Consider the following 288,358-nt stretch of genomic DNA (forward strand, 5'->3'; position numbering starts at 1 on the left):
TGGAGTAACAGCGAGAGAGGAAGGGGTGAGGGTGAGGAGACAGGGCTGGAGGTAGACCTTCCAGGGACACGTCTTTGGAAGATGCGCTCTGTGCTCGTGCTGTTCACGGATGCGGGAGGCAGATAGCGTGGGAATAGGGAACAGTGCCTGGGTGGTGCATCCGTTCTACTTGAGGGACCCCGAGGGCTTTCTTGTTCTCGTAGGAGAATGTGCTTCTGTGTTCGTCCACCAAAAGTCGCGCTGTACCATTTCATCACAACAAACATCGTATTTTCAAACCGAGCTCTCCTGGAATCCGTTATACATGGTCTCTTCGTGAGACACATATGGTTTTAGGTTTCACTTCTTATGTAATTCACCTTGAATTCAGATGGCTCTGCTTAGCCACAAACACATACTCTATGGGATCTTACGTGCCAGAAAGTGGTTGCCTAACGAGGTCTTATCAAAACAGTGAAAAGTTCCATCCAAAAGAGACATTATTTTCTCAACCCTATCATATTACATGGTCGTTCAAAATCATCTTAAAATTAGTAATTTTCCCTCCTTCTGGCTCTTCTTAGTTTTTCGCTCTCACTTTGGTATTTTCTGAAAACCATGTTTGGACAAAGACCTGTGCTAGGAATTCAAGAGGCACACACACACACACAGACACACACACACACACAGAAACCATATGCACAGCTTAGCCGTGTTCCGAACCTCATTAGAGAACAAGCACGCGGATGTGAGAACACTTGCAGGGATGACTACAGGGTTAAGAAGGAAGTAAAATTAGTTCAGGAAAAAAGTATGGAAATCAACGATGGAGATAGAGAAGCTGTGGGAACATGCGTGGGTTTGATCGTGGGAGGCTGCCGAAACCCTCGCTGGCCGTCAGGTGTGAGGAAGAGTAGGGAAAGCAGACCCTGGGGCAGCCCAAACACCCCGTCTCAGCTGCAGAAGGCGGCGGGGAATACACGAAGACATTTACTGTTGTGATTTTAGCTAAGAAAAGTGATTTTAATTTTAGAAAAATCCTCCGATTTTAAAATGTTTGAAATGTTCTTTGTGTCTTTGACGTGTCGAGGACGCCATGGGAAGAAGTGGATACGGAGTGTTTCTAAGAGATCTGAGTCTGCTGCTCACTCTTTGTTATTTCTAGTTTTATTACACTGCGGCCGGGCACGTGCTCCTGGTTTCACACTCTTCCTTGCTTCACGGAAGACTCCACGCACACCCTCCTGGCCTCTCCTCCGGTCAGTCAAGCAGGGGCTGGAGATACAATTCCTTCCTGCTCCTCTGCAATTTTTTCACATAATTCTCTCATCATTTTGCATTTTGTTGATTGAGGGAATGAACAAATTATCCATTGAACAGAATAGTAGTGGATATATAATAAACGTATATCCCTGACAAATATATCCATGGCATTTTAGGATTATTTTTGTGCAACCCCCAAATAAGAAGCTTCTGTGTGTTTATAATAACTAGTATATGTCTATTTTATGCTTTTATCTTGAATCCTCATTTAATTATGGAACACTTCTGGAATTGGGCCCAGTGGAAATATCATGAAAATCGTTTAATTTTTACTGCTACCATTAATTTAAAGGTAGATAGCCATTGCCCTTTGTCTTATAATTATAAGTATTCAGTCTGATAAATATAATAGAAACAGCAATGTCTCTAGGCAGGAATATGAAAGTGGTGGTGGTTGAGCATGAAGAGTTAATAATTCTAAAGGGAGTCTAAAAGATTGCTTTCTGCCAAATCAAAACCATGATGACTGCGGGTCAGGAGAGGGCAGCAAAGTGCAGCCGCGTCGGAAATCTGGACTGGACCAAATGGCCCGGGAGGAGATGAAAAGTGTCCCTGAAAGGACCATGGAGGACGGGTGCAGCATGCAGCAACTGGAGAAATCCAGGTCCAAGAAATTCACCGCTGTCTCTGTAGCAGGGGCAGCAGACGATAAAATCAATAAAACGAGAAGTTTGAAAACAACATTGTTCTTGCCCTCCTTATCACGCTTTCATCTTTGAAGCATTCCCTGCAGTGTAAATAACTAGACAACCCGAGGGAAAGAACACCCAAAGAGGAACTCCCGGGCACCAGGAGAGCCATGATTTCTCTCGGAAAACCCAGCCAAGGGGAAGAGGAGCAAGTCAGACTGACGAGAGGCAGAACCAGCAAGTTTTCCGCCAGGGAAGCAGAGGCCAAGAGCAGAGTCTAAGAAGCAGAAGCAAATGAAAGCAGCAGAAGGCCAGAGTCCGGAGACAGAAACCTCTCCCACAAGAGGCACGGTAGCTTTCAAAGGCTGCTGGGAATGGATTCTGAAGTCCTGGAGAGCATTCCTCCGGATTCAAGACGCTTTGTTATGCCCAGAGTCAAAATGAGACCTACATGACTACCAGATTGGTCTTGTTGGAACTCAAATCTTTTGACATCTCTTTATGGCCACGGGGTGTAGCATGGCGTTGGAAGTTGAGTATAGGTATTTATAATCTAGCCATTTTAGTCCCACGGCTTTTTCCTATTTAGTGAACCTACAACAGTTTTATGGTAGTTTCAGTGGTTCATGGGGAGGGATAAGATAGTATAATAAGCTCTCGAGCAATTTTTACTAAAGGAATGTACTATTAGTGCTTACACCAACATAGACGAAATACTTTTTAGTACTCCAGTAGTACTCTATTACTTTGCTCTTGAGTGGTAGTAATTGAGGTGACATTACAGCCAAAATTAACAATTCTTTTGATTGAAATGGCAGGATTCTCTGAGATGGGGTCTTATCCTTAGAGGAAGTAGGTGCCAAAAAGCGTCGTCTACCTTGCAAGTCTGCCAGAAAACTGCCAATGCAGAGACTCTCGAGGATTTCTGCTACATAGCCCCTTTTCCACCAGGACACAGTCAGAAGGCGACTCTACAACATACACACTAGGAGCACTTCCTTACCTATCCCCAAGCTCTCTCCCTTCCTCTTTTGTTAAAGCCCTATAGGCCAAAGAGCAAATTTCTTCCGATGAAATGAAATACTCATCATTTCCTTTTTCCTCATAAACACATTTTTCCTTTGGCCTTACACAACTTACCTTCTTGATTATTTGAGTCACATTCCACGCTTTCTAATTATTATTATATTTCTTTACAGTTTTCTGTCTTTTTTTAAAAAAATTTATTTATTTATTTGACAGACACACAGCTAGAGAGGGGGCACAAGCAGGGGGAGTGGGAGAGGGAGAAGCAGGCTTCCCGCTGAGCAGGGAGCCTGATGTGGGGCTGGATCCCAGGACCCTGAGATCATGACCTGAGCCCAAGCCAGACGCTCAATGATTGAGCCACCCAGGTGCCCCTACACATTTCTATCTTAAATTTAATCAATGTGTATTATGTCCAGTAAAACAGCACTTCTAAATCTTACTGGTATAAAGATCAACAATCAACATTGGTTGATGAGGAAAATTAATCATTGAAGATAAGCTTCACCTGACTCCTTGGTCACTGATAAAACAGGCCTGATTATATTCCAGTATCTTGATTGAAAAATTTATCTGAGCAATATTAGCCACCCCCGTAGCAAAAACAAATTTTCTGAGGTCTGATTTCATCTCTGTATTCTACAAGCATATCACAGTATAGTATAGGATCACCAGTTTCTCTAGGGAAATTTTGTTTTCTTTTTGGCTGTTGTAACATAAAATTCTGAGATTTCAAAAAAGTAACAGTATATAACAAAACTTGTTTCTAATATTTTTATTTCAACCAAGTCTGCAATGCTTTTAGTAATTATCTGGATAATGGCCATGCAATTAAGGGCTTTAAATGACAAAACCAAATGCTGTATGTTGTTTCAAAACAGGAATTTTAATTTTAATAGCAATACATTTATAAATGTATGTTTAAGCATGAAATGTTCAATCATAATAGCCCTACAATTTAGTTGGTAAATTAAAGATATATATATATACTCTAAAAATAATTCTTACAATTTCCACTTCCAATACCTAAACACTAAAAAAAATATTTGCAACTGGAATGAAAATCATGTATGCTTGATGTCTAAGCTTTCTATAGAGCATCGCACAGTAAATTCATATTTTCTGTTAATTTCAGAACTGTATTTTTAATACTGCAAAATAACTTTCAATGAAAGTTAAATATTGACCTGAAGAAAAATTATATTCATCTTAAGTTTCTTTTCATTCACAACTTTCATAGTAAATTTTAATTTTTTCTGTTACGAGGAGAAAAGGGGTACATGTTAGAGACGTCGTGTTGATCTTAGAAACGCATTCCCGTTCACTACAATGTGCATTATTTTTAGAGTTTTGATTTGGCAAGACTTATTGGTATTTTTTTCAAAAGCAGAATTCATTTAGGCTGTGCATCCGGACACTACCACCTCCATTTAGAGAAGACACGGACAAGTGGCCAGGGAAGGGTGCTTCCCACGCGCACTGGACCGGATGGCAGAGGTCCCGAAGCAGCAGCACTGGCCCAGCGGCTTGAAGCTGCCCCGGACGATTGGATCCACAGGAATTCTATGTTCCTTTGGGAAAGGGCACAGTTCTCTGAGAACTGAAGGGAAATTTCGGTGGTACTCGGGAGGAGAAACAGACACACAGTAGTAAACCTAATAGCCCGTTATTTGGCAGTAATAGGAACTCTACTTTGAAAACAAAGTACAACCACTGCTAACTAGTGTGGTGTTACGTACTGAAGAACGCAGAAGCAAGTAAGAGAAGAGTGACTTGGAATCGTGTGAAAGCACAGTATTCATGGCATAAAGTGAATCACAAAATATAGAGGATTCAATTTATATTTATATTTATATTTATATTTATTTCAATTTATATTTATTCAATTTATTTATTCAATTTATTTAGTTTTTTGGAGAGATGTAAGCAGGCGTGTGTGTGCGCGTGCACACACACACACACACACAGACACACACTTCCTTTCACAATGGAAATATTGCCCCTGTATTTAGTACCCAGTTTTATCCCATTGTTTTTGAAGACCAGGATGTGATTCATCCTAAAAATAGCTTTCGCCCTTATAAAGTGTCTGAATAAAAATAGTTTGTTGTTGTAGTGTTCAGGAAAGTCTAAAGACCTTGTGTGTGTGTGTGTGTGTGTGTGTGTGTTTTAAACTTAGCAACCTCGTAACACTGCTGAAGAATCACCAGGGAACAGGGTACTATATGGAGAAGAATTATTTAATAGCTTGACATATTAAGGACATGAAAATATATTGGTGTTTAACTTATGATATCTGATTTAAATATTAGTCTTTTCTATTAATAATGGAACACAGTTTGCTTCATTTTATGTAATACTTTTCAATAATAAGCTGGTCAGATTTTAAATAAAGTTCTAAATCTTCACATTGTTTTCTCTTTTCGTGAATGCTACATTTTGTGTGTTTTAGACACACAGTAACCCATGGGGGAACGTGTCCACATTTAATGCTCCCCCTGTTATTATATGTTGTTTGATTTTGCAATGATTATTTACTTTCAATAATTTTCAAGTATAAAAGAAAAAAGACTTTATGCGGAAGGGGGGAGAAATGAGAAACCGCTCGTGTTGGTGAGTACTTGGTTTTGGGTTGTTTTACTTTTTTTTGTTTTAAATGAAACTGTACCTAATTTTACATTACTGCAACAGAGGGTTTTTTGAGCTTTTTTCACCAAAGGCCTGAATGAAGTTAGTTGCAATATCTATGTGGTAGGTGTTTTTAAAAAGCTTCTCACCTCAGTCTAATAATCAGGATTTATCTAAAAAAGACTCTACTCTGTAGAGCAAATAAGAGCTTCAATGTCATTACGATCTGAGGGTGTTGACAATGAGCCACATCTTATTTTCAATATTTAAAGTTTATTTATTTATTTATTTGACAGAGAGAGATCACTAGTAGGCAGAGATGCAGGCAGAGAGAGAGGAGGAAGCAGGTTCCCTGCTGAGCAGAGAGCCCGATGCGGGGCTCGATCCCAGGACCCTGGGATCATGACCCGAGCTGAAGGCAGAGGCTTAACCCACTGAGCCACCCAGGCGCGCCTTATTTTCAATATTTAGAAGAACAGATCACTGTAGTAGGTTTTTGTACTGAAGTGCAGCCATTCCTTCAGTCTCGTTCAGAATTCATTCAAGTGATTTAAGAGACTACGCACTGATGGTGATGCAGTGAGTCGTGCTTGTGGGTGACGACCCAGTTCGAGAGCAAACGGAATATTAATTGAAACAGTAAACATTTTTGAGACTAAACTTCTTGAAAGACTTTTATAATCAAACCAGTTCGTACTCCTCCGTTTTTGGTTTGGTTATTTTTTTTTTTCCTCTTTCACAGGGAAGTTTTCTTTCATTTATTTCCTACTAGAGTAATTCAGTGTTCAAAAGCAGGAAGCAAGCATTAGGAGTGGGCCAGGCTCTGTTATATATTAAAAGAACTGAGTTTTTCTTGTCACTCTATCTTTGCAAATGGTGATGAATATTCATTAAGCGAGGGAAAGATTTGCCAGCTGTGAATCTTTGCAAAGTGTCCCAGTGCTCTAAACCAAAAAGAAAACAAAAGTTATGAAGCCTCTATTTCTGTGTGTCATAAAGGTTGAGGAAAACAAGCTAGCCAAAGGGTTCTCAGAGGAAATACATTCTGTTTCACACAATTTACAGGAATATATACACTTTTTTTGAGTAAAATTATGATGTTCAGTTTTTTTTTCCAACATCATCTTTAAAAGACAGAAAGCAAAGAATATCTCCCAATTATACTAGCCTTTAAGTTTATTTCCCTTCTGCTGTCCTATAAGGGATCTACCTTTTTGTTTTGTTTTGTTTTTAATAAAGTGTGAGACTTTTTGAAGTAGCAACACTTTATATTTAGTCAGTATGAATGAGGATGGAGCATTTTTGCTCTAAAAGACCCAGATCTTCCCTGTAAAAATCTGTGTTAAGTTCTTGAATATTAAAATACTTGAGTTAATTCTGTGTTTTTTTGTGATGTAATGGTGACCACACTTAAACTGAAAAGAAATATGCTCCGTTGTTAGAAAATGTTACCTGTATTAACTGAGTCGTACTGTATTTTCAGTTTTTATATTTCTTTAGATAAGGGTGCTTCTACATTTTAATGTAAAAAAGCAATGTAAAAATGTAAAAAGCAAAATTTGAAAGTTTTACTTTCACTTTTCTCCATACTTCAGAATGAGAGTTAATAATTACTTAAAATTGATATTGATTTGTGTTAAATGGACCATGCTATTCACTTTAAGTTATAATTAGGAATAGTGAAAATATTATTTTGTTCCCCAAATATTTAATTATTTTTTATTAAAAGGCTTTCCTCTGCATCAGGGAACAAAAAGAAGAGTTTCCCACCAGCCGAAATCAGTTTGCTGATTACTTGGAACCATCTGGTTATGAGAAGAGGAAGAGATTCAAAGTGAAAGAAATAGCACATTTATATCACCACCCTGGGCCATTGTCTTCGGCCATTTGCACTTAAGATGCTTACATGAGCAGGCAGTGTCTGTCTTCCCAAACCACTGCTGTGCAACGATTATCCTCGACAACCTGCTCCGTCTTCACTGGAACATAACTGACATATAATCTTGAGGAAATAAGATGTACGTGAGTTGATTCAATGACATATTGTGTGATTCCCATGGAGCATGAACTAACACTCTCTGACTTTACATAATTATCATTTCTTTTTCCTGGCGGGAACAATTAAGTTCCAGTCTCTTACCAGCTTTAAAGTCTATAATGTAGTGGGGTTCTGTGCAATCACCGCGCTGTACGCGAGAGCTCCAGCCTTGCATGTTTGTACCCTTGCTCAGCCCCTCAACCCCCCAACCCCAGAGCTCCGGAGCTACCACTCTGCTCCCCACGCTCATGAGTTTGGCTTTGATAAACAGCTCGATCCTAACAGGATCTCTGACTCCTAGTACTTTTGTGGGAATTTCAAGTGCCAATATCCTCTCTTCATGAAAATGAAAACTACATACCTTTTCCAAGAAGGTGGAAAACTCCTGCTTCTAAATGGTGCCTCGTGTTCTAAAACGATACCATTACATGCTTCTTCGGCTATGAAACCATCATCATACAATCAGGTCAAAGGGTTTTGAGTCGTACTTACAAACTTTTTACTACTATAGGGTAGTTGGAAGACACTACTGGTCAATTGTTTTAGTTCCCTATAATGTACTTGCATCTGTGCATAAAGATGTAGAGGAAATATTTTTAATGTAATACAGGTATATAGAAAATGCCGTATCTTGTAATGTATATTTCATATGTAACTGAATTTTCAAATCTAGATCATTTTTTTGGAATAATCTCCCTAACGGCCCCTGCTTATTTGGCTGCCTTAGAGCTGCCTTCTAAATGTGACTTCCCCAAGGAGGCCTCACTGACCCTTCTGCTTCTTTTCCTAGGCTAGGTGAGATATGACATAGTTCTCCTTCTATAACATGACACAATTTTAATTGTGTTTTTGAGTTATGTACTACCTTGCCACAAATGTATGGCAAGTTTCATGATGGTGCACATATATAATTTCTATCACCTAAGTCATACTGTATCCTCAGCACCTAGCAAGTTAACTGATATGAAGTACTCAAGCTTTTGTTGAGTCGATAAATAATTAATTAAGTCATTACCCTGACCATTGGAATAATTCAATCTGTCGTACTAATTTTTAATTTCACACTAAACACTTGTTTCTTGACTGGCACGTGGTGGTAAGTGGCCTCCAATAGCTGGTGAGACAGAAAATGATAAGTAGATGATTGTGGCAATGTCAACACACTAGAATAACCTCACAGACCCTCAAACAAATAAATGTTCCGTATGACCACCACCCGTCGTTAGTGTTTTCATTGTTTAATTCATCTGTTCAAGCCATATTTATTGAGCATCTATCTCTAGGCACTGGAGAGGTAGCAGTCGGCAAGACAGAAAAAAGCCCTGAGCTTATGGTGCCTACATGTTAATGGAAACAAACAAACCATTAATACGTAAGCGGATAAGTGAAAAGATGCAGATAATTGAAGAAAACAAAGCAAACAGACCGATAGGGTGAGGAGTACTAAATGGAGAAGAAGGAGAAGATACGCCACAGAGAGTGCTGTAGAAGACTGCTCTGAGAAAATGACATTGGTCCTAATTCAGGAGAAGTCAGTCAATAAATTGGTTTTATCTGAAAAAGCCCACTTTTTTCCCTAAAGTCTTTAATAAAATGATTAACTTCATGAAACACACCTGAATGATATACTTTAATTATTCATTCATTTAGTCCCCAGTTTATGGTTTTTCAAATAGAACCTTGAGAGTAATACATTATAAATTAAAAAGTTTAAATTAACTTACAAATTAAATTAGGCAAATAATTTCTTTTTTTTTTCAAGATCTTAGCAGGGAATTTGAGAGATCTTCTTGGCATTACTTCAAAATTTGATACAGACACAAAGTAAGATCTATAAACCACAGTAGATTTAAACCCCCTCTCACGTAAAGCACAGATACTGTTATCAGGCTTCTTGACCGATTTTGTGTTAGTATTCCCTTGACAACCATATTATTAACCAGAGGAAAATAGTTTTCCTTGAATACAGTTGGGAATAAGGATGCTGTCCTGGAGTTTGCTTTGTGTGATGGTCGTGCGCAAAGGAGAAGACCAAGGGACAGTTTGATTCAGTTTAGCAATTGCTACAAGTGAGAGATTTTAATATGGAGCTGAAGAACGAATGGTATCTAAGGAACTTCTCAGATTGCCTAACTTACAGAACTGAATGGGGTAGTGTGTACCATATCGGTTTGTCTAATTGTAATTTTCAGTAAAAAATCCAATATTAGCACTTTTTTATTAAAGAATTCTATTTATCTCTTCATTTGACAGAGAGATAGAGAGACACGAGTAGGCAGAGAGGCAGGCAGAGAGAGAGAGGGAAGCAGGCTCCCCGCTGAGCAGAGAGCCGGATGCGGGACTCGATCCCAGGACCCCGAGATCATGACCCGAGCCAAAGGCACATGCTTAAGCAGCTGAGCCACCCAGGCGCCCCTATTAGCATGTTTCAATTCTGTCAGTCTATATTTAGCAGAAATGGTTTTTATAAGAATATTATCACCTTTTAAAGTTCTTATTTATACTCAAGAAAAATTGCAATTCAAAAATTGTGTCATTATTGCAACACAAGGGAGAAAGCAGCATTATTTGATGAAGTTAAGAGTTAAGCATAAAACCACATCTCTTACCTTCACAATGAGAAAAAAGATCCTGGAATGATTTTATGTGGTTATTTATTTCATTCATATCTGTATTTTCGAGAACTAAATTCCTCAGACCTTGTCAGGGAACAAAAGGGCATCTTCCTCTTTTCCTCTTCCGCTTGTCTTAATATTTAGTTACATTCACCCTTGGAATGTTTAAAATTAGACATTCTCACAGTCTTTCTTGGCATTTCATTGCTCTATGTGAAAATATCAACAGGAGTTATCTGTTTTTAGTTTATCTGCTCTTTGTTTTGATATTTGTGAAATCTCTTTTCTCCCATTATTTAAAAATTCATAAAATATAAACATGAATGTATTTAAGTTGTGTCTGTGTTACGTTGTGTATTTTGTTTTGCTTTGTTGGTAGGGATTGGATTGCAGTCAGAAATACAGTTTCTCATCCTGTTTTTATTTTCTGGTTTGTGTGTGTTTAAATGGTAAACATTTTTTGTTGTTGTTGTTTTTCTGCTGCAGACCCCTGCAGGCTTCTGGAACCACAGGAGGGGCACGGAGTGTCCCTTGTCACGTTGCACAAAGTCAGTACTGTGTTTCAGCTAGTAGCACAGGCTGCAGGGGCCGGGGACCTCCATCCAGATCCGGGATCTCTTTATCTCTGAAAACTTCTAGAAACTACTCAACAACCCTGCACCTTCTTTCACTCATTGATGAGATGAAGATCGTGATGTGCTCACTTCGCAACACCGTTGTGAGGACCCGCACTGATGTGCGCAGAGTGCTTTGAAGAGTCCTGGTAGGTGGAAGCAGCACTGAGAGCAGGAGATCCGCTCCCAACGTCACTCCCACTCCCTCCACCTGCGGGGAGACGGGGGCGTAGACCTCATCACCTCCTTGGGCTCTTGAGCCCCTGGGTACTGTAAGAACAAGCGAAGGAATGAAATTGTAAAAACGGAGAAATCGTGAAGAAAATATTGGAGGGTGCTTAGAAGCACCTGACAGAACGCAGTCAGTAAATGTGTTCACTTAACTTTATCTTTTCCTTCGTCCATAGATTTATAGATTACTTTTTTTTAATTGAGGCAGACTGGTCATTGTCGTCGTTACTATAATGATATAACGATACAATGCCTGTGTGTGTTGCAACGTGATCGCCACAATAAGTCTAGATAATATCTGTCATCATACATTGTTAAAGTCTTTTATAACTATAACAGTATATAGATTAATTTTGATTAATTTACTTTTTAACTTAAAAGCACAGGGCCGAATGGCAAACGTGTGGCCAGGAAGTTTGATCTTTTGTCAGTCTTCCGGAAAGGTCCCTCAGCTTTATGGATCCAAGATTTATTAATATGTTCAATGTTTGTAACCAGTCACATCTGGGAAGAATGCTCGTTCTGTCGTTTCCTAATTATGTGATCTTGGGAAAGTCACAAAAGTTCTGTGAATCTCAATTTCCTCATCTGCAAAATGGAGCCACAGTGACTGGTGAAAATTTGTTGTTGTGGTTAAAATAACTGATTTTGGAAAACTTAGCACCCTGTCAAGCAGATAGGGTAGCATTAAACCAATGGCATTAGGTGTTTCTAATCTTCCCTAAGTCAGAATTACACTTGGTTGACTTCGGCCACGGTTCTTGGTTTGACGTGACCGAGGCTCGTCGCTGTCAAGTCAAGTGAGGTAACACGCACAGGAAAACACTGTGGCACAACACGCACGATGCACACATTATAATTTCGAAATCTGCATCAGTAGCTTCTCCACTATGGCTGTTCTCATGGCTGACCTTAGACCATCTGTTTCCCTTTCAATGTTCTCTTGCTGCTCCTTCTCCTCAATGACCAGCCGCCACCCTTCCAGGCCCTTGGGCACAATTTCCAGTCTTCCCCATCTCACTCTTCATAATCAAAATCTTGCAAAATAGTCTTCTGTATTCCTCTGAGAAAAATATTTACTTCATTTGTCCTCTTTTATCTACCCTAGTAGGATAATCCCTAGTGAAAGTTTTAGTCACATCATGTCATTTTCTTTCACATCAATGCTCCTCTGTTTGTGATAAAACTCCTCCACCTAACGTCAGAGTCTTAGTCTTCTAGAACCTCCGAGCTCATGGCTGAGGACCCCGAGGGCCTCGGATTCTTTCTGATCCTTGTGCCTTTGCTCTTTCTCTCTACTTCAGCACATACTCTCCCTTTTCTTCAATTTCTGTTAATAAATTGAATAATTTTAAGAATCATTGGGGTTATTGACCATTTTGAACAGTAACAAATGATTTAATATGACTTTAATTTGTATCGTTGAACTAATAATACTGTTTGGAAAATCGAGCCATATAAAGTTCATCAATTTGTATTTGTTCAAATCTAGTAATTTCTTTAAAAATTCTTAATCTTTATATGAGACATAGTCATGATACCATCATTTAAATATTCCCTAGAGATTGTCACCTACTACAAATATACACAGATGTATTTGTAAAGATATAATCATCATCATTTTAAGCAGAAAATTATTATATTATTTTAATACACGTAAGAAGCCACGTCTACAAAAGGAGAGGTTTTTGTAGCTGCGCCTGTGTTTGTGTCACTCACTGCACGGACAGTGGCTGGGAAAGTACAGCCCAGTCTGTGAGCTATTGGCAGTGGTTCCAGTTTGACGAAACAAGAAGGGGGCGTGTGGGAAAGGAACGGTCTCAGAGAAGTTAGTCCAGTGGCATTTGTCATCTTTGTTAACCTTAATTTTCGCTCTAACAAATGCATAAACTTATGACATTCTGAGTTGGATAGAATTCAGCTATTTTAGAGGAAAGAAATGATGGCTCTTGTCCTCAAGCCAAGATACCGGCGCACCGACGCTGGCTCGCCAAGCCTGAGTCCACAAACTGCCTTATATTTATTTTCTTCGTGTTGGCTGTTTATCAGGAAGTGATTTCAGTAAAGAGCTGTAATTCGTTTATTAAGGAGACTCTCAAGACTCGGAAGATGGTCCATATGCTGTATTCAAAACTGCTTTCAAAATCTGTACGTGCAGACATCCATTGCATTTCATTTGACTGACTTTTTTTTTAATCATTTGGAGAAATGAGGTCATAGTGAAATGGGTGTATTTGCTTCTTAATCTCTTTGCTTTCAGTTCTGAAACATCTTACTGATCTAGTACAATACCTAAGAGCAAAGGAGATATATGTGTGTGTGTGTGTTTACATATAAATTCTTTTAGTCTTAGTTATTTGAGAGAGAGACAGGGCAGAGGAAGAGAGAGAAGCCGATCCCCCCCGGAGCCAGCAGCTCAGTCCGAGGGCCCTGAGATCACGAGTGTAACCAGCCGAGCCACCCATGTGCCCTGATATGTGTATTTTTAAAAACAATTTTTCTTCGGGGTAAATCCAATGACAATACAGAACACAGACCACAGTGCCAGGCATCCTTAAGAACAAAATCCAATATAAAGTTTGTTTGAATAAACCAAAGGCAAATCTTGACTGAGAGGATTTTGAAAGTTGTAGATCCAAAATTGCTCTCCCAAAAGTTGTTTGTAGCAAACACTAAAACATCGGAACAATAAGGAAGTTTTCTGTTGCTTTAAGCCTTTATCTCCATTCCAAATACTAAGCAAAATAGCCAGATTTTGAGAGGTAATTAAGTCCTTAACATATCCTGTTTTATTTTAGAATTTTTTCAACTTTTTTTTTTTTTTTAATTTGGGGCCTCAAAAGTACTCTTAATTATTGCCTTGGAATTATTTCATTTCTGATCTCATTTTCTCTGTCTTTCTCTCCCTCCTGCGCTTTGGGCTCTAAAACTTTTGGATAATGATAGGTCCCTCGGAGGATCTGATGAATATTATAAACTCTGTCTCCATTAAAATATACTAGGAATCCTTTCGTGTGCTGAAGCTCACTCCTGACGACACGTTAGGAACACTGGCTGTGTCACTGTCCTTTCTCCTCTGCGCACCTAGATGCGTAGTAGTAGACGAAACAATGTCAGCTTTATGGCGAAAGGGCGCGATGGTCATGTTCTTGGGAACTGACTTGACATCCGTGCTTTTTTGAAGGTCTTCTGTAGTACGGCTCTGGACTGCGTTTTACATACATATTCACGCTGTCATGAAATACAGTTTGGGGGCAAAGACTAGGATAAAGCCTTTTCCTTTTTCCATATTTCTTTTCTCTCTTTTTTTAATTTTTTTATTTATTTTTTTTATTTAGTTGAGACAGAGAGAGAGAGCATACACTGGGAGAGGGTCACAGAGAGGGAGAAGCAGACTCCCTGTGAGACCCCATCCTGGGACCTGAGCAGAAGGCAGACACTTCACTGACTGAGCCACCCAGGCACCTCTCTTTTTCCATATTTCTAATGCAGTTTACTGAATTTGTGAAACTGGCACTTTACGTTGGACAATCTGGCAGTGTACTACCTAAATAGTATTTTCCCAATCTCTCCTATATACCCTTTATAATTTTCTATTCACTTATTTATTAACTATTTTAGCTACTAAATTCTCTAATATCTTTTTTTTTCATTATACATAGCATACTGAATTCTCTTCTCATCTACAATTTATTATGGGAATTTTTCATGATGTGTTTTTAGTAACACATCATTTATTTAGAAATCTCTTGGACATTAGAGACCTAATAGTGAAAATCTCTAAGCGCCGTGACGTGCGTGTGGCGTCTGTGCTTACTCACTACGAGCTGCTCCTCTGCCGCACTACAGGACTTGGATAGATAGTTACTGAATGAATGAGTGAATTTTAAAAAATCATAGTTATAAGTAGGCAGAATATTACAATTGCCATTGAATAGAAGTTGTTTACACAAGTTCCCAGTAAACTTCAGTGTCCCCGAATATACTCTTTACCCTTGCAAGGAAGTCAAACAGATGATTGAAACGCCTACAACATCTTGCACAAAATTTCATCACTAAAGCCGTAGAATTTATTCTCTCAGGCCAATACATGCCTCTTGGGGGATATTTATTCCTTGTAACACAATTGTAACATGCTTATAGTCGTTTTTTTTTAATACTTTATTTATTTGACAGAGATCACAAGGAGGCAGAGAGGCAGGCAGAGAGAGAGGAGGAAGCAGGCTCCCTGCTGAGCAGAGAGCCCGATGCGGGACTCGATCCCAGGACCCTGAGATCATGACCTGAGCCGAAGGCAGAGGCTTTAACCCACTGAGCCACCCAGGCGCCCCACATGCTTGAAGCCAGGTCATATTTATGTTTTGGTTCATTTCAGAGATAGAGTTTGGTGATTCATCAGTTGCGTGGAACACCCAGTGCTCCTCACATCACGTGCCCTTCCTGATGCCCGTCACCCAGTCACTCTCCCCCCCCAACTCCCCTCCAGCAAGCCTCAGTTTGTTTTCTGGAGCTCAGTGGCTCTTATGGTTTGCCTCCCTCTTCAGTTTCATCTTACTTTATTTTTCCTTCCCAAAGCATATTTTTAAAATGTATTTATTTGGGAGAGAGAGAGTGTGTATGCTCTGGGGGGTGGGGCAGAGGGAGAAAGGGGATCCCAAGCATCCGCCCCACTCATTGTGGAACTCAACATAGGGCTTCTCATGACCCTGATCAGGACCTGACCTCAAGTCAAGTGGGGGTCACTTAACCAGCTGAGCCACCCAGATGCTCCAAGCCAAATCACATTTTAAAAAATTATGTACGGATTGATTGTAATTTGTAAACTTGGGAAAAGTTGGAGAAGCCATAACCACGAAGGCCTAAAGCCCTGAGACTGAGGAGCCGACCTAGAGCGAGAGACGGATTCGTACTGAGGGCCTCACCCACGCCGGTGAGGTGGCGTGCAGATTGTATGTGTGATTGTCGTCTTTAGCAACATGGAGGTGTTTGGGGGCATCTTGCTGGCTCAGTTGGATAAATGTCCAACTCTCAACAACTCCCTCTCAGGTCATGAGCTCAGGGTTGTGACATCAAGCCCCAAGCCAGGCTCGGTGCTGGGCGTGGACCTGCTTGAGATTTCCTTCTCCCTTTGTCCTCCTCCTGCCCACACTCACTTGCTTAAAAAAAAAAAAAAAGGTGTTTAAATAAATGATTTCTTTTAAATAGTTAAAATTACATTAGATTTTACCAAAATTTCAAACTAGTGTAAATTATTATTACAGTGACTACTATAACTTTAAGCTAAAAGGAGATATGAAATAAATTTAAATGGATATTTGAATGAAATTTTGGCATGTAAACACGAATGCATAAATTTAGATTATTGTAAATTTATTATATTAGGGATGGAGGCTCAGATGAGTACAACAGTGTAGTGAAGAACACGGAGACCAAACTCCGTCACTACGCTAGTGTGACCACTGATACAATCACTATGTGAGCTTGAGTCCTTTGGGAGAAGGAAAGATAACAATGACTTGCCTGAAGGAGTGAGGAAAAGCCATGGATGAGATACATTTGAACCGGCACCCGATGATGGTGGAAGATTGCCAAGAGAAGGAGGTGGGGTGGGGCATTCAGGGCGCCATGTTCCGGAAGCGTGCCGTGTGTTGAGAGAAGGAGGAGGTCAGCGCGCTTGGCTCCAAACCGTGGAGAAGGGAGGAAAAGAAGAGTAGAGAAATGAGTCGCACCTCGGTTACAAGAGACATATGTTCTGTGTGCAAGATTTTGAGCTTTATAGCATAGGTAATGGTAAGGCAAGGTCTTAGGAGGGAAAATGAAATGGTCTAATTTGTTCCAGGTAAAAAATATTAATAGTTGGGAGAAGCATGTGGATAGATGCCCAAAGCAAGGAGGGATCCACAGAAGGAAGCCAGATATGAGAAAGAAAGGACGCTCCAACTGGACGATTTTAAGAAACTGAACTAAGGCAATGGAAGAGGAAAACAGAAATGACATTCCTGCGACATCGGTGAAAACAAATTAACAGGTCCTGGAGAATGATTGAGCATAGATGGCCAGTAAAAGGGAGTATGTTCAAGGACTTTTAAAATGTGAGCTTCAGCAAAGACAGAATGTGACAATGGTCATTAAATCTAGAATGCTGGGGAAGGATTAACAAGATAAGTGAGTAGCTCGTCTTTGGACACGTTGGTGTGAGATGATCCTGGAGTATTAGTTTGATATTTCCAAAGCCAAGTTCCCCCCCTTCTCTTTCTGTTTCTTCAACATAAACGTGATAGTTGAAGACATAACATTGACTGGGACCACCCGGAGAGAGTGTGATTGGAGGAGGCAGTGAAGGCACCCCGTAAATTAGTTGCATTCGAGAGATGGTGAGAAGAAGACAGTAAAGGTGACAGAGAAAAAAGCAGACCATAAAAGTAGGGAAACAACAAAAAGTCGTCTTGGAAGGTAAATAGTATAGCAAATGCTGCGGAGGCTGAGGAGTAACACGGTGCTTTGATAAGAGAAGTTAAGTGTGAAAATTTTTAATTATTCATTTATTCGATAAGAGTTTCTGGAGTTCTTCCATGTGCTTGGGCTTGGGACTCAAATGTCAACACTACATATCACAATGTACGTACATCACTATGAAATAAGGAGACTTTTACACCATCAATAATTTAGCCCAAAAGTACTCCATTCAGAGTAGACCATCCCGGTTATTAGGCGTTCATTGCAGCCTTGTCCCTAACAAGAGTAACTCATTATATGGCATCTACGAATCAAAGACTTGAAGCCAGTGGGGATTTCGATCAAAATGGTTCCTAAGTGCAGCTGACCTGGAGCGACAAGTCAGTAAAAGTCCTCCCAGTCATCCCAGCACACCCACGACCAAGGGCCAGCCACACGTCGTTATCTGACATTCTGGGTACAGTGAAGAGCATGTAAGTGAGATTTTTTACTTCTCAGTTAGAAACACAAACATTCCCTGCATTTCTAACTATTAACCTTTTTTGGGGCAGAGAGAGTGCGCGCACGTGTGAGCCACAGGGGAAAGGCCAGGGGGAGAGAGAACCTTCAGCAGTCTCCATGGCGGGCAGAGCCCAGCCGGGGCTTGACCACCTGACACTGGGATGATGACCTGACCCGAAACCAGAGTCAGAGGCGTAAGCGACCGAACCACCAGGCCCCCCTAACTGTTCATCTTTAAAATGAATGACCCGTCCCGCTGCGAGCGCTGTGGAAGTCTGGACCCAGATGGGTCCTTCACTGTCCACTGACAGCCACGTGGCTCCTCGACAAACGCATTAATTGCTTCAAATCCTTCACAGGCAAACCAGGAACTCCAATACCTGCCTTGCCGAGTTATGAATTAAGAGGAAACAAGCGAATATGAAAGAAATAATTAAGAGTTTGGCAGATGAAGTTTTGATAAATAACAATTATTAATCTAGGAAGGTGTCTAGCAAAATGTGTAACACATCGTAGCTCATGTCGTGGACACAATGTGTTCATGACTTTGGTGTCATCGACAATCAAAGCATCAGTTAGTCATGTAAGTTTTGGAGCTATGTCATCTTTTTTTTACTTTTGACATGAGAGAGAGCAATATCTAATTAATCAAATGATTGGCTGTTATCATTTACTACTTACTAAGTGTCCTTTCCTTGTACAGTTGAAAAGTTAGAGACGATAATGATTCTACGAACACTTTCTTAGCTGCTGCTTCTCTGAACTACAATAAATCTTGGAATGTCTTAGAGATCTTGGATACTTATGAAAGCTTTCATTTATTTTGATAAAAAGGAAACTAAGAAATCTTTTCCTCTTATGGGTTAACGTTTGTGTTTCAATCATTGTCCCTGCTGCTCTTTCGTCAGTAAAAAAAAGAAACTAATAATAATCATATTTAACAGTGAAATGATCCAGGTCTTATCCTCTAGAAATCTAACTGCCTTTTTACTCAGGATTCTCAAATTCTAAGTGCCTGCAGCCATATTTGGCCGACTTACTTAAATTTCCTAAGCCTGTTGGCTGCTGATTTCCCCACTTATTTAACAACGTAGCTCCACGGCCAGCCTGGGCAGCTGCCCACCGCCCCGGGAGTGCTGTTTGCATGTGTGCATTTCCTGGTACCTAGCGAACGTTAATGCTGGTCCACCGTATACGTTTTGTCATGTTGGCTCCCTCCGTGCTCACATATTACCTCTTCTTTTAGTATGTAAGCTAAGCTTGACTGAATGGTTGTATAAGCGGGGAGCCTGTGTGTCCTGTCGGGGTTCCAGAGAACGGAATGATACCAGAATTCTGAGCTGGACGTCATTTCTGGAACACAGTGTGTCGAGAACCTCGTGTGTTGATTCACAGTCACGTTATCTCTTTTCCTCTCAGCTGGTGTCTGTGCATCTGTCTCTGCTGGGAAGGTTTGCTGCATGTCCAACCTGACCGCACGCCTCCGGAGCTCCTGTTAGCTGAAGACGGCAGTCGGGGGGCGCGGCGGTCACCACACGCTCTGCCGAATGCTTTGGCCTGAGGAGGAATAGAAATGCGCAAGAGAAAATGAAACACTCCAGCGGCAACTGTCCCGATCTGGATCAGAAATGCAAAGTCGACCTTCAGAGCTTGAACCGATTGCAGATGGGAAGACCCTTTGCTGTTCATCAGCTCATACCAGCGTCTACGCAATTAGATTCCAAAGTGTTCTGTCTTGGACGGGCTTCCGAGAGGGACCTGAGGAGGAATAAAAGAAACAGAATGAGTTGTTTTTCTTTTTGCAGTGAATGTTTCGTCACATGCACGGCACACTTAGAGACACTGAGTTTTAAGGAATGTACATTTGAAAATATCAAAACTAGACACTTTCACTCTGGTTTGGTTTCTTGAATACAGCAGCCTGACTAGCAAATCTCCTTCCTTAAGGTAAAAATGTGTGCTTCTTTGACAACAATGTTGATTTTTCTGTTGACTTACATTGTTCTCGTGATGAGTGCAGACCAAGTGTATAAGCTACAAATCTTCACACCGTGCATTTGCCGCGCTCTGATGGCAGAAAGTCATCTGAGCATTTCTTTTTAATGTGCGCACACTTCAAGTTCTTCTGAACTGTCACTTGCCAGCATCTCTCTGATTTTGTAAAACAAGCCTAGGTTTGGGTTTTAGGAGCTCCCCACTCTTTTCTCCAAGCAGCGCTGTCGCAGTCCTTTTTGAAGTGCGGTCCCTGGACGCGCTGCCTCAGCTTCAACGGGAACCTATTCTAAATGCAAGTTCTCAGCCCCCAACTCCCCCGCCCTGGACTGGCTGGATCAGAAGCTCTGGGGAGGCCTCCGTGGCCAGCGTGTTAACAAGCTCTGCAGGGATTCTGACCCACACTCTGACCCCGCTCTGCTTGTCACTGCTTTGGACGCGTTTCACCGCTTCCGCAATAATGGTGAAGCTTGTGGATCTTCTTGTCAGAATATTTTTAAATGTCCAAGACAAAACACACAGATTACTAACAAAGTATGTTATGTTGAAATTCCATTATCCAAATATTAAAAACAAATTTGTGATACAATAATACATGTGCTTCGACTAACACATTTACCTAACAAGATTCATGGGTGAGTCTGATAACCATCATAGTTTTAAAATATTGCTGATCAAAAATGTTATTTCCAGATATCTGCACTAATTACATGTGTGATGACTGTATCTATGATTTACAGCGGGGACAAAGTCATGGGTGTTGCTGATACTATGCAGTTTATTCCTCTAGCCGTAATGGAAGCAGACCCTGCATGTCAGCCAAAGGTAATGAAAGCACAAGTTTTCTGTGCATCTAAACTCATGGGTTCCCCTGAATTCTATCCACAATCCCCAAGAGAAAAGAAGACTTATAAGATGTGTGATCTGCCACCCACCTATAAAATGCTCATCTTGTCAAATGAGAAACGTGATACATTGTAAAACAACCTAGGAGACAGGATATGAATCAAATGTGTTCTGGAAGCCATGGAATAAATCATTCTCCCCCGGGGCACCTCGTGGTCTGACACCGGTGACAGTGAAAGGCATAGCTGAACTAATAGTTTACTGGAAATTGCCAACAGTGTACATATTTTCCTGCTTAATCATACAAAATCTTTGTATTCATTACAATTGAAAAATTTTTTCCACAGGCTCTCTGGAGATCTTTACTTGTCTTTTTATGTATTAATTGACACCTCCTGAAATTCCTTGGAAACTGAGAGACTGAATTTGCAGCTCTTCATGTTATCACTACCAGCCCCCTTTGAGGAGATGCATACTCGAAGGGCACACAAACAAGTCAAGGTCGTGGAGCACAGTTCGAGGCCCTGACTTCTGCTGAGCTCCACATCTCTGGTCCTGCATTCTGGCCTGGCTGACGCGGCTACAGGGGGGCAGGGAGCCATGGGACCTGGCCTGGCCACCACTTGAGACAGCCGAGCAGTGGTGTCACTGGAATACAAAGAACAGATTTCTGGTCCAGCCTCTGATGACAGACGCTCAAACAGGAAATAGAGGAAGAAAGGACAAACCTATCTCATCAGGAGACAAAAGAGACAATAGACTTCCAGGAAAGGAACATGCCTCTGCTTTGTAGATGGGCCATGGAACGAAAGACTGTTTGCCAATCCCTTGTTTCAGAAGCTGGTGTTGAAAGTCTCCTCTTTGCTTCCAGCTTGTCTTATTTGACAGATTCTTCCCCCACACCCTGGTTTTAAGGACATTTTAAGGTCTTCTGAAGGGCTTCCTTACAACGTCTTCTCTACGTTCTTTTTATGGTTTGAATAATTTGATCTTGTTTTTAGTATCAATTACTGACACTGACTTCTAGTCTTAGCTTTATAATTAGAAAACTGTGACATTAACACAAATTTTCAAGGGCTCGGTTTTAGTATCTGAAGAAGACATTTTTCCTACTGATTCAAATACAGCTTTTAATAAATAAAAGAAAAAGAAGGAATATTTATTGAGTGGCTGCCATGTGCCAAGCTCTCACAATAGAGAAGAAGCCGTATAATACAGGGAAAGGGTCAAGGTATCCCACTGGGCAGGTGGAGAAAAGGAAAAGATAGAGAAAGACACATCTGCAGGTGCTACAGCTGCTCAGGGAGCCAGAGGGAAGTAAGCAGGCAGAGGACAGAGGAGGGTACAGGGGAACCCATGAGCATCTTAATGAGGTAGAAGGGTCTGCAAAAAATCAGTAGTAGCGGGAACCAACCAACGTGTTTTAGTTAGGTCGAGTGCTGAGTTTTCTCCTTCAGCTTTTGCTATGGGCATAGAGACGTCCCTAGGCAGCTGCAGATAGAAAATTAAGAAAGTTGGACGACAGGATGAATCTGTCTAGTGTGGAACAGCACAGGCGGCATTTTTACAGGAAAAAGAGGAAGGACACCGTGTTTTCTGCCAGTTTCTGTTTATCATACATAATGTCTGCATTTGGAGAGTTGAATAAAAGCAGAGAGGAGAAAAAGTGAAGCTTACGACTTTCCAGGGGACCCAAGGCAACTCCACTTCGCAAGTCAGAGGAAATGTTAGCCCCTTTCAGGACTGGCCTGTTCCTGACAGGACCTGGAGACCTAATATTTGATCAGTAGAGTTTTGGAATAGCAGTCGTAAAACCAGCTATTTTCATGGTTATTGCCAAGAATTATTGAATTGTGACGGATTGAAAATAGCAGATAAACATGGGGTTGAAAAAGCATGAAACAGGGGCGATTGGGCGGCTCAGTGGGTTAAGCCTCTGCCTTCGGCTCAGGTCATGATCCTGGGATCCTGGATCGAGCCCCACATCGGGCTCTCTGCTCAGTGGGGAGCCTGCTTCCTCCTCTCTCTCTGCCTGCCTCTCTGCCTACTTGTGGTCTCTGTCTCTCTGTCAAATAAATAAATAAAATCTTTAAAAAAAAAAGGCATGAAATAGCTCTCTGTGAAAAACAAAAATGGTCTTAGCCATTTAGTAAGTACTTATCACTGGGGGCCAGTGAAGGGTTAGAGTAGAAGTGAGTTAGGAAACATATAATTCATTATCCAGACCAAGAAATGTTTATCTAAGAAAATAGTTCAGGCTCTTCCCTATCTGTAGAGCCTGAAGGAAGAGCATAAATTGAAGCCCATGTATCTGACATACCTCGAGGATTTAAAGGAAACCAGAGAAATAGTAAGTAGCTTTCTCTTCTATCTTGACAAACAAATATTCAAAATAACCAAAAATATTAGTTTCAAATTTAGATTTCTCAGGATTCTTGGAGTTTTGTGCAGGGACATGCTGGTGTTGGGTGAATCGGCCCCCGGCCGCGAAAGCCTTTTCTGTCCGTCCTCAGCTTCTCCTTGCACTGGGGGGGCCTCCCATACACATCTGAGTTACCCCTTCAGCCTGCATATATGAATCTATCCACTTCTCAGTGTAAACAATGATTCTACAGCAACTCCTTGAGACTGGGGTGGGCATGGAAGAGGCAAGGTCCATCATCAGAGAGAAATACAGCCAAAAGGCTTGTGTAGTTCCTGGGTGTGAGCATACGTGGTTGGGGCTGGAAGCCCTGGGGTGCCCAGGGCATGGTTAGAGGGGGAAGGTTAAGCTTTAGGTAGACCTGTCTTCTTGGCTCAGATAACTCCTAATCACATGGAAAGAATAAGGCCAGAGTTGGGGTCACTAAAGTGCCAGGACAAGAATGGTCCCTTTCTCATGGATCTGAGCCCAGTACTGCAAGTGCCAACCTGAAATGGACACCAAAACAAGCAATAAACCTAGATTCTTGAGGAAATTGAAATGTACCATTAGCTTAAATTTATGGAGCACATGTTGGAGTGTGAACTGCAGTCTGGAAAAGCGTCCTGGGTGTGTAGACCTGGATCAGGTGTTTTAAAAGAAGAGCGCTTTGTATATCATGGGAGAGGAAGAGCCTTCTCATGCAGACCTTGCGTGAGTGAGTAACACTGACGGTAGGAGAGAGACAGCTGAACAAGCTTTTGGACACAAACTCAGAAGGAGAAACGTTGACTCTGGCTGAGCATGAAGAAAGAAAAGGTTAAAGTGACCTAAATGAACTCTAAGGAGAGAGAATCTTGAAGTTTGTGAGGAGACTGGATGTCCTCTGATGGCCATCACCGTCTGGACACAGACTTAGCCACAAGATGACGTTTGCACGACTCCTATTTCAGGAAAGGAAGCGTTATCTGGTCTGCAGGAAGAGTGGAGATTCTAGTTTTGTTGCTGTGCTTTGCTTGCTTCACTCTGGGGAGATGAGCACAGAGAACTTCTGCGGAAGCAGCGGGGGCTGTGAGTTGAATGTTTGTGTCCACCCCACTGGGACTGTATTTGAAGACAGGGTCTCTATGCAAGTAATTAAGGTTAAACATCAAGGTTAGACGTCCTAAAGGTGGGGCCCTGATCCAACGTGATTAGCATCGTGATGCGGAGAGGTCACAGACTGCTCACTCACTGTCTCTCCACCTGCGAAGAAGCCACGTGAGCACAGCGAGATGGCAGCCGCCTACAAGCCTGGAGAAGAGTCTTCAGAACGAAACTTCAGTCTTGGTACTTTGTTGGCACCATGAGCTTGGACTTTCCAGCATCCAGAACTGTAAGAAATTAATCTCTGTTCATTAAGCCACTCGGTCTATAGTATTTTTGTTGTGGGGGCTGAGCAGACTACAATATGGAGTGAATAGTAAGACACTGGGGGGTAGGGATACAAACAGGTTTCCAGAAAATTTTGGCAAACAATGGGATGAAATACAAAACAGAGCCTGAGCTGAGATAAAGAGGTCCCAGGAGGGTGTCTGGCCGACTTGCGGCTCTCGGTGCAGCTGTCGATCCCGGGTTCATGGGTTCAAGCCCCACTTTGGGCATGGAGCCTTCTTGAAAAAAATTTTAAAAAGGTAAAAAAAAAAAAAGGTAAAAAGAAATTTTGAAGGACAAAAATAAAATTACATGGTAAAAATATCTGAGGTTTCAATAAGCCAGAGAAATGCCTTCTCACTGGGGTCTGAAAGAAGAGAATTCTGGAATTTGGAAACCACAGAATATCCATTCAGCTTTGCTATAAATGTAGGTTCACGGGCGTTACTTGGGGTTTAGGTGCTCCGAGATCTTCCACGGGTCTGTTTGGAATCCCTGAATCTATTAAATCAGTGAAATAATATGCAAAATCTTCTATGCTTATACGTGTAACTTGAAAGAGACCGTTGGCATCCCCACTCCTTTCCCAGGCAAAAATTAATGAGGAGATGACCTTCTCTGCAGACCTCAGTGCTCACCAGATGATCATTTCAGCATATCTGCTTTTCTAAAGCCAAGACAGCAGCAATAGCCACCACATGAGTGCAGCTAAGTCCGTCTCCTACACCTGGTTCTACAGGGGCGGGTGTTTCTCAAAAAGAGGAAGTGAGAAAAGAAAAGAATGAATGATTCTCTGGTGATAATGTCATTTCACTCCCTACTTGGATTAACATTCCTGGCTCTGTCTCCAGCAAAATACTCAAAAGCGTGGTCCACACCCTACTTCTCTTACATGCTCTCTGCCCTTTTCCTGTATGCTATTACCACTGTTTCAGCTGTTGGGTCACAGATATGTCAAGTCTTATCTCCTCCCTTGCTTAGCGCTTTCATGGCTTTTTTGAAATTTAGAATCATCACGTTTGGTTTCAAAATAATTATGTATCGTTATTTTTACTTGGATCATAGGTGTCACAGTTTATTTAGGGGCAGACTGACATCTTTATGGTGATCTTCCGATTCAAGAACATGAGATCTTCCCATGACCTCATTGATGTCTTCTGTTGCAATTGTTCATAGTGTTAAAATGTATTTCACTCATTTCTTATTTAATTTGTTCCTATGTATTTTACCTCCTCTTGATGCTGCTATAAATTTGCTCCTTTTTACCTCACTGCAGCTTCTACCTGGTTGTTGCAGTTCTACAACAACAGAGCTGGGAAGTACTGATCTGTGAACATTGACTCTGTGGGTTACTACATTGCTGAACCCTCTTTCTGCTCAGATTAGTGTGTCCACGTCTGCCGTCTGTGTGTGCATACGTATAAGCACCTGTCGTCTGTGTGTGTGCACATGTACAAGCATTTATTGCACGTGCTGCATATGCATCTCTCAACGTATAGGCAAAATATATGTTAGAGTCATCAAAGTGTCCTTTCTAATGTTTTCTAGTATGTTCTTTGGGGTTATCTCTACCTTTCATTATTTTGAGCTATTTTACAGATGTATTAGTTGCAAAAACCTGATCATGATGCATATTATTCTTGATCATAGAAATACACATTAGTTATTCAATAGAATGCAACTGTTTATTGCCCTAAAAAGAAACCATTTATTTATAAATTCACTTCAGCATTTCTTATATTTTTCTATATGTGTGATATTTTAAAATCTTCCATGAATTGTAGTAACATCTTGTCCCCCATCAATGAATGAACTAAACAAATTCTTTGACATGTTTTCATTTTATATATGTGTCATCATTATGTTCTTTTTAAAAAAATTAACTTTAAATACTTCCTTTCCTTATTTTTCTTTATGCTATTCAAAACAACACTATACAATGGAATCTAGTGGAAAGAGGAGAAAAATCCCTGTACATTTTCCTGCGTCTGGCCATGCTTTCACTTCTTTCAGCCTAGGAAGCAATCTGAATATATTGCAGTTTATTTGGAGTTTTCTAGCTTGAAAACAGATTATAATCTTTTCTCTAATTCATAGTTGTTGTTTTTTTTAAAGATTTATTTATCTTTAAAAGGGGGAGAGAGCGAGCACAGGCAGACAGAATGGCAGGCAGAGGCAGAGGGAGAAGCAGGCTCCCTGCTGAGCAAGGAGCCCGATGTGGGACTCGATCCCAGGACGCTGGGGTCATGACCTGAGCCGAAGGCAGCTGCTTAGCCAACTGAGCCATCCATGCGTCCCTCTAATTCATAATTTTTAAAAATTGGTTTGTGGAATGTTTTACTTGCTATTGAAGATTGTGAAGAGAATAATAGGGGTAGGGTTATTGATTTTAAGTAGTATTCCTTTTACTGCTGTAAAGAATTATGATTATAAATTATTCAGCACTTCAGCACACATGAGTGAAAATCAACTTTAACTCATATACTTTTAACATTTTCATACAATCAAAAAATAAAGATATACATTAAGTAGACATAACATGACTTATTTTAATTGATCAGAATATATTTTTTATGACTTACAGAAAAAAGAAATGGTGGTTTCTATTAGCCGATTAAAACCAAAAGAAAATTAAAATAAGTTCACATTTTAAAAAATTATAAGCAATAATTACAGCACTACACCTACCACTAATTCTGTGTACACTGGACTACAGTTTAGCAAACACAAGTTTCAGAATGGACATTTTACAAATAAATGCACTGGAAAAAAACTTGTGAAAATTCAAAAAGGACAGATTAGAATTCTTTTTAGTTAAAATGTAACTTTCACAAGTACAGAAAAATAGCAGATCTACATTTTGAAGGTTAGAAATTCCCCCAATTAGTTTTTAGATACCAAAAAAGTTTCCTTTTAAAAAGTATTTATTTTATCTTTTCTTCATAAGTAAGACATAAAGGAGATCTTAATTAGCACTTCAGCTTTAGAAAAGTCTAATATTTAAAAATATTACTCATAAAAAATATGGGTACAAAAATAACACTGAGTAATTATTGGATGCTTTCGTTTGAAGACTGCAGTAGATGATCCTTGGCCAGAAAGGAAATCTGATCTGAACTTAATATGATAAAAGCACAATGAAAACTACTGGAAAATTACATGTAACTTTAATAGAATGCTCGTGGAGAATCTGACATTTTCTACGTCGTTTATGGTTGACACTTGACAGTCTGGAAGAATGAGGAAATACGTGAACAGTATTGTGCAAAGGATTTGAATCGGTGTCTTTGAATAGTGATACCTAAAAAAGTGAGTTTACTTAAAGGAATTTTTGTATAATTTAGATAATAGCAAGTCCAGGACAGCCTAATTCCTTCTTAAGACAGTTACTATAAAATCCACAAATTTGAAACTAACAGTAAAACCTTTGCATGTATACAGATAAATTATAGATCTATTGACGACCATTTAATATGTTAATTCTTGCTGATTTAGGTGATTTTCCTGGACAATTTCAAATGACTTCTGAACTCACAATCCATTGACAGCTTAAGAAAGAAGCTATGATTACTAAGTCATTAGTTTAATCCATTTTAAACAAATTAACACACTAGGAAAACACATACACACAGTGAATTCTCCTCAAATGGACTTTTACTAATTGAAGGCATTTTTGTTTTCCAGAAATTTGAGTGGAAAATAACATTAGGGAATATGAATCCCATTTAAACGTCCCTTTAATTCATTAGCAAGGTTTTCCTCCATCTTAATTACTCCTGAACGTTCTGACAAGTCTTCCTCACTGATAGATTCGAGTCTTTCACTGACTTGTTAGTATCGTATTATCACAGCAGCTCTATTAAAGCATCGTAGATGATATATACACATCCATAGTATTCCTCTAGTTGTGTTTTTAAAAAAATGTTTTTAAAAAAAAATAGTCTGGAACATTTCCAAATGTTCTGACTCATACAGTATGAGTCAGAAAAGTAATATTTTTACTGGTGTAAAAACTGTAAGAGTGGCACTTTGACATTTATTAGGAATCCTTTAAAGCTTCTGGATTAGAATGCAAATTCATCGTCAAAATAAAAGGAGAAATATGTCAAACATACTTATTATTAAGTTATTAAAGAATCACCTAAGCTAATGTAATTAAACAGTGGCCTTGAGTTTTTTAATAAATATTTTATATCATATCACAGATATTTCTATTCTCTTGGTTCTCAAACTTCTGATGCTGGCATCTGGTTGTCTTTAAAATATTTACCAAATATAGAATTCCAGACTCTTTTTTATTATAAAATCAGCCCAGACACAGTATCAGATATCAACAAGCATACATTGTTACATTATGTATTTGTTTTTTAAACTTATCTAGATTATATGCATTTGATTTAAGACTATAAAATAGAATAGCAAAGTATCTACAAGCTTATTTTCACAACACTTTCTTTTTAAAAACTTCCAAGAAAATTAGAAATCCTTCACTGATTTTCTTCATGTAAAATAACTGCTAATCTGTCTACACAGTAGAAATGGAAGGGGCAGTTTCTATTTACAAATACAGGGAAACTGATTCCCTCCCACTTGTGTAGTAAGATAGGAAAGTAGCTGACAAGTTGTTTGTAACATCAACCAAGACGTCTCCCTAGTGATAGCACAGTAGGATTGCACGTCCTACAAACTATTCATGAATCTCAAAATCAGATGCCATCAGCTATAACTGCTACACCGGCCAGTGGATAGCCAATAGCAGTTCTGTTCAGTCACTTCTCTTGGAGAGAAAAGGGTAAGCCAACAGAAATAATCACTTCTCTCTCCAGTCCATTTGAAAGGGTAAATCCAGAAAAGTCTAGAATACTTACTGGGGAGGAAAAAAAAAAAACAAAAAAACAAAAAAACAACTGCATCAGTGAATATGGGATAAAGATTTCAAAAACAAACAAAGGAAAAGCTAGTTCTCCCTTGGAGTCTGGAGGCCTTACTTAGCTCTCATTAGTCAGTGGGAGTAAAAGCATGTCCAATGTGTATATGAACTTTTATAGTCCTACTTATTTGTAAATTCATGCAGTGATATCCTAGAGCTGGTCCATACCAGCCTATAAGAGTTGATTGTACTCCTATTTTCCCAATTTCACTTTCAGGAATGTCAGATTTGTGGCCTGAAATCAACCACGGTGAGAATACACCACAGAAACTAGAAAACATTACAAATCAGGGTATTTTGTTTTAGTTTTTTCTCCCAAAGAGCTAGCTGTTAAATATTTAATAACACACTACTGAATCAAGGTGTGGGTTTTCTTGGTGGCATTCGAGACCGTCATCGAGTAGTGAAGTCTTCTGGTTGTAAAGTCATGGATCCAAGCCCTTTAGTTAGGAGTGGCACAAAACAGCTACACAGGACTCCCTCAATCATCAGTCATATAACTTTTCTGGTTTTAAGACAACATTTTCAATATCAGGGATGCTTTTTCCATTTAAGTGTTCGCTAGGACAGTCATGACTGTAACCTGTACCATCACTGATAGTTGACACTGTGTAAGACGCGCTTCGGAGAGCATCTGTATGGGAAAAGCTGTTACCAAATTGGATTTTATATTGATTCCAATTTCTTTTCAGAATTGCTTGAACCTGTCAACCAAAGAGAAACAGAAAGGACGAGAGCAATCCATTATCTGAAATAAATATATTGTATTTAAAAGCAAAATGAAATAATTTATGTAAAACTTAAAAGTATCGATGTTAATGAATAATATTGCTTTATTTTCTTAATTAAAAGAATTAAATTGGTAACATTAGGAAATTTACATTTAGGAAATTCATTGCATCATTCTTTACTCTTAGTTCCCATTAATATTTTGTATGCTTTATCTTTGAAGCTTTAATAATGCAGATGAATGTATTATTGTCAATTAAGTAGTTAATCCAGACCCCCATTTCCAAGGTTGCATGTGTAACATTCAATTTTATATTGGTATCTTAGTAATAGAATGAGAAGACAATTAGTGAAAATACAAAAGGAAAGAGAAAAGAGATAGAAAAAAGAAGAAGTTAGGGATACAGGGACTATAAATCTTCATCATCATCATTAAAAGCAACAACTACTTTTTACTGAGTGATTATCATGTGTTAGGTATTGTGCTACATTCTGGAAAAAAAAGAGGTTTTTTGGGTGTTTTGTCCTCCTGAAGCTTACTACCCAGAGGAAAGAAAGTGTTGAACAGGTCATTACAAATGGGATTGGCCTGTGAAAAAGGTTAGGAATGTCACCACTCCCCTTTCTGATGTTTGGATCCCCCTCTAACTGGGTGAATCGGACAATTAATGACTTTCTTCTTCTCTAGGGCTGGAGATCACGTCTGGTAGTCTGTGTGACTCTGGTTTTATTGAGCATGAAACACTAAGGTGGTTTTCTTCACATTGAGTCAGTAAGCAGAAACGAGAATATTCAAATACACCTCCTACTTGGCAACCTGGATATTTCCAGGTATCTGACGACTGAGGAGAACAGTGTAGGTCTGTCTACTCCTACTTTACCAGTATAATAGCCACATCCCTGTGACCTAAGCTAGGTCGATCCAAAACATGTCTGGTTTTGAATTGTCTTCCCTAAGCTCTCTACAGCTCTTTGACGCTATGACTCCTTCCTCAGAGGCAATCTGAGCATCACTGAACGCAATTTTCTAGTAACCCACGCACTAGAAAGACACTCATGCAATAACTGTCTACCTTGCTACCAGTTACGCAGAATCCCTCAACTTTCCTTTCACTGTATTCATGTGTAAAAAATAGTATTAAACTCTAAAATAGGGCTGGTTTACTTGTCTACATTCTTTTGCCTAATAGATCTAGAAAACTCCAAATTATGAGCCATCTATTACCAATACCTACTCCAGGAGCTCTTTTAGTGAGAGGACTCGGTGGGACACTCAAAAGCCCTTGTAGAGCGTCCTGCATTTCCTCACTTAAAATGAACACAAAGTTTTACCATGGCACTTTGTGTTTTAGCATATAGAAAAATGAGAGACACAAATACAAAGTCAATGGGTTTCTTCAGTTAGAATTCAGAATGAGTTATTAGAATTTCAGGTAAAATTATGGAATTAGAAATGCAATAAATGTGTTTTAAAAGTTGTATTTTTATGAAATTCAGAACCTCAGGACTTTTAAGCTTATTTATATATAAACTGTATCTGAAGGAAATAATTTATATCCTTGTAAATTTTCTTTGAAATAAAAGCATTTATAGGACAACAAATACATTTATGTTGCAAAAATATATATACTACTGCTTCCTTTATGGTTTAGTAATGTGTTTCTTAATTCTCCAATTAGCATATTTAAACTACACTAAATTTAATGTCTGTGTATGTAATATCTTTGCAATCACAAGCAAATGACAAGTGGAATGGCTTTAGAGTATGCATTTTAAATAAATGTTCAAAGGTTTACAACAAAATTTACCTTTGGTCAATTATCTAGATATTTCTGCTGTGTTTGACAGTTCTAGACTCTGTTTTAAATAAATAAATAAATAAAAATTTCTAAAATCAGTTTAATGAAATCAAACATGAAATTTCATTATATGCTAAGAGAAAGTAATAAACTATTATTAAGCAAAGGAAAGCCATATTTTATAGTTTTTCATGACATGCACATGATTTCTAATGTTGATTTATTTTTTAGGACTAGTTCTCATAAATTTACACCTACTGGTTCATACGTTTCCCATCTGAAGCTTTGTGATAAGCTTCACAGTTACCAAGCATTTGAGTCCCACTCAGTTGCTGTCTAGATTTTTAAACTTGGTTGAATTTTCCAATATCCTCCAACAGATTAAAATTTGTCAAATAGATTAAAAACAGATGAAGACTATGGACTCTGAAAAACAATCTGAGCGTTTTGAAGTGGGGTGGGAGGTCGGGGTACCAGGTGGTGGGTATTAGGGCAAGGATTGCATGGAGCATTGGGTGTGGTGCAAAACCAATGAATACTGTTATGCTGAAAATAAATAAAAAATAAATTAAAAAAAAAAGATGAAGAGCTAAATCAGTACAGCTTAAACCACTGAGCATGAAAACCACATCACCAGCTTCTGAAACACCTGAAACTTTCTAATTCAGAAATCCTTGGATAAAAATCTTGAAATATCCAAGAGCACAGTGCCATGTTACAAATTCCAGCATTCTGTTCTCATAAGTTTTCTAACCGACTGCATGTCCTCCCTGTATAACTCAGAGTTTAATTTTTAAATCTTTTTGTAATCACCATAAAACTGTTTTCCAAAACCACATTGTGAGCCAGGCAAAGCAAAAAAACAGAGAAAGGGGGAAAATGAAAATGAGCCAATTCTCTTTCCTCTTTAGGAGGTTAAGGATTGTCTAGCACACTGTACCTAGGACAAAAGCCAGACTTAATGGGATTAGTGCAAAATGTAGGTCAAAGTCTACATGACAAAAATCACTGATGGACTATTTTATTTTATTTTTTTTTATTTTATTTACTTATTTGAGAGAGAGAGAGAGAGCATGAGAGGAGAAAGGTCAGTGGGAGGCTCCATCCTGGGACTCCAGGATCAGGATCCGAGCCAAAGGCAGTCACTCAACCCACTGAGCCACCCAGGCGCCCCTGGAGGACTGTTTCAAAGTGAGGCTGGATTTGCCCTGCTCTTGAACTCCAGTATGACCCACGCCTTTGGGAAATAGAGTTTCATCCATGAAAAGAGATTCTATATTTATTTCGTGATCAGAACCGAATTTGGAGTAATTATCCATAAGGAATATAAATTTGTCTTTCTTCTTAAGAAAAAGATAGATTGCAAATATAAAATGATAAAAGGAATAAAAATGATTACCATACCTCTCCATTAAAGAAACAGAAAATTGTAGAAACCAAAAGACCCTGTAAAAGAAAAATAGAATTTTCTGATTCCAAATGGAAAAGATACATTGTTTGTAACCAACTTGCTACATACATAGTCAAACGAAACCCAAGCTATAAGCAATTTAATACCAAATTTCACAAGCTGCCTTCCTGATTCAAGAGTACCACACCTGGTAGTGCATAAGGATGTGCATGATGTAGTCATATATCTCCTCTGCAATCCTCCCCTCAGGCCGCCACGGAATCAGCACGAACTCGATGCCGAGCAACGGCACCAGGATGAGCGTCGCTCTCACGGCTTTCATGTAGAGATTGGATTCTGCTTGGTGAGTGACTTTTAACTTGGTAATGAGAACACGTACAATATTCAATAGAAAAAAGAGATTCACCTGAAAAAATTGAAATGGCATATTGAAAATCACTTCATATTTAATATTAAGCATTGAAGGATTCTTTGATTTTAGAAGTCATAGATTATTTTCAATGTACACGAATATGTTCTCCTGCAGAGGATACACACCTAATATGTTAATTTGTGTTTCTAGAATTGTGATTTATTAATTTAACAAGCACATCAGTGTTAATGGACTTAGGTTTTACAAAAATAGAATTTATGGTGGAATTATTGTGGGACACATTCAGTTAAGGAACACCTGAGTGTTTTTCTCAGTTCATTTTCTTATGCAGTTTTTTCAAATTTTGCAATGATCCAAAAACTAAGTCTTTGAACATTTTCAGCTGAAACAAAGAATTGTTTACAACAAATGCTAATTTTCAAGTGTCTCCTCTGCATCATTGTCCATATGAGTCCTTTCCACGTATGTATCATACCATAATAATCATTTTCGGTTTTTTTGGTTTCTCCTTCCTGTGATCCTTTTTGCGACAGTAACCCTCACAACTGCCCAAGATAGCTCCGTAAGCTGCTTTATCATTCCAAGGAGGCCGAGCACACACCTACCAGGTCATGTTCAACCTAGATCATTCCCGAGTTAACAGTTTGGGCCTCCCACGGGGCTTCCTGTGAGTTACCTTCTTTAATTACATTTACTGTGGGTTAAAAGCTTTCCTTGAGAGAAATCATTCTCTTTGAAAGGGAGTTAGAAATGTCAAAGTTATAAGGTGGGTAACTCAGTTCCTCAGGAAACAGCCTGCTTTCATACATCTCGTGCGCGCTCACCGTGCACACCGCTGCCGCACCTTCATCCGAGTCCGTACCTTTCATGCTGCTAGCTTTCTCTGTGCCCATATTTTGCATCTTCCGTAAGACTGTGGATGTCGACTCCGGAAGACCCGCTCTGGGCTCTTCCTTTATTATACTATATCCTCTTTCCTTATTCTTCACCCTGACTTCTGGAATCTGTGCTTCAATAATCTAAAACTTCTGAACTGCATGCTGCAGGCAGTTTGTAGCTGCTCACCTCAGCAAATTGGAAGGGTAATGAGAGCACCTCATTTAATACAGAAAACAGTGAATAAATAACATATATTTGCTGATTTAAGGCACGTGTTATGAAAATAACTGCGCATTAAAATAGTCCACTACTATTCTTGGAGAATCTAATGGAACATATGCTCCCCAATTCACTACAATCCCGATGGAAGCACATCTATGAAAAGTAACACGGTTGTAGGCACAGGAATGTCTCTGCTGAGGAAAAAGGCAGAATAAGCCATTTCGACAGGTGTAGGAATGAAACATGATGAGACACCAGCCGCTCTCCTGCCCGTCCTATTATAGTCCCTTCCTAAGCACTCATGGCTGTTTTAAAGTTTTGACTAAATGGAAATTACTACCAGCCCCAGGAAGAAAATATAATGGCCTTTCATCAGCTTATAAATTTATAATATAAAATATTTTTGATCCTTATGTGCAAAATTCATAAGTTATAAAATCAGTAGAAATGTTGCAATTTAGATGCTCATTCTTTGAAAAATCTCTAAATGCAAAGTGCTTTTCCAAAACGACAAATCTGATGTTAAAACGTGAAACTGAGAAGTCATTCTCCTTTATTGTACACAAATACTTCCATTTATTTTGAATAAGAATGGAAGAAAAATTTTAGATTTCAGATGAACTATATCTGAATTTCATGTATCTTAGAGCAAAACTAGTTAAGGGGAAGAAAAGAAACCTGTTTTGCTCCAGCATCATAACGATCACATAACTGGTAGGCACCACAGGACGTTTTCATGTCATGATACCACACTCGGGTCATGAAAGGAAGCGGCGTACCCCAGCACAGGGACTGCCAGAGGGTTCCTAGAAGCCACCCCGGACTGGAACAGCCAGCCACCCCGTACCCATGCACCAGACTAACTTACAAATCCCTCACTGAACACAAATTAAACGTATCCTCTCTCAACTTCCCTTTGGCAAGAGCTCCAAAGTGCTGCAGCCGCTTGAATACCGTCCTGCTCAAGAGGAAATATGACAGGGGAAGTCTGAGTGGAAAGAAACGGATTGAGCTTGAAATATTTTATTTATAAAACTTGTACTTAAGCATGTGACCATATAAACAACTGCTACGGCCCCTCCCAAGACCTTGGAATTGGCCAGAACCAGTGAATTTATCCTGTTAGAAAAATAGGCTCCCGTTCTTTTTTTAAGCCAAGAAAATGGAAAATGTTTTATGCAAAGAATGTGGATTTTCACTTTCTTTCTTACAGAGCGGCTCGGTGAGTTGTATCTCTGTGTGATGTTCTACTGCCAACTGTCCAGTCTACTCTGCCCTTCCAGAAGCCGCGTGGCGGGACCTTTTCATGGACGACGCGAGCGCGATTCCACTTGTCCTTTGCCAGGTGCTTTTACTTGATTCCCTGAACCTCTCTGGTCTGGGCATTCGCACTGACCCTCTGAAGAATCGGTCAGGTCTCCTGTAATAACATTTTGCCTCGTATTTGTTCTGTAAGCTCCTGGGTGGCCCAAACAGTGTCTCTTATTTCTTTGAACAGTCCTCAGAGCAGAATCATAGTATCATGTAGAAATTACAAGAAACTTTTTAAAGCATGTTTGAGGAGAGTTTATTGTATTCTAGGCACTGTGTTGATAAGGTGGATCTCACTTAACCCTTACAATGCCCCATGTGGTATCTATGCTTATTATTCCTTCGTCACAGAAGAGACAACAACGGCACTGAGAGGTTAAACACAACAAGGTTAGGTGCTCCTAACCTTATACATGCCAGGCTAAGTCCTTTATGGCTATTAACTCCTTGGACTCCTTGTTAAAAATGTGAATTGTGTAAGGCTGATGAATCACAGACCTGTACCCCTGAAGCAAATGTTAAAAAAAGATTAAAAATCACTATTATCATCTTCTTTATTTCACCAATGAGGCACTTGAAATGCAGAGTGATTAGTTTAATTGCCTTAAGTCAAGGCCAGGCCTTCAACCTCCAGAAGTTTCTCTCTAATTGTGACATGCTTCTGAGAATGGCTCGAACATTAGTCTACCATAATTGTACACAAAACTGCAACTAGCAAATATAGTAAAATAACAGAAGAATATTTGTCTAAAAACGAATTTGAAAACAAGGATTACGAAGTTCTGAACTTTAACTGAGAAACGTAACACCTTTATGTGTCTCTGTACAACTGAGGATCAGCTGTAATTATAATCTTGGGCAGTAATTGCATTCTGGTCTCTAAGGCTTTATGAAAAAAAAATTAATGTGCATGAATTTATTTCCCCACTGACACAACCTAATACAAGCATTGAATGTGACTTCCGCTTCTCTGGAACCATAATTGAAAGTGCCCGATGGGTGTATTCACATTGAGTGATGATCAGTATCATAATGAAACAATAACTTCTTTTTCCAAATTAGGGTCTTTTTTTAATTGGACTGTTACTCTTATCACCAACATAGGTGTGTGGTTTTTCCCACGTGACGTTCCCTCTCACTGGATCTCTCCTCTGGCTTTCTCTGCTCTGTGTCCCAGGGAGCTCGGAGGCACCGCAAAGGAGTGCCCCCCTGCCCAGGCTTCTCGCTTTCTGACATTTGCTGTGTTGGCCGACGGGAAGAACCGAGCAATCAGGGAAGGGGGAAGTCTGAGTAATTCTTCCCCCTTCTTCTTCCCTGCTAGGCTGTGGTCTGGGCAGCAGCTGTGTTTCCCCACTCAGGCCAGACATCCCAGCACCGGCCCAAACCCCACAGCACTGTTGTGTCCTCTCTTTAGGTCTAGAGCCATTAAGAGCTTCCCACGGCCGGTCCCTGGTGCCTGGCCGTTCCTGACGAATTAGCTCCTTTCCTCTTCCTGCCAACACTTCAAATTAACATCTTCATTAAACTCTCTTCAATTAAACACTGCGAGCATGTCATTTACGTCCACCAGGATCCTGAAGGATACCACAGGCCCGAGGATTCAGGAAATAAAGTTGAAATGCGAACAGTGATGAAACAAGGGGAATTTTTGTTACATACCAGTAGCGCAGCACAAATCGGACCATGGATAATGTAGAGGAGATGGGTATCAGAACTGATCCAGCAGCTTGGGGGAAAAACAGCAAAATTATGTTGAAGATTTTCATTTTACTTAGTTCCAGTAGAAATCAAAAAGAGAGATTATCTTACTTGTCATTGTAATATAAGCTTCTCGCAACAGCATGTATACAAGCAGGAATCAGTGGAAATCCTGTAAATATCAAACAAAAAGAAAATTAACAGGCGACTTTCTCTGTAGATGCAGTTCCTATAATGTGGTCACAAAACACGCATCTCAGAGGACTCCGGGAGCAAAAATAACTGGTCACTATACACTTAATGAGTAAATATTACCTGCATAGTCAAGCAGTAAATACGGCAAATATCAGGTGTTCATATATCCGGGTTTGTGTGTCTTCTGTGTGTTTTCTTCTAATAGAAGTCATTTTGAATCCGTGCATTTCAGAACCTAAGTCCGTAAATGTGCTGTTTAAGCCCCAAGGCTTAGAAGAAGTCAGGTGTATTTTCTATGATACGGATAGGCCAGCATTTGCTCGGTTGATGGTCTGACGTGGATGAGGGTCAGATGGATCAAGTGAGAGGGAGGGTTTATGTATTAGGTGTTTTTCATGTTTTTAGTGTTCTAAATCAGATCTTTCCAACACGAAATGAAGAAATGCTTTTTTAAAAAATGTTTTATTTATTTATTTGACAGAAAGAGATCCCAAATAGGCAGAGAGGCAGGTGGGGTGTGGGGCAGGGGTGTGTGGGGGGGAGTAGGCTCCCTGCCGAGCAGAGAGCCCGATGCGGGGCTCGATCCCAGGACCCTGAGACCATGACCTGAGCTGAAGGCAGCGGCTTCACCCACTGAGCCACCCGGGCGCCCCTGAAGAAATGTTTATGAAGATGAGCTATACCACTGCACTGCATATGCTGAGGCGTGTGCGCATCTTTATGTCTCTGCGCCTGCTGTCCGGCTGGATAGATAGGTAGACGGACATATGGGAGATGAGTGTAATTTCAATTATGTTTCTGGAAACCAGTCCAGCTGAATTCATTTTCAGCATTTCGTATTTTGAATTATTCTGGTTGTTTTTAAAAATACACTAGAGGCACAAATCAAGAACAGTCTCTTAATCACAGAGAACAAACCGGCGGTTCCCAGAGGGGAGGCCGGGGGTGGCTGACACAGGTGCGGGACCCAGGAGTGCAGTTGCAGGGTGATTTATGGAGGTGTAGGCCGCTACGTTGTACACCGGAAACTAATATAATACTGTGTGTTAACTAACTTGAATTAAAACTAAAACTGAAAGAACAGGAGGAAAATATGTTAAAAGTGTATCATTTGCATTGTGAATAATATTATGTCAGGAGCTTGTGTGGAAAAATAGATCTTTTGTGCGCCTTTATTCAATTACTGCTCCCTCTGTTCTTAAGATAAAATGACATTTAAAAAAAAACAAACAAACTTTTCTTTGACTGGAATTTCAAAGCTGGCTAAGCCAAGTGCCCTCATTTTGGACAAAAGAAAAAGGAGAGTCAAACAGTATGAAGACTAGATCCCCAATTCGTGATTCCAGTTCTATCGTGTTAGCCACTGCACACGCAGCCAAGATACACACTGGGAGACTAAATAGAAAAAACCCCAACAACATCATATTATTGACCTGCGACTATGAAAACAATGAGTCAGTGGTTCTTTGTTTAAATATTTCAATTTACGGCAATAAGCAAAGGTTAATCACTTGATGTTGTTTAAGAATTATTAATAATAAATGTAATTTTGTCACAAAGGAGTTCTGCATCCCCTAAGAGCTTTCTTAAAAAGTGAGTCAGCAGATACCCGTAATGGCACTTACCCCAGCCCAGAAAATAATACCACATCAAGTGCTGCTTCTCTGCAAACACAGCCACCACAATGAGTGTGTGTAGGTAAATGCCTTCACAGAGCATCCAAAAGTAGTTACAGCCCATTAGGTAAAGATGAATGAACTGAGACACTTTACAACTGACCTGTGAGAAAAAAAAAGAAAGCCATCACTATTTAGTTGTTCATGAATTCACATGTAAAGCAATGGTCTAGTTTAGGTTAGTTACATAGAAACATGGAACTTTCTCTCCTCTCTGCGAAATCTTATATACTAACGATTCTGATTTGTAAAATGCCAGTCTTCATCCTGATCTGGTGGGACTTCTAAAGTTTTTAAACACTGACTCTAAAGATTTATAATGATAAATAATAATATTTATTATTAATATTATATTATATTATATTTAATAAATAATAATAAATATTTAGTAATAAAGATTTATATACCTCCCAGGAAATGTGTAAATTCCAAACTTATTACAGCTAGTGGATGTATATTTTCCAAATACATTTTTTTAAAGATTTTATTTATTTATTTGACAGACAGCAATCACAAGTAGGCAGAGAGGCAGCAGAGAGAGAGGGAAGCAGGCTCCCCGCTGAGCAGAGAACCCGATGCGGGGCTCGATCCCAGGACCCTGAGATCATGACCTGAGCCGAAGGCAGTGGCTTAACCCACTGAGCCACCCAGGTGCCCCCAAATACATTTTTTAATGAAAAATGTCAATAATTAAGTCTTCCATATTACTGCTACCAATGCAATTACTTAGTAAATAATTACCTAATGGGCTCATATTTTATATTATTCATATGTGAGGTTGATGATTTCATGTAAGTAAAAAGAAGAAAAAGTTATGGTTTCCTTCCTCTTTTCCTGAGATACCCACTTTCTCTTCTCTATTCTTTAAGAGATCGGAAGAGGAAGCTTCAAATACAGGGTAAAATAAGCATGAAGGAGTAAGAGATAGATTTTGCTTCCTTAGAGAGGAGAATAAACTTAAAACTCTCTCAGAAATATGTGTCCCGTTACTCCCAATGGCTCTAGTCTGGTCAATAAATATTTAGAGGCAATTATCATTATTTGTGAAATAAATATTTTTCCACTAAAAAGAAAATTGGAAGGGAGATACGCTAGAAAATGAATATTGGGTTCTCATAGAACAGTAATCATGACATGTGCCTATTAGTTAGTTTAAAATATTTTTAATATGTTATTTTATTTAATCTTGAATTCTGTGTGGCATAATTTATCGTCACATATTTTACAGATAGAAAACTGAGAAGTGAAGTGATTTGCTAATATTCACACACCCTCAGTCAAAGCTCTACCCTGAACACAAGTCTTGTAACTCCGAGTTTGTTTTCGTGATGACACACAAGCCTTCTGCTGTAGGACATTTATAAAACCTGTTCTTCCCTTAAACACATTGGCATGACATTAAACTTTCAGTACCTTGATGTCAAATATCATGTTATAGTAACAAAGTCTTTCTTCTCAAGTGTAAAAATGAGCTATTCAGCTATATTATATGGAAATAACAGACTTCTGCTTCAGATGTTTATCTAGAAACATTTTTTTTTTTTTTAAAGATTTTATTTATTTATTTGACAGAGAGAGATCACAAGTAGGTAGAGAGGCAGGCAGAGAGAGAGAGGAGGAGGAAACAGGCTCCCTGCCGAGCAGAGAGCCCGATGCGGGACTCGATCCCAGGACCCTGAGATCATGACCTGAGCCGAAGGCAGCGGCTTAACCCACTGAGCCACCCAGGCGCCCTCTAGAAACATTTTTATTTAGAAACAGTTTTTAGGCATGCATATCTAATTGGGCTTCTTACTCTTGATTTCATGTAAAAAATTTATCTGTAAGCCACTATGACAAAAATAACTTAAAACATGCTTCAGAAAAGTGTTTTTATGAAGGGCATTGCTGATATAAACAAACATAATAAATTTTCCAAGAATATATTAAAAATATATTACAGCTTGCAATTTGTATGTAAAACACAAGATCCTTTTATCTAAATGTGAGCCTTGGAATCTCTTGTCCTGCAGCTTCATGGCAAAATGTCTGATCTCGTTGCTCTAGAGAAAATTGCTCTAAAGTGGTAGGTCATCGGCCCGTTTTTTTATGTTGCTAATTCTATCCCAGGGTGTTTCCTCCCCCAGTGACACTGGAGTGGAACACACACGAGATTAAGCAATCCGGATACACATGTGCAAACAATGCAGGGAATTTTAGATTTTGGAAATTACCCTAAAACACACGTAAAACACATAGGAAAGTATTGTTTATTGACCCACTGAGTGAAAATCCCTTCCCTTCCGTGATTTCATTAACTAGATAAATTAATCTTTAAAAAAACTACTTTATGGACACCATATATATATACAGTCTTCCACAAACCCATATCCAAAACTGTAGTGTGGATAATGTAAACATGAGGAAACAGATAATTTTAAATACTTGAAAATATGTTTGTTATTTATGCAGATACTTTAGATACAGCTCACATATGCATATAGTTTGCATAAAGTATATACATTTATATAAGTAAATTTTAGCTTATGTTTTAAAATATGGCTTCTGTATCATGACCGTCTCTGTACTTATTTTTATGTATCTTTTGATACTCATCCTAAACATGGTGCTTCCGGAGACAGACCCCAAAATACAGAGAACAGACTACGTACGGTTACCAGGGTCGGGGTTAGAGGAGCAGGAGATGGGAAAATTGGGTAAAGGGAGCGGGAGGTCCAGGCTTCCGGTAACGGAGTGAGTGAATCGTGGGAGTGCCGGACACAGCACAGAGATCACAGGCAGCATCCTGGGCGGGCGATGGGTCAAGAGTAGCTACACTCGTGGTGAGCAAAGCGTCCGGAGCTGTCGAATCGCTCGGCTGTACGCCTGAAGCTCATGTAACATTGTGTGTGAACTAATTAAAATCTTTCTGTTTTCATGCCTTTTGTTTTCTAACATCTGTAGCTAGTTGTTTTGACTGATTTTTTAAATTCTATGGAGTATATGTTACGTGTAAACCCTTATGTCCCACCAGCAGGAGGACTCTCGCATAAAACGAGGTGAAGTCGTGTACAGCATGTATAAATAACTGAAGCAAGAAATGTCTTCCTCCTCTGGTATTCCACCTCTCTAGCTTGGAAAGATCGAGATGCATTTACCTTCATAGATTAGAGTACAGATACACTACTATCAGATGGCTGACCTCAAATGCATACACGGGTGCTTACACACACTCACGTCTATCAGGACCCCTGCCCGCTACCCCGCTCTCACCACCTTTCACATTTCTTTCCCTCTAACCTCTTGAACCTAGAGGCACAACCTCATTTTACTTACAGGATTTGTGGCCACTAAAGCCTGGTTGTTGGCCACTGCCGTGAGGTGGATGATGGTTACAACAGAGTTACAAACGAAGGAGAAAAACAGATTTTTGTGCAAGGTAATCCTCTGGCAACTTAGGCTCCTAAAAGGCAAGAGAAACCAAATATTTTATTTTTATTAATAATCATTCAAAGAGGGTGCCTGGGTGGCTCAGTGGGTGAAGCCTCTGCCTTCGGCTCAGGTCATGATCTCAGGGTCCTGGGATCAAGCCCCGCATCGGGCTCTCTGCTCAGCAAGAAGCCTGCTTTCTCCTCTCTCTCTCTGCCTGCCTCTCTGCCTACTTGTGATCTCTCTCTGTCAAATAAATAAATAAAACTTTAAGAAAATAAGTAAATGAAATGCTAACTGTAGTTCGTTGAAAACAATTTTAATTTTTTGTGTACACTTAAGCTTCCTTTTCTGCTCTCTGATAGTGTGTATTTCTGCTCCTCTCAGAATTCCCACTTTTCTGATGACCCTCCTCCCAGCTCCATCTGGCTTGAATGTTAAGGACTTAAAAATGAGCTGCTGGCATCTATGCTCTTCTAAAGATGTAGTGATCATAGGTTCTCTAGCCAAAACAAACAAACAAACAAACAAAAACTGCTTTTTACTCTCTTACTCTGTGGTAAATGGATATACTGCATCTTCCCCTTTGAAGGCCAAAACAATGCCATATTATGGGCAAAGTTTTAAAATAAAAAAATGAAATCTTATTGTAAGTAAAATATTTAATATTAAAACCAAACAAATACTGAAGACGATTCATGGAATCATTTCAGAATACAGAAATAACGTCTATTTTGAGTGTTTTATAAAATCATCTGACTAATACGGTCAACATAGATAATCTAGCCTGTATAATGCAAACTAAACACTCCTGCTTTAGAAACATTGGTATCCCCTTTAGCTGTTCGTATGGTTGTGTCGAACTGAACCATTGCAAACAGACTGACTTTGTGTTGTGTAAGTGTGTCCAGCTCTCTATAATGTTAGCCTGTGCGCTATTGTTTTGGTTTCTTCCATGTTCCTCTAGGTTCTGTGCAACTTAAATGCAGACAGATGCCATCTGGCATACGTTTTCTATCAATGTCTAATGGTAAAAATGCTCAAATTTTTCTAGTTATGCATGTTGTTTTTCTCTAAAACATATTCATTAACACATGTAAGTTCATCAGTATGAATAAAATCAATTGGTAAGTGGAAACCAAAAGATGAACTTGGTAATAAACACATTGGATTGTTTAATAAAAACCTAAAAATACCCAGTTATTTTTTTCAGATGTTAACCTGAAACCAGTTTCACCTACTCTAAGTTTTAAAATGTACTTATTTTACTCAAAATATTAAAACAATTGTTTTATACACTTGGAGAATGTTTTACAAAAAGCTCTCTGCTTTCTTTATGAGTTATAATACCTCTTTCTATCCGAGCATAACCACAGAATAGAAAATGTGGTTTGTGGGTTTGGATTGTCTCCATTTCATATTTTTACACACACTTATTCTAGAGCACTGTTTCGGTATGCAGTGGGACAAGCGGAGTGGTAGAGGCAGCGCACGGAAGCGTGTCAGCAGCCGTCACCCTCCGCGCGTTTCTGTTCTCCTTCGGACCAACCAGGTGTGGGTAGCATCCAGTCGGACACGTGCTCCAAAGAGGGTTTCGAAATGGGCCTGAGACTGCATCTGAACTATGTTAACTCCGGGCGCTATGACTTCGGGAAAGTTATTTGAAAACTCTAATCCTTAGTTTCTGCATCTGTAAAATACGGAAAACAATGGTCCTTCCTAGGACGGGCCGTCAGGTGAAGTGAGATTAATCATGTCTACTGCTCAGCATAATATCTCAACCGTGTTCAGTGAGTGTTACATAAGTGTTATTATTTTTTTTAACATAGTTATCGTACGGCTGATTTTTGTCAAGTTCTCTAAGGGTTTCCTCTCAGAAATAATAAAGTAGCATCAAGGTTCAGCTTTGTAATCTAAAACTGTCTATGATTTACGTAGCACAATGAGATAGTGAATTGCCATCTTTTTGTGACAAAACAAAAGAATTTAGCATTGGAAAGACAGTTTCCTATGATGAAGGGTGATGGATTAAGCAAACTGACTTGTTTCCCAAGGAATTTCATCCTTCCCAGAGCCATCTCCACATCACCACTTTCATTATCATACAGGCCCAGGTCTGAAAGACTTACTTATTTGAGAAACACAGAGTAAGCACATGTGGGGGGGAGGGCAAAGAGACAGAGAGAGGGACCTTCTCCAGCGACTCCCCACCGAGCCCGGAGCCCAACGCAGGGCTCCGACGTGCCATCCTGAGATCACGACTTGAGCTGAAATCAAGAGTAGGACCTTAACCAACGGTGCCACTCAGGTACCTCATACAGGCCCCAAGTATTATGAGGCTCCATATTCAAACTTCTGCCACAACATGAGCAAAACACTTGCCTTTGCTTCCCGTTTGGGTGTGAGGCAGAGATTTCCAGATGACTTTCACTCAGTCCTAGTCCTGAGCAGAACCAATGACAGAAAGAGCAAGTACAAGCAATGTAAGAACTGCCCAGGCTGCCGAGTCCTGCTTCCTGAGGCTCGCGTAGCTGGTCTAGTTTCCCAACCATGAGCCGTGTTCCCAAGACAGCACTAGCCATGTACTAGGAGGAAAGCTCGTGCCGGTGGGAACCCTGCCTAAAGAGCAGGCCGAAAGCAATCAATGTGTCAAAAGGAAATGCAGCGTGGCCACCTTCTGCCTACCGAAGGGGACACTGAGTCGACGGGTTCACCTGGTTAGGTGTGACCTAGGGTAGATACGAGCTCTACCGACGGCTCCTCCGAGGCTGCCGGCGACCCTCTTGATCAGGTTAGAGAGGACAAGAGTGCCAGCCAAGGCGGTCAGTGGAAGTCCTGATGGGAAGTGGTTGCTCCCCTACCCCTGCCTTTCGCGGCTCCTCCGGCTCCTCCGTTAAGACAGCTGATGGGTACGGGCTGCACAAGGAGCAGATGGGCACCCTTTGTGGGGTCAAACGGCCTTCTCATGTGTGAGCTGCCTGACGTGACAGCTCTCCCTGGTCTTCTAAAGGGCAGGAAACCAAGGGAAGAAATGGGCTTTCTGAATACCTGTGACTCTTACACTCCCCCAAGTTTCAGAGATAAAATTCATAGTAATAGCTGTCACCATTTATTGAACTTTTAGAATATCCCAGACACAGAGGTAAGTGCTTCACATTCATGAGGTCATATAATAACCCCTTGAAGCGTTGTTAGTAAAATGTAAGTACGTTGCTCCAGATTACAACCCTATTAAGTCATCTGCTGAATTTGAATGTTGCATTTTAAGAAAATGTAAGGTTTTTGTCTCTTTTAATATTAATTTAATCACTATAACTATTGATGCATAAGTAATCCATTGTACACTATTTCTAGATTTTGAGGAAACACCTGTGAATATCATAGATGCCATTCACATTCACGCGGCAGTGGGGGATAAACAGACAAGTTACATCAGGTAATTCCTGATAGTGCTATATGCGCTTTACGAATCATAATAGGATTACGAAATAAAGACTGTAGCCAGAGGGGAGACTCAAGATAGAGCTGAAACAGGAGAAGATAGGGGGAGAAAAGCATTGAAAAAAAAAAAATTGAGCTTAGAGTTTTTACAGGGCACAAAAAACGATGTGAGGAAAGACGTAGGCAAGACTCCACACTGTTTTTTCCCCCCTATTCTAAGATGAAGAAAATTGAGGAGCATAATTTACTAAAAGACTTTTTGGTCATAAAGCTCATACTCATTGGTGTTACATTTTAATGTTCTGGCAGCACATACTGCCCAGTCACTCCCGGGTTCTGTCTTCCCGAACTACTACAAGGACGTGGCAGGTTGGAGGACGGACTGTGGTTTCTCCTCTTCTGCAGTCCTGTCTGTGGGCACAGTCCAGCAAAATAAACTATGCCCACAAGAGTAGAAAACCCAGTTGCAACATACATTATGACTTTGAGGAGGGCAAAGGAATAGTATTTATGTTCTCTAGTTCAAATCATGAAGTTTTAATCCATTCCAATGATGATCCTTTTAACCTCAAGCAATGGATCATTTGTTTTCTTAAAAGGATTTGTCATTCTGTTCCCATGAAAATTAGTTATGCTTAAATAGCACTTATGTTTCAACTTGCTCAACAAAATCGATTACACTTATAAAGAAGTTGCATATTTATCAAAAAAGATTAACAGAAATATGTCAACTTTACCATTCAGTTATAGCTTTAAATAATAAATTTGCTGTTTAAAATAAGTCCAAAATCTTTAATTCAGTTATTCACTTTATATTTCCATACTTGGGACTCTTCACCGCAAACTGGCGACAGCGGTTACATTGAAGCGGAAGTGGTTTTGTTAGAGTAAATCCGTTAGCTCTGCCCTCTCGCCCTACTCGGCTGGGACACGAATGCGGAATTACAGTGCTGTATTACATAACCGCAGCAAGCGTTTCTGAAGAGCTTTCCGACTAAGACTTTTCAGTTCTCACCATGTTTCATTTGAGGAGGATAGACGTTTCAGCACATGGATCAAAATTCATTAATTTGGAAATAGACTGAGTACGATCTAATAAAATGTTACATGAAAAATTATGGTGAATTAACCAATATTCAATGTTAGGTTGAAGGAAGTCTGGGATGCAGAGAGGAATGAAATGTGCCTCCAAGGACGGACGCGTGCCAACGAGCTGAGAACACCCAGACGACGCCAGTAGCCCTGAGCCCTGTGATTCAGGGCCACCTGCTGATTGTTTCTGAACTCGGCCATTGTCCAACCTCTGATGGCAGATTTGCCCGGTTTTCAACAACTTATGGAAGTGAAAGTTCTAATTTGCCAGAACAAAAACATCAGGGTATGGTTTATAGAGTTGAGACTTTTTGTTCTCTATGTTGCTATGGAGGATTTCTTTGACTAGGTAGCTTTGTTTAAAATTGATTTGAAGATTGAACCACGAAGTTTTCAGGAGGAAATGTGTAGCTTAAAGAGGAAAACCATACTTGGTTCTAGTTGGAGAGATATAGGAAGAACTGGAATTGAAAGAGGCGTTCGCAGCATTGGTGGGGCGCGTTCAGACATGATCTGAGAAGAAAAGGTGAGCATGATTCACCTGTCCTGAAAAGCAGAAATATAAGCATTGAAGGGTTATTTTATTAAGGAAGCCTATCAGCTGGATAGATTTTTGTTGAATTTTATTTAAAACTATCTCAACTACCTAAACATGACATCATTGTCTATATAGTTGCAAATATGCAACGTGGCTTTGAAATTACTTGGAATCAGTGTCTAAAAGATGACAACAATTAAGATGTCAAAAATAAAAAGAACCATTGTTTCTCCATACAAGTCAGATGTTGTATGTGCTCTTTTATGTGCAAGAAGATGGAGCCCTTTATCTGGGTTGAAAGTAAGAGCCAGATTTGCTATGCTCTCCAATTTTAAACAGTAATTAAAATATAATTTATAACTAATTCTGGTAAAGTTTATTTTTTTTTTATCTGAAGGGTTGTGCTTTGTTTTTCTAAGGATCATTATGAGTAAGAGTCATTGCCTCTTAGGGCTTGGCAAATCCCAAAGCTCTGTCTGTTCCTCCCTTTCAGTCCCTTTTGTTTTTATCTCCCACTCTGATTCTTTCCTTTAATTGGCTTTAATATAAAACTGAAGTATATCTGGTAAATAGTGTTTGGAGCTCTCTGTTTCTAATTTAAAGCATGGATGAGTAGGAGACTTTTCTCTGTCTAAATAAACATGACAAACAGCACCCTACATCAATTGTTTTGTTTGGTTCTTGGTTTTTATTAGGATAGGTCAGTAACCCCGGAATAACAGACCCACAAAAAAATGTTCCCTCTACCGAAGACGAAGCAAGAGCGACTGCATTCTGGGGAATTGGGGCAAGCAGCAGAGAAGAGATACTGGTAGCTTTTCAGTACACAGTGATTTCATGTGAAACATCAGCTCCTACAGGATGCTTCCAGGTTGGTGGGAAGAAAGCTAAAATTTCTAGAGCTCTTGACTTAAGTTAACCCTTCAATTCAGCATCTTTCGAGGCAATCTGTATCTTCCTTCAGTCCAGCTACAGAGTACCCTATATCGTTTTATACAGAGCCTCCTCCTGATTGGAATTTTAAGGAGTCGTGCTCTAGTTCCTTTCTTTGTTGATGGAGACAACAAAGGCCAAACTCAAGGGACTTGTCCAAGGTCATAGGTAAGTCATGGAAAAGTCAGTCTTAGAAATAAGCTTCCAAGTCGCTCCATGTCTTTCATTCCTTAAAAATGTATCAAAAACCTACTATGAGCAAAGCCTTAGGCTAAGCCCTGGAATGTGTTTAAAAAACGGAAATCAGAGATGATTTGTGCTGCCATGGAACTGACTTTGTGATGTTCTTTCCAGTTCTTTCCATCACTTGCTGGTCGTGGACGGTTGTTTTCAGTAGACGGCATCTTCGACTGTTGTGGTAGATGGCTTTGAGGAGTATGTAGTAGAAATAAGTGTCTTAGAATCAAAGGTTACAGATTCATCACTATGGTTTCAAGTACTGAATAAGCCAGAGGGTATCTTATGGGCATAAAGAGCTTTATTATTTTTGACTAGTTTAATGAAACACAATTTTCTGATATATTAAGAACTTTAATAAAATTTTTCATTCACTGTTTACTTATTTTCCTAGGTGAAAATTATAACAATTTTTTTATAAATTGTGTTTTTTAATTTTGTTTTTTAAAGTGCCCACTGGTATTGTGCACCTGGCAGGGATGAATATTTACATACAAATATTTTAACGGACTAAGAGTGATAACTATACCAGTAATAGACATTTCCAAGTTAGACATTCCACTTGACACTGAATATTTACTATGTTAGTCTTCATGCTGAATCTATGACATAAATACTGATAGAATAAGATGTGAGGGGCATCTGGGTGAGTCAGTCATTAAGTGTCTGCCTTCAGCTCAGGTCATGATCTCAGGGTCCTGGGATCGAGCCCCACATCGGGCTCTCTGCTCAGTGGGGAGCCTGCTTCCTCCTCTCTGTCTGCCTGCCTCTCTGCCTGCTTGTGATCTCTGTGATTTTAAAAATCTTAAAAAAAAAATAAGAAGTTAAAAAAAGAATAAGATGGGAAATTCAGGATTACAGAAATGAAAGAACTTGCCGCACAGCAGGTGAAAGACAGAGGTGGTATCTGTCAGATGTGTCCAGAGAACACCCTTAACACCCCGTGAGTCAGGGTGTCCAGACATATAAAAAAACACTTCAGATGTTATATGTAGGTCTTAACTTGAAGAGGGTTTTTCATGTTTTATATAAAGCCTGAGCATGTATAATAAAAATTAATTTGTAGTTTTACTTCTTTCTGTCCAAGTGTTCCATTTATAAAAGATAATTAAAGTCAAATAAAATTACTAAAAAGCAGAAAAAAAACAGAGGTTGGGAGGAAGTATGGATAATTTAGTTAACAACTTAGAACACAAAGAAAATTAGGTGTTGGACTAGGTAATCTCTTCATTCTATATTTCTCAAGACTATAGTTTGTCTTTGAATAAGGAGTGAATTCTTTTCCTGAGGTTAGAAATAGTTAAAACTTGTCATTTTTTCCCCAAGATTTGTGAGATAGTGTTAAACAATTCTTATTATTTCTATTTTATGATTTTAGGATAGAGGTTATCCTTATATTCAGTCATAGTTGTAAGAGCTTTCATATTTAAAAAACTTAGCTAATATTAGTTACATTTAAATTCATTCTCTCAGTGTGTTTGTATGGTACGGTATGGTCTGGTAGGTATGTAATTTTCATGAACTAAAAATCTGACCTCTACGAGTATTGCATAAATTTAATAGCAATTAATTATTTAGTTCTAAGAGCCAAGAGTGTCATATTTTCAAATTTAGGCAGTTTGTATTTTTTATTTTTTAAGATTTATTTATTTATTTGACAGAGAGATAGAGACTACAAGCAGGCAGAGCAGCAGGAAAAGGAAGAGGGAGAAGCAGACTCCCCACTGAGTAGGGAGTCCAATGAGGGGCTTGGTCCCAGGACCCCGGGATCATGATCTGGGCCAAAGGCAGCTGCTTAACCCACTGAGCCACCCAGGGGCCCCCTAGACAGTTTGTATTTTTAAATTGTAAAGATTCTGTCTTCATGAATGAGAAAAGAAATGAACTATATATTTTTGAAACTGTTTATTATACTAAATAAGAATTTGAAATTTTAATTTCATTTTGAGTATACAAAGTCATTATTAACTAATTTTCATTGCCCTATTTTACCAATAAGTGTGTTAGCTTCAGCAGCATTGCTTCACTTTGTCAATTAGCATGAGTTATATAGCACTATGGACCAGAGAACTTCATTTAAAAATTATCCCTTTGGGTGCCTGGGTGGCTTAGTTGGTTAAGCATCTGCCTTCAGCTGAGGTCATGATCCCAGGGTCCTGGGGGCTCCCTGCTCAGCAGGGAGCCTGCTTCTCCCTCTCCCTCTGCCCCTCCCCCTGCTCATGCTCTCTCTCTCTCTCAAATAAATAATTGAAATCTTTTTTTAAAAATTTTAAATAAAAAATAAATAAAAATTATTACCTTGAAAAATGTTTTTTTTTGTTTTTTAGAACAGACGTTTTTAATTTATTATAGAATCATAAAGTTTTCTTACTCCAAAGACAGTGTTCAATTAAAAAATATTGTTTAAGGAGAAAATATATTGAAGAGTGAAGTCATGAAGTTGTATTAAGCTATATATAAGCAACTGATATGATGTAACAGATTTGTTTTCAGTAAGAACCTTTTGATAACTTGTTGCAAAATATGGTACAGTAAATTAAATTCCTTACCCTAAAGATACAAATGTAGTGATCCGAAGGGGCAGGTGCACCCGAATGTTTATAGCAGCAACGTCCACAATAGCCAAACTATGGAAAGAACCTAGATGTCCATCAACAGATGAATGGATCAAGAAGATGTGGTATAGATACACAATGGAGTACTATGCAGCCATCAAAAGAAATGAAATCTTGCCATTTGCGACAACATGGATGGAACTAGAGCGTATCATGCTTAGCGAAATAAGTCAAGCAGAGAAAGACAACTATCATATGATCTCCCTGATATGAGGAAGTGGAGAGGCTACGTGGGGGGTTAAGTGGGTACGAGAAGAATAAATAAAAGAAAATGGGATTGGGAGGGAGACAAACCATAAGTGACTCTTAATCTCACAAAACAAACTGAGGGTTGCTGGGGGGAGGGGGCTTGGGAGAAGGGGGTGGGATTATGGACATTGGGGAGGGTATGTGCTTTGGTGAGTGCTGTGAAGTGTGTAAACCTGGTGATTCACAGACCTGTACCCCTGGGGATAAAAATATATGTTTATAAAAAATAAAAAACTATATAAAAAAATTTAAAAAAAAACATAAAAATAAAATGGAAATAAAACAAGTAAAAAAAAATGTCAATCTTAAATTTTTAAATAAAAGCAAGTGAACAATCAAAAAAAAAAAAAGAAATGTTTTCTGTACTTTAGGATAAAAATTCTTTTCAACTGACTTTGATACATTTTTACATAATTTACTAAAGAAAACAAGTCAAATATAAAAGTGTACACAGATGTTTAATTAGCTTTATTCAGAGGGGAGTTTTTTAAAGTCATTTTCTAATGGTGCCTAGATAATGTTCTAAATCAAAAGTGCCATTAAAAAGTATCTATGAGGATTCCTCAAAGTAACTGATCTTGAAGATTTTTTAAAAGGTACAGGTTTCCAAAAACAGCAATTCTGATACAATCTCTAGATCCCGTGATTTTGAAGTCATGAGAGACCATGGCTGGTCATATATTATTCAATATACTCTAAATATCTGACTGACTGTGGGCCAGAAGCTGGTGTTCTAGTTACACACGTAGCTAACATCCGGCTGCCTGGTATCTGACGTGCACTACTCCAGCTGGTCTGAAGCTGCTCGTGCGGCAAGACTGTTGTTGAAGAAGAAAAGTGCAGAAGGAGGAGTTGGACGTAGAGGAAAGACAGTGACAGGGTCATGCGGATGCACGGGGACACAGCCACGCACTCGTCACACTGCATTCTGTAATCACCGGTGGCGATCAAAATTACGAAAACCATGCGTAAAACATGGTATTTGCATTTTGGAATCTCTTTCCCATCAATTTAAAACATAACCTGTTGATTGGTTAAACTAAGAAATGGGAGCTGACTCTCCCTCTCAAAAGAAGGAAATAAATTTCGAATAAAATTCAAAATGCAAGCTAACTATACAAACGATGACGTCCCAAACGAGGAAAAGTAATCCAACCATAACAGACTTAGATCATTAGATTTAATAATATGTATTAAATCCCGCTGCCATTATTTGCACAAAATGCCAGTTTCTGTAATGGACCATGTATACTAACACAGAACTTGACCTAGAAGTTGAAAATTCAATTAAGATGTCCTATAATATTGGACAGTCACTAAAATAAATACAGATAGATTCACATACAAAATTGACCTAATTTTGGCTCTCTTCTCACTACCTGACTTTATTCTTATCTACTAATTTTGTACAGTTGGGCTTCAGATTTCATCAGTCTCTGCTCTATATATTTTACAAAGCCAAGTTCAATATATTTCAAATTGTTTTAGACATTCAATTTATTTTAAATGTTATGTCACCTATATTTCATACATTTTATCAGAACGTGATGGAAACACGCACATGGCCCCGCATTCACCAATGACAACTGGTCAACTTGGAAGTATGTTAATGTACTTACTTGAAATAGAAGAATATGGCAAGCGAGATAAGCAGTGAGGCGATGGACAGTCCGTGTCCGATGATCGTCAGGTAGAACAGGTTCAGCGCGGTCTGTAAGTCGTACGAACAACAGCACGAGTGAGGGCCGTGTCAGTACTATGACCTCCCTGTGCAAAACTGAGCTCCATAGAGTAAACTGTGTTTTTGAGAATATGTGCTCTGAGAGCCTCGCCATCTGGCGTGTATTAGACGTGTGAGTACGTCTGGAGTGAAGGATAGATATGCGAATCTATCGAGTGACATCAAAACTTACAAATTGTGTGCCCTTTTTATTTAAGAAATTGAAGTCATATGAGAGGCAGGAATAGTTTTATAGATCTAGGTTGTGTAATATAAGAAACTAGCATTTTATGTTTTGAAAGATATTGGCAATTTCCACTCTATCACTTTGTGCACATTGAATCAAATGCTCTGTAGTTATTTTTGTGTGTTTCGTTTAGATAGAACTTTCTTTATTACTGGATTTTTCTTTTTCCTTTGACTATTTGAGACTCCAAGACAAATCTCAATATAGTAATTATAGGAGCTTCTGATACGAACGTACAAATACATTCTTTTGCATGATTTTGACTTTTCCTCTGATTTTTTAATTTTTCTATATTCCATCTATTTGTAACTTATTATTGTATTGTGTATTTTTATAATTCCTTTAAACCCTTCTCTGAGTCAACAAAGAATCCATGATTTATAGTTATACTGGTAGCGGACAGTTATCAAATGCTCAATCTGTGCTGTAGTTTTCTAAGGTTTTTCCTTGTATTAAGTCAATCCATACCGAATTTTGAGCGAGTTTACTGTCATCTTCATTGCATACTACAGGGAGCAGAGGCTGAGAGCGGTCATCATTCGCCTGACGTCCTCGGGCTGCTCAAGGGCAGCAGCAGGGAATCTGATCGAGGACCGGGCCTCAGTCCCTGACCAGCTCGTCCGTGTCCCCCATGAGCACATACGTGCAGGCACCTCCGCCAGAGCTTCACGGTGACAGACCGTGACTAGCCTTGACTTTGCGTGTGGTGCTGAGTGAGAACGTGGGAAGGCCCTGGAACCCGGGGGCAGGACAGCCTGCCGTCAAGGGGCAGAGAGGGCTGTTCAGACCCTGCTGGGCTGCCTTGTCCCCTTGAGCACAATTCCTGAACTTAACTCCCAAAATTCCCACCACTGAAAGGGTCCCTTTTCTTAAGCTTCCAAAGTCCGCTTTCTGGGGGAAATCTGAAACTCCAGGACTGACACAGGTGACCCCTGTCACCTAACGGGGTTACTTCCTCCTCATCATGACGGAAGGAACGATTATTTCCACAAAGACTTTTCTCCACTGTTTTTCTCCAAGTGTATTATGACCATCGAGCAGAACACAAAGTAAATGTCCTCCAGTCTGTACCAGCAGCTAACGTTTTAAGCAGTGTGGACCACGTGTCGGTTTATGCCCATTCCGCACCTTCACTTTCTCGTGTGTGTTCACGTTGCACTGGGTGTAGTTGGTCCACGTCCGGTTGCTCAGTGGGTGTCTGAACCAGTTTCCGTCTTGGTCACAGATTTTTGTAACTTTTTCTTTATAATTAAAAAGAAAAGAAGTAGACAGTAATTTAGTTAACTTGGGGCTTATTTAATTTTCTTTAATTAACGTAAGCGGATCTGTAGATAAATTTCTGCTTTTACCTGATGGGTCAAAGTCCTGAAAGTAATCGGGGCAGTGCTGTATGGACTCGGTTCCAGCGGCGACGTCGTTCCAACACAACCACCCGTCCCAGGTTCTGTTGCAGTAAATGCCTGGAGGGGGAGGAAACGTCAGCGGTTGCTAGAGCTTCTAGTTGCCCCTGCAGACATCCAAATCCTCCTGGTGGGTTAACCGACGGGAAATACCGACTGAACATGAAGACGACATATACAATCTGTAGCTATTCCTCAAACTTTTCACTGAGTAACTATTGGAAAAACTGCTAAATTCAACTCAGAAATATCTGAGTATATTTAAAAGTTTAACTTTAATTCCAATTCTCAAAGGCAGCTCTTCACTCAATAAATCGAGTGGTCTTTGCTAGTTGTCCTTAACCATAAAGGTAGTAGTTACTTAGTGTCTCTACACTTAATTTTTTTTTTTTTAATGGGAAATTGGAAAATGTGTTATCACAGAAACTGTGTTCCTAAGGCAAGGTGTTAGTATTTTCTGGAAAAAAAAAAAAGAATACTCCAACGTTTCCCATTCCACTACATTGACCCTAACAGATATTTGGACCTTTCCACCAAATTCTAGCTCTTACTTGCCTTCCTTTACTTTTCAAACGAGTGGAGTGTCTAACATTCTCACAATTTTCTTTTATCACCCTATTACATGGAAAAAAAAATTTTAAAGGCATGAAGAGATGGCCAGCTTCCAAAGTTATAACAGTCTATAATCAAAGAAAATAATTTTCCACCTCGTCAGGCAAGCACTCGTAGATAAAAGCCCGAATGTTGTATGAGATGTTTATTATTTTAACAGATTTGTGCCACAATTTCGGAAAAATTCTATTGGCCTGAAAGTATAAATAATTCTGATTAAAACAAAACTCAGATTGTCTCCTTTTTTTCTCCTTTGATTTTTCAAACACTTATTCATATAGTCTGCATTCATAAGTTACTGAATAAAATACATCTGGAGGCCCATCAGAGAAGAATTCCCTGATAGAAAGCATCTCAAATAAGTCTTATCACTGATCCAAAGATTCTATTTAATTAATGGCCACACTGGTATCACAAAATTGTCTCATAAAGATTACCCTGTTGTTCAACAATTAGATTTGAAGCTGCTTTTACATATATCTACGTGATCTGGAAGGGGTCCGTTCAATCACTTTGAACTTACAACACTTGGATTTTAATGGAATAAAGCGAGAAGCCAGAGGGATTAACACAGAATTTGTATAATTCGCGTACTTGATGATTTAACCCAGATATTTTGTCATTGTCTCTATATTTCAAAGATATTTTTAACTGGATAAATTTCTCATAATAGGGCGCCTGGGTGGCTCAGTGGGTTAAACCTCTGCCTTCGGCTCAGGTCATGATCTCAGGGTCCTGGGATCGAGTCCCGCATCGGGCTCTCTGCTCAGCGGGGAGCCTGCTTCCCCCTCTCTCTCTCTGCCTGCCTCTCTGCCTGCCTGTGATCTCTGTCAAATAAATAAATAAAATCTTTGAAAAAAAATGTTTGGATGGATATATCTAAATAGTTCTCCAAAGATAAACAAACTACATTGTTCATTAACATTCTTCATCAAGAAGAATTTTTCATTAAGATTGTAAAAGTTGCCCAGTATGGGAAAATCACCTTTTTCCTCACAAACAAGTTCGTTCTGTCAATTACAAATATCAATAATAAACTACTTTCAACATTTTGTTTATATAAGAAACATTACATATTATACCATCAAATCTTTCCCTCTAAATTTTAAGATCTTTGTTTCCACTGATAATTTAGAAATAGTGAAAGTCTTTACATTTTTGATATGTTTCATTGTGAGTTTTGCATTTTATATTTGGAAGATATACCCTGTCTTTATGGTTGCCAGATAAAATATAGAGCCTGGTTTTGTTTTTGATTTTTTAGTTTGTTTTTGTTAAATCTGGCAACTCTGTCTGTGCCACTCATCTGTGTATCTTAAGAATCTAGGCAAACATCTGGCATTTCGCAGTCCCTCAGTAATGTAACCAAAATATCTAAAGAATATCTTAATAGAAACAGAAGCACTTAGAGTGTATTAGCATTGCTACAAATATATTATGTAAAGCACATGCTATACAAAAAAAGGTTATAATTTTGTTGTGCCGACTCCTATCAAGCAGGTTGTGAAAAAAAGAAATACAAATTACATAAACTGAAGATCGATGGCCACTGATTTAGTTCAAGATGCACATTTGATATTTTAAATATCTTTGTACCATAAAAGCTCTTACTAAAAATGTTTCTGTTACACATATTTCTTAGTAGAATTTTTTAAAAGAAGCAAGATAAAGTCTGTCATAAAATGTTCATGTATTATTGAGAATGCACACATGCCAGGAAAGCTAACAACGAATCCATTTTTAGTAAGGGACCTAAAGAACCCATAAATGATGTAATGGAGTAGTTTTCTTTTAAAAATACATCAAGCACATTTAAAATTAAAAAGTTTATCATGTTTACCTTCTGTTTGTTGAATCGGGTCTTGCATAATTTTTTGGTAACATTCATATTGAGCTGTCATGATTTTATTTCTAGTATAGAAACCGAACTGACTTAAGCCATCAGTGTTCTCCTCTGATTCTGCCATGTCAAGAATCTAAGGGATTAAAGAAAACAAAACAAAAAACTTCAGAACTGTGAGAATGTCCGTCAGAGGCAGTCTGTCCCACAGAAAGCAGCTACGTGGTCATCTGGCTCCGGGGAATCCCTGATCTGAAGTGTTTGCCCCACCATGGTTAGTTTCATGTGCCCCAAACTAAACCGCTGCCAGAGGCAGCTCTGGAAGTGTGGTCCACGGACGGCTCTCCGAAGCCTGCGGGAGCCGGCCCGGGACATGCACTCGGGAATACGGACGGAGCTGTGGTCCAGGTCCTTCCCTGCGTGTTCTCCGGCTCCGAGAATACAGGCAAGATCTGTAAGGCCCGAGCCCCGAGCTTTCTTACTGTCCAGTGGAGTAAGTCAGTGCAGGATGACAGAGGGCAGTATCGGACGCGCGGCAAATATTCAACATCGTCTCACCGTCATATTTTGACAATGTTCATCTATGGTGTGGGCAAACGGGATTCTCATTGTCTGCACATCAGCAAGCGCTTTTGGACAAGGCATAGATTTATGATCTTCCAACTCAGAAGCACTATTCTAGGCTTCACTTCAGTTTTAGTATCTATATGACTTGTTTCTGTTCTGTAATATGAAGCCTGTACAGCCTGTCTTCGACCTTATTTCTTCTTTACTTTTCCATTATTTCTACCAATTTCCCTAAGTGGTAATTTTCTACTTTTATTTCGTCACCTTTTTCTTTTATTCTATTTAAATTCAACTACGCAACATACAGTACATCTTTAGTTTTGGATGTAGTGTTCATTGATTCCGGAGCTGCACGTAACACCAGGCTCATCACATCGCGCGCCCCGTGAATGGCCCTCGCCCAGTTACCCCGTCGCTCCACCCGCCTCCCCTCAGTTTGTTTCCGGGACTCTCGAGGTTTGTCTTCCTCTCTGATTCTTCCCAATCAGTTGTCCCTCCTGCCCCTAGTCCTCTACCCTATTCTTCACATCCACGTAATAGGAAAGCCGTATGATAATTTCCTGTCTCTGATTGACTCATTTCATTTAGCATAATACCCTCGAGGTCCATCCACATCGATGTGAATGGTGGGTATTCATCCTTTTGGATGGCTGGGTAATATTCCACTGGATACACGAACCATTTCTTCTTTATCCATTCATCTGTTGAAGGACATCTTGGCTCCGTCCACACTTTGGCGACTGTGGCCATTGCTGCTATAAACATTGGGGTACAGATAACCCTTCTTTTCACGACATCTGTATCTTTGGGGTAAATACCCAGGAGTGCAATTGCAGGGTCATAGGGAAGTTCTATTTTTAATTTCTTGAGGAATCTCCACACTGTTCTCCAAAGTGGCTGCACCAACGTGCATTCCCACCAACAGTGTAACAGGGTTCCCCTTTCTCCACATGCTCTCCAACACATGTTGTTTCCTGTCCTGTTCATTTTAGCTGTTCTGACTGGTATAAGTTGGTATCTCATTGTGGGTTTGATCTGTATTTCCCTTGTCCCCTTACTCTTGATTCTCTGTTCCCTAGCCCAAAGTTGTATTTAATAAAGTCTAAATAGAAATATTCCCTCAGTGTGTGGCACCACTTAATTTCACTATCGCCCCCACCATGTAACACGCGCACTCTCTCTCTCACTCTGTGATTAGCTTAATTTCCTAAGAAAGATTTATGCAGTAGTTTGCTGAAAAAGCAAGCAACATAAATTTACAGCATTAAGAAAATTAATATTTTTCTCCCATTCTCAGGAAGTTTATGAGATTGAATAAAATCAGCATTTTTATTCTTAAAAACTCAGATTTGCAAAAAAAAAAAAAAAAAACCCCTCAGATTTGCACACTGAATTCAAGAAAAATGGTCACAATCCTTAAGTTACAGTAATCAGCCTGGTAATCTGATACAGTCCCCTGCAGTCAGGCAGGGTTGGCAGGTGCAGCTCACCTGCACCCTCCGCGGCGGAAGCAGGCTGAGGGAACAGGCGTCCTGCTCTTGCATTCCAGCCTGTTTACCTAAGATAACATCGGGACGAGCAGGGTTTGGACGGCTCCTGGACTGGAGAATGTTTTCAAATTCAAATGCTGACAGGAATGTAGTCTTGCTTTTTTCCGTTTAGGTTTTCTGTATTTTTCTTGAGTCTCTCTGTTTGAATCTTTTTATGGGGTTGCTTGAAAACAGCACAGGAAAGTTATTCACTGGCACAACATCAGATGAGATTGCATCCTGTTTCTGATGCGTGTAGTGAGATAAGAGAACCGTCACTGTCTTCACGTGGACGGAGGAAACCGTAAACAAGACACTTGTGTGACTGAAGACAACACGGTGTGTATGAAAGACTGTGACCTCCAGCACATGGTGTGTATGAAGGACTGTGACCTCCAGCACAGCGGCAGGTCGGTCGCTTCCCTCCACCTCTAGCCTCCTTCCCTGCAGATGCCCGCAGGGGTGTGCAGGGGTGTGCAGGGGCGTGCAGGGGTGTGCAGGGGTGCAGCCACGCAGACACACCTGCTCCAAGCTTACATCAGGGCCTGTCAGGAAACAGACACTAAATACTTGAGCGAATGGATCAGGAAACTAATTTAAAAGCAGGGCACGGTTCCGGTGAGTGTGAACTAACCCGCGGGCAGAATGAGAGAAAAACCAATGGGTTGGAATCCGCTTTGAAGATGGATCTAACTGGGCCGCCTGGGGGGTTCAGTGGGGTGAGCCTCTGCCTTCGGCTCAGGTCATGACCTCAGGGTCCTGGGATCGAGTCCCGCATCGGGCTCTCTGCTCGGCGAGGAGCCTGCTTCCCCCTCTCTCTCTGCCTGTCTCTCTGCCTGCTTGTGATCCCTGTCTGTCAAATAAATAAATAAAATATTAAATAAATAAATAAATAACTACAATAGATCTAACTCAGAATCAGCAGGTCTGGCTGAAAATATCTGACCTACTACGTGCGACTACCCTTCGGAGCCCCCTCATTCGTGGGCCAAACCGCCGTCTCTTCAGTCTGTCACCGACCTCCCCCTCACCTCCCACCTCTGCCTCCCGTCGTGGCTCCCCTTGATTTAACCTGAACGCATGCACTGAAAGAAAATAAAATATTGCTTTGTTGATTAAAATGTACTTGACTTATGCATCCAAGAACTGCATGTCATTCTGTTGTTATGAATCCTTATTAATTAAAGGTAAATTGGAAGTTAAAACAAATCATCATAAATAGGGATTTACATTAGAGGAATTTATACCTACCATAAAGAAAGGCAAGACTAGCAGTAAATACCGGATACCCTTTTTCTCCATCACTGAAGCCAGAATGAAGTTTGCTACACAACGTAAGTCAAACTGCAACCGAGATGAAAGAAATAAAATTCATCAGTATTTATAAAATACAGGTGGCACTCAATGATAAAATTTTAAAACTATATAATAATTTTGCTTTAAGGATTTGATCGATAGTTTATATATTACAGATGTTAAGAGCATTGGGTGCTTGGGTGGCTCAGTCAGTTAAGCATCTGCTTTTGGGTTAGGTCATGACCCCGGGGTCCTCAGATCCTGCCCTCACCAGGCTCCCCTCTGCCCCTCCCCTGTTTGTGTGCACGCACACACTCTCTCTCTCTCTGAAATGAATAAATAAAGAGCATTATGGCTTAAAATACTAAAGAGCCTAAATACATTTTAGTCTTACAAACAGAAAATCTTCTTCCATATGTATTTTTAAGAAATTAGAAAACGTCTTGCTTTCTTTGCCCTTACCAAAATTGGAATAAAATGATTAAAGTATCAAAATAAAGAGCTTCACAAGAATATAGAAACACAAAATTTGATAATATATCTTACTATAAAGCTCACCTTTATTTCCTATAAATAATTAACCTCATTTTTAATTTTCCAACTCTTCAATAATTTAAGGGGAAAATTGTTAATCAGGACAATTTCGTGAGAATTAACAACCATGTGTCACAAACATGGTCTTATAACGTAATAGAAAATTCATCTTTAATCAGGAAATCAAAGATTTCCCTATCTATGTTATTCCCCATCTATGTTATTAAAATAAAGTTATAGGAAATGGGCAATACTACATAAAGTATTTCTGTTAAATATTTCTGATGGTAGACACAATTCTGAACTAACGAAAATGGCCTCTAAAACAATACCCCTAACTTATTAATTCTTAGAAACAAACATTGCTGGGCTTGCTTCTCACTATAAGGTCCATGAGCAACCTACTTTGACAGGACTTTTATGATAGAAGTTATCATGATGTAGTCATAATATAATATTTATTTAACTGAACGTGGAAGCAGTATATTTCAAGGCAAGGGAGATTTAAGAAATCCAATCAATAGATATTTGCCAGAAAACCATGAATTTACACTTTATTGCTAAAAAATTTGTCATGATTTTTATTACAGGGCCAATGTTAGAGTAAGACTTTAAAAATCATTTCCATAATAATATTTCCATAAAATCATTTCCAATAATAATATTAATTATTTTCATTATCCCTTGCACCAGGAGCACGTGTTTCTAGAGCACAGACTCTATTCATTGTTTACCCTCACCAAGGACTCACCTAGACACAGCTTTTCGTCTTAACTGTAGCAAACTTCCAAATAACGTTTTCTCTTCTATCAGCTATACTGGTTTTTATTATTAGTTGATCTTAAAAAAACAAATCAGGAGGCATTGTATTAATTTCAATATTAAAAAACATGTTGTAACAGAAGGAAAACAATGAATCAAAGTTTTTGTAATTTAGTAATGAATGCGTTGATATTTTAGTTTTTATTACATTTTACCCTGAGAAAATCTAATTTTCTAATACTTACATACACAGCTGTCTCCAGACTCAAATTACATTTTCCCTCGGATCATATTGGACATTGTCCTGAAGAATCCCTTAAATCCAAGGGTCATGACCTGAAATATTGATTGATGTAATAATTTAATGTTATTTCAAGGAGACAATAAAATTTCCACGGTAAATTGAAATTTTCAAAGAAAATACCACCATTAAAATATTTTTATTAAGCTATTCCAATTTTTAAAAACCTCTTTTGCTTACAATATATTTGAGTTTTTTCACAAATATTTGTTGTTTTCATTATACAGAGAAAGTTAAATTAATTTCCATTCATCCAAGATAGCTAAGATACTGAAATTTTAAGTTAAACTAGTTTATTTTTTCTTTGAATGACTTTCTTTAATAACGTGTTAGGATGTGTTAATAGTCTTGGTGACATACACCCATTTCTTTGGCTGGTATGGTTTCTCAAAGCCAGGAACCATATCTGCTCACTCCATGTATCTTTGGTGACTGGCGGTTAATTTACATTTGCTATACAAATAAATGAGTGAATGAATAAAAAAAGTAAACCAAAATTTACTTTAGGATTTTAAACTTAGAATCAAGAAAAATAATCATAAATTTTAAATAACTGCCATTTCTTCTATTAGAAGGTTTTTGATAGTGTTGGAATCTATAAATTAGGGGAAATAACAATAAAAATTAGGGGGAAAAAGGTCTTATATAAGCATTTTTACTTTCTTAAAAAGCAGTGTGCTGAAAACTATTTTTCAAGGTCTGTGACTGGGTATTGAATAAACGGTAGTCTGCTCTACTGACTGTGGAAGTCTTTATAAGGTGAAGCCCAACTTAAAGCATTGGTAATTCACAGTTCTTTGTATAGGGATGTATGGGATCCAGAAATACACCAATAAGAATGTCCAGAAGTATTATTCTATTTGGAAGTTTTTCAGTTTTTTATGAAACATGGCTTTGATGATTTACACGTGAGTCAGGATTAAACGAACTATAATACAGGCCTAGGCTCAAAAAAGTGCTTCAGAACCATGTTTGGAGTTTTGCCAAACCCTGTATGTTTGAAAAAAAACATTTCACCCGACACCTGTAGGTGTTCGCATGGCTTATCTAATCTGGGAGTTCCAAAAAGTATGTCAGTAAAAAACCTCTCTGTGTTTACTGGATTACTCTGGCCCCGCAATTTAAGAAGATTTTATTCGTTTCAGGAAATATTTCCCAACGAAGCTATTGTGCTTTCGTAGCTTGCCTCTTCACCCCGTTCCTTCGTGATCTGGAGAAGGTCTTACCCGTCACAAGGTGGGTTTTTGCTGTGTGGACACGTGCAGCACCGAGTCAGGGCTGTCTGCAGCCCGGTGTCATTGAGGACCAGCCCAGGTTTAGGCGGCCGTGCCCAGACCCGTGCTGGCCCCTGTGCTCCATGACATCCAACGATGACCCTTTCACTGGTCATCCCGCTCCTGTGAGTCACCCCTGACAAACGACTGACCATCTTTCCTTGCGGCAGACCCACGTCTGAGGGGCAGTGACAGAGCCATCACCACATTCCCCAAACGTTCCCAAGGTCAGTAACGGAGGCCTGTGCCTGGGTGTGCAGCTACCACCGCTGAGGACACGCCTGAAGATGGTTTAGACCCCATGTCTGGCCTGCAGAAGCCATGGCCCGGCCGTCCCCAGAGCGTGTGACTGCACCTAGCTGTGTCCTCACTTTAACTCCGTGGTTCTTTGTTGCGACCTCTAGTATGTTCCTGCAGCAAGGGCCCCTCTCTTCTCTAGCTTATTCCACATCCATCTTTGCTAAAATATCTTTGACGCTAACTGACCAAAGCTCGCAGACAAATCATGGTAAATGTCTTCCAGATCTTGTTAAATAATCGACTGACAGCCGAGTGCGTGTGTCTCCGGAGACGCAGTAGTTCCCATTAAGAGAGGAAGGAGGCCATGAGGGTCACTTACATGACTAAATCTGCCTGTGGCTTTTCCCAAGTGTCCTCAGATTTGTTTAGTAGGAGAAGGGCTTGTTCAAACTAAGAAAGCTCTCATTTAAACTCTGAAGTGCACCGGCGCTCCCAGTCCTTACGGGCCTTTGCTCTAACCGCGAGCCTCACGGAACCTGGCGGTACCGTTGTATTTCCACGTCTCAAAATTAAAGTGGAAGTTTTGGTTCTATTACTAGAAACAAAATAATTTTCTTTACTGTACACATGGAATAAAATAGTAGTTCATTCCTAAATTGTCTTTATTTTTTGGCCAAAGAATCACCAACATAAAGTAAAAATGATTTATTTCATCATAGAACTTTGAAGATGAAGAATATTGTAAAACCTCAAAGAACTTTTGAAATACAGCTTCCTCGTCTCTCAGGACTTACGTAACCTCATTCTGGTTTCATTTCCTAAGATACCACTGAACTGTGCTAAGACGTTTTTCATGGATCTCTATTTCCAAGTCCAAAACTTCCAACCAATCATTTTGCTTGCTTCAGTGTAAAAGCATGTTTTATTCTGCATAAAAAATCACAACTCAGTGTGACTTAATCAGTACTAAGTTATCAGAACACAAAAACCTAAATCCTATCAATGCATAGCAGTACATGGCAAACCTGCTTCTTATTTTCTAAAAATTGTATTATTCCTGTACACACTTTTTATTAATGTGCTTTTCTTTGTAACAGTTCTTAGTTTTAGTTGAGTTACCTAACCCTGATACTAAAAGTGTATGTTTGCTCCACGATTGAGGAAAACAAAACCAAACAACTCCCCCCCCCTCCATTTCCCAAATATCTTGGATTTCGGGGGCCTCTGGCACGTTTTCTTCCCCTTACTTATCCCGTCACTACAAAGTGGGCTCACAGGGGCACGAATCTCATGTACCTCATTTGAGGATTTTCTATTTAGTGCATGCCTTTCCCCTATAGCATATTCAACACATATATTTCTATTCTTTAATTTGAATTCAATTAATTAGCATATAGTGCAGCATTCAGCGACCCATCCCACAATCCTCAGTTGGTGTCCTACGATCAAGAGTCTCCTACGGTTCGTCTCCTGCTACCTTTCTGAATCAAAACAGGGAACAAGCCCTCCTCCAACCCAGTCCTCCACACCTGGAAGCAGATGGAAGCTTCTGCCGTACACTGTGTGAGAGATTGTGCCACTGAGGAAAAGTGTCAAAGTGTGAGATCAGGGCTACCTTCTATTTTCTCCTCACTGCCTTTGTGTTTTTGTTTTGGTCAAAACCTAAGTGTTTCTGCTAGAATTATCCTTGCAAATTACTGTCTTTACTTTCAACGAACTCTTTAAGAAATATATACAGTACAAGGTTTTAAGTGACTATCCCCATTCTGGCCTATAATGTCCTTAACACTTTCAATACATGAAGCAGTAAGAAAATTAAAATGTGAGGACCTCTTCCTAAATATCTGTTACTGATGTAAGAAACTCAAATATAAGGTTTTTTTTTAAAAAAATAGTATCACTTGGGGCTTCCATAGTTTTCAGAACCGAGTCACTGACGGAGCATAGAGCTCCACAGGGTTTTGTTTGTTTGTTTGTCTGTCTGTCTGTCTGTCTGCTCCTCAGACTGTGGGCTCGCGGGTCATCTGCATGAGAATCGCTATGAGAACGTCGCTGACCACGTTAGAAATTGTAGGCCGCACAGCGATCCCTCTGCATCAGGATCTTTGGGGGAGAACTGGGAATCTGGATTTTTAGGAAGACTTTAAGGAAATTCTTGGCCTGAAATTTTGGGGAGCACACCATGAATACCACAGCCTCATTGGACCACGCTAAAACCTGGACACATTCATATTCCTCTGTCTCTAGGTACTACCAGACTATTCCGTTTTTTTTTTTTTTTCAAAGGTTTATTTACTTTTTTCTGTGAGAGAGAGGTGGGAAGGCGCAGAGGGAGAGGGAGAGAGAATCCTTAAGCAGATTCCCTGGTGAGTGCGGAGCCGAACACCGGGCTGGGTCCCAGGACCCGGAGATCATGACCTGAACTTTGCTTAATGGACTGAGCCAGCCAGGTGCCCCTGTCAGACTATTTCAAGGATAATTACTAAGGGGGCACCTGGCTGGCCCAGTTGGAGGAGCGTGTGACTCTTTATCTAGAAGTCATGAGTGCAAACCCCCCGTTGAAAACAGAGCTTCCTACAGGAAAAAACAAACAAACAAAAAAACAAAACCCTATCAAATATGACTCAAGCAAAAGAGTCTGTCATGTTCCCAGGAACAATAAATGCTTCAGAACTCCCACTGCAAATGATTCGAAAATCTATTTGATTTGATTTGATTTGATTTTTAAATTTATTTATTTGACAGACAGAGATCACAAGCAGGCAGAGAGGCAGACAGAGAGAGAGAGGAGGAAGCAGGATCCCTGCTGAGCAGAGAGCCCGATGCGGGACTCCATCCCAGGACCCTGAGATCATGACCTGAGCTGAAGGCAGCGGCTTTAACCCACTGAGCCACCCAGGTGCCCCCGAAAATCTATTTTAAATCTGTTTTGAAATATATCCTTTAGGGCACTTGGGTGGCCCAGTTGGTTAGGGGACCGCCTTCGGCTCAGGTCATGATCCCAGAGTCCTGTAATCGAGCCCCGCATCGGGCTCTCTGCTCTGCGGGGGGCCTGCTTCTCCCTCTGCCTGCCGCTCCCTGCTTGTGCTCTCTCTCTGACAAATAAACAAATAATACTTAAAAAAATAAATTAATAAAATGTATCCTTTAATGTTGTAATTCCTTTTTTGTGTCTTATTTATGCCACTAGATTGTGAGCGCAGTAAAAATAGGACGCACATTGTGTTGGCCTCTATAACTCCAAACCCTAGGCATAAAGAGAATAAATCAAAAGTGTGTTTGAATGAATTATGTACACAATGAATTTAATCAGGTTGAAGAAACTGGTGTTTGGGTGCTCTCAGCCCTATGAAGCACATTATAATTTCTGACACTGTAAAAGGGTCATTGACTGGATTCTACTCCAAGAAATTTGGATTCAGCTCATATCGATTGGGGTCTAGGGAGAACATTCTCTCCAAGTTTCTGAGGTGATTCTAGTATGGAGCTGGAGTTCAGAATCAGTGGTGCAGACAGAAGAACTCTGTGGCAGCCGGAATCATCAGCCCCAAGTACTTCCATGCCCTAATCCCCAGATCCTGCAGTCTCAAGGTTAGGGACCATAAACAGGAGGATTATGCTAGATTACCATGAAGCATCCTGGTAGCCTAGACGCATCACCTGAGCCCTTCAAAGCAGGAGAGGACGCTAAACAGTCAGCCATGGGGATGCAATGGAAGGCCTATGGCACGGTTGGCGGCGTGGCTGGAGAGCCCATGTCCAGAGACCGGGAAGAAGCCTCTAGGAGATAAAGGCGGCTCTCAGATTAACAGCCGGCCGGGAAATCGGGACCCCAGCTCTACAACCTCAAGGAATTCAATTCTGTCAACAACCTGAATGGATCAGGAAGTACATTTTCTCCCAGAGCCTCCAGAAGAGAATTCCTTGATTTGGGCCTTGTAAGATTTGCAGCAGGAACACTAGCCAAGCCCACAGGACCCCTGACCTATGGAGCTGTGATGCAACAAATGTGTGGCATTTATTATAATGCATCGGTGGCAATTTGTTACAGCCACACTGAACAACTTTACTCGGTCAGAAATTACATTTTCCCGTCACACGTAAGGGGTGACTTTCTGCTTCACAACTGGCTAGTCATCCTTCCTAACTTGAGAATACATTTTTCATGGTGCAAAGATCACATCTTGCAACTGCTCCTGAATTGTTAGGTGATTTTAAGAAAATCATTGCAACTCTTCTCCTGGGCTTACCCAACTAGAAAATCAGTACTTGATCTTCAGCTCCCTTTGCACGCTCCTGAGAGACAGTGCTGGAGTCAGAGACACCGCTTCTGGCGGGGAAGGAGCACACAGACAGTGGCTCCAATGCTGCCAAGAATTTTTATCATCACTCGTCTTGCCAGGTTGTTTTAGTGTTCAATCATACGGTAGATGTGAAGAACTTACAGTAAACCCCCAGTGAGGAGTAGCTGTTGTTACTATCTTTATTATTCTGTGATTTCAATTAGTCATAGCAACGTCAATCTCATACTTCATATCCTATCCATATCTTAGTGACTTGGCCAAGGGCGCACAGATGCTTCAGGCTGATCCCACGCTAAGAAGGTAGATTTTCCAACTCTAAATCTAAAGCCCTTTGACCAAATTATATTGACTCAGAGAACTGAGTCATTTTTTGGACAATTAAGATTTAGAAAGTAGTGCAGGATACATTTTTGTTTTGCTTATCCAGTTATTTTGTCTAACCACGTTTCATTTCACTTTCATTTATCAAACTTTTTTTATGGTTTCTCATGCAATTTCTTTTGATTCTTTTTCTTAGTAAAGTTGGGATATTTTACTTTTTTAAACTTACATGAGTAAACAGCTTCACAACTCAGATTTGCCATTCTGGTAAGGTGCCAAGAAAAAAATCACATGCATTTTAATTTAAGAAATACTTCTGGAAATTCAATTAATCATCTTACCGTATTTTTTGAGCATCTACGTTCACCTACTTGTGTAGGAAGATGGAAGTGAATATAAGTTAAGATTCCTCAACAAAAATATTTATCAAGTTAGAGAATGGTGATCTTATACTTAAGGACTCATTCATAAGGATCTGAAGAGAGATGATTTCACCAACATTTAAAACAGGAAGTTAGTCCCAGGGCTCAGCCAGTATAAGCCATTCGGTGAGACTGAGGAAGTAACATACCTTCCCAGGTATCTCGTTTGTAAACTGAAAGAGTGGAATAAGATTACTTAAGCCTTGGGTAAGGGTTCAAAATTTATGTAAAAGGCAGGAAGAACAGTTTTGTTCAAACTAACCCAAATCCAAATATCCTCAAAACCAAGCCTTTCTGACAGTTTTTTTTTTCTGGCTCAGGACTTTCCCTGGGTCTCCTCCTTCTAACTGCCCCAAAGACTTTGAGTTTGAATCTAAGACATTGGAACGTAGACCCATGATTTTTTCTTTTGCTACATGAGAATTCAGGAAAATGTATCTAGGCCAAAAGGATTATGTTTTGATTTCAGCTCTTCATATAATGCTTCTTTTTAGAGCTATTCTTACTTTTAAAAGGCTGTTTGGGGTAAGTCTAGCTCTCTCCTCTCCACTGCAGAAAACTGAAATTAGAAAAGCAAACATACTTCTTCATAAGCCTCCTCGCCAGACTTCTTCAGAGTGGGGTCTGATTTTCATCTAAGCCAACGTGCACTCACTGTCATCAACACTACAACAGCCTCAATGCTCCTGGGGCTAGAAGCCAACTATTTACGAGTTTGGGATACATTGGGTTTTCATATCTTTTGCCTTTAACAGGAAATGACATAGATAAATAAATAATAATAATTAAATTATACAGCTCTAAAAATTACAGGACATGTTAAGGCATGATTCAACAATGCATAAACTCAACAAGGTAACCAATGAAATAGCAAGAAAGATTATTACAGTTAATTCATCAAAATCTTGTGAATGACTTAGTATATAAAAACACATCTAATAGTCAATTTTAAAAAGTCAATAAGAACCTCCAAAAACTATTTTATTTTGAAGAGACATCTGAGTTTAACTACAACTATTAAATTCCACGTGCTAAGAAAATATAAATATTGTCTACTGACCAATTTCCCTTTTCCACGGAGATAATAAAGTAAATAAAGTAACATCCACCTGATACTTAATAATTAGCCTAATAGAGGGACAACTGTGATAAGTAGAGGCAGGAGTTTTACTGGTTAAAAATTCTGATTGGAAAACCCAACCCAACCTCACACTTTCACGTTAAACAACTTCTGTAAGAATAGCTTTCTCACTAGCAAAACAGCTGCAACAGCAGAGGCTATTGTGAAAATAAAACGAGATAAAGTACACAGACCTTTTAGAACTTAGTAAAGTTAGATATTATTGTCATTACTATTATTATTGTATCACATTAAAACTTTGAGAAACAAAACCAAGATTATACATGTTTTTGAGTTATTTGCCACAATTTCTATAGCATCATAAATGAAAATTTACCCTATATTTCAAGGGGTGGTCATATGCATTGTGAGTTTATCTTCTTTAGATATAATATGCTCAGTTTTATTCTGTCATCTACGTCAGTTATGAAAATATCAAATAAAGTGAACGGTTACAAGAATATTCCCAAATATGAAGTCCATTTAGTGAACATAACTGCGTATTTCCCAACATTGAACTTACATAAACTAAAGATCTAGCAAATTGTTTGTCTACATTTTAATCAAATATTCACATCTTAAAGAATATAACATGCTAATCCAATTAAAAACAAGTAATAAAATCTCCCAAATTTGAGATTAATTTTAGGTTGACTATAATAGCATTTGCTAATACCGTATCGGAACAAAAAAAAAATATCGACTCTGTGCTTACTTGCTTATCTAACGAACATTCCAGGTTGAATAGCTGAAGAGCCATTAAAGACAGATAAAATTGTGATTAAATTTGGGACCTCATTTTACACTCTGAAGTACGTACTCTTGGGAATAATTTTCCCATTGTGGGCATGATTAGCCATTTTCCGGTGATTTTGGTCACCTTCTTTTTATTTGAAAGAGGCAAGTGGCCAAATCTCAGCCCAATTAGTAAAAGGTGGGAGGGAGACTGAAAAACAGCTCAGCACTTGACGGAAACGCTCCCTCCAGGAGGTCTAGTACGGAAAGAATGGCTGCTCAGAGAGCACAGAAACAGAACATATCTTTCCAGCTCCTTGGCTATGAGCTTTAGACCTATTTCCCTTTCACAAAGTCAGGAGTCAAATTCTATGTGAAAACATGTTTTCTTCCAAAGGCAATAAAATCAGAAAACACATAATTCTCCTGGAATTTTAATTTAACAGAATAGCTCATCATCAACACTGTATTTCTATTATTTGGGGCTTTCAATTTTTCTTAAAAAATAAAATTTATACGGTACCTCCTAGCACATCTCAGCATTTGGGAAGCACAAGAACTCTGTGATACTGTTGATCCAGCATAATTTCTTTTCTTCCTGATAAAATGAACCCCTCTTTCCAGCAGAGAATCCATTCCCTGTGGTTCGAGTGAGTCTGTCTTCCTGGTCCCAGAGGTAGGAAGTCACTGAAACCTGGTCAGATTAGCACAGTCCTCTGGTTTGGGTTTGTTTGGGCGTGGAAGCATGGTCAAGCTACATCATTAGTATTCTCTCTAGGACTTTTCTATTAGTGTTATTAGGGAAGACTTCCTTTTTCTGGGAGTTGCAAAGCAAGTAGGAGAAGGTATATCCTAATGCATCCTTCCAACCAATATATATATGTATATATATATATATATATATATATATATATATATATATTTTTTTTTTTTAAATAAGAAGCCAGTCAGAGCTAGAGATTGGTGGAGAATCTGGTGACATTATTAGAGCCTTTGAATCTGGCCACACCCAAAATAGCTATAATAATGTACTTCCTCATCAATGTAGCCAGAAAGTTATATTTTATGTCTAAACAGGATTGACTTGGAATTTTGTCTCCAAAACATTTTCAACATTTTTAGAAATTCTGGTGTGGTGGAGAGATCAAGAAGAAGATTCCATTTTGCATTTTGCCTAACTTACCGAGCCCGAATATTCTCAGGTTAGTGAGGTTGCTAGGCCTCTGTTTCCTGTCCTGTAAAGTGAGATGACTTAAAACTCTCTCCACTGTAATCTAAATATCTACAGATTATTTTCCTTTTCACCAAAGCAAGACATTGTTATTCATTCCCAAAGCATATCAGAAGCCCAGCCAATAGGAGTTCAGAAGCTTTTCTCCCCAAAGTATATCTATGAAGTGATTCCTTTTTATAAAATCTGAAATAGACCTTGCAGTATATGCTCTTGGATAGTCCATAACTAGTATGTGCTTACAGCAAGATATTTATAGCTAGCTCAAAAAATAATGGGACGCCTGGATGGCTCAGTCAGTTAAGTGTCTGCCTGGAGCAGGTCCTGGGATCAAGTCCACACTGGGCTCTTGCTCAGGGAGGAACTTCTCCTCCCACAGCCTGCTGCTTCCCCTGCTTTAGCTCATGCTTTCTCTCCGACAAATAGATAAATGAAAATATTTATTGAAAATTAGAGAGAGGGTGCCTGGGTGGCTCAGTGGGTTAAGCCGCTGCCTTCGGCTCAGGTCATGATCTCAGAGTCCTGGGATCGAGTCCCGCATCGGGCTCTCTGCTCACCAGGGAGCCTGCTTCCCTCTCTCTCTCTCTCTCACTCTGCCTGTCTATTTGTGATCTCTCTCTGTAAAATAAATAAATATAATTTTTTTAAAAATAAATAAATAAATAAAAATTAGAGAGAAATGCAGCTCTTATATGACAATGTATGAATACATTTTTGTGACTTGGGTTAGGCAATGTGTTTTTAGATATGATACCAAAAGCACAACTAACAAAAAATAGATGTTCGACTACATCAATATTAGAAACTTTTGTGAAGAAATGATAGCATCAAGAAAATGAAGCAACAAATCACAGGAGAAAAGATTTAAAAGTCACATATTTGATAAAGGACTTATATCTAGAATATATGAAGAACTTTAATTATTCAATAATGAAAAGAAGAACAATGCAATTAAAAAATGGGCAAAGGGAGAAATAATTAATTAATTAATTAATTAAAAACAAAAAATGGGCAAAGGACCTGAAAAGACATTTCTCTGCATAAGATACACATACGGCCAAGTCTATGGAAAACATGTTCAACATCGTTAGTGATAGGGACGTGCACTTCAAAACCATAGTGTTACCACTTCTGACCCACTAGGATCGCTGTACTTACACTTGTAAGTGTAGGAAAGATATAGAGAAATTGTAACTTTACTTTGCTGGTGGGAGTGAAAAATGATGTAGTCACTTTGGAAAACAGTTGAACAGTTCTTCAAAACGTTAACCATAGAATTGCCATAGGACCCTGAAATTACACATATACACAAAGGTATATATGTGTATCTATGTACGACAGAAATGAAAACGTTTGTCCAAAAAAACCTTGTACGTGAATATTCATAGCAACATTAAATTCAATAGCTGTAAAGTGGTAACAACTAAATGTCCATGAATTCATGGATGGATAAACAAAATGTGATATATTCATACTACAGATATTATTTGGCAATAAAAAGAAGGGAGTATTAACTCTATTTTACATGTTTACAACTGTCTTATTTATAAGGAAAAGTACATTTTCCTTGAAATTAGCTTTTGGAAACTACTTCCCAGGTCACACACAAAAAACATTGTATTTCTTTTGAGATAAAAATTTTAGCTTATAAAAATTAACCACCATGCATAATTGAGGCAAAAGCTATTGTGATAAACTTAGAAAATATTCCTTAGATTTAAAGAATTTATAATTGTTTATTTCTTTCTCCTGTTAGTAACTTCTTTTATTTACATTTCTACAGTCTTATTTTATTTTTCTTACAGGGGTGGGAGACTGACAATTTATATACAGAAAATTTGTCGATATTTGATTCCACTTGTGACCTATTTAATTTGTGTTATTACAAACACTAACAAAGAGACTACAAATGGGAGTGTTAGCAAGAAAAAATAAGGAACTTTAGTATGTTCTTAGAAATCAACCCAAGTCAGAAAACTCGCACCCCACTGCCTCCCTTCTGTGAAGTCGTGCCAGTGAAGGAAGCGAGGAAGGAGCGCGGGCGAGACGGGTCGTGCGTCTCAGGTAAACGCACACGTTGTCTGAAGTTAGCCACATGTAAAGGAGCAAACTGTGGAACCAGCGTGCACTCATTTACCTGAGAGGGCGAGGGAGCTTGCAGGGAGCGAGGCAGGGGCGAGGGAGACGGACAGCAGGCCCCACGCTGGGCCGGAGCCCGAGGGGGCCTGGGTCCCAGGATGCCGGGTCAGGACCTGAGCCGAGCTCGGACACTTAACCAGCCGAGCCCCCGGGCGCCCTGGCCATGCCGGAGTTCGTTTCTTTACAGGATCTCTATTTCTTTCAACATGAAACATTCCCTCTTCGTGTTTTTGAACACATTCATTCACGTGTTCGTTCATCCAAACCGCCATTTGGAACCCAAGATTTTCCAAAAGCAATGCTAACTGCTGGGGACCCAGAACTGGTGCAGTTTTGGCTCCGAGAGTTGGTTAAAACCTTGTAGAGAAGAAAGGCATGAACAAATACGGATAATGCAGTGTCCTCGGTCATCAATAAATATTTTTAGTGTTGATCAGATGAGTGATGCATCTTACATGGGAGTGGCTGGTGCGTGTGTCTCACAGCCGTGTGGAAAGAGCAAGAGAGACACAGAGACCAGGACGCTCCAGTGGAGGTTCTACAATCAGCACTTGATGCCCCAGGTGTGTGCGAGACGCAGGTACAGAGAGATGAGGCTTTCCGGGGAGGCAAGTCAGAGACGGCATGTTCTACCACACTGAGGAGATTTTGTTTAATGTTCTAGGCTAGAGATTTCCACCTAGAAAAATCTAGATTTGATGTTCTGGTTTTCCAGATTTCATCATGAAAAAAGTCCGCTTTGATGTGCTGTGGCTGTGATTCGCAGCGATAAGCCTGAGTCTGGCCTCAGTGAGAGGCTCTGACCCATCAGTGACGCCGGCCACACGCACCACCCTAAGGAGCAACGAGTATCCCGAAGACCTGTTAACGCCGCTACAAAAAAAATACTAACAGTAGTAGTAGTAGAGCACTATGATGAGTTTTTCATCTGAGAAAACAGGAGGATTGGGCGCCGGGGCGGCTCTGTGGGTTAAGGGACTGCCTTCAGCTCAGGTCATGATCTCAGGGTCCCGGGATCGAGCCCCACATGGGGCTGTCTGCTCAGCGGGGAGCCTGCTTCTCCCTCCACTGCTCCCCCGCTTTTGCTCTGTCTCCATCAAATAAATCAATAAAATCTTGAAAGAAGGAAAGAAGGAAGCAGGAGGGTGAACTCAAAGATGGCAACAAGATAGCTGTGGGGAGATTAGAGCGCTGTGGTGCCTCGCAAGTAAGGGAGGCGAGAAAATCATCATGAAGCCCAGAACCAAGAGTAAGGATGATGGGGACAGGAAGGGGCATTTAGCAGAGACATGGAGAATACTCGACTGGAAGAGACTTTCAGGAGTGTAAGAAACCTGAGCAGATTCCCCAGATTCTACCGTGAACATCTGCATAAGGTCCAACCACTAAGACGGGGGGACAGCAGAGGAAGAGGTGAGGGTTAGGACAGTACCTGAGTACAGACCCGACCTTCTGAAGAAGAAAGGGCCTGGGAGTTTGTGCAGACGATTCTGGAAATCCACGAACGGAGGACACTGAGACGGAAAGTTCACTCCCATTGGCACAGAGGAGGACAGTGGCCGGCCGGACCGTCCAGAAGGACTGTGGCAGGGAAGGGAGCACTCGGGGCACCTGAGCTGGTGTGTGAATGCACTGAGAGCGGTTTCCAAACACCCGTGTGCACGGAGCTCGGTGTCTGGACGTGCTGACCGAGCACGGAGGCAGAGTTTTAGGGACAAGGGACTAGGAAACAGGGCATGGGTCCGGCACGAGCAGGGACTGTGTGAGGGCAGGTGCCGGCCTGCAGGACTCCAGATTCTCAGAGGAATTAAGGGTGGAAACCGGCTGAGTCACTGGGACCTTTGCAGGGCGCAGACTCTCAGGATGGGCTCCATGCCTGCCGCCGTCTTGCACATACCGAGCACGGCTTATTTTTAATTATTTACTCCTGTGACTAAGTCTGGGTTGTAATTTAAAAATAGATTTTCCAGCACAAAAGCAGTGGCACAGGAAGGCGCTGGCTGCTGAGCTGAGCTTAGTGAGCACCGCGGCTTGGGAAGAGCATCCCCGGAGGACAGAGGCAGGTCGGCTTCAGGGAGTCGAACTTCGTGGGGCTATTATCAGCTCCACTGTATGTTTTTTCCTGTTTCACAAACATGTTCCCAAAAGACTTTTAAAATAGCTTTCTTTCCTGCTAAATTGTTGTGTCAGGAACTTTTTCTGAACTTCAGCCTTCACTGGGCCAGGATGTGTTAAAGGAAAAAACGCCTTGTCACGCTTGACGCGGTGCAGGAGGCCTTCCCTGCCGGAGTGAAAGGCTTTCCTAACCTGACCGCCTGCCCCACCGCCTCCGAGGACAACGCGGTTCCTGAAAATGCAAAATACCGAAGAAACGAGATGATTTCCAAAAAAACTCAAGTGTAGAATCTGTGCACTACACTAGGCGTAGAATCTGTGCACTACACTAGGGTTTTTTCCTAATAAAGAGAAAAAATAATCACTGTGGAGAATTAATGTTTTTTCTTTAACAAAAGTTAGGATGACCTAAAATAAAACCTATTTATCATATGGAATGGTCCCCAGGTACCTAATACATTGATCTTGTATTTTTTTTCTTTTTTCTTTTCTTTTTTTGGAGGAAAAGAAAAGCTCCAGCGCGTCCTGAGGTCTACGTGGTCACTTCACATGAATCTTCCTGCCCTGCTGGGGCGGCTTGCAACTTGGGCGGTAGGACTACGTGTGCTTGTCTCCCTCGTGAGCGGTTTCCCCACCAGCAGGCTTTCTGAGCAGTGATAACCCTGGTCATCTCGGAGGGAAGAGAAGGTGATGACCAAAGTCAGCACAAGATAAAAGCGGCTCAAGGCCCGTCATGATAGACACGATGGAGGAAAGCTCTCACGTGTCCTTCTGGGGCAAGTCCGTCCGCCTCACTGAACAGGCTGCTTTCGGCAGTAGATAACAGCAGTTACAAACAAACAAACAAATAACAGTAGGGACTTGAATGGGGGGGGGGAGACAGGAAAACGGTAGAAAGTGTAGGGCAGAGGGCACAGGTCTTCCCACGTCTGGTTTTGGATTCGAGCTGCCGTATCTATGAATGAGGAAAGTAGGCAGAAATCGTGACCTGAGCCAAGCGGACGCTTAACTGACTGAACCACTCCGGCGCCTTCTCCCCGCTGTCTTGAGCTCTGAGACGGACACAATGACACACTCGCACCATCACCTGTCACGTTCGGGGACCTGACAAGTACTTAAGAAGTATCTCTCTCCCCTGCATAGAGTGCAAGCCCCTGGGTTTGCTTTAATTGGTCCCAGTGACAGGATTTGTAATTTTAAGTAAAATTAAATGTCAACCCAGTCTTTGCAGAAGGACTTTATCAGCCGTCCTAGGCATGGGATCACCACACTCAAGGGAGTGTGGACAAAGGCACTGCTTCCAAAAACACGTACCCTCTTACCGAAACTATTTCGCTCAGGCACGTAACACCGCCGACCCTTACTCTGTCAGGAGGTGCCTTTTCCTACATATATTAGGACCTTCCTCTAAAAATGGTAATAAATACCTGTGGTTAAACCTCTCAGATCATTTCTTTAGATCCCCAGGACACCACTGTTAAGAAGTGAAGTCTTTTTTTTTTTTTAAAGATTTTATTTATTTATTTGACAGACAGAGATCACAGGTAGGCAGAGAGGCAGCAGAGAGAGAGGAGGAAGCAGGCTCCCCGCTGAGCAGAGAGCCCGATGCGATGCGGGACTCGACTGACCTTAAGAACTCTGAGCTTCTCCCCCGTGACGCCTCACCACATGCTTTACATGTGAATGCCTTTAATTGACTCGGTTTACCAAACAAGGACGGGTAATAGCCCTCAGATTCCTGGGAAAATGTTTTAAACATCAAAGCTTTTCCCCTTTCACTGGATCAGCTTTTCAAACTCCCTTGTTCTGATTCAGGAATTTATCTTAGTTAAGATCAGGATTTTCCTCTGGACCAATCCCGAAGATACTCTTGTGATCTGAGCGAGCATGAGAGCAGGAGAGGGAAGGATGGGTGGAGAGAGCAAGGCTGGGAGGTTAATCCAGAAGGGAAGGAACGGGCCAAATAAATAAATAAATAAATAAAGCAACAAAAGACAGGGAGAAAAGCTTCAGCATCAAATAGGCATGATACATATCAGAATTCCAAACTTCAGAGCTGGAAACCTCCGTGCTGCTTTCCTGGACATCTGTCATACGTGATATCGTCACTTATATCAGTCTTGGAAGGCAGCTGCTCCATCTGATGACTCTCTGCCTATATTTGTTTAATTTTTACAAGTTAAATAAATTCTATCTGCTCCTTCCCGTGAGAGGACAGCAGGAAGGTGCTCTAGGACCGCATTGTGACTTGCCGCACGGGTATTCACACACCTAAAGGACTACAGCAGGTTTGGGGAAGACTGTTTCAAGCAAATAAGAAATTATTCTTCCTTCAGCAGTTCTGATACAAAACTACACAAAGTAATTGCCATTAGCTTTATCATGAAATAATCTTTTTTTGTTAAAGGAATAACTTGTGTGCTGAGACACATAAAAACTTTGATTTGTGTCTCAGTGCATGCAAAGTACCAGAGGACCATCCACTCCGCTTTGTTCACTTTCTATCTTGGGAGACTGAGAGACATTATTTTCTCAGAGTTGGTCATTGATTAAGTTTGTATTTTGTTGAACTCTGATGCAGACTGATACTATGTATCTATCCAACTCAGGCAACTTCTTTTACCCCATAACCTTGATCTGTACAAAAAATAGGGAGAATGATATACCCTACTTAGAGTTGATGCATCATATGAAAAAAGTGCATGTAGTGAGTTTAGAACACTTCATGACACATTAGTTAGCACTTAATAATGTTAGTTATTATTTTGGATCATTTGAATGCAAAACTACCATTATCATTGTTGGGTCGGCGGCGGGGGGTGCAGGAGGAACAACCGACTGGCCGACTGGCCGCTGGGCCCCTCTTCCCGGCCGCCTCCTCCTCTCCCCACGACTCTCCCACCAGAAGGACGGATGAGAGGACCCGGCCCCCAAGTAACCCGATACCTGTGCAGGGAACGGAACATCAGGACCCCCCTGCCCTCCAGCCACCAAACACGCTACCACATACACTTGTGAACCCCAATACCTTACCTTACATGGCTGCGGACCTCTGTCCTGTCTGAGCCCAAATGAAAGACCCACCGACCCCCTCTGGCCCGACTTCCCCGACTCCCCTCTCCGGAGTGGCGGACCTCGCCTGAGAGCCCCTAATAAGCCTTGCCTTGGCCTGCCTGGCCTCGTGTGTCTCCCTGTAAAACCCTCATTAGCTGTCGCCCAGCAGGAGGAACAGAAAGCTAATTTGGGACATCAGTAAGCAAATATTTTATTTATACAAAAACTTCACTTTTGGGAGGAACTTTTATTTCCCAGCAAGTTTTATCAGAGTGTGAGAATGGGTAAGTTGTATAATTGTGGTTGCCTAAGAAAGTCAATTAGCGTATTTTATCCAACGAAGTTTTTTAATTCCTCAGTATTTGTCAACAATATTTCATTTGTAAATATAAAAGTTACTTCAAATAAAGAAGTTACAAGTAGATGACCACATTTTAAACTCACTGCGCACATATGAATGTCATAATGGACTCATTTAAATCCACCTTTTTAAAGAAAGGCCATAATTATTAGCTGCAAAATCTGTAAGGGGTTGAAAACATGATCTTTCTTTTATCATAATAGAAAAGATCATACCTCAAATCGAAGTACCTCTGTGAATCCTGGCTAAAAATAGCAACTGACTGGCAACCTCTGCACTCCGGGCCGGCTGCTTTCTGTAAGCCCACACACAGGGAATGCACAAAAATTGAAGAAAAACCCATGGAAACACTGACATTTAAGACAGGATATTCCAGGACTATGGAGGCATTTCTAATTAACATAGAACAGGATTAGAAGCAATCAGCGCCTGCCCAACTGACACAAGGTTGATAAACACATCGTCCCCAGACTCTTGTCTTTTCGGAGGCTCATAGGATTAGGAGTTGTGCCTATCAGGAAATTAATAAGTATTGGTGGCTTGTTTTTTTTAAGAAGTGAGAGAAATGGGTCTAATCTTTCTGCACCTCCTGTCCCCACCCCCTCGTCCCCACCCTGCTTCCATTTATTCCGGAATCCCACACTCCGGAAGATCAGGCACATTTTGTTTGCTGATTGACTCGGCTAGGAGCAGACGCTGGTGTTGTCAGCATCTCCGTGGTTAAGAGTGGATCTAAGAAACCAAGTCCCGTAGGGAAGGCAGGAGGAGCAAGACCCCCAGCAGCGATACGCTGAAGCTCCCGGAGAAGAGGGTTTCGTGCATTCTGCTGGTCAAAGTGTACGGGCTCTAGGTGACGGGATAGGGGACAGACATAGGGTATGAGACAATTCTACATTAGAAAAGTCTAGATCACTGTTTAGAGAAATGCTTCCTTAGTGTTGGGAAATTGGCTAAAATCAGTAATTATATGCTTGCCTTTGAATTTCTAGCCAGAAAAGAGGTTTTTGGGAACCCCTAGAGACCAGTGAACATAGCCAAGGTCGTTTCTCAAAATGTGGAGGTCGGCAAGCAGGTCTGTCTTCAGGCTGTATTTAGCAAACAAAATAAAATGAATTTGTTCTATAAAGGGGCATGCTTGGAAAATATTGAAGAATTAGGGCAGGAATTGAAGAATTAGGGAAAGAGAAATCTTTTTTGAAGAATCTGAGGTTGAATATAGATCCGAAAAGTATGTTTACTAAATAGAGAAAATTTTTCACAAACCATTGTGGCATTTAATACTGTCTCCGGGAAGAAACTAGTAGTATCTCTGATATCAACTTGACATTGTCATAAAAGTGTTTTTAGTTATATATAGTTCATGAAATATTTGGCTGAAAAATTCTTTTTGAAGTATTGATATGTAAGAAGTTCTCACACAACAGTTTAAATTGAGGAGTTACTGGTAGATAGAAGACGTGATGACTATTTTCTACTCAGGGATTCAACTGCATTATTATCTGGGATAACTTTAAATTTTTAAAGTAATTATTACTTATTTACATCTACTCCTTTGAAATAATTCTTAGAAATTGTTGGCATTAGGGACTAAATTCTTTCTTCCAAAAACTGACATGTTGAAGCCTTACCCCACAATGTGACTGTATCTGGAGACAGTTCCTAAGGAGGTAATTAAGATGAAATGAGGTCCTAAGTGTGGAACTGGGAGAAACATCGGGGTTGCACACACAGAGGAAAGGCCCTGCGAGGACTCAGTCGGAAGCTGGAGATCTGCCAGCCCCGAGGGAGGCCTAAAGAGAAACCGAACCAGCCAACACCTTCATCTCGAGCTCCCAGCATCCAGAAACGTGAGAAAATTAATTTAATCGTGTAAGTCTCCCAGCCTGTGGTTTTTTTTATAGCAGCTCTAGCAGACTAATACAGTTAGGTTTTAGTCCATTCTCAGAACATGAATCTAAAGTGAAACTGAGAGAAAAATTTCCAAGAACTTTATAAATGGTCTGAGTACAAACTATCTCCTTTTTAAACACTTTCTTATTGATGAATAGGTCACTTCATTTACTCAAAATTTAGAACAAAGAAATATATTTCAATTTGCAAAAGAACAATTTGTGTTAACTAAAGAAAATACTGTATGTGAGGTTAAATTAAAATGCATTAAAAAGGCCTTCCAGGGGTACCTGGGTGGCTCAGTCATTAAGTGTTTGCCTTTGGCTTAGGTTATGATCCCGGGGTCCTGGGTTCGAGTCTCACGTAGGGATCCCTCTCATCAGGGAGCCGGCTCCTCCCTCTCCCACTCCCCCTGCTTGTGTTCCCTCTCTCGCTCTCTCTCTCTGTCAAATAAATAAGTAAAATAATTAAGGGGAAAAAGAAAAGGCCTTCCTTAGATTATTTTAACTAGTGGCATAAATCTATCTCTAAAAGATCTATGGTATCTGCCTGAAGGCATTGGAAAGATGAATAGCATAATATTAAGCCATTAAATGTAGCAGTTTAAAAAATGCTCTGATTAATAGCTGAGTTCTGGAGTCACATGCTCACCTTTTTGGAAGCAGAGACTGACTCAAATACCAACCTACCCTCTGTTTGCTCTACTAATCATCGAACCTTCAGTTGTGATTCCAAAATCTATAAAATGTTATAGATGCTAACATTCCTAAGAGAGCTTTCAGAATTAGACCACTGAAAATAATTTTCATGGAGTGGTTGAAGTTAATCAAATCTGTTATTTCATGTTTTTAAAAGATCCTATCTTTCCAAGATAGGGAATATAAGATACAAATCTGTCTTTTGTATCAAGATCAGCTTGATTAAAAGAATCATTGATTTTTTTTTTAACATTTTATTTACTTGAGAGAGAGCAAGAGAGATTGAGAGAATGAGTCTCAGAAGGCGTAGTAGACCACCAGCAGGGAGCCTACCCTGGGGCTCTAGCCCAGGACCCTGGATCATGACCTGAGCTGAAGGCAAACACTTAACCGACTGAGCCACCCAGCCTTCCTAAAAGAAACATTTATTTATTTATGAAGATATATTTTTTAAAATTTATTTATTTGAGAGACGGCAATCACAAGTAGGCAGAGAGGCAGACAGAGAGAGAGAGGAGGGAAGCAGGCTCCCCGCAGAGCAGAGAGCCCGATGCGGGGCTCGATCCCAGGACCCTGGCATCATGACCTGAGCTGAAGGCAGAGGCCTTAACCCACTGAGCCACCCAGGCACCCCAAGAATCATTTAAATTGCTGGTTCTGGATGAGATCAAAGTTCTTTCATGACATTATAACTTAGTGTTCATAATGCATATCTTGAGAAAATCTCTTATTTATTGAACTACTATTTTTTCCAAAGTGTAACAGTAACATTACAATGAACTGGATAAAAGTATAGCTTAAATAGGCTAATGCTCGTAATTATTTTTCTTCTTCTTTTGATAATTTTTTACAAAGGAAAGAAGTGAGCCAGCAGGGAGAGGCAGCGGTGGTGAAGCGTGTGCTGATGCTTTTGCCAAGTTTCACATATTTGCCCCCAGCTACAAAGAGCTCAGCCGGCCAAGAGCCTCTACTGCAAGAATACACTGAAACTGATTAAAATTCTTGTCAACCACTTCCAGGAGGAAAATACATCATTAAGGGCTTCGTATGACTAAATTAGGAGTCCAGACTCAACAGGTGATAATATGAATTTACTTTCCAAGAGTATATATGTTTAAGTGGTACCTTCAGGAAAAGAAAAATAATTTTGAAATGTTCATGAAAGGGATATAAGACAGTAGGGGGGAATGTTAGTGTTCAGACAAGGAATGAAAGAAAATTCCTAATATCTAGTCCTAAATTATTTACACATAAATATATCAATCCTACATGCTTAGGAGTTTATCTTTAAGTGGACATATCAAATATTGAATGCTTTGCAGGGGGTTTGAGAATTAATTGAGTTAAGGGTTTCAAAGCCATTGGAGAGCTTCCTCTGAACGCACTAAATGTTGACTTCTGAATGCTGACTTACGGGAATTTGCATGTTGGCTCTTAGCTAGATGATCTAAGCCAAGAATAGATGAATCCTAGCAGTCACGTAGAGCAGTCGCAAGACTTCCCGAGCGGAAGTAGCGGTCCTCCTTTTTGCCTAGTTGAAAATAACTTTATTAGGAAATACCATCCACTGTCTTTATTGCCATGCGACTCACATGGAACCACAAGATACTTTGAATCAAGCAGCTAATACCGTAGTTCACTTACTATTTCCATAAATCCAAACACCTTGAAACCTACTCTTGGTTCCATACAATCTAAATATCTTAATTATCAGTAAGACTAATAAAGAACCAAGACTTAAAAAGCTCTTTTTCATGTAACTGAAACCTTACATCTTAAATTGTTAGACCCCAGAAGCCTATAGATATCAAGTCCTATCAGGTCATTTCTGATTTTGTCTGCCCTTTGGAATATATGACCTCCAGCATCCTGCAAACTCTAAAGTGTCTCTTGAAATCTCTAAAGAGATGCGTCGCAAGCCAATGTCCTTCACAGGACCAGCCAACACCGTTCGTCCTCCAGCATGCCACTGCCTTAGTCTAGGCCTCTGCCCCTGGAATCACTGTAAGTGACCTTAATCTTGCCATGTCTTATTACTTCAATCTGACAACAATATCACAAAAACTGTACCTTAATCCTCTCAAAGTCTTCAATTTTAGCAGTGCCAGAGTCCTGTGTTCTATGCAGAACGGTAGAAAATGGCTTCTTTTTAAATAAATAAATAAAAGACTTCTAAGTTTACCCTCTGCTCTATTGTCACCTGAGCTCTAAAACAGCACAATTCCTGACCAGAATTTTACTAATTTTCTCATGAAAATGTTCCCTCCCTCTTCGGGTCCTTGGAATCTCCAAGCCAGTTCAAACGTCCAGTGAAGTATAGGTTCGTGCCACACCATGAATTTTTATGTCTTTCTCGTCTTAATTTAGGCCTCAGCAAAACAAACAGAACAGCCTCCTGTTTCCTTCTTCAGCAACACTCAAAGTCCTCTGTGTTCTTCAAGCACATACAAGCTGGTGGAGGTCGTAGGAAGACCAGGCATCTCATCCTGGTTCCTCTAATTAATAAAAGGAATTCATCGAGGTAGCATTCAATAATCTATTATCAAAATATAAAAAAATAGATACACTATCTAAAAATCTAAATACTATTTAAAATAAATTACTATAAACCAAGGTTTAATTTGATGTTATGTATAACAGTTATAATCAGGATTATAGGATAATTGGCATGGTAATAGCTACCATTTATTGTTTACTGCGTGCTAAGCACTGTCAGGCACGATAGGCATACTATCATACTCAGTTCTGAGGGTAACAAATCATTACATTCTTTCTCTTATTTTTTTCCAGATAAGGAAATTAAAGCTCAAAGTTATCTCACTAGTGAAGTCAGCAAGGTAAGATTCCAACCCGAGACTCCCTGACTCCTAAACGTACATTCTTAACCAGAACTACTTCTGGACCCTGTTATATTTCACCTTCCCCAATAGTCACTGGTTATCTAGATACTTATCAGTACTATTTTGAAGTTTATATGAGGCACATGCTCCCCCCCGCCCCGCAGAACCATCACTGAAAGATGCGTGTTTACGGAGCACTTGCTTACTATGTGCCCACCCGCGTGGTAGCTCCTCCTGAGAGAGGACATGGATATAAGGAGCCCTGACTGTTCCTTCACATTCAACTTGGTTTCTTTGCTTCTGGTAAGAGTATTAGTGCATACTTCAAGAAAAAAATGGACCATATTAAATAATACTATGCAACTTCTGCCTTAAAATTGTTCATTTTAGCAATCACATACAGTTTTAAATCTTTCTGACTCCAGAAAGTATCTTTTTTTTTCAGAATTAGTAAAACAGAATATAACATGATTTTTGGAAAATGACGTAGAAAGGAAGCCTTCAGATAGCCATACAAGAGTGACCAGCTACCAGTTGAAGAGACTTAATCATAGAAGACACTTTTAACTTTTTAAAATTTTATCTTGATACTAGTGAAACACAGGAAGTACCCATATTTTTACATACAATTCTAGTGAAACACAGACTGTTGGAATGATTTAAAACAGAACACGTCAGACAAAACTGAATCAATGCCATTCATAGAAATTAAAGTTAAAAGAACCTAATGGCTTCATTAATAACAATAATAATAATAGTAATAAAAGCTTTTATTTGATGAGACCCAATTATATACATGTTGTCTTTATTATTTTGTTTAAATGTCATCATTTCACAATATAAACAAGATTGAGTAGGTACAAAACCTTTGCTTTATAGATGAGGACACTCAGGACAGTGGACAGGAAATATCCTGACCACATTAATGCAGATGGTCAGGCAGAGACCAGACTAGAAACACGTTTCCTACCTCAAATCCCTATTTGTTGTCCTGTGCTGTCTCAGGGAAATCACCCCAAATATACAAAATCCTGTGAACTGACAGCGTGTTTGAGATAAAATATGAACAACCAATTATATCCACAAACAGTCATGTGTTCTTTATCACTGAGATTTCAGTAGAAATTATGTATTTACATGTGGGTTCAGACAGATTTAAAAATCCAAAACAGTTACATTTAATGGACAGAGTCTGTGCTTTGTCTTTATTTTGGTCTACTTCACCAAGGTTTGAAGTCAGCTTGATGCCCCTACTGAGTCTGGCTTTATTGTAATAAAATAAATTTTATCTCAAAACTTTTTCAGTATAAAAACTTAATGCCTCCTGAGTGTCTTCAGGCCCTGGTGCTAAGTCGGCTGCTACATAAAGAGAGAAAAGTAGAGAAAAATGGCAATTGAGAGACCGGAAGACACACTGTGGCCACCGTCTCTACGCACATGGGTGTGCTTTCTGTGAACGAGGTAGTATTTTCATGTCAGGTTATGGAGAGTAGTTTCAAAACTTTGAGAGGTTACAGTTCTTCAACAGAGATACAATCACAGTGCTTATTTGAGCAGAGTTTGCACTAAACTGCATGAGAGATCTTGAGGCAACTGTCCTGAAGTTTGAGATACATCAGCACATGATGTGAGCCCAGTTAGAAAATAATTGGATGAATTCAGTGGACACCGAATTGGACAAGAACCCCAAACAGGGTGATTTCTTGAAGTTCAGACTGAACAGGATGTGACTGGGGACGTCGTGGAAAAGATTTATCAACTTCGACAACAGCAACAGCCTAAGGATAACAAGGTTGTTGACCAGAGACGCTTGAGGTTCCAAGAGAACATCCAGAACGAGGAGAAAAGTTAAGTTTATGTGAAGAATGGAGTGTTGCTTATAGGTAAGCTCTAAAAGGCATAATTACGTATTTGTAGGCATTATGTGGAATAATCAATACATGTATATTGAAGAGAAACAGATACTAATTTTGGTTGTGACAAAGGTTACTATTTTCTTTCTTTTAACCATTTTTTTAATTTGCCTATTTCTCTGTTTTTCATTTCAGAAAGTGGAGGGTGGAATCAAAAATCTGTAAGGGGGGCGCCTGGGTGGCTCAGTGGGTTGAGCAGCTGCCTTCAGCTCAGGTCATGATCCCGGAGTCCCAGGATCAAGTCCCGTGTTGGGTCCTTGCTCAGCAGGGAGTCTGCTTGTCACTCTGACCCTCCCTCCTCATGCTCTGTCTCTCATTTTCTCTTTCTTTCTCAAATTAAAAAAAAAAAAATCTGTAAGGATATTTCTGGCCCTACAAAGCTATAAAGCTGTTATATTAGAATATTAAATATAAGGGTTTTTAAAGCTCTGTGCCAAGAAATGGCATCAAAGACTTCCAAGTTAAAGAATAGTAATAGAGAGAATAGAAATCATCATTCACATTACAATATTTAGGTAGGTAGGGCTTATCAGAGAAAACTTGACTATCTCTGTTCATTACAAAATTTTGCAAAGATTAATATGACCTTCAAAGACAGTAATAGAAATTAACAATAGAATGTAATAGAAGAATCTTCCTTTTTTCTTTTTTAAGATTTATTTATTTATTCAGAGAGGTCGTGTGCATGTCTGCAAGCAGGGGAAGGGCAGAGGCACCCCCGAAGAGGGGGCAGAAGAGCAGGAGAGAATCCTCAAGCAGACTCTCCGCTGACTGGAGAGACCCACACGGGCTCCATTCCAGGACCCTGAGATCATGATCTAAGCCCAAACCCAGAGTTGGATGCTTAATTGACTGAGTCACCCAGAAGTCACCCTAGAAGAATTTTCTGGCTACAAAGATATATAGAACTTTCCAAACCATTTTACATTATAAAATGTAAACCTAAAAAATAGTCTTAGCTTTTTAACTTAATATATCTGTATCAACACACTTTTTTCTCTTCGTTTTTATCGCATTAATTTTTTTTTCTCAGAACGCATTTGAAGTTCAGCTAATGTTCTCCAAAGTTACACATATGTATATGTGTTTGTATATAAATTTCCACCAAATATTCTAGCAAATGTAATACAGAATCTGAGATGTTATAGAAGTATTGAACAGTATTCTTCCCTTGTTAAGAAAACACAAAACTTATCTTAATAGGATACTGTGGAGGAATATTTTTATGATCTGGATATAACCATAAATTCTAAGGTCCAATGTGATTCAGAAAATTTACACTTTTGATGGGGAAAAAATGTGATTCAGAAAATTTACACTTACGATGGGTAAAGTATTTCATGATTTCATATGTGTTTGTGTGTTAGTGTTTCCAGTGAGGCGGCAGCCTGTGTGTTACACCCCCGTCTGGATCCTTCACTGAATGTCCAAAGACTTCAGAAAAAATTGAGAGTAAATAGGGAATAATAAACTTTTTCTGGAAATAAGTAACTAAGATTAGCACATCTATAAAGTGGAATCCCAAATGATTTAAAGTTGGATATTATTACTAATTATGCAGCAAATGTGAAAAACAAGTTACTCTATTTTGGAGATAATAAAAAATAATAAATTTAGCATGGCATAATTTTTCCTTATAGATAGGGGCTATTCTGCTTAAAGCTTCATTACCAGTAGCCAACTTTTATTTTTATAATATGAATATGCCCTGGGGCACCTGGGTGGCTCAGCGGGTGAAGCCACAGCCTTCGGCTCAGGTCATGGTCCCAGGGTCCTGGGATCGAGCCCCGCATCGGGCTCTCTGCTCAGCGGGGAGCCTGCTTCCTCCTCTCTCTCTCTGCCTGCCTCTCTGTCTACTGTGATCTCTGTCTGTCAAATAAATAAATAAAATCTTTAAAAAAACATATGAATATGCCCCAAAAGGGAATTCTTTACATTGGGAATTGATAGTTATTTGTTACTTAAATTTCTCTTCCTTTTTGGTGGCACGTAGACAAAACATTTGACAGAAGTGTTAAATTTTCATCTGGTGGTTTTGGGGTCATATAAAACTGCCTAAAGCAAATAAAAGTGTCTAAAGGCTGGCTTGAATTAACTAATTGTCACCAAGTCTATTTGCCAGGGTTACTGAATCACAGCTTTCGCTCCCTTCAAATCCAGAGTCTGTTTCTCACGGCAGCAAACTTTAGACTCAGCGTTTTAAAAGCTACAACCGTTCGTGTGGGTTTTCCTTTGTCTTGTGTCTGCAGCGGTCTGAGAGGGCAAGGAGCTTGAGCCACAGCAGGAATTTCCTGTGAATTACAATAAATGACCCTGCTTTCCTCATCGTCCACATCCTTTTTTAATTCCCAAGTCCTAGGCATTTTTCCACTCCTTTAGGTAGAAATTCCCTCACTTTCACAGAAGCAGTACCTGTAAATGCTTTTCGGTTTTTTAATATCTCATAGACATATAAATAATATGTCATTGAATACATTAGCAGGATGCGATGTGTTAATGGAGCAAGCCACAAAGTGGAAGACTTGCCCAACTGGCACTTATCTTTTTTTTTTTTTTAATTTTTAAGTATTTTATTTATTTATTTGAGAGAGAGAGAGAGTGAGAGCGTGAGTGGGGGAGAGGCAGAGGCAGAGGGAGAAGCAGGCTCGCTGCTCACCGGGACCCTGGTGCGGGGCTCATCCCAGGAGGCTGATCGTGAGGCAGATGCTGAACCAACGGAGCCCCGGGCGCCCCCCAGTCCAGCATTTACAAGCGTGATGTGACCGGTGGAATAACATAAATGGAAAATGAAAGAATCTCAGAAACAGGTTAGATTGGGCAGTTTCGGAAGAGCAGGCCGGGAACTCATCGCAGTCCTGACGGGTCTAGAGGAAGAGACAAAACCAAGGTGATGGGGTCCCTTGCAACACTTGGGCTGAACTCTGCATATTTTGGAGAGAGGAAACGTTTGGCAAAAGCGATGTATTCCATAAAAAGATAAAGAATTTGCTTTGAAAAGAAGCTTAAGGATGGCCTGGGAGAGGGGACGGAAGACAGACAAAGCAAGAATAAAATATTGAAGCCGAACAAACAGTGTTTTCTGTAGGGGCGGGGGAGGTGCTTTCTTTTCATGTGGGGTTTTCCTGCCTGGGGGAGTCCGCCCCACATCCACCATTAGAATCCGTCTGGAGTCTGATAGACTCTGCCTGACATTTGGCCGGAAGTATCCGAGTCTTAGTCATAAGCACGGGTCCATCCCACTGAGCAAGGTTTCAAATATAAAAATTCCTTCATTGTAGGTGTTCCTGTTCAACTGATTGCTAATTTTATGAGTCAGTGCATTTTGGTAAATGATAGGGAGTTTCACCACATCTAACGGAAACCTCTTACGTTTTTTGCAAATGTATAATGTTCTTCATTATCAAAAATCAAGCTTCATTATCAAAAAATAAAAGTAAGCTCTTTGTTACTGATCATAAATTACAAATATAGGCTATTCACAATAGAATTATAAGCCCAGGTTCAAAGGAACTTTCTTAACCTCCTTATAATTTGCTATTTTTCATAACAAAAGAGAAGCCTTTTTGGTATGTTCTGATCCATCACTTATAAAGCCTTGTATTTATCGTTTACTGGGAACACCCACAGCTCGCTTCCCTGTGATAGATGTGGTATCTAGTCCCATTATCCCAGATGCGTCTTCCAGTAGGTGAGCCAGAAAGATAAGGAAAGGTAGGAGGTGGGTCACTGAGTACTAGAAGGTTTTAAGGGCAGCAGTGTTTGTTCTCTTCCCTCCCCTTAAAGTGCCTGCACAGCTGCCAGGCCAGTCTCTTCTAATCTTTTCATAGGAGAGTTTTCAATCAACTCTTCCCTGCTCAAAATCTTCTATGCAACAAAATATGCACCTCGGTGAAATTTTATTTAAAAAATTTCCCATCCAAATGACTGTCAGTGAAAGTTTTTAAAAATCCTACTTGATTGCATTACTATTACAATTATATTATAATTATCTTATAAGCATAAAATAATTTTTCGTAAATAGGCACTTTATTAGTAGATGAAAAACTAAAATGTATGTAGATGCTTAATTATCTTCCCAGTAATGTATAAGTGTAATGCAATCAAGATAATGAATGATTCTAAAGTTTGACTGAACCAATAAAAGACAAATGGACCTTAGAATCCAAATAATTTTTTTGAAGATTTTATATATTTATTTGAAAGAGGGAGAGAACAAAAACCTGCAGAGCAGGGGGAGCAGCAGAGGGAGAGGGAGAAGCAGGCTCCGCACTGAGCAGGGAGCAGATACGGAGCTGGATCCCAGGACCCTGGGATCATGACCTGAGCCAAAGGCAGACGCCTAACAGACTGAGACACCCAGGCGTCCCTCCAAAATAATTTTGTTAACAGAATTTAGTAAGTATGATAATTCAGTTAAATTTAAAATCAGTAATAGAAAAGATTAACTATTTAGTGAAAAGTGTAGATAAACCTGCCCATCCATTTGGAGGAAAAGTTTATATCTGAGATTTAATTTCAGTTGGATTAAGATTTAAATGTGAACGTGGACTATCAAGTTATTACAAATGTAAAAATTAATATTGTTGCCATGTTGGGACACAAAAGAATTTTTAGTCCGATTATTAAACGTAGTGATAACTACAAACTAGACGCTTCTGTTGCCAATATTCAGTTTAGCCAGAGATAGTCTCTTTATTTTTTCTATTTCCCACCTCTTTGTTTTCTTTAAGATTTTATTTATTTATTTGACAGACAGAGATCACAAGTAGGCAGAGAGGCAGGCAGAGGCAGAGAGAGAAGCAGGCTCCCCGCTGAGCAGAGAGCCCGGTGCGGGACTCGATCCCAGGACCCTGAGATCATGACCGGAGCTGAAGGCAGAGGCTTTAACTCACTGAGCCACCCAGGCACCCCTTTCCTGCCTCTTAACCATCAGTTCTATTTCAGAGTCTAACTGATGAAAGAAGTGCAAAAATGTTCAAAGTTAGAATTGAGCTATGACAGATCACTTTATTTGTTACAGAAAACTTCAGATAGTATTTAATCTTGTTCCTGTCTTTAATTCAGCATAGTTACATTCAGAGGTTCCAGAATCTCAGCGCTGAATGGACCTGAGAAGTTTTGTAGAGAAACTTGCTCATTTTACAGATTTGGAAAGTAGGAGTTTAGGAGACTTTTTGCCTCCTAAGCCACAGCTGTGGTAGATGAGCTAAGAGTATGAGTTTCCTAAGTTTCGTTTCTGTGCTTCTTTCATTAGGTTGAAATTAAACCATAGATGAGTCAAACTAATAGGATAGCAAATTTCAATCCTGGTTCTCATTTGTATTTTTTTATCTCCCCAGAGACAATTTTTCATCTTTCCTGCTGGAATTTAAACACACATTCACTTTAACTGTACTTGTTTAAAATAAAATTTTAAATACTGCAAAAGAGGCAATAAACTTCTCCCTCCCAAAAAAATCTTACAAAACTCCTTAAGTCAGAGATAATCTAATGAAAAGAGTTTAAATTTGTACCTTTCATTTTCCAGCCACTTCCAATTCATGTCCTTTACAGTATTCCAAAAGATGTTAAAATTTATTAAGTTAGAAAGACATTTATAAAAAATATTGAATAATCCTCTTAAATTCCACAGGAAGATGACTGGTACTGTTCATCTTGACAGAGGAACTGTGGAGGTCAAAATCAGTCTTTGCCTAGTAGTGAATTTTTTTCCATTTTATGCTCTTTCCTACATGTCTTCATTAAGCAAATTTGGGGCTTATAAAAATTGATCTGGCTCCATTTCACATAAAATAGCTCAGGAAGAGAAATTCAGCTGTCAGAGATGAATAGGCATTGCGAGCGTCCAGACCTCTGCACAGGACGGTGAGTCATGTGCAACGTCGTGTGCAAAGGAAGCGGACACACGGAGGAGGACAATGCTGAGTTCTGAAGACCTGCTGTGGGGCAGGACAGTGATGGAGGGTCTGTTTCTGGGCCCAGCAGGATGACTTGGGAATTTAAAAAGCAGAAGAAGGAATTATGTCATTAGCTTTGAATTTAAGATGAAATTCTTTAGGAGGCTTTTTTCATTAACGCTATTACAGTTTATCAGGATGGTACATGATTGAATCGCTCAAATACTTTGCCGTCTAAAAATAAGTTAGGACAGGAAAATCACTTCAATTCTGTCAGGGAAGGGGCTGTGAGGTGTAATAATAATTGCATAATTAGTATGTATTGACATGGAAGGAAAATGCTAAATGTGAGTTAAAAGACGTGTCTGTCTGCAGCAGGAATCTCTTCGGAAGCACCCGCGCCCGGCGCTCGTAATCACTGCCCAGGATTGAAGTGGAAACTGTTCGTCCAGGGAGTTCTAAAAATAGTCTCTAGAACAACTTAAATCTTTAAAACAGCTTACCCCCCATTTTCCTGTTCTCTTATTGACAAGTTATATCCTCTTACGTTCCAATTACGGGAAGTTTTACAAGCATTTGTAGGAATAGAACAGTGACTACGTGATTCAGAAAAGAAAGAACTCTACAGAGGAATGTCATTTAGTTCAAATGAGCAACCTAGTTCTATTATTTAATAACATTAAACATCATTTGTTTTCTATGTATGTCTATATAGAAATATAATATAGTTATAATAAGGTTAGCTACAGACATTACATATGTGCATATATGAACATACATGTATGCTTGTGTGTGTGTGCGGTGTTTGTGGCAAATATTACCAGATTACTAACATTGCTAAATCTGATAGGACCCATTTAAATTAATTTAACACTCCTAGTTCTCTGGCCAAGGTAACAAGAATTTAGGAGCTAAATTCACAACCTAAGACCCAGGAAATGACTTCATAAGGTTGCTGGACGTCCATAAGTCCATCTCCACCAATAGTTTGTTGGACTGTCTTTCAAAGTTTTCCTTTACTGGGGAGCTACTTGGCATTTAGTTATAAGTCAGTCTGTGAAATCTTCCTTACTATTGTTAACATGTTCATATTATTGTCAGTTCCACTGAAAATCCCACATGTTCCTCTCCTTAGGCCCTGAATGTTCTTTTGTAATGTAGACAATACCTGAACGTAGGGCCATCCAAAGTCTGGACAGGTGCCAGCACAAATGGTTGCTGTATCATCGTAGAGCCCTGAAGGACAAGAGAACATTCCTGTGAATTTGGTAATATTATTAGAGAATAAAATTACTAGTGAATAGTGATTTTACAGAATTTAACTTAAAGGTATATCCTGGTGTGGGCTCTTTTGTTCAAACCATAAACCCCTGTATTTTAAATGTTGACTTTTAATGGGAAGTTGGGAGGAGATATGTCAGGCACTTTCAGGTGGCCATCACGCTAACCTGGAGCTAATCAAGAACTTCGCTCTTGGCACGTTATTTTTAATGATGAAGATTTTAAGGGACACCAACATGAAGGATGTTCCCTGTTGTTCAAGATCTTAGCAGTAGGAAGAGGTGGCCCTGAAATGTTCAGGGGAAAGTTTGCTCCTGGAAGAAAGGAAGGCTCGGCCAGTGGTTCTGAGAATGGGATGATGCAGCCGGCTCAGAGTCCGCAGAGAGGGTCAGGGTGGCCAGGGTGGAGTGAGTGGGAGTCGGAGAGTGTCGCAGACCTTGTCAAAGAGGAAGGCAGAGCCTAGATCATGGCAGTTTAGCATTTAACTTTCTTTAAACATAGGACATTACCAAAAAGCGAGATTCCCCCACCACTGAATGAGGACCTAATGTATGTAAACGGGGTTTATATGCCTCTTTTTGGACTCAAACTGATGTTGTGGGCAAGATATGGCCGTAGGAGGATTTAATCCTGCTCTGCATTTACATGGTATTTGGACTTCCTGAACTTCAAAAATGTCAAGTTTGTGTTCACGAGTTACTTATCTCCATTAGTTCCTATTGTGATCTGCGAGGTCTTTATTGGACCCACTCTTGTGGGTCATCAGTTTGTTGCTACTTCTAGCAACAACCTCGGAATCGTCGCGAAGTTCTATGACGTCAATAGAGACATTTACATGAAAACTCAAAAGTTAAGAGAGATCTTTGCAATCAAATTTTTGTGACTCAAAAAACATGTTTGGATTACTTTGTAAAGCAGTACACCTTCATGTGTTTTTAGTAACTTATTATGTCTTATTATAAGTCGGTATATGTTACCGTCAGGATCATGATCCAGTCTTATTAAGGAGATGTGTATTTTTATGCCAACAAACACTGCACACTTTTAGAATCTGGATTTTCTACAAGCTATTTTGGAAAGAGTAAAAACTCTTGTCCGTCTCGGGCTTTATTGGCATATGTATGGAATTCAGAAGGTTCAAAGTGGAAGTTTATTTTGAGTATTTTCCCAACTTGCTAGAAAATAGCACATGAAAAAGAAAGGACCGTGAAGTGTTACTGGTTTTCTTCTGCAGGGCTCTAGAGGTTTTGTTTTCACTCCAGCTGAAAATGCTGGGAAGAGTCTTTCCACCCCTTTGGTGACGTGGGATAAATAAAAACCAAATATGTCAGTAGTTTCTTCTGGCCATCAGAAATTTTACTCATGAGGTAACTTCGATTAATAAATGCACTGTACTTTTTTAAAAGATTTATTTATTTATTTGAAAGAGAGAGAGCAGGGGAAGGGGCAGAGGGAGAGGGAAGAATCGCATGCAGACCCCCGCGGAGCGCAGACCCCCGCGGAGCGCAGAGCCCTTCCCACGACTCAATTCCACAACCTTGAGAGCATGACCGGAGCCGAAGCCAACAACGAGGCGCTTAGCCAGCTGAGCCACCCAGGCCCGCCAGTGCGTCCTACAAACGTTTTAACAAAATAAGGCATATGTGAGCATGGTCTGACTTCCACTTTCCTCAGAAAAATATCTGTGTCTGTAGTACCAAAGGTTAATTGACATCCCAGGAGAAAAGATGCAAAGAAAACGTAAAGCCTCTAGATCGATATAACGGGAGAAACTCGAAAGAAGCTGATCTTGTTCAAGTGTCATTGCCTAAACTGACCAGATAATGAAATCAAGATCAACTAAACCCTGAAAACAGAGAAAAGAAATTCAGCAGTAAGAATAACAGATAAACCCTCATAATGTAATGCCAAGGTAACGCACAACAGGTGAGCTAAAAAGATGCAAATCTAAGTGAATTTAGTAATTTGAAAAAATATATTGGTTAGATTCAGCTGATGTGTCTAAGGACAAGCAAGTTGTTTCCAAAATGAGGGATTATGTGAAAGACACAAACTCCAATGCCTCCTATAACGTTTTTATGTAGGAGAAACAATTTTTACCACAGTAGACACGACCTCTTTCAAGAGATCTGTACGCTCCATAAGTGATTTTAACTATTTGAAGGATTATTAAAAGCTTACAACACATGTCGTTATGTATTTGTCCAAAGTCACAGAACGTTCAACACCAAGATTGAGCCCTAACGTGAACTCTGGGTTTGGGGTGGTTACGTGCCGTGGGAACGGCAGGTTCCTCAGCTGTAGCAAGTGCGCCTCTCTGGCGGCAGATGTGCACGGGGAGGGAGGCTGTGCACGACGGCGGACAGGGCTGTGCGGGCACCGCTAGTCCTTCCGCTCAGTGTAGCAGTGAACTTGCAACTGCTTCAAAAAATGAAGTGTGCGTCCATCCGAATGGACTTGTCCATTTTCTTCCTCTATTTTTAAAAGAGGTTTTGATGTGTATTTGATGGGGTGTTTGAATCAAGGAAATGGAAAGTTAGAGATAGGACTGAAGGCATGGCCGGTTTGTGTTCTTGTCACGGCGAGCAAGGGTACTTATACCTTTCCAGTTTTAAAAGTAGTGATTCTTAATCTCACAAAACAAACTGAGGGTTGCTGGGGGGAGGGGGCTTGGGAGAAGGGGGGGGGGATTATGGACATTGGGGAGGGTATGTGTTTTGGTGAGTGCTGTGAAGTGTGTAAACATGGTGATTCACAGACCTGTACCCCTGGGGATAAAAATATATGTTTATAAAAAATAAAAAATTATATTAAAAACAAACAAACAAAAATAATAAAGCTACCCTATGACCCACCAAAAAAAATAATAAAATAAATTACTTTACAAAATTTAAAAGTACTTTTAAAAGTTTTAAAAGTAACAAAGTACATTTTATACATTCAGTACACATTTAAAAGTAATAAAATATATTTCTTCTTTTCCTGGACCACCAACCAAAACGAGATAATTAGTCCTTCCCTTAAGTACTTATAAGCAAAACTGGCGCACCTGTAATTCTAGAACCTCGCGTCACTGCTACCCTTTCACAGAAAAATGTTAATTCCTTGTATATACATATTTGCTGTGATTCCTGACCAGGGCAATGCAACTTCAAATCACCATGGGATCCTACGGTACTCCCACCAGTGTGGCAGAAATGTGAGGTTCAACAATAAAACGTTGGGAAGGATGCGGTGCAGCAGAAACGTCACACACAGTGAGAGTGGAGACGGGTGCCAGCGCTTGGACTCTCGGAAGGACAGTCCCTCAAGAGACTCGGGCGTTCGTGCACCAGGACACTGGGGAGAAATGCATTCGCTGCGTCGCTCGTAGCAGTCAAGTGGAGGGAGCGATGCAGCCCCCTGTCAGGAGGAGAGAGAAACTCGCTCCTGTCCTGCCCCCCAGCTGCCCTGTCCTGCGGCCCGTTCCCACCAGGCAGCAGGGCCACCCTGGAAAAGGAAGGCCGCCCGCGCTCACAGGGCTGCATCTGCAGGGCTGCTGATGGAAGAGGCCGTCTCTCAGGGCTGCGTTCGGAATGACCTTCATAGTGACCTTCGTGAGATGAACAACTAAGTAACGCTCTGCTTACAAGCATGCCTGAGGGCGAGAATGCCGTGAGGGAAAGCAGAGGAACAGCGAGCACAGGCTCGGTGTCGGCGTGCTTCTGGGCCGTGTGCGCGACTCCGCTGAGGGTGGACGGAGGTGGTCCCATGAGCTGAGGGGAACACGGTGGACGGGCCGGTCCCATGAGCAGGCATTTGTTTCTTTAAACAACGTATTGATGCTGCGCATAATCCTCTGCGTCTCCAAGATTTTTAAAATTAGAAAACATTTTTGTAGAACAGTAGGAAGAGTATGATTCGTTCGTCTGAAATTGTGGATTTATTGTGGATTTATGGGTAAAATATCAAAATGCACTATATTTGGGACAGGTCAGAGCACTGGGGTGGAGAAATGCCACATCATCCGCCACCGATCCAGCTGGAAAGTTCTCTTACTTTGTCAGGAATATTGTTAAGATCAGACACCTTTGAGATGCGCAAGTTAAATACTTAGAATTTCATAAATATGATTTATGCATATGAATTCTATTTGACTTTCGGTTACTTTCCTAGCTGTATGGAGGGAATTTTGGAACATCAACGAAGAACAGCCCATGAATCACTCGTGTGTGTGTGTGTGTGTGTGTGTGTGTGTCTGTGCGCTTACCCCTGTGTCCAGGGAAAGGTCAGAAAAGTTATGTTTTGGATTATTATAAGGTTCTCAAGACTCTTAAGTTCTGATTATTCAGATGGGGGAATGCACCCACAAATCTCAAAACTATTAATTTTCAAAGTCAAAATTAGAAGAATTTTGTCTTGCTGTTTATATGTAGTTCATGTGAATTAATGTTTGTTATTTCATTATTTAGAAAGAGAATCACTTGGTTTAATCATGTGTCTTGTTCCTGCTTTCATTTTCTCATTGTAAACTTAAACCTAACTGTGTTTTTATGTCTTAATTCTCACCATAACCAGAGTTCAATAGAGAGAAAACTATTTTCAGGGCACAGAGATCATTTAAGCATTCCTTCTTCTGAATGCTGAGCAAACTCTGCCTGATTTGGTAGATTTAGAATAACCCAAGAGATTTGCATTTTACCAAACAGTTTCTGCCGCTACAGATGTGCTGTGATTAAAACAGAGTCTTAAAAATAAGTAATTAATTAAAAATTAATTAGTAAAGTAGCTTACTAATATCTAATATTAGTATCTGGGCTAATATTAATGTCTGGCTGCCTTTTGAGAAAGTGTCCCAGACAGACTAGACTTGCCAGGAGTCAGACCCCACGAACGCTGAGAAGCACAGTCATCATCTCGACCAACAGGGCCCAAGCATTAGGACACGATTATCGTCCAGGACGTGGTCTTTGCCTCTCACAACTTCGTCATAAGCACTCCCCACCTCAGAGGGAAAAACTTCTAGGCTTAACCCTCAACCCAGTTTCCCAAACCAAGGGGCAGACACAGTCTTCCTGTCTGAACTGTTAGGCCAAGCAGCTGGGGGGCATTTGAATGCTAACCCTTGTCCATGGCCGTGTGTGCTGAGTGTCTCCACATCTTAATTTATGCAGTTCAGTGCTGCGTTTGACTTTCTAACGTTTCTGGCAAATAAAATCTCTCCTAGTGAATCTGTTGATCTTCTTTTATTGCCTCCGCTTTGTCTTCTGTTTTCCTCTCTATTTTGTTCACTCCCTTTTCTTGATCTAAGTTCTTTTACTTTCAAAACCCATTTCCGACTCTGACTTTACGTCAGTCTGTTTACTCAGTGAACAGTAATTAATCACTTACAGTCCTTTATGTATCTGTTCTCTAGATGAAAATTTTCTGAATCTTCTATTTTCTCTAGATTGGCTCTTCCCTCCCTAACTTGTTCCCTTCTTGTCTTGTTTTATCAGCTTCTGGGTGAATCTTCAAACCCTTCATCTTGCCTTTTTACCAAAGATACTGTCACAGACCTGGAACAACACGCAGAGCTCGGGTTCATTCCAGGATGGGATGCAGGTCAACACAGACAGCACATTTGTTCTGTTAGAGACGTCCAAGGTGAGCACAGCTAGAAAGAGGAATTAGTTAGAATAGTGCTAATTAGAGAATTGTTAATCACATTGGTTTGGGCAACATCATGAACCACGAAGCTGATTTGGTGTCCTAGTTTATGCTGTAGGTTAGCTGGCTCTGTCTCTGCTGTTACTGTCAATGTCCTGGAGGAGAGATTCCTAACACAGTGAGGTGATTTAGCAGATAGAAAAGCTGAAAAATTACTAATATATATGTATATATGCATATTAGGATATATCTTTGATTCCACGGTGCAGTGGAGAGCCAATTGTAATATTTAGTGAAACTATTTTAAATTGACAGCATTTTGTACATCAGGCAATTATTCAAACCTCAGAACAGCCTTTTTCATTCTGCAAGCAGCACTGTTAGAAAAGCCTCTCAAGAATGCATGGTGTCTCTGCTGCATCTTGATGAGAGAGAACACATATTCTGGCCGTTTACTGAATCAGACTTCTGGAGCATCTGTTTGTCCTCGTAAGGACGGATACTCGCTTGAGCAAGTATAAAATGTCTGCTCACTGTCAGATATTAGTAATTTCTGCATCTTATTTTTAATTGGTTACTTATTTCTAAGACTTTATTTTATTTTAACTTATTTTAAATATTTTATTTTTAAGTAATCTCTGTACCCGATGTGGAACTTGAACTCACAACCCTGAGACCAAGAGCCGCACGCTCTTCTGACTGAGCCAGCCAGGCTCCCCTGTACAATAATTTAACATGAAGTACTTGAGCTGAAACTTCTATTGGGGTCTTTACTGGTTTAAAACTCATTTTTGCGTGCTTTTTCCACCAATTTACCAAGCTCATCTAGATTAAAAATGGTCAGTTGGCTGTTGGTCTCGGCTTTATTTTGTTATTATTAATTCTGTCTATTTTAAGCCACTTAGGACAAAGAAAATGTGTTGTAGAATATTGGGTTGCTATATATAAACATACCAAAAATAAATTGAATGTAGACTAATCCTTAAAATAAAATACAGTTTTTGTTAGGGCCTCGCTATCATTTTGTTTCGCAATCAGAAATTTATTTTAACTACATTATTGATAATGACCATATCCAGTAAAGTCAGGAAGTTCAAAAAGAGTGACAGACTAGGAAAGGCCAGGGGAAGAAGCTGTTTGAGAGTTTGCTTTTATGTTTTGAGCAATCATTTATGACAGAGTTGTTTAATCCAGATTTGTTTTGTGGCTTGTGGTTAAAAATTCAGCCAGTGTGTTGTTAGATAATGTGTTGAAATAAACAGCAAAATAACTCCAACATATTTTATATATATTTTTTCTCTGAATACTATGAGCATAATTTGAGAAGCAGTCTTTTTCTCAAAGGAAAATTATTGTTTCCATAAATGACATGTGTATCTGGGCTCAGAAGAAAAAAAAAAACAATTTTGATATTTCTAGGTAAATGAATGATTAGCAATTTGACTTATTTTTTTAATATTTTATTAATTTACTTGCCAGAGAGAGAGAGAGAGGAAACACAGGCAGGGAAAGTGGAAGAGGGAGAAGCAGGCCTCTTGTTGAGCAGAGAACCCGATAACAGGCTCCATCCCAGGACCCTGGGACTATGACCTGAGCTGAAGGCAGCCACTTAACAACTGAGCCGCCCAAGCGCCCCTAGTGCTCTATATTAGAAGAAAATAAAGTTAGCTATATGAATCTCAACACATAGAAAAATCCAAATTTAAAAAGACAAGTATTGTCATAAGTTGTGAGATGAGTCAGTTCAGAAGATTTATTTTGTGAAAATCCATCATGAAGATTTCAGATAAATCATGACTTTATTTAATGACAAATATATGTTTCAGTTTATAAAAAAGCCCTCTGATTTTACATTTGGAAAATTTCCAAAACTATACAAGGATGAAGGGGCATTTATAGTTGGTTTTCTTTTTAGAATTACCTTAAATATTTGTAAATCAATACTTAGAAGCTTTATAAAATATAGATTTTCAAACACAGAAGTCATGACTTCTCAAACAGGTGTATAGCTTTTTGTGAATTAAACAAACTTGTATTCTACATATATTTTTTAAAAACTGATTGATTTATTTATTTATTTTCACTTCACTGCTTAGGTTTTTTCTCCTTCTATAGACTTTTTTACTGTTACTGTCCAGGAAGGCCATAAGTAATGGAGTAAGACTTTTGTTGGGAGCCAACAGTTGGCAGGTCTGCCAGTTTCAACAAGAAATTCTGCCAAGTTCAGCCATTGTTTGGCCATTTGGTGAAATGCTTCAACATTTTTTGTTAAAATACCGAGCAACCTTCTCATTTACCCTAGATTGAAGGTCACTCCTTGGAATTCAGTGAAACCTGAACACTGCGTTACAGAAAGCATCTTTACCAATTTATTTCCCTTCACAGAAGGGGTGGAGGGATAAATATGAGGTTGACCTAAGAATAATAAATGGTGATTAGTTTCTGAATATTTTCTCTTTGGCAGTGGGTCATGTTTCTAACACTTCCACAGTCTGCATTTTGTATGTATCGTACACTGCACACAAAACTACAGAGTCAACTACCTAGTTTTCTGTGGACACTGATACAAAGAAACATATCCATTTATTTAATCATTTATTAAGCAATATTTAAGGACCTAGTAGGTGCAGTCACTTATCGAGATGCTTAAGATATATTAGTGAAAAAAAGCAGGCGGGAGTACTTGTAGAGGTTATGTGCTAAAGATATGGACAGAAAATAACAGCATAGAATATACATAAATGATAGTCGGCGGTTTGTTGCAATGTGATGGATGTTACAGGAAGAAGCCAGGACAAATCAAAATAGATGACGATGGGCTAAAGGGTTTTGGTGGTGCAGGCGTAGCGGACTTTAAGTATTAGTGTCTAGGTTAGGTCCCAAAGAAAACTCTGCATCTGAGCAAAGACTCCAGGGAGGCGTGGGGAGCTGACACGCGGGTTTCCGAAAGAGCATTCAGGGCTCTTTGAGAGGAACCCACTGATAGTTTTGAACCTTTCTTTAATTTTATGCCAGTTGATATCAGAAGTACTAACAAGAAGTAAATTTGTCTGGAGGTGAAGGAAAAGGAAATACTGAAGTCCAGAATCCAGGAACTATAGACCCAGAAATAAAGATGAGCGTTGTTTTCACATTCAGGGGCCGGAAGGGTGGGTGTGTGATGGAGAGTAAGGGAGACATGGTAAGCTTGTCCGTTAATTCATCCCAGTTAGCATTCTGTCACTAATTTCTATTACAACCTTATATCAATAAATATTGTGCACAATGACCTTTGTTGTTTACTATAAATTTAATTTAATTCTAAAGAGTTATCCAAGTTAGAATTGATTAAAAAGCTAGAAAAGCTCATACGTTGTATTTATACTCTGGGTCCCTCTCTATTTATAAAATTATGCAGTTACATCTGGAAGTAAATCTTAAGCCAGGATGTAGAACAATCCTTTAAGTCTATATGACTCTGAGTAATTTAGGAGTGCAATGTTGTCTAAATATAGAAATCTAACTTTTTTTTAAAGCAGATGCTATTTATTTATTATTATTTTTTATTTTTTATCATTTATTATTTTTTAAAGATTTTATTTATTTATTTGACAGAGATTACAAGTAGGCAGAGAGGCAGGCAGGGAGAGAGGGGGAAGCAGGCTCCCCGCTGAGCAGAGAGCCCGATGTGGGGCTCGATCCCAGGACCCTGGGATCATGACCTGAGCCGAAGGCAGAGGCTTCATCCACTAAGCCACCCAGGCGTCCCACAAATGCTATTTAAAGATCTACATCCTAGTTACACTTAATGAAACCCTCTGAGGACATATGGATCTAGAATCTCGTATTTCTGTTAGGAACCCATTAGCTAGACTTATGTAACTTGCTCAGGACTCCAGCTTCAGAAACCGTATGTAACATGAATAGTTTTGAACATGTGGCCCTTTGTGGTACAGATAGAACTAGACAGAACTAAGTAGAACTAGGTAGAACTAGATAGAACCAGAACTGATGCAGTTGCAAGCTCACAACCTCAAATACGTAGTCGTTATGATGTTGAGCATTTGGTGAGTAATCAGCTTTCACAGGGTTAACCTGAAAAATCACACAATTAGTGAATTTTTAAAGCATGTTTCAGTTACACAATGACTCAAACATAAACTCTTTGCTAATTTTGGTGTATTTATCCTGAAGGAAGGGGGCTGGACTCTGGTTCATTAAATATGGACACATATTAATTTTATGATGAAAAAGATTCAGTGTTTTCTAATAATTTTGAACTGATAACACAGACAGGAAATCCTTTTGGAAAGTCTGTAATTAAGGAAGTTAACTCATGTGAGGAATTCAATTAATTAAAATATTAAACAATATTTAGGAAAGTCATTTTATGGGCTTCACCCAGGTCAGTTTGTTCTAGACCTTAATGCTTGCTCATATCTCATCTGAAGGCCTTCCTGTTCGAAGTAACGAAATCAAGCATTCTTCAAAGCTTTATTTAGAATATCTTTCTTTCACCACATTATTTCTGTCTTAAAAATGAACATTTCTGATACCCAGGCATGATGTTTGCCATTGATTTAGATGCAAGGAAATAGTTCTGTTAAAGGTATGAAAAGTCGAAGTTATAATGGAAGCAGTTGAAAGTAAGATATTTCAGAATATCTTAACCAAAGCACATCCAATTGTGAACTAGGTAGTGTCCGTTCGACTGTTCTTTATTTCAGGGTTGGTTTTTGTTTTTGTTTTTGTTTTTAACGTTTCTTCTATAATCCAAGGTTTCCCAGACATAATCATATGTACAGAAAGTATCTGATTTATCAAGTTTTGTCATTTCGGAAAGCATCCTACTTCAAGCATTCAGTTCTGCCCTTGCGACCAGGTGAGAAGTCGCGTGGCAGTCGGCGGCGTGGAGGAGGAGGTCGTGCTGCCAGCGGGCGCAGAGGCGCTGATGCTGCCCGGAGCAGGCCTGTCCCGCTCCCCCCTGGCCGCCCGCGTGGGGCCGGCTGGCTGAGCTGAGGGCCATTCTGTTTACCCACACCCTCAGTGGGAATTAGTCATGTGACTTCAAATTCAGCTGTTCTCTGACGGGACTAAATTCTGGTATGAACAGAAAGTTCCCCAAAAATGATATGCAAGGTGAACAGACTTTAGTTTTATAAAGAGAGATCAATTCTGGAAGGTCTTCTGTGAATCATGAAGCAGAAGAGCAAGCTACCTTTTTTTTTTTTTTAGTAGAAACCTTCTATCTTTTCGGCTTCCCTCATTAATAATATAAGTATTTTAAATATTTCTTCTACCTCTACTTAGGACCAATTCAGACTCTGCCCCTCTCCAAACAACCAACCAAACAAACACAGCCACTGAGTAACAGGAGACTCGATGCCCTGCTCTGCCCACAGTCAGGTAACGCCATGTCATTAAGACGTTCATCATTTTCAGTTCAACTAATGAATTCACTGCCATTCCAATTGTTGTTCCAGCAGGAATTTTTAAAGAATTTCCAAAATCTAAAAACTTAAATAATTTGGGGAAAAAAGAGCAAGTATGGACAAACACCCCTAACTAGTTGTAACGGTTACTTGTGTACGTTAATCTGGCCGGGAGACGGTGCCGGCTTGATCAAACACTAGTCTTCGCGTGGCTGTCAAGGTATTTCGTCGATGTGATCGGCATCTGACATCCGTTGACTTTGAGCAAAGGAGATTGTCTGGATGATGTGTCTGCGTCACCTCCAGTCAGCTGAAGGCTTTAAGAGCAACACTGAGGTCCTCTGAGAAAGAATTCTTCAAAATTTTTGTTTTCCAAGCTCCTGTTAACTACCAGACGCTAGAGAGCAACCACGGGCATTTGGTTTGGAGGAAGGCAAGGGAGAAGCAGGTCTAGACAGAGGAAGTCAGTGAAAGAAAATGCAGAAGGAAAGACGGGAGCGACCGGTTGCAGATCCCACCGGCCCCACGCAGGCATCCCTCGTTCTCTTGTGCCTCTCCACCACTGCAGTTTTTACAAACTGAAAGTTTTGGTAATCCTGAATTTAACAAGCTTCTCAGCACCATTTGTCTAACAGACTTTGTTAACTTCATGTCTTTGTGTCACATGTTGGTGATTCTCTCCGTAGTTCAAACTTCCTCATTATTTGTAGATTGTTCTGGTGACCTGGGATCAGTGTTCTTTCGTAGTACTCTAGTAATTATTTTGGGCACCACTGACCGTGCCAGTAGAAGACGGCAAACTTAATAAATGTCGTGTGCATTCTGACCACCACCCATCTCTGAGCCTTTCGGTAGGCTTCCCTATTCCCTGAGACACAACCACGTTGAAATCACCCTACAGTAGCCCCTGTTTGAGGTTGAAAGGAAGAGTCACATACCTCCCACTTAGAGTCAAAAGTGGGAAATGATTAAGCTTAGTGAGGAAGATATGTTGAAAGCTGAGATAGGTCAAAAGCTAACTTTCTTGCACAGTTAGCCAAGTTCTGAATGTAAATTAAAAGGAAATTAAAAGTGCTACACCAAGGAACACACAATGAGAGAGGTGAAGAGTCTCGTTGATGATCTAGAGAAAGCTTCAGTGGTCTGGATAGATCAAATCAGCCCCAACACTCCCTAAAGCCAAAGGCCTCATCAAGAGCAAGACCCTGACTCTTCAGTTCAGGGAAGGCGGAGAGAGTTGAAGTAGGAAGTTGAAGCTCAGGTGGGTTCATGAGGTTTAAGGAAAGAAGCCGTCTCAGTGACATAAGTGTGTCCGCAAGCGCTGATGCAGAAGCCGCAGCAAAGTACCCAGATCTAGCCAAGATAGTCCTGAAGGTGGCTAAGGTGGCTACAGCAAACAACACACCTTCAGTGTAGCCTCCAGTGGGAAGATGTCCTCTAGGCCTTATGTGGCTAGGGAGGAGAAGTCAATGCCTGGCTTCAAAGCATCAAAGGACAGGCGGACTCTCCTGTCAGGGGCGAACGCAGCCAGTGACTTGAGGTTAAGCCAGTGCTCATCGACCCTTTGAACATCCTAAAGCCCAAAGGGTTATGCTCAATCTACTCTGCCTGTGATCTACAAAATAGAACCGCAACAGACGTCTGCTTAAAGCATGGTCTACTGAATATTTTAAGCCCACTGTCAAGAACCACTGCTCAGAAAAAAAATTATTCCTTTCAAAAAATTACTGATCATTGAAGATACATCCAGTCACCCAGGAGGTCTGCTGTACAATGAGATCAACGATGGTTATTATCGATCTCATGCCTGCTAAGACATCCATTCTGCAGCCCACGGATGAAGGAGTGGTTTCAACTTCCAAGTCTCATTATTTAAGAAATACATTTTATAAGGTTAAAACTTCCATACATAGCGATTCCTCTGATGGATCTGGGCAAAATAAACTGAAAACCTTTTGGAAAGAATTCACCATTTCAGATGCCATTAAAAACATACATGATTCTTGGCAGAAGCTCAAAATATCAGCATTCACAGGAGTTTGGGAGAAGCTGATTCCAACCCTCAAGGCTGACTCTGAGGGCTTCAAGATTTCAGTGGAGCGAATTCCTGCAGATGTGGCAGAAACAGCAAGAGAACTAGAACTCAAGGAGAGACTGAGGACGGATTGGACTGGAGGGGTCGCAGGACAAAACTTGGACAGATGAGCAGGTGCTTTTTGTGGGGGAGCAGAGATGGTGATTTGAAATAGAATCTATTCTTGGGGAAGATGGTGTGAAGACTGTTGAGACAACAACCAAGGATTTAGAAAAGTCCACAAAGTTTGTCGATAACGTCGCTGCAGGGTTTGAGAGGACTGACTCGAATTTTGAAAGTTTGTGGTACAATGCTACTGAACAAAATCTCATGCTACAGAGAGCTCACTCACAAAATGTGTCCGTGGATGCAGCAAACTTCCCTATTCACTAATTTTAAGGAATTACCACAGCCACCGCAACCTCCAGCAACCCCCACCCTGACCAGTCAGCAGCCGCCATCATCAAGGCAAGACCCTCGCCAGGAAGAAGACTACAACTCACTCAAAGCTGCAGATGATGGTTAGTGGATTTTAGCAGTAAAGTATTTTTTAATTAAGGTCGATGTGTTTTTAAACATAATGCTATTGTACTGTACTATTTACTTAACTTTCATAGGTACTGGGAAACCAAAAAATTCACTAACTGGTGTTACTTTATTACGATGCCACTTTGTTGAGATGATCTAGAACCAAACCCTCAGTATATCCGAGTTCTGCCTGTGGTTTGACCTAGGGTTCCGGGACCAGCATCCGTTCATCTGGTGACTAGATACCGGCCTCCAGCTGGAGAAGGAAGCTGAGTGGTTAAGAGCCTGAGCTCTGGTTGCCAGGACTCAGTTCCTGGAACCTCCACCTGCACAGCTACGTGGTTTGGACATGGTATTTAGAAGCTCTGTGCCTCGGTTTTGGAGTTTATCTGCACAACAACAACAACAATTCCTGAGGTTTTGGGGAAGGTTAAATGAGTTTATACATGAGTAATGAGTAATGTACACGGCAGAAGGCAAATCCTCAAAGAAATGAGCTAAACATCTCAGTAGGGCAAGCCACCCCTCCACAAGAGGTTCTCCTGACTAGTGCGGTCTGGAAACACTCATCTGCTGCTAACTTGGGGGGAAGAGCTGCCGCAGGGAAGGAAAACTCTCCTGTTAGAGGAAAAAAAAAATTATTCGTCCCACAGGAATATGAAGATATGTGCACCCGCCTAATAATGCCAAGGACCAGAGGCTTAAAGCGGACAATAAATATGTATATCCACCCAAATAAACCTGACAAGTTCAAAGATATTTTAGTGAGTTAACGGACTTTGATGAGACTGTGTCTAACGGATTTAACCCGCAGCGGCACGACTGGGTCGGAGGTGCTCCCCATTCCAGAAGTTCTTTCAAACGGGATCGCACCACAGTTGCGTGAGTTACAGTTTTTGCCTCAGCTAAAAATTATATTGCCGTGTTTTGAAAAAGATTTAAAATAAAAAGGTTTTATTGGAAACAACTTTTTGAAGAAGACATATGTAGCTTCGTAAAATATGTAAGCATGTTAGTCTGATAATGCTGGGTCTCTATTATTTAAGTAAAAGGAAAGCCGCTCTCTTCCTCGCATTTGAAAACAACTGAAGACAACCCCGAGTTAGGCAAACAGCACCCACAGGCGCGTGTTCTGTGTGACGACATCCCTTCCCTTCGTTTTATTCTCCTTATTCTCAGTGCTGACACGCTTTATGCTTCTCCGGTACTTACCGAGTTCCAATTTCCCTTCACATTGTCCTTGGAAAGAAGCAGAATGGAGTCGCTAGACAACAATCGGCATCATGGCAATGAACATGGATCTGATTAACACTCGTTTGCGAACAACGACATTGGTGCTTGGACACGAGACAAACTTGGCTTTGATTGACAAAACCCAGCCTGTGTGCTCATGAATATGCTAATGAGCGCCCTTGTGACTAAGCCGTAGGGGAGAGGCGCTCTGGTCACCTGGTGGCCATTCATGTTTCCCCCTCGTCCAATAGACCAGATGACGCGCTCAGGCGTCCCTGCGTTTCACGAGCAACACAGCTGGACTTCGGTTAGCCTAAACACAAATAGGATAGTAAAGGCAGATTTATACAAAAGTTTATGCCATGTTGCCATTTTTTTAATTAAAAAATACATTCCACGTTAAGGAGATAAGTTTTCTCTGAAAACTGGGCTCCATCCAATCCTCAATGAAGTTAATATTACAAGGGTAGGTTGGTTATTTATTTGTTTACTTATTTATGTTTATGTTGGGTTGAGCAGATCTGAGATTTTTGAACTGTTAGTTGGTAGTAAGGCAAAAAAAAACATACATTTAATTAAAAGCACAAAGGAATAAAAAGATAAAACTTGTTTTACATTTAAAAAAAATAAATTCAGTATTTTTATCATTTTTCAAGACATAATATATTAGTCTGTTAGTTTTGTAGAATATTATCTCTTTGAAGTAAACAAACTAAAGAGAAAATAGGAAGAAACTTGCTCTAGGAAAATATTTGCGATTTATCATCCAATAATATCAGTAAATGCAAAAACATAAGCTCTAACTCAGTTCACAGCCAGTGACTCCCTTTTATTTTTAAATAGTAAGACTTTTATTGTGTGCTTAAAAATTAAATTCATTTCTTCATTTTTTGGTAAAATAGTCTATTAAATTAAAAAAAAAAAACCTTGATTTCAAGAGTATACAAATACTGGAAAATGCAAAAATTATTGATTTAATGCAAAATATAATACTAATTAGACATAAAATAATCTAGATTTATTGAGGACTTTTCTGTTTAAATTGGAATGACAATGTAATGTATAAAGATGTATTTCCTATCATTCAAATGGTTTGCTGACTTAATTTATCTAATCATATGTTCTTTTACCCTACATAACACTAACTCAGTATTTACAGCCCAGATTTTACAATTAAAGATATGCTACCTAGTACTTCTTCAATTCTATGCTAATTAAGACTCTATATCTTCAAAATTATAAACCAAATTATAGGTACGTAAACCAAAATTAAGGTGTGAAAACTGACTGGACCCTTCGGGTTGTGTAACTGCTATTGATGAAGGAATTCAGGCAGGAATTCCTAAGGGAAATCTTTGAGAATAAACGGGAAAATGATTGAAGTATCTGGTCAATGTGTAGCCCTGCTCTCCTGTTTCTCATAAATTTTTATTTTCCTTCTAATTTCATCAGAGTATTTTATTTTTTTTAACATTTTATGTATTTTATTTGACAGAGAGAGAGATCACAAGCAGGCAGAGAAGCAGGCAGAGAGAGAGAGAGAGGGAAGCAGGCTTCCCACTGAGCAGAGAGCCCGATGCGGGACTCGATTCCAGGACTCTGGGATCATGACCGGAGCCGAACGGAGGCAGAGGCTTAACCCACTGAGCCACCCAGGTGCCCCAGAACATTTTCTTATATGAAATGGGAAGATTTCTTAAAGTAATGTAGTAGCGCTGCATGGTAGACGTCCTGGACAGAAAAAGAGAGCTTTCCTAAGAAATTACAAATGTTTCATGCCTTGACTTCAAACCCAGATACAGAATATGTTTTAAATAGCTATGTCCTGACTTTCCATCTTAAGAGTGTTCTCTGATGGTCTAACTGAGTCAGGAACCCAGAGGTGCGACAAACTGGGCACTGTGTGTCTTTCATCAACACCACTGCAATGATAGGACTTGCGTTCCCGGGTTAATGCCCTCCCTGAATCCTAAGCACAGATAAGATAGAGAATAAAGCCAATGATTTCAAATAATGTCCTTTGAATATATTTGGTTTTTTTTTAAAGTTGATACCGTAATCATGATATCTCTATAAATAGTATTATCTTTTCAGGTTGTGTTGACAGTCATACACAGAGAATGAAATCAGTTTTATTTTGTGAATGTATATTTTGATCCTTTAAAAAATGTTTTGTTAATTTTTGTATAAATATCTTGAAGACAATTCTTAGAAATTAAGTTACTCCCAAATTTTAATCATGGAGCTAAAAATTGAATGCAAAATAGTGTTATAATAGTCACAAAAATGATGTACGTTAAAAATATATAGTAATACTATTAACTGAAGTTTGATTAGTTTTATGTGTTTATCAAATGATTTATCCACATTAACATAAAGCATATAAGGTCACCATTTTTGTCTTAATATTATTTTGAATTTCTTACTGAAATAAACTTGTTATGCATAAAATAATGGTAAAATACATACAATGATCATGAAGATTTTCCTAAATATGCTAGAGGTTTGGTTCCATTTAAACTTACGTTCGGCGTCACCAGGAGTAAAGTATACAGAGTATACCTTGGTCATTCATTTAACACAATTTTTTAAATTACAGAGTCAATTTTAATTTCTTTTTGCTTTCCTGTTTTTCCAATCTTTGCTTTTCAGAGTGAGTGAATAGTTTTGTATATTCTAGAAGTTTATATATTTTAAGTAACAAAACAATTTGGAACATGCTAAGATATATTAGGGAAAAAAGACCTAGTAGTAATAACCTCAAGCACATTTCTAAAAGATAACTGAATATTGCAGGTAAAACATACCTCAGCTCACATTATTTTTATGATTTCTGAATCTTATGTTTCATACTTAGAACTGGCCTTAGACTCTGCATAGCATCTAGAAAAAGAAGTTAGTTCTTCATGGCTGAAAGCATGCAAGGATCCTCTGATATTCTCTTATCATTAGAGAAAACAAACTTTAGAAATAATAATATGAGTTCTTACTTAAACTTTCAATTATTTTCTCAAGTAACACTTGAGAAAATAACTGGCATACATATCTGGGAAAACCTTGTCACTTTTATTCACAGTTCTCTCTATTTCACACCCTCCCCCCAAAATCTTTGCCTAATGACCCTTGAAATTCAGTGCCTAGTGGTTTTCAACAGTATTTTCTGAAAATAAAAGATGGTAAGTCATACTATTAATACAGTTTTAAGATTTTAATTAAATTATGGAAAAATTATGGGGAGTTCCTTATTATAAAATACGATATTAGTGTAATACCTCCTTCTAAGAAAATAATCTAAATTAAAAATAATGCTATTTTCATTTTTGTTACTAATCCGGGGCTTTGGGCATTTAATATGTTCTTTTCATTTCCTTCCCTAATTACCTAATGGCTACTTACAAAGTCCCCTTCTAAAAACAGGTTTTCCATTTCTACACATGTGTCAGGGAATCCGATACAACTGACTGAAAGGAAATGGGAAATCAGCCATAATATTTTTAAGAATCACAAAAATAAGACTTAATTGAAGTTTCCATAATTTAAAGAAATTTGTGGAAAACTGAGTGGAAGATTTTGAGGGATTTGCTCAGAATGAGTTTGTAGTCCACTCCTACTGTGCCAGATTACCGGCGTGTGAGTAGAGGATGTCCCCACCGAAAGACATGCTGCAGAGGATGATCACACAGGTGAGAAACAACATGGATATGTGTCTGTCTATGTTATTTATTATGTGTAAAATACATACATGCAATGTCAATCAAGGTAATTTAAACCCAAATCTGATGTCTCGTTTTATATAAATAAATTGTATCAGTCAGTATGACTCGGACCCAGATCTGACCCCTGATTTTCTTAGCGACAGATTTGTGCTGTCCTTCACCAGCCCGGAGCAGACCAGACTTTCTGCACAGCCCAGCGCAGCCTGTGCTGGTGAAGGAAGCATTAGCAGATGTCTCATCTCCGTCACTGTACGTGTTTTCTGGACGTTCCTTTTTTCAATACACACTTTAATTTCTCTGTTAGTGATCTGGCTTACATATCTGGGAAAACCTTGTCACTTTTATTCACAGCTCTCTCTATTTCACACCCTCCCCCCAAAGCTTGCAGAGGAGCCCCGAGTCGTCCGAGGGGCACACTGCGAGCTGGGGTTGTGAACCCCAGCGGCTGCCCAGGGGCGCTTCCTCAGTCCTAGCTGGGCTTTTCTTTTTCTCTTGCTCTCGTAGCCCACCCCAGGGGCCAACACAACGGAAACGATGCAGGGTCAGCCAGAGACATGGAGCCCATCGGGGACAACGAGCCATGAACACCCCCGCAGCTCGCTGGTTACAGGGGTGAGTGCAAATGAAGGTGGAGGCACGCGGGACACACACAATGAGTCCGAAGGGATTGCTTTTCTCTTAATTCCCCATTTTGTGCCACTACAGAGGGACTGAGACCCCGGGACCCTGTCCGTAGTTCGTGTCTCCCCGTTCTCAGAGTTCTGACTGTATAAAAACTTTGAAGACCCTTCCTGAGGGGAAAATGCTTTCCGGCTGTCAGAATCGAAGCTCCGCTAATAGCAGAGCAGATTCTCAAAGGCATTGTTCCCTGATGGGGTCGTTGCTTTGAAGTATGCCTTTTAGTCCATTTAGACTTTCCTCAGCTGCTGAATTCACCCTCCAGATGGCACCGCACGCGACAGTGGCTGCGCGGGGATGTGGCGCCCACTGCAGAGCAGCAGGCGCCGCTTCCTGCACATGGGGAAGCAGCCAGGGCAGGCTGCAGGTCACCGCACGTCCCTGACCCTGAACTCTGCGGGAGAAACGCTGCCTGCCCAGGTGCGACTCCCCCTCGGACCGCGTGTGTCGGCTCGGAGTCCCGCACTTACCAGCCCAGCTTCCGAAGGCTCGGGACAAACGTCCTCAGGATGGAGCTGGAGCTTCTGAGACTCCGCAGGGGGGATGTGGCCCAGGCGAGGCGGCGAGCGTGGGAGCCTCCGGGCAGCCCTGCAGGCTGAGGTCGGGCAGCAGAGCCGGGGCTGCTCAGCCAGGAGGGGACCCTGTGCGGGGAGAAGCTGCTCTGCAGCGCAGCTTGTCACACTGCCTCTGCTCGGCAGCAGGGAGCTCGAGCTTCCTGTGACATCACCCTGACCCCGCCTGCAGCTCGTGTTGGGTTACTTTCCTCCTCCGGAGCTCACCCGGGGAAGCAGCGTCCTCGCCCACCCAGCCCTGGCAGCACGGAGCAGAGGCCACCATGCGCTGTCCCCGCTGTCCCCAGCCCGGCTGTCACCTGGGCGGGGAGTGAGGACGAGCCACACTCTGCCTGCGGCTGGAGGGGTGTGCGGCGTCCTGCGGGCACTGGGAGGGCTTGGGGGGTGTGAGTGTGTCTGTGAGTGTGTGAATGAGAGAGTGTGAGTGTGTGTGTGTGTGTGTGTGAGTGTGTCTGTGTGTGTGGAATCAGACTTGCACGGTGCTGAGCAGCTGCTGTCAACGTCTTTCTTCCTAATAAACACAAAAGTAGCTCCCGCGTCCATCCGAGGCTCCTCCGTGATCCCACGGAGCCTTCATAACCAGGGCTGTTCCCCGCTCAGGTTTGCACAATCAAACGGTGAAGCTTTATCCTCTAGGTTTTCTGACTTTTTCACTTTGTCCACGACATGACCACGTGCGTGTGTGTCATAAACAAAACCACTGTGTGTGCTGTGTGTGTGCGCATACGTAGGATCCTTTGTCATGTTGTGTGGGTTTCATTATCTTATCACCTGTGAAATAAAAAAGAAATTTGTATTACATTTATCCCTCAAAATAAACCCTGCCAAACATGCAGACAACTTACAAGCATAATGATTACGTAAAACATGCAACATATTCTAATTCTTTACAAAAAGTTTTCCCTCAAAACATAAATTTACTCCAAATGTGTTTAATAAATTATTGGACATTATCTGAGAAGAATGCTTTAAATTTGAAATGCAGCTGTCTTCTCGTCGTGCGGTAAGTGTGTGGGATTCAACAATAATCATAATTGCTGAACCCTGAACAGCACTGGGCATCGGTATCTTCCCCTGTAAACTAGAAGACATGAATCAAATAATATATAGAATTACTTATATCTCTTAAAATTTCAATCAACAAATTATGTAACATTTAGAAATAGATAAGATACTGTGATAATTATTCAATTCTTAGTAAATTTGAGGTCAGAGGCACTGAAAAATTAGTAAATTACTGCAAAATTCAGGAACAAAATGAGATGCTCACACATTTTGTTAACTAATACAGGAGGACAAGGCAACATGAATTAAAGGGGCACCGTGGTCTGAAGCGGTTCCCTCTCTCTGACATTTGTATACCTGGATCCACTGAAGAAACTCATCACACAACTTTGATTTTAAAGATCCGTAGGATCAAGGTGAATAAAAATAAATACCTATAAAAATAGGATATAAACTAATCTCTGTCAGTTATAGTTAAAAGGTTGCAAGAAACTGAGAGTCATACCTTTGGTTACTGACAGAGAGAAATAACCAGAGGAGTTAAATTGCCGAGTTACAGAATATTGCATTTTCGGGGACACTTTGGTGAGCTTTGCCCTGGGAGGCTGCTGAAACCTGCTTCATTGCGAGCTATTTGCTCGCGCATCAGAGGAAAGGCCAAGCCCAGGCTGCGTCTGGCTCCGCAAACAAGGGTTCTCCAGGCAGAACACGGCCGTGGATAACCCCGAGGGCCAGCGTGACTGGGCCCTTCCACGGAGGACGGCTCTGCTCGGGGACCACACAGCAGGAAGTGCCAAGCGCTGGGGTTGGACCCAGAGGCATGACATTCCTGTCCGGGTCCGGACGCGCTCCAGGGTGACCTTTGACAGAACCTGTTAGGCCTTGGTGTTCCTGGATTTTAATCCCCGAATGACCACTGGCCACGCCGTGATGATGATGTCGGACCCCTGGAAAGAGACGAATGTAGCTTTTGAAGTTTAGTCATGAAAAACTAAGACTTTTCCCAGAAGTTCACAGAAGCATCAGTACTTTTTTTCAAAGATTCATTTATTCATTTGTCCAACACGAGTGAAGTCCGGTGAGGGAAACGTCTGTGCCGCACATGGGTCTTCGGACCCTCACTCCGGGGCTCTGGTCCTTTACTGAACAACAGTCGCATCCTGAAGCCCAACGGACGCTCCCACACTCCTGCTTAAGTGACCGGTCCGGCGTGTGGTCCGAGTTCAAGAAGACCCGTGGGTAATTCGTACCGGCGTCATCTCTAAGCCTTGCTCAGAGGTAACAGGCACCTGCGCCCCAGGCACCCGGCCCTCGAGAGTCCAGTTCGTAAGTTCCAGGCGGGATGAGCAGCACGAGCACCTCCAAGGAGCCCGTCTGCGTCTGGAGAGACAGGACCCAAGGTGGACAATGCGGCTTTCCCAAGGGCACACGGAGGCATGACGACGGACATTTAAGAAAATGCCGCAGAACGAAACACGTCTTTCAGTGATCGATGAGGCGGTTCTTGGGCGACGTGGCACTGCCAACAAATCAGTGCAGCCCGGTCTGTTTCCTGCACAGTAACGGACCTTTTCCCACACAGATGGAAGACGCCGGGGCATGTGCTCGTCAGTGACCGGGCGTGTGTTTGGGTCACATGCTGTCACAGTTGTGCAGGGAGCTCCGGAGAGCAGGACGCGACCCACTGTGTAGCTGTTCACGGCACAGGGTGACGGCCCTCGAGGGCCTGAGCACCAGACTCTGCGGTTACAAGGGACCTGCAGAGTCTAGAGGCCGCCGGGCCGAGCGCTCAGTGGGGTCTTCTCAGACTGAGGGGTAATGTGCGACGGAAGAACGACACGCGTGATGACAGACGGTCGTGGTTGTCCTCGTGAGAGTCCTGCCTGCGGGGCCGCACCTACCCTCGTGGCCCCCGTAAGGCTCGCAGGTGCCACCGTCCCACAATACTGAATACCGATTGCCATGTGAGGTGCACTTTTTAAAAGATTTTATTTATTTATTTGGAAGAAAAAGAGCAAGAGAGAGTCTGAGAAGGGTGAGGGTGAGAGGGAGAAGCAGGCTCCCCGCTGAGCAGGCCTGGGACCCCGACGCAGGCCTGGATCCTGGGACTCCGGGATCGCGACCTGAGCGGAAGGCAGTCGCCCACCCACGGAGCCACCCAGGCGTCCTGAAATGCAGTGTGACTCGAACTCAGGAGGAAGCGAACTCAGAATCTCTGGATTACCTCGGATAGTATTTACTAACTTAGTCAAATGGGCCAAAAATGGGTCTTGACACATTTAGTTCTCTACAGGCTGTCCTGACCACTGACTTTGAGTTTCTGTAGTTACAGACTCCGGGGATGGTTCGGCCACAAAAATAAAGAAAGCAAAAGAAAACATTTTTACATAATATTACGGACAGACTTACCTCCGAGGAGACAGTAAGAAAGATCTTTACAAACGCTTCCTATGCTGATGTTGTGGATTAAAATATTTCAGGCTTATGATGTATGTTAACAATTCCTCTGGGTCCATAATTGCCTGAAAGTCGTTACACCCAGAGACCATTTATGCAGCCAACAAAACCACATATGCCATGCTTTACTAAAAATGCACCAATAATTTGAGGAGAAACATGTGATTTTTATAATCTTGGCATCAAAAAATTCTATGAAGGTAATAAGTTGACCCGAACTTTTATTTATTATTCTACCTAGCAATTGCTTAGTATATTTAACGTTGTTTCATTACGAAATGAACTGTATTCAGTAGAAGGACCGGATCAAACGAATGGCTGGGCCATTAAGAGAGAATCTGCTGTTCCCACTATGGCTACAAATTTGAGAAGAGCAGAACACTAAATCTGAAAGGAGTCACATTACATCCGCATTAGGTAAGTAAAACGACTGTACTCATCTGCAGCTAGTGTTTCTTTCAGTATTTTATGATGCGTCTCCCCAAGAGAGTCAAACAACTTATAATTAGCGAAGAGTCTGCCTGTTCTTTTCATTGTTCTCATCAAGTTCTGATGCATCTTCCAAGAAAATCGGTGTGTTTTATAGATACCCATGACTCTTGGCGCGTCTCCTCCTCCCGAAGGGATAACCCTGGCTAGCACAAGGGCTCACAGAGGCAAATGAGATCCACGATGGGCGAATTCAGAATGAAAGCGAAAATAACAAGATTATAAACGCTCCGCGAACTGAGGGCACTATGCGAGCTTCCAGGGAGTGCACACTGTTAACTTGGGGACCGTATGCCCCGTTTGCTAGGGCAATCCCAGTTTATATTTCCACACTCAAAATGTCATGATTGGAATGGGAAGAATATATACGGTCACCCTGCCGCGCTATCCATACTGCACTGACCAGTGGTAACCTAAATATTGACAGTGATTAATGCCTTTGGGAAACCTGAGTCTGTTTCCCAGAAGAGTTTAAAATAGTTCCTCCTATTTCTAGGATAGTTTTAGTTGGCCTTGGAAGAGATGCCCTTTTTGTCTCTGGATATGCATTTATTGTGAATTTCTGCCCATTTGCTTCTTGAGAATGTCAATCTTGATTACTAGAATAAATGGTTTATTTGAGTTTATGCATGGTGACATAAGTAGCACATGTTGAAATGCCCATGTCTTAAGTTCTAAAGATGCCGGATGGCATGAATGTTTCCCCACCAGAAACTTCTCTATTGAGCTGTCATGTTGATACAGCTTGTAAGGTTAATGATTATTCACATTTTTCTCTTCAATAATTTACTCATATTTAACATCACTCTGTTACTGGTGTTAACATCAGTGAACGTTTTTAAACAGAAGGGAACGTGGAACTATATGTAGTGTTTATATTAAAAAATACAGTATATTTGGGAAGGATTCTCAACAGTTTGGAGAGAAGCAGCAGAGCCTTCGACCGCTCGCTGGCGAGGAAGCGGGTCCCTCGGTCTCCTGCCGCCACCTAGTGTCAAGAATTCCCAAATCGCCGGAGGTCGCTCTACCCGAATCATGAAATTCTTTGACAGAAAATGGAAAGAAAAAGAAAAAGAAAATCCCAATAACTAGGAAAGATTACGAAGAAAATGTTCTGATCCACATGTTAACTGGAGTTACAATGGGCACGTACTTGCTCTAGCCTAAACAAGTGAAGTATCAACTTATATATAACGGAAAAAATACATCATAAAATATTTAGATAAAGGCGAACCAATAATTAGATGTTAAAAACACAATATAAGTTAAAAATACAAACTAAAAAGACTTACCATCTTTTGTCTTCCAATAAATATATACATTACATACATACACGTATTTAAGTATTGGAAACGATCTAAAGCTAGACAACTCTGACGTCCACGGCTAGGCTGGAGTGGACTTACTCCTGTGTGTCTGACCAGGAATACAAATCAGATCTTCAAAAGCTTGGGGCACCTGGGTGGCTCAGTGGGTGAAGCAACTGCCTTTGGCTCAGGCCATGATCCCAGGGTCCTGGATCGAGCGCCATGTCAGGCTCCTTGCTCAACGGAAGCCTGCTTTTCCCTCTCGCTCTGCTTGCTACAGCTCCTCCTTGTGCTCTCTCTGTCAAATAAATAAATAAGATAATAATAATAACAATAAAACTAACCTAAATCTTCAAAAGCTTACAGCAGAGTTTTCTCTGATGTCTATCAAGTCAGTCCCTCACTATAGCCAAGCTTAAAAACTATATATTCCATCACTATGTGTTAGAAAAAAAAAAACAGTCATTAATTGGCTATATTCCTGTTCTGGCTAAATACAGCTGACATTTGAGAGAGACATTATTTAGGGGCATAATTATTACCTCCAATATTTCTCTCTATAAACATCTGTATCTTAAGTAAACAAGGTTACTTGACAACAGCCATTAAACACATATTATTGATCACCTATCGTGTGTCAGACAGTGGACAGATATTAGAAGTACAAAGTGGTTCTTCGTACATCGTCATGTACAAGAGACATGGTCCTTGATCTCAAGGAATTGATTTAGACATTTATTTTTGCTTATATTGGTTAAATAACTCAGATTGCTAAAAGCAGTGTGTCCAGTGACTGGAACAAATCAGGCTACGTAGATAGCAAGATAGGATGGAGAAAAACAGATTTCCTGTAGAAAAGCATTGTCTCTGAAGATGAGAATTATTCTGGAACCTAGAAGGGAAAAAGTAGGAGACATTGCCTAGATTAGAAAGAAGGGTTTGGCCGCAACAATTTACTGAAAGAGTGCTCAGGTGCTCAGTAGACTTGAGGCAAAAGCATGAAGGGAATGAAGCAGGTTTGGAAAAAGGCTGAGGTGAGCAAACCTGTTGTCTCAAGTAAAATCTGGATTTGACCCATGAAGGCAATTGCTCGATCAGGGTCGGGCTCTGGAAAAGCATTAGCAGGACAGAGTTGGCCTCCCAAATGCAAAGGAACCTGTCTTTACCGGCTCCTCATTAGTCACTGTGGGAGCCACTCTGGGCGTGGGGAGCATCACTTCTAGAGAAGGAACTGCCGTCAGCCACCGTCGGGGGAGGACAGCTTGGAGAAGGATGCGCCGAGGAACCGATTCTCCCAGCAGCTGCAGGACCCGGCGGCCCTGGCTCAGCAGAAGACGTGTGGGAGGGGCACCAAAGTCGAGTTTGCTGGAAATCCGTCACAGGCCAACAAAGCCCATGCCAGGGCTGCACTAGGTTATCCGTAGAGGCTGGAGGCCGGCCCGTGAGAAGAGAGTGCGGCCTGAGTGCGTCAGGACCAGGATGCAAGGTGTAGGACCTCGTAGATGATGGGAAGGGATTTGCATCCACTCTACGTGTGGTGCTCCTGCGACCCAAACCAAGTTTTATGCTCTGTTTTGGTGTGGTTGGGTCTGGCCGGGGTGGTGGGGCTGCTCTGAGGGGGTAAGTGCCAAAGCTTTTCCTGTGAAATGTTTCCATGTCTTTCTGCCGTTGTTAATGAAGATAATGTTCACAGCGTTAGCCATGGCTCCTTATGTATGGGACCCTTAAAGCCCCCTTCTCGTGGCATGCGTGGGTACTCAGAGAATAAAAATACTACAATGGAAGGAAACCCTTCTTGTATTAATTGTAAAACATAAAAACAAGTTCAATAACGATTTGTAGTGATTAGTGTATCTTTAAGTACTTACCCTCTCGTCGTGCTGCTGGGTCTCTGCTCTGTTTCAGAAGTTGAGGAAGTAAAATAATGTTGATAACAGACATTGTTTCAGATATCTGCTCTATGCTTTAGATATTTAAAGCATAAAGCGAGGATTTTAGTCTCATTCTTCAGATGAGGGAAGGGAATCCTCGTAAGTTTACACAGCTGGAAACTGCTAGAACTGGAACTCGAAACCCAAGTGGTTTCGTCTTGAAACCTGTCCTTCTTTATGCTGTTGGCAGAATATTTTCCTGACAAGCTACTGAAGATACTCCTGGAGGAAAATTGTGTGGCATGTAAGTCAAGTGATGGTGATTACTGAGGCTTCCGTGAGATAATCCCACACAGGAGAAAAATGAGTATGAGCCAGACAGCACAGTGTTCAGCAAGTTTGCATTAAAGCTTCCCCACTGGATTGGCTATTTTTCTATTTAAAATATTTATATTTTGGGTTCTACCCGGATCATGCACTTTTCAATGCTACTCATATATGAATGCTCGTATAAGTTTTTGAATATTTAAGAGGATGACGTAAGGAATAAAGATGGTCATTTCTGACACTCAAGATTCCTTAGAAACAAGACATTTAAACTTTGTAAGGTAAATTTTATCTCTGTAAAAGGTACATTTTACAGAGAAATAAAAACATTCACTGATTTTTTAACCCCCCCTTTTACCCTTGTTATGGAACTTTCCATATTAAAAATATTTTTAGCACCCCTTAGGCAATTTTCTCAAAAACAAATTATGAAAATATTTAAAATTCTCAAATACATAATTTTTACATTTTTCTCAGTTAATCTTAAAACCACTTATGTCAATTCCATTTCTTTTATTACATTAGCAAACAAATTTCACCTAAAAGTTCCTGCTTTAACTTTTACTGCCTGACTTACTTGAGTAACTGTTAGAGCTCAGAGACTATATTCTGAAGCCTTAAAATATGAAATATTTAACAAATTGTAGTATGACTAGTTAGCCGTTTTAGTAGAGGCTTACGGTGTAGCAAACAGGACACTGAGGACTTCTACTTACCATCTCCCATGTCACAACAGAGGCCATTAGGGATACGAAGGCTTAAAAAGCTCGACTCTAGGCTGATTTGAACCCAGATTCTATGCTGTCCATTATTTGATTTGTTTTTCCTTCCACAGCCTTTAAAACAGTACGCATTTGTGTGAGTAAAAGTTCTATTTTACTACTGAAGCTCTGAGATTAAACTACGCTTTAAAGATTCTCCTCCCTGATGGATTGTGTGTGTCTGTAATTTGTGAGGGCGGAAGAGAGAATACGCAGAGTTAAATAAAAAGTTTCCTATCATACTTAACATTACAGTTTGAAGACTTTCTCATTGAATAATGTCAGATATTTTGAGTAAAAACGTGGTAATTGTTTATTTCTTCTCTGCAGGAGCGATCTCTTGGCGAGGTGGATCATTAGGAAGCTCACAGATGTTCACATTTAGAAACTCTGGAAATTCCCCTAGAGTGATTTGCAAATTTTGTTGAACATTTGTTGAGAGTAGGGAGTATGTTTAAAAAATAGACTATTGGAAAGTAAACATTCTTGCTTTCTGATTCCAAAAATTGATGAAGGCAGTAGTAGCATTTTCCTCTGGCTTCTAACTTGAGAACTCCTGCAGCTTAAATTATAACCTCTGTAAAAATACAGATTAAATAGACATTAAAACCCTCAAAATAGGTTCATAATTGATTTCGCTGATGTTATCTCATAATGAGAAGAAGAGCAAATCATCAGTAATGCTGACAGGAATGGGTTAATTTTGGCCACAGTTAGATATAACTAAAACTTGTTAAAATAAATTTTATATTGAAATACAAGTTTGGGGTTCTAGAGATAATTTATTTTCATTGAATTTTGCTAGTTCCTTTATGAATGATTTTTAAAACACGGGGTGCCTGTGTGGCTCAGTCAGTCAAGCAGCTGATTTTTGGGTTTGGTTCGGGTCATGATCTCATGGGCCCTAGGACGGACACCCCCGTGGAGCCCGGCTGGCAGTCTGCTCGGAGAGTCTCTCTCTGCCCTCCCCCAGCTCATGCACTGGCTCCCTCCCTCAATATTTCTCTGTCTAAAATAAGTTTTTAAAAAGAATGATTTAAGAAAGATTAAATGCTTTTATGTTTATTTCAAAACTTTCAAGATCGTAAAATGCCTTGATGACCTCATGTGAATCAGAAGCACATGAATTGCTTTCTCCAGAATGCATATAATCTTGAGAGGGAAAACAGTTAATGTTTCAGAAATGTTTTTAAATCATAAGCAAAACCAAACTGCTAAGGCCTTCGGAACCTCCCAGAGTGAGTGGAACCCCCGCTAAGTAATAAACTGGAAGCTTCTCGTAAAATCTTCTGGTGTCTGGGAATCAACAAGGCACTGAGGAAGAAAATGTGATTCGGACATGGACCATTTCGATAAGGCAAGGTGCATCAACATAGGCCAGTTTTGAGGGAAAATAGCCAAACATTGTAGATGACCACGGGATGCTAGAGGAGACATCATTACCGAGGGAACAGCCTGGCCGGAGTGGATTTGGGATGGTCTTGGTCACATACACTTTCTGGAATACTATGTATTGGCATTGAATGCTTTTAAATAGAGAATATTACCATAAAACCCTAAAATGCCAAAATCGGGAGAACTCTTACAGGCAGTCTAGCGCAGTCATTCAAGTATGAGTAAACGTGTGGCTAAAGAAACTGGGTGACAAATCACCACCCAGTTGGGTCAGTATTGGAACCAAAAATAGTGTCTTAGGTCACACTCAGGAACTTTTCCCCAAAGCGTCTGGTGGAAGGTGAAAGCATTAAACGAGTCTATTTTAATTAACTTTTGTTTTCCCAGAAAAGTACTGCGGGCATCCCTTTGAAAGATCGGTCAGCACGAAGCCTTCCCTACCAGTGAACCTCGGAGCTTCATATCCGACTTCATGCTGGCCATGGGAGGAACAATCCCACTTTGTTTCAGTTTCTCCAGGACGGTTCCCCCACACCCTTCTCTGTGCTTTAGGAATCTTCTCTTCCTCACTAGTATTTGACATTTCCTGTGTGTGGAGGACGGATGCTGGGGTTTCCGTTGTCGGTTATGACGCAGCGTCTCCATAGAGGAGACCTACCCTGCTTCTGTCTTCAAGATCTCTCTCCCCTCTCTTTTAGCTGCTCTAGTTTTCTGGACTTTCTGTTGCTTCAAGATTAGGCTCCTGAATTGATTTCCTAGTTTTCTCATTTTTTACATTTTAAAGATTTTATTTATTTATTTGACAGAGAGAGAGATCACAAGTAGGCAGAGAGGCAGGCAGGGAGAGAGAGAGAGAGGAAGCAGGCTCCCTGCTGAGCAGAGAGCCCGATGCGGGGCTCGATCCCAGGACCCTGAGATCACGACCTGAGCTGAAGGCAGAGGCTTAACCCACTGAGCCACCCAGGCGCCCCATACAATCCAATTTTTGAAAAGGATTTTTTTTATTTATTTGACAGAGAGAGAGCCCGAGCAGAAGGAGGGGCAGAGGGCGAGGGAGAAGTCGACCCCCTGCTGACCAAGGACACGATGTGGGGCCCGATCCCAGGACCCTAGGATTGTGATCTGAGCCAAAGGCAGATGTTTAAGCCACAAGACTCAGGCACCCCTCTTACTCTCCAATTTCCATTCATATGCCGCTTTCTCTTTATAATAGAGATTTTTTTCTCCATTTCTTAATTTGATAAAGCTTATGTATTGGGGTTCCTGGGGGCTCAGTGGGTTAGGTGACTGACTCTTGATTGCTGCTCAGGTCAGGATCTCAGGGTTGTGAGATCCGACCCAGCATCCGGCTCCACTCCCAGCGCAGAGTCTGCTTGGGGTTCTCTCCCTCGGCCTCCCCCTTGCCCCATGACCCACCACCCTCCGCGCGGGGGCTCGCTCGCTCTCTCAAAAAAAAAAAAAAGATGATTATGTATTTTACATTTTCCTCCTTCACAATCTCAAAGGATCTTGTGTCCCTTTTTTTGCAAACACTAAGGGCTACAATAAATAGAATATTTAGCTCTTTCTATGTCTCTCAACATATGAATTTAGAGAAAATTTCAATTTTCTCTAAAGGATTAAAAAAAATTTTTTGGTGTACATCTTTCATGGGATTTAGTGCTACGTACATTTGGGGTTTTGTTCTGTTATAGCTAGTACGTATTTTCCATTTTTCTGTTTAGTGTACAAAAATGCTCTTGATTTCATGTATTGAACTTGCATGTAGCAATCTTGTCATACTTGTGTTATTTGTTTTTTATTTTCCTAGATTTTCACTTATTTTTTTAAAGTTTTTTTTTTTTTATTTGTTTGACAGAGACACACACAGTGAGAGAGGGAGCACAAGCAGGAGGAGTGGAGAGGGAAGCAGGCTCCCCACGGAGCAGGGGGCTTGATGTAGGCCTGGATCCCAGGACCCTGGGGTCATGGCCTGAGCCGAGGGCAGAGGCTAATGACTGAGCCTCCGAGGCGCCCATGGATTTTCACTTATGCTAAGCATATTGTATGAAAATAACTTTGACATAATTATGCTTAATTTCTGTTTCTTTTTGTTTGGGTTTAAAATGAAGACTACCTGGATATGTTGAGTAGTGATGTTAGTGGAGCACACGTTGGTCCTGTTCCTGAGTCTCATGGGCCGTTTCTGAGATTTTATCACTACACATCATGTTGTATGTTTTTGGCAGGTATGCTTCCTTAGATAAAAAAGATCTTTATTTTGCTCAAAGTTTTAAATTCTGAAACAAGTGTTGAATTTGACCAAATGAACTTTATCTATTAAATGATTATTTGGGTTATTTTTTTCTGTTAATACTTTCTATTATACTAAATAATGACCAAAGGTGACCCATCTTTATATACTTAACAGTCATTGGTATTACTGATTTTTTTTTCTTTTGCCTCAGATTCTAATATGGCTATTACTGCTCCTGTCTTAGTAATTTCGATATTTTCTTCATGAATTGCTTAATTTTTAAAAAATGCTGCATTGCACTATTATTGATCTTGGTTATTGACTTTTTTATTGTCTTCTCAAATTTTGTGCCTGAAGCCTCACTCTAGGCCCAACCCTGGCAGTCAGATCACGAATTTCAGGTAGTGCTTATGCCAGCAGGATGTTCAGAGTGGACTTGTGACTCACACCGGGTTAATCAGAAAGTCACATTTCTCTAAGCATGATATTTGGGTCAAGGCTGGCCATTAGATATTTGGGTCAAAAAGAGGACAGCCAGGATTTTTTTTTTTTTAAGATTTTTTATTTATTTATTTGACAGAGAGATCACAAGTAGGCAGAGAGGCAGGCAGAGAGAGAGAGGAGGAAGCAGGCTCCCCGCTGAGCAGAGAGCCCGATGCGGGACTCGATCCCAGGACCCTGAGATCACAACCCGAGCCGAAGAAAAATTCCTTAGAGTTTTTGTGTCCACAGCAAATTGAAGGAAAGATACAGAGCTTTCCCATATATGTCCTACCATGACACGGGCATGGCCTCCCCCATTAGAGCCAATCCCCCAGCAGAGCAGTACATTTGTGCCAGTGGATGAATCTCCACTGACCTGTGATAGTCACCCAAAGCCCATAGCTTATATTGACTCACTCCTGGTGTACAGTCCATGGGTTCGGAGAAATAATGACCTGTAATGACCAATTTCCGTCATTACGGCAACACACAGAGGATTTTACTGGTCTGAAAATCCTGCGCTCTGCCTATCCATCTCCCTTCGCTACTTACCCCTCGGAACCATTTCCCGTTTCCCTTTCCCACACCACCACATATCGGGGCTCCTGCAGCACGTAGACTTCCCAGTTTGGCTTCTTCTGCTTAATAATATTCACTAAAATTCTTCCATGTCTTCTCACGATTTTGTAGCGCTTTTCTTTTTGACACTGAATAATATTCCGCTGTCGGGACCTAACACCGTTTATCCGTTCATCTGCTGAAGGACCTCTTGGTTGCTTCCAGGTTATGGCCATTATGGATTAAGTTGCCACAAATATCTGTGTAGGCTTTTGTGTGGACAAACATTTTTATCTTATTTGGGTAAATACAAGGGGCTTGACTGCTGAATGGTATAGTAAGAGCGTGTTTACTTTTGTTATTAACTGCCCAGTTGGTTTCCAAAGTGACTAACCATTCTGCGTTCATACCAGTAACAAGTAAGGGCTGCGCCTGCTCCATCCGTGTGTTTGCTGGAGTCTGGTCGTGTCCATGTACCTGGTTTTAGCCATTCCAGTGGATGTGTGGTAGCAGCTCATTGTTGTCATTTGTATTTCACTGATGACCTATGATGCGGAGCGTCTTTTCATACACTTATGTCATTTGTAGCTCTTCTTTGGTGAGGTGTCTGCTAAGGTCTTTGACCATTTTTTTTTTAATAGCATTGTTATTTTTTAGTTTTAAATGTTCTTTATCTATTTTGGCTAACAGTCCCTTATCAGATGTGTCTTCTGAAATTTTTCTCCCAGTTCATGGCTTGTTTTCTAATATCTATTATTATCCTTTGCAGAACAGAAGATTCTAGTTTTAATGAAGTCCAGCTTGCTGGTGATTTCTTTCATGGATCATGCCTGAGGCCAGGACTTCAATTCTTTGAGGTAAAAGAGTATAAACTTTTCTAGAAAAATTTATCTGAGAGGATGTGAGCCTTAAATCCTAGAAGTCATCTTGTAACCCTGTAAGATTAAAAAATAAAGGCAAAAAATGCTGGGCAGAAGAATCAGGAATAAAGATAGACTGCACCTGAGTCCATCTATACTGAAGTAAAATAACTTTGGCCTTTCAAATTTTGTGATCAAATATAACCCCATTTTGTTTCAAACTTTGGGGATCCAAATTTTTGGATGAGGAAATCCTATTCATTGTCCTCATGCTCTATTTTATTACATTAGATAACCAGATGTGTTCACATCTCTCCTCTTTCTTTGGAGAAATGAATTACCGTGTACCACTACTCCCTTAAAAAGTGCTCTGAGTAATTCTAGCCCAGACACCAGCTACGGGGTTGTAATTCAGGGACTGGCCCCAAGGGAATGTTCTGTGAGGCGGAGTACAAGAAGAGTAATTCAGGTGTGTTCACGCTAAAGTTCTTGAGAAAGAACTGAAAGTCAAAAGTTGGAAACTAAATTCAAATAATAACTTCATAAAAAGGAGACAAACAGGAACATTTTATAAAATCACTCAAGATTTCTCCTAAATAGTTGATTAATGTCATTTTCTTCCTCCTTCTGACATGGAAATGGGCCATGACACCTTTATTAGTCAAGATTGGAAATCCTTATAAAAGCTGTATATGTATATTAAATAAATATGTATATTAATGATATATATTTAAATATGCATGTCATATTTATATAACTGTAGGAGACGATTGTAGAAATACGTGTGGAACAGAGTATGCATTGTAAGGCATAGTAATTAATTTGTTTAACAAATAAGAAGTCCTAGTATTTGAATGCACATTTGTAAATGAAAGAAGATTATTAGCAAATTCCAATAAGGGAGGTAAAAGTCAACTGAAGCTTATGGAACAATGTTTTTCTGTCTCTTAGGTCTCAGTCTTTGTAATAACTGAAGAACACTAAACTTTTTTGAAGTATAAAAAAACTTCGTAACAGTTACACTTCATTATTCAAGATAATATTTTATTTCTTGTAATGTAAAAACTAAAATCATTTGAGCAGTTTTCAGCATATTTGTTAATTTTGAACACAATAAACAAAGTTGGTAAATATATATAAATGCTGTATAATGTAATTCTATATAAAATTCACAGTTAGATGTATTTGATTATGTAAAACAAAGTAAGACAGTACCACCAGAGAGCTTCTTATCTAAAATTACAGCAAAAACAATATTCTTGTGAATTAAACATTGCAAACTGTCTCAGTGTGAGTCTGTCTCGATTACGTAATGAACCCATGGGTGGTTTTTGGAGAAAATGTCCAACTCACTACTGTGTTATTTATACAGTGTTGGTGGCAGCTAATCACTTGACCTAAGGAGACGTCACCCTTTATTTAAGGGTGTTGCTATCCATGTATAAATGACAAGAACGCATACTGCACAGGGATTTTGGTTTCCCAAAGTCTCAAATTCCACAGCAAACATTCAGTTTAAGACTATTACTTATGTATATATTGTGTGTATGTATTCTATTTGAAATCAAGATATAAAGTTAAGTGGACAAGTTGACACTATTTTATAATGATATAATTTTTATGCCATAGGATGAAAATGATTTATAATTATATCTTAGGACTTCATATTCAGCCTCAAAAGTATGTGGATTTTATAGCGCACATGAGCTGGACCCTGAATTCATGTGGAAAGTTGAGAAAAGATCACATTTTTAGGTAGGAAATCAGCATGAATAAGTTGAGTAATTAAAGATGTAGTCAGTGAATAGCGTATACCCTTTTAGCTAAATTGAAAGTTAAGAAAGAGAGCAGTAGTTAAATCCCAAAAAATACATATGAAAATAAAATTGTGGGGAATGGGGTGGGGTTAAGTACCAACTAGTGAGTCCTTGATGGATTCTGAGTGGTGGGGAAATTGGGGAAATATACTGAGTTAATTCTTAGGAATCAAACCAGGACTGACGTGAAGCGTGCAATAGGGCCCCGGAGCTGAAGGACATGAAACAGGAAGCAATCGTGTTCAGAGACCGATGATATATATTTCTTTTCCTCATACATATATATATGAAGAAACATAAGAAGTCAAAATTGGCTTCAAACTTTCAAGACTGAGGAACAGGCAAAATTAGAACCCTCCTGCTAGAGGAAAGTCATAAAGCTAAACTAAGTAGATGAAATGGTTACTTGCTTCTCGACGGCAAGTTCCCAGTTAAAGGCAAAGCTAGAGATGAGGCTACAGAGACCGGAATGTCCGGAAGGCTGTGGAGTCCGTCCGGCAACGGCTGAGCCGGGAAGGAAAGGTCTAGATCTGGAGGAACAGAATGAACTCCAAGGAAAGGTTAGGTCACTGAGAGGGAATATCACTTAGATTTTCTAGTAGAATCTTCCTCTTCGAAGGAAATAACATGACTTTCTTTTCCCCCACCTTAAACATGACTTACTGGGTTGTACTACATGCAGATCCCAAGGATATATAAGTAGGTTTCAGCGGGTTTAAATATTCTTACAATTCTGGGTAAGAGAAAACTTTGTTAAACAATGAATTTGGGACACACATGAACAATTTCCTTTTGATTACCATTAAAAATTTCCCTTTCCACCAAGCCTCTTCTCACCACCATGATCATGATCTTAACACACAACTATTCAACCATTTTTACTAATATAATGGGTCATAAACCAACAAAAAATAGTTAAACAAAATCAGGCACATAATAGAGTTGATTCTTTTTGTTCTGATAATGGTTTGGCTCGAGATTGATCTGAGGCACGGGCTTACGAACAAGGAGAAGAGTAAGGTCCAGGGAGGAAGGCACACGACGGATTGTACTATTCCCAGCTCCCCTCAATGCGCGGTTGGCCGATCGATCCTTGCAGAAGAAAGTGCTTGTCACCATTTTAGATGTGAAATCCAAAGGGGGTTTGATCTTTAATAGCTATACTTTTTAATCTGTGCATAGGCAATAAAGGAGATTATCATCTACATGATCAAAACAAATAAATGACAACATATTTTCAAACAACTGATTACCAAATGTAAAAGTGGACCGATTGGATGTGGTCAGTTATATGATAACTTGTGGTCAAAGGAAATAGAGAGGGATTGAGAGAGTAAGTAAATTCATAGTAGCCAGCCCTGAATATGCACTTCGATTACATAAAGAAGTTAATTCTGATACAAAGTATTAATAGTGGTTAATATGTACATAGAAAATTCATGGAAATATTCATTAAAAGGATTTTGGGAAAGAAAATATAGTGAAAAGTTTCATCCAGAATATTTAGAACCAATACAATAATGTAACAAAATTTATGTTTTTTTAACAAAAATTTTTTCATACACTATTTTCACTCTCTGCTTCTTTCTTTTTCTTTTGGTTTTAATTAATCCTCCTTTTGATATTCTTTGGATGAAACCTACATAAGGAAGAGAAACAAATGTATTGTGCAAAACAGAGTAATATAATAAAACATTTTATTTACATTTTTCTCAAATTATCTTTAAATATATAAAACCAAAAAAATTGGCTTAAAAGCTTTAATTAGTCTTTATGCAGAACAAGCTATTTCTAAGGAAGTCATTTCACATATATAAGAATGAGCAAAAATGGATAAGCATGTTTCTGACTTTTATTTCTCATCTTCGGTCAGAAATTCATGCTCATTTTATTAAAGCAAACATGTGGCTGAATATGGTGGACTTACGTGTGATTTTTTTACTTATATGTTAATACTCTATAAACCTGCATCATTTTAATATTCAGAAGAAAATCAGTAGCTACATTTAAATGTTGTGCATTGTAAGACAGCTTAAAAATATTTTGGTATAATTTACAATGAAACCTTAGTATGTAAATATTAAAGAATAGAATGTTTTGTTTCAAGTAGATTATTTTTTCTGTGAAAGACACATTATGAGGAATTGTAGTTAATATCTCCAGCAATATCATCTAAATGTCATTGAAAAGGGGACATATATTACCTAAATTACAATATTTTGTTTATTATAAGTAGAACTAATATCATAATATTTTTCTTATATTAAAATTTGTTCATAATTTCAATGCAATTATTATCTTAAACACTAGTGAATTAATGGGAAAAATGTCCTCTTACCTTTCTTACAAGCCCTAAAACATGCTTTTTTAGAAGTGAAATTATTTTCATTCCCTCCACACCCACTGTACGTAAATGGGCGGCATTTCCCAATGACGGAATTGTAGTAGAATCGGCTCTCATTGGCGTGACACAATCCTCTGTCTGCTGGAGTCAGACACCAGGAAGGACCGTGAAATTCTAAGAACATCAAGAAAACATAGTAAATCACATGACAGGTAATCTGAAAATTTCACATTGTTTATTGTTCATCTATTTTCTTATAGTATATTCAAAACAGTAATCTGATTGAATAAAAGTAGTACTCAGTGAAATTCATGTATTTCAACTCCAGGAAAATGCTTTAGGAATCTCCAAGTGTTCACCGCAGTAGGACCTCGGGGAAATAAAGTAGATCTGTTTGTTAAAGTGAAGTGCTGTGGTAACGCTCTAGAGGGGAAAAACTAGTTGCACATGATAGAAACCGCTATTCAAAAATTTATAAAAATTTGTTAACCGTGTTCCCTTTAGCAGATTATCAGTGTTTACACATCCTTTTGTTTGTGGATGTTCGACTTGGGGAGAAGCGTCGGATGAGCAGTCCTCCCTCTGAGCGACACAGGCACTGGCACTGAGGAGGCGCGGCTGCTGCCGCCCTGTGACTCCAGTTCTAGGTGGGGTAGTTAACCACAGTTTAAGGCACAGGAATTCAGGTGTTCGAGCTTCAGAGGAGGATCCCTGAAGAGATGACTGATGTGGTGATCAAGTTCTCTTGTGACCTGAGGCATCAGTTCTTGATGAATTAGACGTTTTTGCAAAGGCAGGCGTATTGTTAAAGCCGGTGAGCTAGGACACATGCGGGTTTAAACCAAGCATACAAACTGGTCTGTCGGCGGACAAACCACTTTAGAAACCAAGAAAGAAAATGCAACCAGGGTTATATGAGGATCGCTCGTTTTCTTAAGACAAAGCAGAGAAATAGTTTCAGTTCAATGCTAGTTTTTAGCTCTTTTGGGAATTCCTGTCAGTGAGGGGAAGCTGGTGCTCTAGCCACAGACTTACGAGGCTTCACATTAGTAAACCAACACTGCAGGCAAGTTGGTAGATGGAATCCAAATAATAAAACTTTAGGGGCTTTGCCAAATAGTGAGATGTGGGACAGCGGATGCAGACAAAGAGGGTATACTAAATATACAAAACTGGCAGAAAATAGATCTTTGAGGAATCCAGCCAATGAAGGCAAATAGGTTGGCCAGAAAGCTAAGTGGTTTGATGACAAGCGAACCCCCGATGAGACTATAAAAGAAAGAAAATGAAACACTTTGAGGGGAAAGATGCAGAAATTATTTGATCTGATCTGAATTAATGAACAATAATCCTAATTAGAGGGGTGCCTGGGTGGCTCAGTGGGGTGAGCCTCTGCCTTCGGCTCAGGTCATGATCTCAGGGTCCTGGGATCGAGCCCCGCATCAGGCTCTCTGCTCAGTAGGCAGCCTGCTTCCTCCTCTCTCTCTGCCTGCCTCTCTGCCTACTTGTGATCTGTCAAATAAATAAATAAAATCTTAAAAAAAAAGAAAAGAATTCTAATTAGACATAAAAAATACAAGCATCTACATTTCCTCCTGCCTTCTTAATAATGTAAATGAAGATGAGAGTGTCTTGATATAATGGCTCATATACTAGAGAAATCCTGGAAAACAAGAGTCAGAATACTACAGAAAATATATAAGACATTTTAGGAAGATGAAAATTCTGTTCAAAATTGAAGAACTGTAGTCACCTAAAGAATACTGTATTATTTAGGTCCTTGATTAGGTCTATGAACACTGATTTTTAAAGGAAGACCTTCAGATCTGAAAAACTAAGTCATGCAGCCTAAGTCATCTTTTATGTCCTCCTATGTGGGGGTTATAGTGCATGATTACTGCCAGCATAAATCAAAACTAAAATGTTACTTGGTGAGAATGTACGCTTAACTTTCTAGAAACGGTTGAAGTCTCCTGCCTCCACTATGGCTTATGCAAGAGGAATTTTCTAACAGGACAGTAGAAAAACACTGTTATTGAGCCTACTATTGTGCGACTTTTCCAGCTCTTTATGCTCTGGATTCTCAGTAACCCAGAACCTAGAACATGAGGTGGCTCTCTCCTGCTCCCACTTCTATCTCCATGAGCTTCCCAGGTCATCACCTGTGTTTAGAAACAAAAGAAATATTCCTCAGGCAATTAGCCTAATTTGAGAAACAGAGAAAATTGCTATTTTTTTTTTCATTTTCAGCAAGCACCCACAGATGCTTCACAGCTGATGTAGAAATACGACAGTATGACTTACTCCTTAGTTTCACTTCTGCATGTTGGAAACAGGACTGAGTAGTTCACAGTAATTTGAAGATAATAAATATAGACATTTCTGTAACTGTTACACTTCTTTACAGATGCTAATTATTATGTGTTAACAGCAATGTTCTACCTAAAGTTCTTATTCCAGGGCAGAGAGAATTTTCTGATAACATGAAGCGAATCCATACTTCTGTTCCCGTGATCTGCAGCAAACTTAGCCCTATAACAAAATCAAGGCTATTTCAAAGTAAGAACAAGCTTGACTGGTACATCTGGGGCTCCAGACCTAGACTGAAGTTAGCAATGGAGGCGGCTCTGGAACCGTGGGGCATATACTATGGGTTTGGTGGGGAGAGGTACCCTAGCTTCTGTCTTCCTTTGGTCACTGAGTCTTCCAACAATGTCTGCCACTCACCAAATCTACTCAGAAGCCATGGGAAAGAGCACGATGTATGTATAAGACAGGGCAAGAGGCGGCAGTGAGATTAGCTTGAAGGCAAACAGGCAGTTGGCCCACACAGATGCCATTGGAGTCTCGTGGTTGTTCACTTGTTTCACTTTTTTTGCCTTGATTTTAATCACTGTCTACACAGATTATCAAATCTAACTCGGTGTTGACTCAGATAATTATTATGATTTGTAGCTCTAAAAATACAAGTATTTTGATAGTGGGTTAAAATTTGAAATTAATTAGTAAGAATGTTGTATTACAGTTAACTTTTAAAAGTTTTTAATACAATTCTCCTAAAATCATTTGAACTCCAAGTAGTTAAGACTATCATTGGATTGGTGCCCCTGGCGGCTCCGTCAGTTAAGCATTCGACTCTGGATTTCAGCTCAGGTCATGATCTCAGGGTTGTGAGACTGAGCCCCACGTTGGGCTCTATACTGGGCAGGAGCCTCTTGGGATTCTCTCTCTTCCTCTCCCTCGACCCTCTCCCATCCCCCTCCCTCTCCCTCTCTTAAAAAAAAAAAAGAAGACTATCATCAGATTACGCTGGCATAGACAACAACCTATGACTAAAATAATGAAGCAGACGGCTTTTCAAGGACATTGTCGTTCTAATGATTTTTTGAGTCCTTGATTATCATCTCCAAAGGTGAGGAAACAGGGGTTCTTGCCCCCGTGGGGAGGTAAGCTTGGCTGTTTTCAAGTAACACACACTCTAGAGAAACATAAGCACTCACCTATTCAAAATCCAGACAAGGATATCTATAATGAAAGAAAATATAAAGGTTTTGAAGTAGTTACACAATGTAGTTTTTTTTGGTCTAGATTATAATTATTCACAGGTATTTAAGATAGAATAAAAAGATACTAACCTGACTTCTGTTCATTTTCCAAAGGTAATTTAATAACCAAATGCATTCTGTCTTGATCTTGCCATTAATAACAACTTGGATGGCTTCCACTTAGAGGCTCTAGGACAGTTTTCAGAGTTCAGGCTCCGCTACATGCTGCCAGGAACTGCCATGATCTAGTGTTTCTGCTAAACTGGAGGGCGCACTACAAAATCAGTCTTCTATTCACAGTGGTTTATGTAAGTTTTCTCCAAAACTTATACTGAAACTTCAAATTTTGTAGTCACTCTGAGTCCTACCGTGCTGTCTTCCTGTTCCCATTTTACATACCTAACATTTAGGCTTTTATTTTACCAACCAATTTAGGATCTATGAATCACCCCATGACTTGCTGAGAAATGTTTTGTCTTCTGAGATTGTTTTAAGGAATTGAATAACAAATCTTTCCTTTGAATAATATGTTCTTTTCCCCCATAATTTTCTAGTAAAGAAAAATATAAAGACTTTAACTTTCTAATTATAATTTATCATTGTAAGACACTGAATTAATGCAAAAGTATAACAAATATAAAACAAAAGTTCTCTCTAATTTGACCCTTGTCCCTTAACTGTTGTCAATGTTTCAAATTGCTTTCCCAGGCAAACGGATACGAGCGTACCACTCTGTGTCGTCCTGTACTTACTAGTATTTTGTGACTGTTTCAGTATTTGCTCATATCCACCTTCTTGTTAATAAGCGCAGTGCTCGTCTCTTGAACTGAGTCCAGTGTGTCTAGTCAACCACGACTCATGTGGATTCTTGTTTTCAGCTCCTATTGATGGCTCGTGAGCATTCTTGTACACAGGTTCAGATATTTCTAAAGATCTTTCTAAAATCAGAATTGTGGGGTGGCCGGGTGACTCAGTCCTGAAGCGTCTGCCTTCGGCTGAGGTCCTGACCCTGGGGTCCTGTAATCAAGCTCCACATCGGGGGCTCCCCCTCAGCAGGGAGCCTGCTTCTCCCTCTCCCTCTGCCTGCCGCTCCCCCTGCTCGTGCTCTCTCTGTCAAATAGATCAATAAAGTCTTCTAAAAATAACTTAAAAAAAAAGAATTGTGCAAAAGCCATACACGATTGATAATTTTGTAGATGCTGCCAAATTTTCCACTAAAAGTTTATATAAATTTATACTTCCACAATGATGTTTAAAGGTGCCTGAACAACTGCTAAATAAAACGTGGGCAATGCATTTAATTACATTCACTCTTCTCTTCTCATACCCACAAGAGCAGATGATTCCTGGAGAGACGTTTTTATTACATAGGGACCTTAGCAGTGCTCAAGGTTGCAACTCCCCAGAACAGACACTACTACGCTGTTTATTCTATACTGTTAGGGATTCTCCAGAAGCTACCTTCAGTCTATATTTTATTTACTTCATGATGTGGTAGGGAACAAAAACAGCAAAGAAATGCGAAAAGGAAATATGCTAGAATGTTGACAGTGATTTTGTTTGTGAAATGCAAATATGGCCAGTTGTCTTTTTCTTTTCTATTTTTTCAATTTGTCTAATATTAAAATTATAAAATAACACATGTTAGAAATAGGATTATATAAGCAAAATATTTTTATATTCACCCCAGAGTCCTGAGGTCATAAGGAAAAGGCTGGAGATTGGGAATCTGCTGTGGTGAGAAGTAGAGAGTATCCCTGTCACCTGTGAAGACACTACTTACAGAGAGTGATTCTGTACTGCGGGAAAAGCAGTATCTCCGTTCACTCACATGGGAAAGCTGGTGTGAAATGGGCAGAGACTGGCGTTCCATATTGCAGGGAAAGCCAGCGGGGCATGGGAACAGGAGTACTGTGAACTTTTTTCCTCTCTGTCCCTGTGCACAGTAACCAGCTGAGATTGAAATGTAAGAAGCGGGCTTCTAGGACAGTCAAAACTGAAAGGTCATGGGGGAATAGACTGTGAGACGCCTTGTCCCAACAGGAAGCTCCAAGGTTAAAAAGAAAGAGAAGCTGTGCTGGTGTCCACTGTGTTGGACTTCTGTGCCCGGATACTGCCTACTCTGTGGACAGAGCTCACAAAGTTATCTTTATCCAAGGGTTTTTCTAAATAAAGCCATCAAGCAAGCAATCCACGGTAAAATTACAAACTATGATGCTGCTATATGAGTATAATTTATCCTGAGATAATTGTCTTATAATCAGAAAAATTCTTCCTTAGACGGCTGTACAATTGAAGACCCTGTAAGACTTTAGTAAAGGTGAAAATTAACATTTACTTAGACCCTTGAGCAGCTTTCAAGGAAGAAAGAAATTTTAACAAGTGGAAGAGATAGAGAGGAACATGAGAAAAGGAAAGGACAAGAGTCAGAATATTCCTAGTGTGGGGCACTTTGCAAAGCCCAGGCTCTCTGGAGAGGGTGTAGTAGGTGCCGGGCTGGGAGAGTAGATCTGGGCCAAATTCGGAAGGTTTCTGATTACTATAGACTTGGGTTTATGATATAGACATGCATGAACAACTTAAAGTATTGAAGGATGAAAAACACAGCTGTGTTCTTTCTTGATATGTGAAGCAAGCTCCACCAGGCCTGTGGAGGCTGAGTCCTGCAGGAGACCTGGAGACCCCAGCCGAGGCAGGTGCAGAGGAAGTGTAGGAAACCAAGCGCTGCACGGCCTCTGGCAGGGAGGGAGCTGGAAAGACCACCGTTCTGGTATTTTTAGACGGTCAACTCAGAAGATGGAATACTTTCAGTATGTTATGAAATAAATTATAGTATGAAACGTAGTCATAGCAGTTTTATAATTTACAGTTTCATCATGGCTTTCTTTCATTGTAGCTTTACCTAGAAAAATCCCTGAGAAGACAGAATTGTGAACTGTGCTTGTGCATTAGCCAGCATCTAAAAGAATAAATCCAAGAAGTTAGATAAAGATAGAACACAGGTTTAGGAAAAGATGAAGTTTTAATTCTGACACCCTTCAATGGAAGTGCTATACCACGCTCTGTGCCCCACACCGCCCGTGCAGCTCTCCGTCTTAGCACGGAGCGTAGGCACTGACGTCATCTCCACACCTGTCCCTCACCCCACTTCACAGGTGAGCCTGTAAGGAACAACACCAGCTTTCTTATTTTTTATTCAGACTCCCCGTTCCTGTGACGATCCCCATCCTAGAGAGTCACTCAGGATTTGTTGAACTGAACTGACATTAAGAAGTATAACAGATTTATGCCTCAGGTCATAGGATACGATTAGAAACACCGGAGAAGGGGGGTGGGGTTATGGACATGGGGGAGGGTATGTGCTATGGTGAGTGCTGTGTAGTGTGTAAACCTGGCGATTCACAGACCTGTACCCCTGGGGCTAAAAATATATTATATGTTTATAAAAAATAAAAAAATGAAAATAAAATAAAATGAAAAAAAAAAAAAAAAACACAGGTTTTCAAGACCTCCCATCAGGGTATCCAGTCCAAAGACACGAAATGTGCATTGGTGTTTTATAATCACATCTGGATTTTAGAAGGGCTTAATTTTACTTCAGATAGTCATAGTATTATGACTATTGAATGAAGATACTTCAGGTCAAGGTTACAGGCTTTAGTTACATGTAATAATTATCACTGATAAAATGTATAAAATAAAACCCCTGCTCAGTTATAAACCTCCACTGACACTGCGTAATCATGATCAAAACCTTCAGATATTAACAGTTCTGAGTCCTCACTGCATGTTGAACATGGGGATAAGAATTTTACATTTTCCATAATCATCAGCAACTTTGTGAGCTATTGCTCTCCATAGATAACAAGTGAGGAACTTGGCCAAGAGTTGTGTGATTCTTTCAAGTCCACAAAAAGACCTGGCGAGTAGGAGGAATTTAAACCCATATCTTTCCATCCATAAGCCAATGCTCTTAACCACCATAAGGTGTCCTCCAAAAACTACCTAGAAAATAAAAATAACCGAGCAAAGACAACTTAATAATTATCAGATAAAGAGAAAGCTGTCGTAACTTCCCTTTTATATCCAGTTTCCAAATTCTGTCTCCTTTGCAACTCGGGCTCAGAATGTCTTCTGTATTTCTTACCCTAAGTTACATGCATGAAGTCGGAGTTTATCAAGTTTGAACAGGAAAAAGATACCTCATCCAAATAAGTCATCAAATGAAGAAACTGGAAACAAGTCTTGGGCGTAGGAGTGCTGAGCCGAACAGTATTCAAAGAGCTCAGATATGAAAGGCAGGAATTACTGCATTTGCATAGTAACCTGGACCGATTCTGCAAAGAGACCGAAGTTCCCGGTGTTTGTGCGCCCTGTGAGCCCATGTGCACTGGCCAGCCGGCTCTCCTTTTAATAGCGGGAAGAAGTGAGAAGACTAGAAACCACGTCCCGCCGTGTCTCAAGAAAAGATAGAGGTCAGATTTTCCTAATTGATATGTTTTATAAAAGTGCTTTTTAAACTCTCTCCTGCACAGATTGGTCATTATTCAAATAGAAGTAGGGCAGTCAGAGAATTACAATATAGAGTAGCACAGGCTTTTCTAACCCGTTCCTCATTCCTAACCTGCTCTGGAGCAGTCAATACCAAATTCCTGTGATAATAGGGCTGTGCCACACAGGTCCACGGAACGAAAGAGCCCAGTGATAAACCCAAACGTATCTGGTCAGTTTGTCAACGACAAAGGAGGGAAGGACATACAATGGGGAAAAGACTGTTTTTGCAATAAATGGTTTTGGGGCAACTGGTCAGCTCATGCAAAATAATAAAACTGGACCCTTTCTTCACCATATCTAAAACTCAAAATGGGTTAATCTCAATGTAAGACCTGGAACCATAAATTCCTGAAAGAAAACAGGCTGTGAATTCTTGGGCATTGGTCTTAGCAATATGTAGGAGTCTGTCTCCTCAGGCAAAAGCAACGAAAGCAAAAATAAACAAGTGGGATTACATCAAACTAAAAAGCTTCTGAACAGTGAACAAGACAACTAGCAAGACGGAGAGGCATCCTGTGGGATGGGAGATTCCATGTGCAAATGAGGCATCTGAAAAGTGGGACTATCCAAAATGTGTAAAGAACTTGTACAGTTCAACACCCAATTAGCAATTCCATTTAAAAATGAGATAACCTGATAGACATTTTTCCTAAGAAGACCTACAGATGTCGAACAAATACATGAAAAGAGGCTCAACGTTACTAGTCCTCAGGGAAATGCAAATCACAGCCACAGTGATACCACCTTACACCTGTCAGAATAGCGAGTATCGGGAGACAAGAAACAACAAGTGTTGGCAAGAATGTGGTGGAAAAGGAACCCGCAAGTGCTCCCAATGGGAGTGTGTATTGATGCAGGCACTTCGGAAAAAATTATGAAGGCTCCTCAAAAAATTAAGAATAGAACTACCATATGATCCAATAATTCTGCTGCTGAGTATTCAAAGAAAGCAAACACACTAATTTAAAGAAAAGATACGTGTGCCCTGCATTCATGGCAGTGTTACTGAGGGCAGCGAGCTATGCAGCGGCACAGACGTCCTTCGGTGGACAAACGGACAGCACACACGTACACCCCACAGAATATCGCTCAGCCACAAAAGGAATGAGCTGTTGCCATCGGTGAGACCATGCTTGAACCTAGAGGGTACTATGCCAAATAAGTCTGAAAAGTCAAATTGCATATGATTTCACTATATTGGAATCTAAAAACAAAACAAAACAAAACACAAATACAGAGAACAAACTTATGGCTCTGGGAGGGCATGGGGACGGAGGAGTCCACAAGTGTGGGCGCACTCGAGCCGCGGGAAGTCTCCGTCCTATGGTGGGTCGTGCATGCACAGCACGGGGAGGATGAGGGGTACTGGAGTGACTCTGCGTGGGGGCAGGTGGTCGCTATGACAAATATGAATGTCAGGTCACTGTGAGCGAACAGTGCTGTAGGTCACCTTATCTCAATTAGAAAGTACCGTCCAGTTAAACTTGTTAATTCGTTAGTTTGCAGCTTGTGTTCATTTGCGAGTTTTGACCGACAGTTTATAATGGTCAGATGCTTAATGAGACACAGTATTTTACTCGCCCATATATGATTAGTGTCATACAAAAGAATTTAATTCATCCATTAGAGTCTGTTTTTTCCTTTTAAGGAAAGTTCAGGAACACTGCTCTGGAGGACTCCCATGACCTGTGCAAGAGAGCGTATCCTTGTTGAAAGCAGAGACGGCCCAGGAAGAAAAGGATTAGCCAAAGCGGCCAGTGGTCACCCAGGGTGACTGTGTCCGGCTGGCAGCAGTGCCGGCAGAGGGAAGGTGCTACGGGGTTGTTTCTCAGCGGCTCTGCTGCCAGGAAGTAGACGGTCTTCCGGCTCTAACGGGTCGTCTCCACAAGGGACCTATTTTAGAAAGCCAGCTTGCCAGTACCCGTGTGAGGCACCAGTGTCACCAAGCAGGCGTATTTCCATGAGGGAAGCACAGGAGAAAGAGGGTGCTTTGGGAGGACGTTGAAGTGAGTTTTTGATGAAGGGGATTTTCAGAATTGTTGACAGGCCAGCAGCGAACTGCGGAGCTGGACGAAGGGGTATTTTCTTTGCAGACACTTCTGGTGGCTGTCAGAGACACAACAGGTGACTGTTTTCTCGAAAATCTATAAAGTAACTGTTTCAGCGACGGCTTTCATTTTACTTTCCTTCAGTCAGTTTCTATAACGTCTCTTCCAAAAGGCCAATGATAACCAGAACTTTTTTAAAAGATACATGTGTATGTATATGCATGTGTATCTACGTCTGTTTTATGTTTATGTTTTCTTTTCTCTCCATTTTTCCCACATGTATGTGGAATCTGGCCTGTAGGTTATACCTTGAGTACAGGCAGGAGCGAGAGCACCTCAGGTACCCAAGTGGCTTGAAGAATGATACACAATCATTTTCCCTTGACTTCGTGGCGGCCGGAAGAAATACGGACTAGGTCCAATATTTAGGTGATTTTTTTTTTTTTCTGTCAGAGACCAGGTGGGAGACTGACTGGCTGGGTTTTGAAGTCTATCACAAGACTTTGTGTTTTTTTCGAAACCTATAGCTGATGTAGTCCCAAAGCAGCTACGACGAGTTGACGCAGAGAAGTAAAGACACCATGAGAACCAGGAAAAGAAATCACTTTTTAAAAAAGATTTATTTTAGGGAGAGGAAGCCAGCAGGGGGAGGGGCAGGTGGAAAGGAGACGGAGTCTTAAGCAGAGCCCGCTGAGTGCAGGACTCTGAGGTCACGACCTGAGCCGAGATCGGGAGTCGGATGCTTAACCGACTGAGCACCCAGGTGCCCCGAATCACTTTTTTAATCAACGGGTCAGGTCCATTCAAAAAGCCCAGAATCACATGCAACTGATGAATCACAAAATTAACCCCTGAAATTAATAATATACTATATGTTAACTACATTGCCTTTAAATTTAAAAATCGCAGAAAAATAAACAAATAATTCCTTTAAACAAAAAAAGAGCCCAGAATTAGTATGAACAGTTGAGAACATTAGCTTTTCTTTGATAGATATTTACCAATGAGCTCTATTGAGAGGACTGTATTACTATGTTCACATAAATATTAAAACTTTATTAATGGCATGTTATCAAAGGCATCACATATACGATATAAAGCAGAAATATTAAAATGTGCACAAAATTCTGACTTCTCCTCAAACGGACATGGACGCATGGACACAGAAGGTGGGCGGAAAGACGTGCTTCCCACCACTGTCTGTTCTGTAACTGGGGGTCACAAGTCACAGATAAAAATCGTGAGCCTCCTGTCCTAGTGTAACACTGACCTGAATACAAAGGAGGGAAGATCTGCAAAGCGTATAACAAATGGTCTCTTCCCTCAAAAGACGTGTAATGTAGCCAATGAGGCGAGCTAAGACAACATCCAGTCACAGAAGCATGAGGGGAACCAGCACAGGAGGCCAGGAGAAAAGGAGGGACGAAGGCTTCCTCGGGGGCAGAACGCAGGCTCCATGCAGAGGGCCGTGGCTTTCAGTAAGGAGAAGCCGAACAAAACATCAGGAGCCCTAAGAATGGATAACTCATGTTTACTAATAACAGAGTAAATGAGTTCTACTTAATGACAGTGTCCGTTCAGAAGGGACAAAAATACTTTGTATTTAGTGAGACAAAAATCTGGGACAGGGTGCCTGGGTGGCTCAGTGGGTTAAGCCTCTGCCTTCAGCTCAGGTCATGATCTCAGGGTCCTGGGATCGAGCCCCACATCGGGCTCTCTGCTCAGCGGGAAGCCTGCTTCCCCCTCTCTCTGCCTGCCTCTCTGTCTGCTTGTGATCTCTCTCTGTCAAATAAATAAATAAAATCTTTAAAAAAAAAAATCTGGGACAGTTAGAGGGGTAGCAGATAATGCAGAAAAATCTAAGACAAGGGAATGAGGCTAAATTACCACAGAAAGAGTCTATCTGTAAAGGTTTTAATTTATTTTCCTCTAATGGAAAAGAAATGTGAACTTGCTCGACTAAGATACTCTGACCCCAACATAACGGATGAGTACGAGTAGAACAGCGATGTCAGGAACGCTGCATGACCCCTTGTTCTCTGTCTTTTCTGTCCCTCCGTGGACATAGGCATGTGTACGCATGTACTGTGCACATATACATACATGTGCATGTGTCTATATGCAAACCTATAGGAAATGTCGTATTGAACACATGTGATATATGAGTACGTATTAATATATATGGTATATCTGATCTCCTTGGTACCTGTCTGAGGTTGATGACATCTGGGTTGCCTGAGCCAGTATTGGTCCAAGCTCAGGTTTTTTTTTTTTTTTTTTTTTTTTTGGTAGATCATATCCCAACACATATGTGATTTTTTGAAAATAGAAATACTTTAAAAATAAATCTATTTTATCTATCCACCAAAATGACAGACCTAGTTTTCTGTCAATATATATATTTATTCCAAATAGATCTTTTTTTTTTTTTTTTGGCATTCCCTTTCATTTTCATCAGTGTCCCTATTTGATGACATCAGATGGAGACCATCGAAACCCACAAGACTGACATTCTGAACAAACAAAACAGGTAGACTGAAAACGGAGAAGACAGGAGTGAACATTTCATTAGAAAAACAACAGAAGGACGGACTAGAAGGAGAGGGTGATCAGAGGAGACAAGTGCTCAAACTGAAACAGCCAGAAATGGGGGCAGAACTCTGAAAGTTTGGAAAGCTGCAAGTTTTCAGAAGACAAAGAAAAGCCACACAAAGTTCTTTTGGCTTCAAAGCCCCGTCATACTTCTGTATGACAATAATCTCAACTTGTTTCCACTAAACATATCTGAACTGTGTAAGTTTCCATCTCTGTATGAATTTAGGTCTCTTGTCCTTTCTCTTCTGAAGGTTAATTGTGGTTTTGTGACCTTATGTGGACCGATCCGCTTAGCTGAGGAAGTAGAGATCTTACGAGTGTCTGAAATACCAACTTCTGCGAAGAGGAACTTAGAGACCGTTGCTTTGCAGGTGAGAAATGAAGTCCAAGGACGTTGCGGGTGTTGCTCTGGGTCCCCAGGTAATAGCAGTGAGGGACACTTACGTGGCGTGGAGTGGGTACCGCTCTGTGCTTAGTGTACCTTGTATATGGGCTGATTTCACCTCACAGCAAAACTTAGAAAGAGAGAACTGCATTACTGCCATCCTCACTGGAGAGTGGGAAATTCAGGTTTGGAGAGGCTAAGACGTAACTCAAGGTTGCACAGCAACAAGTGGAAGAATGGGGATTTGAGCCCAACTCTTCAGGCTCAGAGTCTTCGACCTACTGGACTATTGTGCTAGTCCCAAAGGAAGAGTCAAGAAAACTAACTGTGGTAGTTTTTCATTCTGAAGATGAAGTACAGACGTACACATGTTTAGAGGGGGGCTTTACACGGGTTTCTCTCACACACATGGTGAGAACAAGCATTTGTTTTACCTACGTTGATATACTCATTACTTCAGCCCATCCAAACTCAAATACTTGCACATAAGGATGAGTTTACAAAAGATGTTTAAAAATCTCCTTAAGGAACAGCGAGACTCAATCTTTGAGATCCCCTATATAGCCTACCAATAACACAATCTGGAAATAAAAGGAGAAAATTAAAGCTTAGTTGGGCTTGGCATTCCAATATCTCCAGTCAAGGAGGCTCACTGGGAAAAACATTCTCAAGCTTACATGCAATTTCCTGGTAGTTAAGGATAAACATCAAACAAAACTTCTAAAAGGTTTTCCTACTATCATCGTGAAGAGAAACATTAAAATTATGTTTACAAATGTTCTCCTTCATAACGATAGCACAGTCTAGCTACATTTTTGGAATATTCAAATACTCTGCCTAAGGATTGCTATTTAATGGAAAGAATTTTAAATGAATGCTATCCTATTTTTGTTGTGGGGTATGTTATTATTCCTACACATGGAATCACAATTAAAACAACTTACGTCTTTTCAAAAGAAAGTAATACGGAGAACCTTATACATTTGCCAAAACCTTGAACAACAAGGTTTTACAGAAACATAGAAACATATTTCTTAAAACATATTTCTTAAATTATGCTAATATAATCGCAAGCACTGACAGATGTAATTATTTTTGAGCTGGAATATCAACAGTGTCTTCATAGACCTCAGCAAAAGCCTTTGGTGGAGTAGGAAAGGGCTAGTCTGCGTACAGGCAAAATGGGGGCACACCTTCCCTCTGACCTTGGATGAGGTGGAGGAGGGCTCTTCTGGGTCTTGGTGAAGAGCAACAGCTGCATTTCCACCTTCCCCACCTCGGACGGGAGGGACACGGAATTGAGTGGATCTTAGGAAGCCTGAGGGCACAGCTGCATTGTCCCCTTTCCCGTTAGCCTCAAACTGCTTCTAGTCGCTATTGCAATATTGTTTCATGCTTTAGCTCAGGAATGTTACAAAACAAAAGAATGAGAAATGAATACTCTAGAAGAGAAAGAAAAGGAGTCAGATTGGCTAGAGGAATTGAATAGAGGAATTGAAGCCTTGAGGCATTTACATGTAATAGAAAATGAAATAATTCTCTAGACAAAGAAAGGAGAAAGGTTTCCCTAATTTTAAATGCACTTACTATGAAAGAATTAAATGTCTGTTGTTTTAAATAAAAATCCTCTTAATCTTATTTTCTTTTAAATTCATGTTGTGAATTTTTACTGTTTCCTTAGTAATTTTCTGTTATAACCATTAATTTGGGTTTTTTTTTTACACTTTTCATTGTACAACTACATAAAAACCTAGGATATTTATCAGACAGTATTTAAAACTGATTTATCATCTCACACTTATTTTGTCTCCTCCTTTCTATTTTGGCCATGTGCATGCCAAAATCATGATTTTTATACTTGATAAAAGTTTAAGGCAAAACTTTCTCATAACTTATTCCATCTCATAACTGATTCATTATGATAAATCAATACAGACCTCTATTTGAATTAGTGAAGCATTCCAAACAAAAAATATTGAAACATATTGAAAACTGATTTCATGCATGATTTTATTAGTAGACATATCGTATCACATGTCTTTTTAAATGCATTAAGTTTGTTACTCTAAACTTTCCCATCTTTCACACAGTAAGGTTTAGCGCACTTTTCAACATGGCACACTTAGCCGGATAAAAAAAATGTCACTGAAAGACACAGGGCTGGAAGGACACAAAGAAACAATGCAATGAAATTACTTAATTTCACAGATAATAAATCAGAATTACCAAGATATTTACTATTATCATTATTACAAACAAAGTAGCGTTTGAAAACTAGACGTAACTCATCAGGCATTGGACTCGCTGCCCTGGTTACAGACTCTCATCTGAGGCCCCGAAGGCCTTTGAACACACAGTTTTCAAACTCCCTCTGAAGTTCTGCAGGGCCCTTAGGACACCTCACAGGCTGCTGGACACGGCTTGAATGCCTGCAATTTCGGGAATTTAATTCCTATGGAACCCACTGATTTCTTAAGACCTCACATTAAAAAAAACACTTTACCAAAGAAACCTTATACTCCAGATTTCACAAACTAATCCTGCTTCTGAGGCTGAGTTGAGGCAGCACGGAAGGGCAGGGACGTGGGCAGGAGGGTCTGCACCGCACGGACAGGGGCGAGGATGGACACCTGATGTTCCCTTGCAGGGCAGCGCCACGCGCGGACAACAGGTGCGAGTTCCCTCTCGGCCTCTCCCACTCACACCGCCCGGTGCTCCTGCACACACCCTTCCAGTTCTCCCTGGGGCCTCTCAGGGCTGCCATTCGGGGCAGAAGCAAAGCCCACAGACGTGACATGGTCCCTGTGGCACCGAGCGTAGCATTTACATCCCTCCCTCGGGACAGGGACAGGGACAGGGGCAGGGGCAGGGACAGGGCACAGCCACCACTCCTCTCCATCTGTCCGGCACAGCCACTCCCCCCCTGCCTGCTGATGTGCTGGTTGTAATGGGGGACGCTGGAGACTGTCCCCACCGATTCTGACACACCTGCCGTGGGAACCCTGCTGCACACACTGTCTCTCTTACCCGAGGGCCACAGCTGTACGAGCTACAGAACTCTCTCAACTCTCCTCAACTTGACATTTAAAACTTGCTCGCGGACTGCGTCGAAGCAAAATCTCCAGTGTGTGAAAGAGCACATGTGATTTTTTAAAATTTAGGTGGGACCTTATAATTATCCTGTTAACCTCAAGCTCTCTTGGTTATTTTTAACTGCCTACATATTTGTGGTTTCCAGTTCTGTATTCCAATATTTTTTACTATTTTCCTGCTCTGCATTTATTGCGGGCATATTTCCTCTATGTCTACTTAAATTTGAAAAATACATTGATAGGGGATAGCCCAGAAAAGAATCTTGTAGAAATCCAAAGGACAATTCCCTTCAGAGTGACATAACCTTTGGTGATGGTTATTCAACAAATTCCTAATGTGTCCTGTGACTGGACACCTGAGACCTTGCCCAGCGTCAGGCTCAAAGAGCCCCGCGCTGCCTCTGACACAACACGGCCTTCATAATCATTTATCACCAGACGTTGATGCTGAGAGTTCTCAACATTATTTTATAAGATAAATTTGGCAGAGTTAAACATCATAGGAAAGCTTTCATGTGATATATAATCAAAAGCCTCCCTCAAAGCATACTTTAAAAGAGGAAAATGATCCCCCTTTCAGGATCGAAGACAAACATTTTGAATTTCAGTATCTCAACACACCTATTATAACGAGAGCATATTTAAAAAAACAAAAACAAAAACAAACTTCTAATATACATTCTACTTCTATTGTTACCATAATATTTTGGGGGGAGCAATTAAAAAAAAAGGAATTCTTACCCAAAAAGCTGGGAGCCTCGGTAGGCTGGGGAGCCACGGAGTCATTCACAGAATCAACCGGGGTTACGTTATTCGTCAAATCGAGCGGCGTCATGCTGCCTCCAGAATTAATGGGCAGTGTGTTATCTGTGGAGTCAGATATGACTGTATTATGCAGGGGTTGTTCCAACTGAAGAACTTGCCCTGCGAAAAACACACCATGAAAATGCAACAGTGTTGCAAGTCCATGATTACACACACAGAGCAAGGCTCAGCAGGTGTGATAAGAAGAGGAGACATCAGGGCACCTGGGTGGCTCAGTCATGATCCCAGGGTCCTGGGGTCAAGCCCTGTTTTGGGCTCCCTGCTCAGTGGGGAGCCTGCTTCCCTTCTCCTGCTCCCCCTGCTTGTGCTGTTTCTTGTTAAATAAATTAAATCTTAAAAAAAAAAAGAAGAAGAAGAAGAAGAGGAAGAAGGAGAAACAAAGGGAGGAGTGGGAGGAGGAAGAGGAGAGGCAGGAGGAGGAGGGAGAGTCGACCTCTACGGACACCGGCGCCTTAGTCCGCCGAGACTCTTGGTGTCGGTTTAGGTCAGATCTCATGAGTCTTGAAGGGGAGCCCCGTTGGGTTCTGTGCTAGGTGGGGAGTCCGCTTCAAGGTTCTCTCCCTCTGTCTCCCCACCAGGTCATGTGCACAGGGGCGCGCACGCACACTCTCACTCAAATAAATAAATAAATCTTAAAAAAAAAAAAAAAAGAGTGGACTTCTAGAAATTTTATGCACATTGCTATGTTAAATTAGTAAACAATAAATTTTCCTATTTATCCGTATCATTTAATAAGATCATATTTCTGTGAGTAACTTTGTAGTTCTTGGTTTAAAAGAGTTAACAGTCAAAGTCTAAGCCAATCCTTTAATAAATTTCAAGCTCAGGTAAAGCGGATTGATTTTAGGAGGTAGGTCCCAAAGAACGACTTGTCTTCAAACTATTATAAATCTAAGGGATTTCAGCAGTCCTAGTCTTATGCTTATGTTGTACTACAATCAGTCTCAGGAAAGAAAAGTAAATAATGTAACCTAAAATAAATCTATGGAAATAAGTTCCTCTATACATTTCTTACTTTTCTGTTCCTTTTTATTAAGTTAACACAGTGACTAACTTTTTTATCAGATTTCGTGGGTGGTCATGTATCTTCATCTGCGCGGCTGAAGTGAAAGTCTAGGTAAGCTTGCACATCCTTTAAGACCCGTCATTCTTGAAAGAATGCCTGTAAATGAAGTCAAATGAGACGGGGGCGACTTACCTAAGTCCTCACAGGCTCTCTTGCATTGTTCCAGGGTCATGAAGTTGTTCTGATTGCCAAGGCAACCACCATACTTGAATTCTTCACATTTCTTTGTCTCATTGTTATAAAAATACCTAGTTAGATAACCTCGACAGAGTCCACTATCTTCATCCAAAAAGCAGTAATCTGGCTTATCTGGAAATTACCAAAATGTCAGAAAGCAATATGCTTTTTTGTGAATAATTGAATTATGCTGGGTGAATGTACAAAAGAACTAAGTTGAAGTTATTTAAAGAGTAAGCATGAACAGTTAAAGGGACAAGGTAAAACGAAACTTTATCCACAGCCGCACAATAGTAAAATTGTCCACTACATCTACTGGGACCTTTAGAATGAGGAAGATGTATCTATTGCACACATTGTTGCTACTGGAATTTCAAGTTCTAAATTTCTCAACATAAATTAATAGGGCACCAACTATCAACTATTTCATGAGTTAAAAGAGTAAAAGATATTGTTATTTTACCCTTGGTTTGGAAGAAATATTCAAAAATTCATAATATTACATATTATCATGGCAAAATTTTGGTTCAATTTTTTTATTTAGGCCTACATGCATTGACATTTAGGAAAGATCTAGGAATATTTCATATTTTTCAGGTGTAGATTCTCATTAGGGAAAGAAGTGTAATGCGTTGCTTCATTACAATGGTTTCAATTTTTAAAAAATATTGGAGCAGGAGCTTTGAGGCTTATGGAAGCTTTCATGGCTATTCTTAGAAGTTCCTAAATTCTTAAGCCAGAGTCTGTTTTAGGTGAGGCATGACATCCTCTGCCTCTGTGTCTCCTGTTTATCTTCTTTCCAGCATTGGAGTGACTCCAACAGAGCAAAGGCAGAAAGGAAATACATGTTCAGGGATTGGAGAGGCTTTTGAAAAAACTCTAGTGCCCATTCTTTGATAGTGGTCCAAACCAGATTAAACACAGCTGTCACAGAAGCTGTGCCACTGTGATCTACATTACAAGCCTTGTCTACATGCACACTCTGTAAAGAGGAGAATTAAACTTATTTTCAAAATGGTGATGGCAAGATATACGGAGCTTGAGTTGGGCGAGGACCCCCTCTCTCCCACTTTTCCCTGCAACTATATTATCCGAGTGGCAAAAACAAACTGTTGTGTCCTTTTACATTTTAAAGCAACTTGTTCTATCTCAAGGAAGCAACACTCAGGAGGGTTTTACTATAAAAAGTGTATATTTAGGGCGCCTGGGTGGCTCAGTGGGTTAAGCCGCTGCCTTCGGCTCAGGTCATGATCTCAGGGTCCTGGGATCAAGTCCCGCATCGGGCTCTCTGCTCAGCAGGGAGCCTGTTTCCTCCTCTCTCTCTCTCTGCCTGCCTCTCTGCCTACTTGTGATCTCTCTCTGTCAAATAAATAAAAAACAACAATTTAAAAAAAAAAAAAAAAAAAAAAAAAAAGTGTATATTTAATAGTGATTTCTGCAGTAATTGCAAAACTTCAGGAAGGCTGATCTCCTAGGAGAGTTGTCTTATTAAATAAACATCCTATTTTCATGTAGTATAAAATATCTATCTTCTATAACGTCTCAAATTGCCAGTGTGAAAGTTACTTTGTTTATTGTTTATTGCCTCTTGTTCCTCAAGGTGAATGTTACTATTAATCACCATATTGGCCATTTGTGGTTAAGTGTAATTTATGGGACAAGGAAAAAAACGAATTCTTTAAATTTTTGTAATACTTTTTTTTACAAGAGATTGAGGAAAAGATACATTCAGTTGCTATCATTTTTATTTGTTTTGGCCTTAGTATGTACTTTGTAGGAAATTTTAAATCATCCTAACAGAGAATATAAGAATTCTATGTTTAACAAAAAAGAGTAGGTAAAATACATTGCGTATAAAGAATACAAAACAATAGGAAATTATGCTGAGAAGTATAATTAAGAAATTGGAAGTTGCTATTATTTATGAGGCCCCATTCTAAGGACAAAAATTTATTTTAAGACGAACTTGAAATTGTACACTTGTAAAATAATTCTACTTGGGCCTACCGTTTGAAATAGGTTACAAATCAGGAAATTCATGCCCCATATTTCCCAGGTAAAGTAGCACTCGTACTAAATCTGAAACACAATCCTTACTCTAGGCTGAGTCTCAGTTAAAGCACAGAATACAGATTTTTAGAGAGAAACAAACTTCCACTGGCCACATTAAGTTTTACTATTAAGTTCTGTTTGAGGCTGCACACTTGACAACTGTCCTAAACCAAACTATTTCGAAGAGGCTGTCCTGTAACTGTCCCCGTGTTGACACTGAGAAGTCTATCATGAAGTTAGCCTGAAGTGGGTATGCTTAGAGGTCACTCGAGGTCTTTGTTCTCTCATATCCGTATAGAACCCCAGTGAATAATGAGAGAAGAGGAGCTCCTAACTGGGACACTATCTACACGTCTCCCTGACGGCCCTGTGACCACCTGCTAAGCCCAGCGACTTCCCAGCCCACCTCCCTGACTCTTGATGAATGTGTTCATTCAAGTCGCCCCTCGATCTTTCTCTTGCTCTGACACAGCAGTCTCCCATCCTGGGCTCTCCTGCTTCTGTGGCATCTCCTACAAATGCTGAAGTCGAACCCCTGAGTGGGGATTCTGGAGGCGTGGTGATCTCGCTGAGCAAACCAATGTAACAAACCGAGCAGGTCATGAACAAAATTGAGGACACCTCGGTGTGCTCCTAAATATCACCGCTATTCTAGGATGCTTAAGAAATCCATACACCTACACAGAACGGAGAGCATTCTTACCTTGTGTCTAAGGAAATGTTATATTTTTTATCTTAATCAAGTTAATGCCAATCTGACAAAGCTCCTAAAAATGCTGATTTAGAACTTGTTAAAGGTAAAAGGGCTCTATTTCCTTAATGTGCTCATTTTATAGTCAGGGAAGTAGGAGTTCCAATGGCAGAAGTGATTCTTCTAGTTGGTGGCAGAGGTGCGCCCCTTCGTCTACCATAGAGGTCTTCCTCATACCTACTAATTTATACTGTGCTTTGTAATGATTACGGTTATGTTTTATGTGCTGCCAATTTTTGACTGTGTGGAGCCCATAACTTTGGTAAAAATAAAATACTGCATTTTTGGAAAAATATAAATTAATTGAATTAGTAGAAGAAAAAGAATGATTGAATTCCAAATCATTACATATACATTAAATAGCATAATTTTATAATTAGTTTTATCTGCATACATTTTTTTCTTAATTTCACATTAAAAAAAAAATACCCCAACATTTAAATGTTGGGATTTCTTTTCACGAAGATATCATCTTTTACTTGGTGGATGAAACCCGCTACTTGGAAATATCCTGCATTCTTTGATACCGCAGATAACCAATTTCATTTAATTGGGACATGAAACATTTCTGTAAAGATTAATACAATATTTATAGAAAGTTATTTTATACTTTTTCATGTGCTAATATAACCCATTAATCAGAAAATTATTTAGTATAAATCTAAATTTAAAACCAATTAATTTAAATCACAAGATAAAAGTGTGCACACACGGTGCATAATGTTGGTGAGAGCAACCACTCCTGCCACGCGTCTGTGGTCACTGCTGTGTAAGGACTGGCACGGCTCGGAGACACAGACCCGCTCGGGGAACTGCTGCGTGTAACTCGCGGAAGACGCACAGTGCTGAGATTATCAAGGGACTAGGATCTGAGAACTAAAGTGAGGTCAGCAGCATCTAAGTTACTGCTCAGGAGATGGTAAAATACCATGTGCACGGCTGTGGGATTTGGCCGATCTAATGCTAAATACCATGCTGTGTCAGTGCTCCAAGACTTCCCTACCAAATACCATGTACACTATCTTAAATGCTTCATTATATCGATACAAAATAAAACACAATTTCAAAGATCATATGGATTTATGATGAACTCCATATCAAGAAATGCTAAGAATCCAATTTCTAAGTGTCTTACATAAATGCTAATTAGCATATAAATGAATGTTTACCTTTGTCCAATTTTATCTCTGTCCTAGTCTTTGGATAAACTGCAAGAAAAAACAGTAAGTGCATCAGTTACAACAATATATATAAATAAATTATATATAAATTCCAATTTAACAAACTAGGATGATGTATTTATTGCCATTAAAATTATTCTCACACAAAACGTCAACAAGTAGCTTAAATTTCTTATTTTCTCTAAAGATTAAATAATTTTTTTAATAAATATGAGGCTCTCTACATTTTAACATAATAATGTCTTAAAACCAGGGTCGAAAGTTTCTAACACACTGACAAAAGTAAGAATTCCTGGTGAACTACAACTGCTATTCAAAAGAAATGACTGAAAATCATTAAGGTAATGTGAACTATGAATTCCAGCAGCGCACTTTGCATATCAGAACAGATCATTTCTACCGAGAAGTAGCAGTGGGGGAAGAAGAAACCAGAATCGTCTCCTTTCCTGATTCCTTTCCCGCTGCATTGCTTCAACCCAATCACAAATTTTATTATGATTTCTAAGTACAGAAGAGAAATGAAGCAAAAAATATCTGTGACATATTTTTCAGTTTAACTGCAAAGAATTAATGGAATTACTTCACTCAAGACTAGAATGCCGCTTGTCTTTAACCCACTGTATTCAAGTATAGATTCTATGTTCTAATTTAAATGAAGAGTAATGAAATGCAAATCAGCACAATTTGTGAAGTTTTAATTTGCTCAAGTGGACGTTAGGAAAGCTGAGTGATGTTTGTTGTACAATCGTTTGTTTTGCAGAGAAAAGCTTTGGTCAAGGCAGTTTATAATTAGTTGTATAGCCAGAGAGATAGGGGTTGGGGGAATAAGTTGGTTTATATTCCCTTTCAGCCAAAAATCAATAGTTAGGGGGCGCCTGGGGGGCTCAGTGGGTTAAAGCCTCTGCCTTCGGCTCAGGTCATGATCTCAGGGTCCTGGGATCGAGCCCCGCATCGGGCTCTCTGCTCAGCTGGGAGCCTGCTTCCCTTACTCTCTCTCTGCCTGCCTCTCTGCCTACTTGTGATCTCTGTCAAATAAATAAATAAAATCTTTTTTTTAAAAAAACCAACAGATTATTCTTTCCAGAATAAAACATCTTTGAAAGAGAAGGTAATAAGTCTCTTTTTAAAATTTTCCTATGCTTTATTAAATAGTCTTTAAAAAAAACCAATATATATACAGTATTTTAGATATCAAGGAAACCTCAGGGTCTTTCTCATTGTAAATAACCAACTGTAAATATGTTTCCATTAGATCGTGAATTGTCATAATTAGCTTATATTGAAAAATTTTAATGCACAATTAACTTGTTACAGTTTTAATTTATGAGGGCAAAGAATGAATATATACAGATAAATATTATATCAGACTAGAGTGCTAAATAATCATTTTTACTGTTTTGCCTACTGACAGTAGCCATTGGATAGGAACAGAGAAATGCTTGATTTCAGTGTTCATGCAATATTAAAAGAGATAACTCGTTTGTTTTCTGATTCCATTCCAAGTTGGATTAATTTAGCTGGCATCATGTGAACTAACTCAAATATTTGTTTTGCCATGCTGGAATTTAAATATATTTGTGATACCAGTGATTATCTTTGAGGATTCTGAAAATAACATGGATACCCTATTTAATTGGTATTTATGCCAACCAGCTTTATTTAATTAATATTATGCCAGTCTGAAGAAATAGGTAAGTTTTACAGAAAATTATCCAAATTATCTTTGCCTAGATTTATTTAGAGCATAACACATGTGAATTCACATTTTAAATATCTTATTATGATTATAATATAATTAATATCTAACAAATTAATTGGTAATTACATAACACATTTTAGTCATTTTACTTACCCCCTATTCTTTCTTCATCTTTTTCTCTTATATTGGGGGCCAAAGGGTAAGAGCTTAAGACTAACTTTTAATGATCCTTATTTGTTGAAGTCAGCCTAGAAACTATTCTAAGCCCATGGGGAAAAGGACTGTACGGTCAGAAGATTCTCATTATGACTGAATAGGTCTTCATGGTTCCAAACAAAACGTTAAATAATAAAGTTAAAGAGAAAGGAGGAGTATTAACATGCTCTTTCATTCCCTGTGGGGCAAATTCCCATCTAAACCCCCCACGAAAAGCCACAAGTCCCAACCAGTCCAGCCCGTAAAACAGCAGGCAGTGTAAGCCTTTATGCCTGGGTCCTGAGTCAGTGAAGTCCAGTGAAACTAAATACACTTTTAGCCACGTGGAGAGGCTGGCTGGCTAGAAAACTGAATGAGAATTTGATAATTTGATCTTTACATCTAATTCTCTAATTACCCATGCTACATTACAGCTATTTTTCCAAAATTAACACTCAAAGATAATATTGTTTAGGCTATAGGAAGAAAGCAACTAACCCGAAAGATAATCATTTTAAAAGCCATGTATTTGAAGCCATTTTACAAACTTAACTTTTCTTTTAAAAAAATTATTAACCTTAATTCCATGTCCCTATTATTAGATGGGAAAATACACCAAAAATTATACATATTTGGAAAAAATTAATAAAACAACTTTATGTGCAGAAGGAGAGCTGTGCTTACACAGCAGACTAAACACCGTCGTGGTCCCTCTTCTCTGAGATACGTGGCTTGCTTTTATTCTCAAACATGCAGTTTACGAGACAGAGTTCTCACTGGTCTTCCCAAATAATGCCAAACTTCACCTTTCAAGCCTTAGTATAAAATATAAACCATATTTTGATTTTATGTTTCCTGTACTTATGGCATCTTCCCTTTACCTAGGAAACACACTCACAGCAGTGCATGAGTTTGGGGGGCGCCTGGGTGGCTCAGGCAGTTAAACATCCAACTCTTGATTCTGGCTAAGGTCGCAATCTCAGGCTCCTGAGATGGAGCCCCTTGTCGGGCTCCTGGTGGGCACAGAGCCTGCTTGGGACTGTCCCTCCCTCTCCCTCTGCCCTTCCTCTCCCGCTTGGTCAGGCAGACTCTCTCTCTGTCTTTAAAAAAAAAGTGATATGAATTTCTATAATGAAATACTTAATAACATTCTGTCAACAGAATGTTAACTAATTAAAAATAATTAACACATATTAAATAAAAAACAACCAAAAATCTCTCAAAATAATCACACTGATCTTGGTTAACTATAAAATAATTAGGTTCTCAGCAAAAAGAGGGCCACTTTTGAGAGATTTCCCTGTCTGTTTCCATAATATTTATACCTAATCACAGTAACTAAGCAGCATGCTTTACATGTGCACAAAATTTAAGCCACTATGAGCATAATGAAAAAAAAATGTATAATTTAGCAGTAGAGACATTTACAGGCACGGCAAGATAAGGGGACAGCATGTTGATGTCATTATTTTCTAATGTTTTTAAGTGCTTTCAAGCCTACAGTCACATTATTTGCTTGAAAGGATCTTTCCCATGAACAAGTGATATAAATATTAGGATAAAAGCATTAGTGACTGCGGTCTGTGTGATCACCACATCCTCAATGTGCCCAGGAAGAAACGAGCTTCAGAGAGTAACAACATTCAGGATTAAAACAAAATGAGCATTTATCCCATTTATTACTTTTTACTAAACTGTTAATCTACTCATAATATAATGTGTCCATCCTCACTGAGAGTCAGTTAACTCTGATAGTGTTGTCTCTTTCTGGATTATTCTATTCCATTGATGTCTGTCTGTCCTTATACTCACATGATTCTGCTCAATTTTGGCAGCTGTGCTATAACTGCTGAAATCAGATAAAGTCGGGAGCCCTGAGTGGCTCAGACTGTCTCTCGGTCTGGGCTCAGGTCACTGTCTCAGGGGTGTGAGGCCCAGGCCCACACTGGCTCTGAGCTAAGCGCAGAGTCTGCTCGAGGTGCTTTCTCTGCTCCCTGTCCCTCCCTTTCGAAGACAAACAAAGTCTTTTTTAGAAAATGGAAATCAGATAAAGTCCTCCAAATTTGCTCTTTTATTCAGAATTATTTTAGCCATCCTAGGTCCTTTGTATTGTGTATCAGTTTCAGAATTGACTAATTAATATAGAAACAAAAATGTGCTAGAATTTGATTGTCATAGGATAAAATTTTCAGATCCATTTGTGGAGAATTTACATCTCAACTAAAGAGAGCCTTTCAGTCTATTGCTTTATACCTGTGTTCACTGAAGTCTTCTTTATTACCAATGGCTTTTTAATAATGTTTTATAGATTTCTTTGTGAATGTTTTGCACTTTTTAATTTAAACCCATCATTAAGAATTTTATGTTCCTGGGCACCTGGGTGGCTCAGTGGGTGAAGCCTTTGCCTCTGGCTCAGGTCATGATCTCAGGTCCTGGGATCGAGTCCCACATCAGGTTCTCTGCTCAGCGGGGAGCCTGCTTCCCACCCCCCGCCTGCCTCTCTCCCTATTTATGATCTGTGTCAAATAAATAAGTGAAATCTTTAAAAAAATAATAATAATTTTATGTTCCATTATTTTAAATTGAATTTTTTTTAATTTTGTCTAATTTTCTATTTGTTCACTGCCAGTATGTGTGTGTGTGTAAATATTTACACTGTCCTTTTATCCAATGAGATTTCTAAAATAATCTGCCAGCTCCTAAAATTTGTCATATATATAAGCGGGTTTTCTCTCAGTCCTGTTCCATTAACAAATCCCTGTCATTGTTTCCTCAAACTTAGGGACTTTCGCCAAATGCAGTTTTGTTGTTCAGTGACAAGCTCAAAGGGACTCTTGTTCTGACTTTTTAGCTTTTTCTCTACATATGTCCATTCTCTCCCACTTATTAGACCCCAAACCCAGTAACCTCAGTCTCCTAATGTCCCATCTCCATATTCTCTACCAGGGAGACCACCATCCTGGACTGGGGCTCCCCTCCCATAGCTGTGGTTCTGAAGTGCCTTCATGCAGAAAGCTGGGGGCCTGGACTCTCCTCACGTGCCTCCCTTCTCTCGGAGGTCACGTCCCGCACTCCCTTTTGAGCCTGCCAACAGTTGCTTCATATATTTTGTCCAATTTTTCTAGTCATTCATATTATGAGAGAAAGTTCAGTTTCAGCTACTCCATTTAGCTGAAGATAGGATTTTCTCTTTAGGTGGTTTTCTAAAGCCTGGCAGCCCCTTCTCTATCTGCTAGTTCCGTCCTCACAGTGGTTCACTACACAAAACAGCCCTCCCTCAAGCAGCGAGCGGCTTCGGAAGATGTAAGGAGATGGAAGCCAGAGCCTCGTCTCTATGTGGTAGGTAGGAGTGACGTTGTAGAAGACCGTAGGCAAGGTGGTCACTGAAAGGCCAAATAATTTTATTTGATCAAATTCTAAAGAAAAGGGTAACTTTTATACGTTGGTGAAATAAAAGAAACAGGTATGCATTACGGGAAAGACGAAAACGTTCAGGCTGCTCAAGGGAAAGACGAACATCAGAAAGAATGAGGCGAATGGGCCTCTAGCCGAGGTGCTGAACCTGCCGGTCAGCCCCGCACGGCCGGACGCTTGGCCCCACACGGATGAGAACAAGGCCCAATGAATGGGAAATGGCCTGGCGATCACCAAAACCGGAGGCCCCACAGAAGAGCCCCGAATGCTCAATCTGTGTTAGTAACGTTTCCGCACTTGTACGGAGGAGAAGGAAGGAAGAAGTGCTCAAGGGCAAAGAAATGTATTCGCTGTCGGCTCCTTCGGCTCCAGAACCTCATGGAGCCACACACGGGACACGTTCTCTCTTTTCAACACAGTGAGACTTTCCCACACGCCAGGAGCATCATGAAGCCAAGGCTATTTTGTAAAAGCTGCTTGGGAAAGCATTATCCAAGTGAGAATGCGGAACTGTCTGTTTTGCAAAAAGCAAGACACCTCGTGTTACTAAAGACGCCCACTCCATAGTGCTGCCATTTAATTCAACTAGCTCTGATAACGCACTCTGGGGAAACTGGGGCGAGACACTGCAGAGATGAAGACAATTCAGATTCCTCTATCCTGTAAGTAGCTCACAATTCAGAAGAACTAAACAGACGGAAAAGCATTCCAAATTTTGGCCAGCAATTATCTGGAATTTATCTCAGTGAGATGAGATAAAACCATATTATAGTTTGTAAAATTCAGGGGCAAATGTTTTAGTAAGATTAAAGCAAAATAAAAGTGTTCCATAAAGCTTACCAGCAATGTAATACGATATACTTTGAAAAAAATATAATATATGATATACTTTGAAAAATAATATAATATGATATACTTTGAATCGTAAAACTATGAAAAGTTGGGTTTCGTAAAGTCTACATGGGTCAGTGAGGTTCATATTTTCTTTTCCACACTCTTCCATTCTCTTTAGGTAGAGAATGACTTAATTTTCATATATGTATATGAAACATATATATATATGTCTATTCTGTGATGTAGTTTAGAATTTTAGAGGCTCGGAGCGGCTTTGACAGGCGGTAGCTATCGGGTCCCTGTGGCGATGAAGGGAAAGACTAAGTCAGTGTGACTAACGATTTCCTTCCTGACAACTCACAGCTACGCAGGAGGCAGAATTATACCCAATTCACTGCAGATATAAAACCAGTGAACTTAAAGGTTTTTCTTCTTTCTTTGTTATGGAGAAAAATATAGGATGACAAATGAGGCTTAATATAATTTGTAATAATGGATATGGAAAATGAAAAGCAGTAGTTGAACATGAATGCGAAAAATGTGAAAAAAAAATTCCTTGGAATGTTCAAATAGTTCTTCTTTTCCTAAAATTACCAAATCTGTAATTAGATCCAATAACCCTAAACTTTTTTTAAAGTTAAAGGGGCTTCGAGGCTCCTGGGTGATAAGTGTCTCCAGAAACCTACCTTCTGTACATTTTTCTTCGCAGTCCTCCAGAGTTGCAAATCGATTCTGATTTCCTTCACATCCTCCATACATAAACTCCTCACACTGCTGAGTGTGGATGTTGAAAAAAAATTGCTTAATCATGGCTCTGCATGGGCCGTTATCTGGTTTCAAAGCACAAAATGAATGCAGAAGTTTCAGGGGCGGCAACTCGACATCTACAAGGTAAAAATAAAAGATATGGAACCCTTCATCCACACAGTGATAATGTGTTTTATTTCCTTTTCCATCTGTCCTGATTTTTCTTAAAAAGCACAACAGAAACAACAACACAGGCTGAAGAAACCAGGACAGGTTATTTAAAATTATCAGAAAGGTAAATAACATTTATAAACATGCCAAATGAAAACTATTCTATCAACAATTAAACTTTAAGAGTAGAATAATTTTCTAGACTAGTGTTAGGAATTTGGTTTAAACGTGCACAGTCAACCAGCATGGAAACGCGTAGTCATCGTAAGGTCACCACTGTGTTGACATTGCAAGTAAGTAGAGACATCTTTTTAAGTTCAGCAGTTTTTAGGGGTAGACATTAATGGGAAGCTCTTTGATTTGCTCTCCCTAATCCACAACTGTGTCATTTTTTACATACAAACAACTTTTTAAAAGCAGCAGTATACACATGTTCGTGTATATATATACACATACGTATATAGTATTATCACACTGTATTAAGCCGTTCCCAAATTATGAAAACGCTGGTGATTAGTATTATAAATACATACATATCATGGTCCCTTCTTTTACTTACCATGGTTAGTTTTTAACAATGTTGAAAAGACTTAATACTGTCTATATTTTAAAATAAAATGAGGCAATTTTTTTTTATCTCGAGTTAGAATTTTTTTTCCCTCAATATCCAACCACTTATTTTAGTCACAGAGGAATTTCATATCTTGGGAAAGGACTTGTGTATACAGAAAACTCAACTTAAAATTTTAAGTTTTATAGAGTCTAATAATATTAATATTGGACTAATTTTAAGTAAGTTGCATTTGCTTATCGAATCTCTCAGTAAGATAGATACTGAAAATTGTGGTTGGTACTATCAGAATAATAAAAACAAAATAATATTATTTATACTTCTTGAGTATTGTCTATAATATATTTTCTAAGACTTTCAGTATTCACAACGATCACTTCTGAGGGACAGTGAAGCCTTAAAATGACCTAAGCCAATTTGCCCTTTAGAGGGCAGCAGTAAGCTGCTAAAATAAAACTGATGAAGTCTGGGCATCTTCCAAAAGGAGTTTAATGCACTATGAATTTACTTCGAAAAAATATGAATGGACGCCATCATTTAGAAATATATGAAACATTTGAAAAGAATTAAATAAAAGAATGAGTTTGTGAATATATAACCGCCTAGAAGGAAATCAATTTTGAATATCCTATAGTTTTAAAACTTGTGTGAATTTTTTGAAAGAGAAGATATAGATATCATAAAAGTTAGATTAGATAATTTTATTAAATATCTACTACCCTCCAGCTTTTGTTACCTTAATGATCTACATCGAGTTAATGTCAAGTGTGAGCCACATTTCGGTAGTGTTAGAGCTCTTTGTGATCAAATAATTGGAATTTTTTGTTAATTTCTATATGGGTCATAAAATGATAAGTAAGCCCTGAAATATTGGAAGGGTTAAAAATATAGCTTTCTATACATAAGTTGTTATTATTCATAATTATTCATTTCACAGTAATTTATTTATGAACATGTGAATTTTATCTCAACCACTCATCCAGCTTCTAAACTTAAAAAAAAAATCAAAGTTTAATTTATAAACTTTGATTTATAATTTATAATTTTGATTTCTTGGATAACTGAACTGACAATTTTTTCAGTTGAAATAAATTGAGCTGACAGAAATGATAAAACAGTAAATTTTCAGGTCCCAAATTTGATCAGGTAGAATAACATAAAACAGAGATTTATTATGACACACAGATCTTCATCTACTAAAGACACGGATATTTTCAGCACCAAACACAGTTTTCATGAATTGCCTAATTAGCAGGTTTGGCTAATGAGCAGGTTAGCTAATGATTACTAGTCAAACCTTTAACTAATGCTGAATTTTATGCCCCTGCGCACTCGTGCATTTTCAGCTTCCTATATGGTTAGGTACAAACAAAAAAATGAAATTTGTGTCTTATCTCTATGATATTTTAAAATAATTTTATACCAATTACATAGCATCCCTAACGCCAGTCAATCTCTATAACATACATGTAAATAGCTTACCAAAATGAGTCAATAATCATTTATTGACATATACAATGTTTCCTCATTTCTTTTCAATTATGTGCCTAATATTTTATGCTGATGAACTTATTAAAATATGATTGGCTTTCAAATATCTCTCCAGGCGTATCGAAAGTTTCTGGCACCTAATAATGTGGATACTCCAGAATTATAATTGTCCTTAAATGCTCTTGGATGTCCCTGAAATATTTTTTAAAATTATATACACAACTACTTTTCTCTATAGAAATTCATCATATATATATATTATAGCAATTATATACACATTATATATAAAATAGCATTTTAGAGAGTTGGTAAAAATACTTTCCGTAGATAAATACGTGAATATAAATATAAAAGTGATTAATGAAACAATATGTGCTTTCCACTCATCACTGAAGTTACAATTGTCAGTTTGAAATAAAATATAACCAAAGCCTTTTCAGAGTAGTAGTGCACTTGCGAATAATTGTAAATCCTGCTTACATTCTCTTTCTTGAAGATTTAGAACATGGTCCCTGATATCGTGACTTGTTAAGAGCTGTGAGAAGCCAGAAGACTTTGCCTCTAAGACCCTACAGTGCACTTTACTGTGAGCAGACCCCCGGCAAGTATCAGTGTGTGGGCACGAGGTGTTTTTACACTCTACACACGTTTTTATGCGACCAATAAAAATCATCAGTTCTATAAATATCTGATCTTATAATCAGATTGCAGAATCTCAGAAGTCACATATTTAATTTTGAAAAATGAGCTAGGAATAATAGTCATCTGGTATTCTCAATGATACGGCTCTACACAATGACTTTGGAAATCCCTATAGCGCTCCTTAGACAATACGGTGGTCGCCGATTCCCACATCAACGTGACTTCCGATGTTTACAGACACAGTATCTCAGGCAGGTGCCCGCAGTGTCATTCTCTACCTGTAGGACCCCGGCGGGGCTTTACCGACTCCTGAGTTGCTGTAGATATTTACGATAACTAGTTTTTATAAACAGTAACTTATATAAGATTCTTTGTCGTTGATCATTCCTCTGGTTCTGACTTTTGATACACCTGCTAGTACTTTTCATCATGCCGAACTTGTATTGCACATTTTCTCTATTAAGCCCAGGCCACCGAGGTCAACTTGTTATTGAGGATTGTGCCACCAGGTGGTGGTCGTCCGCCACGGAAGTCAAAGCTGTCCTTGTGGGAGTCCCACTAGCTCATGTTTCCGCAGTGCTGTGCCCCAGTCATTTGGCGATTTTATTCTTTAGTAATCACACCAACCTTCGAAAGGTATTCTCTCCATTTGCAAATTACAAAACAGCACCGTGGAAACTGACTGCTCAGTTCACACCACGAGCACAGGCTGTAGAACTGACCCCCACCTCATTTTAGGCCAGACAGCCCCCACGCTCATAGGCAAGCGATCTTGCCAGAGATCTGCATGACCGAGATTCCTCAACGGGCATTTTAGGTCTAGCACATAAGATTTAATTCTAGAATTTACACTCACTACATTTTTTCTCAAATTGACCTTATTAAAACTGAAAATGTTTCCACTATGAAAGGTCGGTAATTCTATAGCAACTTCCCAAGTGAAACACTAAGAACTATAGTTCATTAGTTTATTATCTATTTATTCATCTTTACCATTCGCACTTTAATGTATTTCTTGGATGAATCCCATACTAGAATACTCTTTTAAGCAGTCAGCCTGACCCGCTCTTGGCAGAGTGTCCCTGACGGCGGGGAGAGATGAAGTGTGGCCTCTCCGGTGCGGTGCCGCTCCGCCCAAAAGGGATGGGAGTCCGTCTTGGTTTTCATTTCTCACCTTGGATAAATCTCCTAGAAAGTTAACAATCCTGTGTTGACCATGGGTCAGGCTCTGCGCGGTCATGGCAGATAAGATAGCACATTGGGGGGCAGTGGCGCCCCCCGGCATGTAGCCTGTGGACACTGAAGACTTACAAACGTTCAAGAAGTTCGAGGTGCCCGGAGAGCTCAGCTTGTCTGCAGGGTCAGGGACAGCTTTCCTGAGCCTCCAAATGGAGACTTCAACAAAGTGTCACTGAGGAGGATCAGCCTAAGCCCATGTAACGAGAAGACAGGTGCGGGCCGTGGGATGGGGGTTTAATCTGATGCAGTCACAGGAACAGAATTGTGGGTTTTAGTGTATCATTTTTATGATTGACTTTTTGCATTTTATGTCTCACTGTCCCCTCCCCTGTCCCGGACGTTGGATAGCAGCTCATGATAATATCTGGGGACATGTCATGTCCTTCTCCTGGACCTTGTGCGGAAACCAAGAGTGTTAAGGTAACTTACTATTTAAGAGTCTACATGCTGTTTGATCCTTTCACGAAAGATCTGCTTTGTCTGGCAGCAAAGAACACAGCCAGACGCTCTCCGCCGTCTCCGTGCCGGAAAACGTGCCAGGTGCTTCTGTGCAGTTTATGTAACAACCCTACGAACAGTTTCTGCCTCACGAACGTATCAGCTAAGACACTGGGAGTCAGAGCGTTTACGCGACTCATCGAATCTACCGTGTGGCAAACCTCACGCCTGATTGTGAACTGTACGAAAGACACCTGTCTTCCTCCCAGGGCTCCCTGCAAAGCTTCTCTCTCGCTCTAAAGGAATTAAAAAAAAAAAAAGAAAAAAAAGAGCTTATCGCTAATTTTTTTTATTATCAAGAAGTTGATTGTGTTTCATCTTCCCTGCTGGTTGGACTGATTAAGAAAAAGCCTACTATTGCCTTGTGAGAGAAGTGGTAAAATGTTGCACGTTTTTCTCTAAGATGATACTGGCCTATTCCAGGAAGTGGCCACCGCTAAAAAAGACGACATGACCTTGGCACCGTGTGATCAATGGTATCTTCAAAACCACATTGATTCTGATGTGGGATCATGCTATTTCAAGATTAAAGGCAAAACAAAAGCAAAGAAACCCCAAAACTGGTTCAGACTGTGCAGCCCGTTTCGTGATCTTCATATCTAGCTTTCAGATAAAAAAAGTTTTCTTAGCCAGAAAGTTTTGTTTTGTTCTGAATTTATGGAGAGATTTTAAACTCCAGCTGAATTACGGATGGTTTATTTCAGTTTCTCGGTGGACTGTACCAGCCTAACAACGTCAGGAAGCTTCGGGTTACCGGCTTGCGTCTTCTCAGCCTAACTGAGGGACGACAGGTTAGGTGAGTACTGGGGTCCTTTCTCCTCCATCTTCAGGACCGGTTGTCTGCTGTTTTTCCCTTTTGCGACTTTATTCTCTACATTTCTTCTCTTCTCAGCTTCCAGAATATTAGAAACCTCTTTTGATAAGTGAGACAAATGAAGAATTAGAGCCCAGATTCTCATTTTATAAGACACATTATAATGTTTACTTTGTTAAATAGTGTCTCATCTTTAGGAAGTTTTTATAACAATATTTTATTTCCAATGACAAGTTAAGTCTCCCCTGTGAAAGTGTGAGATTCTTGAGAACTTGGTCTGAGTCATCGCTGCTTCCCCAGTACCTACTGATTTCAAGCACATCAGATGTAGTTACTCCATCTTTATCAAAGGGAAGTACATCAAACGAAATCCCCCTCGAGAGTGGTTGGAGATATGAAATAAGAAAATGTGTGGCAGTGTTCCGTACGTCGTCAACATACCGACAGAGCTGCCGCTTTGGTGTGTCTGTCTCACTACTACCAATGACTCGAGATCTCTACCAATAATTTACTAATTTGCCACAAAATGCTAAGAAAGAAATATATAATAATAATCACTATACAAATTTTCCTTTTTCTGTTGCTGATTATTAATATTTTATGTTTAGATACGGAGCTTTAGAGGATTAGAACTAACTGTATTAAGCCAGATCTCCTATGTCCTGTTTGACTAGAGTCTCACACTGGACTTATCTCAGAAGTTGTTATCTTGAGAATAAGGCAAAAAGTGAATGTCTGTAGTGTCCTCCCCTTTCTCACGCTTTTCCCAGCTACAGGACGGTACCAAGGTTGACAGCTGTTTCTATAGTACTTTGCTCCTTGCAACTGTCCAGAGATACTTCTGAAAAAAAAAAGAAGTCTTCCTTGCTAATGTGAATTTTTTTGGTCTAAGTTGTTTTGTTTTGTTTTTTGTTTTGACAGATTACATGTAAGACATTTTCCAGAAGGATGCCACTTCCATAGAAGCTAATTTTCCCACACAATGGAGAAAAACATATTACATTTTGGGATCAAAATTGAGAGCTTTAAGTAGCCAAAAAATATGAATGCTTCTAATATTTTACCTGTAATATCTGTATAATCTTCAGTTTCAAGGACAGCACTAAGAGGGGCAGAGGCACAATCAAGCAGTAGATACACAGACACCCAAAAAATCTGTTCTTTCTTCATTGTATAAATCATCTCTGAAATACAGAACCCAGATATATTTAATTAAAAGTTAATGTCAAATCATCTGTAGACCAGTAGGAATCTGACGCATGCCTCCAAACTTAAATTTCTATGACCCTTTATGTGTACTGTCCACAGATTCCATGAGTCCTGTTTAAAACGTGTATATAGTGTTCGACACTGTAGATGCACCAATGTGCAGTGCGTACGTCTAATAATATTGAGGCAAGCAGCTCATAGTTCAAACTCGAAAATGCAAATGAAAATAACAACTGATCAACGTGCCTAAGTATCACTAAGACCCATTTTCATGTACAGCTCTATTTGCCACATCTCTCTCACATCTATTCTTTGTCAGTCAGAATTAACTATATTTTAATATTCTGGCATTTTCCTATTATTTCATTAATGCAACGTTCAATTCCTGACTTCTCTTTCCCATGGCTTCAGATCTTTTCTTCAAAAAGAAAGACATTTTCCAAAGTTTTGTCTTTATTTCCTTTAAAATATATTTGTTTGCATAACCAATTTTCAACCCAGATTTTCTATGAGACAGCAGACAGAACCAGAGAAAAGAAATCTGTGGCGTTCCAGCAAGTCCTTTACCCCAGGCTCTCACCCTCGATGTAGGGAGGTATCCGATTCCAAGAGTCTCACAGAACAGTGACCCTAGTGATAAACCAACACATTTACACTCTGAAGGAAACAGATTTCAGCAGGAATGAGACTTGTCCTTCAAAATGATTTAGAGACCCACAATAAAGAGTAATGGGAAACCACACTGAAATTGGTTTAGGGTCTTTCTACTCCGGATTCAGAGGCAGAAGGAAGTGTGCTCATACAGCACAGGAAGAGAAAAAGCGGCAACATAGGAACATGTCCAGCCACTGATGTTATCGGAGTCAGGAGGGAAAGAGAAATCTTATCAGTAAACCTCACAAGTGCAAGAACAGATACTCCATCTGAAATAATCCAGAGAATTCTCCATTTACTCCTTGAGGGAATCACAGTGGTAATATCCACCATTACGGCGTGTGCAGCTTTATACTAAATAGTAAAGTAATGCCGTTTGGGTTTAAGCTTCATTAAAATCACTAGTGAAACGTACAACCTACTTTTTCACAACACTTTGTAAGTGCTAGCATGTATTTGACTTTCTGTCAGCAGCCACGCTATATACCTTCTATGTCATACCTGAACTATTTGAGTCCACAAATATATATGTAGGTGTGCATACACATACATAAATGATTTTGAAGAGTCAATCAGCTAAACTTCTAGTCTTTATCTTGTGTTTGAAAATGTAGTTTTCAGGGCACCTGGGTGGCTCAGTGGATAAGCCACTGCCTTCAGCTCAGGTCATGATCCTGGAGTCCTGGGATCGAGTCCCGAATCAGGCTTCCCTTGCTCTGTAGGGAGCCTGCTTCTCCCCTCCCTCTGCCTCTCCCCCTGCTTGAGGGCTCGCGCGCTCTCTCTCTCTCTCTGTCAAATAAATAAATAATCTTTAAAAAAAGGAAAAAAAAAAAGAAAAGAAAATGTAGTTTTCAGAAGGTCTGGGTGACTCAGTCAGTTAAGCATCTGCCTTTGGCTCAAGCCCTGATCCCAGGGTCCTGCAGTCCCAAGTCAGGCTCCCTGCTCAGTGGGGACTCTGACTCTCCCGCTCTCTGCTTATGTTCTTTTTTTTTTTTTTTCAAATAAACAAATCAAATCTTAAAAAAAAAAAAAGAAAGAAAAGAAAAGAAAATTTATTTTTCAAGGACTGTTCTGTCTCCATTAGTTTCTTTCAGAGATACAACCCCGTTGTATTTTGAGTGCAAAATATGGCCTGAGTTTGTGTCCCTTCACTTAGGGAACAGGCTGAAGTTGGGTGCCTACGACCTGGATGAGAAACTGGGGTCTCAACCCACCAAGTTACTTTCTGAAAACTAGTGGCCTATAGTGTTTCATTTCAGACTTTCCTTGTTGCAAGGATCAGATCCAACAGTTCAGACAGTTTGGGACAAACGGCCATCGGCTCATTCACACCCGAGAAGGTGGAAAATCCCAGATCGGGAAGGTTTGAGCGTGGCCGGGAGCGGCGCCGCGGGGACGAGGTTCCGTGTCCGTCAGCGCGGGCTCTCCACGGAGGAGGACCCTAGTTCCAGGGTTTTAACCTTAAAAGAGTCTCTCTTCAAAACAGTGTGACTGGAGCACCTGGGGGGCTCCGTGGGTTAAGCCGCTGCCTTCGGCTCAGGGCATGATCTCGGGGTCCTGGGATCGAGTCCCGCATCGGGCTCTCTGCTCGGCGGGGAGCCTGCTTCCTCCTCTCTCTCCGCCTGCCTGTGGTCTCCGTCTGTCCAATAAACAATAAAATCTTCAGAACAGTGTGGCCGCTGCTGTTTACGGACTAGGGTCCAACCGCTGGGAGCAGCTCCGAAGCTCTCCAGGTGGAGGAAGCGCCGGCTCAGGCCTGGGCCAGCGGCGGGGCCGAAAGCCGTCGGGGAACCGGGCGAGTGCGCAGGCCGCGGCGGCCTTACCGCGGGGAGGGGGACCCGCGCGGGCCCGCGCCCCTGAGCACGGACGTGAGGCCTCCGGACGCCGCGCAGGGCGGTTCGCCTCCCGGAGAGACGGAGCGCGTCGGGCCGAGCAAACCCCAAGCCCCGCGCCTGCGCTGCGGCCAACCCCGAGCCCCGGTTCCCGCCGCGGGAGAAACCGCAGCCGCAGGGCTCGGCGGGGGGTCGGGCGCGGGGCGCGGCGGGGGGTCGGCGCGGGGCTCAGCGGGGGGCGGCGCGGGGCACGGCGGGGGGCGCGGCGGGGGGCGGCGCGGGGCGCGGCATGAAGTCGCCGAGTCCCGCGCCGGTCCGTTCAGCCGCGCCCGCGCCCGCCGCAGCCCTGCCCTCCCGGCCGGTCCCGAGAAGGACGCGGGGTGCGCACATCGCAGGGCCCGCGACGAGCAGTCCTCTGGGAAGGAAGCGGCGGATGTGCCGGGAAGAGGCCGCCGGGGCCCCGGGGCGGGAGGCGGCGGCGCCGGCGGGGGAAGCGCGTCCCGGGGCCTCGCGGACCGGCTCGGGCTCGTCCACACCCGCAGGGCGGAGCGGGGCGCGGCGGGGCGCGAGCGCACGTGCCGCTGGAGGAGCGGAAGACGACGCGTCGCGAGGGCCTGCGGGTCACGGGGCGGGGGAGGGCCGGGGCCGCCGAAGGTCACGGGCCGCCAGCGGACCGGCACGTGCGCGGTGGACCCCGCGCGGACACGCAAGGTCGACGGGTGCGGGGCCGCTGGGCGGGAACTCGCGGACGCGGACGTCGGGAAACGTGCGGCTGGACCTGGACGAGCCCCGCGGCCGGAGCTCGACGCCGCGGCAGGGTCCGCCCGAGCCGCCGGGTCCCCAGAGTCTCCGAATCCGGACCCGGTGCGGCGGGGTTCGGGGGCGGATCCCTCCGAGATAATCGGGCCTCGGGAAGGTTCGCGGTCCTGTAAAAGGTCCCCACCGAGACCCCTCCCGTGCCCCGCGTGAGGTGCGACCTGTGAGCCCGACCCGTGCTGACCCTTTCGATGTCCAGCTCAGTATCAGAAGCGACCGAAGCGGGAACACATCGTACGAATGGGTCATGACTAATGGGCGTAATCCTACGTTAGACGCAGAGATTAGGGAACCGAGAGGAAGCCTCGACCCTTGGGGATTTACACGTAGCGAACTGGCTACCTAAAAATGCGACGTGATGCCTAGAGAAATGGTCAAGGATCTTTGTATGCCAGGCACGTAGCAGTAGGAAATGAACCCAACCTAAATTATTTCTCTTGAATAAAACTAGTATTTATTTTGGGGGCAACAAACTAAAATTCCTAAACTTACCTCTGCCAGCAACCTGTTAAATAACCTTTGGAAATAAATTTATACATATATTTTAATGATTTTATTTATTTACTTGACAGAGAGTGAGAGAGCATAGCAGGGGAGCAGGCAGAGGGGGAGGAAAGCAGGCTCTCGGCTGAGCAGGGAGCCATACTCCGGGCTCGATCCCAGGACCCTGAGATGATGACCTGAGCCGAAGGCAGACGCTTAACTGACTGAGCCACCCAGGTGCTCCATATTTTTTAACCTGATTTATAAACACATGACTTTGGCTACATTGTCCTTAAATTCCATTCAAGCTTTAAAAATGAATGCATTTTAATTAACATATTTTATACACTCCACAGAATAATATATAGTTATGTTGTAGAACTTACGTTTTCCATTCACTTTAATGGTAATCTGCAGCGTCAATTTTATCCTTTTAGGTCAAGATGTATTCTCAGGATAGAAGTTCAGCAAGATGTTCTTAGCTGTTATAAAAAAAAAAAAAAGTGTTCATAGGTTAATACATATTTAAGTCTGAATTAAAAAACCTTATATAGGCTTCTCAACTATAGGATGTTTATAGGATCCTTACTATAGTATTGTGCAATTGTATCTTCTATGGGAGAGTATAGTCAATGTATTTCCAAACTTATATGACAAGGGGCTATTTTCCCATAAAATATTTTTGGAAAATTTCCTTGACAAATAATGTTACATTTAAGGAGAAGTCAGTAGATTATCTGATCTAGAAAAATATTTAAAAGCATGGTGTGAACTGTGCTTTAATAAAATCCAGCATGGATGGCAGGACATCGAGAGGGGAAAATTTAAGTGGAACTGGCCGCTGGGAAGTCGCAGAGGCTCAGACTGAAACTATGAACTGGAACCGTCAGTGGAGCTACAGGGCCAAGGTCAGGTCTGAGAGATGTTCTGAGTATTGCGGAAACTGAGTAACTGAGTAAATACAGGATATGAAGGACAGAGAATTCAAGTATATCCTGGGTGATTTACTGTGCTGGGCACACAAATAGGTAAATTAACATAAGTATTGATTGGTGTGCGTAGTAGTAGGGCTGAATTCAGTCTGGAGAGATTGTGTTCTAAGTGGACTTGTATAAAGGCAGTTAAAGACGTCGGACCGGAGCTGGGAAGTGTTTCGCTGAATCACCATCCCTGGGAGGCAGGGTCATTTCCCCAAGGGAAGCAAGCGGTGCCAGTAGGTCATTCCCAGCTCCCCCTTCAACTTTATTTCCTACCTGCTCGGGTCTATGGACGCTGCCTACTAATCCCCTGGCTTCAAAGAAACTGCTTATTTTTAAGCAAACCATACTCATTCTAGATGTTCTACACTGAAACTCCTGTTTCTTGAGACAGGAGTGCCGTCCTCCAAGACCCTGGAGCTGCAGGCTCCTCCTTGAGGAGCCTTTCCAGAGACCTTCTCCCCCAGAAGATTTTCTTCGAGCACCAGATTTAGAAAGTAACCACCACGGGTTCCTTATCATTTTCTACCCCAGTAACCTGGGTTTTCTTTTTTAAGTTTCTTTGCCTTTTCAGTACCAAACTGTAGAAGTTCTTTATCTGTTATAGATATAAATTCCGTGCCAAATGAAAACATATATATTTTATCTTGGTTTATGTCTTATCTCTACTTTTTCATATACGGGTCTTGATGAGCAGAAATTTTTATTTTTAGTAAATTCGATTTTTAAAAAATAAATCGTTCAGTAGCTATTAGTTTATCTACAAGTTGAACAAACATTGCCCCAGTCACTGTTAGAATACTTCATTATCCTCTAGGAAAATTCCCCACCCATTAGCCATCACCTCCGTGCCTCCCAGTTTCTGTCTCCACATGTCTCCTAATTCTGGACAGTTCACAGAAATGAAATAACGCACTATATAGCCTTTTGTGTCGAGCTTTTTTCATTCATGTCTTCAAGGTTCGTCCATGTATAGCATATACCAGTATGTCATTTCTTTTTATTGCTGAAAATATCCTATTGTACAGAGATACCATAATTTATCCATTTATTAGTTAGAGAGCATTTGTGCTTTTTCTACTTTTGGGGGACTATGAATAATGTTATGAACATTTGTGCACAAGTTTTTATGCAGACATATGTTTTCCTTTCTTTGGGGTATATGACTAAGAGGGAAATTACTGTATCATATAGTAATTCTTCTTAATATTTTAAGCAACTTTCAGATTATTTTTCAAAGCAGCTCTACCATTTCCCATTCCTACTAGGAATGTTCTGCTTTGTTTTCTGAATAGCACTTATCACCACTTATATATGTATTTTTGTACATGTTCACTGTCTCCATCACTAAGCATTTTCCATTCAAGCATAGACCCTTTATGTAACATTCACAGTTCCATGTTTAGTACCTGAAATAATAACTGAGGAACACTTGGTGAAAAGCAAATTAACTGGGGGGACGCCTGGGTGGCTCAGTTGGTTGGGCAGCTGCCTTCGGCTCAGGTCATGACCCCAGCGTCCTGGGATCGAGTCCCACATTGGGCTCCTTGCCCAGCGGGGAGCCTGCTTCTCCCTCTGTCTCTGCTGCCATTCTGTCTGCCTGTGCTCGCGCTCTCCCCTTCTCTCTCTGATAAATAAATAAAATCTTAAAAAAAAAATAACTGGGATATACTTTGTGACTAAAATTAGGTTACAATATGGATCTTTGGATATATCAATGCAGTTTTATTTATTTCTCTCAGTCCTACCAAAAAATAAAGAGATTAAAAGCAAATGTGACGAGGAGTTGTCCATCCATATTTCTCTTTGTAACACTGTTTTTCATGTTGCTTATTCTCCTTTTCTGGAAGTACGAAATACTTCAATTGATAAATGTGCTTATTTTTTTTTTAAAGAGAAGGTAAATACAGTAGATTTTGTGTTCATAAAATTTTGCTTAAGTGGTAGGTATTTTCCAAATCAAAAGAGGAATAAGAATGATTGCTTAAATCCAATCGAGATAAACGGCAGCGTGTAGGAGAAAGTGTGAAAGAAAGGGAAGTGGTTTGTGTGACTCTAGGAAGTGCGGAGCCAGAAATGGAAAGGAAAAGAGAAGAACCTTGAGATTTTCACTTATTGAGGATATAAGCTTATCTATGAACTTCAAATCAACTATAATCCTCTTAAAAATCTTACCTATATGAACTATTGTGCCCATCTTAAGAAAAGTGAGGCTCAGAAAAAGGGCATAACTTTTCCAAGTAGAATGAGACGGAGCTAAGCTTGCACCCAAACCCCTGTAACTCCGAGCTCATGGTCATCTCAGCAGACCAAGATGCCTTCCCAACCACCGGTCAGTCTTCAACAACATCTACAAAGCACTCTGCCTGTAAGGTTGCTCTGGTTTGCTTGGCAAGTATATCACTGTATACAGGTGGCTGCATTCCTTAGGGAAACCAAGAACCATCAAATCAAACCAAGTAATGTCCCGTGCGATCGTCCCAAAGAAGATCTTTCCTTCTTCCATTGCTCCTTTTTCTCTTTCTCTTGTTTGTCCTTCGTTCCCTGTTCCCTCCAGTGCTGCCCTCCTTCTTCACTCGACTTCGATTTGTTTACGGTTAACAGAAGCTGTGGGATGAGACTGTCATGGGCTCAGTTGTGTCCCTATAGATTCCATGTTGAAGTCTTAACCCCAATACGTCAGACTGTGTCCTATTTGGAGATAAGGCCTTTATTTTTTTATTTTTTAAATATTTTATTTATTTATTTGACAGGCAGAGATCACAAGTAGGCAGAGAGGCAGGCAGAGAGAGAGGGAAGCAGGCTCCCTGCTGAGGAGAGAGCCCGATGCGGGGCTCGATCCCAGGACCCTGAGATCATGACCTGAGCCGAAGGCAGCGGCTTAACCCACTGAGCCACCCAGGCGCCCCGAGATAAGACCCTTAAGGAGGTAACTGGGGACAAATGAGTTTGAGGTGAGTCCTAATCCAATATTACTGGTGTCCTCATAAAAAAAAGAAAAAGAAAAAGAAAAATATGGTTCAGATACATACAGAGTTAAGACTTACTACCTATTAGCCCAGAAGAGAGACCTCAAAAGAAATTAGTCTGTGTTGACACCTTGGTCTCCAAAGTGCATGTCTCAGAGCTGTGAGGAAATAAGTCTCCGTTGTTGAAGCTACCCAGTCAGCAGCACATTTTCACGGCAGCCCTGGCTCAATGGTACAGACTGTAAAACCTCAAATTCCAGTTCAGTGACCAGTTATCGAATTTGATAGTTCATCCATCCCTTCTTTGCCTCTGTTTACTCGTTTCTAAAATGGGTGTTTTACTAGAACCGCTCTCAGGGGTGTGAGGATTAAAAGGAGTCGGGGGAGGGGGGTCGATTTCAAAGGCACCGGGGTGGTGACCAGCTCAGCAAACCGCCGCGGTCACAATCCAGGTCAGTAATTCCTGACGACGGCCGGGCTCAGAGTGAAACGCAGTCCTGTTCGCGGCGCGTGTCCTTCCTTGAGAACGTTCTCTCAGATTCTTTGAAGGTCTAAAAAATACCTGAAAATAGAGCTCTGATTGGGAAGAGTTCAGGGACCAACGGAGACATTTCAGGTCTCATGGTTACTGTGGAGCGGCTGGGCTGCCTGTGGACACGCGGCCGCACAAAGCGAGTCTTGTCGGCTGCAGCCGGCCGGGCGGGGAGCCGACTGGAAGGGCACGGCCGCGGGGGTGCATGAGCCTGGGAACGTGGGATTCAAAGAGCAAAAGCTCCCAGAGAATGGAAGGGATCCAGAGCTGGGGGTAGCGCCAGGTTCTAGGACATCTTTTCAGGAAAGGCGTGAAACTACCTGCAGACAGTCACTCGGCTGTCATTCCCAACTTCTGCTGTTTTATCCTCTCGTTTTTTAAGACTTATTTCTTTATCTGAGAGAGGGAGAGAGAGAGAGCACGCAGGGGGAGAGGCAGAGGGAGAAGCAGACTCCACAGACTGGGGACCCCAAAACGGGGCTTGATGGCAGGACCAGAGGTCATGACCCAAGCCAAAGGCAGTCGCTTAACCGACTGAGCCAGCAAGGTGCCCCTTATTCTATCATCTTTAAATTAATCTGGAAAAGTTGTATACTATGTTCATTTGTATATCATTGGCATGGTGCTTATGTAATTTAGACTTCCTAGCTCAAATTTTCTTTTTCATATATTGAACTTTTTTGAAGTCTAACTATTAACCTCGAGATCAATGCATACTTTCCCATGTTGAAAAGAAGAAATTCCATTTTGGCTGCGTCTTTGTAGTGCACCAGTGAAAGACAGGGGAGACAAAATGTGTCAACCAGAAAAGAGAAAAAAATAGCTTCAAGAATAATTCCAATTTTCTGCTCAGCAGTGGCTGATACTGTTACCCTGGTGTTTCTCACCACCGTCCACTCAATCTGGCTGGTCCCTTCTGCCCACTAACATCTGAAGCCTGTTTTTATCTTTAACCTGTGTGCTTCTTTGGCTTTTTTTTTCATTTTGTGTCAATTTGCAGTACCCAAACACCAAGAATAATGACTGAAGAAAGAAAAAATTAGGATAAAACTTATGGTGGGAAAGCAGAAAGATTAAAAACCCTATAAGGATTATAATAATTTTCTCTTTATGTTTTGAAATTCATTTTTTACAAGTAGTATTTTCAATGGAAAATTTTCAAATATCCATAATGACTAGGTTCCAAAAATGCATTTTTGTTAAAAACTATTTTTAATAGGCTTCCCACTCCTGTTCCTGAAGGCAGAGTTTCTGAACTTGTACCATCTCAGGGAGAGGTTTGAGAGTCAGACTTTTCTCAGGAAAAGAGTATTTTTTGAATAAATACATTGTGGGAATGCAAATGTGCCGGCAGTTCTCCGAGAGAGGTCTGAGGCTGTGTGAGCGCACATCCGCCACACACCGAACTCTGACGAGTCAGGTCAGGGCCGTCTCTATCGCTGTGTTAACTTTCCCCAGGCCCCACATTCTTGGGACACCGAGTCATCATTATAAATACTGTTTTGGCATTGGGATTATTTACCTATGAAATAAGATTAAAATAAAGATACAATGTCATGAGGTTCTGAGTAAATGGAAATACATACCACATTTATTTTAAGAAATACTGAAAGTACAAAGATATCATTATAAGACATCATTTTTTGGTAATATTTTATCTTTTTTTGAGTGGTTTCTTATCGTTCGGCTTCTGTATCTTGACAATAATGCTGTATAGCCAATGGGACAGATACACTGGATTTATGTTAGCAGTTCGTGATTTGTTCCCGACGTCCTATGCCCAGCTGGCTGGTAAGCGACAGAGGCAGGACTCAATCCCGGACTTGCCCAGAGATTTCCTTAAAATAAGCAAGACTCAGGGGACAAAGATGAAATCCGACTCAGGAAAATATAATTCAGTATATTAACTACTTATATCTCTCTGTATTTATTTGTCTTTGAAATATTGATCTTCATTGTGAATCAGAGACAATGAGTAAGTAATATCACCAAAGGAACGACAGGATAAAAATCAGTTTCTCTGGTTTGCTAATCCTGTAAGTCCAATTCATTAACTAAAACTAATTTTTACTGTGGTTATTATTACTATTTTTGATTTATTGAGTTGCCTAAATGTTTCTATTCCTGGTTTAAAATATATACTTCATAGTGATTATATTTAATACAGCATAAATATTTCTACATCATTCTATCCATATATATGGGAAGTTGGTTTTTGACTCAACCTACCTAAGCACATTCACTAAGGGCATAGGTCAAGGCCTTAAAAGACCTGGGGGGGGGGGTTGTCCCTTACACTTGAGACGAGGACCAGAAGTTCACCCAGCAGTTACAGACCCAGTGGACAGAACGAGTCTCCACAAAGGAACACCTAAAAGAGGTGCCTGAAAATCTGTAAAGTATCATATTTTCTTTTTTTCTCCAAACTTTAGAGGAAATAGAAGCTACATCTACAAACATTAAAAAAAAAAATTTTTTTTTTGACTAAAGACCAAATCTGAAGGAGCACGTGGCTGGCTCCGTCAGCCGAGCATCTGACTCTTGGTTTTGGCTCAGGTCACAAACTCAGGGTCCTGGGGTTAAGCCCCGTGTCAGGCTCTACCACTCAGCAAAGAGGCTACTTGTCCCTCCATCCATCCATCTGCCCCTCCTCTCTCTCCCTGAAAAAAAAACAAATAAACCCTTAAAAAAGAGAGAGAGAGACCGTGAGAGAGGTTCATATGATATATAATATTATTGCAAGTGGAAATGGTGAGACGTGGGCTGATCGGTCAGTAAAATACAAGGTAAATTCACGGTAATTGGATGGTTAAAATCACAGGGAAGATGAGGAGGAGAAAAGAATCCAGCGCAGCTACATTTCCTGATTTAACAATGTGTCGATGCATCGTTCCAGGCACGAGTCGAGAAGCCAAAGACGAGGAACTTGTTGCTTCAGGAAAGTGATGACGTCCGTGAGAGGCAGTTGGAGTGTGAAATGTGTGTGAGACATTCCCTGTGTAAGGACCTATTCAGCCAGAGCGACTCCACCTCCGTTAAACAGCCGTTTTGTTGTTTGTGAGGAGAACGTAAACTGACCCGGCCCCCACCCCCAGAGAAACTTACTTAGAAGCAAGTCTGGGAAACCGGTAAAATATGGTCGGCCGGTCCCTGGTAGAGCCCAGAATGCGAGGACGAGTCAGGCCAGGTGGGGACATGGAGTCAGTGAAGCGCACATTCTGTCTCCCTAACCACCGGAGAATGCAACCCCCACCTTCGGGGCGCCAAGCTTGAGCGCCAGTTCTGACCCGAGTGATGGGTTCGTTCCAACAGCTACTGCAGGGTAAACTGGAATTCAAGTGGCCACTTGCCTGCGTGCGGCCCGACACGACTATGCAATGTTACAATCCCACTGGCCACCGATGTGTGGCCGGGCCTTCGCTCTCGAAGCGTTAGTCTGTGAGGCTGGGAGGCGTCGCTCACTTCGGGGGCGGCGCTGGCCGGTCAGTCTGACTTCTAATACTCGGCATAGAATAAATCTTTAAAAAACGTGCACCTTGTCTCAGTCTCGTTCTTTGATAACAGACCCTGAGAACAGGAGCCATGAAACAAGCAGCCCAGTATGTAGACGTGGGGCTCAGGGCCGATGTCTCTGCTGGAGACAGAAACGTGACAATCGAAGTGTAAAGATTCATCACTTCCGTGGACTGGTGTGTGAGAAACGGACTTTGTACAGCGTTTGCTCTGGACCAGGCACTCTTCTTCTTCAGGTGGTTTTACAAACTTCAGTTTGTGTGACCTGTGACTCTACGAGGTCAGTGTGAAGACTGGAAACGGATACCCGAGAGCGAAAGTCCGCAGAATGAGGAAGAGGAAGAGATCTGAGCAGAGCGAAGAACTCGCCAGGGAAGCAGGAGGAGACCCGGCGAGCCACAGCGGCAGGAACGTGAGGGGACATGGGCACTTGGAGTCGACACTGTCTAAAGCACAAAGGGTTCGAAGTAAGGCAAGAGCTAAAAACGCATGCGTGGGGTTTTGTGACAGTGACCTTGTCATCGCCCTTGCAAAATTACAGAGGATTTGGTTCGGTTTCGTGGGCAGCAGCAGGTGAGCTATCGAAGGGACTGAGCAGAGGCTGTGAAAACAGCAAGTTAGGGTACCATTTTATGAGCGGACCCTGAAGAACCAGGAGTGCTGTCAGGGACACTTGTGGGGGGTAGAGTTCGTTTCTGCCACTAGAGAGAGGGAGGCAAAAGCTAAAACAAAAGTAAAATGAACAGAGGGGCCCTGGGGGGCTCCGTTGGTTACACTCCCAACTCTTGATTCCAGCTCAGGTCGTGATCTCAGGGTCCCAGGACTGAGCCCTGCAGGCTCCACACTCAGCAGGGAGCCAGCCCCTCCCCCCGCTCCCACACGTGCTCTCCGTCTTTCTGAAATAAATAAGTGAATCTTTGAAAAAATAAAATGAATAGAGGGTCCTGGGCAGCAGGCGAAGAGGGTCTTTGGCCTGAAGGAGAGAGTATATTCCGTTAAAACAACACGTTCTCTTTTTCTCTGGGGCCAGGGAGATAGAGGGACGCGATGCATGTCCAAGTGTGCACACACACGTGTGTGTGAGAGTTGTTAAAGGACAAGTAGAAAGTAGATTTTCTTGCTGTGACTCAATTTTCTAGGTGACTGAGAGGTTGAGATCGTTCAAAAAGTCAAGAAGTAGTGGGCTTTAAAAACGTGAGGGTTTGATCCTCTCTTGATGCAATAAAAGGGCATATTGAAAATTTCTATTAAAGGATTTATGGGGGGTGCCTGGGTGGCTCAGTGGGTTAAGCCACTGCCTTCGGCTCAGGTCATGATCTCAGGGTCCTGGGATCGAGTCCCGCATCGGGCTCTCTGCTCAGCAGGGAGCCTGCTTCCTCCTCTCTCTCTCTCTCTCTCTGCCTGCCCCTTCACTTGTGATTTCTCTCTGTAAAATAAATAAATAAAATCTTTAAAAAAAAAAAAAAGGATTTATGGGTTTCTGGAATCCAAAAATTATCAATGCATAATAATTTATGCCTCAAAAGTCAGTGCTCCTTCTCTCTCTCCGGATATAAAAATTAAACTTTGGAAGGATTCAGCGTTGGATTTTGTGAACTGGACAGACATAAAAGACTTTGAGGAGTGTTGGCCTGAGCAAATACACAAGAAAAATTGTTGTTCGTGCAGAAAAATACGCTCTAGTAAGGGAATACGAATTAGGCCACTGAGATTATGGACATATTTTGAACTGTTTTTAATGATTTACTTCTTTATTTTAGAGAGAGCGACAGAGCGCATGCACAGGATCAGGGGAGGGTCGATGGGAGAGGGAGAGAAGCAGACTCCTGCCGATCCAGTGCCCGCGGGCTCAGGGCTAGACCTCACAACCCTGAGATCAGGACCTGAGTCGGAGTCCACAGGGGGCTGCTCAGCCGCCCAAGCCCCCCAGTTGCCCCTTATCTGGGACGCCCGGCACCGCTGTCTCCGTTATCTTACTTGCCGCACATTTAACCACATTCTTTACCACTTTCACGGGAATCGGCAGTCTGTTCAGAGTCTAGTTCTCAGGGAGAGATAACCTAGAACTGCCCCAGGGGTACATTTATTAATAATAAACTGGTCAGGGGTGCCTGGGTGGCTCAGTGGGTTAAAGCCTCTGCCTACAGCTCAGGTGATGATCCCAGGGTCCTGGAATCGAGCCCCGCATTGGGCTCTCCTCTCAGTGGGAAGCCTGCATCTCTTCCTCTCTCTCTCTGCCTACTTGTGATCTCTGTCTGTCAAGTAAATAAATAAAATCTTTGAAATAAATAAATAAATAAATAAACTGGTCAGTAGTCCACATTCATGGGTGACTCCACTCCCCTCACAGGGATTGGTATTTAATTGTCTCTACATGATAAATCGCTAGCCAACAGCACGAGATAGAAAATACGCCATGTTCCCAGGATGGGCACTTTTGAACAAAATCCTTTCTCTAATGGAGCCACACGGGAAAGGCCACATGATGTCCCTGTTCACTGGCCTCGATGCGGTGCCTTTGGCTGAAGCAACCATCATGTACGACTGAGAATTACCTGAAATAAAACTGCATGTCACGGGTGCCTGGGGGGCTCAGTCGGTGAAGCCTCTGCCTTCAGCTCGGGTTGTGGTCCCAGGGTCCTGGGGTTGACCCCTCATGGGGCTCTCTGCTCAGCGGGGACCTGCTTCCCCTCCACCGCCTGCTGCTCCCTCTGCTTGTGCTCTCTCTGTCTCAAATAAATAAATAAAGCCTTAAAAAGAAAACTAGCTGCTCTAAGTGATAGAGAGATACGGACAGATCCTGGTTCACTAACCAGTCTTGAAGCCCGTTACCCCTCTGCTTTGTGTGATAAGACCATGTAACCAGGTACGTAGCCTCAATGTCTAAGCTAGCGGTGCTGCGGCTCTGTCCTGCCACCAGCCCGATGTGACCTAACTGGTAGTTATTGTGCCATTTTTGCTTCTACAAACTGGTTATGAATCAATTTGTTTCAACTGCTCTTACTTGGAGGATGTTGAGGAGATGAGATAATACCAGTACTACACAGCCCAGGTCAGAATCCCCTTTCCTTATCATTAAAACTATTTGACATTAAAATAATGCCTGATGGGGGTGTCTGGGTGGCTCAGTTGGTTGGACAACTGCCTTCGGCTCAGATGGTGATCCTGGGGTCCTGGAATCGAGTCCGCGCCCGGCTCCCTGCTCAGAAGGGAGTCTGCTTCTCCCTCTGACCCTCATGCCCTCTCAAGTAAATAAATAAAATCTTAAAAATTTAAAAAAGTAAAATAATGCCTGATGTTTTCTTATAAAAGAGTCAAATTTTTAAAGTCTTTTTAAAACAGCTTTAGTGTCTTTTTTTTTAAATTAATCTCTTTAATTAACCCAACATGGACTGAAACTCACCACCCTGAAATCAAGACCTGCCTGGTCTCCTCCGTCTACTGACTGAGCCAACCGGGAACCCCTGCACAGTGAATTTTTAGATTATGTTTCAGAAGTACATGTAGAGGAAAGGTAAAATATGGGAAACAATGAAGCAAAACGCAATGCTTTGGTAAGTAAATAATATTAGAAACACAGAGTGGTTCAAAAAGAAAACAAAATCAAAACAACAACCAAAAAACCCTCCTGAAATAATTGCAGACTATTGACTCCACTCATGTTTACCTAAAGATTGGCCAATTCTCCAGGAAAACATCTCCTGGGTCTGGTTCTTATTACAGGAAGTGACATTTCCGGAGAATTGTGAAATGTAAAATTCCCTAATGTTAGTTCATTGGTCAAATCCTAACACTGATTTGTAGAGTAGATTGTGATAAAAAGCTTTGTTACTCTTTCTTTTACTTTCAGAAGCAGCGCTCAGATATGATTTCATAAAGTTTCTTCTAAGAATAATACATTAAAAGCTGCTCACCACGAGGCTTAACTTCTTGTCATGTAGAATGTAAGAAATGAAAGTAAAGAGGGAGAAAGAGCATCTTCATGTTACAAACAGCTTACATGTACAAACTATTTATTTAAAAAAATAGACCAGGGGCACCTGGGTGGCTCCGTGGGTTAAAGCCTCTGCCTTTGGCTCGGGTCATGGTCTTGGGGTCCTGGGATCGAGCATCGGGCTCTCGGTTCAGCGGGGAGCCTGCTTCCTCCTCTCTCTCTCTGCCTGCCTCTCTGCCTACTTGTGATCTCTGTCTGTCAAATAAATAAATAAAATCTTTAAAAAAATAAAAAATAAAAAAAATAAAAGATTTTTATTTATGTATTGGACAGAGAGAGAGATCACAGGTAGGCAGAGAGGCAGGCAGAGAGTGGGGAGGAAGCAGACTCCCTGCTGAGCAGAGCCCAATGTGGGACTCGATCCCAGGACCCTGAGACCATGACCTGAGCCGAAGGCAGAGGCTTTAACCCACTGAGCCACCTGGGTGCCCACTGCTTCCATTTCTTTTCTTTAAGGGGGAAGAAGCAGATAAAGTTGGTATTCTATATCTAAACCGAACCTGAGTTTTCTGAGAATTCAATTCTCTTCAACTACTAATGCTAACAGCTCCAAACAGAAGCAAATGGAAAACACACACATGAGCGCAGTAAATTTAGGTGTGAGGAGAAAAAAAGAGCTGGATACATTCAGTGTGGCTTTCTCTGTCACTGGCAGTTCCGCCTTAAACAGAGAACAATACAGAAAAATCTGGGGCGCCTGAGCGGCTCTCTCTCTGTCTGCTGTCTGCCTAGATCTGTGTCTCTCTTCTGGTTATATAACTCACTCGTTGATTCTAATGACTCTAATGAATCTTTTGGTTATACAAGTGTATTAATTCTTTTTAAAAAGATTTTGTTTGTATATTTAGAGAGAGACAGAGAGAACATGAGTGGGGAGGGGCGGAGGGAAAGAGAGAGAGAATTTCAAGCAGACTCTGTGCTCTGCTCGGAGCCTGGCATGGGGCTCCACCTCACCACCCTGAGAGCATGACCTGAGCCTCAAATCAAGAATCAGACCCTTGGGGCGCCTGGGTGGCTCAGTGGGTTAAGCCGCTGCCTTCGGCTCAGGTCATGATCTCAGGGTCCTGGGATCGAGCCCCACATCGGGCTCTCTGCTCAGCGGGGAGCCTGCTTCCTCATCTCTCTGCTCTCTCTCTGCCTACTTGTGATCTCTGTCTGTCAAATAAATAAATAAAATCTTTAAAAAAAAAAAAAAAAAGAATCAGACCCTTAACCAACGGAGCCAGCCAGGCGCCCCAATTATTTATTAATTCTAATGACTCTATTAACTCACACTGACTGTGACATCTATGGGCAGGAGGTATACGAACTTTGGAAAGACGTAGGAAGACAGTTGAGACCGTTCAAATCAGAACTGTGAGTGATAGCTAGTGGAGTTCAAGCTGACACTACCTTTTCCTAGTTCAAGAATCAATAACTTTAGTCAGGTCAAATTTCTTATTTCCCCTCAAAGTCTGTTGCAGTCCCAGATTTTGTGTCTGTTTAGACAAATATATTAGAGTCTTCTCAATGTTCTGCTTCTGATTATCTCAATTTATTTGAGAAAAGCAGAGCAAGAGCAGAGCAAACTGTGAGCCCATGTGTGAGGTAGAGGCCCAGAGCAGACTGCCCCAAGACGGGCCGCTCTGGCATGATTCTGAGCTGACGGCACTCGACATCCTAGGAGCTCAAGAAAAACTCTTGCCCCTCCCCTAATTACACAGAAGAACCTAAACCCAGGGATCTTTCCCAGAATAAAGGTTATTAACGGAGATAAATTTTAGCTTGAGTGACCGAGCTGTATGACGGTACGAATATCTAATCACCCAACGTCTGTTCACCGGACCTCTCTGTGAACCCCACCCTTTCCTCCGAAGTCCGAGACCTCCACCCCCTTCTTCTTAGATCAGGATGACAAAACTACCTCGTCCTGCCGGGCTGTCTCTGGAATTTGTCTGCCTGCGTGGATTCCCATAGGTATGATAACGAATTTGATTTCTCCTGTCAATCTGCCTCGCGTCAGTTTAGTCTACGTCCAGCCAGAAGGGCTTCTGAAGAGGCCACGAAGCAGGTAACTTTGTTCTGGCTGGAAAAGGGTTATTACTTCCAAATATTATCTAAAGTTTTCATCCTTAAGCACAATAGATTGCGACTGTCGGTGACGTACCCATCCTGAGTTCAGCTTCCCGGAGTCATTGTTATAAAGGAATAGGCAGCCCCGGGGAGCTGAGTCAAGCACTTGTAGGAACCGTGAGTGTGCTCACCTTTAGCTACTTCCGTTCCAGATGCAAAATGTCAGACCCGTGGAAGAATGAGAGCTATGGGCCCAGAGAATGAAAGACAATGATGCCACTTCCTTTCTGACTCAGAGCATCCTACAAATAGTTCTCTTTTCCCCTGGTTCCTTACAACTAATGCTCATTATTTTACAGTTTTATAAAGATGAGTTAGTTTGTCCAAATAATCATTTCTTTCTTTCTTGTCCAAATTCAACCTAATACATACTCATTTAATCAGGAATTTGGTAACATCTTCTTCTAAATGCCCTACTTAATTCCTTTGATTGTAATTTTCTGAGAATTGGGAACAGAGTGTTGATTTTTTTGGTAAGCTACTTTAAATCTTAATGATTAAATTAATGTATACATTATTAAAATGTATGACATTGCATACTTTTTGTATCATGCAAAGAATCTAATATATAAAAAGTATATACTAGGAAAGCCTGGGTGGCTCAGTGGGTTACGCATCTGCCCTTGGCTCAGATCATGATCCCAGGGTTCTGGGAAGGAGCCTGCATCAGGCGCCTTGGTGGGCAGGGAGCCTGCTTCCCCTTCTGCCTGCTGCTCCCCCTGCTTGTGCAGGTGCTTTATCCCTTTCTCTAACAAATAAACAAATAAACTCTTTAAAAAAAAATAAAACAAAAAATAAAAAGCATATAGTTAATGCTCAACTTTGAAGATACTAAAAATCGAATCTGCTTCTTCAAGGGTAGCGACAGAACTGAAAGTGGTCTTGAAATGATTTAATCTCCTCTTTGGCTTCTCAAAAAGATCTTTTCTCAAAGATTTCTTTTTCATGGGATAACTTTATGGCTTATCTCACACCAAAAACCTTACAAAGAGGGGCACCTGGCTGTCTCAGTTGGTAGTGCATGCCACTCTTGATGTCAGGGCTGAGTTTGAGCCCCATGTTGAGCATAGAGATTGCTTAAAAACAAAAGTCTTAAAAAAAAAAAAACTTTATAAAGATAACTTCTTTACTTTGCCATCTGCAGGACATATTACTACCTGTTTCTCTTTTTAACCCTAAGTCTATATATTGTTTTCTTTAGCTGTTTAATCACGTCCCAGATATAGCCTTCATGGGACATGTAAGCTCCTGAGGCAAACGACACACTCCTCTCTAAAATGCAGATACGCATACGCACAGACACTTTTTCACACATATTTCTGAAGACCACGCGTGGATGCCCACTCATTCCTGTCTTTTTAAGTGAGGCGTCCGGTACCTATGACAAGGACGGATGGCCCCTCGTATCTCTCTGGCTCCTCAACATGGAGATGACGGTGTGGTGTGCAGCAAGTGATAGTGGAAAGACTAATGTTGGTAGAACAGTGAAGTGGCAAATAGTCATTTCAGGAACCTCTAACGTTTTCAGGGCTTTAATTAATGAATGCAATCATTAATTAAACGGCTTTAAAGGAGATGACCACTATAGAAAAAAATCTCTCCTGCCATGTGAATTGAAGCTAATCTAAATTCTCCTGATTAAACGTCTTTCCTCAGGATTTCCTTAAGAGAAAACATACCAAGAGAGGTTAATCCTGGGAGGTCTGGAACCGGATGTAATAAAATTATTGGCACCGAAAGAAGGGCCTAGGCATTTCTAGGAAAAACTGCTTATTTCACAATTTTTTGATAAACAACATTAACATCAGGATGTGGATGTATAATGATTTCTCATTGTGTAACTGCTTCCTTGCCTCGTAGACTGAAGGACTACGCTAAATGAGATTAAAACCACGGAACTCAAACAGGATGTGCAGAGACTCGAATAATGCACATGCTCTCATCCATGGCTATGAAGTCAAATTCTAATGCTGAATATAAATTTTGTCGACAGTATTTATTATTTGGGATCATGCTTGCTTCGCCTGGCATAGATGATTGCATTCTGAGGTACCGTGAAGCATCCTCATAGATAACCCACGTCACCGGACTCGCGGAGAGAGAGGAGCGAGCCTGAGAAGGACAACGGCCTCCGACGGGCCGTGTGGCTACGTGGGCAACATAAACGACTTTCTTAACATGTAAATCTGTTTAAAAGATAATTAGCCCCCAATTTTGACAAATGTGTCATAGTACTATGTTAATAAAAGGCATTTGGAACCAATGGCTAGTCTTTCCAGCTTCATAAATTTTCTGTAAATCTAAATATATTTAATTAAAAAATTTTTTAAAAGATAAGTCACTAAAACCAGAATAATGACATTGTAGTGTGTTACTAATCACATATATGGAACCAAGATGTATGACTACAGTAGCACAAAGGCCAAGGAAGGAAAAGTAGAAGTTTACTGTTGGAAGTTCTTATGCTGTAAGAGAAGTGGCTTAAAATCTCTTGAAAGTAGACTGAGATATATCAAAGCCCCAAACAACTGTTAAAATAAAAATAATGATAGCAAATAAACCAACAGAGGAATTAAATATTATCATACATAATACTAAATTCAAAAGAAGACCCCAAGTAAGTAAAAAAGAAAACAAAAATAGGACCAATAGAACAATAGCTTAATGAGAGACTAAAATCCGAACATATAAATTATCACATCAAATGTAAATGTTCTAATTTAAAGGCAGATATTGTCTGGGGCACCTGGGTGGGTCATCAGTTAAGCGTCCCACTCTTGATTTTGGCTGAGATCGCGACCTCAGGGTCATGGAATCAAGACCTGTCTTGGGCTCTTTGCTCAGGGAGGTTGGCTTCTCTCTCTTTCTCTCTCCCTCTGCCCCTTCCCCCGCTAAAGCATGTGCACATATAGACACACACACTTTCTCAAATAAATAAAATATTCAAAAATTAAATAAAGGCAAATTTTGACTGATTGAATAAAACATCAAGACCAAACTATATGTTGCCTAAAAGCCCATTTTATATACGAACACAGAAGTTACAAGTTCAAAGACCTTGATATAGACTGATAAAATAGAGAAGGTACAAATCACTCATGTCAAGAAGTAGAGGTTTCACATCATTATCGATTCTAGTACGTTAATATTATAAACAAATTTATGCCTATAAATTTGACATCTTAGATAAAAGCACCAATTTCTCGAAACACACAAACTACCAAAGCTCACTGAAGAAGAAATAGATAACTTGTATATCCCTATAATTATTTTTTTTTAAAAATCAAATTTTGTAATTATAAACCTTTCTACAAAGAAAACTTCAGTCCCAGATGGTTTCACTGGCGAATTGCACCAAACATTTAAAGAAGAAATAATATGAATTTTACATCAACTACTCCAGAAAATTGAACAGAAGGGACGGAATACTTGCCAACCCAATCTGTGAGGCCCAAATTACTCTGGTACCAAAACCAAAAAAAATATGACAAAAAAAAAACAGCCTCCAGTACAGCAATATTAGGTAAAAATATGTTCCTGTTTTCATCAGGAAACAAAATAGGAAGAATTTGCTTTGATTTTTAAAAATTCAGGTATCCAACACCATAATATTTGTACTTTTATTCTATTATTTGAGAAAATGAAAAGGGAATGTTATTAGGAATCTAGAATCCTTCAAACTGAATTGTTGTTAACAGTTTTCTTTTAGTATTCTCTATTGTAGTAGATACACCATAAAATATGCGGTTGTAACCATTTTAAGTGAACAGGGCAGTAGCGTTAATTCCACTCACAATGCTGTACAATCATCGCCACTATCTACTTCTGAGATCCTTGTCGCCCCAACCAGATCTCTGTATGCAGTAAGCAATAACTCACCCTTCAGCCCTTCCCCTGATGCTGGCAGACTCCAGTACACTCTCGGGCTGTGTGAACTTGTCTACTCTGGATAGACACATGGAATTATGTTCTTCTGTGTCTGGTTTATTTCACTTGGCAGAACATTTTCAGGGTTCATTCATGTAGCATGAGTCAGAAATTCATTCATTTGTTTTCATGTATATTTGAAAATAGTTGGCCCAAAAATAAGCAAGAGTAGGCATATGAAATTTTGATATAATTGTTTTGATTCATTTCCTTAGATACTATAGTTTCCTAAGTGAACCCTAAAAATATTATCAAAATTTGCAACAAACACTATTTTTCTGAAGACTCAACCCATTACTAAGATTTACTCCATTTCTAAGCCTTGTGGAATGAAAAATGAGGGGATGCCTCCAGATGGGTCATTATGGACAGTCAGACCCGGAGACAGACAGACTGACGGCAGAGTGGTGCTGGTGCTGAGGGTGTGATACAGCTGAAGAGATCCATGGCATATTACGTTTGGTGATCAAAACCCTACATTTTATTAGGGCCATAGGGATTGATACCTTCACACTTCTGATGTTGAAACAACATAATACCTACTCAGTGTGGAGAGAATGCTACCAGTACATTTTGATTTGGGGATTCCTTCCAATAAGTCCATGTCACCTTGGGAAACTCGCCCACCAGATGGAAAAACTGGGATAGAAATATTGCATCATTGGAACTTCCACTGCGGGCCACGGTGTCCTTTTACTCTTTTGTTTTTAAAATAAAATTAAAGCGTGTTTATTCCAACCGAGAGAGAACATAAACCCCCAAGGGAAGGCCTGAAGAGAGATGAATAGAGGAGATTTGACATGGGCCCAGCACTTTTGGCTATTGCTTCTGGAAAAAAGAAATGTGGAAAAGACTAGGTCACCCTCAACCTTTTGTTAGTTGAATCTTTTTGTTCCCCAAAGATTTTATCTATTTATTTGAGAGAAAGAGAACAGAGAAAGAGGGAGCAGCAGACCCACTGTTGACTGAGCAGAGTGTGGAATGAGGGGCTCAGTCACAGGACCCTGACACCATGACCTGAGCTGAAAGCAGACACCCAACAGACTGAGCCACCCAGGCGCCCCTCGGTAGTTGAGTCTAAGCTCTTGTTCTACACCTACCACTTGGAGAAGAAGTGGAAACAAGGAAAGAAGAGTAAGGGGAAGACTGGGCTCCTGGAAATGGTGTATCCTGCCAAGAAACCAGTTACTGAGGATCTCAGAGACCCAAGAGAGATGGTCTAGCATGAAAGAATTTTCTGGAATAAATTGTACCCTTTCTTCGTTTGGGTTAGATTTAATATTCAGAAACGAGGACTTCATTAGTAGCTCAACTTCTTTTTATTTTTTGGTAAGATATTAATTATTTATTGGAGAGAGAGAGCATGATAGGGGAGGGTCAGAGGGAGAAGCAGACCCCCTGCCAAGCAGGGAGCAGGATGTGGGTCTCAATCCTATGACTCCAAGATCATGACCTGAGCCAAAGGCAGTTGCTTAACCAACTGAGCCACCCAGGCGCCCAAGTTACTCAATTTCTTGAATTCAGATTTCTCCAAACCACAAAACAATCAGAAGGAATTATAGTAATGATATATTTCTATAAAAACTAATGCATTTAAGAATATTTGTTTTAAAAAAGGCAGCTCTATAAATTAATTTCCCAAGTTAAATATTTTAGATGGAAAACAGAAAAGCGAGTGGTCGGAGACCGTCTTTACTGAAACAGCGGAATTAGATTACAGGACAGTTCCCTGATGGTGTCTACATACCAAAAATGAATTGGCAATACAATTAACCTATTTTAACCAATACTATTATTATTCAACTTAGCTAATGTATACTAACAAATAGTTTGAAAACCCCATTCTAAGAACTTCCTTCCCTTTCCAGATTGTCTTTCCTGCCTTTTACTTTTTTACTTTGCTTTTTTTTCCTGCTAATTACGTGGTGATATGAGGTATAATCTGTCTTAAAAATTCCAGACACTGAATTTAAGCCAACCATTTCTAAAGAATATATAGCACATCTGCTATTTGGTCAGCTGTTATGTATTCTGGGAATAAGTAAAGCCTTTTGAACTTGGCCTTTTCTTCCAGTAGTTAGTCATCCTGTCCAGTTATCTTTTGAATTTGAGTAATACAGATAACCAAGATCAGGGAATTCATTCTGAAGAAAAGAGTAAATTAATGTTATGAAAACTACAATTTAACACAAAATAGTTTTCCACTTCATAGATTATCTTTCAATTTAGCAAAAATGTTTATTATAGAAGCTTCTAGTCAAAATAGTTGTACGACCAACACGTAAGTGAAGCCTTGGGTGACAGACAAGCAATCAAACCAGTAAGCACCGAGAGCGTAATTCATGTGGACAGGAGCCACGTTTCCCAGGGGGATTTTGATACAGTCATTGGAGGTGAAACAAATTCTTAAAGGTATCAGACTAGACCTTTAAAAAAACAAAAACAAAACAAAATTTGTGCCATTCAGCACATCTAATAGAAAGAGGAACCAAATGGTAATGGGATGTCACTGAAGTTCTCCAGGAGGATTCTAAGGTCGGGCACCTAAAGACACATTTGGTTTCCCAGTGTAACGATTCAAATTGTTAAAGTATTTTAAAGTTTTGGTTTTAAATCTATAATGTTAATTATCTGTATTTACATTATTTTAAATGTAATCTCCGATGATCTCTGAGTATCTAATATCATTTTATTAACCCGCAGTCTCTGAATCAAATTTCATACTCCAGCACATTTTCAAAGACATTACTCACTTTTTAGCTTAAAGATCAGATGAGATACAGATAGCACGTCTTGAAATAATCATCACTAGAATGATGAATCACAAAAATCTAAACATGTTTTAGGAAAGGGTTGTGTTAGGTTTAAAAACTTTGCAGTATCTCAAAATTGACATGTTTCCCTTCTGACCTAAATATTAGGCCTTTACACATAAAATACGGCTCTCTGGGCTGTATGCTTCCTGCCTGGGCTCTGCTCTTTGTGTTTATCACACAGTTTACAGAGTCATTTGTGACTAATTTCCAGAGCACTGTGACTCAGGGTGGCTGTTGCTTATCTTTTCTTTTTCTCCTACATGGCTCTGCTCTTGGCCTTCATTTTTTGGTAATACTTACATAAAAGAGCTTTCTCCATCATTAAATAACTTGGTTTCATTGTAGTTCTGTGGTGGTGTGCTTCTATAGTATGTGCTTTTATTTACTAATGTCTTTTCATAACCGTCAGGACATGATAGTACATCATGGAGATCTATGGAGATCTATTGCTCTAATTAACATAATTACACTATCTGTAGTGCAATTCTCATCCTTATACTTACACTTAAATATTCTTATTTAAGTATCTTAGAATACGAGCTTTGGTCTTTAAAGACTTGTAAAGCATTTCCTCAGAGAGGCTTAGTTACTGTAGGCATAAAATATTTAATTTAGATTATAAGAATTCTAATGTGTATACTTCATTTTAACTGTCAACATTAAAAGGAATGAAAAAAAATTTCTTTAAACATGCCAGAGAGTCTCATTATCATATTTCTTTGTGTTAATAAATAATATTTAAAAGTAAACCAAATATTCAGAAAATTCTAATTAAACACACAATTAGTAAGAATTGCCACTACAAGTGGAAAATTATAAGAAAGGCTACATCTCACCAACTTCTGAAAGAAAAAGCATAAAGATATGCTGCCCATACATTCCCTTAAGACGGCAAAGTGCAGAGAGCTGGATTTGGGAGTTTACTTTGTTTAGAGAAGGGTCAATACCCCTCGCCGGTTGAACGACAACGGTCCTCCCCTACCAGGCTTTGCCTCTCAGTAGGATCCTGCTCTTCTTCCCCCAAAAAAGAAAAATTATTTCTCAAGGGCTAGAAAGTATCTTGCCAAATACTCACGAGTAAAATCTCTGACGAAAGTTCTTTGAAAGATTTTTCTCAGCGCGGAGTCGAGGGCACTTTGTCCTCCCTTCCAGGCAGTGAAGAGGGGACTTATCTCCTCTGCGTTGTCTTTTAAACAGATCCAGAAACTGCAGAGCGGAGAATTGTGCGCGATGTAATCTGATCCTGCGGCCGCAGAGGGCGAGGAGGGAGTTGAGGATCCCACGGCCCAAAGCTCCTGTCTGCTGGAGCAGAGAGGGAGCCTCCGGGCTGGTTGCAGAGATGGAGCGTGGTTGGGACGACCCAGGCTTCCTGTTTAGGTCACTGCAACAGTATTTAGGCTAATTTTGCCAAAACTCTTTGAAAGGCTTTTCTTTTATGGACGAAACAAAGGAAACGGCTTACACTAAGAATTCACGATTACTCTTCTGAAATAACCCTTTCTTCTACTTTCTAGGATTCCTTTTGCAACAGTTGAAAAAACAGAGCACTTCCCCCCACCCAGAGTTACATATTTTTAAAGCAGTCTATATGTAGTATTACATTGTTACTTAATAAAATGAACATTTTTCCAGTTTGCTTTTTCTTCAAATTATTTTGTCCATAATATCAGTATACTTGTGCAAAAATCTGGCGGCTACTCCAGTTTCCTATGATTAGAGGGAATACGCTGCCTTCTCTGTTGCAGCACGTCGGGCTGTGAGCCCCGCAGCTCAGCTAGTTGCTGCTGTTGCAACTTTGGTCAATTATGTAAATTCTTTTGTGCCTCTGTTTCTTTTTCCCTAAAATAATGATAATAAAATTTCCCAGGTTTGATATGAGTAAATGTATTGAAACATATAAATGTATATGCACATATAGCATATATAAAGTACTTGAGATAGGCTCCCACACAGAGCAAACCTTCGATAAATGTTAACTATTGTGTTTGTTACTGTTTATCATATGATGATGACGATATTAACATTTTACATGATTTGTAAGTACTTAACTCTGTCCCTTTGCTCTGCTGTAGGCTGCTGTCATTGAGGTTAACCTTTAGGATTTTCCCAATGGAATTACGGTCATCTCAGACTAAGATCACTAGAGCTTCCCTAAGACATCAGAATCCACTATGCCCTGAAACCTTAGGTCATTTGATGAGAAAATCCACCAGTTTCTTGTTTTCTCCGTTTCAGATTGTCTTTATGCCTTCGACTTTTTTTGATTCATTCCTTTGATCTCTGGGTAAGGGGTAACTTTTCTTCTGTGTTTTTCATATTTATTGAATAACTATTAGGTGTCTAGCTCATAAACCACCACATTTAATTCTCACAACTAGCTTATGAAGAGGGTCTTCTCTTTATGATATAGGTGCCCAGGGCAGGCCACCCCAAGATGACCCACTTTGGCATGAAGTTTACTTTTTCATTAAAAGCAATCAAAACAGGGCACATGGGTGGCTCAGTGGATTGGGCCTCTGGCTTCAGCTCAGGTCATGCTCTCAGGGTCCTGGGATTGAGCCCCACATTAGGCTCTCCATGGGGAACCTGCTTCCCCCCTCTCTCTCTGCCTGCCTCTCTGCCTATTTGTGATCTCTCTCTCTGTGTCAAATAAATAAATAAAATCTTAAAAAAAAAAAGCAATCAAAACACAGCAGATTCGGAAAAGTCTATTTGCTTCCCCCCCAATAGTCTAAAATAATTTATGTATTTATTTTTAAAGATTTTATTTATTTATTTGACAGACAGAGATCACAAGCAGGCAGAGAGGCAGGCAGAGAGAGAGGGGGAAGCAGGCTCCCCTCTGAGCAGGACACCCCCCTCCCCATGCAGGGCTCGATCCCAGGGTCCTGGGATCATAACCTAAGCCAGAGGCAGAGGCTTTAACCCACTGAGCCATCCAGGCGCCCCTAGCCTAAAAGAATTTAGATAGAATACTTGCTGCAGGAATAGAGCTGTTGCCAGAGATAACTACAATACAACTTGAACTAGGCATGGTAGACACATTTGTTCTTTTTTATCTTCCAGTGAATTGCTTTCTTTCCTTTTGATGTCCTAGACCCCTATGCCCTTCTCCTTAGTTCAAATGACACATAGACCTCATTTTGCCTATCTTTGGAATTTCCACACCTGTGGATTACGCATATGTACAAAATTAGTATTATTTTCTCCTATTAATCCATCGCCTGTCAATTTAGTTCTTATTCCAGCTAGAAGGACCTTGAAAGACCAATAAAATGTTTCCTTCCCTGCAGTAGTGTAGGAGAGAAGAAATGATTTCCCTCTACCCTTCTAGGTTCTTGGCTGACCACTCTGTAATAAAAAGATCAACAGGAAAAAACAAACACAAGTGTAATCACATGTATGCCTACTGTATACAAGGGCGATACCTAGGAAAACTGAGTAACTCCTTGAAGTGGCCCAAGCCACCACCTTAAACATCTCTAAAGACAGAAGACAATGTTGGGGTGTGGGTGAGCAGTTATGGAAGCTACTGGGAAAAGACAGTAACCGAGGATGCGATTGCTCCGCGAATTTAAGTCTTTGCCTTCTCCACTGATAAATCCCAGCTAGAGGAAGGGAGAGGGAGACCCTGTATAGATGGAGACTTCTTTTATAAATGTACTTGTTCCTTAAGAAAAGGTAACTTCTCCATTTTCAAAGCTTTTCCTGTATCTGGCGTTTTTCAGGAAGTATTCACCCTAAGTAGGAGCTACAGACTTCCAGTTATGGAATGAGTAAGTCGCAGAGTTAAAAGGTGCAGCACAGGGAAGACAGTTCATGGTGTTGGATGTGACACATGGGAAGTGGCTACACTGTGGTGAGCGTGATGACCAAGCACCGTCTTGTGTACCTGCAACTAAGGTAACATCATAAGCGATCCATCAATTAAAGAAATTCAAATAAATAAATAAATAAATAAAAGTTATAAATCAAGTCAACGAAATAGTAAGTATGTTCTATTTTTCTAACTTGGAAAAATAAACAAACCAAAAAGCAGCCTACAATCACCCTTACACCAAAGAAGAATATTTTGGGGTGATAAACTCCACTCCCTTGCTTTTTTTTTAGTATTTCATTTATTTATTTGGCAGAGAGACAGTGAGAGGAGGAACGCAAGCCGGGGGGGCGCAGAGGCCGAGGGAGAAGCGGGCTCCCTGCTGGGCCGGAGCCCCGTGGGGGGCTCGATCTCAGGACGCTGGGGTCAGGACCTGAGCCACCCAGTCCCCGGGCGCCTCCACTCCCTGTCAGGGGCCACAGGCCACAGGTCAAGGAAGCAGGATCGTGATCTGCGGATTCGAATCTGCGGCCTGACTTCCACGCGGCTGTCGGAGCGTTCCTCTGTGCTCCTCGCTCACACACATTCGGTGACTCCCACCGGAACGCAGCTTGGCTGTGTTCAAACTCCACTTTCCACAAGGAAACGTTGCTGCATAACCATCCCTACCTCCTCCTCTCCGGCCACGGGAGAGCCGGGGAGGCCGCGGGGTCCCAATGAACGCGGGCGCCTGGGCGGCTCTGTCCGGAGCCTCTGCCTTCAGCTCCGGTCGTGATCGCGGGGTCCGGGCTCCGGCCCCGCACGGGCCCCTGCTCCCCGGGAAGGCTGCTCTCCCTCTCCCGCTCCCCTGCTTGTGCTCCCTCTCTCGCTGTGTCTCTCTCTTCAAATAATCAAAACAAACAAAGAATCAAGGGGAGAGAATGCGCAGCCCCGGGCGACAAGGAGCGCGAAAGCAGGAGCCGGGCTGGGAGCGGGACAGGAGAGGGAGGCCGCGCAGCGCCCCAGCCAAGGCCGCTCCAGGCGCCCTTCAAGCTCTTCTAGCCCTCGGAGACGCACATCCTTCTCCCACTCCCTTTCCCTCGTTAACAAGAAAAACACAGGCCCCACATGGCACCAGGTAGGCCAAGTCAGGAAACTGGGGCTTAGCTAATTGCAATTTCGACCTTCCCCCAAAAGGTCAACCCTAACTGATTATTCAGGAACTTCCTGAGCAGCACAAGCGAGGTGGTCTGCGGCCCAGGGCCTCCACGTTCCCCAGGGTTCTCAGCTAGTAAGACCTCTGGCCCTTAGCCCTACGCAAGATGACCTGACCTGGGACAGTCTTGTCTTTTCATTTGCTAACGACCTCCTCGGTCCACACCCTGCTTAGGAAAACCTTGCATTTGTACAATTCCTTGGAGCTCTCCTCTATTTTCTAGTGGGATGATCAAAGTCATGACTTGCTTAATAAAGCCCATTTGACCTTCATGTCTAGTTGGTTGGATTTTTGTTCTTTAACACCCTACGTTGAAGAAATCTGCTTTCTGTGAGGTGAAGAACTCTATTTGGAAGAGCGAGCGACTGCGGAGCCGAAATGAATCCCGCAGAGACTGCCCATTGCACATTTACGTAGCACTCAGCTTCCATGAAGACCTTTCACCGTTTAGTGTCCGTGTAGCTGACCCAAACTGGCATATTCTTGTCCCAAAGAGAGGCTGGGGACACGATGGAAAGCGACTGTTGAGATGAGACGGTCACTGTCGCTACCTGCTCCGTGGACTCAGCTTCTCCCTTCCCTGAGCTCTGCCTGTGCCCGTTCTTGCGGGTTTACCCCCAGTTTGCAGTCCGCTCTGTACAAGTCTGAGTCGAAATTAGTTGGATTAAAAAAATGTTCTCACCAACAATTCGACTATTTGCCATTGATCTTAAAGCTCTTTTTATCTCTCGGGATCTGGTTGTTTCCAACCCCATCTAATCCTGGGGACTTTTCCTTTTCATTCCTTACCGCTCTCTGAACGCTCTGCTTCCAGCTCTCACAGGACTCAAATACACTCCAGGCTCCCACTATGAGCTGGTCCGTATCTTATCCAAGCTATAAAACAGTCTTTTTTTTTTTTTCTTTATTAGTCCAATGTATCAGGAAACATTTCCTAATTTTATTCATTAAGAATCTTGTCCATTAAAATAAATCGAATGTTTCAACAAGTTCAGGTAAGTCTGTAGGAGTGAGACGAATCTGGAAGGAACTTAGTTCCTTAAAGGAATTGTGAGAAGAGCACACAATGTTGCAACATAGAGAACCACCAAATTCGACAGGATGTTCCAAACCAACGTCTACAGAAGATTTTATAAACATCTTCTTTTTTAAAGATTTTTGTCTATATTTATTTATTTATTTGACAGACAGAGATCACAAGCAGGCAGAGAGGCAGGCAGAGAGAGGGGGAAGCAGGTCCCCACTGAGCAGAGAGGCGGATGTGGGGCTCGATCCCAGGACTCTGAGATCATGACCTGAGCCGAAGGCAGAGGCTTTAACCCACTGAGCCACCCAGGTGCCCCTAAAGTCCCTATTTTTACTAATGTGAAAAATTTGTTCTGTTTTAACCATTAAGTATCTCAATTTTCTTAATTTCCAAAAAGAGATTTCCAAAAAAGCAATTCCAACAGCAACTCTTCTCATAGGGAAGAAGGGAATTAAATACATTCTGGGAAGAAAGGGAAAAATTAGCTTCTTTTTAAATTGTTCTCTGTGGCAGATTATGTTATTTGTTGATACATTCTCTGCTCCTCCCTTGGGGTCCCTCTTTGATAACCAGGGACAAGAGCATATATTCCCTCCACATCGGCATTAAGTTTTGCTCTATTGCTAGCTTCGGCTAATAGAATGAGCAGATAAAAAACACATCAGCAACAGCTAAACAGATCTTTATGAGCTTTATGGGAAGTTTATGAATTTTATAGTTGTATACTTATTTTCTTCATTTTCTCTGACAGATGACTCTCATGTCCCCCACATGAGGGTTATTCTTTTGAACACTTTACTGTGGTTTCACTTAAAGAAGAAATGGGGCACCAGCACGGATGACCCACCGAGGTCACTGAAAATAAACCCTCTCTTGGTAAAAGCCCTGCGGTGTTGGGGGGAGCTTTTCTCTCCAGCATAACTTAGGCAGAAATGAATACTACACTCTCCGCTTACAGATGTTCTTCCCTCGAAGATCTATTATCCTCACCACACCCATATTACTAGATGGTATAACCCCGGGGTCTGAGCTAAACTGGACCCTTGAACTGACTTCCTTCTGTCTCTCTGGAGCCATTTTCCTTTCTTGCTTTTTCTTTCTTTCTTTTCCCCTGCGCACTTCGTTGCCGGATATGCGGTAATCTGAGGGGAATGCGCTCTGCAGACTTACTGATGTTGAGCTGCAGCCCAAACAGAATCAAACACCGATCGATCTGAAATATGTAGCAGCCTGAAGTAAATTCTTGTGTAGCAAATCGTAATAACAAAGGGGTATTTAGGAATTTATGGTCACAAACTGACTCTCCTATCCGGACAAAATTGCAGAGAACTAGTTATAGAAAACTAGTACTTCTCTAATTTGGTTGAATCGTCGCATGGAGATCAAAATGAGAGCCTGCATACAAACTTACACTAGAATCATTGTTACCTTTGTTTTCTGCAGTTCATATTTTTATTAATAAGACGATTCTTTCTTTTTTGTACGAATGATTGTTGGGAAGTAGTGGTAACACTGGGACCTTGAAGGTCTAGTCATGGCTGAGGGTGGTGTGGCCTTCTCAGACCTTCGGGCGTAACTCGCGTTACTAACAGGCAGACGTCTTGAGCAAATGATTTTCCTCATCGGACAAAACATATTAACTAAGAAAACAGGAAAAGCTACATTTTTGTATCATCTGTGCTTAGGCATTGTATTTCATAATTATAGCTACTTATTGATTTTTTAAAATGTAGTGTCTCAGAGGAAAAATAAAACAAGTTGAATTCCTAACTTCTTCTTTCTAGGTATCTAGAATCAGATATTCTATTGGCTAGCACGGTGAGATTACTTAGAACCTTTGCTTTCATTAATGTGCTTTTTTCCCCAAATCTTACTTAGTTTGTCTAACTCCTCTGTGAGAATCTGGAATGTTTCTCTGTATCTCTAAGACATTAATAAAGAGGTAAATGCTTTTGCTTTTCCCTGATGAGATGGGATTTGTTATGCTTCTACCTCTGCGAAGTAAGTCCCAAGGAAGTGACACGCCTGTTAAAAAAGCACCATGCAATCTTAGGTCACAGTAATTGATCTGTATCATCGAGCAAAAAGAAAGTAACATGCCCACTTCACTTTGGGGTATTTTGCTCTCCTATCTGGACAAAATTGTAGAGAACAATTGTCAAAGCAGAGTGTGCTCACAGTAGCAAGATAAGACCTAGTTTTCTTAAGGCAAACACATTTATATATCTTATAAATACATATGTCTAAAAATATTGATGCAACCTGGGATATTTAATTTTAAGAGGAGAACTCAAGCTGTGGAGAGTCATAGTCTATATTCTCTTGAAGTATTTAGGAGGTGATTGTGTAGAAACAACAGTACCTCTGTTCTGTATCGCTCCACAGAGAGTAATTAGATGGAAGAAGTTACTGGGGGCCCGTGACCACTGTAGTTTAAGGAGAGAGGATGAGCCGCGCAGTGGTGAGGAGTGTGTCTGCTCCTCGCAGGGGTGGAGGAGGCCCCGGGATATGCGGACGTTGTTCTAAAGACGTCCTGGCACTGGGTGAGGGAACTGGACCGACAGACCCGGAGAGCTGCCTCCAGTATTCAAAACCCTTGCGCGCTTTACTCCTTGATTAGTGGAAATGGTAATACAGCTACGCATATAAAAATAAATAAATAACACAACAACAATAACCAGTGCTTGCTTAAGGCTTATTTGTTGCCAGACATTACTCTCCATGTGTTCTACTTAAGGAACCATCATGAAATGGGTCATTCTATTTTTCTATTTGGAGATTAAGATAAATGGTCCATTCACTTGCGCAAACTGGAAGAGCTAATGAATGACAGTGGGATATGAATCCAAATAGTTTGAATTCGGAGCATACAACTTAAGTATTAGGTCACACTTCCTCCCTGTTTTAGGCCTTATGTCACCTTTCTCATATGTTTCCATAATAACTACTTAATGTCCTTCATAAACTAGAAAAGAAGTTTCATAAACCCACGTCTAGTAATTTCTAAATAAAATATAGTCAGAAATAGAGAAATTCTATCTCTATTATACAAAAAATTACGCACTGCTTTGTGCATCAGTAGATATTTACAGTGATATCAAGTGCACTATTTTTATAAAAATATAACATTAAAAGCAAAAAATCAATCAACATGGAATAGGTAAACACATTGTGGTGATCATTTGGTAGAATCTTAATGGAGAAGTAGGTGTTCATGAATATCTGTGAACATGTCCGGAACTCAAAAATAAATCAGTAAGTTAAAAACATGGGTGCCCGGTGGCTCAGTCAGTAGAGCATGTAAGTCCTGGTTTAGAAGTTCTAAGTTTGAGTTCCATACTGGGTGTAAAGATTACTTTAAAAATCTTAAAAAAAAAAAAAAAAAAAAACCTCAAAAATCAAGATCATCATTTATTGGAATCCTGGGTGGCTCAGTGGGTTAAGCATCTGCCTTTGGCTCAAGTCATGATCCCAGGGCTCTGGGGTCGAGTCCCACATCAGGCTCCTTGCTCAGCAGGGAGCCTGCTCTGTCTCCACCTGCCGCTCCCCTGCTTATGACAAATAAATACATAAAGTATTTTTTTAAAAATCACATCACTTTGGAAGCCCACGAACGTAACACTGCATATTAAGGACAGAGGTGTGTGCACTGAAAGACGCACCTGTGGCAGCCGGTTGTCCCGGAAGAAAGGAAACGGGAAGGAGAGAGGAGCGCGACCGGGAAAGGCTAAAATAGTGGAGCTTTGTTGTATTTGTAATATTTTATACTTTTATATAAGAATACTGCATAATGCTGTATTTCATATAAAACACTATGCAGTAAAATGTAACTAAGTTCATGTAAATACATAGAAAATATAAAAATGTTAACATTTATTAACTGTAAATGATCATTACTTGGATTTTTGATGTTTTATTTCTTGTACTTTTCCTTGATGATGAATATTTAAGTGAAAAATCAAGCGGAGCATATACCCGCACAGCACTGGAGAGAGAACGTTTCCACTGTTCATTGTCGCCGAAATGTTTAATTTTTGAAATTCTAAAATCTTCCTAAATAAAAGCAAAAAGTATGGCATCAAGGCAACGTTAAAAGAAGAATAGCTTCTTGAAACATTATTCTGTTTGGCCATTTTTATCCCAACGTGACTGTGGGCGTCGGGAGTTTTTACTGTTATAACATGAGGCTGTTCTCTGTTGTGACTTCCAGTCCAGTGCACGACGGGCAGGAGCGTTTCCAGGCTGACTGCACTACAGCGGCACAGATCCGACGGCCAGCAGGGCCTCACGGAGTAACTACGCGGGACGAACACCATCACCCTCTTCTGAACGTGCTGATTTTTCTCTTCAGTGGCCTTTCTGGCCGAGGCAGTGACCAGCCTTGGCAGGACGAGTGACCCGGGGCACAAGTCTCCGGCCTGCCCCACGCACGTGCACCGCAGGTGCCTTCGGAATTTTGTCCTCAAAGGGGATTTCTTTTCTGCCTCCGTTTTGCCTTTATTATGAGGAAAATGAATAAGTAAAGTTCCTTGGGGTATGGCTGCTCTATAGACAGGAGCGTCTACTTAGTAGGATGTGAACTGCGGACTATGAGCTGAAGGCTTGAAAGTCGTTCTTGATCCGAAGTCCTGATGCCCCTTTCAGTCTTGCAATGTCACGTATGACTCTTGGGACAAATATGATGCCACACAAGGAGCAGCACATAATCTCCCCATCGGCCCTGCCCCAGAGAGCCTGGCTGATGAGGTTCTGTGACCTGCCCTGACCCCAGAGCCCCTGAGGACAGCCTGCCGTCCTCCCTGTGTTGTACCCAGCCACCGCTCTCCCCCAAGACCCCCCGAGGGGACCCAGGTCCTTGGACTTTCGCTCGTTCCTTCAGCGAGGAACAGAAGTTCACTTTGAGAAGGGCTGGGTTTCCGCAAAGCAGGCAATAGCGCAGCTGACTTAGCTGATGACTACGTTTTCCAGTTTATTGTCCTGCTTGGCAGTTAAACTGTGTATTTATCTCGGATTTCTAAGTCCTTCTACGGTTGACATTTGGGGACAGTTGTCGCAGTCGGCTCTCCTGTGCACTGCAGCAACATCACTGGCTTTTGTCTGTCAGACGCCAGTAGCCAGTTCCCACTCAACAGTGACAACTAAAGATGTTTCCGGACATTTTTTTCTGAGACCGTGAGAGGGGGCAGGGCGGGGAGAGGGAGACAGAGAGTCTGAAGCCCAAAGCAGGGCTTGATCTCATGACCTGAGCTGAAATCAAGAACTGGATGTTAAACCCACTGAGCCACCCAGGCGCCTCTCCAGACGTATCTAACCTCATCCCCTAGACGGCAAAATCTGCTTCGAGCTAGAACCACGGTGCTGCCGTGAGCTCAGTTCTGCCAGACCTGACGGCATTTGGGTGTTCTGCCCAGCGGCCCGGTCCTACACTGACTGACGCCATGTCCCACATTCTTCCTCCGAAATTCTCCTCCGCAAGCTTTGGGCCTTTGGTTAGATGGCTTCTTTGCCGAGTTCATCCAGTTGTAGAAAGTGAGCTCTCTTTCCATTGATTTTCATTCCAAACAAAATGAAATATCAGTAAAATAAAATAACTGATTAAATAAAAGTATCTCTTAATTATAAAAAGTAGGAAAAGTCTAGAAAAGCCCAAACTCGAGTAAAACATTTCTCATATATATTGCCCAACCTCACGCATTACAAAAATTATTCTGTATAATCTCATAGATGTTCCTATACAGGTGCATGTACATTATGTGTTTCTGTTTTCAAAATGAGATTACATCGTGTCTATCCATAGCTACTCTATTTTTTATCATTTAACTTTTTTTTTCACAGTATATACTCTTCTAATACATTATTTTCATGGTTTAATGCTATTTAATTACAGATGTTTCATTATTTAGTTAACGAATGTCCTTTTGTTAGAAAGCTTCAACCTTTAAACTAATGTAAAAGATCTAAATTCCACAGGAAATAGATTCCAGAAAGCCTGTAGTCCCTGACACCATATTGATATCAATTATGTATTTTATGTCAAAGGAATTAGACCTGTTTTCTCCATGAAGTCAGCCAGGTTGCTGCCGTAGATCCAATGATCTCTGTATTTTCTTAGGCAAATGGCCGTATCTTACAGTATCAGAAAAAGTTGCAAAGGCAGCATAAGGTTGTTGAGCTTTAGGTAGAGGAGAAAATGTACACACGTTCGGTAAGTCTGTTTAAAAAGGAGACTTAGACCGGAGTTCAGGTTCATCTAAGTAACAGTTCGTCTAACTGCTATATGTAGTATGTACATAGGTGCATTAGAATGCCTAAAATTATGTTTATGACAATATATCTCAAAAAAGGTTCAAGTGGTACCAGGTAATGGGTTAAAAAGAAATTAAGGATACTTAGTTTTTTGAATTTTACTCTGATCACTTAAATTACCAAGTATCTTATAGGAAATAACTGTATGGGTAATAATTCTTCATTCAAAATATGTATCTTATTTAAAACAAAAAAAATTTTGTACCTCTTTGTTGTTAAGTGTATATTTGTGCTTTCACTAATCTTTTCTAAAAGAAACCAAAAAAACCATACTGCTCAGTGTCACTTGGAATTCTGAAGAAAAATAGCTCTGATGGGGATTTGTGATGATCTCCCTTCGTCTACTGGTGTAAGACACAGCCACAAAAGCAAGAATGGTTGGCAGGCAGAATTTGATGAGATTTTCTGAAAGAATCTTAAAAATATTGCTAAATAGTTCTTTTCATAAGTTTATTATTTTTATTAAAATATATTCACTTACAAATTTCCTAGGAAAAATTTCTAAGTGTAAAATAAAACAACATGTAAATAAACAACATGGACATATTTCCTGAGTATTAACCGTATGATACGCTCTGTTCTAGGATCTAAGGAAACACTAAAGAATGAAACAGTAAAACCCTTGTCTTCTTGAAATCTTTGTTCTAACAATAAACTGAATGTCACTAATGACGTAATGATGATTACAGCAAACAAAAGAATGTCTTACCTTATAAAATATCTCCTTTTAAAGCTGCTTAGGAAAAAGTTATTTCAAGAGCTTCATGTAAAATTCTATTTCTTTAATTTATATAAAACTGTGTTAGTTTATCTTGTAGAGGTTTTCACTAATTTCAACATCTGAAATGTAAAAAACAAAATTTTATTCATTTCACATCTTGATTAATTTCTTAAAACTTTTAGAATGGAATTTTATGGTTAAAAGATTTAATTCAGTCTTTAACCAGCTGAACATCACCGCTTACGATAGTACCGATATCCCAGCTCCCTCAAACATACTTCCAAGGTTTTTTTTCTCAGTTTTATAGGCAAAACATATAAAAATTTTAATTTGCAATTCATTGACTAACACTGACATTGAATGTTCATTTTCTTATTAAACATTTTCACCTTTTCTTTTGTGAAGTGTTATTTATATTCCTTGTTCATTTTACATTTTTGGTGCGCATATTTGTTGTTGATTTATGAGAGTTCAAACTTAGTATCCCAGATTTTCCCTTTTAAAAAACTTAAAACTGAGGTAAAAGGTAAACTGATGCTTATTTTCATTAAACCATCATTATTATTACTGTTATTCTCATATCATATTATCATATCATCATATAGATCTCTTTGTTTTAGTACAACTTAGTCTAATAATTACCTTATCCTTAAACATGTACATTTACATAAATGTATATAAATATATATATTAATAAAAATTGTTGAGCTCCCAATATATACATACCTAGTATTCTGCTATACCTTTTACAAAATTATCTTAATCCTTAAGCAATCCTCTAAAGTAGCCTTTGTTAGTACTTTGAATTTGAAGAAATGTGAACATCGAGAGCTGACGTCAACTGACGAGAGTTTAGCGCTTAAGGCGACAAGTAGCCAAGCACAGTCGCAGACCAGATCTGCAGTGACGCCTCACCGTGGCCCGTCCCTGGGAAATGGTATTGCCGAGGCAGAGGCCGTGATCCCGCCAACAGGGCTGTGTCTGGTCATCACAAAACTCACTTCACTTACTCCCATCTTTTCTGCCTCGTCTCCTTACACAAAGACCGATGCTGTTTAGGAAAAAGGAGTGTTCGGTTGGGGTGTTTATTCGAATGGGAGAAAACTGGAGTAGAATCAAAATTTTTCAAAAATAGTGAGAAAACTGTGTTACTCGGAATACTATCATCCTTCAAATTCTATGAAAATGATGATCTCTGGCTCCTGGAGACTCCCGTGGGGCTATTTGTGGTCAATTAGTGCCCTCTGCTGACAACATGTTAAATGTCTTCATCTGGTCTTCAGAGTGTTTAAGGTTATTAGAAATACAAGAAATTTCACCTATAAATCTCATCTCCAAAGACGTGTAATTAAATCTAAAAGAATTGAAGTGCCTTGCCTAATCGCCAGAGCTAGTTAATGATTAAGGACAGAAAGACCCCTCGATATCACGATCAGTATGGAGATCAGTCATGCGTTGACTAAATTTAAAACAATATTTTTCCCTGACAATATTTTCATTTTCTGAGACTCCAAAACAAAATTCACCATAGTCAAAGAAATTTTTTTAAGTTATTACAAATATTTTAAACGTAAAATGTCTGTTCAGGTGAAGAACAAGTCCTATAGTACAGAAAGTGGGAAGAGGAACTTTCTCTCCGGTCCGCCTGATTCCGCTCGCAGAGGTGTTTGTCGTTCTGGAAGTTATTTATATTTTTCCAAAATCGAAGTACTGTTTTCCAACTTTTTTAAAAATGTAAAGCTCAGATCTTGGAGCTACTTTCATATTGTCACATGAAGATATAAGCTCTTTTTAGCACCACGGACTTGGAGAACTGTAGGCGAGTGTAGAATGTCCTTGGTCAGGTTTGCGGACACTGCCTCATGATTAATTCAGTCGCGCATTTCTTCTCGGATGGTGACAGGCTTGAGGCTGTCCTGTCCGGATTTCCTTCCGTCAGGAGGCATGTGACTCTGGTCTGTCTCGTTACTGATGACGAACAATCACTTCCGTCACGTACTGGAGGGGTCGCTGGCAGACCTCTCGGTCCTAAGCCACCTCCTGTGTCTGCTTCTGTGCAGAGAGGGGATTTGCGTGCCAGAAGTGCTCAGCTGAGATATAAAATCAAAATAATTACTTCGTCAAGTCCTTCATCTCACAAGGAGGGAACAGGATAGATCTCCGGATGGGAGTGTTGGTCTCCTGGCCTCTCGTTCGACTCCAGCTCCCATTTCTGGAGGGACACACAGATCAGTGGGTCTTTGCACAGGTGCACAGGGACGGTGAGGAGTGGTCTGGTGAATTAAATAATTCAGATAAGTCTGAAATTTGTTAGTAAGTGGGTCCAAAGGTAGCATGTGAAGCATAATTATGATATTTTCATTGGCAACTAGACGATCCAGAAAGGCTGACACTTTTTCTTAAAACATTTAGTAAGATTGTCATATTTTTAAAAATCATATTAAAATTTTAGTCTTGTAAATCGTTATTTTAAATTTTGTTATTTGGTAAAATTTTTCAGTTTACACATATATTTTAAAAAATACTTTTAAGTGCCTCTTGGACAAAAGCTTTTTGAAAACGTGAAATTTTTAAATGTTCAGATTTAATGTAATTTTCATTTGACAAAATGTTTCAAACTGTATGCTCTTGAAGTAGAACAAAATTATGCCAATATCTTGATGAGGCCATAATTATTAATGGTGCTGAAATGTAGGCGAGACAGATCAACGGTGTGGGCCGGACATATAAACACTTACGAGCTACGCATGTATTCAGTTTGTTGTTCCTCCAAAGCATCACTGGCCAATTAACTAAACAACTAGATATGCAGAATAAAATCCACTTGAGAGGTCTTATGTATCTTTCCGCCATACAAAAATTGTAGCTTCACAACATATAATACAACTTCATCTTTATGAATTGTATTTGTCTAAGACAGAAAATATTTTATGCAATAATGTGCTAACTTGATTAACAACTTTCAATATTTAACAAATGGTCATCATTATGCTTTGCTGCTTCCCCCTTCACCATAATACAGACAGAGGTATTTCCTGAATAACCCATTTACCAAGCATTTATTGACCACCTACTGCATGCCGGTACTGGGACTGTAGCAGTAAGCAAACCAGACAACCATCCCTGCTTTCTTAGAACTTCCCGTTTTAGTGTATTTTTCATCAAAGGGTTCAGGGGACGTATTCAGGCATATGACACGGCTTTCGGTCATGTGATAGCACGCACAGACTCTCTCAATTTTCTTCAATGACATGACAGATTTGGGCTGAATTAACATGTGGTTTGGTAGGACAAGGTCGTAACTGCAGAGAGATGTATCAGAAGACTTGAAGAAAGGGTCTGGCCTTGGGGGAGATTTTAGGGGCAAAAGGAAGCAGAAGAATGATAGGAAAATGTCAACGCAGCCAACAGTATGCCAATATTACTGAGTAGAATTAAAAGAAGAACCAAGGAAAATACAAATCTAAACTGAGTTTTGTTACAGGACAGACAGACATTCTGGAAAGTAAGCAGAATAAGGTAGATCAGTTCGTACCTCAATATGTAAAGAGCAGTCACAGAACCGCCTCCTGCACGTCCCCGTGGAAACGCGGTGATCAACAGGGGTTTGCACACACAGAGAAGCGGGGCTGACTGGAAGTGCTGTGCGTGCGAACTCCGCTCCCCTCACAGCGAAGCCAGTTCAGAAGACGGTATTTTCAAGGCATTGGTTTCCTGCGTTCTATTAGGATCGTGTCAGATCCATGCAGCAGCGACTCATTAGAGAGCTTGGGAAGTGCGGCGCCTGCCCAAGACTCACCTGCACTGGGAAGAGGATTTCCACTGTTTGGACCACAGTCATTTTTCTCCCTTTGAGTGGAAGTCACTCGGAACCCAGGCGACATCCATTCAAACCGAAGTCAGACCAAACCATGAAAGCATGACGATACTTGGTTCTCTCTCTCTCTCGCAAAAATTTAAGTAATGAAAATGATAAATCACAAGAGTGAGGTGGATTTTTCATGTTTATCTTAAATCAGGGAGCAAACCGTCCGTTCACGAACACAGATGACACTGGCCCGCATTTACTTCGTGTGACATTCCGGCTTCATTACCTACGTGTCCCTAAGTATGGAAATAACCTTCGGTGAGTTGAACATTTCTTTAGGCCGCATGCGTGAGGGGCTGTTTTCTATCTTGAAACACGTCCTCGGACCCTTGTTTTATTCATGCTTGTGGAGAACATTTATCTCACGCTCGCAAGGAGGGACCGAATCCATTCTGCGGCCTGACATGACCCGAACTCCAGTCCAGTCCACTGTCTCTCTTCCCATTTAGTAGTCAACGGCCCAAAGCTGGGGCGAACTTCTCCTATTTATTTGTTTACTTATTTAAGATTTTATTTATTTATTTGAGAGATAGAGAGAGCGAGCACAAGCAGGGGGAGGGACAGAGAGAGGGGGGGATGCATCCTCCCCACCAAGCAGGGAGCCTGACGCAGGGCTCGATCCCAGGACCCTGAGATCGTGGACTGAGGGGAAGGCAGAGGCTTAACCCACTGAGCCACCCAGGCGCCCCTTCATTCATGGTGTTGTGCCATGCTGTGTATGATTTTTACACAAATAATTTATCCAGTTGCTTTTCATTTTATTTTTTTTAACATTGTATTTTTTGAGGAATATGTACATCCCACATGAGGTTCCAGCTCACAACCCCAAGATCAAGAGTCTCAGGCCCTTCGGACTGGGCCGGCCAAGAGCTCTCCGGGGCCCACCGTGGTGGTTGTCGCTGTGACCCGTAAACAGTTTGTCCTCTGCTCACCCGTGCACAGCTTTCCTTTCTGGCATGCCACGACGCTTCTGAACGCACACGTGCTCACACGCAGCTGTAGTTCTCGGCCGGGGCAGCCGTGTGTGTCCTGCGGACTTACAAAGCACAGCTCACTCCTCCGCCCTTGCACTTAGGGGCGGTTTGTTGCTGGATCTGCTTGCACTTGCGTGTGCGTCAGTGGACATTCTGACACGTGACACTTGTACGAACGTGAGTGCACGCCCCGGGCAGATACGTAAGTGGACTCGCTACCTTGCCGGATGAGCAGTTTTCCCGTTATCCAAGGTCTTGCTAATTGATCCACAAAATCATCTCACCACAGCACTACACAAGACTGCTTATTTCTCCACACATGTGCAAAAAGTGTTGTCAGAATTTTAGGTTTCTGATAGACTGATATTTAAGAAATGTTATCTTGTTGTTGATTTTACCTTTCTTAGACTTTCTTATAAGGAAATGTTGGTGTTTATTGGTTTACTTGTCTGAAAAATGGCTGTTCATGTCCTTTGACACTTCAGAATATTTGGTTTTGTGTCCTACCTTGTTCTTATATAAATAAAACATATATATATATATATATATAAGGCAAATAAATATTATGTTATTTGTATTAATAATATATAAATATTATTTATATTAATACAATAAATGGAAGTATAAATATTTATTATATAAGTACAAATATATAAACATAAATAGATGTTTCATATGTATTTTGGGAAAATTTCCTATTGTTTATATGAGTCAGAGAAACTTCTCCAAATAGATATCTTTGTCTTTTGAGTTTGTTTAGAGTGGCTTGTTTTTTATTTTTGTTTTTTCTTTCTGTCATATAAGGATTAAGATAGAGGCAGGTAAATAGATCAATTTTTTTCTTTAATGGTTTATGCTTTTAAAATCTTAATTAAAAAAATTCTACCTACCACAACATGATAGATATATTATTCTACATTTTCTTCTAAAAATTTACTTTAAAATCTTTAGCTTTGAGATCATTTACACCTTCTATCTCGAACATTTCAAAGTCCTTTGACTCTATTTTTACGCTTCACATCTTCTGTGTGAGGTTTCATACTGGTACACCAACTTCTTCAGAGACAACGAATAGTGACTGGTTGGGCGTTGAATGAATCAGTTAATTGGGGGAGAATAAGCTTGAATAACCAAGAGGAGTTGGGATCTGGTGACCTGTCGAGGTCCTGACCTTAGCTCAGGGACCAGCAGCTTATCCATAAAAGTAGGAGGACTGGCGGAGTCCGAGTCTGGCTTCCGGGACGCAACCATGCAGGGCACGCGCGGAGAAGGGCCTGTGCTCAGTTCAATGTGCCTACGTTCTGATCAAGTGGGTCACATTTTCCTTTGGCACTAGGGCCCCAAATTATACGGCTGGTACAGGGGCAAAATATGGGCACACAGGGTGGTGGTGTATTGGGAAGTTCTCTTCTATCAGCTTGTATTTTCTCGGTGAAACAGGAAGCTACGTTCGTTTCTCTGCCTGTGCTGCGTTTCTGGGTATATCTCCAGGTCTCGTGCTCAAATCATTGATTCCTTCTGTGCCTAATACGCTGTTTGGCTAATCCAATAAATTTTTAATGGCGGTGCTTACATTTTAATCTCAGAGGTTCTATTTGATTTTCTTTTAACTCTGCCTTTTCTCATGATTTATTGTTTTTTGTTCTATGCTTTTAGTTTCTTTTTTATTTAATGATTTTATGCATACTATTTTCTGGCCTTTTTATTTCTTTTGCATTTTTCCCCTATTTTTTGAAGTTTAGGGGACTTTAATCATCCTGTTGGCTACATCCACTAGGGGTTCCTTATGATGCTAATAATTTTGAAATGTTTCCACCTCACAGCGATATTATTTGTGCGAATTCTGTCTTGGGTTACATATCTTTTCAGAGTGTGTACATTTGCATTTGCCTGGTATTCCAGATGATGAACTTTCCGTCACTTTTTATTTTATAAAGGCATTTTATTTCATAAATTGTCATAATGCATTGGCTTTAGTGGGACAACATGATTTACTAGTATTGCCGGCAAGTTGTTAGAGAAACATCCCTGCGGTATCCAAGCAGGTATATCCAGTAGATGATTGTATAGATGACATTTGTGTTCAGAAGAGAAGTATTAGAAACAGAAGAATACTTGGGATTCATATGTGTATGGTGTATCTGGCAGCGAGGATGGGGGGGTGCCTGACGTGCAGCCTTTAGATTAGAAGAAAGAAATGTGTAGAAACTAGGGAAGACTCAGCAATCAGTGGATGCCCAGAGAAAGAGGACCATGTATAAAGCTGGACTGCTTCGCTGATTTTCTAAATCTAGCCTTCGTGATACCCTAGAAGATTCTTAACTCCTCCTTCTCCCTTACATCCTGCGGACGGCACCTCCTGGACGGCACCTCCTGGACGGCACCTCCAGGACGGCACCTCCAGGACGGCACCTCCTGGACGGCACCTCCAGGACGGCACCTCCAGGACGGCACCTCCTGGACGGCACCTCCTGGACGGCACCTCCAGGACGGCACCTCCTGGACGGCACCTCCTGGACGGCACCTCCTGGACGGCACCTCCTGGACGGCATCCTGGTCTTCTCCGTCTCTTGCATCCCCGGACCTACCACCTTGGTTCTCCCTTCCTTACTCCACAGTGGCCATAGTGGTCTCCCTGACGACAGGGTCAGCTTCCAGGAGTTTAGTTTCCAGATTGGTGTCAACGTGATCCTTTACAAACGAAGCTCTGACCACGTCACTCCTTCCATAGACAGTTGGTGCAGTGACTTTACAAATGTCGACGACACACTATGCTCTAAGTGCAGTGCAAGATCTCATAATCTCACACGTCATAATCGAAAACAAGCATTCCGGGGGTCTACCTGGTCTGTGACACCTGGAGTAGATTATTTTTTAACATCTGCCTCTCTGTATGATAAATGTTTTTGCTAATCATTTTTCTAGAGCAGTTTAGGTTCACAGGAAAAATATGACAAAATTATTTTTTAGGTGACCATGAAGCTGAATTATCCATAAGAAACAGATTCAGACATCACAATTGCTTCCCAGTGTGAGCTTTCTGTGTTTGCCTTAAATGTCTCCTTGTTGAGCTCTACTGGATTGCTTAGAGAAGTCTGGTGCGGAAGTGACGGAATTAATTGTATACAACATATATAAATCTATTTTTATTTAGAGTGGACTCAACCTTGCCCAGGGATGAGAGGCCTGGAAAAGGAGGACTTTGACTCCTACGACTTAATCTATGGAGAACAACAAAAAAGGGAATTTCAGCTCACTGACTTTCTAATGTTTATTTTACCTACAATAAGAGCTTTTCGGCTTCTCTTAGGTAACACAGTGGTTAGAAATGAAACATTTCAAGTAAAAACCCATTTTAATCATTTCCTATTGTTACGGGTGTCACATTCAATTTTCTTTCTGAAATTCAGAGTAATTATGAACCAGTTGCTGGTCACAAAAAATATTGCAAATGATTACAGGCTTCTCTAGATTTTGTCGAAGAAAATAACAGTATTTTTTACAATAGCTTTTATAGTCACTGGGGTTTGTTCTGTCATCCTTTGTGACACTGTTACGGTCTTCTCAAGTTCTAGGGAAACAAGCGTCCGATAACAAGTGAGTTTTAACACAACTGGGCGCGAGCGCGGCAAAAGAATTTAAGTAACTACCACACTGTACTGCTGATGTAGTGTTTTTTTATTTTCTTGATCTGTTCTTTAATTTCCAAATAATTAAAAGTCAAAAATAGGAATATATTTTGGTTTTAAGGATAGTATTTAAATTTATTTTTTTAAGATTTGTTTGTTTTAGAGAAAGAGAGAGAGAGCATGAGCAGAGGGAGAGCGAGAGTCTTGAGCAGACGCCCGGCTGAGTGTGGAGCCCGACACCAGGCTGGACGCCGGGTCCCCGAGATCACACCTGGAGCCAAAACCAAGTCAGCACCCAGTTGCCCCATGACTTAAAGTTAGTAAAAACTTTCATGCATGGAATAAAATTATTGCTCACTAAAAAATATTCTTCCCAGTTCATACTCTTATTTCGGTGTTTTAATTTTTAATTACACATGCAAAAACATCTGGTTGTTTACGGACTGAGCTCTGTTTCAACATTAAAGCTTTATGAAAAAAACCTCAAAGCTTTATGTAATAAGAAATATTCTAGATCAGAGAAAACTGGAATGTTTCACACGTCATTTTACACATTTATCACAACCTTAATATTATAACACATTAGGAAGCTCTAGGATAATTCACTAGCACTATTATTTTTCTAAATACATGATTAGAAATATAATTTCTCATAGTGTGAAAAGAATAACACCAGAAAGAGAAAGGATTTGGACAGAAATATAAGTTTTGTTCAGAACTAGGACACCAATCTTAAGCAATTACACATACACATTAAAAAAGACAAACCATATGCCAAAATATACTTGCCTAAATTCTAAATCCAATCTGAATTAAATTTCTAGACATTAGTAAGGAAAGAGGAATGTACAGAAACTGTTTAAAAACAATGATTAATATTCACACACACATACACAGATAACCAGCAAACACACAAAACAGTGAAATGCTAAGATGATTAAAATTAATAAAAAGACAAGGATGTCCCCTATCATGATATATTTCACTATTCTTTTTGGTACTTTAGATCTGCACTGTCCAACACAGTAGTCATCGTTGATATGTGAAAATTTAACTTAAATGATTTACACTTAAATGAAATTTAAAAGTCAATTCCACAGTTGCACTAGCCATGAGCGCCTACTACCGACCCTTTGGTTAGTGAAGATGTAAAACATTTTCATTAGCACAGAATGTGCTGTTGGAGAGTGCTGTTCTTCTAGATAATGTAACAAGACAGTAAAAAAAAAAAATTGTATATGCGATAAAACAGAGAGAAACTTACTCGTAGATGTAGGCGACTGGACTGCATACCGGCAAACTGAAGAGCCTGCAAGCACACCAAAGAGGAGATCTGCTGATTGTTTGGGTTAATACACAAAAAATCTGGTGCAGCATTTTATCTCTATCAACAATTACCATTGAGAGATGAAAGTAAAAATACCCTATTATGGTAGTAAATAATAAACACATGAATAGCAAATGACAGAATACCAATAAAGAAATTTAATGGCAAAAATGGAAAATCTGTGTAATTTGTTTTCAGTGTATTATTGATGGACGTTAAATAAGACCCACTCAAAAGGGAGAAACATGTAGCTAAATAGAAGGGATTGCAAAATTAATGAATAATTTCAAGCAATCTCATAATAATTTGATTTTAGCTAGAAGAATATATAAAAAGCCTGTAAAGGAATCCAATAGAGTATTATAAAGGAACTATTTTAATTCAGTGAGAAATTGCTTATTTAACATATTGCCAGGCATTAATTAATCATCTGGTAGAAGAAAAGCCAGATTCTTACTTCATTGTTTAAAAATCAATGTCAATGAAGTAAATATTTAAATGTAAAGAAAATGAATAAATATTCTACAAAAATAATAGAAAAATGAAGCGCTACATGTCTTACTGAGCAAAGGAGGTATTCAGGAAATATGAAAGGGATAAAGGTATAAAAGGGATATATTTAGGTAGACATTTTCATTGCATGGCAAAACGTACCACAAAAAAGCTGATGAAAAATAATAAGAAGAAAGAGTAAACAAATATATCTTTATAATATAAATTATACAAAATATCCCCTACAAATATTTCTGATAAATTGATTGAAGAAAAGGCATACATCAAGCTAGAAACACAGCACCCATTGCAGGCATGGTTAACATTATCAAATATTTACCGAATATAGCTCAATTGTATTTCCCAGACTTACTAATAAATAGATTGACACCACAAAACAAGTTAGCGTAAAAAGTCATAGATACTATGTGAAAGCTAAGGCTGGAAGAGCTGATATGTTTCCTCCACAATTCTTTGAGTTTTTGGAAACTTTCTTGGAACAAGGAGCTGTTGGTGGTTCACATACAGACTGAAGAGTCTTTTTCAGTCCCGCTCCCTCAGCGACTGTGGGTCTAGGGTTGCCCCTCATCCACTCATGCACCATGATTGAGAAATAGAATTCTCTTGTGGTAAGTCAGCAAAGCTTCTGCGTTAATGGGTTACCAAGCATAGCCTAGATCACCCTAATACAGTAGGCAAGTCATCAAACAAATAAAACAATGACAAAACCTCTAGGAGTATCTTCAACCTCATAAGATTGCAAGTTAAAGCAATAATTAAATAATTCTTTTGTCTTCAGCTTTACCAAACTTGATAATATCTAGTATTATGACACAATAGGGAAAATGAGACTCCCTTTCATTTTCCAGCATGATTGTCTACAATTACAAAGTAATTTGTAATATCTGTTAAACAAAATATAGTCTTTAACCCAGCATTTCCATCTTAATGAATGTTTCTGCAGAATATAATGTAAAATTAAAAGCAATGTAATTAAATGCACATACAAAGTTGTTTGGTGCAGGTAGCATGATTTCAATATAAATCTAAAAAACTGGAACAATGAGTCATCCAGAGACAGAAGAAAGGTTGAATAATGCTTGTGATCCGAGGAATGGGCAACATGTTAAGGGAATTTGGCCAAAGTTAAAGTTTACTGTTTGTAATCCATATTTTAGTGAAGGAACATGGACATATATTTAATATGTTCATGTGGATATAGAGAAAGGATAGAAGAATATACAAAGGACTTTTGAAGTTAAGTCAGCATTGTAGGAAAGGGGATGTATGAGTTGAGATGATTAAAGTTGTCTTTACATTTTTGCATTTTTCACTTGACACAATATGCAATACTGATTTCATGATAAAAGAAGTTATTCTTCTTCTACCCACTTAAGCCCCCATGTTGCATCACCACTTCCTCATATCAATGAAACAAGATGGGATTGGGAGGGAGACAAACCATAAGTGACTCTTAATCTCACAAAACAAACTGAGGGTTTCTGGGAGGAGGGGGTTGGGAGAAGGGGGTGGGGTTATGGACATTGGGGAGGGTATGTGCTTTGGTGAGTGCTGTGAAGTGTGTAAACCGGCGATTCACAGACCTGTACCCCTGGGGATAAAAATATATGTTTATAAAAAATTTAAAAATTTAAAAAAAGTTATTCTTAAATATTACAAGAGAATTTTATGCACTTCTAGCCTTTTATGTGGAGAGCCATTGACATGATTTATAATTTCATAATAGGTAATTAGCAGCAAATACTGTGTATTCTTCTCTCAAGATTTCTATCATTCTATTTTACATATGTTCATAAAAACAGATAGGGTCCAATTATGTTGAAAATAAAATACACCAATAAGTCTCTTAATGTTATGTTAATATACTCAAATTCTGTGTGAACAACTTATGTGATCATAAGTGACAATCATTGAAATAAAATGTATTTCCCTGTAATTTTCACCCACTGCTCATAGTTTCCCTATAAGGAAAAAAAAAAAAAGCTATTTCACAGGTAGACTTCATGTATTCAAAGGTAACTACTGCTGATTACTCATGCTTTTCTTTCTTGGCTTAAACATTCATTTCTTCAGCTCTCATAAATTCCAACTCCATACCTCTTCTTAAGATGCGTTCACTCGTCAGTGGCTCTTAAAACGCGGCAATAGGAACTGAACACAGTGCTCCACAGTTGGCTTATTTTCTCCTTTGTTTCGAAAAAATAAATAATAAAAACAGAAGAAAAATAGAAATTAAACAAGTAAGGCAGATTAAAAAAAAAACCCTCATTATGAATAAGCTCTATTAGACCTGTGGTCTGCTAAGAATCTCTTAACATTGACTTTTCAGTGTGAACCATTATCAGATTGTATCTCCCTTATAATATATTTTTGTAATTGATATGGCATTTTGTATGTACCCCTGTTAGTTTCATAGTAGGTCATTCTATTGTTTTTATCCATCATGATTGCATTAAATTATGATTTTTTAATCCCTTGTATTAACTTTTCCCACAATGCTTTTAGAAATGGTAAATTATGATAAAAATATTGAATTCCTCAAGGACACGGACTGAACAAAGTAGCAAGCTTGTGAAGTCCTCCACATCCCAAGCCTATGCAATACCCAATTTAATTTTTGTAATATACAATCAGAATTATGAATAATGCCATGAAATAGCTTGGTGATGAATGACTCCACTCATTGAAAGACATTAATTCAATTTGTGAAAGAGATTAATATTATAAATGATTGTTGTTTGACTATTTTTTTAATTAACAGACTACTTTTTAGGAGAGTTTAGATTTACATTAAAAATGGAAGATAGTACAGAGTTCCATATTACCCCACACAAACAGCTTCCATCATTATTAACTTCATGCCTTACTGTGGTACGTTTGTTACAATGGATGAATCGAAATTGATACATTGTTATTAACTAAAGTTTACATTGAGGCTGAGAATTGTATTGTACGGCTCTATGGACTTTTTAAATTTTTTTGATTTTTTTATTAACATATAATGTATTATTAGCCCCAGGGGTACAGGTCTGTGAATCACCAGGTTTACACAGTCCACAGCACTCACCACAGCACATGCCCTCCCCAGTGTCCATAACGTTCCATGGGTTTTACCAAGGCATAACGTCACGTATTGCACCTTTACAGTGTCATACGGAAGAGTGTCACTGCCCTAAAAATTGTCTCTGCTTCGTGTATTCATCCTGCTCTTTGATGACCACTAAATAGTTTAATCTCTCTACACTACTTTCTTTCCCAGAATGCCACATAAAGAGAGTTGTATGGTACGTAGTCTTCTTAGACTTGCTTCCTTTTCTTGGAAACAGGCATTTAACTTCCCTCCAGGCCTTTTCGTGGCTGGACAGCTCCTTTACTTTCGTGGCCAGGTACCGCTCTGGTGTGTCAGGGGACCACAATTGCTTCTCTGCTCATCTACAGAAAGATATTTTGGTTGCTTCCAGTTCGGAGTGATTAGGCCAGAGCTGCTGTAAGTATTTGCGTGCAGGTTTCTGTGTGGACCTAAGTTTTCGGTGTACATCAGTAAATACTAAGTTTTTGGTGTCCATCAGTAAATACCAAGTTTTTGGTGTACATCAGTGAATACTAAGTTTTCTGTGTACATCAGTGAATACCAAGGAGCACAGTTGCAGGATAGAATGATGAGACTGTTTCTAGCTTTGTGAGAAAGTGCCGAGCTCTGCAGGCAGGTGGCCGTAACATTGCGTATTCCCAGCAGCAATGAGTGAGAATCCCCATTGTTCTATGGCCCTTGGTATAATCCATCTGGTATTTTAGCCATTCTAATGGGTGTGCAGTGATAGAGTGTTGTTTTAATTTGCAATTTCCTTGTGACACAGGATACTGCATTTTAAGAGTTCTTTGATTATCTTGGGTGCAAATTCTTGATCAGCCGTGCTTTGCAAATATTTTCTCCCAGTTCATGGCTTATTTTTTTTCACTCTCTAAATGGCCAACTGGTTTTTATTCTCACCCAATGATTGATTGATCGATTATTTATTAATAATTCCTACATACAGATACATATTGGAACATTTAAAACAAATTTTAAAAAGTGTTCAGTTTAATATTTAAAACACTTTTTCTTTTGTTTGTATGCCAAACTTAAACACTATGCCTGGATAAACCTTAGTTGTCACTGGATGTCACTGTTGCTTTACCAAATGTGACCATTTTGTTCATAAAGACAATGATTTAGAACATTTTCTAAATAAGCACTTCATTGAAAGAAGAACATCCACATTGTTAAGGAACTGTCAGTTAGGTTTAGATCCAAGCTACATAGGCTATCAAGAATTGGGAAAACATTTGTTTATAAGATATAATAAGTTTCTTGCTAAACTTACAGACATGTTTCAAATAGTACAAATAATTCATTAGGAAGACTACACAGAACTAAAAAAGTTTTTTGAACAATAATTTTTTTCCAAGATAGAGGATTTAGTCTATGTATGGAACATGGCTAATAAGTAGCACATTTAAAAATTTGGGAGTATCTTATTTATTTATAAAACATTTTAAATCATGCATATAACTATATATTTATGTATGCTCAAATACTAAAAATCTCTATGCTTAATATGAGCTAAATTCATCCTACAGACACTTTTCCATTGCAATCTGATATATGCCGAAAATGTTACTTTTAAATTTTTTTCCCTTTGTAAAAAAATGTTTGAAAGAAAGTAGTTTTATCACAACCTGCACCAGATGCAATAGCCACCAGTTAAAACTGCCTATACAGATTAGTTTCTTTTGCAAAATGTGCCTTATGCTGAAACAGTCTCTACACCTGTCCTTCCGTGCTTGGAACCTGGCCCACACACCACCCCATCGTCAGACTGAACTATTCTACCTTAAGCATCTTTTCAAGGACTCCAACACTCAGTTAGAACTTATTTTACATTATTTTAGATCTGCCCTATAGAGCTATAAACTTTCTGAAAGCAGCATAGTATCTACCTTATTGATTGCTAATGTCCAATAGCACATATAAAATTATTCATAAAAATGTGTTTAAATATGAAACTTTGGTTAGTCAAAGACTAACACTGTAAACTGTTTAATACTAAAGGTTCAAACCATAAGGAATATTATCAAAAATTTATTTGAAAGATAGGGATAGAGCTTTAAATTTAAAAATAAATTATAATTGATAAATATTTTACTTACTTAATCCCTGGACTGAAGGACATAACTAATTATTCTGTTAAATCTCTACTCCTAAGTCTGAAATGGATGGCACTTCCAGTGTGTTATATCAGTCACGTAACATAGAATTTCTGAGTCTTGTTGATTGTTTATGCAAGTTATTTTGCTAGGTACCTGATTAGATTTATATAACAATGACACCCCCCCCCCATTTTCTCCATGCTAGTTTTTTTCAGCTTCATACACTTGTAGGCATAAAAGAAGAAACAGACCCCAGGGTGGTGGATCTTATGGTCATTGAGGTGACGCAGTAAGTCTGTGCCAGACTACAAGACTCTCAGAATACAATTAATTCTGGGGTTGCGTGGAACTTTCCAAGGGAAACACAATTGTTTTAGGTATTTGCATATTCGTTTTGGAACTGGAATACAACTTTAGAACTCTGCATTGAATGGAAATGACAAAATATTCTGAGATTTCCAGCTCAGAATTAGGATATAGGGTTTCTGAACACCCAAACATAACATAATGAAAAGAACACAGAATCAGATAAAGTAGACAGACAAAACCACCAAGAGTCAATACACTCTTTTAATATACCACAAATGGGGTATATTATGTGTTATCCTTTATCATTTAAAAGATACTTCATATAACAAGCGATTATCTAGCTATTAGCCTGGTTTGTTGATTGTTCTGTAGAGGTTACGCAGACTGAAGAGACATCATCCTATCTGTACAGTAAGATCCACCACCAGCATTCATTGTTGGTCCTTGGAAGATGATTTTTGAATGAAAGGCTTCAAAAATACAGACTGGCAAAAATGATATTCTTACATCATAGGTAGTAGAAAAGCTTACATGAAGCAGTGTATTTATGCACAGCGAATCAGAAATCTTATGACCCAGGATGTTCTGGTGAGACAGTTGTTTGCTGGCAAACACTTGAAACTCACAGTACATGATCAACTTCATGTGACAGAGGTGTATGAAAAGTTGGGCTTCACTTCAAAGAATAAATATTTTGGAAGAAAGAAAAAAGAAAATAAAAATCATGTGAATTACAATGTTGGTCACTTAAGCAATATGTATTCAGAAACAGAAGATTTCTTCTTGTAATAAAACCTCCACATAGGGGCACCTGGGTGGCTCAGTGGGTTAAAGCCTCTGCCTTCGGCTCAGGTCATGATCCCAGGGTCCTGGGATCGAGCCCCGCATCGGGCTTTCTGATCAGCAGGGAGCCTACTATCCCCTCTTTCTCTGCCTGCCTCTCTACCTACTTGTGATTTCTGTCAAATAAATAAATAAAATCTTTAAAAAAAAAAAAAAACCTCCACATAAAAATCTTTTTTACACACTCATAAAATCTGTGGCTTTTTAAAGGGTAGGTTGCGGTTAATATGCATACGGAGTGACGGAGGCAACCATCCACCACATACTCTGCCGATTTCTAAAGCACCGCGTCCCAGAACCTCATTTGCCGTAGTAACATGGGGATGGACACGTTTCAGTGGTTGATGAGAGCCACGGTAATGAGAGTGTTTGTCCTGCAGCTACCCATAATTCGTTCATTATCAACTGGAAGAATGTTCCCATCAGTATAAATTAACTGATCGTCATGTGGAACAAACAGCGTCCAATCTGAATTCTAACAGTGGACAAGAGAGGGGCTGACTTTACGTGTGAGAAACGAGGGATGTAGAAATACAAGTGAGGAAGAAAGACAATTGACAATTGCACCTGCTCACCGGGCAAGTAGAAGTCAGTCGAAGGTGTATTGATATTGGTACTAAGGAGAGCATTTTTAAATATAAGACTGTCTGTAGCGGGAGATTGCTACTTTTCCTCCAATATTAGGGTGACCATAGAAATTATTTCCCAGCACGGAAGTGTTCCGACAGTGAAGGGCCTTAGATCTGAAGGGATTCAAGAACGGGGGCGTTTTTACCTGAACTTACACAGCGAACTGCGTTCGGCCTACTGCAGATCTGTTCTCTCCTTCTCTTACAACAATAACATTTTAAAAGTAAACTTACAGCCTCTCAAATAAAGGTCATTTTTTTCTAACCTCCCTTGAAGCTACTTTTGAGAATGCCAGTGACGGGGAACCACCTGCTGGCACGAGATAAAGGCATCAGCTAAGCACCAGGGAGGTCGGGAGGAACCTCGTGCCCTGACATGACCTCACAGCTGCTCTCCTAAGTTTTATGGAACAAAGACGCTAGCACATATTAATGTCCAAAGCAGAATTTGTAGAGCAAAGAGTGCATAGTAAAAATGTGCATTTGTTAATATTGGAAATACTTATATAATATGCATTTCTTCAGATAAATGATGATTAAGATCTTTAGGTCACAACTCGGGACAACATAATTAGAAAGCTCATGCCTGGTAATCCAAGCAGTTAATAATAACTAGTTAATAACAACTTAAGGAGTATATTAGTTTTATGAAAATGGCAGTAACCAAAAAGCAACCAAATTTATCTATCTATCCATCATCATCTATCTTTTAAAAAAGTACATAAAACTAAAATGCTGTTAATAGAAAAGTTGCATACTCACCCGACATTAGCTAGACTAAACTAAGCAAAATTAATATGATTCAGCATGTATGTCTGCGTAGCTGATATAAGCAATTACTGCTTTAATTACTTCTTGACCATGCATTAAAAAGGAAGAAATCGGTGGAAAAATAGTAAAGCATTAAAATATGTCTTGAAATGAAGATTACGTTTCTCTCGGCAGATTTATTTTCTCACGTTTTGTTTTGGGGTTTGGGGGGGGGTTTAGATTATTTATTTAATTAACAAAGAAAAAGAGAGCATATACAGGTGGGGAGAGCCAGGCAGAGGGAGAGGGAGAGGAAGGTCCCCGCTGAGCAGACAGCCCAGGCTCGATCCCAAGAGCCTGGGATCATGACCCGAGCTGAAGGCAGACATAACCACTGGGCCATGCAGGAGCCCGAGTTTTCCCATGTTTGGATAAGGTTAATGCTAAGTTACTTTGAAAACTACCTTTACTGTCCAAAAGCTAGTCATCGTCTGTCTTCTGTACTCTCACAATCAATCATCACACCTTATATTTTATAGTATCTTATAATTTAGCCAATGTTTTTGTATCTACATATGATCTTGATAGTTTCATTATAAGTGATATATATGATATTTATAGATAAAGTTTGAGTGAGAAGGAATAAAATTCCCTTCGATGTGTGCAGGTTTTCTTTTAAATTTAGTTTTACCAAAGGATCACTTTGCTTCCTTTGACAAGCAGGTTTCAAGCCTTGACATGGATATTGTATATTTCTGCATACAAACAACCTAAACATAGTCTTATAACAGGTGTAAAAGGCAGGATAGTAACTATTTGACACATGCCATTAGTCGCTTTTGCATGTTATCATCTCTTAAAAATATCAAAATAAGGGGTGCGTGGGCAGCTCAGTGGGTTAAAGCCTCTGCCTTCGGCTCAGGTCATGGTCTCAGGGTTCAGGGATCGAGTCCCACATCGGGCTCTCGGCTCAGCGGGGAGCCTGCTTCCTCCTCTTTCTCTCTCTACCTGCCTCTCTGATCTGTCTCTCTGTCAAATAAATAAATAATATCGTAATAGAGTGTATCAAAATGGTTCTTGGGTGGAAGTCCCATACACAAATTAACTCGAAAGGTGGGTTTGGCCTGCCAGTCATGGTTTTCCAAGCCTGGCTTAACAACCACTTTATTTACTCTAATTCCGTGGATCAGAAGTTCGGATGGGTTTTGCTAGATGGTCTCCTTCTGTTCTCACCAGGACCACGGTTTTCGTCATCTAAGAACTCAGCTGGAGCTGAACGGCCTAAGATGCCCCGACTCCCATGCCTGCGTGTGGGGCTGACCACAGGCCGTGCTGTCCTCTCTCTCATCCTGCAGCTTCTCGAAGTAAGTACCTGAGGTTTCTAAGATCCTGCTGGAAGCTAGAAGGCGAGCACTGACTCAGAGGAGTGGGAAACAAACATCCCCTGGCAATAAGACCGTGTAAAACCACAGGAAAGGTGTGTGCAGACGTCGACAGAAGTAATTAGAGCAGCTTATCTTTACAAGCACTGTATCCCATTATTTTAAGATCTGGAAACTCAATTTTTTTAAGATGTTTATTTATTTATTTGACAGACAGAGATCACAAGCAGGCAGAGAGGCAGGCAGAGAGAGAGGGAAGCAGGCTCCCCGCGGAGCAGAGAGCCCGATGCGGGGCTCGATCCCAGGACCCTGAGACCATGACCTGAGCCCAAGGCAGAGGCTTAACCCACTGAGCCACCCAGGTGCCCCAATATTAGCTTATCTTCTGAGCACCCTGGTGATGGTGTTCTTATACACACCCTTATGAAGCTTCTGGCATTCAAACTAATGTATAAATTCAATATTAAAATGAACCTTCCAGAAAAATGTTTGTCGAATTTGATTACTTTGACTTAAAATTTTTCATAAAAGAGTTATTGCCCACCGAGAGCAAAGAGAGTTCTAAAAACAAAGGATATTTCTCTTATGGATATTAAGGACCATGGAAAGCTGTGACAATGAAAACCTCACATGTGTGTCTGTGACAAAAAACAAACGAACGAAACACTGGAACAATGTGACCAAGCAGTCCAGAAGCCAGTGTTCCTCGAGTACAAGGGAGCTCCGTGGGGCTGTTGTGTTAACAGAGTCGTGGGGCCAGGACGGATTGCAGAGGAGGTGGACTGAGAAACTGGCTTATTATATCTGTGGGAATCAAAGCAATATGAAGGTGTGTGCCAGGCAGATCAAAAACCTCAATGTGAAAGGCAAGACGTAGGCTCATACCGAAAATAATAGAGACTTTTATGACTGTGACATGATGAAGTATTGTTAAAGTCCCCCAAAATGGAAATACATTTACTCGTATTTCTCTTCAGTGAAGGAAATGATAGAGAACGCAAGAAGGTGCCTTACAGACTGGGAGGGACAGCCAATACCACGGGACGAGAGCCTCAAATACGGAGTCAACTCTCCACACTAATAAGGGAGACAGGACACTAGGAGAAAGACAGAGGAGACAAGTACTTATCAGAGAACTAATCTGCTGGCTAATGTGTTTATGGGAAGATGTTCAACTTTAAATATTCAAATTATTCAAATAATTGAATAATTAAATACAAATAATCAAATAATTAAACAAATATTTAAAACATCAGTGTTATAGGGCGCGTGTCCTGGCTTGCTTAGCATAACCTCTTTATGATTTATATCTTTGCAGTTAACTTGGCCATTACCTTAACTATTTTTATAATAATTACATAGTAACTATAATAGTAACATCATTTTTATCTTCACAGTTAACTATTAAAAATGCTCTGGTTTGGAGAGATACAATTATGTATTTTCTTATTAGCTATCAGGTTACAAGCATTGGGAATGAGATAAGTAACAAGTCAGTTAATACTAAGTTTTGAAATGAATACAGAAATTTGAGAGCAGGTTCATCTTGCTGATAAGTGTGTAAACGGGAAGACCTGTTTGGAAACCTGACTGCCAAGTCTCATTGGAATTGTGACTGTGTGTTTCCTGCGACACTGAAGTCCCACGACTGAGGGTTTGCCCAGGGCCACTGGTCTTACCCATTACTGCATGACTGTGGTAGCAGGAAATTGGGAACTCTTATGTATCCATGAACAGAAACATTAAAAATGATTCGAGGGGAACGCTGTGTAGACTTGAGGACTTGGAACTAGATGAACATGAGGCAAAGATCTTCAACTATACTATTAAATGAAAAAACTGGAGAAATAATGTGGTAGATAAGACCATTAGTCCAAATTAAAAACACATACATCAAATAGCATCATTAGAAAAAGTAAGGGTGCGGACATGTGAAAGCCCTGTGGCAAGTACGGTAGAGTGGACAGCAACGGGAAGAGGCAAAGAGAAAAGCAGGAAGTGTGCGCTGCGGAAGAGGCTCCTGGGGGCTCCGTCAGCGAAGCGTCCAACTCTTGATTTCAGTTCAGGCCATGACCTTGGGGTCGTGAGACTGAGCCTGGCGTTGGGCAAAGTCGGCTTGAGATCCTCTTTCTCCCTCTCCTCCTCCTCCCCCGCTTGCTCTACATAAATCAATAAAATCTTTTTTAGAAATTGAAGAAGAGTCCTTATGTAGCTGATAATATCATTGCATTGGATGATACAATTAACTCAGCTCTGCCCCTTACGTGATCACGCGTGTCACATCGTGTGTATACGTATATGTGTGTGTGCGCGTGTTTATACTGTGCCATGTTACACTATCTAAAGTAATTTGTTATTCATTCATTTACTTCCTACATAACTTAGCAAGTGGCTTTTATTTTTTGTTTTCTTGAGCCTTTATGTCTAAGAAATGAGACTACATAACCAACCATGGATTTGTTTATTTTCCTTCAATTAGTGGAAGTATTTTCATAGTCTATAATTCTTTGTTGGATGCAAGGAAGAGCCGAACAAAATAATATCTGTTTGAAACAATTCCAGATTTTAAAGATAAATATAGTATATATATAACGCGGTGAGACAATGAAGTAGAGTGTGGCAACATTGATCAGTTACAAGATCACGTGCAAACCCTTTTCCGTTTATCTTTGGCAATCTAAATCAGTTACTGACGAAATCAGTACTAAATCAGTACTAAATCAGTTACTGACGAAATCAGTACTAAATCAGTACTAAATCAGTACTAAATCAGTTACTGACGAAATCAGTACTAAATCAGTACTAAATCAGTTACTGACACCTCCAGCAACGACATCCAGACCGATTCTTCAGATTTCAGTTGGCTCAACCACGTTTGCATTAGGCTTTTGTGGAAACAAAGAGCATAATAAAGAGAAGCAAAATCACACAAGTCAAAAGTAAAAATAAGTTATTGACACTGGAAAATTAATTCAAAATTCTGACAAAACATAGAGAGAATCTTTGATTTTCCTTCTGTAATAGAAGAGATACACATCAAATATGTTTGCTAAGAGACGTCTCCAGTAATTTTTCTCACATTTACTGATGGCCGAGCACTGAAGTCTGAATTGCTTTCTATTCATCACCCACATGTTATCCCCTGGATAGCCCCAGCATGGATGACTGGCACGGTTTCCCACGGGGTTAGTGGTGGTGCTCCAGTCTAACCGAAGTTCTAATTGAAGGGGCGGTACTTACACTATCATGGAAGAGGCTGGGGATCCGTCAATAAGCCGGACTCCTAAGAATCAGTTCCAGCAGAACGCCACAGAACAAGCCCACCGAGGTTCATCTATGACAGACCATCTGAGGAATCTGGCCACGGATTCTAGAATCAGAATCACACGGCCTTTGTCAGTCTTGGAGCAAGGTAACAACCAGCAGAAGTAACGACTCTAGGAACCCTCGGCCTTGGCTAGAGACTAGGAAACAGAAAATTGCTGTCCAGTGGTTGGCCCTCCTTGATCCGTTTAAGGAAAAGAGAAGCCTTACGCTTAGCCTCTCTTCTCTAGTGATTTTCTTCTTGACTCTAAGTCTCAAACAAATGCATCTCTTTGGAAAAATCTAAATCACACCCAGAGCCATAGTTGCGAGGAATCTGGGAAACGTAACTTTTTAGTTTCCTGCCTAGACAGACAGGACATCCGATGGGCTGGACTGTGTGCTGAGGCAGAAGTCCCACATGGACGAGTTAAGTCACTTGTCAAGGCTACACATTTAACTAATGGTTTGCAAGTTAAACATAGGTTCTAATTATAGTAACTGTCACAAGGAACTATTTGCAATGGGAGAAAACTTCAGTGCAAACCACCAGTTTTCTAAGAGAGGAGAGAAGTATCAGATAACAGAATTTCCGTTCTTCATAAGTAGACGATTAACTAATGTGAAGCTGATAATGTAACCTCTACTGCCTTGACTGGGCAACATCGGTAATGTCCCAGGTTCCTAAAATGCGGCAATAAATCACGGCAGGTATGCATAAGCTACTTAGATTTTAAAATATTGGGAAGATGAGATTTTAGAAAATAATCTTAGGTAGAGGCTACCTCACTGTTTCCTAGTAATGAAAAGTCCCCAGGACTCCCCTCAGACTCTTCTGAGAGAGCCGTCTGAAGCGCGGAGCCTCTAACTCGCTGTCTGCTCCCTCGAGTAGCCTCTCAAAGTAACTTCAATTCAAATACTAAATTATAATTTCGACTTGGAAACTTGAATTGTGCATTTTACTTAGTAACAATAATTTATCAATGCGTCTGTAAAAATTATTGACTGGGGGCATCTGGGCGGCACAGCCCGTGAAGGCTCTGACTCTTGCTTTTCGCTCAGGTCGTGCTCTCCGGGTCGCGGGGTCAGGCCCCCGGTGCGGCTCTGTGCTCAGCCGGCGTGTGCCTAGAGCTCCTCTCTCCCTCCCCCGTGCCATTCCTCCACCCGCCCCTGCTCTCTCTCAAATAAGTGAATAAATCTTTAAAAAGATTATTGATTAGAAGGTGAGGTTAACTTGTGGTTAATTTTTTTTGTTAACTTGTGGATAAAATTGATATTGTCTATTTTAGTTTGACTTTTGAAGAAGCCAGAATTATTTGTTTTTAGAAATTTAGAATACAAGCGTAACATAAAGTTGTACTTTTATTTTACATCAAGTAGTGACTGAAATTAAAATTTTTTTTCTATATCTCCATCTCCATAAAATTCGTATCTACGTCCAAATACATATATATTTTTCTATCACCAGTTTCACTAATAACTTCAGTTCACAGCATACTCTGTGTTTTTAATGCCATAATTATGATTATAAATTAGGTCTACCCAGAACACAGTATAATAGATGGAGATATTGTACAGCTTACCCATTTTTTTAGAGTTTGTTCAATATTTTAAAAAGAAATCTGACACATAATATAACTGACTTCAAAACTTCTTGCTTTAAGAGAAGTAAGTCTGTGACCGTTTCAGAGGTCTGATAGAAGACATTTGGTTCAAGATAAAAAATTCACAATCACTAGTTTCATGGGGGTATATTAAAGGGAAAGAAAATATGCTTTGTCTAAAAACTACAAAACCTCACACTAATTAGTAAAATTATATAACTTGTTTAATCTTGATCCATATATACAGAAAGATAAAAACTGACGTGCAATGGGAAATTAATATGATCAGGAACCCTTGGAGAAATATGCATTTTCAATATTAGAGGCAAATTCTTGTCATTTAATGGAAAATTAGCTTGTTTTTTCCATAAATATTTTTTATTTATGAATAACTTGCAGTATACCTATATATTTGTAAAAATTTTTAAGAAAATATATTCTTCATAATGGTGGTATGGTTTCCTCTGCAACTTAACTCTAGAAACAGTATCTTAAAATACAGTATGGTCAGGAATACACTGTTCAGTAGGGAAACCTGTTAACCTGTTAATAGTGTACTAGTTACACTATTTGCATCTACTCACTCTACCTGTCACAATATCTGGACTTTTTCTAAGTTTTTTTTTTTTTTTTTTTAATTTAGAACCTTGTGAACACACACTTAAACAGGTTTGTTAATCACAACACAGTGTATTGTGTATACTGTGATTTACACTGAAGTCAGGTGTAAATCACAATACAGTAGATAATGTTTAATAGAAATTTCATGTCATACACAAGAATATAATATTATGTATTTACAGTTTTGTCCACGTTAAGAGACCGAAGTCCCCGCAGACAGGTGTAAACATGCGTAGTCTTGTCCTGTCCTGGTGGGATGCTCTTTGCTTCGACGTTATCAGATGCGGCTGCTTCCCTTCTCGTCAGGTGCTGTTCTCGACACACGCTGATCCGAGCTGCATTGTCTCTCTTACAAGAACAGTTACTTTCAGCAGAAAGTTCTTACCATAAGTCTATGTGCTATCTGTCTATTAAAAAAAAAAATGTATGTTAGTCTATTGTTCCAATACACTGTATGAAGTGTCTGGTGCAAATTCTATGTTCTACCACATACACGTACGACAAGTTGTGTTTCTACAGGGAAAGTAACACCCTTAGTGGGTTTGTCTCTCTGCCTGGTTTCCCTGTTTCTTCGTGCACACTGTGCTTGCTGATTGCTTTGTGACCCGAATCTGCTCTCTCTTGAGTGTCTTCGACTCTTAGGGTGAAATGAAAATAGATGGTCAGAGTTCCTCAGGAAACAGATGGCTCACAGACATTTAGATAATTCAAAAAGAGTTTATTCCCAGAAGTACTAATTACAAATTTGGGGTGGAACACAAGAATAATGTGGGATCTAGGCCTAACACAGCTTGCTATCAGCACCCCGGGGCCTAACATGGCAAAAGGAGGGAGGAAACTAGAATCCAGAAGAAAAAAGAAAGTCGTGATAGAGCGGACCCCTCTAGGGGAGCCACCTTGATGTCCCAGGAAGGACATTGACAGCTCAAGGGAATTTCCCAGAGAGAGCCACGGGGATACCTACCCTCCTATTTCCTCCTCTCCTCTCTCTCCATGTCTCCTAGTCTCTCTCCGAATTTCTGTCTCTGGCTGTCTCTCTCTCACTTCCTGCCAGGACTCCCAAGAGACTGAATTTAACCCCACACCAGTATGAATGGTGATCTTATTGATACAGTCCACAGGGATCAGCCTCCTGAAGCGATAGGACAGGTGGGGAAAGGGGGAATCGAATCTGAAGGAGCGCAGAGTCCCAGGACAGTCCGCTCTTCTTGCCTTTCGGTGTCCACTCGTGTTTTCACTCAGGTTCGTCTCTACATAAGAAAGCATGAAGTCTGAGCAGCTACCTTATCATAAAATGGTACCATTAATGAGGGACCGTTAACTTAAAATCTACAAATTTAAATACTCTTGTGTTCTTCATATAAAGTGGTGGGGGGGGATGTTGTAGGAAACAACCTATTAAGTAATACAAAATACAGCTACTAGAGTCCTTTTCTCTGTCATCATCAATGAGGCCAAGGGTGACAACTGTAACTACTTTCTGCCATTATCCAATGATTCTCTTACCCTTGCCTCTGCCAAATGAGACTATTTACCAGTGGATAAGCCAAACCTTTACTTCTGCTTGAACCGGGTCCTAACTGGTCTTACGAATACTGTGTTCTTAGAGTTTCCTAAGAAGGAACACTACTGCGCAGGGAAACACTAACAGGCTCCCAAGTCAAGGGTATCTCATGAACATAGTCCTCACTGACCTCACAGGGGAGGAGCAACCCAATTTCCCCCTAGTCATTAGCATGAAGAACCTTGTACAATATTGTGACCCCTTCTCTTCTTATGGGGTCAGTGGCATAGGACATCGAAATGGCCAGGGATAGTCTCAATTCCTAGTTCTTTGGAAACATGACCAAGGGCAGTGAAATATTCTTTCATTGGGAAATGGTACCTCTCAATCTACGGAAGCAGAGATGGAAGACACGTGAATTTTAGTAGTGTCTCAAAGAGAAGGTCTTTGCCTTGGAATCACAGACCTGTGCATACTGCCAGTGGAGAATTTGGCCCAATATGTTCGCCCCTTGTTTATGGCATATTTGGCAATCGGTAAGATAGATCCTGGTGGCACAGGGTTTAATCACTCAGGAATCATTGTAATTGAGTCTTCAGCTCACCATTCCCTATTAAGCATGTTGTCCCCAGGATATGTGACACACGGCCCAGTCAATTTCATGGGCATGAGCTCACGGCTACATCTCCTTTGTCAAAAATTATGCCCCTGGCCTATGAAGACTTTGTGCAGCATAACATAACCATAAACAAGGGATTCTATAAATCTACCAATGGGTGGTGCTTGCAGGGGGGCTACAGTCCGAGAAGGCAAGTCCATATCCATGTGGGTGAGAATCAATAGGAAGATTAAAAAGAAAAAAAAAGAAAAAAAGAGAGAGAGAAAGAGAAAACAGGAGATATCTGGCATTAGTTATTTTAATTGAGAGAGGTTTTAAGATACATACATATTATTTAAAAAAAGATACATACATATTCCTTTAAGCAAAAATACATGTCACACTAATTACTTTGTAATACTGGTTCTTGTATTTTTAGATTTTTGTAGTCAAGCAACATTTTATTCAGAAAATAGGTACTTTACAGAGAATACTAATTTTTAATTTTTGTAAGGCAACTGAAAAGTAACCCTTCTGTTTACTTTAGCCACATGAAAGAAAGAACATTTTAACATCTAAAAAGAAGGAAAAACATAATATCAGAATAAAAGGTGATTATTTGAAAGAAATAATGAAAAACTTCCTGTAGCATCATTATTTTTCTTATTTTTCTGTGAATATTTTTGAAATCACAGACCACTACCTGACAAATATTAGAACAACTGACCTGTAACCTTATTTAAGACCATTCTATCGTCCTAACATGCCATCACAACTCCAGCATGGAATCAGGTAGAACCGTGAATTCCGTGGGCAGGAGCTCATTGCTACCCTTCGTTTATCATAAAAGTGCCTTCTTGGGAACTAACTGTGCAAGAATGTTACCGATTACCATTACACCGATAATGCACCATACACTTGTAGTAAGTGATGTGAGAGAAAAATAATTGTTTAAAGGGTTACTAAGACCTATTAAAGAATTTCAAGTGTTATGGCTACTGTTTCCTATCCAATTGCTGGATAATTGACAAATTCTAAAGCCTCCTGTTTACTTGATGTATAAGAATATAAAGGAACTCCAGACTACTATCATGCCTTTCTAGCCTGTCAAGTTACAGAAAATTTTAAATGCCTATACACACCATAAGAAATACGTTTGATGGAAATATCCATATTTCCCACCAACTTTATTCTGGTCTCAACATTATATCAAGATACATCGGGCATGAATTCACTTTTTCATTTACGTCCTTAAGGGGGACCGTCAATTTACTTAATTTACATATGCGGTACATGCCACGGAAAGGCGGCTCTATGGAGAGTTACAGTAATGAAACGAGTTCTTAGATTCTAAAATTAGAACAAAGCTTTCTATATCCCCCCAAAATAGAATATTTATGTTATGGTGGGTTTTTTATTTAAAACTTGGAAACCCTTAGAATAAAAATACAGAATTTTTTGTTTAGAAATTTCAAATACTGTGTGACATCATAGATGACTGGCATATGTGAAACTGTGTTGCAAATTAGAAATGTCGCGATACCTAATGTAGAACCTATCAAAGCAACCTCTGCTTGCGTGCCTTCCGGAGGTCACCATCCATCTTTGAACTTAGCCTTATTTCCTTCAGGGTCTGGGCTAACTCTTATTCTTTCGACTCTTTGATCAAAAGCAATGAAAATATGAAAAAAAAATTCAATATCCTGTGCTAGAATTCTTCATGAGCTGGCATCAAAAGCTTAGTGTAGAGAGTATGAACTTCAGAATTTGACAGATCTGGTTTTAATCTTGCCTCTCCCACCCACTCATTCCGGGACCTGTGGCACGCTACGTAAACTCACTGAGATTGAGATTTCTGGTCTGTGAAATGAAAGCACCAGCTCTGATGTCGTTGCTGACACTCACCGGCTGTGTGACGTCACCGTGCCGTGTCGAGCTCTATGGCTCACACTCTGTGTCTGTAAAATCACGATGACGATAGGACCTCCCTCCAGAGGCAGACTAACCAAATCCTTCCCAGATCCTGTACCTAATTATATATATTCAACATTTTTATTATCTTTAACCTCTCATATTAAAATCTTCAGGCTCCAGAAAATCTGTATCCTCTTCTGCCTGCTTCCTTGGAAAGTTTTGATATTATTATTTTTCATAATTATCATTATCTTCAGGGTTAGAAGGCATTATGGTTTGTGCCTGGATCAAAACAGGTGTTCATGTAAACACAGTTTTAATAATAACATCAGCAGCAGTAGTAGTATCATTATTATCATTCTTCTAGAAATGCAAAGTGACCTTGTTCACCCAGATAGTCCAATTTTTTTTAAGATTTTTTTTTTTAATTTCTTTATTTGACAGAGAGAGATCACAAGCAGGCAGAGAGGCAGGCAGAGAGAGAGGAGAAGGCAGGCTCCCCGCTGAGCAGAGAGCCCGATGCGGGGCTCGATCCCAGGACCCTGAGATCATGACCTGAGCCAAAGGCAGAGGCTTAACCCGCTGAGCCACCCAGGTGTCCTGATAGTGCAATTTTTGCATGTGTAATTTATAATGGTTAAATTGTTATTGAACTGAAGAAAGTTCCCATACCAGTTAATTCTCATTTGCAAAAATATCCATTTTTGTATATTTTGTTGCTTAATTAAATAATCGTGGTTATGTTTACTCTCATTAAATGAAGCCAGCACTACTGAGTGGTTGCTTGGCGTCAAATACTCTGTAAATGTAACCTATTAAGAATGGTAGATACGGGGTAGTAAATGGTAGTCTCACTCAAAGTGAGACTCATATGACAACTCTTCCTGTTAAAATATTATTACTCAAAAAAAGTTAATAATAATAATAATAAAGCACAATCTGTCCTGGATGAATGAAAAATGCCATGGCTTTCCCCTACAGTAAAAAAATTCCAAAAGTAAGAGTCTAGAATGATTTCCAACCAGAAAGGCAAAGCCCTCTCCTCTGAAGGGAGGGCTGTCTACTACGATGCCACATAGCTCATCGCGTCATTCCCAAACATCGCTGCGTTTCGGATACTGGAGTTGCTCTAGGTCTCCACATTGTCAACACAGTGCACAGTCCTCAGACTACATAATCCTCCGACAAATTGTATAATCCGTGGAAACATTCAGAATAAAAAGTAAAACCCCTCTGAGCAATCACAGAGAATTCCTACGTCATGTCTGGCTGCTGTTCAGGAGACTGTGTGGTGTGGAGCTTGGTGATTGCTGCGGCCAAGCTCTTCACATCACAGCAGGGCTCCTAAAGGGAGACCCGCGTGCCCCTGCTGAAAGGTGGCATGTTTCCGCAGTCCTGCCAGGGGCACCGGCCGGGCGGCATTCTGTGCCCACTCAGAGTTAGCTCACAGCACCCTGTGTGAAAAATGTGGAGAGAATCTTTTAATAAAGGATATTTTATTTGGTAGCATACAGCATTGACTTGTGGGAAGACAGCACTTTCACCTTTTTGTTAACCTTCCACAATATGAATTTAGGCAGTAATTATCTTCAGAGTCTGTGAAGCAGAGCCAATTTACTTTTTTTGTTCCTGTTCGACAACCAGATTGCTCCCCTACACCATGTTCTACCGGCTTTTAAGGACCTGAGGAACGCCTGGCAGTGACTGCTAAGCAAACTGCTTTTCGTAGCCCCACCGCTGGCCAATACGCCGATGGAATAGATCTAACAGGCTGGTGTAATCTCTTGACAATCGCTCTTAAGGGGAAGAATAAAATCTATCTCAGCGTAGCCCTAAACACTTCCTGGGACTCTAGAGATTGTTCAGTGGTAAATGGCATTTTAGAAACCGTATTGAGGTCTGAGATACAATAGGCATTGTGGAAATCAAGTGCAAAATCACAGACATTAAAAGGCTTTATTTCAAGATGTGTTTAAAATAAGCTGTAATTTGTTGTATTTTTATTTGTTCACCTTGTTCGTGCCTTTTCTCTGTCATACATGAGTGCGTGAGACATACACCTAGTGGGCATATAATTAATTTTGATTCGTGTAATCAATTCATGGATCTAATTGCAGAGTATCCATGTTTGTATACTTTTGAGCATGACATGTTAACAACTGATATGGAGATACAAATTCCTTAAAGAAACATTGTATTTCTCATCAACAGATGTGTTCTATCAATATCTTTATTATCAATATTGAGTTAATATTTCTCTAAAAATATTCCAATAAAAAAGAATCTGTATTTTCAATTTGAAAACAATATTTTGTTTTTAGTAATTTCTTAGATAAGGATTTGTAAGTCATAATAAGTACCACCTCTTTTTGTCTATCGTGCACCCTGGTGTCTTCAGCTGCTCTGGTGTCCTGCACAGAGACAGCACTTCGCTTTGGGGATGAACTCCACACCCCTGTTTCTCACAGGTCCTGGAAGAACTCTTCCTTCTATGGATATTGTGTCAGAGTTAAACATTCTCAGCACATAAATCGTCTAAAAAAGAAAAAGAAAATCTTGTAACTCTCAGAGAGGAGATACAGCCTGAATGGGACATTCTAAAAGAGGAGATGAAGCTGTTTTCCAGAAATCACAGGTAGGGACTGAGAGGACTAAATTGTTAACTTGTGTTAGAGATTTCTTTTTTAGCTAGTCAGTAAATTCTTGCCAAATGATCCCTGCAAGTTATAGGACTCAGGGTTTAATTCTTTAGTGGTACAGACAACTATAAGGTTACAAAAGAGGTTAAATAAAGCAGAGGCCATTTACACAGATGACAGCCAATTTAATTCTTTAATGTTTAATTGTCTGAAAGAAACCTAGTATACTTCTATCTTGCTAACTAGCAAGCTATCAATATCTCAAAAAATAGGATTTATAAAAGATTAGGAGTATTTTATGAGCAATTGGTATACCAAAGTGAGAGCTGGAATTTCTGAATGTTAGTAGGGACAGCAGTCCGAAGCTGAAAGTGTTCAGCACTATTTACTCACACCCAGTGCCACAGTATTTACTCACGTCCAGTACCAGAGTACTTACTCACATACAGTATCACAGTCTTTACTCACGTCCAGTATCACAGTATTTACTCACGTCCAGTATCACACTATTTATTCACGTACAGTATAGCAGTATTTACTCACGTCCAGTATCACAGTATTTATTCATGTACAGTATAGCAGTATTTACTCACACCCAGTATCACAGTATTTACTCACGTCCAGTATCGCAGTATTTACTCACGTCCAGTATCGCAGTATTTACTCACGTCCAGTACCGCAGCACTTATTCACATCCAGTACCTGCAATACTTACTCTGAGACTAAGAACTCTGTAGCTTCTTGATGCAAATTCCCGGATCAAGAGAATTATCTCCTGGCTTTGAATTGTGGTAAACACAAATGCAATATCATATCAGTAAGAACAATGACTGTTGGGAGAGTAATAAAACCAGCCAATGAAGTATTTGTGATAATGTAGGACTCAAGAGTAGTTCCTATGTTAATACCAAATGGTTATTACTTCCATTTTTATTCTCCTTTGTCAGGTATTCCTAATTTAGGACATTTTTTCTTCCTTTCCAAACACATAAAATTGTAATTTAGGAAATTACTTCTGTGTCTATTTGGGAATTATCCTTAAATTAAAATAGCAAAAATCTTTATTTTCAGTTTAAGCAGGTATTTTGGAAATAGCCAACAACACATTTTACTTTGGGAAAAAATGAACTTTAAAATCATGTAGGTGAGTTGACAACTATTGGTGGTTCTGTGGATTTTTACATCTGAGTTCATCCGATGAGACTACGTTAGGGATTGTAAGGATGCGATGTCACCGAGTCTAAAGACTGTCCTCGTTCCTAATCGATTCCTCAGCGTTTTACCAGGTCACCCAGCACACACTGTGGCGCACAGTGAGCGTTGAGTTTGCTTTTTTGTCCCTACTCTCCACAAATATGAACAACTTCCATCATTTCGGGTTACTTTTATGTAGTAATATTCTATCCTTCTTCAACCTCTAGAACTTTTAAATGCTCTTAGAAATACCAGAGAAGATAAGTTATTTTTATGTTTCCCATTTAATTTCCTTTCCCTTGAACTGCTAGGCAGAGTCAAGGAACATGAGTTGTTACTCTCAGTAGAGAATCTCCAAAATGACCAAAGTCAGCCTCAATTTGTAACCTAGGGGCAGGTTCTTAGGATATTTGGAAATATGGCCTCACGACTCTAAGTGTATGCACCAGAATACAGAGAAAAATGTATTGTTTGAGGAACCACGTCTCTTTTTGTCTGAACAGTGAAATTATTGTCTTTGATATTCGGTTGAAAACACATAATACCAAGTAATGTGTTTCTATGGTGACACCCTCTGGGAATGCCACATTGTACAAAAATTATTGGGACAAAATTAAATTTCTTTTTTTTTTCTTTTTTCTTTTTTTTTTTAAAGATTTTATTTTTTTATTTGACAGACAGATCACAAGCAGGCAGAGAGGCAGGCAGAGAGAGAGAGGAGGAAGCAGGCTCCCCGCTGAGCAGAGAGCCTGATGTGGGGCTCGATCCCAGGACCTGAGATCATAACCCGAGCCGAAGGCAGCGGCTTTAACCCACTGAGCCACCCAGGCTCCCCCCAAATTAAATTTCTATATTGTATATTTATAATTTGGGAACCCCTGCTAAAAAATGTATGATGTGGTCTGGAGAATACAACACATGGAAATTTAATAAAAGCAAAACTTTAACAAGTTGAAGAAGTAATTGGTTACAATTTTTTTTTCTCTTTTTAATTTGGTATTGATTGATTATTTCTTAATCAATGATGAATATTCTGTTATATATTGATGTAGTCTGTTACCTAATGAAGAATGCACTTTGCCATTAAAGTGTTTGAGGAGGCCTAAACTGTTCCCAAGTGTTCGAGGTCGTAGTCGGTGATTGTAAGGGCTAGTTTCTGACGTCCATACACGGAGTTCCCCACGGCTCTCTTCACTGGGGTCGTAAGTGAGGTAGACGACGTTGGCGACGCTGGAGAGGAAAGCTGCTTGAAGCAAAGCCTGCCCTCCCACAGTGAGTGGCTGTTAACCAAGCATCGCGGAGATGATGGAATGGTCCAGCGATGAGAACAGCAGAAACAAAAGCAAGAAAGTGCGGAATTAAAGGTCAAAGTGAGGAGCTATGACTGCAGAAATGGATTCTTTTTAAATCAGCGTAAGACCAGGCAAGGCCGCCTCTTTGCTAGCGACACACACTGCTGCGGCTGCCGGTGATGGATCTAGGGCGCTCCTTACGACCCGGCGGGACAACTGGGCTATGTTTGCTCCTGTTCCCGGAGCAAACATGCAGAGCAGAGGTTTTACAATGTAGAGGAAATTCTAGGTTCCCCCAGTCTAAAGCAAACTCTCACCAAGTTGCCGCAGAATCTCGAAGGCAGGGAGGAGGAAGAGTGGGCACCTGCCCCTCTGTGCTTAGTGGATCGGACGTGGACACCCACGGTGCCCAGAGGCAGGGCTGGGAGGGCATGAACCTGCTGGACAAGGCCCAGTGGCCACTCCCTGTGCGGCTCCTGCCGTGCAGACGCCCCAGTCTGCCTCGGGGGCGTCCTTGTCAGTCGTGTCGCAAGGCCTCCCGAGGCCACGCTGCTCTTCCGATTGTGCAAGGACAGCCGAGGAGACCTGAGCTGACTTCCCGCAAACCGCTGGTGACGAGGGGCACAGTCGGACGTGGTGGTCACATGTGCAATAGCCAGACGGGTTTCCTTGTTAATTATTTTCTGATTCCCATTTTTCCTCTTTTGGAAGGTGAGGTCCGTAAGGCAGGGTTCTGTGTGGGATAAACGAGGAAATAACAAATGTAGAATCCTTTTGCTAGAGTCCGGGACTGGGGACACAGATGCCTGGGGTCCCTGAGGCCCCTTCCTTTCGCAGGTCGCCTGTTGGTCGGGATTTTGAAAGAAGAGCCCGGGAGATTCTGAGCGTAGGCTTAAGGGAAAAAAGCACTAAGGAGAGAGGATCACAGAGGTCAACTCTTCATATGGTTTAGGACTTTCCCATATCAAAGAGAAACACTGATTTTGGTCCCAAGAGCTGGCTCAGGAGGCAGCGCCGCGCACGGCTCTGAATTAGCCGCCGTCCGTCGGTGGAGGTTGTTGGTTCGTCACTGCTGGCCATTGTGTCGTTCCCTAATTTCAGTCTGGAACGCACTCTTCTTGTGGCCTTTAGCATTCATCTGGTAGAAGAATGTATTTTAAAATATCTTTCCACAAATTAATGAGTTGTACAACTCCTAATTAATGACCAACAGGAATTTTGGGATCGGCAAAGCAGTTCAATTTTTAAATTTATGCATGATGAATACGTAAATGATTCTTAAATAACACATCACACCATTTTTAAAGAAATAGAATTACGGAATATATTATATTTTTAGATGTATTTTAATCAAAAGTGTTCCTAGAAACAGCCTAGAGACATGTTAGAGAAAATTAAGATGTCAGTTTTTAGGAGCTCATGTGGTGTGGTTTAGGTTTATGGCTCGCTAGTTCTACTTACTAAAGTACGAGGAGCTGAACATTTCATTAGTGATACTTGGTAACTATGAACATTATAAATTTATCCTTAAACTGTTACTTTTAAGGTGCTCCTGGGTGGCTCAGTCTGTTAAAATCGGATCTCAGGCTCCTGGGCCGCAGCCCGGGCTGGGGTCCCTGCTCAGCGAGCCTCCCGCTCCCTTCCGCCTCCCCGGTCCCTCGCACGCGTTTCTCTCTCTCAGATAAATCGATTGTTATTAAAATGTTACTTTTAAATAATGGCGATATAGGGAGACAGTGGGAGACCCGGCATGTGAGAGCAGTAATGAAGACGGAGTATCTCGGTGAGGCGCACGTTCTCGGAACAAAGAATAACCCGACGGAACACGTGCCGCTGCACAGCAAAGCGATGCTGAGAGTCATGAGACCGAAGTACAAGGAGAGATGCCTCAGGCGCATCGGTTACAAGAAGTCTCCGTATTACTAGGATCTTAATTCTTCCCAAACTGACGTATAGATTCAATGCAATGCCACTAAAAATTCCATTAAGCTTATGTTTAGAAATTTGTAGGCTTATTTTAAGATTTTATGGAAAAACTAGGACTCTAGAATAGCTTCTCCAGCTTTCCTGGAGAACTTACTCTACCACATTTAAGACTTACTAAAAGTTACAGGAACCTGGACTCTAGGTCTGGCAAGAGTCTAGAATGGGAGAGAACAGAGACTCGAAACAGACCTGTACGCATATCATCAGCGGATCGACAATGAAGGCGCTAAGAAAGTTTGACGGAAAAAGAAACTTTCAACAAGTGAAACGAAGATATGAAAGCACCGTCTGTCTGTCCGAGTTGTTACGGATGCATTATCTGTTAGGGCGTAACAAGTCACTCTGAAATCTAGCAGCTTCAGTACAAAAGCATATCGTCTTGCACAACTGCTGACTGAGGGTTAGGGTGCCGGAGTGGCTTAGCTGGGCCCCCTAGATCAGGGTCACCCCAAAACTTACCGTCAGGGTTACAGTCCTCTCACGGCTCAAGCGGGGCTGGAGAACCACTTCCAGCAGAACTCCCATGACTGAGGGAAGGTCCCCGCCTCTCTGGCTGCAGACTGGAGGTCTGGTTCTCTTCTATGTAGCCTTTCCACAGGGATGCTCACGGCACTGGAGCCTGCGTTCCTCCCAGCGAGCAACGAGAGAGCGCGCACCCAGGATGGAGGCTTTGCCCGCTAATAATCTGATCATGTAAATGGCCACCAGCATTTCCTCTGCCTGCTGTTGGTCAGATACAACCAACCGGGACGATGAGGCCTGAACAAAGGCATGACCAGAAGGGACAGGCGTGACTGACGACCATCCTGAAGGCTGTCCTTTACGTAATAAAGGAAACTTCATACATAAAGCCCTCGGAATGGGGCCCGACACAGCAGAAGCACTAAACAAACATCGCCTTTTCCTACTGTGACTGTACCAACTGTTTTGATTATTTAGTGACAAAAATACATTGCATTTAGAAAATAAATTTTTTAAATTTGTTTATTTCTTTGAGAGAGACAGAGCACATGCAAGTGTGGAAGAGGAGCCGGGGAGCAGGAGAGACTCAAGCAGAGTCCCCACTGAGCCAGGAGCCCGACGAGTTCGTTCCCAGGGCCCTGAGATCATAACCGCAGCCGAAACCACGCGTCAGGTGCTTACCCAATGGAGCCGCCGGGTGCCCCTACATCGGGGTATTACTGCTGTGTCTCTGACATATTTATAACCATGACTTTCTTTTCACACCAAGTGAAGTATAATTAGTAGTTAGATGTTGCTCCCAGATTTTAAATTCACTAACTTGATATTAATGCAGAGAAACTACTTTAGTATTTACTGTAAAGTTCTCAGACTGTGGCTATTGCATGAATCTAGGCAGCACCCATGGGAATTCTGAAAATTGTCTTCATCTCCACAGGCCGACCCTGGCCGTACTGCACTCTGCAGTGAACCTTTATCCTTCTGGACGTTGGTAGATAATCCAGGCTGCGGTTTCCGGTGTCCGTGCCAGCGAGTAAAGCCAACGTGCCGGGGGCCAGCCGAGATGAAGCTTCAGTGGAGACAGTTTGGGTGCCAGTGTCGGTGCTTTGCCTGCTCTGGGTCAGCTCACCTTCCTGACGCAGCCGTTACTGGCTCGGTGCCCTCACGCCGCGAGGCCGTAACAGGTGGACGTCGTTGTGAATGACTCTCGCCACACACATATCTTCATGCAAAATCTGCTCGTTTTATTGCCGCTTAGTATCCTCCTTTTCAAAGTCAGAATCATGACCTCCCGGAATTTGCATTGGTGGAGTGAGCAGATTGGCAGTAGCTCTGAATGTAGTCGATCTCCTTCAGAAGTGGGGAACCGTAAGCCTTCAGATTCAGGAGAAATTGATCCAAAGTCGAGAGTTTCTCACACCGCACTTGCACAGGAGGCAAATCGCTGCTGCGTGATGTCGCAGGCGTTGTAGTTTCTTGGGTATCTGCCATTCCTGCTCCTTTCACAATCATCTCTGAAGTTATTTTCAGTAAATTACTTTTCTCTCAGAGTGCATGAGCCTGAGCTACCCAGAAAACACGGCCTGAGGCAAACTTTCATGCTAATGTTTTATGGTGAACTTCATTCGAATGAAGAAAATTTGGGAGAAAAGGAAATTAGGCAGAGGAGGAGGGAAAGCCAGTGCATTTCCAGCGGCCAAGGAGACTCAGATGCTGGCTCGGTCGTGAAGAACCCCTCCAGGGTCCCTTGAAAACCAGTTTACGGAACAGCACCATTTCCTGTGTCTCCGGAGAGCAAGTCGGTCCTACGGAGTTCTGCGCCCCACACTTGTGAGTCGGGCTTTCTGTCTCCTCTTGACAGCGTTTGGGGGAAGACACGCCTCCGTCGGTTTTGTTTCCTTGATCCTGGAGTCTAGACGCCCTCGGGGACACTCTCAGTGGAGTCCGTGGGAGCCGGTCCTCACCCCGCACAGGCTGAGGCCATGCGAGGAGTTGTAGGGCCGCAGCCGTCCGACTGTGCGGGCGGCCAGGACGACCATGCGGGGCTGCTGGCTGGGAAGCAGGTCGGGGAGAAGCAGGTCAGGGGGAAGCAGCCCCTAAGGCCGGTGGTGCCGAGCTCTTCTGTCGTAGCATAACAAGGTCCAGAGACAAGATGTGTTTTGGTGGGGGGCGGAGGGGCAGTGAGAATTTCTACTGAAGTCAAAGGCGATTCCATCCCTTGTGCGGGCAGAAATAGTAAAATGAAGTGCTTGTCCACGTATCAGGATTTGAAAGAGTTTCATAAAAATTGTGTTTGTAGTCCCTGGTCTCGCGGCCGCTTGGGGATATAAAAGCAACGTTGAAGGATTCTCAAGGTAAAGTTGTAAATTTGCTGTGAGGAGATCATGCTTCCCCCTCACCTCCGACGTAACGATGGAGACTGAGTAAGACTCCGTGGGGGATTCGAGAGATCGCGAAGCTCAGACGTTTCGGGGACAAACGAACTATTTCCTTCCTAGGAAAAGTAAGAGTTCGTGACAGCAAACTGGAGGTCTGGCGTGGTTTGGGAAAGGAAACCCACTAATGACTGGTCGAAGGGCTGGTTGTATCGTGGACTCGTAGACAAGGAGAGACAATGAGAAAGACGGGCCGATGAAGAGAGTTTGTTTGGACCAGAACCCGGCAAGGGAAGTCACAAGTGTCCAGGTAGGTCTCATATTTCCTTTACATCGGAACTAACAGCTTCGAGAACCTCACTTAAGGAAGACCCTGCTGTCTTCTGCATCTCTGCAACCCCGGAGGCGTCAGAGAAACTGGGAGAAACTGGTCTGTCTGGGATATGGAAGATTTTTCACTCTGAATTTGAGAGTTTTATTGTACATGTCTGTGTATGTTAATTATAGGCTGAGACTGTTCAAACACTAGAACAATCAGGGAGGTTTTATTAACAAAGAGTGATTAGCAATGGGGCTGCCCAGATTTAATTCTGGACGAGAGGGACAGGTCTCATGCCGTGAGTTTTCGGGGCAGACTAAGGAAGAAAACCAAGACTGTTGTATATTGTCATGACTGTGTCCTCGGACTCTGTTCTCTCAATATCCTGAGTACTGTAATGTGCATTTTTTCTGTCTTATTTGTAGGAATGAATTAAGGAGCTTTCTTCATTGCTATCCTTTAACAGTAAATTATTATTCCCACCAGGGGCTACTTTTTAATGTTATTTTGCTCACTATTTCCATTAAAATATTTTTAAAAATATTTATTTTTTGATTACAAAATTTATTTACTATAAAGGAAATTTAAAAATACAGAAAGTCAGGGGCGCCTGGGCGGCACCATCGGTGAAGCTTCGAGCTCTCCATGTCTGCACAGGGAGCCACGGGCTCTGTGTTTACCGTGGACTCCGCTTACGGCTCCTTCTCCCTCTGGTCCCTCCCGCTCATGCGTGCCCTCTCTTTCTCAAATAATAAATCTTTAAAAAAAATACAGAGGGGCGCCTGGGTGCCTCAGTCATTAAGCATCTGCCTTCGGCCCAGTTCATGATCCCAGGTTCGATCCTGGAATTGAACCCGCATCGGGCTCCCTGCTCAGAGGGAGCCTGCTTCTCCCTCTCCCACTCCCCCTGCTTGTGTTCCCTCTCGCTGAGTCTCTCTCTGTCAAATAAATAAAATCTTAAAAAAAAAAAAAACACAGAAAGTCTATGAAAAGTATGTAAAAAATAACTCATAAATGTTTTATCCTGGGAGAATAACTATTATCATCTGGTTTTATCTTTCAGTAGACGTGTTTATAACACAGTAAATGAATGTTTTATACACAGAACAGTTTTAACCCTTTGTGGTAATCTCCCCCATCAGTTTTGGAGTTTCTATTGTATTTCGGTGTAGGGACATCTCAGTTTATTTAATCTTTCTGTGTTTGGAGACATCGTAATTGATTCCATTTTTGAAAGTGACACTGACACAAATATTCTTGAAGAGAAGATTTACTTTGATTCGTGCAGTGATACTTTTCCAAAATTCACAGTTACTTGTGTTTGGTATTCGATGCTCGCATTTTTTGTTTTATCCGTTTTTTGTATCCCATGGCATATTCCTGGACTTCACCATTAGTTCAGTATTTTTTTTCTTACTCCTTGGATAAGAGAATTCCATGGGGTGTGGGTAGCTGTGCCGGGCACTACAGTCATCCACTTGCACTTGGGAATCACGTTAGACGTCTTCAGCTGTAGGTTCTTCTTCTTTTCCAGTGACCGGCAAGAGTAGCTTCAAGGAAAAAGCTGGAGCTGGTGTATTCCCAGAAGGAAAACTTGCTCTATTTTTTATCTCCAAACTTTAGCATTATGGGCAAAAGTTTGTAACTTAGCCTTGCCTCCCCTCAACATACATGTTTTGGCCTCTTTCTCATTCTTCTGTTAATAATAAAACTAAGCCAATCCAGGGCACACGGGGGCTCAGTCAGCAAAGCCTCCGCCTCTTGATCTTGGCTCAGGTTATAATCTCAGGGTCGTGAGCTGAAGCCCTGTGTTGACTCCACACTGGACATGAAGCCTATTTAAAAAAATAAAATAAAATAAAAGGAAAGAAAAAAAAACACCCACCACAATTAAATCCATTCTGTATTCTTAGCACTCTATCCAAAATTAACAATCAGAGCGTCAGATGGTGATTCTGTTGTTTACTGATTTCAAACTTTTAATTATGGAGACATAACATTTAGAGATTTTTGAATTTTTCCTTCTTGTCAGTGCATATTATCTCCACACATCCTATTTTAAACTAGCAATCTATTCTTAAACTAATAAAATACCTTAAGTAATTTTGATAAATGCTTCTTACATTAGAAACACAGTGAAATAATCACTTGCATTAGCTGCACCCTAATCTGGGCAAGTTTCTCATTTCTACGTCTCCTGGAGGTGGTTCTTTACTACGGCCTCGTGACGTACCCGCAGTCCTTCAGCCTCAGTAACCTGCCCTTCCGGAGCAGACGCTGCTGTCGGTATCAGTTCCACACCTGATGTCTGAATTCAGTGTGTCATGACTCATGATTATGTTTACTAATGATTTTATTAAAATTAAGTTTATTCATGATTAAGATGCAAATTGCTTCCTGATAGGGTCCATTCTGGTCTCCCCACTTCATAAACACATGGTTTATATGATTCATGTAGCATGAATCATAGTCAAAATTTGGCTTATATTAATCATTTCTCTTATAGTTATAACAAATTTATATTACACGTATAATATATTTCATCAACATTTTCCAAAAAGAGGTCTTGTTGAAGGCAGAAATAACAAATTTTAGCAACTCGTTTAGATGAAAGTAAATGAAAATCTATCTAATAAATGTATTAGGGTAAAACATTATTGTTAACTTAGGGGTCACACACGAAGGCATAGTCCTTACTGGAATTCTATAGACCTACAATTTAGTAATTTGTCTTTAAGGTGTTACTGGTATTATCATCTGAACAATTGTCCTGACAAAAAACTAGTTAATACACTTTAAATACAAATCATGTTCTTGTAATTTGTATTTCTTCCCGATAGAGGGCAAAAGGAAGGCTAAGCCTGAGAAAAATTAATATCTAAGAATAATGTTTAGTTATATTTTAATACAGAAATTCATAGAGATCTTTCAGAAAGTTTCAGCAACAAAAATTTTATCCTTAATAAATATGAGATATAAATAAAACATAGATGACTCCACTGAAGCAAATGTTAGTTGACTTAAAGGGATAAAATGAGCTAAATATACCATAAAAGATGTAATTTTTTAAAATATAAATATCCAAATTTTGAAAAAAAATTGCAATGAATTGATTATATAAAGTAGCAATGTATAACATGCAACAATCTGGAAAACATATAGAGCTAAAATAGAACAAGTTGATAGTACATTTATTTATTAAAATATGTTTTAATTTTAAATGGTGTTTAACTTTGATTTATAGATAAGCAGAGTTGATACTAGAGCTAAAGAATTCATAAATTGAATTTGTGTTTTGCTATTTTTATGATGTTACAAGTTTTTTTTTGCATACTACATAGAATATTTTATTAATGAAACATACCTTTCAAAAGCCAGAAAATTCACCATTTATGTTGCAAGGCATCAGTGAATGATAAACAGTGATTCAGAAGAATTGGGTTTTAGGGTTGATTTTATGACTAATTCACTGGGTAAAACAAAAAAAAAAGAAAACAACAACAAAAAACCTAGACAATTCATTTGACCACTCTATTTTGGGGCCCAAATATATAAAAATACATAGTTCAGGTTTGATACGTTTTATCTAAGATATATTCTGTTTTCAGCAATGTGAGTTGAAAGACGGGAGAAGGAAAACTAGCCCCTTATCGATCGCGGACAAGCTATCATCTGACCGGATGAAACCAGTGCGACTGGAAAGGATAGATCTTTACTAAAGCAGCAGATCGCGAAGAATAGAAAAGTATAACTCTGACTATTGCTTACTGCTAATCTGTTAGGTTACTGGAAACGGCTTCAACGTTAGATATTTAAATTAGATTTATTACAATTCATTACTGAATTATTTCCAAGATTACTAAGTGTTATTTCCTCATATAGAAAGTACAGCTTACGTGATTTTTGCATCATAGCTAATATTCCATATTAAATTAATGTGTTGTATATTTATATATGAAAAATGAAAATGAATTATAATATAAATTAAAATCAAGAAGAAACATATTTTCATATATAAATCTAACATTGAAGCAGATTTCTCAAAAAAGTTTTTTTTCTCTTTTTCTCTGCAAAGACGTATTTAGCAGTACTGTCATTATGTTCTAAAGAATTGACTCCGCTGAAGGAAACGCTTATCCCCTAAACCTCATTTTTTGTATGGGAAAGGGAACTTGCTGCTACAAAGTGGGAAGTGTTGGAGGACGTGATGACTACCTCCGTCCTGCTTCTCCACAGCTTCACATTTACTCTTCCTAAGTCATGTCTTCACCTGATGGTGATCCTCACTTAAGACTGGGCATTGAGAAATGAACTCTTCTGGGTTTTTTACTTTGGGAAATCCCTATTTTCAGATGCACTTGTTCTGTGCTCATATATGTGAAACATGGTCCTGAACAAGCTCTATTCCTGCAGGGTTGGGGGCACACGTTCAGGATTTATTTGGGGAGAAGAGTATTTGTAAGCCCCTGTGGCCTGGGAATAACACTTCTGTCACCAATCAGCTCTTTGCATTTTTATCTCCGATTACCTGACCTCCTACTTCCATATTTCAGATGGTTCCAAACTGTTTAATTATCGTTGACGACCACAAATACACTGGAACACTTAATACCTTATCGTGGTATCATGAAATCTCCTGCGCCAACACCAGCCAGTAAAACAGTTCATACTCCTGGCTCTTAGGAAAACAGACTCCGAGTGGGGAATAATTTAAGGAAGCTTGGATAAGAACGTAATGTCAAGATTGTGGTCAGTTTTGCACTGGGTTTTTCTCTTCCCTCGTCCCTAATTGAGTGGTTTGGGCTTACTCCCTCCTTCAAAGCGCGTAGGCCATACCTGCGGGTTTGGTCAGTTTCTTCCCTCTGCCTAGTCCGTGCCATTTCCCCCGACACACACACACTGTTGAGCATCTTTGTCTCTGTAAACCGAGTGTCACCATCATGAAAGTTCTCCAGGGGCACCTGACTGGCTCAGTTGCTGGAGTGTACAACCCTTGATCTCAAGATCAAGAGTTGGGTTTGAGCCCCATGTTGGGGACAGAGCTTACTTAAAAAACAAAACAAAACAAAAAAAGTCGCTTTTTGTTTTTTGTTTTTTAAAGCGTTCTCTATGTCTGATGTCCTATTATATACCTATATGTACTATAATAATACATGTATTGTGAACATGATAATAGTGGTATTGATTATCATAAATATGTGAGATAGATTTCAGTTACAGGTAAATTGGAAACAATAATTTTGGGGATTCTTGAATGTTTGGTTTTTGATTCTTAACTAAAGTAAGGGTAGTGGGATTTATGATGATTTATTTAAACTTCTGAACTTATCCTAGAAATCCTTTAGGCTCAGTTTCCTTACTGAAGGTCTGCAACCAACATAACCAGTTAAGTCAGCCCGGCAGATTACGTAGCTAGAAAGGCATTAAAGCCATGGTTGGGACTTCTTATTTGAGGTCTCCCAAGCTAAGCTTGCTTAAGATTGGTTTAAGCTGGAAACAGAGCAAGGTCAGGGTGTGTGAAAAAAGAGCCCCGGGAAGCTTGCTCGAGCGGTATTTCTCGGAATCCCTGCTTTCACGTATTCTTTCATTTGTCTTTTTTTTTTTAAAGTAAACCTACGCCCAATGTGGGATTTGAACCCATGACCTCGAGATCAAGAGTCTCGTGCTTACTGATTGAGGCAGTCAGATGCCCCATCTCTTTCATGTGTCTTTAAATAAAAGCCAACAGAAGTGTGCAGTGTGGAACACAGTCTTTTCTAACACCGGAATTTGCAGAATATACCAGGAGATTGAGTAAAAGCCCCTCAGGATATTATCCTTGTGAGGGACGATTGGCCTGAAGACGTCTTAGACTTGATTAACAGCAAATTGTTTTCTTAACCGTTCAGTAGATGTATACATAAAGTAGAGAAAGCTCTATGATGAGGGAGGTGAAAAGTTATAGTTTGTACAGAAATAGGAAAAAGTTTATGCTGGTACTTCTAGATGGAAGACTTGTCTGTTAAATTCCACACCAGACCCAAACGTTTGGGTATTACCAATGTTTGGAATCTGTATATAGCTTTAATTATCTATATAATGTCTTACTATATAACGTTAAAAGGCAAGTTCTATTGACAAACAAAGAATTTTGAGCATTTTGTCCTAAGGAGGCCTTGACTATCAGCTGCTCGGTTGATTTTGTTGGGATGATTTGAGGAGGTCTGGGATTAGTCTTAGCTCTGCTGCTGAGCTAAGAAGCACACATGTCCGACACTGCTTTCTGGTCATGCTGTGAAACATACTGACTAATGCTGTTGCTTTGTGACCATGGGTCTGAGGAGATCTATGGGTGTTTGAACGAGCTTGTTAGCATTGCTTATTGATTCGAGTGAGACTGATGACTTGAATTTGGTCGTAGTGAGATCTCTAGAGAGCTCTGTTCTTGAGGCCGGAATGGCCTATATGGAACGGGCCCTTGCTGAGTCGGCATCAGGCTTATTGGTTCTGAGACATGATATGCGCACCTGCTTCCTATTGTCTGACGATGGTCTCCTTCTGCTGTTTCGCTCGGCCTGCAGGGATCCTGCGTCTGTCATCGATACAGTGCTTTCTTCCTGCCGAATTCCTACCCACCATATCCCTCTGTATCACCCTTTCTAAACCTGTGGATTCATCTGATCTTGAGATCTTCACTTTTACTAGAACAACTTTACTTAGGTTCATTGTGTGGAGAGGAAGATCCTGTATCTTACAAATCAAATTAGAAAAAAAATTTTTTTAATTTTACTCTTAAATCCACTACTGTGTAACACATAACTTCTTAAAGAGGCCTAGAATTAATCACTTTTGTTATGCTAAGGCATCTATATTAATATCAGAAACCAAAATTTATAGATTTCTGATTGGAGAACTATGTTAATTTGGAATTTTGGATCACAAAATGTAAAACTGGAAGAGACAGTTGTATTGATGACTCCTAAAATAACTCCTATAGTGATTTAATTTAGGATATATCTAAGAAGTTAGCCTGAAAGTTCATACCTTTGAAGTGACACTTGAAAAGAAAAGAGGGACTTTACAAAACTTTATCAAAGCTCTAATTGTTTGGTTTATTAATAAATTCAATAGGGAACATATTTTGTTCTATAAAATTGGTTGAAGTCTGCTAAATTTAACTTTATTCTAAATTTATATTTATATTTAAATAGGTCTATGCAAACTTGTATATATTGTCACTTCATGTGACAAAAATCCTAAAATCATTCTGACTTCTAAATATATTACATTTAAATTAATCAATTTCAGTTTAAGCTGATTCATAATCAACTAAGTTGAATATAACTGTATGAGAGTAAGAATATCTAAAAATAATTTGGGGATTAAATTAGTGTAAATTTATTCAGAACAAAGAACAGATGTTTAAATTATTGCAAACATTCTTAAACAGAATAAAATAAGAGAAACATGTTCAACATTGAGCAGTTAATTTAAAACATATTTAAAATTCACCCTTAAATGGTTTATTTCCTTTGAAACATTTTCCCTCTATGCTAGCTAAACTTTTATTATTTTGATTAAAAAAAGCAAGGCAATCAATCACATTTTTTTTAAATTACATAATCTAAAATGCATTTTTTTTTTTTGGCCAAATCTAGAGATTCCTATCAAATACAAAAGGCTTTTATGGAGATTTTCAAAGGGAAGTGACTCAGGGAATGAGACTACAGAATGGTTTACCTTTATTTCGTGTCATTCTTAAGAACTAAATTATCTTTTTGAAATGTTCATGTTTTCCTGCATTCCTCAGGCTACTTTAGTTTCTAAATTCTTAGTAAAATGAAACTTTTTAGGACAAATATTTTTATAGCTCTGTGAACTTTTCTTAAAAACTGACTTCCAAGTGTATAAATCATGGTTTCCTCATTGCGATTTCACGCTACTACACAAGCAAAGCACATAAAGTACTTTTTAAGGAAACAGAAGAAGAAATGGGGGGAAAAAAGACCCTAAGTAAAACTTAAATCGTAAGGGAATTTTTGAAATTATAGATGACAATATAGGCAATTCCATTTAAAAATAATAGAATTCTGCTATATTTGAATGTCAAATGTATTTCTCCTAAAAACTCCAAATTTATTTCTCCTACAAAACCCAACTAGTCTGAATTTCATGTTGTATAAACAAGACCAAGAATCTTCTAAAAACAAAAAAGAAAAGACAATCTTTTTTCCTTTGTCGGCCGCAAACTGAGCACCACGGATTGAACTTCTATTTGATTCCTCCGGGAAGAGCCGTCCAGGCTAGCTTGGTCCTGACGACCTCACACAGCAGAAGGGGATCCACTCACCGTCACAGACGGAATCCTGAGTGACCGCAGACGCGTTCCTCTGTCTCCTGTGTCCTCTGCTAACCTGTTTGGGGGGGAATAGCTACAGTTACTCGTCCTCACATCTCCCTCTTCAACTTTTTACTTCTTTGTTATTAGATAGAATTAACCATAATTTGACATTACACTTACTAGTACAGAATTAAATCAGTTCTGGCTGAAAATCCGTGGTGAGTCACAAATTGAAGAACTTGTCCTTACCTTACTTTATCCGTTAGAAAATTTTGGAGCTACCGAATCACCATTAAAGAACTGAACTTCAGTCCCCTGATGCTCTGCTTTTGAAAAAGACTTGAGGTAAACAATGGGCACTTCATCTATATGGCAGGGAATGGAACCCTTCAGTAAATATTTTAGGTTTTGTTGGTTGTGTGGTCTCCTTTGTCATGACAACTAAACGTTGCTTTTGTAATGCAAAGCAGCCACAGAGTTTACATAAATGAATACGTGTGTTACAATAAAATATTATTATGTAAATTGGTGACAGGCGAGGTCTATCTCTTAAATCCATTTACTGTTCACCATTCCTATCACTACCAACCTTTCCCTTTTATACCACTACAACAGGTACCTGTCTTCCTTAAGTAATGATGAACTTTCTTTTGAAATATAGTAAATTGTGTTATTTTTGAATGTCCCTGCATTCAACTTCTGGTTTGTTAACTAAAGTATATACATGCTATGTATAGGGTAGAAACAGAATAAGTTGGGAGAATTAAAATTTGTAGAAATTCAAAAAGAAAAAAAAGGAAGAAAAGGAAAAAAAAATAAAAGGAAGAAAAAAGAAAAGAAAGTCAGTGCTTAGCTTTTATGACGAAAGAAAAAACTTAAAAAAAAATTCCCTAGTAATATACTAATGTCAAGTTAGAAGGTTTCTCTAAATTCATTAACCTCATATTAACAAATTATGAACCAGGACTAGTGCCCTTAAATATTTCTTTCACTATAAGCAAGAGATAAAGAGAACTCAAAATATCATGGAAGTGGGTGGTTTGGGCAGAATCCTGTCTTTATTAGAAGGCAAAGAGCAAAGGATCCAATATCAACTTCCTTCCTATGTCCTCCATGAGAGGAAACTCAAAGATATGTGTACTTTTTGTCATTCTGGTGGATGGATATGATGGTATTTCTGGAGATAGAGTAGAAACTTCCAGAAGGGAAAGAGGGAGCATGAGAACACTGGTACTAGTGACTCAGTTCCCTGGATGAAACCCATGAAGTGTCCATTTGGCCTTGGGCTCCATCTTACAGTTGTAGATACGAGTGGTGGCAGTGGGTACAGAGAAGAATGTAGGGGCCACAAATGGTCCCACAGGGTCACACATATTCCACAGAGCATCTGGACGCATTCTTATTCCCTAGATAGCAATGGTAGGGCACTGTTGAGGGATGGAACGGAGATGCTGAGAATATTTGTGGATCTAAAGAATGTTGGAATTAAAATTGGGAGCTCCACTGTTCAGGGCCGAATAGCCAGAGCTGGAGGAGAAGTTTACAGCGGAATAGAACCATTTGTACTTCAGTAGATACGAAGTCAGGAGGCTATGAGGAAGACCCTTCTGCCACAGAGACCAGTGGGGAATCAAAGAGCAAGGCGATTGCTTGACCCCAGAAACCCTCTGGAGAGAAGCAGAGGAAGGGAAGAAGAAACTCCGAGTGAGCATTTATTTAACCAGAAGAAACTGTTCTATGTTTCTAAAATACAGAGAAGTGGTAGCATTGTGCCACTCAAGTTATTATCCCTTTTCCTACATTCCTTCTGATATCTTTTTAGTAATTGCTTGCTGTAAAGCATGCAGTCATGTCATCTTACAAATCTACACATGCCACCTCTCCCTTGAAAATGCTTGTGGTTTTCCCATTGGTCTTCCAAGTACAAAAGTTCTTCACAGGACCACATAGCTGTACAGAATCTGATCCCTGCTTCTACGTCTAATCCCGTAGTTCACGCTGCTATGTACCTCCATTGCCGCCATTCAGCTTCTTTCTTATCTGTGACTTATATGGGGTGTTTGCCTTAATGTCCCCTCACACAGAAGGAAATGTTTTTCCTTCTGTGCCTGGTTACTCTTCCATCAAATCTTAATTTTAATCATCTTAATCCCTCATACTCAGATTTCATTCATTCTGGAGTCATCTTAATATTTGACATGACCATGTACTACTTGTTTTATCTGTTGAACACCTTTATTATATGTTACTTAAAATATGCCTTTTAAATTTTAAATTTCAATAACGTATATAAACCAGTTTTTAAACAAAAGAATATTCACTTTCTATAAATGGATATTTTAAAAATATTTTTAAAAAATACTACTTGGACATGAAACACTGTAGGACAGCCTTGCAACGGGATGAGGAGAGAGTAACATCAACAATCCTCCCAAAGATTTAGAAACAAAATCCAAGCCAGTTACCCTAGTTTCCTGGCCCACAAATTTATTCAAGGCCCTAAATCTCCTTTATAATCTATCCCTTATCTGTTGTTAGCCAATTATCTTTGTTTCACTCTTATGAGAATTATCACCTGAAACTGCATTAATTTTATGTTGTTTCCCCTATTTTATTATACTCTATGAACCTAATGCTACACCATCTTTCTATCTCATGCAGTGGTGAAGAACTATAGATAGACAATAGATATTTAACTATTTTAAGTTAAAAAATTCAAATTACTTTTAGGTCTTTTGAAGGAAGAAAGAATTTTTTAGGATCAAAAGAGCATACTCATATTTTACTGAATTCTACTTTAGAAACCAATATTGCACTCTATGTTAACTAACAAAAATTTTTAAAAAGGAACATGCTCATATCTTAACTGCGTCTTTATTTCAACCTCAATACTCTCCATGTATCATGTGTGGAAAATAACAAGTATTTGATAAAGACAACCTTAATGAATTAGTGGAAATGATTTCTCATTTAAATGGGAAATTTTTGCAACGATTGTTAAGATTACCAAAACAATTTCATGGTAATCATAAGTCATGTCATTCACACAAAGTGCATATTAAAAGGAGAAATGATATTTCTTAGAAGTCATTATAACTGTGACACTGCTGATCCTACTGATCATTCAAAATTCAGCTACATTTCTTAATCTTAATAGCATTATTATTCCCCTGAAAAATTAGCTTCCATTTTACATAGCATATGTACAATTTTATTGACCAGGCAAAATTCTTTATAGTAAAATGAATATATAGCTAGAAAACAATTTGGGGAAATTTCACAGTATATTACTTTATGAAAAATGGTCTTTAAGTCTCACACATATGAATACCTTTCTTATCAGAAAAAAATAAACAAAATATTTTAGTAATATACAGTATAGACCACTCACTTTTCTACTCAATTTTAGCAATAAAAAACCTTAAAATCCACCCTTCAAACCATAAATCATATCAAATGTAGCTCCTTAATACCCACAAAGAGGGGTACCTGGGTGTTACAGTCAGTCAAGCATCTGCTTTCAGCTCAGGCCATATTCTCAGGGTCCTGGACTGAGCCTCCACGTTGAGCTCCCTGCTCGGTGGAGAGTCTGCTTCTCCCTCTCCCTCTGCTGCTCCCCTGCTTGTGCTCTCTTTCTCACTCTGATATAAATAAATAAAATCTTAACAAAACAAAACAAACCCACAAGCACAGTTGATGTAGACTGTTGGGGTTTGGAGCAAATGATCAAGAAAGAATTCCTGAGACATCTTTGGTGCAAAAGGTGCTTTATTAAAGCGAGGGAACGGGACAGGAATTGTGGACAGAAAGAGCTGCGCTGAGTCTGTGGCAGGGGACGGGTTATGACTTTCAGGTTGGGATTGTGTTAGGGAGTGCATGTGCCTCCGAGGTATTTAGGAAACGAAGTTTCCAGGCCCTTGAAGGGGTTAGCTATTGTTGGGAAAGGTCATGCATTACTGTTCAGTAAAACCTCAGTCACGAGACCCTTCAAATGATATCAGCGGGGCACATCTTTGGGAGGTGACGACCAACATACACCTGGTGGGGTGAGGTGCAGGTGGAGACAAAGGAAGTTTCCGGAAGAATTTCCCGATGTTTGAAGAAGACTCGGGATCCTGGCGGTCAGGACAATGTTCAGCTGAGCTGGCCTTTTGGCCTTAACAAAGTGTCCACACTGAGGCTGCTGAGCGCCCAGAGGAAGGTCGCTCTGCCTGTTGCAAGGACTCGTCAATGGACTGTAAGTAGTAAGGACATTTAATTTTTTCTTTTGCCTTTGGTTCCCACATCAATAGTCGTTAAGTTAGCGTCCATCTTCAGAAATGGAGTTCCTAATAGACGGCCGGCTTTCAGGCCTTGTTTGTGTCTTTCTCTTGCGTCATATCGAGTTATTTAGACCAACACAGGTTTATGTGCATATTTAATGAATGTAATGGACTTTAGAACATCGAGCAAAAGACCAAAAATATACGTCCATGCTTAGTAATGAGGTTGAGAGTAAAATTTAAAAGTAAACACCCATTCTTACATTTATGCCTGAAAAAGAGCTTTTCTTTATGCCTGAAAAAGAGTTCAGAAACACTGATTTCATCCAGTTGTGACTCTAGAAAGGGTCATCTATGCAAACTCTGATTCCTTTTAAAAAGCCAAATTTGAAAAATAAAATAAAATAAAATAAAAAATAAAAGCCAAATTTGAAATCAATAAGCTATTCAAATGATTAAAAAGATAAGATGATCTTACAAATGTAGGTTTTTCCTATAAATTCTGGGATTTTAAAAAATGATTTCAAACTTGCAGAAAAGTTACACAAGCAATACAGAGGACTCTGCTTCCCCCTTAGCCATTTGAGACTAAGTTGCAGAACTGAAGCCTTATCAGTCTGGAACATGGTCTTGCAAACAAGGACATTCTCATAAATAACCACATCACAACTACCAGAAGCAGAAACTTGATATTGACATACCATAACCTAAAAAATCATCCCATTCAGTTTTCACCAAATGTCAAAATAATGTCTTTTATAGTAAAAATTCCAGTTCTGAATCACAAATTTATTTTAGTTGTCACATCTCTTTAATGTTTCATGGTCTTTTTATTCTTTTTTTTTTTTTTAATGTGTGTGTGTGTGTTGTTGTTTTTTTAAGACTTTATTTATTTGACAAAGATCACAAGTAGGCAGAGAGAGAGAGGAGGAAGCAGGCTCCCTGCTGAGCAGAGAGCCCGATGTGGGGCTTGATCCCAGGACCCTGAGATCATGACCTGAGCCGAAGGCAGCGGCTTTAACCCACGGAGCCACCCAGGCGCCCCTCTTTATTCTTTAATCTTTCCTTGACTCCTTCTGTTGCAGGGCTGCAGGGTTCTTATCTCGAGGAATTGAAGCATGAATCTCGCAGACACAAAAGGGTGAAGTAATAGTTTATTGAGTAAAGGTGAGAACAGAAAGAAAGCTCTCTAGAGTGAGGGGGTTCCTTCATGGTCACCAAATGATGTAGTTTTGGAATGTTGGTGAGCCCTGGAGTTGATGGCTAAGAATGAATTCTTGAGACGTCTTTGGTGCAAAAAGGTGGTTTTATTAATGCACAAGGACAGGACGCGTGAGCAGAAAGAGCTGCACCGGGGTCATGAGAAGTGGCCCACTGTATACTCTCAAGTTGGGAGGGTTAAGGATAGTATAAATCTCTAAGGAATTTGGAACCAAGGTTTCCAGGACCTCGAGGGGCTGGCGTTGTTAGGAAAAGGTCATTTATTACTGTGTGATTAAACTTTACTCAGTGAGAACCTTCAGATGTGTACTGGTGGGTCATATGCTTGGGGCATGATTGCCAACATGTCTGGGGTGGGGTGAGAGATAAAGGAAGTTTCCAAAGGAGTTTTTATATGTTAAAGTAGACTTTGGGGATCCTGGGGGTTGGGCTAAGATTGCCTTTTGCCCTTAGCAAAGTATTAACATCCAGGCAGCTGAGTCCCTAGGGGAATGTCACTCTGCCGGCTCAAGGACTTGTCAATGAGCTATAAGGAGTACGGAGATTTAATGATTTTTCTTCTGCCTTCATTTCCGACATCACTTTGACCTTGACACATTTTAAGATTACAAGGTATTTCCTTTGTAGAAGATCCTTCTGTTGGCATTTCTCTGATGCATCCTCAAATTAGATTAGATTACTCATCTTGGCAAGATTCTTACAGAAATAATCGTATGTTCTCATTACATTCTATTGGTTTGCACATGATTTTAATTTGTCCTGTTATTAATGAGTCTGTTTTGATGACAGCAGGCATTCTTGTTTATTCCCAAATTTACAGGCAAAGTTTTCAGCATTTCACCATTATTGATGGCATGGGCTCTGGTTTGTGTGGACATAATTTGATACCTTTGTAAAATTATAAAATTTTCATTCAATCTATGGCATGAAAGAATATTAGATTTTTCAAATACTCATTTTGCATGTATTGAGTTTCTTGTTCTTGTTGATGTTTCTCCTTCATTCTGTTAACATGGGGACTAATACCGATGGTCTTCAAATTCTGTCTACATGTACATGACAAACGGCATGATCATGTCCTCATTTATGTGTTACTGGATTAAGGGCTAATATTTCACTTAGAATTTCTCATTATCTCTGTATGTGAGACAGATTGTCAGGTTTTGACGTCAAGGTTAGGCTCATTTTATATAATGAGTTTGGACGTTTTCCCTTTTATCCTACTCCGGGGGAGATTTTGTGTATGATTAGTAGCTTCACTTGTGAAACCATATGGCCTGGTGTTTGCTGTGAGAGGCTTTTAACTACAGATCCGAGTCACTCGACTCTGTATGGGACTGTCTTTCCCTGTGCCGGAGGGAAAAAAAGCAGATCCTGACACACAGACTTGGATGAAGGTAACTTACTTAGTATCCCATAAAACAGGAGTGAAGGAATTTAGAAAGAGGGAGAGGAAAGTCAGCGCAGAGTTGCATAACCGACCTGTTGAATACTCGACTACCTGAGGGGTGACCCCTGCAACCTGGTAAGCTGGTGTGAAGAACGTGCCTCGGAACTGTCCGCCTTGTCATAAAAATGAGAAACGTTCCTTCGTTAGCTCTTACGCAGCCCTGGGGCAGGGCTGTCAATGGAATGTTAACTTCCTCGGACTCGGACAGCTGAGTTGTGTAACTTGGGAGCCTATAAAAAGGTCAGCCATGTGGAGGCAAGGCAGGACAGAAATAAACATGTTAAAAATTTTCTACTTTGAGACACCTGGGTGGCTCAGTTGGTTAAGCAGCTGCCTTCGGCTCAGGTCATGATCCCAGCGTCCTGGGATCGAGTCCCACATCGGGCTCCTTGCCCCGCAGGGAACCTGCTTCTCCCTCTGACTCTGCCTGCCTCTCTGCCTGTGCTCACTCGCTCTCCGACAAATAAATAAATAAAATCTAAAAAAAAAAAAAAAAAAAAAAATTCTACTTTATCTTGTATAAGTTTTAGCATAGTAAAAGCAAAAATCCCCAAATTTTTGGTATTGTTAATGTTCTCTGTTGGACATTTATTTGGAATTTCATAAATTTCAGCTTTTGTTTTTATTATTGTCTCCCTTCTATTTCATAGTGTTTAATTTTGTTTTTCTCAGTATTTGATATAGATAATTAGATCGGATTTTCAGTTCTCTTCATTCCCGCCTAGTCAGTAAAGGCTGCACCATCGCCTGTAACTCGATGTCAGTGCTGACCCTTCTGCTTAATGTGCTCCATTTAATGGTCATTCTTTTCAAAATAATTTTAATTTTTCATTACAATTTCCTTGTTGACCCATGGTTTTTTTATTTTGAAGTAAATAATTTAATTACAACCTTTTAGGTATTTTCTAGTTAAATGTTGTTTCTGAGTTCAAGCTTAATACTGTTTTGGTAAGATAATTTGTATAATTTAACATCTGTTGAAGGATATAATCTAGCCCCGCCTTTGGTCAATTTTGGTAAATATTCCAGGGCTCCCGAAAGAAGTATGCATTCTGCAACTGCTCGGTATAATGTTCTATATATGTCAATTAGGTCAACATGATTAGTTTTGTTTCTCAAATCTTTTATATCCTTAATAAATTCTTTGTTTGGTCTCTCAATTCCAAAAATATAAAAGTGCTAAATTTTCCACTGTGATTGTTTTGTCTCTTCCTTCTTGTGAATTATGTCCATCTGTCTTCATTATACATTTAAGACGGTGTTACTAGCACATGAACTTTGAAGCCCTTCCATCATGACTGCATATTCCTCTTTATCACTATTTGTTGTTGTTGTTTTAAGCCCATTTTTATCTGATATTAATGTGACTATGATGTGGGAAACAAAGAAAAAGAAAAGAAAATTTCCTTACTACCTAGAGCCACTGACAAGGACTGACAAGTCCTTCAAACCGGCAGAGTGACATTCCTCTAGGGACACAACTGCCTGGATGTTAATACTTTGCTAAGGGCAAAAGGCAATCTTAGCCCAACCCCAGGATCCCTGAAGTCTACTTTAACATATAAAATCTCCTTTGGAAACTTCCTTTATCTCTCACCCCACCCCAGACATGTTGGCAATCATGCCCCAAGCATATGACCCACCAGTACACATCTGAAGAGCCTCATGACTAAGGTTTAATCACACAGTAATAAATGACTTTTTCCTAACAACAGCCAGCCCCTCAGGGTCCTGGAAACCTTGGTTCCAAATTCCTTAGAGACTTACACTGCCCTTAACCCCCTCCAACTTGAAAGTATGCAACTAGCCACTCCTCGTGACCTCAGTGTAGCTCTTTCTGCCCATGGGCCCTGTCCCTGTGCATTAATAAAACCACCTTTTTGCACCAAAGACATCTCAAGAATTCTTTCCTGGTCATCGGCTTCGAATCCGAATGTTCAACTATATCATCTTCATTTTGGTTGAATTTGCATACACTTTAGAAGCTTACTTTCAATATTCTCGTATCTTTGTATTTAAGGTGTGTCTGTTATAAGTGGCATAGGATTAATTTTTTCTATTTTTATTTATTATTTTTTATTATCATGTTCAGTTGAGCAGCATGCAGTACATCATTAGATTTGATCATTAGTTCAGTGACTCATTAGCTGCGTGTAGCACCCAGTGCTCATCACGGCACGTGCCCTCCGTAACACCCATCACCCCGTCACCCCATCCACCCGGCCCCCTCCCTTCTGTTACCTTCAGTTTGGTTCCTGAAGCCCAGAGTCTCTCATGGTTTGTTTCCCTCTCGGATTTCTTCCCCTTCTCTTTTCCCTCCCTTCCCCCGATGGTCTTCCATTCTATTCCTTATGTTCCACATATGAGTGAAACCGTATGATAATTGTCTTTCTCTGCTTGACTTATTTCACTCAGCATAATCCCCTCCAGTCCTGTCCATGTCCATGCAAATGGTGGGTGTTCATCCTCTCTGATGGCTGCGTGATGTTCCATCGTGTCTATGGACCATGTCTTCTTTATCCATTCGTCCACTGAAGGGCAGTTCAGCTCCTTTCACAGTTCAGCTATCATGGATATGAACTGATATGAACTTTGGGGTGCACGTGCCCCTTCTTTTCACTACATCTGTCTCTTTAGGGTAAATATCTAGTAGTGCAATTGCTGGGTTGTAGGATAGCTCTATTTTTAACATTTTAGGGAATCTCCATACTGTTTTCCATAGTGATTGTTCCAGTTTGCTTTCCCACCAACAGTGGAAGAGGGTTCCCCTTCTCCACATCCTCTCCAACACTTGTTGTTTCCTGTCTTGTCAAAACCAGGCCAAGACCCCATCAAAAAGGAGAATTACAGACCAATATCCCTGATGAACATGGATGCCAAAATACTCAACAAGATCCTAGCCAATAAGATCCAACAGTATGTTAAAAGGATTAACCATCATGACCTGGTGAGATTTACTCCTGGGATGCAAAGGTGGTTCAACATTCACAAAACAATCAACGTGATAGAGCACATTAATAAAAGAAAAGACAAGAACCATATGATCCTCTCAATTGATGCAGAAAAATCATTCGACAAAATACAGCACCCTGGGGCTCCTGGGTGGCTCAGTCCTTAAGGGCCTGCCTTGGACTCAGGTCATGATCCCAGGTTCTTGGGATCGAGCCCCGCATCAGGCTCCCTGCTCAGCGGGAAGCCTGCTTTTCCCTCTCCCACTCCCCCTGCTCATGTTCCCTTTCTTGCTGTGTCCTCTCTCTGCCAAATAAATAAATAAAATCTTAAAATATAAATATATATATAGTAGCGTATCCTAATTAAAACTCTTCAGAGTACAGGGATAGAGGGAACATACCTCAATCACATCAAAGCCATCTACAAAAAGCCCACAGTGAATGTCATTCTCAATGGGGAAAAACTGACAGCTATTCCCTGAAGGTCAGGAACATGACCGGGATGCCCACTATCGCTACTTTTGTTCAACACAATATTAGAAGTTCTAGCCTCAGCAAACAAGCAACAAAAAAGAATTGGCAAAGAAGCCAAACTCCCTCTCTTCCCAGATCACATGAAACTTCATGGGGAAAACCCAAAGGACTCTACTCGCAAATTACTAGAACTCATACGGCAGTTCAGCAGTGTGGCAGGAAGTCACAGAAACGCACAAAAATCAGCTGCATTTATATGAGAATGTGACTGAAGAAAGAGAATGTAAGGAATCAATTCCATTTACAATAGCACCAAACCCCACAAGATAATCTAGGAATAAACCTAATCAAAGAGGTATAGGATCTATACTATCTCGTTTCTATACTAAAAAACTACAGAACACTCATGAAAGAAACTGAGGAAGACACAAAGAGATGGAAAAACATTCCATGCCCATGGATCGGAAGAACAAACACTGAAAACATCTGTGCTGCCCAGGGCGGTCTGCACTTTGAAAGCAATCCCTACCAGAACACCATCAACATGTTTCACAGAGCTGGAGCAAACAATCCTAAAATTTGTATGGAAACATAAAGGACCCTGAATTGCTAGGAGATTGTTGAAAAAGAAAACCACTGGGGCGCCTGGGTGGCTCAGTGGGTGAAGCCTCTGCCTTTGGCCCAGGTCATGGTCTCAGGGTCCTGGGATCGAGTCCCGCATCGGGCTCTCTGCTCAGCAGGGAGCCTGCTTCCTCCTCTCTCTACCTGCCTCTCTGTCTACTTGTGATCTCTGTCTGTCAAATAAATAAACAAAACCTTTAAAAAAAAGAGAGAGAGAAAGAAAAAACCACTGGTGGCATCACAGTTCCAGACTTCAAGCTCTATTACAAATCTGTAATCATCAAGACAGTGCGGTACTGACACATAAACAGACACGTAGATCAGTGAATCTGAGCGCACTGTATAAATTGTTAACACTGATGCATTATATGGGATTGTGACTAAAATCTCCATATGGTTTGTTCTATTAGTTTCTACAAGGATTATTTAATAAACTGGTTTATATAAAACTGAACTCACTTTCAGTATTAAATCAGAATGTATATGAGGCCTTGATCAGCATGAAGAAAACCTAACCTTAAATTGTCCATTAGCCCTATGGCATAGTTTCAAGTTAATCGATAATCTGTTTGAACTCATAATTATTAACATTATATCTTATTCACATTTGTACCTTTTTAGTTTTCCTTTAAATAATTGAGGCCAAATAATGCCCTGCAATTAATAAAACAATCAAAAAGATTATCGAAATAAATGGTCCTTTAAAATCACTTCTATATATATTTCATACATTAGGCATGTGAATTCTTAGAAAGTAGAAACGGAAGCTCCTCTTAAAGTAGATAAACATTTAAAAATTATTCATTTGCAAGCACAGTGTGAAGACTTTCCAATTTTTAACTGAGTTTCTTTTTAAAGAACTGAACAGACTCACGTATACACATTAATAAGACAAAAATAGATGGTTATTATACTGAGTCCTCATTTATAGTGAAAAGGTAGTGTCTTAATCGTCATGAAATAAAACTAAACAAAATTATAAAAACGATAGCATTATTTTAAAAGAATGAAGGTGAAAGAATTGCTAGAAAAGATAGACTATCACAGTATTTGAAATGGAGTCTATGAAAATTTTAAAGGAAAGATGTGTTATTTAGGAAAATTATGTTTTAAAAACTCATTACCTTCCATTATCTGAACAAATTTTATGTTGTTCTGTGTTGAATAACTGAGTGTTAAGGCAAATCTTTGACCTCTGACCACGACTTCAGTTTCTCATGTTTAGTGACAGTGAAGCAAAAATTCTAATTAAGCTAACCAAAAGGCAGTTTGGGATGATGAATTTTGTTTACAGAAAAACTAGTGAAGCTGCACTGGTCAGAAAACGAGTCATTATCCGGCCGAAAGATTAGTCAATAGGACAAGTTTCTCTGTCAGTAATTTGCCCATCGTTCAATAATTAAAGTTTCTTCCCCCCATTTCAGCAGGTCTCCTCTTTCTGCATCTGTTGGAAGCAGACGCAGGGCTGATGTCTAAGCAGCTCGTGCACCGCATTTTCATGGATAGATTTTCCCAATCATAAAGTGTTTTAGGCTTTAGGAGCCGTTCTCGGAAGAGAATGTGGTGACGCGTGGGTCTGAAATTGCCGGGAGTCCATATTCCCGCTTTCCGCCCTCGCCCCCCAGCTTTCAGGCCGACGGGACGACTGCAGTCCTGCCTCCTGTTTGGAAGTAGCTTGGTGCCTCGGTCCGACAGCGCGTCAGAAGCCTGGCCTGGTGCTGACCCGCCACGGCAGGAACTCGTCGAGCCTCCCCTCTAGGCGGATACTGAGGCCCAAATCCCGGGCAAAGGCAGCTCCTCCACCCTCCAAAGACCTGAGTGACTGCAGCAAGCAACGATGCATGACAGACACGGAACACAAACAAGAAATCGGTCTCTGTTTCCTGCCTCTGGGACGCTGGAGTGTTGGCTCCTGCAGCCACCCTGGCTTCTGCCCCATCACCCATGACTTCACACCGGGTTTCTGTCCGTCACAGCACAGACACAGTAGCATATTGTTTTGAGGGAGCGGTATTTCGTGTCACGGGCTCCGGTAACAGGCGAATTTACTGTCTCCAAAGCACCTAAATATCTTTTTTTTTTTTTTCACATTAGTTCAGCTTCGTGCTTCTTTGTACCAAGAAAAAGTCAAATTTGTGAAGAGTAGGCTTCGTGCAGTCTTGCTTTAAGTGTGGTCTACCATCAACAGCACCACGAGGAGTGAGTTTGCTTATTAAAATGTCAATTCCCGCAAACCTCATCCCAGAACTATTGAATTTGAATCACAAAAGAGTTGAGATTGTACAGAAAATCAGCATTTTAAACACGTTCTCCACCCGTTTCTAGTATATATCAATGCTTGGGAATCACATTATGGAATATTTTTATTAAAAAAATGATTACCTTCTTTTAGAGCATTAAAGTATCGGCCAATTTGTGTAATTAGTAGTATGCAGAGGATTGATGACGGATGGACTTACAGAACTAGGTCGACAAACAGTATCTTATATGCCCAACGGGCGACCTTTCTTGTCACGGACCTGATAGCCTGGAACTATTTCGTCCCGCTCCTTTCCCTGCCTACAGACTAACTGTTACATTGTTTCCGTGTCTTTCTGTCCCCGAAGAATTCACAACGGTGACAACGTCCCATCGACCTAAAACACACTCAGACCTGTGGTGACTCATGGTTCCACTGTGGAACCTGGGAGCCGCCAGATTCCCCAGACGGCCCCACCGTCTACACTGCAGGAGCTCGGTGAGGTGCTCCTCACCGTCCGTGCTCAGGGCAGCGCAGGGACCACAGCAGGATGTCCCCCCGCAAAGTGACCCCGACGGCACAATCCGAGCCGCTGTCTCAGCCCGTCGTCGCCGTGGCACGTGCAGGAGGATCGACGTTTCCTCCTCCGCCGTCGTCGGTCCGCGGCACGTGCGCTCGGGAGACCTGCCGTCGGGACACGGACCATCCTGCGCTGCGGCCGGCGTCGGGTCCCCTGCAGGGTTGCTCAGACGGACGCGCCCGACGGGACGCGGGACTGGTTCCGTGACTCCGAAAGGACACTCCGTGTCAAGGACAGACACCCCGGACGACCCCGCCGAAGCTAGCACCGCTCCCCGCGGATCCGTCGGCCGCGGTGTCCGTCCAGCTGACCCAGGACCGGACGCCCCTTTCCCGACGGCTCCACGAACCTGCGTCGCTGCGCCGCGTGGCGCGGGGAGCCGAGGCCCCGGACGGCGCGTACACGAGTCCGTGGTTCACCTTCCGCCGCTGAGCTCGGGTGACCTCCCGCGACGGACGCGTGGCGACAGTCACGCTGCACGCGGTCACGTGCTCCGCACGCGCAGTTGTGGCATCACGTTCGATCGTGGACGCGACACGGTCTCCCACGCGACAAGATGACACCATCGCGTCCCGCACGGTCGCTTCGGTCACGCTTCTCCGACCGACATTCCGGGCGCGGGACGAGCACCCCGCGGACCCCGGCCGCACCGTCGGACGCACGTCCGCGAGCTCCACGGTCCATCCGTCGGGGGCTCCGACTGTGAGGACGCGGCGGTCGGGGACGCACGTCGCACAAGCGCAGACCGGGGCGGCACAGGGAGCACAGCAGGGTCGCCCACCTGGGGACTGCGGGGGGCGACGGGGTCGCCTGGGGGGCGCCGTCCGTGAAGCCACCGCGTCCCTGTGCAGCCGGCAGCCCACGGTCCCGGCCGGCGCGCACCGGACTCCGGCTCCGCGGGGAGCCCACGGCCGCCCCTCCGCGCCCCGCGAGTCACTGACGACCTGGGGAAGAGGGCGTGAGAGCGCGCGAGGCCCCTGAACCCGGGGCCGCCGGATGGACGCGCGGACGCCCGACGCCACATCGGACAGCCCCGCGGGTCGGACTCGGGGCTGCGCCCCCGCCACGTGGCTCCGGCGCTGCGCGCGGCTCACGTCATCGCTCGACGACGTCACGGGGCGCTGACGTCACACGCTGCTCCGCCGGCGGCGTCCGTGACGGTCCGAGCCGGTTGACACCTGCGGCCTCCCTGCCCCACAGCCCTGCGGACGGCAGTGCGGGTCCTCCTCGAAGCGGCTCCCGACCACGGCGGCTCTTCCCGCAGCCCCGGGTCCGCGCCTCGTTTTCCGGGGCGGCCCGCGACGTGTCCCGCTAACCCGCGCCACGGGACGGGAGCCCAGCGCGGTCCGGGCCGCCGCGTCGCTGCCCCGAGGACGCCCCGTGTCCGGACGCCGCGTTCCCCGAGCGGCTGCTCCGACCGGAAACACCGTTGCGGGACCCGGCGGTCCCAGGCCAGGCCCGGCGGCTCCGCGCGGCCTCCGGGGCGCAGCCGAGTCCGGGGCGCAGCGGTGTCCGGGGCGCAGCAGTGTCCGGGGCGCAGCGCTCGCTCCGGACGGACGTCTGGGAGGTGGGGGAGGGTCAGGGTCGCGGGACAGGGTGATGTCGAGGAAGGCAAACCGAGGAGCGGAAAGGACCGTCCAGGGTTCACCTGCTCTGTGTCCCTAGACGGACAACACGGACTGCGGCGTGCGATGCCGAGATCGTGCTTGTTCGGGGGAAGAAAGGCCGACAGGGACCGGGAGGGGCGCGGGGGCGGTTCTCGGGACCCGTGTTCAGGTCTTGATCCAGGTGCTGGTTGTGTCCACTTTGTGAAAGTTCATTGACCTGATACTTCATGATTTCTGCATTTCCGTATTACAATTCAATACAGAAACAAAAATAGAAATAACAAAATGAACAAAAATTATAATCAAGTTTCATCCCAGGTGCAGGTCACCGTCCATAGAAACTATAGTGGTTTTATTCCGCATGTGGCTGGGTAAGGAACCAATGTAAGTTGTAAAAGCACTTACTCGGGAGGGGAGGAGCCACGATGACAGAGGAGCAGCGGCGGGGACACTTCAGGTCGCAGGAGATCAGCTACAGTTTATCAAACCGTCCTGAACACCTGCAAGCCCAACAGGGGTCAAATGGAAGAAGAGCAACAATTCTAGAAACAGAAAATGATCACTTTCTGAGAGATAGGACCAGCGGAGAAATGAAGCCAAAGCCCCAGGAAGATAGACCAGGAGGGGAGGGGCCGGCTCCAGACAAGGGGCGGAGCAGCGGAGCACAAAATCAGGACTTGGAGGTCTGCTCCGCTGAGGGACATTGCACCAGACTCTAAACTGGGCTGAAGCCCAGGAGGGGACAGCATGGTCTCAGGTCCCGCAGGGTCACAGAACGATGGGGGTGTCTGGGTGCTACAGAACTCGCAGGTGTTAGAGCGGGGAAGGCAGCTACAGAGACGGGGCTGAGGAGTGAGCTCTCAACTCGGGGTTACCTTGAGCCATAACCTGTGGCACCATCAGGCCACTGCTCTGTGAGCAGGGACCCCACAAGATCCGAGAACACTTCCCTGTAAGAGCGCAGGGATCTGCTGGGTTCGGAGGCTCCAGGTGGGGCTGTGGCCAGAGACAGAGATGTTAGGTTACAGGAGAGGTGAGCTCAGAGTGCGGCCAGAGGCCAGGGAGATGGGAGTGATTGAGCGCTTTTCTCCAAGAGCATACTGAGGAGTAGGACCACAAGCTCTTGGCTCCTCTGTGCCAGATACTGGGATGCTGCTATTTTTATTTCTGCCCTCGGGAGCTCTACAGAGAGCATTCCTCCGAAAGCAAACCCAAGTGGATTACTTAACCCAGCCCCTGGTAAGGGCGGTGCAATTCCGCCTCCGGCAAGGACAACTGAAAATCACTACACCAGGCCCCTCCCCCAGAAGATCAATAAGAAATCCAGCCAAGACCAAGTTCACTTATCAAGGAGAGCAGCAGAATTCCAGAGGAGGAGAAAGCAAAGCATGGAATTCATGGCTTTCTCCCCGTGATTCTTGCAAAGTTATTTAATTTTTTAAAATTTTATTGTTTTCCTATGCTAAAAAATTTTTTAAACTTTTACCCTTTCCTCTTTACACATTTTTTAAATAGTTTATCTAAACAATACTTTTCACAAAAAATTCGTTATTCAACCTTCATTATTATAGTCATATTTTATCCATCATTGTACCTAGCATTATTATTTGTATACATGTAGGGTTTTTTCTTTCTAAAAAATTGGGATACAACTTCTTCTAATAGATCAAAATATACCCTAAATCTAGCACAGGGCTTTGTTCTAGTCTCCAGCCTGAGCAAAGTCGCTTCACTTTCTTTTTCTTTATTCTCCCAACCAACTTATCAACTCCTTTTTTAGAAATTTTTTTAAAAGTTCATCTTTATTGTCATATTCCATCCCTTCACCGTATTTACCCTTATTGTGTGTGTGTGTATATATATATATATTTCTTTCATTTTTTAAAATATTGGGAGGCAGTTTCTTCTAAAAACCAAAATACTCCCAAAATTAAGTGGGTGACACTATTCTATTCACCAGTCTAATATATACATTTTCTTTTAAATATTTTTTCTTTTTTAAATTTTTTTCTTTTTCTGAGCTTCTCTTTACCTGCCCATCTTCTCCTCACAATTTGGGGTCTCTTCTGATTTGGTGGAAGCACATTTTCCTGGGGTCTTTGCCACCCTTCAGTAGTTTTATCTGGATAAAATGACTAGGCGGAAAAACTCACCACAAAAAAAAGAACGAGGCAGTACCGAAGGCTAGGGACCTAACCATTACAGACATTGGTAATATGTCAGATCTAGAGTTTAGAATGACGATTCTCAAGGTGCTAGCTGGGCTTGAAAAAGGCATGGAAGATATTAGAGAAACCATATCTGGAGAAATAAAAGACCTTTCTGGAGAAATAAAAGAACTAAAATCTAACCAAGCTGAAATCAAAAAGCTATTAATGAGGTGCAATAAAAAATGGAGGCTCTTACTGCTAGGATAAATGAGGCAGAAGAAAGAATTAGTGATATAGAAAACCAAATGACAGAGAATGCAGAAGGTGAGCAAAAGAGAGCCAAACAAATACTGTACCACAAGGGGAGAATTCGAGGGATAAGTGATACCAGAAGACGAAACAACATTAGAATAATTGGGATTCCAGAAGAAGAAGAAAGAGAGAGGGGAGCAGAAGGTATATTGGAGAGAATTATTATAGAGAATTTCCTTAATATGGCAAACGGAACAAGCATCAAAATCCAAGAGGTACAGAGAATCCCCCTCAAAATCAATAAGAATAGGTCAATACACCAGCACCTAATAGTAAAATTTACAAGTCTTAGTGTCAAAGAGAAAATCCTGAAAGCATTCAGGGACAAGAAATCTATAACATACAATGGTAAAAATATTAGATTGGCAGCAGACTTATCCACAGAGACCTGGCAGGCCAGAAAGAACTGGCATGAGATATTCAGAGCACTAAATGAGAAAAGCATGCAGCCAAGAATACTATATCCAGCTAAGCTATCATTGAAAATAGAAGGAGAGATAAAAAGCTACTAAGACAAACAAAAACTAAAAGAACTTGTAAACAACAAACCAACTCTACAGGAAATATTGAAAGGGGTCCTCTAAGCAAAGAGAGACCCTAAAAGTAGTAGACCAGAAAGGAACAGAGAGAATATACGGTAATATTCACCTTGAAGGCAATACAGTGGCACTAAATTCATATCTCTCAATAGTTACCCTCAATGTAAATGGGCTAAATGCCCCAATCAAAAGACACAGAGTATCAGAATGGATTAAAAAAAAATCAATATGCTGCCCACAAGAAACTCATTTTAGACCCGAAGGCACCTCCAGATTTAAAGTGAGGGGAGCAATTTACCATGCTAATGGACATCAATTTACCATGCTAATGGACATCAAAAGAAAGCCTGGGTGGCAATCTTTATATCAGATCAATTAGAATTTCAGCCAAAGACTATAATAAGAGATGAGGAAGGACACTATATCATACTCAAAGGGTCTGTCCAACAAGAAAATATAACAATTTTAAATACCTATGCCCCTAACATGGGAGCAGACAACTAATAAAAAAATCAAAGAAACACATCAACAAGAATACAATAATAGCAGGGGATTTTAACACTCCCCTCACTGAAATGGACAGATCATCCAAGCAAAAGATCAACAAGGAAATAAAGGCCTTAAATGACACACACACACACACTTAAATGACACCAGATGGACATCACAGATATATTCAGAACATTCCATCCCAAAGCAACAGAATAAACATTCTTATCTAGTCCACATGGAACATTCTCCAGAATAGACCACATCCTGGGTCATAAATCAGGTCTCAACTGGTACCAAAAGATTGGGATCATTCCCTGCATATTTTCAGAAAACAATGCTCTGAAGCTTTAACTCAATCACAAGAGGAAATTTGGAAAGAATTCAAATACATGGAGACTAAAGAGCATCCTTCTAAAGAATGAATGGGTCAACCAGGAAATTAAAGAAGAATGGAAAAAATTCATGGAAACAAATGATAATGAAAACACAATGGTTCAAAATCTGTGGGACACAACAAAGGCAGTCCTGAGAGGAAAATATACAGCGATACAAGCCATTCTCAAGAAACAAGAAAGGTTTCTAATGCACAACCTAATCCTACACCTAAAGTAACTGGAGAAAAAACAACAAAGAAAGCCTAAACTCAGCAGGAGAGAACTAATAAAGATCAGAGCAGAAATCAATGAAACTAGGAGCTAGTTTTTTGAAAGGATAAGATTGCATAAATCCCTGGCCATAGTTATCAAAAAGAAAAGAGAAAGGACACAAATAAATAAAATCATGAATGAAAGAGGAGAGATCACAACCAACACAAAGAAATGCAAACAATTATAAGAACATACTATGAGCAACTCTATGCCAGAAAATTTGACAAACTGGAAGAAATGGATGCATTTCTAGAGACATATAAACTACCACAACTGAACCAGGAAGAAATAGAAAACCTGAACAGACCCATAACCAGTAAGGAGATTGAAACAGTCATCAAAAATCTCCAAACAAACAAAAGCCCAGGGCCAGACAGCTTCCCGGGGGAATTCTACCAATCATTTAAAGAAGAATTAATTCCTATTCTCCTGAAACTTCCAAAAAATAGAAATGGAAGGAGAACTTCCCAACTCATGAGGCCAGCATTACCTTGATCCCAAAACCAGACAAGGATCCCATCAAAAAAGAGAATTACAGACCAATATCCCTTGATGAACACAGATGCAAAAATTTTCACCAAAATACTAGCCAATAGGATCCAACAGTACATTAAAAAGATTATTCACTGAAACCAAGTGGAATTTATTCCAGGGCTGCAAGTTTGGTTCAACATCTGCAAATCAATCAACGGGATGCAATACATTAATAAAAGAAAGAACAAGAATCATATGATACTCTCAGTAGATGCTGAAAAAGCATTTGACAAAGTACAGCACCGTTTCCTGATCAAAACTCTTCACAGGGTAGGGATAGAGGGCACATATCTCAATATTATCAAAGCCATCTATCAAAAACAACCACGAATCTCATTCTCAAAGGAGAAAAAAGGCAGAGAGCTTTTCTGCTAAGGTCAGGAACATGGCAGGAATGTCCATTATCACCACTGCTATTCGACATAGTACTGGAAGTCCTAGCCTCAGCAATCAGATACAAAAAATAGTAAAAGCATCCAAATCAGCAAAGAAGTAAAACTCTACTCTATAGATGATATGATACTATATGTGGAAAACCCAAAAGACTCCACTCCAAATCTGCTAGAACTAGTACAGGAATTCAGTAAAGTGTTGGGATATAAAAATCAATGCACAGAAATCAGTTGGATTTCTTTACACCAACAATAAGACAGAAGAAAGAGAAATTAAGGGGTCAATCCCATTTTCAATTGCACCCAAAACCATAAGATACCTAGGAATAAACCTAAACAAAGAGGCAAAGAATCTATACTCAGAAAACTACAAAGTACTCATGAAAGAAATTGAGGAAGACACAAAGAAATGAAAAAAACATTCCATGCTCATGGATTGGAAAAACAAATATTGTGAAAACGTCTATGCTACCTAAAGCAATCTACACGTTAATGGAATCCCTATCAAAATACCACCCATTTTTCCAAGGAAATGGAACAAATAATCTACAAATTTATATGGAACCAGAAAAGACCTCGAAAGGCCAGAAGAACATTGAAAAGGAAAGCCAAAGTTGGTAGCAACACAATTCCAGACTTCAAGCGCTATTACAAAGCTGTCATCATCAAGGCAGTATGGTACTGGTCCCAAAACAGACACATAGATCAATGGAACAGAATAGAGAGCTCAGAAATAGATCCTCTACTCTATGGTCAACTAATCTTCAACAAAGCAGGAAAGAATGTCCAATGGAAAAAAGACAGTCTCTTCAACAAATGGTGTTGGGAAAATTGGACAGCCACATGCAGAAAAATGAAATTGGATCATTTCCTTATACCACACACGAAAATAGACTCAAAATGGATGAAGGACCTCAATGTGAGACAGGAATCCATCAAAATCCTTGAGGAGAACAGGCAGCAACCTCTTTGACCTCAGCCACAGCAACTTCTCCCTAGGAACATCGCCAAAAGCAAGGTAAGGAAGGGCAAAAATGAGCTATTGAGATTTCATCAAGATCAAAAGCTTTTGCACAGCAAAGGAAACAGTTAACAAAACCAAAAGACAAATGACAGAATGGGAGAAGATATTTGCAAATGACATATCAGATAAAGGACTAGTGTCCAAAATCTATAGAGCTTTTCAAACTCAACACCCAAAGAACAAATAACCCAATCAAGAAATGGGCAGAGGACATGAACTGACATTTCTGCAAAGAAGACATCCAGATGGCCAACAGACACATGAAAAAGTGCTCCATATCACTCGGCATCAGGGAAATACAAATCAAAACCACAATGCGATATCACCTCACACCAGTCAGAATGGCTAAAATCAACAAGTCAGGAAATGACAGATGCTGGCGAGGATGAGGAGAAAGGGGAACCCTCCTACACTGTTGGTGGGAAAGCAAGCTGGTGCAGCCACTCTGGAAAACAGCATGGAGGGTCCTCAAAATGTTGAAAATAGAACAGCCCTATGACCCAGCAATTGCACTACTGGGTATTTACCCCAGAGATACAAACGTAGTGATCCGAAGAGGCACGTGCACCCGAATGTTTATAGCAGCAACGTCCACAATAACCAGACTATGGAAAGAACCTAGATGTCCATCAACAGATGAATGGATCAAGAAGAGGTGGTATATATACACAATGGAATACTATGCAGCCATCAAAAGAAATGAAATCTTGCCATTTGCGATGACATGGATGGAACTAGAGGGCATTATGCTGAGTGAAATAAGTCCATCAGAGAAAGACAATTATCATATGATCTCCCTGATATGAGGAAGTTGAGAGGCAACATGGGGTTTTTACAGGGTAGGAAAAGAATAAATGAAATAAGATGGGATCGGGAGGGAGACAAACCATAAAAGACTTTTAATCTCACAAAACAAACTGAGGGTTCCTGGGGGCAAGGGGGTAGGGAAAGGGTGGTGGGGTTATGGACATCAGGGAGGGTCTGTGCTATGAAGTGTGTAAACCTGTTGATTCACACACCTGTACCCCTCGACCTAATAATACATTATATGTTAATTTAAAAAATTAAAAAATAATAAAATTTAAAAAGCACTTACTCAAAAATTAAATTAGCTAAAAAATGATTTTTATTATTTATTTATTTAACACAGACAGAGACAGTGAGAGATGGAACACCACAGGGGGAGTGGGAGAGGGAGAAGCAGACTTCCTGAAGAGCAGGGAGCACAATGTAGGGTTCAATCCCAGGACCCTGGGATCATGACCTGAGCCAAAGGCAGACACTTAACCAACTGAGCTACCCAGGTGCCCTGCTAAATATGTTTAAGATGAATACAATAAGTGAAATATTAGGTGCTTGAAAAAAACTCCAGGGGAGGAACAATTTTAAAAAGAAGATTAAACCATAGATAAATTATATTGAGTCTTTTCTATATACCAGTAATGTGTTTCAGCAGTAGGAAAAGTTCTTAAGGAAAATGTGGAGGAGCTGAAAACACTATGTGAAAACTCAGAGAACTACCACATGCCTTGGAATAAAAACTGATGAGGAAAAAATACCTCTATTGATTATGCCAGATAGACTATTTGGGAAGTAAATTCTGAATACATTGAAGAGACATGATAGAAAGATATAACCATAATGATAATTCTTCCATTTTTCTGCTGGGAATTTCATTCTGATGCAATAGGATCCTTATTAAAAATAATTTCGGCATCATATGTATAACAATATATGAGGTATGATTTATATACTGGAAGAATCAACTAAGGGAAATGAATTCTCTGGAAGTTCGAGGGTGATTTCATATCACTGTAATCTCGGGGTGCTGGCACATGCCATAATCCGCCATTGAAATGTTGTGTGTGGTCAGTAATTCTAGATCGTGACCCAGAGTCCACGTCTGAACAAGGCTGGAACAAATCTATGTATTACACCCTTTTTCTTGCCAGTTCTGCAAGCGATATTGAAAACATATGTAACATTTCTGAGATGTGTTGCTCTAAGAACATTCCTGGATACCTAGTGAAATCATATTATGTGTGCCTTCACAGACAATATTGTTTAGAGGTTGTCTTTTGTTAATAAATGAGCATATCACGATACTGAACTTGAATAAAATATCAGAGAAATAGAAAGTATGCTTCTATAGAGAGCATGTACGCACGTACACACACACACACACACACACACACACGGAAAAATAAAAGGCAAAAGATAATAATAGATATAAATGTATAACACTGATATTTTCAGAATAATGAAGTCTGTGTAACATAAGAAGGAAGGATAATTGGACCGTAGGTTTTTAAAAATACAAACAAAATTTGGAAGAGGAATTTTTAGACAGAGGAATATATTCTATGTTCAGTGGTTCATGGGAAGGAATAGTAAGATTTCATTATTAGGTGATAAGGAAAACAATTGAAAGGGGCATTAAAATAAGATAAATAGTAAATGGAGATCAAGTTTAAAATGCAGATTATATGCTATGATAAATGAAAACCAGGCCTTTTACTCAACAGGCGACTCTCCCAAAGGAAAACTAAATATAGTTAAGACTAAAAGAATGAACCTTAAAAAAGTAGAGTACTTTAAATATGAATATCCACTGAAATAAAGACTTTTCTCTAATTAAATATTATAAACATGCTTTAAAAAATGAAATTCTATTAAAAGTAATAAGTATGTGCATCGTATTCCTTGTGCTTATTTATCTTATAGCTAGAAGTTTGTAGCACAACTTGATGAATGTCGTCAACATTGCTGTGTGGTATATATAAAAGTTGTTAAGAGAATAGACCTAAGAGTTCTCATCACAAGGACAGCAAGTGTTTTTTTCTTTTTGTGGTGTATATATGAACTCATCAATGTTACCTAAACTTACTGTAGTAATAATTTCACAATAAATATAAGTCAAATCATTATGCTGTGCACTTTAAGTTTACACAGTTATATTTCAAAAATTAAGTAATATGTGAATTTGATTACAATTATATACAAAATGGGTTTGTTTTTAGAGTGATCATTAATATGTAGTTTATTAAAATATGTTATATAATCCTAACTCTGTTTTTGTGCTAGTTACTTTCTGTTGTACTAATAACTGGAAAATACTTTAAGTAATTTTTGACATTGCAATTTTTTCCGTTGATGCTAAGAAAAATATTGACTTATTTTATAGTTTAAAGTAAGTGTGTTTATTGAAGTTGTAGGGAAATGTTAGAAATGTGTCCAGCCTGCACTAAAGCTACAGTATTACTTAAAATCATCCTCCAGCATGCCGAACAGATAGCCAGACAGGCACAAGGTCTTTTGCAGTATGAATGCTCCCATTTTTATTATGTCTCCTGTTGCCCATAAGTTTTAAGGCTATTTGAATAGTGTCCTCTAATCTCAACCAATTAAATAAATGTCAAATTTCAACTTAAGATCCATCCTCCATGAGAAAAAAGTCTTCTAAATAATTCCAGGAAAAAAGTATCAAAATATTTATCAGACAGAATCATTGTAGATGTGGTTTAAAATAAAATGCTAATGAAGTATAGCTTCCTTTTTCTACCATCATTGTCTGGGAATGAAAATAGAAAGCAAACAATTTTTTTAAATTAAAATTTATAGCAATTTCTTTATTGTAACTCACCAGGGAGCAAGTTAAAATCTGGAGATAAATATCAAAATGTAATCAATTTCTTGGATTTATAGCAACTAAATATGTCACATTTGCCTTATTTTCTTCATTCTAAAGTCATTTCTAAATTTTTAGACAACTAGTTGTATTAATAACAAGTAAATATATTGTTATGAACAGTTATATTCAAAATCGTAAGAAATGTAAATATGACTCAATTTACTTAATTTTTCATATTTACTTTAAAACTATAAAAATATATGCTGTGAAATCTGATTCTCTGACATTATCTGACATTATACCTGTAGAGCTCAACATTTTATCAATTTTATTGATTTTTCACCCAGTGGGTAATGGTAGTTTTTTTTTCCTCTGTCACCAGCCCAGTGTGTAAGGGTTAAGCCTGGTAGTGAACAAGGGGATTGTGCTACTTCAGCAAGTCACCTTTTTTATATTCTTTTATTTATTCAGTGTACATTTAATGGCATCAATTTGGTGCCATAGACAGCAAAAATACCTTATATATCGAAATAGAGATAGAAAATGAACAAGTGAACAATGCATGAGATAATTCCACACTGTGATGACTGCTGTTAAGATAGTTACCTCTGTCTTTGATCAGACCGTGGGCTTCAGATTGAACTGTCTGTTGAATTATGTCAGATGAGATGGTGGCAAACATACGGTTTAAAACGTGAAGGTAGGAAAGGGAGTGGGTAAGTGAAGAACAAGAGAGCAGGAGCGTTTCAGGAGAGACAACAGATACAAAGGCCTGGAAACAAGAGAGAACTTTGGGGATATAATATTCAAATGGCGTTGAGTCTGGTCCTTAGGAAAACCTTTAGAACTGTATAAATCTTGTACCGTAGGGGGAGTGATTTCCTTCTTGAACATACCATTCCCTGATATAGGGAACTTCCTGGGGCAGTGAGGGACAAGCAATAGTTAAAGCAGCTATTTATTGGTATCTTTCTCCTTTTCAGTATTTCACTCCCATGCATGCCTGTTTTTTTCTATTCCCCTAAGTTACTGTCCTCTCCCTCTTCTCAATGGAACACTTGAAACGTGCAGCAGGACATCAAAGAGCCTTGCTGGTCCACCTCTGTCATACGTGTCACTGTTTCTGTGAGAAACAGGGAGATACTGAATGGAACAGGAGAGTCAAATTATGTCTGTGACCAAATTTACCTGGAGGTGTGCCACTAACTTGGCCACTAACTTTTATTTTTGTTCATCTCATGAGGTATTAAAGGAAATATAAAGGCCATTTTCCTGATCATCTGATTGCCCAAGGTCATATAGCTGACGCAAAAGTTTGCTATATAGAGGCAGAAAGATGACGTGCATTTCGAATTTCTCCATGCAAAAAAAAAAGGAAAACTTGTTAGAGTCTCTATTGAAAGGTTAGATTGGGAAAGAGAATTGAGTTATTTGCATAGTGGAACATTAAGAATTAATTTTTAGATTCAAACAGATTATGCTATTTTTGATCCCAATTAACATGACTAATCAAGAGTGGACTGCATTTCTTGTACATGTCACATTTTACTTAGAGTGCTTCTAAGTGGTCCGTGGACATCAGTTACTGGCAGTAATACTGCCCTTAACAAATCTAGGACTATTTTTTTCCCCTGTGTGATGAATCCCATGAATTAGAATTGTGCTATTAAACATGGATAAATCTACTGCTGCAGTGGTATTGGTGAGGGGAAGCCAAGGGTGATCAGGCTGACATCTTTCTTTAATCTGTTTCTTAAATTTTTTGGTCTTTTTTAAGAGATGATTAAAGACTTCACATAAGCTACGTATTAAAGAGATTGGATTTACTAGCTAAAATCCAATGCATTTGAGGAAAATACAGTTTGAGATATGAAAGTATTTTTCTCTTCTATTTAGTATTTTTTACGGTGTCAGGTCCCATGTTTAACTAAGGAACAAGGACTCAGAAGCAGAGTTCTGAAATTGTTTAATTATTTCATGTGAGGGACACCTGGGTGCTCAGTGGGTTAAGCCTCTGCCTTTGACTCAGGTCATGGTCTCAGGGTCCTGGGATCGAGCCCCGCATCGGGCTCTCTGCTCAGTGAGGATCCTGCTTCCTCTCTCTCTCTGCCTGCCTCTCTGCCTGCTTGTGATCTCTCTCTGTCAAATAAATAAATAAAATCTTTAAGAAAAAATTATTTCATGTGAATGTGACAGCGCTGAGAAGAACTCATTTTCTTTAATAGTAACAATGCCACATGTATTAATCAGTGCCCATCATACTTAGGCTATCCTGGACTAAGCCTGAAAAGTATAAACAGAGGTGCAAAAAGAGTCATATTACATCATTTATCATCTACAATTCTTTCCTTCGTACGATTAAATTGTATATTTAATGTATGGAAGATCACTGTGTAATTTAATCTTTATACATTACTAATAGTAAAAATATTAAATACTTGTTTTCAAGGATTAAAGCACATAAACTACCAGATTCTTTGTATTTTATCACGTAATTAAAAATATACATTTATTACTAGCAATAAGTCTTACATATTGAAAATATAAATATATTTATATCAGCCCCTGCATCTAATTCTAATGATATAAAAATTAATGGAGAAATATCAGAGAATATCCATGTCATAATTTAAAAGCTTCTGCAATGTATTTATGAGGGTGTATATGCACACAAACACATGTGTTACATATGGAATTATGAATCCAGGAAACAATATATAATGTATGTATTATTTTCAAATATATTTGAAATATTTATAGTATCTAACATATAACATTCAGAAAAAATGGATCTTAATGCATTAAAAATGTGTTATATTTTCTGGAAAAATGAAATAAAAGGATGAATAAATACACATAGTTATATTTCTAAATACATCTTCAGTTAGAGAAGAAGTAATAGAAATAGTAAATTATTTAAGTTGAATTGTAGTGTTGTAAATAACAAAATGTATATAATGGGTCAATATAGTTCTCAGAGAATAATATATATTCTTAAATTTAAGACGCTCAAAGTAATAAGCAGAATTAAACAAATTTATAAGATTAGAAGGAAGATAATAAAAAAGATAAAGGTAACTAATAAAAATTAGGAAGCTTTGGTTCATAAAACCAAATGAGTGGCAACATTGTATTAACTATCATACACCACGCAAAATTTTGTATGATAACGTATCTTTTAGAAGGTTAGTATTCCCTGGTATCAAAAACAGACAAGCACACAGGAGAAATGTAGACTGATTTTATTTTTGAAAAGAGAGACAAAAATCATATGTGATTTAATAACTCTTCTTCTGTTTCTCATCCCCATTCTCCTTGAGCTTCAGGGCAGGGCGGGTGTGCTGCTATCACTGGGGAAGCAGAGGACAGAAGGGCAAGTAGACAACAAACCTTCTGGTTTAGGGTCCGAAAAAGTACCGACTAATTTCTACCTACTGGCTATTGGTCAAAACTGTCAAAACAAAAACAGACACAACCAAACAAACAAAAACAAACAAAAAAACCCTAGAAGCATGCCCTCGCCCTAAGTCAGAAGGTAAGGAAGTAATGAGGCCATGAAAGGAGTGTGGGTATATGGCAAGTGGCAAGATGACGCCAATTAATTCCTTGAGCTGCAGAGCCTGCACTAGAAAATAACCTACAATAATGAGAATAGAAAAACACATAACCAACTAAATAAAGGTTCAAAAAACATTTATTATCATTTAACACACATTTATTACAAATTACTAACATACTAGGAATGTCTTCATTTCAAATGGTGCCTACCGAACTCTACCACAGATAGCCAACGTAATGTTGACACGTTAGAAACATTCCTAGTAAAATTACGAGAAAAGGCAAGGATATTGGCTTTCACAGCTTTAGCATTTTACCAGGGTTCAGCCAATACCATAAAAACAAACAAACCAAAAAAACCAGTAAGAGTTTGAGGACAGTATAATAATGGTGTAGCACAATGGCTTGTCCTTATGTCAGGTCCTTCCTGGGGTGGCAGAGATCCAGTGGTTGATGCCGACACCAAACGACTTTGACAGGCCGTTAGCACCAGGTCTCCCCAGGGGGGTGGAGGCTGCCTCTGCCTCCCTCCTTTACACTTTACATGTGGTAGTTCCTGATAAATGTTCTGGATACAAGCCTTTGCTTCAGAGTATGTTTTCCAGAAAACAAAACCTGCCACATAACATAGGCCAAATGTATACATTGAGGACAAGAGAAATAAGGTACTTTGGAAATGGCTTGGCCACTTAACCCCACCTTTCATAAGACGATATGACTGTGGAACCGGATTAAAAAGTCTTGGTGGTCAATTCTTTGTTCTCCTAAAAGTCTACCCCATTCTTAATTGCTTCATAAAAATGTCTTGATGGACAGAACTAATAGAAAACTATATTTGGTAATGTGTTTTGTACTTATATCAAAAGTTTTATTTAGAATAATTTGCACTAAATAATAATCTGATTTTTTTTTTTGCCAAAGTCAATTTAGAGAGAAAAATTGAGAACTAATTAAAACTTAGAGAATGGAGAGGCGCCCGGGAAGCTCAGTGGGTTCAGCGTCTGCCTTCGGCTCAGGTCATGATCTCAGGCTCCTGGGATCGAGCCCCACATCAGGTTCTCTGCTCCATAAGGAGCCTGCTTCCTCCTCTCTCTCTGCCTGCTTCTCTGCCTGCTTGTGATCTCTCTCTGTCAAATAAATAAATAAAAATAAATATTTTTAAAAACCACCAACTTTGAGAATGGAATATATTATTTTTGTTTCCTTTTTAGGGAGAAAGAGCTCCAGCTTTTTGGTCTGGTCTAGAATTAAAATATGCTTCCAGTGATCTGATTTATAATTCTCTTTTATACATTCCTTCTCCATTTTAATAATAATGGATAGAAGTGAAAAATCATTTGATAGAGTGCTTTTTCATTAGCCTGAAGAATGTGTGACTGGGTGTACTGCTGACTTTAGGTTCAGAGCTTTTAACAAGCTTCTTCCAAGTCTCATTAATCTGAGAAGCAGAACATCAATATAACTTACCTATTCCAGTTAGTCCTCACCAGTCACTAAACTACTTAATAATCTGGTACACATTAATTTTATCAGCAATATGTCCAGAATGACAGCCCAGCACTAAGCTGATTCAATCTCAAAGAATTTTATTACTGTTAATTTCAAGACACTACTGCTTTATATCGAGCTTCTCTATGAGACAGCTCTGGATTTGGATTATGAGTCTATGTACTGGTTATTTCCTTTATTAGACAATGTGATCTTTGATAACTCATGAATCTATGCTTTACTTATTTAAACCTGCCTGATTATAAAGAGTATTTTCAGTGGGCTTACAAAAATAATATAAAGTCTGTAAATATAGTTATTAAGAGTAAATTTATAAAATAACGGGCTAAACAGTAGATTTTTAGTGGTTATGATAATTATGTGAATTACCTTGGGAAAATTACCAAATCTATGTTAATTACATCTGCACCTGTATCATTGAGCTGTGGCAGAGATTAAATGCAAAACACAAACAGCAACATGACCTTACCCCGGTGCGCAGTAAAAGTTGCCCATCATTAGATTAGTATAAAGCTGTAAGGGGTAGGGAAGTGTCTATCCTAAAGGAGTATTTCTGTGGTCAATAACCATCAGCTCCCCACCCCCAAAATAGGGTTAAGACAGAATAAATGTAGAAGAGTAAATGAGGTGGAAGGAAACTTAATGCACAAGGAATAACTTGATTCAATCCCGTATTGTAAGTGAGTATGAACCGTTTTGCGATTGAATCTTTCTGTGACTTTGTCTTCCTTCATGCAGGTAACTTTCCACACAAACCACAGGCCGGGTGGCTTGAAGCAGAATTTCATCGCTCACCGTTCTGGAGACTGACAGACCCAAATCAGTGTCGGTATGGCTGGGTGACGGCCAACTTCCAGGCACAGAAATATTGTATCCTCGTGTGGTGGAATGGATTAGGGAGCTCTGTGGATCTCTAATATTTATTTATTTATTTATTTAAAGATTTATTTATTTATTTGACAGAGAGAGATCACAAGTAGGCAGAGGGTCAGGCGGAGAGAAAGGAAGAAGCAGGCTCCCCACCGAGCAGAGAGCCTGATGTGGGGCTCGATCCCAGGACCCCGAGATCATGACCTAAGCCGAAGGCAGAGGCTTTAGCCCACTGAGCCACCCAGGTGCCCCTGTGGGACCTGTTTTAAAGGAGCCTGATCATGGCCATGAAAGCTCTACTCTTCAGAGCTAATCACCCCCCAAAGGCCCATCTACTAATACTATTATTTTTGAGAGTTAAGATTTCAACATATGAATTTTTGGGGAACACAAAAATTCAGGCCATGGCAGATCACTTCTGTCAGTTTAAAAACTGGAAAGGATGATTTCTATGAATTCTACTAACATTCCTTGATATGTATACACACACGCTGTTCCGTTTTCTCTAGGAGGATGTGAAAGAAGCGGTTAAATAAAGAAATGGGTGCATGATTCTTACGATTAAATATAAAGGAGGCAGTACAGGAAAGTTATTGGTTTATTTCACCAAAATAGATGTAATTTTTATTTGAATTTATATATTTTCTTTTTTAAAGATTTATTTATTTTAGAGAGAGAGGGCGAGGGTGTGTGTGTGCAGGAGCAGGTGGAGAGGCAGAGGGAGAGAGTGAGCTGATCTCCAACAGACTCTGCTGCGTGCAGAGTCCGGCGCAGGGACTTGATACCACGACCCTGAGATCATGACTGGAGTGGAAACCTAGAGTCGGAAGGACGCCTAGTCATCTGGGCCACCCAGACACCCCTGTTTACACGTTCTCAATAGCAACAGATAAGCTATTGTAATAAAAGTAAATGATGCTTTTGTTTGCATTAGCAGAAACTGAACTCTATTAGCTTAATAAAAATGAACTATGTTACCCTCTTAACTAGGAAGGTCAGGAATGACGATTGCGACTGAGATCAGCTTTTATTCACTACTAAGACTTACCTAGTCTCTCATCTCCTCTACCGTTTGGATTCTTCATTGGAAATGTGACCACAGACAACTTTAAATTGACATCCTAAATCCCTTGTCAGAGAAGAAAGGGACTTTCATTACCAGCTCTAGTATGAAAACATTTGTGAGTTCCAGGATTCTCATGTTTCGGCAAGGGTCTTTCTGACCAAGCGTCTTCTACCAGAGGATGTTAGTGGTAGTAACGGCTCTTCAGGGAGTTGCTGGACTGTCCCATCCGTTACATGCGGGTGCTGGCGGGATGGAATAGTTGTACCAGGAAGGTAACACATTCTGTTAAACTGGGACACTTTTAAGAATGAAAACATTGATATTGAGAATGAAATGTGACAAGAAGTTTAGAACAGGGCTATACTAGGCCCGTAGGGAAATATCGTCATCTTTTGTGTGACTCAAAGAGGCTGATAATTGTGAAGAACTAGAAAAAACGTTTTCCATTCACTGCAGAGCAGCAATGTGGTCTCCTATTGTTAGATCTAACTTACTAAGAAAAGCTAGAAATGTACATCTTTTATAAATTTCAGGCTTTTCTGTCATCAGTTGATTCCATTTTTTGTTTTTCATTAACACTACTTTGCTGACAAATCTGCATTGAGCTTGTGAGGGAGACATTTGCTGCTCTTGGTCTCATAAAGCAGATGAAATTATTTGGGCCCTTTTACTTCCTTAGCTGTAAAAATATTTAGTATTTCAAGTATTCTTGTACATCTTTATCCTACATGCATTTTGACCTGAATCATAATGTGCACATAAACTTAATTCACAGAGAGTTATTCTGTTGTACCGTATTACGGTCTGGTAGTTTGCTGACATGTCTTTCATGCAGCAAATTATCCCCTTAGGCAGTACCTGGAGCTAAGTATATGTGTCCATGGTGTGGGTGAGAAATGGGTGAGATTCAAAGCGAAATGAGGTGACCGTGGGTAACAGAATGAGTCCAAGGTTTCTGATCTTGTGCTCTGATCTCATCCAGCCCTGCTGATACCATAACTAGAACAGTGTGGGTGGACAACTTAATAAAGCAGAAGAGACCTCAAAATACTTACAGCCTTCTAAAAATTACTTTGACTTTGGCACCTTTTAAATAGAAAAGGCTTGGGGCCGAGCTCTTTTTGTTCTGTCCACCATGACTGCTAGAGTAGAGCATTTTACACTTCGGTTAACCCTCACAATTTATTATTCCCAAGTAATATGTCTAACTGACATGTCATCAAATATGTTTGAAGGGGAAAGCTGAAGGTCTGTAGATGGATGGTGAAGGGGACTGAAAGCCAGGTAAAGCACACACATGGGTCCCTTCATGAGCATCAGAGAGAACAGCCAGGCTCTGAGGCCAGGGCCCGTGTTAGAAGGATGAGCGTGGGAGTGAGGTGCTCAGGCTGAAAACGCGACTGTTGAGTGACGGCTGGTTCAGCATACAGGATGAAATACAGCCCACGTATTAGCTTCTGAATTATGTCCTTTCTGTATTTTTTGGTATTCTCGACATGTTTTTCAAGGAAATAATTGTCCTCAATTGCAAAGGCTACTGGTAGTAATTTGTGCTTTTGTTTTTGTTTTTGTTTGGAGAGAGAGAATGTGCACGTGTGAGTGGTGGGAAGGTGCAGAGGGAGAGAGAGACTCTCAAGCAGGTTCCACGCTGGACAGGGCTGGATCCCATGACCCTGAGATCATGACCTGTGCCAAAATCAGGAGTTGAATTCTTAATGGACTGAGCCTCCCAGGGCCCCTGTGTTTTCGTATTTTTTTGATAAATACCCAGTAGTACAATTACTGGATAACGACACTGCAATTAAAGAGAACCGTAAGTCAGTATAGCTCATGAATATATATGTAAAATTCCTCAACAAAATATTAGCACACTGATCTCAACAATACAAAAAGTCATAAGCCACAATCAAGTGGGATTTATTCCTGATTGCTAGGCCGGTTCCATATTTGCACACGGGTCAACGTGACACTCACATCGCTGAGAGGAAGGGTAAGAACTGTGCAATCATTTCAGTGGAGGCAGAGAGAGCGTTCGACAAAGTACAACACCCATTCGTTATAAAAACCCTTTACAAAGTAGGTCTAGAGGGAACGTACCTCAACGTAATAAAGGCCTCCTATGAAAAGCCCACAGGCCACATCATACTCAATGGTGAAACACTGAGTTTTCCCCTAAGGTCAGGAACGTGACAGGGAGGTCCAGTCTCAGCCCTGTTATTCAACACAGCGCTGGAAGTCCCGGCCACAGCAGTTAAACAACATGAAGAAATAAAAGACTTCCAGATTGGGAAGGAAGAAGTAAAGCTGTTTGCAGTTGACATGCTACTACATATAGAAAACCATAAGGACGCCACCAAAAACTACGAGAACTGACAGA

The 288,358-nt window shown here is 40.3% G+C and overlaps 2 protein-coding genes across 13 annotated transcripts; both read right to left on the bottom strand.

Moving 5' to 3' along the window:
* Nucleotides 1–27,221: 27,221 nt before the first annotated feature.
* On the bottom strand, nucleotides 27,222–115,178 carry CALCRL (calcitonin receptor like receptor). Of its 2 annotated transcripts, XM_004763340.3 has the most exons (16): nucleotides 114,810–115,178; nucleotides 94,959–95,026; nucleotides 63,181–63,271; nucleotides 62,925–63,013; nucleotides 61,595–61,687; nucleotides 58,248–58,383; nucleotides 55,745–55,855; nucleotides 55,524–55,636; nucleotides 54,048–54,139; nucleotides 43,231–43,357; nucleotides 39,865–40,018; nucleotides 38,156–38,216; nucleotides 38,006–38,072; nucleotides 33,749–33,967; nucleotides 33,555–33,596; nucleotides 27,222–30,326 (listed from the first exon to the last, which is right to left on the bottom strand). In XM_004763340.3, exons 5-16 carry the CDS (start codon nucleotides 61,643–61,645, stop codon nucleotides 30,111–30,113), a joined length of 1,389 nt encoding a protein of 462 aa, XP_004763397.1. In that variant the 5' UTR covers nucleotides 61,646–61,687; nucleotides 62,925–63,013; nucleotides 63,181–63,271; nucleotides 94,959–95,026; nucleotides 114,810–115,178; the 3' UTR covers nucleotides 27,222–30,110. The 2 variants fall into 2 exon arrangements, with proteins under 2 accessions (XP_004763397.1, XP_012917325.1); XM_013061871.2 differs by lacking the exons at nucleotides 61,595–61,687; nucleotides 62,925–63,013; nucleotides 63,181–63,271; nucleotides 94,959–95,026; nucleotides 114,810–115,178 and adding an exon at nucleotides 60,305–60,875.
* A 14,505-nt stretch (nucleotides 115,179–129,683) lies between these two features.
* TFPI (tissue factor pathway inhibitor) lies at nucleotides 129,684–229,050 on the bottom strand. 11 transcript variants are annotated; one of them, XM_045086447.1, is made up of 12 exons: nucleotides 228,962–229,050; nucleotides 218,716–218,804; nucleotides 216,043–216,087; nucleotides 206,296–206,426; nucleotides 172,788–172,883; nucleotides 168,472–168,591; nucleotides 161,921–162,118; nucleotides 155,081–155,119; nucleotides 151,064–151,240; nucleotides 149,782–149,964; nucleotides 132,816–132,995; nucleotides 129,684–132,116 (listed from the first exon to the last, which is right to left on the bottom strand). In XM_045086447.1, the coding sequence occupies exons 6-12, from the start codon at nucleotides 168,587–168,589 to the stop codon at nucleotides 132,010–132,012; spliced, it is 1,002 nt and encodes a 333-aa protein (XP_044942382.1). In that variant the 5' UTR covers nucleotides 168,590–168,591; nucleotides 172,788–172,883; nucleotides 206,296–206,426; nucleotides 216,043–216,087; nucleotides 218,716–218,804; nucleotides 228,962–229,050; the 3' UTR covers nucleotides 129,684–132,009. The 11 variants fall into 11 exon arrangements, with proteins under 11 accessions (XP_044942382.1, XP_044942384.1, XP_012917333.1 ...); XM_045086449.1 differs by lacking the exons at nucleotides 206,296–206,426; nucleotides 216,043–216,087; nucleotides 218,716–218,804; nucleotides 228,962–229,050 and adding exons at nucleotides 136,322–136,346; nucleotides 194,317–194,615; XM_045086451.1 differs by lacking the exons at nucleotides 129,684–132,116; nucleotides 206,296–206,426; nucleotides 216,043–216,087; nucleotides 218,716–218,804; nucleotides 228,962–229,050 and adding exons at nucleotides 134,867–134,983; nucleotides 136,322–136,346; nucleotides 194,317–194,615 and having other exon boundaries at nucleotides 132,868–132,995.
* Between the last annotated feature and the right edge of the window lie 59,308 nt (nucleotides 229,051–288,358).

Source organism: Mustela putorius, unplaced genomic scaffold, assembly GCF_011764305.1.
Source record: "Mustela putorius furo isolate JIRA1106 unplaced genomic scaffold, ASM1176430v1.1 tig00000992_pilon_pilon_pilon, whole genome shotgun sequence".
Lineage (NCBI taxonomy): Eukaryota > Metazoa > Chordata > Mammalia > Carnivora > Mustelidae > Mustela > Mustela putorius.

What these genes read in the sequence shown, in the direction of transcription:
- CALCRL (XM_013061871.2), bottom strand. Translation starts at nt 60,358, where the DNA reads ATGCAAGAGCAGGACGCCTGTTCCCTCAGCCTGCTTCCGCCGCGGAGG. An exon ending in CTTTAGTGGCCACAAATCCT is followed by an intron (nt 40,019 to 43,230) that starts GTAAGTAAAATG and finishes TTTTTCTCACAG; the next exon opens with GTCAGTTGTAAAGTGTCTCA. An exon ending in GTATTATTTTCTGGGCTGGG is followed by an intron (nt 38,217 to 39,864) that starts GTAAGTGCCATT and finishes TGATATTTACAG; the next exon opens with GATTTCCACTGATTCCTGCT.
- TFPI (XM_045086447.1), bottom strand. Translation starts at nt 168,589, where the DNA reads ATGATTTATACAATGAAGAAAGAACAGATTTTTTGGGTGTCTGTGTAT. An exon ending in AGATTATACAGATATTACAG is followed by an intron (nt 162,119 to 168,471) that starts GTAAAATATTAG and finishes TTTACCTTGTAG; the next exon opens with ATGTCGAGTTGCCGCCCCTG. An exon ending in CGAGGCTCCCAGCTTTTTGG is followed by an intron (nt 132,996 to 149,781) that starts GTAAGAATTCCT and finishes TGATGTTCTTAG; the next exon opens with AATTTCACGGTCCTTCCTGG.